Genomic DNA, 288,358 nt, shown 5'->3' on the forward strand with positions numbered 1-288,358 from the left:
GATTTCTTGTTAATGGATTCTACAGCTACTTGAAAGTGGTGACATATTTCTGCATATTCTGTGCTGCTGATTAGAACCCCGGGAGTATTTCGTGAACACACGCCGGTGTCATGAACACAGCACCAACCTGTTCGTTCATTACTCTCGTTTTTCCTCCTTTCCGCTATCTGCTTATCTCGATTCTTCCTTCCCTGTTGTTCCAGTTGTATTAGATTGCAAAACCGAGCGTTCTCCCAATGCGAAATTAGGCTACATTGTCGCTTTCCGCGGAATTCGGTCGGTAATTTTTTTTCCCCTTTTCAAGCATCTAAATTATGAACCAACCAAGGAAGATCAGAGTATGAAGAAAAGTAAGCGCTTGGGGAGGAGAAAGAGTGGCGGTGAGTTTTTTTTGTCAAGTGTTGCCAACTCGTTCTGCAAGAAGTTGCTAGCAGTGCAAAAACTACTTTCGTCAACGTGGGAGAGTATGAGCTCATAACTGGGCAAAGGAACATTTATATAAATGTTAAAATTATACAAGTTCGATTTTTAAAAAAATATTGAAACTGGTAAGATGGTTTACAACTTGAAGTTAATAAGTTTCCATTCAATGTCAACGCAAATGCCTCAACTATTCCTGATTTTCCACACGTTTTTCAAGGAATTTCCAGAATAACCTGCAATATGTTTCCTTTTCTTAACACGACAGCCTCCGTGGCAGTGCTCTACGATGCCAAAATTCCCAGGATCGAACCCAGGACAGGCATTTCATCATTCATCCTCATCGTCATGATTAACTCAAGAGGTAACAAAGTGACGTAAAATAACCGTGAGAGAAATACTGAAGCACATAGTTTGTACTGTGATTTTGAGCGAATATATGTAAGTATTGGCTACAATTGAAAAAGGCGCCAATAGAAAGCATAGGAACATTTACTGTATGATTGTGGACATGATTTTTCCTCATATTTGCAAACACAATCATATTTACTATTATGACTTCAAATATTTCGAACATTTTGAAGGAATTTTCTTGTTTTACTGATTTCCAAGTCAGTGTGAGGCATGTAACATTTATGTTTGTTGATTTTTATTTGGCTATAGATCTTATCAAACTAGCTACTCTTCATAACTGAAATTGATAATTTGTTAGACCTTGGTTTCAGCATATAAATAAACCACTTCATTTTCACAACTTGCCATATGCAGATGATACACCTATTCTGTTACAATTTTTTTCCGATACCGTACCGCTATAAAATGTCCAAGTACATATAACCCATATTGTACCGATGTTATATCTATAAGATAACATATTTCATACGTCTTTATTTCGTGTATGTGGCCATATATCATGTGTTTTACCGAAAAAATTAAATTTAGCAAGTTGATAAAGAACCAATTACTCTGATTCCTCTCACAGGGTGTTGCCGTACAACAGAGAAAAACTTTCATGGCGTGTGTTCCAAACAAAAAACTTTCCTAAATAACGTTTTTCTTTTTGAGATATTGTTTCGATACTATGAGCCCACGAAGACATGCAAATTTTTACCTCCTTCAAATGTCAACCTCTCTTCCGCGTATAGTACGGCCAACCTAACAACCGGGCCCCATTCACAGTGCCCGACGGTTATTTTCATAAAATCCTGTTTCCCTGCTGGCTGCTTCTGGGGAGGGATTCTAAGGTTGCAGCGTGAAGCAGTGGCAGACCTAATTGTCTAAAGGAGACAAGAGCGGATGACTGCCATAAAAGTGTTCTCCGCGCCGGCTGTTATCGTGGAGGTACTCTAACGAGGATCTGGCGCCTCTACCCACATCCATTGAGGTTTGTGTTCGTTGTCTTGTTTATGTTTGTTTGTAATTATACCTGCATCCATCTCATCACAAGTCATCTTCATCGTCCCTATTAGCCAAAAAGAGGCAAAAAAAAACGACGTAATCTAAATACACGCGCGCGCGTTTTCGGTGTGTGACGAAACGCGGGAAAAAGTCAATGACAACTGCGAAGCGGTCACGCGTGGTTGCTAACTTACAGGCTAGCGCTAGAGAATGTAGTTTTGTCCGGAACTCGTAGCATTTAAACGAGACCAAAACTACTAAAATGCTATGAAAAATGCTAAAAATGCTAAGTAAAGTTGTTCGTTCACATCACATTTTCACGATTAGATGTCCTAGATGTCGGCGTTGTATGGCTGCACCCTGTATAGTGTACTTGGTCTGCTAACAGGCTGAAGGGTTCCTGTTCGATACCCAGTGTAGGCACATAGTGGTAAAACAAAACTCAAAAACAGGCTTTTTTTACCTTGAAAAACAGCCTTGCATTGTTTATTGCCTTTTGGACCTTAAGATTTTTTTTACGGAAAGGAATATAAATGATGGGAGTTAATATCCGTTTTAATGATTCCACAACAAAGGCAATTTGTCCTAGCTGTACAGTGGGATCCATAAGTATTACCGTTCAAATTGTCCATCACCATGTTCGTGGACTTTACTTGACCCAATACTTTCTTCAAGAATTAAAATCAAACTCGAAACAAGCTGTTGACAATTTCTGCACCAGCATACATAAAAATCCATCGCTTATAATCACATAGGATGTAAGAGAAAAATAAATTAAAATAGTCATGGACAATTTGCACGGCAATATTCGTGGATCCCACTGTACAAGGTGTCTTGTTGATGGTTAAGTCGTTCATTCGCATGATGCCTAGGTCTACCTGTGTTTATATGAAGCTTTAGCATCTTAACGTGTAGATGGCAGCATCTACCGACAACTTCATGAGCCGATCGGCGTTTTTTTATCTCCCTCAAATTCATTATTTTTCTTGGAAAACTGAACAAAAGTCTCGCCGTCTAGGAAGGGACTGGAGGGCCCTTATCAAGTGTTTATGTATCCCCGCCCTGTGCACCGAAGGGAAACCAATTCCGCGGCCCGTGTGCTTGCTATGGCGTGGAACACAAGAGACTCGCTGTTCCCGCCGTCGGTGATGTGTTGCCGAAACACAAGCGTCGCTTTTCCAAGGGGGTTTGGGATATTTGGAGTTCCTGCCGTCCACCTGTCTAACAGTCCATCACATTAAAATGTTCTCGCTCTGCTCCTTTTTGCTCGTCGACAGCTGCCGCTCGGTAAGTCACACACGCGCACGCTCGCTCACAAAGCATTCGCTCGGACAGACAGAACGCATTCTCGTACGCATAAACATACACGCATGTAAGTCTCCTCTTACCGATACTATTGTTTGTTCAGTGGGATTTTTATTTGTTCGTCTGTCTTCCTGTATGCGCTACGAAATCATTCTCGCTTCCACGCTGATCCAGTGCTGCCAACAAAAATTTCCCTCTGAACTTTCAAAAAATCCCTTCTTCCTTTCTAATTCTCCCTCAAGCAAAATGTTTGAACTAGCCGGAGACAGTAACACAAAAAATTGTATGCAACTATAAAAATGCACGGCCGCGATTACATACAGAAAAATGCATTAAAATATTTCACATTAGGTTTCACATTTAGACTTTTCCGAGTTCGAAAAAGTAAGAATACAGTTTTAATTGCACATTGTGTTATCGAATTATTAGAATGAATGCCCACGCACCTATTTCATGAGCAGACAATGATTTTCCCCGTTTGGTCGTAAAAAAATAGTATTTGTAAACAGTTGACATACCAAATATGCAAGTAAAATAACGAGACAGATTTTGACACAAAAGTAAACAGATGTCCATTTGCGGTATTTTCTTCTTTCAATCGGCTTAAAAAGAAACAAAATATCTGCATTTCGCTAATTTTATTAGTTCGTAGGATGGCAGGTGGTACAAATTTGGAGGTCTTTACATTGATAACTGATATGACTGTCTCAAATTCAAACCCTTGAACCGGCCCACTTTCCAGTTTTGAAAGAACTTAGGGAGCTGCATGAATTTTAATTTCTTACGAATAAACAAACTTTACATACATTATAAAATACAGGGTGGAGCAGGTCAACTGAAAAAATTCAATTGACGTAAATGCACGAATAAACACAGGAAAAAATGCATTTAATGCATGGAAATGTATGTACAGAGTATGCATGATTGAAATACATTAACAATGGCATTAATTATGGCACTTACATGTCGCTTTACTTCTTGAAGATTACATCGGAAAGATGTGTTCCATCTCGGCGTACACATTCTGATAGTCTGCTGTGGAAACTCTGGAAAGCTCGGTGTATCATGTCTCGACGAATGCCAGTGATTTCTTCTTCAATCTTCTGTTTCAGTTCAGCGATGGTTGCAAGACGTGTGCTGTACACTTTGCTTTTCAGATGTCCCCACAGAAAGAAATCGCAAACACTGAGATCGGGGGATCTCGGAGGCCATGGAATATCACAGTTACGTGAAATGACCCGCCTTGCAAACAATTTGCAATGGCCTCTATCGACTGTCGAGCAGTATGTGACGTGGGTCCGTCCTGCTGAAACCACATGTTTTCGATGTCAAGATGTGCGTCGTGTCGGTGCAAAGAATGTTTCAAGCATAGCAACATTCCGAGCCGATGTCACTGTCGTTGCAATGCCCTCCTCACTTTAAAAAAAAATAAGGGCCGATGACACCATGATATGACACTGCACACCATACTGTAACCTTGGTGCAATGTAATGGACGCTCGTGAAACTGACAAGGATTCTCATTTGCCCAGTAATGGAAATTCTGCTGGTTAACGTAACCGCTAAGGTGGAAGCCATGGGCTTCATCTGACATCCACAAATTGTTAAGTAAATTGGCGTCCTCGTTAACCTTAGCTAACACCAGTTCGCAAACACCCTTACGCAACACTGGGTCGTGAGGATGTAATTGCTGTACAATCTGTAACTTATAGGGGTGGAACTGTAATTCTATTATTTGTACGCTTCTTGGACTCAGCGCTGATGCATGTTGTCGAACGGAGCGGCCAGGGCTCCTCTCGATGGCAACTCGAACTGATTCCATATTCTCTGGGGTACATACCGTGCGAACGCCACCTCGGGTCTGCTTCTTCAAGGCTGAACCAGTTTCTTCGAAATTACGCACCCAGGTTGTAATCACGTGAGCAGATAGGACATGACCAACACCTCCTAACTGGTAATGCTGTCGAAATACCATTTGCGCTTCAGTCACACTATCACCGTTCTTATAAAACTCTTTCACAGCGAACGCACGTTTCGCACCACTCCAATGCACCATCATTACTAAATGCAAAGCCTTCTCAATGATGTCGCATCGGTCCCGAACAAGTGCCGGCGCTACAGTGTTCCTAATCCTAGATTCAAAATTTCCCGTTTCCCTGCGCCACCTTGTATATGCTTTTCTATTTATTGCAGTAATATATGCAACAGTAAAAACAAATACTGCATAAATTAGTTTTTATTCGTATCAGAATGTATTATTGAAAACAATGACTTTTACTTTCATTTGCATCTCAAAATGAGGGCCTCCCTGATGGCGCAATGACGTGAAATCAAGAGGTCCTGGGTTCGATACCCGGTGGAGGCACATAGTGGTTCGGATCCCACTATAAACTGTAGGTCCAGTCCCGATTACCCTCACTGTGCATAAAGTGGACTAAAAACACCAAATCAATCAACATCTCAAAATAATTACATTTTACCAACTGGACACGCCACAGAAAATATTAAAGTTGGGATCATTTTTCGGTCACTAATGTATTGATATTTGGAATAATGTTTTATGAACATGCTACTTTTAAAAGCGAAAATAAATGTGCTGGATTGCCTTTCCTCGGCAAAGACCACCACGAAAGGCCGAGATCTCTGCAATACTCCAGAATACGTATTACACCGTTACGTATTCCTTCTCAACCCTTCTGGAAAACACGGGCTCTTATGCGACTGTTCATAGGCCGTCGGTAGACATGGCAACCTACGACGCTCAACAGAATTCTCCACCTTTGCAGGCAACACGGCAGCCAGCGCTCTTTTCGTTCGGATGTCAGAAGAAGATATCTATAGTTTAGGCATAATTTTTGACGTTAGAATACAGATGCTTAATGGAGCTACATTCTTCGTAAATAAACGTGTTAAATATAAAAAGAATGACTTTGCTACATTCTTCGTAAATAAACGTGTTAAATATAAAAAGAATGACTTTGCTAAGTGCCATGTTCATATTATATTTAATATATTACTATATCCTTCCAAGAAAGTATTAATTTTTATTTTGTAATCATTCATGCGGGTCGCAAATTAGTTGCCGTCAGGTCGCATTGTCAGTTGATGCTAAAACTATTTATTTCCTGAATTTTATTGCAAATAAATTTGAAAACAAGGGAATAGCTATGCTGATTACACTGCAGTGAAAATATAGGACTGAATGAAAATGTTTTGCTAAATGTATGGAAATATATTATAGAATCATTGGTGGCGATTGGGTTCCAAAACTAGGGGGGAAAGTGCCAAAACTTGGAGGGGGGGCAAGGACGGTTTATTTTCCATTGGTAGATAAGGTTTAGCATAGTTCTGTGGCAAAAGTGGGGAGGGGGAAACTGCCGCCTTTTAATAGCCGCTACTGTATAGAAGTATTGAATATGAATTTCTACAACAAATACATTGGTCTATATTTTTGTTGCTTTATAAACTATTACTGTCCCAAACATAGCCTACCTGCTATACTGCAGTGGACAACCGAGATGTGTAGCCCCTCTCAAAACACATCCGCTACTATATGAATAAGTGTAAAATAATGGCGGTTTTCCTAAAAATAATGGATGCGGCAAATGTGATTGAGGGTAAAGAATCAACACAAACACTCCAACGTAGGAGTGCTTATGGAAATAAGCGGTTCTATATAGTTCGAAAATCGGTAGAAACTATAGTGTAACCTTAACTGTAGCCCTTCTGTAAATAATAATAAAAAAAACACTAATACTAATATAGTGCCTAGATATTACACTGAAGTAGTGCAATATCAGCAAATGAATGAAAATCTGACAATGAGTTATCGAAGCTGAAAAGCAAATTGTTATGCCAACGAGCTATACGTATAGAGATATCCCAAATCGCTTTCATATTGACAACAGCGTCGCCAAGCATTGACAATTTGACAAAATTTAACAAGTAAATTATCAACCTATGGTAACTTGTTCCCCGTTACCTGATCCCACTCTTCCTGCTAAGTGTCAAGAAGGTAACAACGTAAGCATTTTAAAATTACAGTAAAACCTCGTTAATCCGAACCCCGATAAGCCGGACTTCGCTTAATCCGGACAGACAAAAGAAACAAAAATAGAGAATTCAAGATTTGAAACGTGGCTAGAAGTCAACAAGAGAACTTCCCAAACAAAAGGCAGCCAACCACTGATGAAATTCTGTTTCCCGCAGACTTTGTACTGTACTGTATAGTGTATTGAGGCCTATGCCCTTTAAATACACCATAATGAACGTGTATTGTTGCTATAAACTGAGTTTTAATGCACTTTCTACGGTTCTTTTAGGTTATATCAGTTAATCCGGACTTTCGTTAAACCGGTCAACTTATCCCCCCATTAGTCCGAATTAACGAGGTTTTACTGTAGTAAACTAAGGTTCCCTGATTCAGAGAACGAGTTGTCAATGTATTCGACTGATCAAAAAGCCAATTATTCTTAATGCACAATGGTCATACTCTGTACAGCGTAAGAATCTTGTTCTATTTATTTAAATTCGCCGCTTAATTAGCACTCATTGTGTACTACTACATCCAACTGATTGTTTATTTCTATATATTTGTCAGAACAAAAGGAAATATTTACAATACCTAAGTAATTTGCTTATCTCTACTGCACGTTTCAAACATTTGAAATGAATCAGTTATGACTTGTTAAATCCCGTGCTTCCACCTGATAAGTGGTCGCTCACATGACCGCTTATCAGCTGCCTGGTAAAAGTTCGAATTGTTACAAAATTGGCTAGAGGCACTACTATCGGATTAAAAATTATGGATACTCTAGTTTGGACTCCAAGTAAAAATTAACCAGAAGACCTATATAAAAACTAGTTAAATCAAAAGTTAGCTTATTCAATTCTGCATTAAGCTATCGTCACTATTTTTTTTCGACTATGCCTTTGATTTTTTATCGTCGTGAGAATATAAAAAGTACCGTCTTTTTGGTGTTTCCAAACGACCGTTTTTTTCGAAATTCTATAAATAAAAAAAACTTGTGGTCCGATCGAGATGAAATTTGAATACAGTGCAAGTACACTTCTGTTCACAGAAAGTGATACACTCGTTTGAGTTGGTCCAGCTTCGTGGTCGAAAGTACAGCCGAAGTAAATGTTCGGAATTCAGCAGTGTTGCTTACTATCAATCAATTTAACCATATGCAGGGTATTTTGTGTCTCTGACTCAAAGAAAAGGCCTAATGGAAAGATTGCAGCGTAAATATTAATTAACTGGAATTTCCACGTCTACAATCAAAGTAGGCCTAATGTGTAAATGTACTCAGAAGTGTACAAAGATTTAAATATAATTCGTAATGGTCATTTTTAAAAATTCGGCCAAAAAGACGTTGTGATGAATTTTGTGAAATAACTTTTTCTTAGTGTTGTATAGTCCTACAGATATGATCTCATTCTTGTTTTGTGTTTGAAGCTCTTTGGAGATGTTTTTAAAACCTATTATCATTGTCAATGCACATTGGGTAACCGATTTTATACAGATTTTCATTCAATTGAGTAAACACGTAGTACGTACGTTGAACGTGGCAATACCACACACAGTGGCAGCCAATGAAATATATTGTTGTTTAGCATTAGCTGTATAATCGATGCTTATAATTTCCTCTGAACTTAGTGGGAGGCTAGGATTATATTGGAATCATACGGCTTTGAAGGACAATATCAAATATGATTTATTCCCACTACCGGGTCTCCCCAATAGCGGAATGATAACGTTGTCGCCTTATAATCAAGGGGTCCTGGGTTCGATACCTGTTGGAGGCACATTGCATAGTGGTTCGGACACCACTTTAAACTGTAGGTCCAGTCCCAATTAGCCTATCTGTGCATAAAGTGAACTTAAAACAATTCAAACTCAATTCTCACTACTAATTATGATTATATGCATCAAATATTGATCAGGAACTTTACTTTTTCTCAACTGGATCTAACTTTCTTATTTGTTATTCAATTCTTTATCTATTTGACATTTGACATTAATTTCATTGCCAGATACAATACAATAAATTTACATATTTTAATTAATATTTTAATTTAATTTAATTTAATAATTATAATGTAGATATAATTGTTCCATGTTCCTAGATACATGCCTGAAAAGAGAGTATTACTTACTTTTACTTACTTATTTTTTTACTTACATATTGTTGTTACTCTGTTGTTTTGATCAAATTGATTCAATTTTGCATTTACAGTCGCAAACTACAAACAGATAACAGCTGATATTCAGGACATTAGACTTCCGAACATTTTTTTTTATCTAAGAGATTCGAAGACTATTGTATTTTCTTACTTGGACCCGAATTTTGATGTTGGTGCGGGAGGGGGGGGGGCTTACAATAATTGATAATGGGAAACTTATTCAAAAACTAAGGGTAACCTTTGTCCCCCCCAAAATTTACCTTCATGGAAATATTGTAGCTGAAAATCCCTCTAACGGGAATTGTTTTCATTCAGTTTTCATTCATATTGCAACACTGAGTTCGTCCTATGCTACAAGGTATTGAGTGAATCCACGCTAATAGCAACAGCTGATCAAACGCATCTCAAGAGTGCTAGTACGCACGCCCAGATTATAAGAATTCGCCAGCTTTCATTCCACAAGACTGCTACGCTCTTTAGCGAACAACAAACACAAGTCTTCGACCGAAACGGCCCCGTTTGACGAAATTACGATCCCTTCAGCCTCTGGGCAGCCAGATCGCAATAGCTGTGGAAAGGGTCGCTTCCTCCAGGATATACTAGAGAAATGATTAGTAAAAGATGGCGCCAGTGGGCAGCAAGCTGTGGACAGGCCAGTAAATACGCTCGTGCGAGACAAATAACATTGAGGTCTCCTGGTAGGGAGGTGGGAGCTATTTTCGAAATCTGAGGTATTTTCTCTCTTTTCTGAAAGTAAACATTTTCCCCTCTTGAACAAAACAGTTTTAAAATGTCTGTGCGTGAGAAGATAGCTTTTTTTTTTTTAGAAGTTTGGTTGCCAAGTCATGCGGCTAGAATGGTTCTACTGGTGTTTTTCGACACACACTCGCGCGCGCGCATGTGATTTAGACAAAATACTATTTTACTCCATTTGCATTTCAGGTTAATATATACCAGTGTCATTTACGAATTACAAGAAGCCAATGTACAGTTTACAGTTATGGGAAATCTGATAATGGTTGTTAGCAGTTTCAATTCAGATGGAAAGAAATTTAGAAATTTCCTACAGCTCAATCTCGAAAATGGGTGTACAACCGAGGAACTACGCGCTGTTGTGCGCTTTTTTGCAGACATAGGGACTCCAAAATGCTTCCTGTTTACGGTGATAAGTGCTTGTCACGTAATGCGGTCCACTAAAACTCATGTTGACTGCGTCGTTGCCTTATAATCAAGGTGTCCCGGGTTCGATACTCGGTGGAGGAACATAGTGGTTTGGATCCAACTTTAAACTGTAGGTCTAGTCTCGATTAGCCTTACTGTGCATAAAGTGGACTTAAAACACCAAATCAATCAATCAATCAATCAATCATGTTAACTGCAAACTCTTCATAAACGACGAAGTTAAACGTGAGGTGCGAATTTGGCTGGCACAGCAGACTCAAGGCTTTCGAGCTGCAGGTGGAGGGGCACTGCTAAAGCGATGATGTAAATGGATTGAGAAATAATAAAACATGGAAATGGTTTTCAAATTTGTATCTGTTTTAGCAACTTTTTGCAGTCATTTGTGATAACTTCCCTCGTTTACGTTGTAAGTATGTATTGAATTGACCCTAAAATTATATACAGGCCTGTATTAGAACAAAACTGTATGCAGTTTAGTAGCTTACCCTAAATGGGGTACCACAACTGGCCGGGTGTGGGGCACATCGAGCTGCAAAAATGGGCTGCTAACCGCCCTAAACTTGGCCTTCTAAGTTCTAACCTAACAAGGTAGACATTATTAGAATTCTGGTTGTGAAAGTAATGCATCTAAGTTGGATAGGAGGGTGAAGTCTTGTTCTATCAGCATATTTGAGGAACAGATTTTTCCGAAGTGTTAGCTGCTGGACAAAATGGCTGGATATAACAATTACCCTGCCCTGCACCAATCCCGTAGCACAACACCCAATAAGAGCTAGAAGGTTCCATGTGAAAGTGCCACTGAATCCCAATTTTTAAAATTCAATGCAATGCTGTAACTTTATCATATCTTGTAAGTGAACAATCTAAAATTGTCTGTTGGATAAAATTAAGTTAGAGAGTAGAAGGTAATTTACACATTATTCGTTAATTTTAAGTTTTTAATTTAGTTGTGTGTTCTATTGTGTCCCACCCGTGAAACCAAAAACAATTAATTTCTTCTTTAACTGTTACATTTCTTCCTCAACTCCACTAGAATATTCAAATGTCAATTACCTTCTCTCTTTTGTCTCAAATAATCTATTTTTCATGATTTGGCAATTCACAGAAATTGAAATAAACTTTTTATTAAGTGAAGAGCCAGTGTTTCGTCTGTCCCATCCGTGATACAAAATTGTTCACTGATAATTACAAATCTGGGAAAGTCTTTTAAGGGTAGTCACTTTTGTTGTGTGTGTGTGTATCTAAACAAAACCTAACGTAGCACAGTGACTTCTTTGCTGTGTAACATCATAATAATTATTTTATTTGAAGGCACTTAAGACGAAACTATGTGTTTTGCATCTCTTCTGACATGGCGAGTGTTCTACCTAGGTAGCTATTCTTTTTCCTTAAATTACATTTTCTTGGAAATTTATAGCCAGCTGAGGAATCTATTTGTCAGTGTTATATCGTGATGATAACAAAAAAAGCATTAACAACCATGAAACTATAATGTGTCGCTTAACGTATGCACTACTAGTATTTTACACCATTGTGATGCAGTTTGTAAAGTGTTCTAATACTATTTATTTTAAGACTATGTTATCATTAAAGGCTGACAACAAAAGAACTGATAAATGAAAAATGATTCCAATGTTAATATAATTGGCGGGGATGCTTTCAAGCGGCATCCTTCTCTATTCCCCCTCTCTTTGAGTAAGTGACAGTATTAGTATTACTTCTTAGTATGTGGTATTACATTACATTTAGGAAGCGTAGAATAATATATAGGGTGTCGCCCCACAACACCGACAAATTATCAGTGTCAAGGACATTAACACAGTGTCAAGAACAACTTTTCTTAGTGCTCAATCCATGAAGGGGCGAGAGGGGAAAAATGCGGCTGCAGCTACAATTTTATTTACTCCCCGAAAACTACGATAATTGAGTTCTTTTCGTATTTCAAAATATGAGCGTCAGAATTTATTACAGAGGCAAGGTAGGAATTTGAGGAGAATGACTGAAAATGACGTTAGTAATATGAAAGTGACAAAAGACGTAAAATATTGCTTCTCTAATTTAGTGTCGCTATTGAATTCGTTTACATGAAACATACAACTAACTATCTTGAAACTGTTTTTGCTTACCTAGTTTATTAGTAAGAAAATAGACCAAAATATTTTGAATATTTGTATCATAGAACCCGAATCCGTTACGTTCAAAATTATTAGCGAACCACGTCGACAGTGCGCGAGCCTTGAATATAAGAAGCCCTAAAGTACTACAACAATGCTAGAAAATTGGATCAAGTTCGTTCATAGTTTCCATGGCAGCAATTTAATCTTACGTCTTCCGATGCACTGGATCATGGATATGAAAAAGAGGTGAGTGCATGCAGCGGATTTTGTTAACAATATACCTATTCCTGCTCAAATAATAAACATTCCGCATGTATCTGACGTTATAAGTCAAGCTCTTTATGTCGCAATTAATATTTCTGCAGTGTTCGAATTGAAGAAATCGTAGATGAAACGAAATTTCAGATATTCTTTTTCCCATACAATGGTTCTTTTCTAGAAAGTAAAGTTCATTTTTTTTATTTTTGAAGAAAAAAAAATTATGTAGTGTAACTTGTAGTTTCAGGATGTCCATTCTTTTCACAAAGATTAAACATGCCAGTAATACAAATTTCACCTTGTGATCTTAAAATGTATATTTAATACTAAACATTATTGATGAATAATAAAAAAAGCTATCGTTTTTGAATTAAGTTTTTGGAATATCAAAACGTGTAGTTCTATTCTGGTTCTTTGTCAGAAGAACATAAAAGTTTATTTAACACTCAATTTTTTGATTGCATTTTTGCTTAGGTTATTAAGTTAACTGAAATTGACCTCTGTTATCGACGATAAAAATAATAAGTTTCCGGTCTCTTATTTCTAATCTGAAATGAATGATGTCACTATTTGTCCTAGAACCACGCCCTTTTAGGATTTTTATGACGTAATTTTGATGGTCATAAAAACACAATTCTGTCAAAAATCAAAAAGCATAATCGGTTATATCTACAAGCAACTAAAATACCGGGTGTCCGAGAAGTCTTTGTATGAAAACAAAAATTAACTGTATCCGCTATATGCAACATAGACATGAAAAAATGGTACCAAAATGTTCGGAAACTATTCAAGTTTTATTGGCAATAGGAAAGAAATCAATAAATCTCCACGTGAGCACCCTTGGTAGCACGGAGTACATCTAGTCGAAATTCAACTTTTCGCCATGCATTAGCCAACATCAAAGGAGGGATTGATGTGATGACTTGGGTTATCCGTTGTTGCAGAGTTGCAAGATCGGATGCAGGAGTTCTGTAGACATTGTCTTTCACATAACTCCATAGAAAAAATCTAAAGGGGTTATGTCTGGAGATCGTTCAGGCTACCGCCGTCGGTCCATCTCGACCAATCCATTTTCCAGGAAATGTCTGTTCAAGGTAGGAACGAACCTCCAGACTCCAATGTGGCGGTGCACCGTCTTGTTGAAAGATAACATCTGGGTGGTATTCTAGCAATTGAGGAACAGCAAACAATTGCAACATGTCGAGATACACTCCAGATGTTACGGTGTCCTCACAGAAAAATAATGGTTCGATTATTCTGTCATGCAGCAGCGCGCACCAAACGTTCACCTTCGGGTTGCCCATGGTCGACTTCCTCACCTCATGAGGGGGCTCTTTACCCCAGATACGCACGATGTTTGAAACTGTCTCTGCACTGTTTTTTGTGACCTGCTCTCGTGAAACCACAGGACACACTCAGCCTTTTTCTGATTTGTGTACATTTCCGGTTTGCTGGACACTGGCACTGCTGCACTACTGCAACGGTACAGAAATCTGAAACAAAAAAAACTTGAATAGTTTCCGAACATTTTGGTACTATTTTTTCATGTCTATGTTGCATATAGCGGATACAGTTAATTTTTGTTTTCATACAAACACTTCTCGGACACCCGGTACTAGAATCGAAAAGCATATGATAAATCTACTATAGACCCTCCGGATGAACCCTCCTACCCCCATCCGCCTAATTCTAGGAATAATACGAGGAATCTAAGATATTTGAGTTCAAGGCGCTGTATTCAGGGTGGCCACTCTAAGACCATCATAAAATTCAAGTATAATTCCCGCTTTTCAAGGAGAACTTTCCAAAAATTCAAGGGTACAACTAGATGTTTTCTCTACTTCAACCTCACGTATTATCGCCTCTCACCACCCACACACAAATGTATTAACAGTATAAAGCGTCTGTGTGATTCCAATGCACCAAAACATTCTAATTTATTTCAATTTAACGGTGTATCACACACTATTAAGGTGCAGAGTTTACATTTGCCATTTCACATACTCCGACTTCAAAAATATCTACAACACGAGTCACAAATACTACGGAATATAGTAATCTACGAAAAATTATCAATTGTATGAGAATTTCGAACTAAAGTTTACCTAATCAACTTCAAGGTATCTTGCAATAATCTTCTGTCTGTCAGATAGATTGTTCTGCAAAGGACACTAACCAAGTAAACGGATTGAGAGAATTCTGTTTATTTTCAAAGCAGCTTCCTTTTTCCTTCCTCAATAAAAATAAAAGCTAAACGGTGAAAAACTTGCCTCGCAGCACTTGTAAATGTATGAATTCACTTGGATTAATACAAGTTGCACTTTTTCACGTTTACGGAGAAAAATTCACGTACAGTTCTCGCGTAATTCCCGGAGCCAATAATTCACGCATAATTCCAGGAATTCAAGGAATTCCCGGTGAGTAGCCAACATGTGTAATGTATCTGTTTAACAAGAGAGAACTGGTAAATCCTAAAAACTCCCTCCTTGGGTCCACTCTGACTTATACTTACCCTTGGAAACGAAAGATGAAAAAATTCCGAAATAAAAACACACGCTGACTTACCACTTCACCACTGTAAACAACTTTAAAAAGAAAATAATAATAACTACATCGAATATTACGAACGAAATCAAATCAAATCCTAAACGTTTCTGGTCAGTCATTAACTCAAGGAGACAACATCGTCAAATATCTTACAAAGTTAAGCAGTACACGCAGAGGGCTCTAACAGACCTAATCTTTTAAACTCTTTTTTTCTCCAAAAATACAGTCTCAAATACACCGGATTCTTCTCTTTCCAACCTCACTCCAGTTTGCTGTCACTCTCTAACATCTAGTGTGTGACACGTCTCCAGAAGAAGTGCAATATATTTTACCTTCATTCTCTGAAAATTGTGCAAATGGTCCAGATGAAGTCACTTCTATTTTCCTCAAAAACACTGCTGCTTCTATCGCTTGTTGTTATTTTCTATTGTTAGTACATTATAATGTAAAATGGATAATGCTCTATTTGTAATCCTTTGATAAATAAATAAATAAATAATTGGATAAATTTTCGTTATGACAACGCTGTTTAAATAGTGTAATTGAAATAGTTAAGGTCGGGTTCAGGATTAATTACCATATCTAGTAAGTGTTTACGATAAATAACGTTAATTTTTATATTTAAAAAAAAACTTTCTTTACTTCTAATTTCCTAAATTAATTAAGCTTCTCTGATTTCTAGTGGTAAAGTTTTAGTTTGTAACTATAAAGAACTTCCTTGTGGTGCATAGTAAATATTGCTATGTGCGTTCCATATAGTATTCAACTATTAAAAATGTGTTATTTCCTTGTATGGAATGTCAAAGATACACGTAGAAAGTTCCATAGTGTCAAAATTTAAATGACAATGTATTTATAAGAGGCCACTGGTGTACAGTACGAATTTCAACCTTTTGTTTCTGAAAGGCTATAAGAGCTACCTAAGATATGAAAATATAAAAAGTTATAGATCCATATCTTTCGTATTTTCGAAAGTACAGGGATGCAAGCTGTGCGAATTTGACCAATTTTCAACATCATGTTAGCTTTAAATTGCAATATTTCGGCAATCATGGCGCCTACAGAAGTGATTGACATGGCTTTGGAAAGGTTTTGAAGGGCTCTTTCACATATGATACTACATGCTTACGCCAGTGTAAGGAAACAATTGAAGGTGGTCAGCGGCGGCGATTAGGGAGACGAGGGGGCGGTTGCTCCCTACTTTTCGCCACGTTTGCCTTTGCACTATGCTAAACCTTATCTACGTACAAAGAGACATGTACTGTCTTCCCCACCGCCCAGTTTTGGCATCTTGCACCCCCGGTTTTGGACCCAATCGCCGCCACTGGAGGTGGCGTAAAGAAAGTTTTGGTAGCCACTTTCTCAAAAACAGATCTTTTAGTATATTTCAAAATATTGTGTCATGCACACGTTATGACTCAATAAGTACAAAATTTTAAAATGGAAAATTTTTAATTTTTGCTCTAATAACGATGTTTCCAGAACCGATCCTCGACGCCAGAGTTCGTTATGACAACGATGTTTCCACGAGAGACCCTGGACGCCAGAGTTCGTTATGACAACGGTGTTTCCACGAGAGACCCTGGACGCCAGAGTTCGTCATGACAACGGTGTTTCCACGAGAGACCCTGGACGCCAGAGTTCGTTATGACAACGGTGTTTCCACGAGAGACCCTGGACGCCAGAGTTCGTCATGACAACGGTGTTTCCACGAGAGACCCTGGACGCCAGAGTTCGTCATGACAACGGTGTTTCCACGAGAGACCCTGGACGCCAGAGTTCGTCATGACAACGGTGTTTCCACGAGAGATCCTGGACGCCAGAGTTCGTCATGACAACGATTTTTCCACGGGAGACCCTGGACGCCAGAGTTCGTCATGACAACGGTATTTTCACGAGAGATCCTGGACGCCAGAGTTTGTCCTGAGAACAACGTTTGCAGGAGCAATGCGGGATCCTAGATGTCGTTTAATTTTTACAGCAAATAATCCATGACGCTCTATCAAAAATGTCCTGTCTCATTATTTTTTTCAATATATCTAGTGCAATAAAATGACATTAAGATACACCGATTTCAGTTCGTTGCAGAATTTTTATTTCCCTTGCACTGATCAAGGAAAAAAGGAGCGAAATTACGGCAACAGTGTTTGCTAAAATCTGCACCATGGAGTACATTACTTCGATACGCCACTTCAAAAACCATAAACATAACCACTACATTCTGAAGGTACGAAATGTTTTCACCTTTTCACATAGTATTTCAGATGTTTGCGGCTACACACTGGAGTCGTCGTTTCACAACAAAATCTTCCTTACTAGTCACAAATGTTGCTTAACTATCTAGTAGAATAGTTACTTAAATATAAAAAATGCACTTCGCGTGAGCCACCCATGACAATGGAATGATATTTAAATATTAGTTGCATAGCAATGATATTACTTGACAACAAAGCCAGAAGCACAAGTAGACGGTTTGAACCGATGGACACTTCGAAGTTGTAACAGTCTCATTGAAAGTAAAAGTACGAGTTAGAAATACTTATCCCCTAATTATTAAATCCAGCCTTTTTATCGTACGATTAGTGAACGAAATATATTCAGTGTGGATAGAGTTTTAAGATCAAAGAAAATAATTTTCCTTGGAAATAAAATCATCATTATTAAGAGATTTGGTCTTCCATTTATATAGGATCCAACTATCACATATGTATCTACTTTTACATTCAAATTAGATTTTTATACTGGTATAGCTTGATGCCTTAATGTATTTGCATGAGCAAGTGACTTTTTAAAAATGTATTAGTGGTCCAATAGCGCAGAAATTAACAAATTATCTTTCTTCTTTCAGCTAGTTTGGAAACTCCAATTCAAGAACCCGGCAAAGATTTATACTGGTTCTAAGAACTGAGGCGGAAACAAACAAGACAAGTTTGCTTGGATTTCCTCACTCTTCTTGTACAAACGAAAATACATTTTTGTTAATGACGTCATACCGAGCAAGACAAAAATTTGACGAGTATGTTTACAGCTTTATCAACATTCTACTTGTTCAGTGCATTGTACTTCATATTCATCGTACACAGTGTGATCGCTCAGGGAATCGGTAGATAAATTTTGTGTCGGTGGAGTAAGCTTGTCATTCACTCACAAGTTCTGTTGTCTACTAATAAGAAAATGTGATTTTAATTTGATATTGTAGCTACTTGTGCCAAAAAGTAAATACACTTCTTATGTTTTAAATGGCAGTATTCTCTGTGCCATATGGAAAGAATGTTACTATCGAAATTGACAGATTTGAGTTAGAAAGTGTACCTTAATACATATTTTCCAAAGGGCATTCACGGATATATATATTGCATTTCCCATACACTACTTATTTCTGATTCACAATAGATGTTTGAAGCACTTGATGCTTTTCATTAATGGTCAAAACTCTGTTCCACGTTTCCTCTAATTTTAACATAGCCCCTCCCCCCGTTACATATGCTGCAGATTTTAAAAAGTTGTCATTGCAGACTGAATAAAACCTGAATTATTTTTATTCGTTTTAGCCATAATTCAGTTTTATCCTTTTTCTGATTGGCCCACAACTCTACTTTATAAATTCAAACTTGCATATTATAACACAGTGTGTATCTTGTACCAACTCAAAGGTATCCTGAATCTAAACTAATTCTGCCCAATTGACCAATAATGTATTTGTATTCAACAACAAATAACTTGAAGATAATTTGCCAAAATCGTCTATACATAATTTTGTGTCATACAAAATTAGTGATTACATAAACACTATGTTACAGAATGATGCTGTCAACAATTCTGACATGCATATGGTCAGCATGATATAACATTAAAATAATTGAAAATGTTAGTTGTGAACTAACTTAGTTACTTCCTGAAGCTTCTTACTGAACATTAAACTTTGTTACATTGCTTTGTAGCTCTGTTTAGCATGTACCTTCGTTACTATATACGTCACTGGAAAACGTTGAAACTAGTGGGAGTGATAAATTTAAGTTTGTATTTAACAGAACACAAATTACATATCAATATACAGTCCTCTTTTTCTGGCAGTACGCCGTACCGACATCTTTTCATAGGTGAGAATAAAACTAATATTTTAATTAAATAATTGTGTGTATGTGGATGCACAATCGTTTATGAACATACCACAATACTTTGAGTAGTTCTTATGATATACACAATAGCAAACCAACACAATAACAAAGCAAATAGAAGAATGCAAAATCTTTCTTCCCAGAAAAAAAGCTCTGTATAATGATTGTCTGTGTTGAATTTCTACATATTGGTCGTTATTGGTCACATATATTTAATTTCTATTCATTATATATTAGTGTTTATCATGAACGGTTTCCTATGTGAAAACCGTTGAACCTGTCTCAAGACCTCTGATTGTATATTTCTGTAATTCTGGTTTAGCCCTATATGCTTATAGCAAAATGCAAGAAGCTTCATACACTACTTAAATTGAATTTGATATACCACAATACATTTTATGTCAACAATATTACAATTGTTTACGAACACTATATGAATAATATGGCGTTTTTTCAAAGCGTTTCACAGTATTGTTTGTAAGGCAATGGTTATTAGAACTACGTATAATGTTAAGTCTCTGCATTCACTTAAAATTACAATAAGCAAACGCGTACAATTATGTTAGCTATTGAAATTATATCGAGGATTGCAATGAATGGTTTGAACAAGGTATGTCAATAGGCAATATGGACCTATGTGGCAATTAATTAGCGAAAGAAAAGATGTGAGTAACGATTAAGATATGACACACCAGGCTGAAACAAACATGAACAATTCTAATTACTGCTGTGGTTACTAACAAAATGGAAGGAGCTGCTTAGAACACAGGCTATATATATTTTCTTTATACTTGCGATATACAAACAGCCATCGTTCTGCAAGAACAAAGGATATTCAAACCAAATCAGAACACATCTCGAACATTATTATCAAATATTGTTACCTGTGTAAACTATTTCCAGAAAGCAAAAATAAGGACTTGTACATAAATAAACCACCCTTTAATTGAGATGGTTAAGTGATGTTAATATTTGTGAAAAACATTTTATTTCATAAAGAGTATGTAAAGATTTTTGAAGTAGTCTGTAGTGTATACATATGTCAAGGACTGATGTGCAATACGGTTTCATAAATTACAAATTATTGCAGTATTATTATACTTGTAAACTTATCTTTAAATTAATATAATTGTACAATATTACGTTCCCTTTAAAAGGCTGAAATTATGTGCATGCGGATGATAAAACAAAAGTTCAAGTTCTTGTTAAGCATGTAATGCGTTAAGGTAATGCATTGACAATTCATTATGTTAATGGATTCAATAAATGTGTATAAATAATTATTTCTGTGTAGTTTTCCTCTTGTACATTTAATATACCTCCAAGGTATAAACAATCTAGCCTACGGTAATGGATGATATTCAACGGACAACTTTCTCCACAATTCATTGCGCGAAATCACCCCCGCCGCTATATTTTCCGCCAAACAGATGAGATCCTGCTTTAAAAACATGCCCGTCCGGGTAAGCATGGGCTTATGATCTTTGCCGAAGGTATTTGAAATGATTATCTGATATCAGGAATGTGTTCATATAAAATATCGCTAATTTCTCACTGTACGCTTTCTTTTACATGTTGCGAATCTGTTTGCCGGTCTTCATGTGTATTTTCCCAAAGTTCACTGCTTGATGGCGTTGAATATCATCCATTATTAGGGTGTCTTTGCTCTTAAAAATACCTTAATCAATCTTCAGATTGAGATGTTTGCATACATAAGGGACAAATCTGTGCATAACTCTTTAAAAGGACATTATGATAGAAGACGAACAGGAAGTAAGGAATAGTGACATGAATAATTAAAAGAAAAAACTAGATAGCCAAAGGCAAAAACTAACCAACACACTTTTGGTCCCCAATGACGAAAAACCACCAGGCATAGCGCTCCAGCCAGAAGACCCAATCAGTGTTCTCTATTCGATTGTTGTAAACAGCGTTCAAGGTAACAAAATTCGAAATGTGCGAGAGCACGCGGCAGAGCTGTTAAAGCGAAGCAAATGGCAGATGAAGCGGTGTGGGAACATTGATGGTTTTGAAGGAGAGACTGTTCAATGAATAAATATAATAATAATAATCATTTGCATTACAAGTTTATTTGGATATGCACGTGCGAATGTGTGAATACGCAGAAGCCTACTGTGTCTACCCTTAGAAAGGAACCCTACTTATTTTTTCTGGATTCATTACCGATCTAGTAATTTCAATGTGTCTATAAATGTGATGTGAACTAAGTTTCTTTTGAAGTTCACTTTAAGATCATATAGGCTAATCGAACCAGATTTTAAATTTGATTCGAAGCACTGTGCAATGTGCCTCAACCGACAAGCGAACCCGGGATCCCTTGATTATATGGCCGTGTTATCCACTACACTATCGGGGACGTACATTACGTAAAAATACAGGAGTTATCTCAAAATAGAGATGGCAGCTCAAGTACCCCCCCCCCACCCCAGATTTCTGGAAAGAGTTAATGTAATTCGAATGGGGAAATTGTAGCGATATTTTATAACAAAAAATGTTGTTTTCTGTGACTTACAGGCCGTAAGTTACAGCAACTATTATTATTATCTTACAGTGCCACTCTGTACGTAAAAACATGGATCAGAAGTACCATGAAGGATAGTGGTAACGTCGTCGCCTTGTAATCAAGGGGTTCCGGGTTCGATACCCGATGCAGGCACATAGTGGTTCTGATTCCACTTTAAACTGTAGGTCCAGTCCCGATTAGCCTTGCTGTGCATAAAATGGGCTTAAAACACCAACCCAACGTATAATAAGTGGTCTCTGACTCTGATATCTGTGCATTGTGAAAAGTACAAAAAGACAACGAACTGTTCATCAACACAGTGATAGATGTTTATTGAAAGGAAACAAAGCGAATCCAGTTTCTATCTAAATACTAGACTCTAGTCTGAACTTGTATACAACGCCAAAGTATTTTCAGTTCAATTTGATCTTTATAATTTGTATGTACGTACGTAGTAGTAGTAACGAATAATATGAATAATAATAATAATAATAATAGCAATAATACTAATATAATAATAATAAAAGTTTCTGTGACTCTGCCCCTCTGAGAAATAATGCTGCGAGTGCCCTTGCAGCTCACAGCAAGCTGGGCCGGAAACTGTTTAAGATGAAGGAACGATAAAAATACTCCACAGAAAGTTTAAAAGAAATAAATAAAAGCAAATAATACTCCCTGCTCATGTAACCTTGTACAGGTATTAATTCACTTGCCTCCTGCTCATCCGCATCGTGTAGCACGTGTGATAAAACCTATGCACTGAACCTTGCCGCTTATAACCACTTCAAGACCTGGAACAAATAGTCCGACACGAATGGTTGACTGTGGAAATTATGCCATATTTTAACATGAGAAAATGTTCCATCCTAACCAATTTCAACTTTCCAACCAGCCCCCTTCGTTCCATAATTCTTTCTTTCTGGCACCAATCCAACTCATACAAGTTCTTCCTGCACCCTCCATACAGTTATCAAGTCTGCGTTCCTCCCCTTTGCTCTGGGCGATATAGCACCTTCACGCCAAAATCCAAACCTTGAAACAGGTGTCAGAGGACGCGGAAAAAATTACGACAGTAGGAAGAGGAAGGAGGTGCGGAAAATTACTCATTTCGAGGGACAAGTTGAAATTTTTCTCGCAGGCAACGTATCGTACACATGATCCGTCTTGGCACCGCCCCCTTATTTTTTTACCATGCATAGAATGACGAATGGAGCGTGCACTGTGAAATGTAAACATGAAAACCGAAAGAGCAAAACTTGGCTCGTAAACTGAAACGAATTGTTCATAAGCATCAGGAACAAGCTTACTTATCGAATCTTGGCAAATGGCTGGCGTGTTGAGGCGGAAAAGTAGAATTTATGATCCAAACATGCTTGAACCAAGGTTTGCAGCGCCTAGAATTTGTAACTGATGGAAATTACAAACATTTTCTATCTTTTCCTAATTTAACAAATTTCAGTAATACTCAAATACTCTGCAACGAAACTGAATAAAGGTCAGTTATGGAAGTTATTTTATAAGGCTGTGTTTAAATTTTTATTTTATGTTGAACAGTGCTAACTGCGCATGTTTATCATTAGTAGTTGCCCAGAGCGACACACTTAGTTTTGCGCAGCCCACTATATCTTTTTAGTTTTCAGTATCTTTTCTGCCTCTTTAGGCATCTTAAGGATCAATGATGAGTGTTTTTTCATAAACTTCATTTATTCAACAAGGGAACATCCATGTCCAAATCAGGACTTATGTACCTAACAGGCACGTTTCTACAAATACATTTATTGAATAATAAAAAGGGAGTTAGATCTAATTGACGAAAAGAAATGTTCCTGATTACTCCCTCTGTCCCATAATTATTGTCCGGTACACCTTTGTTTGTTGTCCCATAATAATTGGTAATCGGCTGGGCGGTATTTGTTGCTCGTTGCGATAAGGTCACGTTGTTCCTCTTCACAATCTTGAAGACTGATCTGCCTCTACTAATGCGTGTGCTTTCTATCTGCCTCTTCGTCAGTAAATCCTGTACTACCATTTTGGCATACTGGACTATAATTATGGGACAGAGGGAGTAATATTTGATATCATCATAAGTAGTAGTGTGCATACATCTCTGGAACTGTCCTTCAAAGCCGTATGATCCCAATTCCTTGCCTTCCAATAAGTTAGTGGAGAAAAATAACCATCGATTATTTAAAAAAACATTCTAACAATTATATTTTAATTATTTCATTTCAGTACTTGGCAAATCTTTCGGGGAGGGGTGGGGGTCCGGACCCTCTGGACCACCCCTAAATACGTCATTGGTACCTAAATACCTAAGGTGGCCAGAGTCGATCTACGAGGAGGTTGGCAAACGCTTATAACACGAGAAAATATAGAAAACTAGTCAGCTTTTCTCGGAAGGAAAGGCCGATAATGCATAAGAATCGATCCTCCACCTTTCGGCAAATTATACTCTCACCTTCACTCGCTATTGGCAGGAATTGTTACTTCAACTTCTCCTTGCAAGTGTTTTCAACTTCGGTCTTTTGAATGGGAAATAATTTACAATAAAAATATTAAACGGTGAATTCCACGTAAAAGTATACAGCAGGGGCAGATTTCAATATAATATACATCTATTATACCCTATCCCAGCTAACTGTAGAGCAGGGCCGAGCTTATCAGCAGAGGAGGAGATAAAAATACGGTCAGTATGCCAGGAAATCGGGTAACTCCCGTCGCCAATAACACAATCCCGTCTCTCTCACTGTTCATTGGTGGATCCGTCTCGCGACACTACTTGCGCAGAGACTTGTTCTCGTTCGTCTGGTCTACAGTTAGCTGGTACGGAGTTTATAACATTGTGTCTTCTGAAAACTGAGATTCTATATTATCTTGTTTATGAACAAAAGTGAGTGAAGTTCCACATGCACTAAAGTTGGCAACACTGTTTTGTCCAAGATTGTAGATGTGCATAGTTCTTTCTTTTGAGACTTCACACAAATCTAAACAATTCAGCAGGTGAGTTTGTGTTTTTCATGCAGTAAACTGTGATTTTCACCAGTCAAGAACTGTGCGACTGTACGTTCTAGTTATTTTGGCTCTATGATGACTGATTATGCATAAAAATTAACACTTTATACACCATTTTGGAGTGTCCTGTAAGTCACGGAGCAATATATTAGCGTATATATAATTATGACCAATAGTTTGATTGTTATGAGCGAAAATCATGAGCCGGAAGCGAGTGAAACACCCTGTATTAAGCAATAGCTAGTATTTTATGTCCTCGCAATGACTGAATTAAACCTTCAACATTTGAGTAGAACAGTGGTGCCCTCGGGCGCCGTTACTGACGTACAGGGGCGCCGAGAAATGTTCCAATGTTTTCAATTGTAAATTCAATCAATGATATGATTTTTCCAGTGCTTATTTAGTACTTTTTACACATAAAATGTTTCGGAATTTAAAATATATGTTTATATTTTAACTAACGAGCAACCTAACCACACTAACAGAGATTTGCAAGTGTTAGATTGGCCTACATTCTGACTAGAGGGCCGCGGAAAAATTTTCAAACACTAAGTGCGCCGTGAAACGAAGAAGTTTGGGAACCACTCGAGCATACCGAAAAACGCTTGGAAGGTTTTTTTGGTAAGTCCGAAAAGCGGACACTCTCGCTGAGACACAAGATTCAATTTCTGCAATGTACCAGTCCAGCTTTATACTTTGGCAGCTCCAGGTTCCTTTATAAGATCGCACTAAGTTCATATAAATTGAATTTGTGAGGTTCACCTTAGTAACAGTTGGCTGATATGTAGGATCACCTAAAGTGGGAGGATAAGGTGCATCTTAAACAGTGTCACACTGTTCACTATCGCTGGGCATGAGAAACTTTACTGGAGATCTTGCAAGAGGCAAATCTTCTCCTTGGGGCATTGGTCGCATGCCTTATTTGGATATTTAGTAGTTCATTTCTTCTTGTTGATAAGGTCCTTTCTTCAGAGGAAGCATCATGCAGAAATAGTAATCTGCAGAATGATTGGTCTGTTCCCGCCAAACAATAGACACAGTTAAACGTTCTTCTTATTGAGAGCAGGGAAACATGCCATACACAAATGTTTGGAGCAGAGGGCTTGTCTTGGTCGGAGGGAGGGGGAGTGGTGGTGGGGGGGGGGCAAAATCCTTGATGAAAGAACTGCATTAGGAAAATTCAACCTTCCATGGCACTAACGGTCTTTGCCCCCTCCCTTATTTCATCTTTCTGTGGTTCAGAGACTATTTTACATACAAACAGTTTCGTACAGAAGATTCAAAACAACTTCACGTAATTTATTCACTTCCAACAGTGACGGCAATAAGGGGAGGGGGCGTGGCCTTGCACTATAGCTTCTTAATGCTATGCCTTGTCTACAAAGAAAACGTAAACTGTCCTTGCCCCCCCCCCTTCAGTTTTGCCACCCAATCGCCGTTACTGATTTCCTATGTATGGACAATTTATTCTGCAAGCTCATAAGAGGTAACACAATTAACGAATAAAGTGTGTGGGAGTGTTGATAACAAGACATTTGCTAGAGAACGAAGTTGGATAGTTCAATTTCATAGGAGACAATGCACCTTCCTCCCCCTCCGTAGTTGCTTGGAACTTTCGTCTGCTTAAAAATAATTAATTATTACGAGCATAATATTGTTTAATAATGGTGATAAGATTCCTCTACACTAAATTTCTAAGTGTTAGTATTAGAGGGAAACTGCCCCCTCTTGCCTCTCGTCCTTCCCCCCCGTGCGCCCGCATACGGTGTAAGTGTATTCAGTGGCGTACGCAAGGGGGGGTTACGGGGTTTAAACCCCCCCCTTGAGCTTGTGAAATATTATGAAAAATGCTGTGGAAAAAATTTTAAATGGCCAATTTACCACAGTCAAAGATCTGGGACAATACTATTACTATTACTACATCTACTACTACTACCACTAATAATAATAATAATAATTTGAATTATTATTTCCATGTAACATGGAGAAAAGCACAGCATTCCAAGCACACGCATCTTTCAGAGTGATGCCTTGAAAATAAGCACAAGTTCTTGAAAGTGAAATATGAGGGTAACTATGATTTAAAAGAGAAATAAAATGTTTTGTATTTCAGTTGCAACAATGTTCAATACTCTGGCGTACGCAGTTTTTTTTTGGGGGGGAGGGGCCGGAATAGTAAATGTGGATAACACATGGCTTCGTTTTGGAGGGCAGGATGCATAATAAAATATTTCGTATTTTTGGAGCTTTTCAGTCTATTAAAATTGTATTCAAAGACAAAAATGGTAATCGGGACTCACTTTAAAAGAGGTTTCGTATTTACACATTTTGATTTTTTAAAGTTCTTAACGGATTTTTATTTGAAAATTCTGATTTTCTCAAAATTTTGGTAGGGGCTGTAGCATCATCGGTAGAGGCATGCATATTTAGTTTTTGACAAAAAGAAAACGAAATTTGAAATAACACATTGCAATGTTAATTTTTAAGGTTTCTGAAAGGTGTGAGGTGCATTTTCCTACCCTGTTTTGTCACGAAATGATGCGAAATGAACTGCAAAATGCGAAATAGACTCTTAAACACGAAATTTACCGTTTATATACCGACGCGACACTTTCTGAAGTCTGAAGTATCCTGTGTGTTATGCAATTCACGTAAAATTGATTAATTTTGCTGTAAATATTTGAAAAGCAAAAATGGACTCCTCTATACAGGAATAAACTTAATATTCTGGTAATGATTTAATGTGCTATTAGAAGGGATATGTTTATTTTGTGTAATAGTGCAGTTTTTAAATCAATTGGGATTATATTCACATTTTTAAAACCAAAATGTAATTTTATATACCGCTTTTTCACCGCTATAACAGCGAAATTTCATTTTATTTACAGCTTTTGAACCCGAAATTGACTCTGTTTTTATACTGAAATTTTGCTTTTTTATTTACTAAAAGTATGTGCCTCTAACCATCGGCCATGCCTCTACGTACGCCAGTGTTCAAAGAACATGTATTTTTTTTTTTGTGTGAACAATGAGAATTAACTAAAGAAAGTCCTTGGTTCGTTGTTAGATGCTAATGTATAGACAAAGGCTAGGCGGACAAGAATACAGTCACCAGTCTGCCTTTCCATTGTATTATTTACCGCAGCACGTTTGAATGTCTCTCTTTAAAATGTCTCACCTTGTTGACTAGACAATTATTCAAACGACAATAAGCTTAACTATTGGAAAATGTTTTGTTGGTAAGAACAGTGAGACAATCCAGATGTGAATTATCGGCGACATTTATGCGGGGAAGAAGCAGGAAAAATTCCAACGAATTTCGGGAATCGAATCCGGATCTCCCGCGTGATTGTCAGATCAGACCACCGCAGCTTCTTGGATGAGTTCCATACTTTAATTATTTCAATTTATTTTAATATATTTTCTTGTTTTATGGATTTTCTTCACCCTTAAAATGTCTCACCTCGTTGACCAGACAAAAAACAAAAACAAAAAAATGCTCCCAGGATTTGATAAAAATTGAATGATTAGAAAGTAATTTCTTTCTATTGTTTTCATAAATGGTATATTTATGTAGATCTCTACTACATAATAGTAGTAGTGGCATTAGTAGTATTATTAGTAGTAATTCAGCTAATTAATTAATTATAAGTATTATTAATTAATTGTGATTATTATTATTTAATTAAAGTATAATAAATCAAAGGTAATGTGAATTTGGAGAAAGTTTTAGAAATAACCCCCCCCTTGACGAAATCCTGCGTACGCTACTGAGTGTATTCCGGTGTCAGGCTTGTGCAAGGAAATGACGTTCAACCAAGTATGTGACGATGAGCGGTGTTCAAGTTCAGAAGATTCAACAAATGCCTGTCGCTACTTTAAACGTTCATCTGATTAGTTCGCACGCACCACGTGATCATGCACCACACGCTACACCTCTCTAGAAAGTAGTGCAAACGGTGCAGAAACTAAATACACTACTTGGTACCAAATCAACGAAATAGCGAGTTGGTGTTGCACCGTGTACCCAACTAAGCCAAGCGTCAGGTTAACCTTGCAGCAGGTTTTATGTATCAATCCGCGCGAGAACTGAGCTCAGAATCTTCCGTGCCAGTCTTTCCTCAACCGCCGAGCTGCTTACATCGGAGACACTGAGAAAATCTACAGTATTGCCAACCGCACAACACATCAAAACCCGCATGCATGTCAAGTGGATTGTATTTTTGCTTCTCTTTGTCTCCTGAAACATAACATTTTAAAAGTACTTTCTGCGCATATATTATTTAATAAATGTGTCATTAATATAAGAGCGAAACAACTTCTAAACATGAGAGCATGTGTGTATATTTCGAGCACGCAAAAATAAAAATAAACAAAGATAAAAGTAAACAACGATAGGCCCCTCTTGAATTTAATGACAAATTATTGTTTTTGGTTTAGAAAGAAATAGATTTATGAAAAACTTGGTTGCTTCGTTCGCAATACATCCGTTACTGTAAGACACACGCACTTCAAGTTGTACCACCAAAAAAGCATGATTTGTTATTGGTGATATATACAATCAGGTGCATTGTCTGTCGCTATTACTCTGGTTTCAATTTATGAATCACTTCACTAAACCAGGATTCAAATCTTGGTCTGTCTATTTGTTGCTGATAATCACCCTTCCCTTTCTTTGCGCTGAAAAGTAAATATGCGCCTTCAACAAAGCTTTCATTGCCGCCAGTGGGTGAAACAATAAGCCTCCCCCTTCCCCTCATCGTCGGTTTCTTCAGCCCTGGCGGTGGTTTTGCATAGTGGTATCCTTCCATGGTTTATTCCCCCTTCCCCCACTCACCGAGTTGAAGGACGTCTCGTCCAAATAATAAACATGTTTCTTCTCACTGCGATATATTTTAATACCGCGGAGATTCTTTTGTCGTCAAACAACAAACAATCGTTTCCTCTTGCTAAACTCAAACCGCAAATCATTCAACACCCGTGATACAATTCGTGTGCACATTGACGGCAAATCACCTCACGCCCTGTTTTACTTTGATCTTGTTGCCGCAAGGAGGATTATGCATTTAAAACAACTTGCTTGACTTTGAAGAACATTTCCTTTCGGATGAAGCCCAAAATAACATTCGGGTAAAACCGCGCGCTGAACAGGAGATTCAGCCATTCTCGCCGCTCTACAATAAACATAGGGTTAAAATAGTGGGATGTGCAACACTGGTATCAGCGATTTCACGCGCTCTGCAACGCATTCAGTCTCGCTCGACTCGCTCTAAAGTTTCAATGTCTCTTCAACGCAATACAGATTCGAGTTGGCGAATCTGCGGTTCTAAGTTCGTCTGCACAGTGATTGCAACCAATTAAGTCCATACCTGCTAATCAATGTATTATTTTGTCTGTATATTACAAATTAAATAACTGTTTTCTTGCAAGTATGCAGTTGTGTCGGAATAGAACCCGTCTCAGTGGAACTATATTCTTGCGCGCACGTTTGGATCTACATATGCTAAAACCTGCTGCAAGGTTGACCTGACGCTTAGCTTAGACGCGCGATATAAAAGAGAGTAAAAAATGCAGCGAACTAGACGGAGTAAATGATTGATTGATTGATTGATTTGGTGTTTTAAGTCCACTTTATGCACAGTAAGGCTAATTTGGACTGGACCTACAGTTTAAAGTGGGATCCGAACCACTACGTGCCTCTACCGGGTATCGAACCCGCAACCCCTTGAATACAAGGCGACGACGCTACCAATGCGCCCTCGGGGAGGCCCGGGGCAAATGATTCAAAGGCTCTGCCCCACACATATAACAAAAAGTTATCCGAGTTATTTATAGATGTACGGGATATTATGAAAAAAGTTACACAAGAAAATGCAACACTAACTATACAATATAATTTTTTTCAGGTTCCTTCACTGAAACATTATCACGAACCAAAAATTTACTTGCGAGCAATATCATTATTTTCTGTAAAGCATTGTAAATTAGCAGAGAGAGAACTATGACCAACTATGTACTTCAGACTGTTACTGTAAGCAGTTTGGTCTTAAATCCATGAACAATTGTTTGGATGAAAAGGAGCGCGCACATTTCAGATTTATATCCCTTTTGCTGTTGGTTTGTTATGAGGCCGATGAATTGATTATGTAATGCGTTTAAATAACATGTTATATATGTATTAAAGAAACTTTGAAAACGTCCACAATTTAGTGATAACATGTTGCGTATGTATTTTCTTATTTTTATGTCGCTCCATGTTGCACATGTGAAAACATATGTTGTACATGAAAGTTATACATGTCATATATACAAAAATAATTATTTTCGTCATGCACTTTCTGTCTTTCAAAAATACAGTTTGTGTGCTTGTTTTCAATTATTAGCTAATGTGAAATTGAACGTGTTGAGAAAATATTTCAAATCGTTTGTTCAACACAATGCTTTAGAAACCGACTTCTCCCCTTTTTGCGTGATTTACGAGGAAAATAAAGTATTTGATACTACTATTTCTACTACTGCTGCTGCTACTATTACTATACTACTACTACTACTAATAATAATAATGTCATTATTATTATTTACACGTTTATCCTTGCCTCGCCTCAGACAAAAGTTCGTGGTTGCGCCTCTGCTAAAATATGCATGCATATTTCATGCTTTGTTTATTTTCAACATAGCACCTCCAAAATTTTATTCCGCACCCCCTCAGCACCCCCAGAAGATTAATCCTGGCGCCGCCACTGTGTATGTCACAGTTATTGATCCTTTCCAGCTATATTACTATTAGTTGAATGGGTCTTAAGTATAATAAAGTTTATATTAAAACACAGTGGAGTCAGATGCTATACTCTACCTTGGGAACAAATTGACGGCTTTGCGAATGAAATCTGATTTGAGTGATTTATTATTATATTTCAAAGACATCTAAAGGGGTTTGAATTTGCACCCCACCCCTCTTCCTCTCACCTCTCTCGGCACGCACTTGCTCGGTAATACTTGAATTTCCCGCAGACGAATAGTATAAAAACGTCAATAGACTGAAACAGCCGCAACGGAGAAAACAAAAGCTGTGTGACGGACGAGTTAACTGCTACTTTCGGCATCATTACGCTGGTGAGTGCTACTAATTAAATTATGCTACCAGGAAAGATTGTAGTCTCATAAAGATGCCTCTATTTTCGGAAAGATTGTTACACAATGAAGCTGGTCTTCAAAGACAAAAGAGCGCTGAACAATGTGCTCTCATGTGAGGGAACTGGTTGTTTCTTGTCTTCGCAGAATACAGTGTTGCCAAACTGGATTAGTAAAAAGGCGCTACATATTTTTTTAGAAAATACATTCAAAGGGACTGTTTTCTTACCTTATTGATCATTACAGTGTGCGTCTTAACCAAAGGATGGAGGGGGGGGGGTTCAAATATTATATTAGGCTGCCTACAATTTGGATGAATTTACAACAAATGAGAATCATTGTAATTGCTATGTCACTCGTTTGTTCAATCTAGCATTGATACCTCAGTCCAGCTGACTGGCATCAAATCTACCTGCCTAATCTACCCACGAAAACGTACATCCACGGGAAATAAACACCTGAGTCGGTTAGGCAAGAACGGAAGTTCTAGATTAAGGAAAGTTATGAAACTGTACACTAGACAATTGCGACAACATATTGTAGCAAGGGATTATACAGGGTGATCCATTTGGGTATGGATAAAATGGATGTGAATTTTTTTTTGGTCAAATGTAATTACCTGTAATATTGTATACAAAAGACTGAAAGGTGGGAGTCTTTATTTTTATACACTACTAACAGTTTAGTACAGTTTCCAGTTTTCTACATGGCCTTCATTGCGAACTCTGCACAACTCGTAACGGTGATTCAATTCATTCCACGTCTGGTGTAACATCTCTGGGGTGATTCTGTCGAAAGCCTGTGTGATCTTGAGTTTCAAATCATCAATGTCTGTGGATTTCTGGGAATAGGCAGTGTCTTTAACGAAACCCCAGATGAAGAAGTCTGGAGGGGTTAAATCTGGGGAGTTGGGAGGCCAAGCAATTGGTCCCTCACGGCCACACCAACGACGATTGAAATGTTGGTGAAGAAAATCACGAACCACTTGTGCCCAGTAAGGGGGTGCACCATCTAATTGAAACACAATGTTCAAGTTGTCTTGTTGGAGTTGGGGCAGTAGAAACAACTGCAACATGTCTAAGTAAGGAATATGACGTATTGTGTTCTCAGAAAAGAAAAATGGTCCATACACTTTATTGCGACTCACTGAACACCACACGTTAACTTTTGGACTTGCCAATACACTACAGCAAAACTCCCATGTTTCACGCACGAAAACACCAGCACGAAAATTTTCCTACTATCACATTTACGTTCAATTAATGTTTTATTTTATCCATACCCAAATGGATAACCCGGTATAACTTTGTATTATGTTCGACGTTCAGCTATTTTCCTATAATCTTAATACTTGGTCCTTGTATTTGATCGTTGTGTTGTTTTCTTTCATTTTTAACAAACAGTAATGATGAGAATGAATGATGGATCAAATGAATGATACTAATGAACGAACACACATAAATATAAACATCCATGTCCAGACCAGGACTCGAACCAGGAATCTTTGGTAGCAAGATCAGTCACTCGGGTTGACGTTTGGTCCTTGTGCAAACAGATACTGTAAAATGTAAGGAAAAGGAACACAACTATCAGATTTCAATTAAGCTACTTTGTAATTTCATTTGATGTTTGGTTATTCGCGTGGTGTTGGCTACATTGAGGTATTAATAATCTTAAAGTGTCTCTTTCACTTTTCTTTCAACTTACTTCGTTTACTCGTTGACTCTAGTTCTACTATCAGTTTACTAAAGTTTAGACTGTTTTGCCTTAGGAATTCAAATCACCCTTTTTTGTTCTTTTCAAGTATCTCATACAAACATATACACTGTCTTGTCTACACAGTCAACTCATTCCATCAAAGTTCACTTATCGGTTTATACAAATGCATTAGTGTTCTAACTTACATCGGAATGAAAGGAGTACTTGTCAAAGATCTGTTTGGCTGCTTCAAGTTCAATATTGAGTTAAAATTGGCACATATCAAGATTAGGTTCCACACTCAGCTTATTTATTCATAACTTAAACTAATATTTACAACACTTAATATAATTATTTACAGTCTAAACTATTTACATCCCTTAACGCAACTATTTACAATCCATAACCTAACTATTTACATCTCACATCCAGGTAGATACTGCATTAAGCGGTTGAAGTCTCAATCATGTATAACGTTAGCAGATAAACGGTGTCCACACCAGGTAGTTACAGTTTGTTTTAGCCAGTAAAAACATCAAAACCGAACGCAAGATATGATGTTACAAATCACAGAAAAAATATCGATTTCTTCTGAGTGGAAGCAGCCACTGGATCTACGTTCTTCTCTAAGCAATTTTTTCAATGTGTCTTCTTCGCTTCTAGCTGCTGCTTCTTGGCAAAATTTTCCAAATCATGTCTATTTGAATTCGGATTTTCCAGAATGAATTTTTCTGCTGAGTTTTCTAATTCACACAAATGTTCATTAAATTTTGCAGTAATCTCATTGCCAGCAACGTGAATCTTCTTGGTGAGGTCACATTCCAAACTCCAGTTGAAATCTACTTTCCTGATTTTCCTCAGGCAGGAAGAGCTTTCCTCGCGTGTCTTCCTGTGCAAAGAGTCCTCTAATTTTGGTCTCACGTTGTTCAATTTTCAGTTGAGGAAAAGCTCTTTCCATATTGAAACAGTTTCTGCACAGTCTGCTGCTACACTTCTCCAGATGCTCGGCACATCTAGTGTATCAGCCACTTTCCATTCTTCAATGTAGATCTTCTCCTTCCTACTTTTCTCTCTGCTCTCCTGACCCAATTTCCATACATGTAGTGGTGGTTCTGTTGTTGTGCCCAAGATGGCGTTTCCTCCATCCTTGGAGCAGTGCGGTATATCTGTGCCCGGTTCTTCTGCGACATATGGGTTAATCCTTTCTAATCTTCCACCGACGCCATCTCTACTACTACGTAGTTGGTCAGCTTCCTGCACGCTTTGCAACATTGACATTCGCATAATCTCGAAATATCACTCAAAATACCAGCATACCAACCAACTGAGCATGGACATGTACAGGCTTCCATGCAACGAGTTTCAACAATCGCAGCCCGGACTATCCTTTCAACAATAGGAACGTGGAGCAGATAAATGTATTGTTAGATCGGGCACATTTTAATACAAACTTACATTAAGGTCTAAGAATTGGGAGAAATTGTAGATTTATGGCTTCAACCGCAATTTATAACAGGGCCACCAAGATCGAAATTTACAGTACGATCATTTTAGTGCTAGTTACTTTTAGTTACATTTCATTCGAGAAATGCGAGTTTTCCATGTGAATGTACTTCGATATATCAACGCGATAGCCAGAATTCAACCAAAGATAGGAACATGGATTCTTTTCTGTGATTCAAAATTTGAGATACGAGCACATATCACCTAGTTTGCGATGCCGCAGTGTCTAAACTAGGAAGTACGTAGATGCCTTGAAGACTCGCATCATGTGAACCACACTTGTGATGTCACTTATTACCCATTAATCAGTTTCATTTGATCATAATCATCATTAACCCTGACATGAACGTCCATACCATTTTCTCGCGAGAGGGACAAGCAAGCAAGCAACGTTACAAAACAGTGCACCCCCCCTAAAATAATTTGAAAGTCTCCCGTTCCTACAAAGAGCCTGTAACTGTACAATCCTTTCTAAAGATTAACGCAAATTACACATGTGAAATATATACTTTAGGCTTACGCCGTCTCGCAGATGGCGTAGTGGTAACGTCGTCCCTTTGTAATTAAGGGGTCCCGGGTTTGATACCAAGTGAAGTCACATAGTAGTTTGGATTCCACTTTAAACTGTAGTTCCAGTCCCCATTAGCCTTACTGTGCATAAAGTGGACGTAGAACAAACTCAAAAATCAAAACAAAAAATAATTACACTGACATTAACTTTTTTTAGGCCGTGAACCTCCACATCACCCTTACGGATGACCTATCATCCTCGTCGTTCCTATTACTCAAAAGTGGAAGAAAAGTAACGTCAAATAAATCAAATATATGGGTACTTCTTTCAGTTTTGATTATAATCCCGCAATGATTCCTGACGGAGCATATATCTGTCGAAGCATCCTTGACTCTACATTCACACATCCGCTCCGAACCACCCTAAATCGGTTTGTCCAGCTGGCAGGCAGCCTCTAGATGCATCTTGGTCTCTCCCCCTCCTCTCTCTCTCTCTCTCTATCTCTCTCTGTCTGTCTTGCAGTTCCTCCGATCCCCCTACAATATGTCGGACTCGGAATGAAATATGTCCGCAGCTAGCTGCCCATTTTCCGCAGCCTTATCCAATCTTCCGTCTCCAAACCATTTGCTCCCTGCGCTTATTTATGGACCCCGAAGAGCAGCCGAGGACCTATTTTTGCAAGATTTAAAGTTTCCGCTCCACTCACAATGCCCTCTCTTCTTTTTTGCTTCTAATCTGTTCGCGTCTCGGAGGTGTTTCGTGTATGTATTTAGAGGCAACCATGGTGTGCAATTACTATTAACATTTCCCTTAAAACATCTTATGAACAGTCGTCTACAACGATAATTGTAGTCCTATACGTGGATTAAGTGCGACCCCCTCCCCAACAGGAGACCACAAATAATAATAATAAACTATAAATAATTTAATTTATATGGCCGCGGTGGCTCAGTCGGTAACGCGTCTGACTACCATGCTCAAGGTCCCGGGTTCGATCCCCGGCCGGTTCAAATCCGGAAACTTTTCTAACGATGGAAGCGGCCCCGGCGCTCACCCAGCGTCCAATAACATGCCTACCCGGGGGAAAGGCGGTCAGGGGCGTGATGCTGATCACATCACCCCCACTCATGACCGGATCAAGAAAGTGTGGGGCGTTACCCCCACACCCCCTATACGCCTTCATGGCATGGTGCTAAGCACAGGGGAGACCTGTCACGGTATCTAGTGACATGTGAAACGCAGTTCGATATAAATTATTTTTTGTTTATTGATTCATTTAAGACACAAACATGAAAGTGTGAGGTTTGATCTTATTTTGTGAATAAACTTGTATCCGAGCCAGACGTCGGGAGTTGGGAGATGGGGTTTTTCTTGAGTGACAGCCGCCGCTTAGAACATGACATATTTGCACCAACGCGGAGATAAGGAAAGATTATTTTCGCCGCTACCGGGCTCGAGTCGCAGCGGGCGTTCGAATCCATGTTCACGGATGACCAGAGAGATCAGCTGGAGCTCAAGCCTGCAAGGATCGACGACGCGCACTTGACCGCGTTTCAAGACAATGGAGAGAGGTCATTTCCATCCCCTGAGAAAGCGAAGCCAAGCCACTAGAGCGTCCTGTTCAACGGAAGAATTCGAATCTCTTATATATAGGCGGTGCTACCATCCCAAACACAGTTTTTTTTTTACCCGGATTTCACAGAGAGAGCATCTCCGCGCTACACTCTCGCGTGATCATTGCTTTGTGTCCGTGAACTTTGTTTCCTTACGTACTGTGAGCAACTTGCAGATAGAGAGTTACCAGTGTGCGCCTTATTTTGGTGAAGATTACGCGGTGATTTGTTTTTGCCAAGCGCGGACTACATAAGGATGGAGGGCTAAAGAAGATAGAGAAGGGGGGCGTCGCTTCCCTGACGCCTGCAACGACGCCGAAGCCAGTCAGACGACGCCAAAACCAAACACTGCCCAAAGCCCGAAGGACGCTTTCAGATCGACGTCCCAACCAAAGCCCGAAGGACGTTTCCAGATCGACGTCCCAACCGAAGCTAGTTACCAGAGAAAGAGAGGGAAGGATGATACCAGAACGACGCCCAAACGAAGCCCGGCACCAGAGAGAGATGATTGCAGATCGACGTCCAATTGATGCCCGACACTAGAGATATTCCGAACCGGCGCGTGACCGCGTACACCCGACGCTAGTGACAAGAGGAACGCCCGAAGTACTGAGGAGGTGCAAGTACACCATGTCGTCGCAATTATTCCTCGTCGCGATCGACCTCGGAGGACAATTTCGCCACAAAGGAACCGTGTGCAAGTTCCGCATCCAGGAGAGATGAATAACCACGCCATGTAGCAGAGTCTGGTACAGTATACTTCAGAGGGTCTCATGTACATGTAAACGTGCGTCGTTAGTATCAACACCGTACAGTTAACGCCGAAGTCTCACTTATTCGCAAAGTTACTCAGGAAACCCCGAACCTAACTTCCGTCTCTGACAATTTTTGGTATTGTAGTAAAAAGGGGTTATTTCATGTTCTGATGTTCTAATTTAATTGTCTGCATTCAGCGTTAGAAGCTCCATTTCATTTCTTTAATATTTAGTATAAATGGTCAAAGTGTGCTCCATTTCTTGTGTAACCGACCGCCCCGTCGCGCCATTTAATTTGTCAATACTTGACTGATGAGTCCTTTTTAATTGTGGAAAGTGTAAATTTTATTGCAAGGTCGTGCGCATGAAGTAGTATTATTTGTTGCATAGTGGTTTTTAAGGTAATTTTTGCTCGCGCCGACGATTGATTAGTGTATTCCGGCAGCTGGAGCCAATTAAGTTTTTGCATCCCTATGTAATTGAGTAGTTGTTCTCATTGGACGAGAGAGGCTTGTGTCTAATGCCCCCGTCCGAGAAACTTGTATAATGTCGTGCATACGACTGGGTGCAAACGTTCATTCGAACGAAAGATTTAACCACGCCGACCCAATTGTCTTAGTTAACCGCTTTCCGAGGGCTGGCACTTAAGTTAATTTAAAAGAGCACAGGAGCTGGCAGACAAATGCCCTAAATTCACATAAAGGTTTAAAATTAAAAGGAATGATATGTTAATGAGATCCATGATTTGTATCCATACTTCACATGTAAAAATACCTCATGTGTGTGAAAGAGAGAGAGAGTGAATGAGTGAGCGTTTGAGGAGGCTTTGTAAACAGTTGTTGATTGCAATATTTCTTTGTTGTTACAATATATATTCACTTTTTTACCGTTCGTCAGTGTTGTTATTTGACGTTTTTCAGGTACCAGATATTATGCTATTAGTGTTTTATGATTGTTCGAATCTACATATCAAAGGTAAACAAAACAGTGTAACTTTTCAAGGTATTAATCTCCGCCTCGCAATAGTATGACAATAAACGACCGTCTCAGTACCGAACTTGATAACTGGACCGTGAGTCACGACCGGTCTCCCGTACACATAACGACGTTTGGCCCCGTGCCGGGGTATGATTGACACGTCATTTCGGGGGCCGTGAGTGCACTCGTTACATTTGGCACCGCGAACATGGGACGGCAACTTTGTCTTGTCTTTCCAGGAAAGCCAGGTTGCGAGAGCGGTAGAAATTTCATTGTTGTATACGTCACGCATAAAATTCTTGTGTTAGGTTCCTGGTTATTTGTGTGTTTTTCGTTTTGTATTTCGAGGGTTATTTTCATGTATTTGTCGTAGGTTCACGTGTAAGGACACGTTTTTGGGCGTAATTGGTAACAATAGGGCAGATATTTTTTTCGGCGAAAGCAGCAAGGGCAGCTGCATAGGGCATTTTTTATGTACTTTTTGTGTACTATTTTTGGTAGTTGGCGTAATTTATGGCATCAGGCTGAGTTGCGGGATAAGGGATTCCCGACGGACCTCCTTTTTCTTTTTATGTATCGATTTGTAATTCACATTTTGTGTGAGCTCGCGTAAGTTTGCTTAACTGTCCCAAAGTGTGACATAAGATTGAGCAGATAATTAAGGAAAGGCCTTCATGAGATTAAGAAATCGTCGCATAGACTGTTTGAACAAGAGTGACGTCATGATGGTTTGCAAGGTTTGTGGACAGGAATTTCATGATTTCGAAGTCGACAGCGAGGGAGATTCCGGACCGGTTTGTCTCCAGTGCAAGAGCCCGCCAGGAATGGAAAGGGAGATACCAAGTGCCCAGGGGGGTACATCGTCACGTGCGGACAGCGACCACAGCAAGGAAGAAGATGACGTAGGAAGTGGCAGTGGTGCCAACCAATTCCAGCTGCTTCTCCAGATGCTCCAAGGAATGCAGACCGAGATGCAAGCCAACATGCAAGGAATGGAAACCAGGATGCAAGCCAACATGCAAGGAATGCAGACCGAGATGCAAGCCAACATGCAAGGAATGCAGACCGAGATGCAAGCCAACATGCAAGGAATGCAGACCGAGATGCAAGCCAACATCCAGGGATTGCAGGCTGAGGTGCAAGGGATGCAGACCGACGTGCGAGGGATGGAAGAACGCCTACAAGGGACGGTTCGCGCCTCCGGAGAAGAAGTGACGCAACGGCTCCTTCAGACGATCCAAGAATCCGAGGCTCGAATCGAATCCAGGATCGCCAGGACCGACGCTCGCATCGATGAACAGGAAGCCAAGGTGGCAACACTGGCGCAGAGCGTAAGTGAGCAGGAAGGTGCTTTGCAACACATCGGCCAACAATGTGCACAGCTGGAGTCAGCCTGTAATCGGAGCAACGATACCCTCGAGCGACAAGTGCGGCGAGCAGCGAGCATAGCGGAAGGGAATTCCGACAAGATAAAGGAAATCGAGGATAAACTGCAACAATTGAACGTAGCTGACGTCCCGGGATCATCGCGAGAGCCGGCAGCCATGACGTCATCACAGCCAGCTGCGGTCCCCTCGTCTTCAAGGCGCGCGAGTGACGCAAGACCGACTACGCTTGTCAACGGGGGAAGCGAAGTGGAACCTGGACTACATTATCCATCGCCGCGACCGTTCGAAGCCCAAACTTCAAACCGGGAAGATATACGGACTGAACCAGCACCAACGAGAAGAGCTCTGTTCCCGCCTGAATATAAAAAACATTTCAAGAAGTTCTCCGGGGCCGACAGGATATTGCCGTCTGCCTTCATCGAGGAATTCGAAGCAACGGCCCGGGAGTTAGGACTTGCGGATGGGGAGCGATTACTCGTGCTGAAAGGCCTAATGCAAGATCGGGCAAAGAACTGGCTCGATCGGAATGAAATACACTTTCATTCATACTCGGCGTTTAGGGAAGCGTTCCTGACACACTTTCAGCGCCCTATGCAAGTGGAAAGGATGCTCATCCAGCTGAGGAACGAGAGGTACGACAGGAACGGGGGACTTACTTTTTCGCAATATTTCTGGCGTAAGTTCAATGAGTTCCAGGCTCTCCAGCCACAGATGACCACGTCGGAGATAATTGCGGCCCTAATTTATCATTACCCGCAAGAGATAAGACGGCATCTCAACGGGGCGTGCGTTTACGATGCAGAAGCCATGTCGCTCACGCTCGAGAACCTAAACCAGTGCGAAGAGGAACGCGAGAGGACGCGAAACGAAAGATGGAACAAAAGAAGGCGACCGGAGGATGAAGGAAACCGGGGAAACAAGCACCCACGCGTCCATTTCGTCCAGAGGAGGTACGATGGGCAGCAACGCGCTCCAGGAGCCGAAGTTCGCCAGTTTCGAGATGATCCGCCTTCGCCACGACAGAGACGCCAGTATCGGGGACAGAGACGTCGAGGTGGTCAGACTCGCGGTTCGCCGGGTCACCATGGCAACAGCAACGACAGCAACTTTTACAACGGTCGAATGAACAATGGTTATTATCAACGTCACCCCGACAGTAGACCGGAGAGCCCGCGTTCTGACAACGGGCACACAAGGCGGAGCCCGCCGAGGGTTCAAAGGAGCCCGACGCGAAACGCGAACGGGTCGAATCCCAGCAACACATCTCCACAGCCGGGGCCGTCAGGTCGTCAGCGCCGAAGAGAGGAATGGGATGGCGAAACATGGTTAAGCGACATCGCGCCATTTTAGAAGTATAAAATAACATTGCGCCATACCCAGAGTGTATAAAATGTATATTTATTATGTAAATTGGAGGTATCATTTATATCATGTGTCTTGTGTTATCAAACTGGTTTACTTTTCTTGTACAGGGTGTTAAAAAATTTGTAGTCAAAATTTTGTGCCCCTGAGTAGTAAAAAATTTTATTCGCCTACAGAATTTTTTGATCGGAAGGAGGGCGAGATGTCACGGTATCTAGTGACATGTGAAACGCAGTTCGATATAAATTATTTTTTGTTTATTGATTCATTTAAGACACAAACATGAAAGTGTGAGGTTTGATCTTATTTTGTGAATAAACTTGTATCCGAGCCAGACGTCGGGAGTTGGGAGATGGGGTTTTTCTTGAGTGACAGCCGCCGCTTAGAACATGACATATTTGCACCAACGCGGAGATAAGGAAAGATTATTTTCGCCGCTACCGGGCTCGAGTCGCAGCGGGCGTTCGAATCCATGTTCACGGATGACCAGAGAGATCAGCTGGAGCTCAAGCCTGCAAGGATCGACGACGCGCACTTGACCGCGTTTCAAGACAATGGAGAGAGGTCATTTCCATCCCCTGAGAAAGCGAAGCCAAGCCACTAGAGCGTCCTGTTCAACGGAAGAATTCGAATCTCTTATATATAGGCGGTGCTACCATCCCAAACACAGTTTTTTTTTTACCCGGATTTCACAGAGAGAGCATCTCCGCGCTACACTCTCGCGTGATCATTGCTTTGTGTCCGTGAACTTTGTTTCCTTACGTACTGTGAGCAACTTGCAGATAGAGAGTTACCAGTGTGCGCCTTATTTTGGTGAAGATTACGCGGTGATTTGTTTTTGCCAAGCGCGGACTACATAAGGATGGAGGGCTAAAGAAGATAGAGAAGGGGGGCGTCGCTTCCCTGACGCCTGCAACGACGCCGAAGCCAGTCAGACGACGCCAAAACCAAACACTGCCCAAAGCCCGAAGGACGCTTTCAGATCGACGTCCCAACCAAAGCCCGAAGGACGTTTCCAGATCGACGTCCCAACCGAAGCTAGTTACCAGAGAAAGAGAGGGAAGGATGATACCAGAACGACGCCCAAACGAAGCCCGGCACCAGAGAGAGATGATTGCAGATCGACGTCCAATTGATGCCCGACACTAGAGATATTCCGAACCGGCGCGTGACCGCGTACACCCGACGCTAGTGACAAGAGGAACGCCCGAAGTACTGAGGAGGTGCAAGTACACCATGTCGTCGCAATTATTCCTCGTCGCGATCGACCTCGGAGGACAATTTCGCCACAAAGGAACCGTGTGCAAGTCCCGCGTCCAGGAGAGATGAATAACCACGCCATGTAGCAGAGTCTGGTACAGTATACTTCAGAGGGTCTCATGTACATGTAAACGTGCGTCGTTAGTATCAACACCGTACAGTTAACGCCGAAGTCTCACTTATTCGCAAAGTTACTCAGGAAACCCCGAACCTAACTTCCGTCTCTGACAATTTTTGGTATTGTAGTAAAAAGGGGTTATTTCATGTTCTGATGTTCTAATTTAATTGTCTGCATTCAGCGTTAGAAGCTCCATTTCATTTCTTTAATATTTAGTATAAATGGTCAAAGTGTGCTCCATTTCTTGTGTAACCGACCGCCCCGTCGCGCCATTTAATTTGTCAATACTTGACTGATGAGTCCTTTTTAATTGTGGAAAGTGTAAATTTTATTGCAAGGTCGTGCGCATGAAGTAGTATTATTTGTTGCATAGTGGTTTTTAAGGTAATTTTTGCTCGCGCCGACGATTGATTAGTGTATTCCGGCAGCTGGAGCCAATTAAGTTTTTGCATCCCTATGTAATTGAGTAGTTGTTCTCATTGGACGAGAGAGGCTTGTGTCTAATGCCCCCGTCCGAGAAACTTGTATAATGTCGTGCATACGACTGGGTGCAAACGTTCATTCGAACGAAAGATTTAACCACGCCGACCCAATTGTCTTAGTTAACCGCTTTCCGAGGGCTGGCACTTAAGTTAATTTAAAAGAGCACAGGAGCTGGCAGACAAATGCCCTAAATTCACATAAAGGTTTAAAATTAAAAGGAATGATATGTTAATGAGATCCATGATTTGTATCCATACTTCACATGTAAAAATACCTCATGTGTGTGAAAGAGAGAGAGAGTGAATGAGTGAGCGTTTGAGGAGGCTTTGTAAACAGTTGTTGATTGCAATATTTCTTTGTTGTTACAATATATATTCACTTTTTTACCGTTCGTCAGTGTTGTTATTTGACGTTTTTCAGGTACCAGATATTATGCTATTAGTGTTTTATGATTGTTCGAATCTACATATCAAAGGTAAACAAAACAGTGTAACTTTTCAAGGTATTAATCTCCGCCTCGCAATAGTATGACAATAAACGACCGTCTCAGTACCGAACTTGATAACTGGACCGTGAGTCACGACCGGTCTCCCGTACACATAACGACGTTTGGCCCCGTGCCGGGGTATGATTGACACGTCATTTCGGGGGCCGTGAGTGCACTTGTTACAGACCTTTACCTTTAAATAATTGATATAGTGTATATTTATCAAGGGGTCCCGGGTTCGATGCCCGGTGAAGGCATATAGAGGTTTGGATCCCACTTTAAACTGTAGGTCCAGTCCCGATTAGCCTTAGTGTGCATAAAGTTGACTTAAAACGCCAACTCAATATAGTTTATATACTTGTTCACACATTCTAATGTAAACTGTCGCAGGCAATATTCACGATTATTTTCAATTTCTTCGAGAGTCAACACCAGATTTTCACGCACAGCAGAAAGTACCAAGGCAATATTACAAGTATGTATACGTTCTTTTATCCATAATCAGTAACATTGAATCAAAAACGTCTACATAGCAGAAGACAATCTCAGCACCAAAGTGGGCAAATTGTCCAATGCTATTATCGCTGCTCATAATAACATCCCGTAAAAACTGGATGTGAAAGAAAAATGGACAATTTTCGTGAATTTATTTTCATGCTTCTTATCGCAACGCAATTTCCTCAGCTGAAATCCGAATTAACTGTCATAGGCCTGTAATTGTAGATATACATACGAGGTGCGTACTATAATGATTTGCACTTTTTTTTCCCCTTCAGGTCCCATGGTCCACCATTCGAGAAGTGAGGACTGGCATATGAAGCTACGAGTCTAGTCTACCGATTGCAGGCAGCAGTGCCCAAAATGGATTCCCGGTGTTCACACAGCAGCACGTTCCGTACACCATTGTCAGCAGACTATTGGACAACATGGAAAGCGACTATAATGGTTAGCGTTGGACAAGATGGTTTCTATGGAGAGAGGGTGTGACCACAGCAGAGATTTACAGACGAGAGTACGCAGGACCTCGAATCCCATTTCAGCAATGGCAATGATTCCCGACTGGTGTAGGAGCGTGCGTTGTCGTGTTGCAGGAGTACTCCTTTTGCCCATTAGCCTGGTCGTTTTTTTCTGAACCAATCTGGCGAACACTTTCCCCATATTAAGGTGATCGTGCACGATTCGCTGCAGGGTGTTTCTGGACATGCCCATGGTTACTTCCATGTCAGAAAATGTGATGCATCTGTTCTCAAGAATGACTTGGTCAACCCGTGTAATGTTTCTTGGTGTTGTCACAGTCACTTTCCTTACAGAACTTGTCTCTTTCTGTTGACGTGCTTCCTGTTTTCCAGCCTTCCACCCAATTGTAAACGGTTTTCCGTGAAGGTGCATGTTCACCACACACTGCTGCCAATCGTCTGTAAATCTCTGCTGTGGTCACACCCTCTCTCCATAGAAACCAACTTGTCCAACGCTGACCATTATAATCGCTTTCCATGTTGTCCAATATTCCACTGACAATGATGTACGGAACGTGCTGCTGTGTGAACACCGGGAATCCTTTTTGGGCACTGCTGCCTTAAATCGGTAGACTAGACTCGTATTTTCATATGCCAGTCCTTACTTCTCGAATGGTGGACCATGGGACCTGAAAAAAAATAAAGAGTAAATCATTATAGTACGCCCCTCGTACAATGTACACGAAATGCAAAAGAAAAATATATCTTCTTTCAGTAAGGTAAGGCAACCTTACTTTGTGTGAATAATGATTTATTTTTGCCGAATGATGATTAGAAGCAATACCAGGTATTAAACATAAAAAGATAAGCTTACTTAATGGATAAAAACAAAAATATATTTCTAAAATGATATTGCCTTTCAATAAATTTCCCATTGTTGAAATGTTTATCACATGAAGGCGAAAAACATTCTTTTGTGCTCAGTGTATTTGGTGCAAAGATGAGTTATTTCTCGATCTAACAATAAGATAAATACACTACTGAGGAACCGACAATCTTCTCGCTTTATATTTCACAACCTAAAACAAATAGTTCGAAACGCCTAACAAGTTTTAATTGGACGTTATTGATGGTCGAAATTAATGTCTGCAAGATCGCTAGCATACTTCATTGTTCCACGACAAACATAATTTATTGATAAGCTGTGAAAAATTTTCATCAAAGTTTCGAGTTAATTTGCGAAGAGCATAATCAATTGCTGAAGTCATTCAGTGTGAACAGGTCCTGCATGAAGAAAAATGCGTTAAAGAAAAGACAAATGCAGATAATTTAAAATCGAGATTGTCTGGCTTCTAGAAAACGTATAAACTTGGATAGCAAATCGACACTTGTCTCACCTATAAGTTCTGCGAATAAACCGAAACAAGCAGGCGCCAAGTGATTTGCATTCAATGCCCAATTTTTAAAAAGACGCAATTTGACAGCGAATAGGAAAACACACCTGTTCACATTATTACAAAGCATTTTTTAGGTTAATTGAAATGCGACAATCGTCTGCCAACGTCTTTGGTGGTAATTCCCTCAGTTCCTTGCTATCTGCTTATCGGCAACAGCAAAATTGTTTTAGAAAACGAAAAATGATCACAAAAAGAAGAATAAAAAATGAGGAAAATGAAACCGAGGCGGAAAATTCAGTCGCGGTAGTCACAAAAGATGAGATAGAGTTTTCGCTCATTAAGCCTTTTCTGGGCATTTAGTGAGGCATGCAAGGCAATGTAATTGCTACAAGATTCTGATCTGTTGGCGGAACTCGCCGCCCTCTTGGCGGGCTTCAGCTGTCGTCGTCACTAATTGGATCAATGTTCACCTGCTTTCTGTATTGCATACACACCACAAGAACAGGTAAAAAAAACAACGTAGATGAGACGGTGCTTTCGGCATGATTTAACAGTAGTAAATTAGAAATGCGTTAATCATATGCAAAAACACTCGACAATATACGGCGATAAATGTGAATGTATATCAGCCCTTGTACACTTGTAGTACGTACCACCCACGTTTAGATGTTCTTTGGTATTAGTGTTTTGTCAGGCTTTGAGGTTCTCAACTTACAGCTTGTTTCCTTATCTCTCAACCAAGGACGTATTTGGAAGGGAGAGGTCCGGACGCCCCCTCCCCTCCCGACCGAAAGACTTGCCAAGTACTAAAATTAAGTAATCAAAATATATTTTTTAGCATTTGTTATAAAATCGATTATTATTTATTACAGCTGAACTTATTGAAAGGCGAGAAATCGGGATCATAGGGTTGTAGAGGACAGTTCCAAAGATTTATGCACTCTACAACTTACGATAATATGCATAAAATATTAATCAGCAACTTCACTTTTCGTCAATTGAATCTAACTCTTATATTCAAAATCACTTCTTTATCTATTTGACATTAATTTCCTTGCCAGGGAAGTTGTTTTTATACACATTTTGGCGATCTTAACTAGATAATGAATACGTAGTTATATTTCTATTCTTTTACCATATTTTTACTTATACATTATCATTGTCAATTCACATTACGAAACCGATTTGATACATATTTTTATTCAACGGAGTAAGTTGGCAAGTTGGCAACACCGCAAGATTTGACTCGCAGCTCCCACTGGCAGTTTCTGCGCTTGAACGGACATCGCTGTGAGCCGTGTTGACACGTTCCGCGAACAGCTCTACTCCGCTGAATAAAAATCTGTATAAAATCGGTCTCGTAATGTGAATTGACAATGATAATGGATTTGAAGAACAGATGCAAAGAGCTTCAAAACAAGACCAATATTTTATTTGTAGGACTACCCAATACCAAGAAAATGTTGTTTGGCAAAATTGAAAATAACTGTTTCTTGAGGAATTTTGAAAACCTGAAAATTAATAATTGTGTTTTAAACCTTTCTGTCTGCACCCTACTAAAATTTCATAACGATCGGACAAACCGTTCTTGATTTACAGAATTTCAAAGATAGCGATCGTTTGCAAAACTCAAGAAAACCGGACCTCTTTTTGTTCTCATGACGATAAAAAATAGAAGGCATAATCGAAAAAAATTGTCTAGCATAGATTAACGCAGAATTGAATAAGCTAAATTTTGATGTGGCTCGCTTTTATGTAGGTCTACTGGTTAAGTTTTAATTGGAGTCCAAACTCGAGTATCTATAATTTTTATTCCGATAGTATATCAGTAATCTCCGTCGCTCATATCACTGTCGTAACGAAAGAGAAGAGGCAAGAAATCCATATCATAAATTATTTCAAATCCGATATAGAATACCATAATGCATTATAAATTAAGAATTCACGCATATCAGTCGAGCATTTCCGCCTCAATTCAGATGAGTTCTTATTGCATTTCGGTTGTTTCGTGCTCTCAATCATGGCAAATAGAGCTTCAATCTGTCTCAGCCAGGAGGCCCCTTCCTCTACTACTACTCTATCTATTGTATCTATTCATCTCATAGACCACCTCCTTCAGTTTCTCATCTGCATACTTGTGCCCCCTTCCCCCTAATTCACACACTGTGTAGAAGTTGGCATCCATGTTGAATTTTAGTTATTTGGTTATTTGTATTCATTAGAAAAAAAAGTGTGGCAATTACTTTCACCACCGTCGGGTATAACGAGACCATTTAACATAAAACAGATTTAACAATTTGATCGAATCTACTAACACATTATAACAAATATGCATTCATATATTGCCAAGGACTATTTTTTTTAACACATCGTAGTCATGATAAAAACGTAGTACACACCGGTAACTGCAACCTTGCAAGTTAACGAGGCTCTGGCCCCTGAACCTACGGCTAGTATAATCCTATCCTCTTCTTAGCCTACAGGGCCTCCCCAATAGCGTAGTGGTAACGTCGTCGCCTTGTAATCAAGGGGTCCCGGATTCCATACCAGGTGGTTAACATAGCTTAGCACGGATCCCACTTTAAACTGTAAGTCCAGTCCCGATTAGCCTCTCTGTGCATAAAATGGACTTAACAATTCAATCGATCTGCTTAGCTTACATGTGCCGAGTGCTTCTTTACAACCTCAGGTATTAACCTAGGTTAGGAAATTTTATTCCTCACAGACACATGTTGATTTTATCTACCGTAACGGGCTGGGCACCGTATAATGTAACGGGGGCAAATAGGCTAAGTGCTGACGCACCCACAACTTTAATTCTAAACAGCGTATAATATAAAGGGGCTAATGCACACAATGACCTCCCATGGCGAAGCAGCACGTAACCCATATGGGTAACTCCAAACTTCCAAACATATATCCGGGGTTCCGGGTTCGATACCCGGTGGAGGCACAAGTGGTTCGGATCCCACTTTAAACTGTAGGTCCAGTCCCGATTAGCCTTACTGTGCATAAAGTGGACTTAAAACAACATATCAATCAATCAAACCAAACAGATATCCAAGCCACAATCGGAAAAAATGGGGAAGTTGATACTTGTAATAGCAGCAGGATTCGGTCAACTTCCCCGTGGGCAATTCCATGTAAAGAAGTAGATGGGAAATTTGTTACGGATAACACTCTCAAGAGGATGACATTGAGTAATACCGGTCCTAGTTGTAAGTTTGTTTTCAGAACAGGGCAACCTCCAAAATTACTTTGCCACATAAACAAAAGCAAGTACAAGAGGACACAATATCAATCTTGTTTGCGCGGAATCCTCACATATAAGAAAAAAGGAGCACGGACAATCAGCATTCTCTATCTGGGATTGTTGACAATCATTGCCAAACTAAAGGGTAGGCAGGATCCCATTAAGTCATTGATGACTGCGCTCATGCAAGAGGTAGATTGCTCGTTAAGAGCTAAGATGGCGTCTTGATTGTCCCACGCGCGATAATGGCGGCCGGGGATCAAGAAGGAATCCCTACTTCCTTCTGGGTGGTCCCTCCCGAAGCTAGCCAATCGATATCTTGACGGGCCACCGACCCTTGTCCGAGGGAAGAATTGGGGAAGGGAGACGCCGAGGGATGAGGGGGGAGAAATAAATTGTCTGCCGAGGACTGGAAAGGGATTTGATGAGAAACCATTATCGAGTTATCGCCTCTGATGGTTGGGGCTAAGCGGTACCAATATCCAAGACAGAGCTAAATCGAGGGAAAAGTCTCCGTAGTAGTTTATGTCTAACAGAAACAAAGTTCTTCTTTTTTATATTGTTCCTCTTCTTTTGGCGTGCGGTGGAGCACACTGCCTGCCTTTTGTAAAAAGAGAATTGTGTACGTACAAACATGGGCGTAACTTGGGACATAACTTTTGGTGGGGGCAGAGTCTAAAAGTTTTTCACCCCTTGAAAATAGTGTCCAGGATCATTTGCTAAATAACTGTTACATTTGCGAATTCATAAATATTATTATTTATTACTTACCTCCTCAGGTCTTAGGATGTTAACAAAAGTATCCTTAACTTGCAAATTTCAACAAACCTGACATTTTTGGGGGGGAGGTCCCCCATGCTCCCGCCAAGTTACGCCTATGCGTTCACAAAGATAGTAATCTCTACCAATGTTATTTTCGCTTCGTTTAAAATACCTACTCTTTTGCCCCTCATCATCTGGAGGCTTCATTGAAACATAAGCTGCTTACACACGCACTCACATACATCTACACACAAAACCCAAAACGTGTCAATTTACATATATGTTGACTCCAATATCACATTAACGTGCATAAACTGCAAATGATGCACTGTTTGGTGTGTCAAAATACACACAGAAATGCATAAGATAATACTTTTATCAGCTGGTGTTCCGTGTGATGTACTCAAAATGCATTGGGAAGAGCAGACAAGATCATTTAAAAGAATACAAAATTACACATTTAGCTATGTAAATTGATACATTATAGGCTGTATAAACATCACTAACTGGAGATCAGATTTGGCCTACGATCCGGGAATGAACTAAGTTCAAGCTTCTATCATGTTGTATAAAGCTAACTGTCGATTTGTCGATCTTCGATCAAATCCTGATCTTGGGTCAAAGAAATACGTTTGGCAACGTGGCAAATCCAGACATGTCGCTAGTGTGCCTATGATGTTGCCAATTGTCCAACACTGAACAGCAAACATTTTAAAGTCGGTTTCGGAAAATGCATGTATTTAATATTTGACTAAAGAATAAATATGAGGTACTGGACGTAGTAAATATTCGAACATATTGCAAATTTAGTAGAATCACGTAAATTAACTGAACGGCCATTTATTGCTTGTGCGAGTTCCACGTGGATGATTTGTCATTGACAACGAAAGCGATTATCAGTTCTCGGTTGCAAAGGGGAGAAAATGTGCTTGCATAAATAGAATTTTTTTTAAAAAAATCTGTATTTCTTTTTAATGCTAAAAAGAGATATAACAACTTTCTTATACTCGGATTTGGAGCTATTGTTCATGTGAGGAGGAGATGTTTATTATATTTATGTTGTGATTACACGATAACGTGTTACAGGTGGACCATTAGTTCTGTAAGTAGTATACGGAATTTTCCTTGCACTTAATTGAATAACCTACGTTGTGAAATGTAAAATGTGTTTGCGTTTTCCCGAATGGAAAGAAATATTGAAACAACAATGGCGTTTGTCCTCTTGGATGTAAATTATGCCCAAAACAAATAATATTCGAAATAAAATAAGATGTGTGTTATTTATATATCAGGAGGAGAGAAAGCTTTACCAACTAAAATGCAGCGCGCTGGGTTCATAAAGCAGTAGATATATACAATACAGCCAAAGTTACACGCTCTGTTCCATTCTGCGGACAAAATTGAATTGCAATGACACTTGGCTGGATGCAGTAAAGCGAAATGGTAATATTTTTATACTCCCACTTCATCCCAACGCAAGTTTACAATGATATCAACAAGAAAACGTAAGAGGGTCATATTTTCTGTTTGTATCAATCGACACTTGATTGTTCTCAAGTTACCTTTCTCTGATCGTGAAATTAAACAATGTTACAATATGCTCTTGCAGTCATTTAAGGCAAATTTAAAGAAAAAATGCATGGTATTTCAAACAGTAAATAACAATGACACGTTATATGGAAAGAAAGGAAAATGGAAGAAATATTTATCATTGTTCACCTCGTTGTGCATGCTTCTTCTTTATTATTATGGAAACAGGATTTGTGAATTGATTCTCCCGTCTTGCCGCATACTTCACTTGCAACACATTTTACAAGCAAATATTCGTTAGTACAGCCATGTTACAACAGCTGAACTACGGTCAATGCCTGCTGATCGGAGAAAAATCGCGGGTCAACTTTGACCGCAGGTCGCAGGGACTTAATCTCAGTTCAACTTTTATACAACACAAAATCAGAGTTCAGCGTTACTGCAGATCAATTTTACTGGCTAATCGAGGATCAACTGCTTTATACAATCGGGCATAAAAGTCAAATTTTTAGTCTCGTCATTGTTTAACTATTACTGTCCATCTTGAAGAGAAACCAGAAACGAGAAGTGAATCCCGTACGTGTGTCACAAAATCGTTGCTTCTGGCGCAGACTGTCGGGTAAATCCGATCGTGGGGCACAAAATCGTTGTTTCTGGCGCTGCTGTCGGGTAAATCCGATCGTGTCACAAAATCGTTGCTTCTGGCGCTGCTGTCGGGTAAATCCGATCCCTGTTAATGACCTTGAGACCCAGTATGCAGGCGGGAAGCGGTCTCTGGCCTCCATAAGCGAGATACTCAAGCCTGATATAAAGTCTCAAAGTAAATTTGAGAGCTAGAACACAAAGCTACAAATTATAAAAATAAAATGGAAAGTGTCAGTCAGTCCACGACCATATCTAATGTTCCGATCATGAAACTCGTTGCTCTTACATCATGTAATGTTAAAGAGATCTCTCTCGGCCTATAGACTAGCAGGTGCGGATGAAGGGAAGAAGTTGACTGTTGCAAATCTTGAAAAAGAAATTTACTTGACTATTGATTGATTTGGTTTATTTTACTTCGCTTTTCTGCCTCTTTTGGCTAATCGCAAAGATGAGGATGAGTGATGATATGATAAAATTGATGAAGGGACACTCATAAAGAACACCGGGTTAGTTGAATATTTAAACATGAGCTATTGTAAGTAGTTTTGATATAATTTTGTCAGTAAAGATTGATGACATCACATATTGTGTCCTGTTTTATTCAACAGTTTTTACTTCTTCGTTTTGTGTGGGATAGCTGTGGAATTGTTTCCGTACTGACCATGTTTATTTCTATTTTGCAATTTTAAACTTTTACAGCATATTTTGTTATTTTTAGCGCATGCAACACCCCTGTCTAATAATTATAACATAGCCCGGCACATAGAAAAGGCTCGTAATATTTGCAACAAATTAAATTAATCGAAGTACAAATACACAAAATTTGAAAGTAAAATAATAAAGATGAAAGAGAATAACAAAAAATATTTGAGCTTGGTGCCGAAATCTTACACCCTGGATTTCGCGAACATATCAAATGTTTTCGTCAAATAAATAGGTTTCTTGTAACAAAGGGTGTTTCTAAATAGCGCGGAAGGTATTTTTTTTTTACATCTACGGCTAAGAAACTTACGTTTTTTTATATTGAAGTTCCTTACTTACGTTGCGTCTATACGGCTTTTCAGGGCTTCCATATTGGATTCATGTCACAGGCGCACGTCTAAACATTTTCTTTATCTTATGATTGACTTGTGCAATGGGATAATTTGCAATATGTTATTGGTATGACGTTTTGGCGGGTTGGATATTTGATTTCAGACATTTTTTGATTTGTGTGACATCTAATTGACAAACAAAGGAGAACTAAACAAGCCAAGATGAGATTGACCGACGTTCAACGGATGAAGGACGTAGAGCACTTTGTCAGACGAGACGTAGTACGTGACATTATACGTGACTTGCAGGGAGATGGTCTGCTGGCCGCTTCAAGGAAATTGTACCGTGCGTCCATTTCGATCTTCAGCCGAGAGATCGGGAGGAGCGTGGCGGGCGGCGCTGACGGAGATGCCGACATTTGCGCCCTGTAATGCCCGCTTATTTTTATGGACATATGCAGACATTTATATAAATATTGCAAAACGAGCACTAACCTGTGTTATAAGATTACGATTTTAATTTTAGTAGCTTAGTTAGCTTAGTAGCTGAATGTGCCTATGATTTTGACACGCCCACCTCTTTTGAAACACGGCGTAGAGGTTTGTTTGGAGAACGTTCTAACGCTGCACCAATATCATCGAGTTTTGCTTCGGTTAGAATCCGTCGTTTTTGCTTAGGTGTTTTAAAATTTAACGATCCAGTTTCCCGTAATTTAAGGACAAGATGCCTAACCGTATCTCTATGTGGAGGTGAAACGCCTGGGAATTTCTGTACAATTTGCCTACACACGTCTCGACACGAGTCTGTTTTCACGTAAGTGTCATTCATAAAAATTCTTTGTTCTATAACGTGAACCTTGCGGCTGGTTTTCCAATCGTCTAACTGACACAACACACATACACACTGCAATAACACAAACAAGTAACTGCAAGTAACCAAGAATAACACTCTTGCGCACAGTACGAAATTAACACGCTCTTGGCTTACATTGCTCGCCACTATATTCACAGCTCTGTCTTCATCTAGTCGCGAAGGAACGAAAAAACTCGAGCTGGGAGATTTCGGATTGCAAGGAAGCTCACGAAAACCACTCACTTTTAACGATTTCGTCTGCAGCGTAATCTTGATACAGTGTTGCACATTCGAAACCTCCAAACGATTTCCATCGCCACAAAACTCTTTCAAGGATATAAACTTAAGCAGGACGTTACTGGTCAAAATTATGATTAAAATGTTTTATTATCTGTGGCTCTTAACATCGTTTCTAAAGCGTATTTATTTATGTATATAAGGGCAGAACTTGGATGAATTACAGATGATAAATTATAACACAGGTTAGTGCTCGTTTTGCAATATTTATATAAATGTCTGCATATGTCCATAAAAATAAGCGGGTATTACAGGCCGCAAATGTCGGCATCTCCGTCAGCGCCGCCCGCCACGCTTCTCCTGATCTCTCGGCTGAAGATCGAAATGGACGCACTGTATTTTCTGAATGACTTGTGGGATGGGATAATTTGCAACTTCTTATTTCTATGATGGTACGGACAGGAGAAACGGACAACAAAGACTTTTGACATACGACTGACTTCTCTTTTGGACTTTCAAATTAACTTCGACCCGCAATTCAGCCTACACTTGAGATAAAGAGGTAAGTTAACTTTTGAGGTTTAATTTCAGCCTCATTTCTTTGGTACCTAAATGTGTCGGTGCGAAAAATAGTATTGGGGGCAGGTGGCTCCGGCCAGTTTCTAACATACCTTCAAAAGGAACTCTATATAGAAAGGCGGGTAGCCGGAATGGAGCGGAGCAGAGCATTACCTTCTCTATTTGAAAGCCTGATGGCTTGCTCTGGTCACGTGACTAATCGTCAGCAACTGGAGGCGAGATAGCCGCCATGTTTGATTTGATTCTTGGGAATCAATGCTGGACCTTTTTAGTGAATGCGGAATTGTAATGAAAATTTATGAACTGTATTCGAGTTTACATGACGTGTAAATATGCTTAAATGTACAAAAGGTATGGTGTATAAGTGTTGTGTGCTCAATTGCAGGGGCAATTGTGATGAAAAAGGTAAGAGTAACGTTCACATTTCTTCAAGATGTTGCTGAAAATGAGAAATGTGTAGGGCAATTCCATGTGTTTCCTACGAAAAAATACAAGCTAAGTAACAAAGGTTTCCTACTCATAAATAAATAACAGAAATAGTTTATGATGTAAATATTTCATGTGTTCGGAATAGGCATCTAATGCGAGTATACTCTTAGATTTGGTCAATTTTAATCTCTTGTGAACATGTTTTTTTTTTTTTAGAAATATCAAATAATTTATCTAAATCTGAATTACATCGTTAAGATGCGTTGTTGCTTATGATTGCAAAATAATTTGTTTCAAGATTTAGTCAACGTTTAAAATATTACGGTCGTGTCTACCAAAGCAGTTTGTTAGTGTAACTGTTATGCAAGCAATCGATAAAATATTCATATAATATACACAAATTTTCAGTTTCAAAATATGCTTAATGAAAGAAAGCTATACAACTGTGCCAAATTGATACATGTGTGAATTTACATTCTTATTTTACTCCTCTTTTATGCTTCTTTAGGCTAATCGAAGGCTAATGGAAGATACGAATATGTTATGAATTCAAATACAAGGGTACGATATGTAACAAGAACTTTGATGAAATATTCGTGTGTAAAATTATCCAAGAATATATTACTTATGTTTAAAACACAAATGTTTTCACACAGAAAGCATTTTATTACCAAGCTATGTTAATATGAACTACAAGTGTAATACATTTTATAAAATTGTTTCATGTGAACTGTTATTATATTTCTTGTCTTTGTGAAGCTTCGATGTTCGTAATTTTGATTATTAAATCAGTGTTAATGTTTCATAATTCACTAAAATTCTTCGCGAATTTATTAACAGAGTGTAAACACAGTGTAAGGAAATATTCCAAATGTTTATTTTCCAAATGAACGCTAAGATCGAAATATTAATCTGTTTCTTTTTTCAATAAAAATGTTGAAACTCTGGCACACATCCAACTAACGACAATGAAAATATTAAATTTGTTTATTATATTTCGTTCAATAAAGTCAAAAGGGTCGAAATTACAATGTGACAAGTGATTTAGGTTTAGTCTTTATTCTTTATTCACATAAATGTAACATTGCCCTTGTACCAATTTCTTTCACATTTGCTGAGAGGTTATAGAAATGAAGTTTTTGTATTGAGATTGTATAGCTACACAGAATATCTGCATTATCTGTTTGATTAATTTTGGGTAAAGTTAAATAAAATTTAATTGATTAGATATCTTGGCAAGTTTACGGTCGACCTAACATGCGGAATTTTGATTTAATCCATTGATTCTTACATACAAGAGTTCATACAAAAGCTGTAACGAGTTTTACTGTAGCTGACAAATATTCCGGATAATATTTTTCAAAGAAATACAATGTTTAATTTTTACCGCCAGGAAGTTTCGAACGGTTTTCAACTCTTTCTTTGTGCTATGGTAGGAATTTTTGTTATGGCCATAGTGACTTCCTGAATGAAAATTTTAGTGTAAATATTCAATATTCTACTATTTTCGTCGGGAGTGTAAATGTCAAAATTTAAGATCATAAAATAAATAAATATACCTTAATTCTCTACAATAAAAATACGACAATGGGTTTACACGACCGTTAAGACGATCGCCTACAGATGATGACGTGTTGACTGAGCGCTGCAGCCTGTACCTCAAGATGGTCTTGAGCAGAGGCGGGGCCGCGGTAGCGGTAGGTTAATCACCCCAGGGGCGGAGCCCGGAATCGGTGGGAAATTTCAACACAGCAACCACCTCGCAACCTCAAACGGCTACATCTTAACTTCAAACGGCTGTACAGTCGTAAATACTTATTTCCGCACTCCAGAACTTTATTATTCACAATTAGCAGCACATAATCTTTATTTTAAAAAAATCACCTGCGAAATCGAGGGTTTAAGATTTCGACATGGACCCAATATTTGTTTCATTCGACAGAGATGGTAGCAAGTATAACTTAATGCAATTCAAAACAAATATTTTACCAAAAGTACAAAAAGGATTAAAAAAACGAAGCTACGAAGGCAAGGCAGAAAGTGACTGATGTACCTCACTACAGATATCAGCTAATTTTAACAACGCACAGACATGATTATTTAAATATAATTCGTTTAATGTTTACGCAGCACTGTTCATTTGAAAAGATTTGTTTCCACTACGGTTGCAATATTATTCTCTCTTCTTTCCCTTAGAAATGCGTTGTAGTTTACGAGTTGATCTTATTGCAAAAAAAGAGAGCTTTCTGATTAATAACGAAGTTTATCGAATTGAATTATACACATTTAATTGTATTCATTAATAAACTGCATTATTTTTAAACAGTGCACGAGGTGTGACAAATTAATTTCCGGAATGACCCTGTGAAAACAACATTTTCTTACCTGTTCTCTGTTGAAGCCTTCCAAAGACTCTCCTTGTCAAGTTATGCACTTTGAGACGATGGCGCCTCTGACGGACAGATTCTAGAAAATCATTTTCGAGAATACCTTCCAGTAACGTTTTCACGTTGCCTTGGATGTTAGAAATATTAGCAAATCTTTGTCCCTTCCGTAAGGGGCTAAGTGAGGTGAATAAAGTATATGTATGGTCCATTTTTGTAATAGATTTCTTAGCCAGGAACTCTTTAACGCATCATATGTAGGTGCATATGACCGAGATGAATTCTGTTTTTTTGCACTGTTTTCGACCCTGGCGTTTTGTTCCGGGTCGAATTGAAAACATCGCGTTTCGCTTCTCACACATTTCTGTATTTTGTTAAAGATCAGATGAAATGTGTTGTTTCTGGTCAACTCTCAAGATTCGAGGCACCATCTTAGCGGATTCCTCCCCGGCCAACACTACACCATGGACACGTACTATTCCCTCTGCTCCTTTGGACTATGGCTCATACAAATGTAAGTTGGAACATGTTCAAACGTTTTGGGTAAATGCGTTTGCCTGACAACTTCCCAGCTACACTGCGAGACCGAGACGTGCTGTGCTCCTCTAGTCTCGGTACCATCCGTTGATACGGATTATGTAGGTAGTAGGAACCGTCTGGTTCCAGAAGCTCTGCCGTCCTCGGACTAGGAGGCAACACTCTGCTGCTGGTCCAACCTCCCCTGCGCCCTCCGCAGGCCACGGAGAAGAAGGACGAAGAAGATGCATTCAACCTGCGTCTTCTACCTACAAGAAGAAGGAAGAGAGGTTGCTGTTCCTCGAGAATTGGCACCCCATGATGACCGTGCGGTCTCTGATGTTTTCCCTGCACCGCAAGAGAGTGATGACGAGCCCCGGTCCCCAGGAACAATTTGTTCCTCTCGTTTGTGCCCCTGAAGATGGAGAGACAGTAGTTTTCGATGCCTCTCAGATCAATCCTGCCATATACACAGGCCGTGACGAGGCTAAAGCCTGGCTACCCATTTGCTAGTTTTCGCCTCACACGATACTTGTTACACCGTACTTGTCGATAGACTTTTGTTCCCATAAGACATTGCTCAGAGCAGACAATCTGTACTGTAAAGATTGACGAGCAATTTGAAGAATGTTGTATGAGAATTACTGCTTTGTGTTTTTATTAAAAATTAAAAAAGTGGACTAGAGATTGGCTCGAAAAATATAGTAATCAATGCGAACCGAACAAGCTTTTTAATTAACTCGGGTATGCATATTCATACATGAGATTCGCAGGATTCATTCACAAATTTTTAAAAAATCAAACATTTAATTTAATACACTTGTAATAATAAGGATTTTCACTTTCGGCTAATCGTATTTGTCACGTACACATCTCATCGCTTTGCATAAATTCCTAAATATTAATGAACTGAACACGAATGCACTGCACGTCATCTCTTTCTTTTTTTATCGACAAACTAACAAAAACAGCCAACACTCGGAAACCACAGACAAAAAACTCCCCATTGCAAACTCACAGAATATCTTCACATGGCCGAACTTTGCTCCGATTGGCTGTTCCACAGAATCCAGTCGAGGAAAGCCGGTAGCAATTAGAACATGCCCTATTCCTCCAAACCAGTCAAGCAGCCAGCCAAGCAGCCAGTTCAGCGCCAACTAACTGGATATTCAGTTCCGTGTGATTCGGCCTTCAGGTAGTTGGTAAAATCCCAGTAAAGTTTGTGATGAGCCGTGCTCCCCAGGAATACTTGTTCCTCTGGGGATGCACAAACAGTAGTTTTAGATGTCTCTGAGATGACGCCTGCCATATACACAGGCCAGGACGAGGCACTAGTAGATGGTCGAAATTCCAGTAGTAAAGTTGTCAGTGTGTTTCAAAACGAAAGTCCAAATTCTGTCGCTTCCGGTCGAACTGAATTCTACACAGGACACGACGAGGCAGTCTCTTCCGGATAAAGACTATTCAGATATTGACAATATTGCTTCCGATATATTACGTGCAACGTCCACCCACGCAGTGCTCAGCACCACGGCACAGGAGTACTGGTACTGACTGCTTTCAACACGCTAAACACTGCAGTTGGGTGGTCGGCAAAAGTTTACCCATATGTGCTAACTGATTCAGTCGTAGTACAAAGACTCAGAAATATCTCCGGGCTTGCTAGGTGTAAAGAAAGATTAAACCAGGATTATATATATATATATCTATAAAGTTTATTATAATCTGAACACAAAGATGTCCGTTAGCACACGAGTCTTTACCTGTACCCCTTACGTGCTTTTACCTGTACCACCTTTAGACTCAAAGAAAAAAAAAGGGGGAACAGGGAACATCCAATTCCTTCCTCGCAGTGAGGCGCCAATGGGGAGTATGGGGACCTAATTCTATTTAGGGCCTGGTCGCCGCAGTCGTCACGGGTTCCCCTGAAAGAGAGAGTAGGTTGTCTGGAAACCCAACGCCACACTACCCTGGCGGGGTGCCGCAGGTTGATAGGGGAAGGAAACCTCTCGCAGCAAGCGGAGCGGGTCCTCTCACTCTAAAGTGGAGTTGTTCTCTCTCGCCAATAAGCGGAGTGGGGTATCTGTCACTCGAAAGTGGAGTGGGTTCTCTTGCCAAAGGCAGAGTTCAACCTCTCTCGCTGGAAGGCGGAGTGCGGCTCCTCTCGCCCGCAGGCGGAGGACAACTTCTCTTGGGTGCTTGGCCTCTCGCAAGAGCGGAGTGCAACTTCCTTCCTTAGGATGCTTGGACTCTCGCAAGAGCGGAGTTATCCTTCTTCCAGGTCCGTTGATAAGAGACATCTTATTGGGAGCCGACCTGAAAGCCAACTGAACTCCGGGTGCGGTGCGGTGCGGAAATATGTCATAATCGATATGGAGTGTCATACTTATATTTGACTCCAATATGTTATATTCTGTAGACTACATCTTTAACAATTAACTTCATATACATAATAACAAGAACAAGCTTCGGCAACTGTCGCTCGAAGTTTAAAATATTGTGTTCCCAAAGTGAACAAAACAATTACAATCACCACATACATAACACAACAATAAAAAATTTACTCCAATCTCGGGAGTTTAATGCGGAAATGACGAGGCCTCTCCGACCCCAGCTTGCTAATTAGTGGATTTGTGTGTCCTCTTATTTTATTCCAAAAGGATAGTTTGGCTTGTCGTAGTGCTACATCAAGAAGCTCCAAATTCAGATCTTCATGTATCTGGATTATGCGAGTAAGAGGAGGATGCCTTCCAATTGCTCTGGCAGCTCGATTTTGGACTCTTTGCAGTTTAATTAAATGAGTCTTCGCTGCATGCTGCCAGGCGGGACTGGCGTATAGTAATATCGGCCGCACCATCATTTTATATAAATGCAGGCGTGTCTCGAGTGTGAGTGCCATGGACCGGAACATTGGGTATATATATCCTATCCTCTGTTTGGCCTTCTTAGTCTGGGCATTGATGTGTGGTCCGAAGGTAAGGCGTTTATCAATCAACACCCCCAAGTATCTAACTTGTTCAGCGCTGGGTACATCTCGCTGAAATAGTTGCAAGCTGGCCCCTTCTTTGGCATTGGATAGACTAAAAACGACTGAAGTACTCTTTTCTGGATTTATCTTGATTTTCCACTGTTGAGCCCAACGTTCAAAGATCGGCAGGAAAGTTTGCATCTGTTTCTGACACTGAAGCACACGTTTGCCGGTAGTGAATAGTGCAGTGTCGTCTGCGTATGTGGCAATTATCCCTTTATCTGGGGTGGGTACATCTGCAGTATACAAAGAGTAAAGTATCGGAGAAATCACCGATCCTTGAGGTACCCCAGCACGCACCAGTCTTGGCGTCGATTTCTGCCCATTTATGGACGTAATGAAACTTCGGTTAGACAGAAAGCTGGCTATGACCTTTCTATAGCTGAGTGGCAACCTCATTCGTCGCAGTTTATACAGGAGTCTAGCATGCCAAACTCGATCGAACGCCTTTTGTACATCGAGGAATAATCCTAATGCTCGGCTTTTCCAATCAAGACGAATCGCTACATAGTCGACGACGCGAACAAGTTGTTCGTTCGTCCCATGGGAACGGCGAAAACCAAATTGATGATCTGGGAGCAGATGGTTAGCTTCTATGAACTCATGAAGTCGTCGTTGCATAACTCGTTCAAAAAGCTTGCTAAGATGAGAAAGCAAACTGATTGGACGGTAATTGTTGGCATTTTGTGGATCCTTACCAGGTTTTGGTAGTACGATGAGTTTCGCCAATTTCCACTGAAGTGGAAAGTAACCAAGCTTCAAGATGTTTGTAAATAACTTCGCCAAAAAGACGTAGCCCTTACGGGACAGATGCTTCAGTGCAGCTGGCGGTATCCCGTCTAAGCCGGCAGCAGAGTTATTTTTCAATTTTCGTGTTGCATTTGCCACCTCGCGAGGCGAGACAGGTGGAACATCCAACGACGAAGGCTGGCGTTGAAGACGTTGGAAAGCAGCATCGACGATCTGTTCTGTAACAGCGTCATGGAGATCATTGTTTGGTTGAAACTGATCATAAAAATGATCGGCTAGAAGCTCAGCCTGTCTCTGGGGATCCATAATTGGGCCTGCAGGGCTATTAATGGCCGTCATAGTAGGCTGTTGACGTTGATTTAAATTACGAGCAATCTTCCAAAATGTAGGATCAAGCTCTGTCAATTGGCCAAGTTTGCGATGCCATTGGTGGATTCGTTCACGGTGTAAGTATTGATGAAGATGACGCTGAAGGAGCATCCAGTCTCCCCGGTGGATGGGCGATCTGGAGCGATGCCATCGTCGGCGCGCCCAACGCACAAGTCGTGTTAATATATACAAAACTGGAGTAGCCTGAGTAGAGAGTGGATCACTTGTGAATGTCGTGGACTGGCGCCAGGAATCTGCGATGACGTTGGTGAAGATAGTAACACCCCTGTCGATGTCTGCAGGTGATGACAACGGAGTAGTTAGGTCAACAAAATTATGGACACGAGCGGTAAAGAGACCAATCAGTAATAGCTTCTCGTAAGGTGCGGAACTGATGTTGATATAAACCGTATCCGATGGAAGCAGAGACAGGGAGATGATCGGAATCGAGGTCCCAAGTTACAAATGGCATAGTGCTGAGGTCGACATCTTTGGTCCGGATGACATCTAGCACATCGGGGCGACTTCCATTGCGTGGATAATGCGTCGGTTCGTGAGGAGCAGAGATGGAAAAAGCCAGCTGATCCATTATACCAGCCAAAGCGTTCCCGGCTGTGTTGGAGGTGATAGAATGCCAGTCACCGTGTTTGGCGTTCAAATCGCCCCCCAGTACAATTCTATCGCCAAGCGTTTCTAGTACAAGGAAATCGTTGGTGGTCAGAACTTCTTGTGGAGGCTTATATGCTGAAATAACAACTAGGTCTTCATTTGGTGCATGGAGCTTCACCGCCAAGGCTTCCAACGAAGCTAAAGGTGGAACTGGTATCTTGATAGCAGTGAAGCCACGTTTAACAAGTATTAACAGACCTCCCTTGCGACGACCAATTCGATCTTCTCGAAATATTTTATAGTTGGGAACTGTCCATGTGATATGAGGTTTAAGATGAGACTCATTCATAAGAGCGACATCTATATTCCGTGAGTATAAATAATGTTGAAGCAATAAGGTCTGTTTTTCGATGCCATTTGCATTAAAAACAAGCAAATTTATCTGACGTAGAAGTCCATTGCGATTAAAAGCACCCATCGCTTTGCATTTCAATGAGTGTTTGCAGAACAATCGTGACATAGTTCATGCTGGTTGTAGCGCGTGACATTCGCTGGAGTCCTCTATTAATGTGCTTCAATATCTTCTCGAAGTGCATTTTGTTAACCATATCCAGTAGAGATTTGAGTATGGAACCCACATCTTCTTCGTTTTCTTCATTAGCCTTAGGACGTTGACGTCGTCTGTTGTCTGACACACCACTCACGGTATTTGCATAGCTGGTGGCATCCTGAGAGGAGGTTACGGCTGGAGTGGTCAAGGACTCTGTGTTCGCATTCGACGCGCGTGTAGACTGTGTCGGTTGTACTGTTTGCCGTTTCGCCTTGGCGGTGAAGTATCGGCAACCACGGTAATTTGCCGGGTGATTTTCCTTACAATTACAGCAGACTGCGGGTGTTTCTCTGTCCTTCTTTGGACAATCTGCGGTAAGGTGGTCACTTCCACATTTCACACAACGTGGTCGAGCTACACAGATACTTTGGGTGTGGCCCAGGCGCTGACATCGGTGGCATTGTAGGATGCTGGGTGGTCGATATGCCAGAATCTTGATCCGATAATAGGAAAGGTACTCTTCTGTATAGATGTCAGCAGACTTTTCGTTCCTGCGAAGTGTGACTAGATACAGAGGTATTTGCTTCCGGACGTGAGTTTTTCGGTCCCTCTGCGTCATGCGTTGTACATTTTGCACATTGTAGCCTTTCTTTGCCAACTCCGCAAACAAAGTATCATAGGGCACGTCGATAGGTAATTGCCTGATTACGACCTTCAGAGGACGATTTTGTCGAACCGGTGCACTTGCAAATTCAATCTTCTTGGTGGTGAGGTTGCGTTCGAGAGATTCGAAGTCAGCAGTTGTTTGACAGTGAACTCGGATACTGCTAGCTGTATATCGAATTCGCGGTTCGGATTTCAGAATATTGTGCAGCGTAGCCACAAATGTGTGCGGGGACGATACATTATAAATAAATATCGGAGGTATCTTGCGATTGGACGAAGTTGTTTCACCCGCGAATTCAATTCCATCTTGATGTCCGTTGGTGGCAGATGTTCCTGCCATAGAATCAGAGTCCTTGGTATAAGTCTGAAGAAGCTGATATGCGTTGGACACTGGCACTGAGGCAGCAAGCGGCACAGATTGACTAGGCTTCGCAGCTTTCCTTGGATTCACTAACTGAAAACCATCGGAGTTGGTATCTTGGTCTGCACTGGAAATCGACTGTTGACGTTCTCTCTTGCGAGATTCTTCAAAATCTAGCCTACTCACCGGTCTGGGGTTCAGGCCACCACGAAAACCACCTCTTGGGTAGGGATGATGCCGAGGGATGGCGCCGATATTTCTGGATTTCAGATCTTGGAAATGTGGAGTCATCTGGGCTGCTGGCGTGCCATCCTGGTTGGCAGTCTCTGTTGATAGGTTCTCTTCCATCTCGACCTCGTCTGACCAGTCGCGTCTTCCTTCGGTACCCATGGCTGAAGAGATGAACAACACACCGGAAGGAATGCGGTCGTCTAATGAAATCTTCTGCTTGTCCGACATCTAGGCACAGGATCCACAACTAAGCGACGTCTTCCGTAATCCCCTGGCGTGGCTTGGTATCCACCACACCAGGGACTCCCTCCTTGGATGACCTGTGTGGTGGAACTCCGGGCCTCGCTGCGCTGGCTTTATACTCGCGGTGGCGCATGGGTGGTGAAAATAGTAACTACAAGTACGCGTTGCTAACTAATTTTTTTACATATTGCAACCTTCATACTGAGAAACCTTCAAGAAGTGACATTAAGAAAACACTAGTGGGAAAATCACTAGTTGCACGTGTCAACATAAACTAAAACTGTGTGCATTCAGACAATACAATTAATAATGAGCCTCGCAGGACTCTGCAATCCTAAACATAGAGTTGAACAGTGTAAATGACAATAAATGATAACATTTACCAAATACAACGACCACGCAAGGTCTAATAATGAGCGAAGTTAATAAACGTAGAGGTGGACCCGTTAACATTTACAGAATACAGCGACCACGCAGGGTCAAATAATAATAAGCGAAACTAATAACCGTAGAGGTGGATCCGTTAACACATTTAAACATTTAGCATGCATTCTTCATCCATACCTTCTTAACAAAATATAATATTGCGACCTCGCAGGGTCGTTAAATGTGGCGACCACGCAGGGTCGTTACATACGCCCCTTCCTCGGGCAAAAATTTTGGTAGAAATTTAAAACTTACAATTTCTGGAAAAATTTTACTGGAAATATTAAATATCAAACTGGTAAGAGTCTCTGTCTCTTCTACACTTCAGTCACTTAGTCCTCTTCTTCCCCTACTACTTCTCTTCTTCGCTCCGGAGAACATCTGTAAAGGCGAAGGTTGTCAAAGTTGACTCTGTCGACTGGGTTCTTGGTCGTCGGGTTCAACAGCAGGGCAGTGTTGCTTCGAACATCCGTGGCGACATAGGGGCCAATAAACACCTCAAATAGCTTGGCGATTGTCTTATTCTTTCTGGAACTCAGCTTATGGTTCCTGACAAGAACCAAGTCACCTTCTTGCAACTGGAATGCGTTTCCTTTTACTTTAAACTTTCTTTTCTCACTTTTGGAGCGTTCTCTAGTTCTTGCCATGAATAACTTTTGATCCCAGTTGTCTATTTGGGAATCGGCTTCGTCGATGGGCCTGTTGAAGTGTTCCAGAACTTCATTATGCACAGGCCTGTTAAAGAATAACTCTGAAGGTGCATATCCTGTAATATCTGAAACAGAGTTGTTTAGGAGCCATGAAATTTCGGTTAGATACTTTGACCAAGACTGGTGCTCACGATGACAGAACAATCTGAGTAACCGCACTATTTCTTGGTTCATTCGTTCGATGGTATTACTGCTGGGGTGATAAGCGGTGGTGAAGTAATACTTAATCCCTTTCTTATCTAAATACTCCTTCCACAATCCAGAAGTAAACTGTGTTCCTCTATCAGATAGTATTGCTCTCACCTTTGGAAAATGGGAGAAATATCCTCTCTCCATTACATTAAGGATTTCCCTGGCCGTTCCTCGTCTCAGAGGGTAAGTGGAGACAAATTTGGTTCCTACATCTACCATGGTCAAAATATACTGGTACCCATGAGACATAGGTAACTTTCCAATTAGGTCAACTGATAAAAGTTCATGAGGATTTTTCTGGTTAATGTGTAGCTTATCCTTCAAAATACCTAATTTGTCCATTTTCGTTTTAGCGCAGGTGAGACAATCCCTAACATGTTTGGCTATATCCATCTTCAATTTAGGCCAAAAATATCTACTCTTAATTCTCTTAAGGGTTTTAGCCATGCCGAAGTAACCTAGTTCGTCGTGGTTCTCCTTTAGGACCCTTCTTTTCAGATTCTCGGGAACACACAATTTCCAGGAGACTTCATCTCCAGATGTTTTCCTAAATAAGAGGTTTCCATACACTTGATACAATCTTCTCATCCTGGATTCAACTGGGGAGTCGTTAACTTCCTCTTGCCTCAGAAACTTTAAGACCAGCTTGCAGAAATCATTATCTTCTTGGGCCTGGATCCAATTCTCTACATCCTCCACTTCTCCCCTTTCTTGCCAAACGTAGTTCACATGGAAAAATTTGGTGTCCTCATCTTTCACGCTCTCTTCGGCTGGATAACGGCTGAGTATATCGGGAATCGTGTTTTCCTTTCCTTGTATATAAATAATTTCAAAAGAGTAAGATTGCAGTTTCAGGGACCATCTGGTGAGTCGACAGTTCCAGTTCCTGGAATTTTGGAGCCAAACTAACCCTCTGTGATCAGTGTAGATTTTGAAATGTCTCCCGCGAAGACAAATTTCAAACTTGCTTACTCCAAAAAGTATGGCCAGGCATTCCAGTTCATGAATGGAGTAGTGTACTTCATTGTTCTTTAGCTTCCTGCTAGCATACTGGATTACAGCTTTCTCCCCATTCTGCTCCTGAAATAAGACACATCCTAAGCCTTTGGTCGAAGCGTCACACTGTATGCAGAACTCCTGGTCTAAATCAGGTTGAGCCAGGGCAGGAGCGGTTACCAGTTCTTGTTTAAGCTGGTCGAAGGCGGACTGTTGCATTGAACCCCAATTCCATCTAGCGGTCTTAGAGAGTAACTTCAGCAATGGTTCTGTCTTAACCGAAAAATCTTTTATGAACTTACGTCTCCAATTTGCGAGCCCCAAAAATTTCCTGACATCTTTCTTAGTTTTAAGTTGTGGAAACTTCAGGATGGCTTCGTTCTTTTTCGGGTCTATTTTAATCTTATCTCCCGAAATTAAATGGCCTAAATAAACCAATTAACCTTTAGCAAAGTTACATTTGCGAAGTTTCACCTTAAGGCCAACCTCTTCTAATCTATGGAGCACCTCTTCTATATGTTGGATATGGCTGTCGAAATCCGCATAAAAAATCAGAAGATCGTCTATGTACATTGTCAGATAACTTTCAGTTTCAGGTCCAAAAACTGTATGCATAACCGACACAAAGGTAGACACAGCATTACTTAAGCCGTAAGGCATCTTCAAGAATTCGTACTGGCGACCTTTGTACGGAAAAGCAGTGTATTTTCGGCATTCTTGTTTCAAAGGTATTTGTAAATAGCCTGAAGCTAGATCTAAACTTGAAAAATACTGGGCTTGTTTAAATCTCTGCAATGACTCATCAATAGGTGGAACTGAACTTTTAGGAACAATCATAATAGCATTTAATAGTCGAAAATCCAGGCAGGGTCTTACACTTCCATCGGGCTTGTCTACCACTAGTAATGGATTTAGATAGGGTGATACCGATGGTTGAATAATGTTCCAGCTTTTCCACAAGCTAAGTTCTTTTTCTAGAGCGGCACTGGATATGGCGGGCGATGAACTGGTTCGGTACTTTTTAACAGGATCTCACATTCGGCACTTTCCATGGTACCAGGCTTCTCTGAGAACACAGCTATATATCGATTCAGCACTTGCAGCAACTCCTGTTTCTGGGAATCATTCAGAATGTCTATAGTTTCGACCTTCTCTTTGAGGTCTGCCGGTTTATACATCCACACTTCGTCTCTTTCTTGGACCTTTTGGATGTACCGCACAATCTCAACATCCAGTGGATTCCCTACATCCCGATCCGGAGTTTTTCCAAAATACAATTTCACCGAGTTTCTTCTGAAATTTATCTCGGCCTCGTGCTGCATCAAGAATGGCATGCCCAAAAGAAGATCTGTACCAAAACCTCTCAATATAAAAACTTCAGTACTGAACATCATACCTTCAATCTCCAGTTCCACACGTCTGCTGCCAAAGACACGCTTCCTATGGCTCCCAGAAAAATCCATCAATCTTATCTCTGGAACCTTCTGCACTTGAATACCTGGAATTTGTTCCTTTAATTTAGCCCAAATTTCATAACTTAAAATAGAGCATTCGCTCCCAGTATCTATTACACAAGTCACTGGTATTTCTATTAACTTTGCCGCCACTGCTGGTGATTTGTATCTAGTCCTTGATTCCCTTGCGGATTTCAGTTCACTCTGTAATTTTACTTCATCTGTTTCAGATAGTTGGAAGTTAACCTTTAGTTCTTGGATAGTTGTATCAGGTCGCTCCTCCGAGGCCCCTTGCCTAAATGGGAACGAAGCACCTAGACAAGGATCTAGTTTGTTTGGCAGGATTGAGACCTTTGATTATGCAGGAAGTCCCGGGTTGTTTCTAGGGCTTCCTCCTGCTCAGAGGTCAAAACTTCTCTGGAGGGTGACTGTCTTTCTCTTGGTCCCGTGTCTCTGGGTGAGGGTCGCCTAGGAGAATTAGGACTACCGCGTCCCTGATTGTTCCTCCTCCAATCGGGAAATCTGCGATCTGGCCCTCGATTTGGTCGATAAGGTTCCCATCGACCATTCCGGTTACGGTTCAGTCCTCTGTTACCTCCAACTCTATTAAAATTCCGAGTCCTCCAAGAGTTTTCTGGTTTAGTGTCACCCTTGGTCTCAATGCTTCGCACTTTGAAATTTTTATTGGGAAGTTCTTTACCTTTGAAGTCCTCTTTATTTCTCCAGAAGTCGGGGTCATCGTATATTTCAAAGTCCTTGAGGAAGCTGGTCAATTCGTCGACTGTTCTGGGAGAGTGCGCAAGGCAGAGATTTCGAGGTCTCTAAGGTAACTGACCTATGATTAAATTCAGCACATCGCTCTCGCTGAAGTTGTCACTTAGATTCCTATAGGCGGCGTAAATGCTCCAAGCGAAGCTCTCCATATTTTCATGTACTGGACGGGAATATCTTTTATTTCTTATTGCAGTTAATTGTCTCTGCTTAGCCTTCTCGGAGGCAAACTCTTCTTTAAACTTTATGCAGAAATCAGCATAGCTAGCAAAACTGTCTATCTTACCTGCCAGCCAATGTTCAGCTTTACCTGTGAATACTCTAGGTAGTAATTCGAGTCTGTAATTGTCAGGCACTTGCATGAGCTCGAAGCTTACATTGAGCTCACGAAGATTTTTCTCAGCTGACTGAGCTTCGATATCGCCCTTGAACTTGGGGATGTGTGCGATGTCAGCCATTCTAGGCATCTTAAATTCGGTTCTTCGCCGAGGAAATGTCCCGTCCGAACTATCTGCTTCTCTAGGCCGCTTACGCTTATCTGATTGAATGGTTTCCAGATAGAAAGGATTCTGCACCACTCTAGGAGGTTCATAAGAGGCTGCTTCAGGATTCAAACTTCTATCCCGTTCAATGGAATCTGGGAGAACATCAGAAGGGACTCCCGGTTGTAGCTGCAACCGTTCAATTTTATCTTGGAGTTCGCCTACTCTTCTGACTATAGACCCAGTCTGCTCATGTATTTCTTGCCGAAGATATACTTCCAATTTCTGTGTCTCTCCGCGAAGAGAGTTCACCTTTTCGCCGGTTGCTTTGGCCATCGTTTCTGCAGCTGCCTTCTGTTCTACGGCCTGCTCACTCAGAGTCTTTACTGCTGAACTTATGGTTTCTATAGATGCTTCTATCTGCTTCACTCTCTCTGGTTCTTCACTTCCGCTTTCCGTCGTAGACTGGGCTACCAATTGTAGACAGATATCTAAATTTTTCTCCATTTCACCACGCCAGGCAGCTAAAGGTTCTAATTGTTCCTCTACTACTCTCACTACTTCTTGCTGACAAGAGATTCTAATTTTCTCTAATTCCTCCCTAAGACTTTCTAACTGGTCTGTCTTATGTTGGGAGAAGACTGTTCGCATTTCTGTTCTGCTTCTTTCAGCTTCTTGCTGTCTCCTCTCTACTTGACTTTGAACTAAGGCGTGGAGAATTTCTAATTCACTTTCTATTTTCTCTTCTTGACCTTGAACTAAGGCATGGAGAATTTCTAACTCTCTTTCTCTTTTCTCTTCTTGGCCTTAAACTAAGGCATGGAAAGTTTCTAACTCTCTTTCTCTTTTCTCTTCTGCTTCTCGTTTTTCCATTTCTCTTTTCTCTTGTGCTTCTCGTTTTTCCATTTCTCTTTTCTCTTGTGCTTCTCGTTTTTCCATTTCTCTTTTCTCTTGTGCTTCTCGTTTTTCCATTTCTCTCTTCTCTTCAAGAGACTCTATTAGCGACCTAAATTCTTGTGTCTCTAGTTTTCTTTTAGCTTCTTCTTCTGCTTTCTCAAGTGCCTTTTTAGCTTCTTCTTCAGCTTTTTCATGAAACCTTTTCTCCTCCATAGACTCCACTACTTGTCTTAGCTCCATTACCTCTTTCTTTCTAGCTCTCTCTAATTGAGCCATATCTTTCTTTCTCTGCTTCTCTTCTTCTATTATTTCCTTTCGTCTATGTTCTTCATCAATCAGTTTACGCTCTTCCTCCTCTTTCTTTTCTCTAGTTCTCCTTTCGGGTTCTTCCGCTTTCTCTTTCTTTCTCTCCTCTTTATCTCACATCAGCCATTCTAATAACCAATGGTCTGATGTGGTCGTACTAGGAGCACTTGGTTCTTGTCCGGAAGCCTTCAAGGGTACTGTTGAGCACGTCTTGCATCTGGACTCTGCAGTGGAGACTGAGGTCTCTTCTTGCCCCTCAAATTTCCAATGGAACTTCTGGAGACATTGGCAACTCTGGAAATACTCCATCTCTCCTCCGGTATCTTCACAGCATCCGAACCCAGTCTCTTCATTTACGGTTTTCCTCACTCTGCTTCTTAAGTTCATACCTGACGCGTCCCTTTCCATTTTGGCACACCGTCTATGGTTTCTTCCACAACACAACACCATATCTTCTCCTTCGTGAATTCTTTGGACAAACACTAACACTGACACTTATGAGCCCTTTCTAGTCCTTGTAGCTAATAGGCCCCCACTGGCTTGCTGGTTTCAGTCTTTACAATCGTGGCCCCACGTTATGAGCGCCAAAAACTTTATGCAACGTCCACCCACGCAGTGCTCAGCACCACGGCACAGGAGTACTGGTACTGACTGCTTTCAACGCGCTAAACACTGCAGTTGGGTGGTCGGCAAAAGTTTACCCATATGTGCTAACTGATTCAGTCGTAGTACAAAGACTCAGAAATATCTCCGGACTTGCTAGGTGTAAAGAAAGATTAAACCAGGATTATATATATATATCTATAAAGTTTATTATAATCTGAACACAAAGATGTCCGTTAGCACACGAGTCTTTACCTGTACCCCTTACGTGCTTTTACCTGTACCACCTTTAGACTCAAAGAAAAAAAAAGGGGGAACAGGGAACATCCAATTCCTTCCTCGCAGTGAGGCGCCAATGGGGAGTATGGGGACCTAATTTTATTTAGGGCCTGGTCGCCGCAGTCGTCACGGGTTCCCCTGAAAGAGAGAGTAGGTTGTCTGGAAACCCAACGCCACACTACCCTGGCGGGGTGCCGCAGGTTGATAGGGGAAGGAAACCTCTCGCAGCAAGCGGAGCGGGTCCTCTCACTCTAAAGTGGAGTTGTTCTCTCTCGCCAATAAGCGGAGTGGGGTATCTGTCACTCGAAAGTGGAGTGGGTTCTCTTGCCAAAGGCAGAGTTCAACCTCTCTCGCTGGAAGGCAGAGTGCGGCTTCTCTCGCCCGCAGGCGGAGGACAACTTCTCTTGGGTGCTTGGCCTCTCGCAAGAGCGGAGTGCAACTTCCTTCCTTAGGATGCTTGGACTCTCGCAAGAGCGGAGTTATCCTTCTTCCAGGTCCGTTGATAAGAGATATCTTATTGGGAGCCGACCTGAAAGCCAACTGAACTCCGGGCCTCGCTGCGCTGGCTTTATACTCGCGGTGGCGCATGGGTGGTGAAAATAGTAACTACAAGTACGCGTTGCTAACTAATTTTTTTACATATTGCAACCTTCATATTGAGAAACCTTCAAGAAGTGACATTAAGAAAACACTAGTGGGAAAATCACTAGTTGCACGTGTCAACATAAACTAAAACTGTGTGCATTCAGACAATACAATTAATAATGAGCCTCGCAGGACTCTGCAATCCTAAACATAGAGTTGAACAGTGTAAATGACAATAAATGATAACATTTACCAAATACAACGACCACGCAAGGTCTAATAATGAGCGAAATTAATAAACGTAGAGGTGGACCCGTTAACATTTACAGAATACAGCGACCACGCAGGGTCAAATAATAATAAGCGAAACTAATAACCATAGAGGTGGATCCGTTAACACATTTAAACATTTAGCATGCATTCTTCATCCATACCTTCTTAACAAAATATAATATTGCGACCTCGCAGGGTCGTTAAATGTGGCGACCACGCAGGGTCGTTACATACGAGATAGTGACAAAATTACCGACGTGATGGTCGCCTCGAATTCCAACCAATCAAGTTTACCATGTTCTGTACGCAAAATGCCCCTTCCGGAGACATTTACAGTTCATGAGATTTGCAAAGAACTTCGAAACCATGATTTGGATATAAAAATGTTGGTGCCTAAGCAGACGACGGCAGCGCCTCCAGCATCAGAGGAAGCTGATTGTTTTTCCATTTCTCAGGATACATCACCGGAAAATAACGACGTCATCTCGGATAAAAAGATCTCTATAGAACAGGACGAACTTAGCGTCGTTTTTGCACTTGACGCAGGTACCTCTTCTGATCCGCCTGAGCAACCGATTATTGAAGACGCTCCAAGTTTTCCACATCTTTCAACACACGATTCAGACACAGGTGAACAACGCAAAGAAGTTGCAGTGGAAGATAAAAAAAGGTATTTCACTTGTTCTGGCACCGACAGCCGACAAGGAAGGCCCAGTAGTTGGTGCTCCTATCTGAAGCCAGCAGCTACGACACTGTACACGTTGTTGGCCAGCAGGAGCTGTTGACCACCTCAGAGGTGAACCTACCGAACGCGCCCACTGAACTGGAAGAGATGTGTCTCAGCGAACAGGCACGCCGAAAGGCTCACAAAGCTGTGCGTGTCAATTCTGATGACTCGCCTCGAGAAAACGACCCTCAAAATGACGGCTTTCTTGCTCAAGCCTCCGATACCATACCACCAGCCCAGCAAGTGCTGGACAACTCCGCAACATCAGAGGATGAAGACATGGCAGACTCATCTGATTCATCGGTGAGCTCTGAGGAAGTTTACTGTGATGATGCATCTAGCCAAAAGAAGAAGAAGAAAAGAGCATTCTGACTTTCCTCTTCACTATGTTGTTGCCAGTGTGGTTCATCTGTGTCATTGTAGTGCCCCAAGTTCCAAAAAAATATATGATTTGTAGACATCAATTGACTATTTGTGTGCAAAATTTCATAATGGGATGGACATGGGTTCCCATGGAAATTAAATTTTTGTATTGTATTGTGTGCGAAATTTGCTAAATTCGTTAACTTCCATGTTATAACCACAACTATATGCTGAGTAGTTGATGTTGAAGTCTTCATATTAGTCTATTTTATAATTTTTGGACTACACATAATATGAAAATACCTCAAATTTATCACTTTTAAAATCTGACAAGCAAATTGAAAAATATATGAGGGGAAGTCATTAAGTAACAGGAATCTTATTCTAAACTTCATGGAGATTTATGCACAATGAAAATTTGTGTTTCGCCACTGAAAATGGTTCTTAGCAACACGCCATAAAGTTGTCGTGACGATCGAGCATTATTAGTTTTTTGTGGTCACAGGGAGTGAAACCTTCTGAAATCTACAGCAGAATGAAGGATCAGTGTGAAGACAATTGTTTAATTCAGGGGAGAGTATATGAATGGGTGGAAAGATTTAAAGATGGAAGACGAAATATCAGTGATGAACACCAGAGTGGGAAGCCAGTTTGCTTAGCAACTAAGGCAGTGAAACTGAAACAGCAGATCGATCAGCGAATCTGTTAATTTAGTACACTCTCCCCTAACTTAAACAATTGTCTTCATACTGAACCTTCTTTCTGCTGTAGATTTCAGCACAGGCGTGCGCAGGCCCTCTATTAGGGGGGAAGGAAGCCTTGATGAAAGTTCATTTGGAGAAAGAAAAACCTCATTTCATCTCACTGTTTTATTGTATTGATGTGTATGGAACAGGGGCGTATATAGTGTGTGTCCGGAACAACTGAAAGTCACTGTATTAGAAGAATACAAACTTCCATGACACCAATGTTCTTTGCCCCCCTCCTTTATTCCCCCTAATTTACATATGAACATAGACATGGTTCCACACAGCAGATTCAGAAAAACTGCACATAATTTTGTTCTCATTTCCAACAGTGATGGCCATTAGTGAGGCGCTTGCTCCCTCACCTTTTACCCTTAATCTATAGCCTCTTAATGCCAAGCCTTGTCTACAAAAAATAAAAATAAACTGTCTTTGCCCCTTCCCACTTCTGTCATCCAATATCTGCTACCAATTTCTAATATATGGGCAATTTATCTTGCAAACACATAGGTAACAAAACTAATGAATAAACTGTATGCGAGTGTTAATAACAAAAAAAAAAAATGCTAGAGAACGAAGTTGGATTGTTCAATTACATAGGGAATAATGTACCTTCCGTAGTTGCTTGGAACTTTCGTCGCCTTGAAAATACTTAATTTTGTAAAGAGCATAATATTGTTTAATAACGGTGATAATATTCCTCTGCACTAAATTCCTAAGCAAGAGTATTAGAGGGAACAACTGTCCCCTCTTGACCTCCCGTGCACACGCCTATGGATTTCAGGTTTTGCTCCCTGTGACCACAAGAAACGAATAACACTTCGTTGCTCTTCTACGGTGCAAGTCAACAGTGGAGTGGCGATGCTGCACGAACTACTGCGCAGGCGCATACTGTTTGATCGTCACGACACCTTTATGATGTGTTGCTAAGGAACCATTTTGAGTAGCGAAACACAAATTTTTGTTGTATATAAATCTCCATGAAGTTTAGAATAAGATTCCTGTTACTTAATGACTTCCCCTCGTATATTTTTCAATTTGCTTGTCTGATTTTGAAAGTGATAAATTTTAGGTATTTTCATATCATGCGTAGTCCAAAAATTATAAAATAGACTAATATGAAGACTTCAACATCAACTACTCAGCATATAGTTGAGGTTATAACATGGAAGTAAACAAATTTCGCACACATTACAATACAAAAATTTAATTTCCATGGGAACCCATGTCCATCCCATTATGAAATCTTGCACACAAATAATCAATTGATGTCTACAAATCATATATTTTTTTAAAAAAAATAAAAATGGTGTTTTTGAGATTTTCAAAAAAACTTTTTTCAAGTTTTTTAAAAATTATAAAATTCAAGTATAACACTCATGTTGCATTTCAAATTAAAGCCCATTAAAAGCAGAAGAGAATGACACCAATTTGAGCTCTCTAGGTCAAATAGTTAATGATCTACAGCTGTTTAAAAATTTCAAAATGTCATCAAATTATGGGATATTTGCTTTTTCGAAAGGCAATAACTGAAAAAGTAAGAGCGGAAAAAATCTGAAATTTGGCAGTTTTCGTCAACGTTACTGGTACTACTACCACTGCACCAAAAATTATCAATTTCTGAGATGTCAAGGTTCAGATCCCAGTTGATTTGGCATGGAATGATCCGAAAATAGTGTTTAAGGGTGTTATCGAAGGGAGGGGGTGGGAGAAATATCCACCTCCAAAATATTAGGCCTTATTTTACACGTGGGTTCTGGGGGAGATTCTAAATTAAACGTTAGGGGGGACAGTATCCAACTCTAGGTCTTAGATTATGATGGGTAGTTTAGTTAGAAAGGGATTGTCTTAGACTGTTGCGAAATTCTTGTGTGGAGACTGAGAATTAATTTTTTGGAGGAGGCAATATCCACTCTTCAATATCAACAGTAAGTTTAATATTGCCTCGGAAATTACGGTGGTAGGATTGAGTATTATATTTAAAGGGGGAGATAGGAAGCTTTTGATAAAGTGTTAAATCTTAGGTTGTCAAGGAATTTTTGTAGTGGATAGAGTGTTCGAACATTAAATTTTGAAGATTGTATTTAGGGATGTTTAGACCCTGAACGTGCCAGAAGAAAAGCTGGAAAAGACTAATTAATTATCTCGGGATCCAAAGAAAGTATTGACACCAGGGCCGGATTTACCTCTTTGCCGCCCGTAGGCCAAACAAGCACTGCCGTTTATGAAGAATGAAAAAAGTAATCATTATTTTCTGTATTACTATTTTTACTATTAACGGCATGCAGTATTAATTAAATGATAGTTGCATACAAAAAATGTAACAAAGCGATATGACATAAATCAACAATAATACCGAAATACTTGGCTTGTTTCAACTCTTTGATAATTTATTTAAGAGTATGATCACTCATTAAAGTAATTAGTTCCTCGTATATAGTTTTAGAAAGATATGATGTTTTCCCAGAACCCACGTTACTATATGTCCTCAGGTGTTGTGCTATAGTAGGGTCGAATTCAGGAAGATACTCAAGAGAACCGAGAAAATTACCATTGTTAGGACTTCCTATGTTCTCGTCTGTCCCTTCAGTGCTAAAAACTTGACTGTCGCAATAATCAGTTTTAAAATATTATTTCAATAGTTGCATTCCTCTTCTAACTGCTCCACCAGATGAGAGTCTACCCGTGATTTTGAATTCCCCCTCAGCTTAAGGGACTTCACACTTATTTTGTGTGAAGGAGAACTACATTAAGTCATTCCTTTCTTGTGTCCGGAGAAAAAAAAGGTCAATCCGAGAATTAGGTATTCCTTATAAATTTAAAACAAACAATCGTGCCACCCCTACCAAAGTGCCGCTCTAGGCCTGGGCCTGAGGCCTATTGGGAAATCCGGGTCTGATTGACACCCCATTAAATTAGTATTCTTGAAAGACTGCTAAGAGATGGATATAAAAATTTTCTTGCTCGCAATGATGTGTTGCAAGAATGCGTGTTTTTTTGGCACTTTGCTGAGGTGAATGTGAAGTTTTATACAAAGGTGCATTAAAATACATAAGCGATATTCTCGATATTCATTAATAACATCACTTAATGCTTAGTGTTGGTATACTGCTTAATTTAAAGCAGGTGCATCATTTGGAACAAAAATATATCGAATTCACATTTCGAACTTCACGTCACAGAAAAAATTTACTTTAATAAGTTAAATTTGACTGAAGATAAAATCAACGTAATTATTGTTATGGGTTACTAAAATTATTATATTTACCCCAAGTAAACGGGGGGGGGGGGTGAGTTCTTTGAAAGAGGAACCGTATTATATTATCGTCCTGAGCTTTACTTTGTGGGGATTACTATATGGTTTGAGTGTGCGAATAATATAATTGGGGGGGGGCATGACATGATTTTGGGGGGATTGTGCCATAGGCCTTAGGGGGGGGGATGGCCACCCCTGACTGACAATAAGCTTCATCTTACTCTTTCCAGTAGCGTTCATTCGCAGTGCTGCGCTGAGTCTTGTGTACAGCCCCTATCACACGGAACTGGATTTCTAGTAGGAATGCCCTAGTTGGCACTGAACTAACTTTCTAGGTAGCAATCATGGCCACCTGGCTGACTGCTTTGGAGGAATAGGACATGTTCTAATTGCTACTTGCTTTCCTAGACTGGAATCAGTGGAATAGGCAATCAGAGCAAAGTTTCGCCATGTGAAGATAATCTGTCAGTGTGCAAAGGAGCACTTTTGTCTGTGGTTTCCGAGTGTTACTCCACCAATGTATAACGTATACAGCATGAAAGGCGCGTTCACCATCTATGCTGAGTGTACGGTGTTTACATTTGAAAGAACTAAAATATTCTTCCATACGTGTACAGTAAACGTTGTAAAGTATGTATTTAAGCAGCGCCATTGTTTTGTACCTAATAACGTTTTATACGAAACGCTATTCCTCTCTGTTGAATAGTTATCGGCTTTTAAAAATATGAAGTGATACATTGTTTACATCTCACGCGGCCGCCATTACAACTTCCCTCGTATGGGAACAGAAGTCTATCGACAAGTACGCTGATAAGTATCGTGTGAGGTGAAAACTAGCAAATTGGTAGCCAGTCCAGTGACAACTAGGGCATACCTACTGGAAATCCAGTTTCGTGTGATGCGGGCTTAAGTCACAAGTGATGGAAATGGCTCCAGCGATAAAGAATCCTGTAAAGTCCGAGGTACGGGCTGTGATGTGGTTCTCCAGGCAAAAGCCGAATGTCCAACAGACAATCATCGTCAACAAAGGAACATTTTGACGATTCATAATGTTCGCATAAACTGCTGCAATTTGAAGATGAATGTTTCTCTGGTTATTCACTTTTTTTCTGGAGAAAAAGTATCACAGCCTGCACTTTGCATTTGGCGGGATTCTTTATTGCTGGAGTAATTTCCAGCACGTGTGACTCTCACAAGACTCAGCGCACTGCTGCGAATGAATGCTACTGGAAAGAGTAAGGATGTCGGTTACTGTCAGTGTTGTCAACTTATGCCTTGTAATGATAGGATCACTACAAGATCCTTTTTTTAAATTTGTTTTTATGTATGTTCAATGTTATTTTTTTAGTGACAGCTATACTTCTTTTTTATGCAGTTTCCAATGTAACTTGCTGTAGGGATGGCCTACATGACGGTGAAAGCCAGCTTGCAGAAGGCTGTTAGTTTTAATATCTTGTTCTTTCAACCTGAGAGGGGTTGAAAAAAGTTCCGTTTACTGTTTTTTTTTTGAATCGCCTATATGAGAGAACCGATTAAGTAACGGGGGTTGGCATTCTTACATTTTTTGGGCATGAGGGGAGACCTTTGGAAGGTTCTTTCGGTGCCGGTAGAGTGGCTGGGCTAGTCAAATGGCTAGCGGTCACAGATCAACAATTTGTTTTCTTCGAAATAAATATATAAGTCCACTCACTTCTTTTTTAATTCGTTTGATGACAAGCCAACGCTTAGTTTTCGGTGGACAATAGTATTATTCTTAGAGAAACGTCGTATCCGAGGGAATTAAGGGACGCGTTTAATTTCGTCTATCCGTTGGTGACAAACCAAGTACTTTGTTGTGCGAAAATATTAGCTTAAATTTGTAGATTCAACACTGTCAAGGTGTCTGGTTTATATTTATTCTGGGATTAAAGGGACTATGACAGGGTGGAAAAAGAATCATCACAGTTTGGTTTTTATATAATTTCAAGAAAAAAGCATAATTAGTTGTTGTAATTTCAATCAAGTTTAGTCTGTTTTTGGGAGGCAATTTTCATTATAAACAAGAAAAGGAGGGCATTAGAGAAACATGTCATGTCTCTTCAATCATGTCATTTCTTATGTGGAATTATTTCTGATGTAATTCTTTGTATATATTTAATCATCGAAATAAAATAGTACTTTTATATATTTTTAAACTGAACTTCTGGACTATCATTCAAGATAAATGAACTGAGTTTTCCCCAAATATCCATCGTAAAGAATATGGTAGTTATTCTATGTATTTTAATTTGATTAAACCGCATTGTTAGTTTTTAAAGTGTAATGCTAATTATTTACCTGGGGAAGCAACGGAAACAAGTAACAGGTCGAGCCAAGGCAGGTTACTCTCCCCAGAAGAGAAATAGAGCATTACAGCCTTACATACTTTCCCTAAGATATATATCCATTGTATCTTTACTTTCCTAACATGCCTCGAAGTTTATTTTGTGTCTTTGCAACTTTCACATCTTCTTTAATAAGTAATTCAAATCAACATTGACACTTTTTTATATATATATTATATTAATATGGTCTTGTACTCTTTAACAATTAACAGATTCACATCCATTTCAGTTTCTTCCCAGAGCTTGTATAATTTGTTTCAAACAAGAATTACTACTAAAATATCACTTACTTATTTTCCAGAAATTTGAGTTTCATCTGTTTTCAATCTCTTGATGGTGTGAAGGTATTTACATGAGATGGGCAAGTAAAATTCAAACAGTTCAGCCATGATCCAACATTAGGAAACTCTACTTAAGACTATTTGTGTAATCATATAAGAACACACATTATAGAAGTAGAAAAAAAATAACATTTTTGGTAGATGTAAAAGTAATCCTAATAACGACTAAGTTCACAAAACATGCCTGGGTATGGATGAAAAAAAAATTGTTGGTCCTTCTTCAGGATAATAGAATTAATGGTTAAAAATTATCACAACATATTCCGTACAGGACGACTAAGGTCAACCTGGAAATTTTACGTGGTATATACATTTGTATGCATCGAGTTCAGTCTATATTAGTGCAATCATATGAACAGTGAGTTATGAAGTATGTATGTACATTCTTATGATTGTTTGTTTAAATAAGCAAATAAGATAATAAATGAATTATCTTGATATACACCTTTGCAATTAATCACGGAATTCCATTGCTGTAACCATAACTTTTTTCAATGGTTTACCATTCAGACTTGACATTTGAAAAAAGAAGAAACTCGTAAACTTTTCTCGGCAACTTAATGAGTCTGTGAAGAAATATGTTTCTTACTAGAATTGCATCATATGATTTCTGAAAAAAATTGCTGTACCAGTGAAAGGGTAGGCAGTTCTTCTTCTTCTTCCTATAATGATTTGCATGGTTTTCTTCTAGTAGCATCAAACATTAACCATATTCTGTAGAGATGCAATGAATTGAAATATCTTATTTCAATAACTAATTTCTAGTCTTCAATTCAGTTTAATTTTGGCCTGCTTAACACAGCTACAGATGATAAAAACTTGAAAACAATAAACGATAGGTAACCAACCATATGCAGGTTTAAATTCTATTTGGTGTCTGCCTTATAATAATACTCTGTTGGTGACATTGAGATATAAGAATAAAAATCAAGGTTATATCCTGAAAAGCCAAAACACCAGTACTAAGAAAATGTTGACACTGAAAATAACTCTAAAAGATTTTTTGTTAGTCACTTAACTTTTAATGAGCCCACAACAAGCAGTGTTTTACATTAGCTTATCATCATGGCATTTAATATTTTTTCAAAGACAAACTTGTTTATTTATTTAATTCAAATGCCTGAAGGAAGACAATTTATTTGGATCTGGGAAACAGTTTTACAAATCAGCTTATAAAATTTACAGTCATGCAATTATTTTAACAATGAATGTGCTTATTAATGACAAATGTAAGAAGATAACAATGACATAGGCAACCTCATATAGTACTATAAGTTTATTTTGAAGGGAGGACAATATTGCAGCAGTCCTGAGAAATAATTCATATGCTATTAACAAGAAATCACTACATTTTATTCTATTTATCACATGTTTTAATTTGCCATCTCTTTGTTTCTTACATCAGGTACATCTTGAAAAAGTAATATTTTTAACATTCTCCTTCACTTATCATGAAAATTATGTTCCACTTAGAAAATAAAATTCAGTGTTTTCTCACAATATGTTTTATTCTTCCCAAAATTACCCTATAAAAATGTTTGTACAAGGATATTTCAATACAAAAATGTTGGGCTCAAAAGTTTCATATTTAAATACATACCTAGCAAAGTTCTTCACATGTCTCCAATACAAAGACTGCCATTATTCTTTTTTATTTAAAAATCAAATTTAAAAATATGAATTATGTACTTTGGGTTGTTCTTAACTCAACATTTCATACAAGTAATATTTAGAAAATACAACTTTATTAAAGAAATGGTACATAATTTTGCGTTTTTAAATTGAAATGTGGACATTTGATGTCAACTTTTGCAAGTGGCTTGAGGTTTTGCAATTTTAAATCACAAAATACTGATTTTAATAAAAACTTGTACCAGAAGAGATTTACATTTGCATTACCAACTACAGATTCAATTTATACTATGCCCCTAAAGTCAAAACACAGATGATTATGAAATCTTGAAATGTCTTAATGATTGTAATTTTAAGTAGAAATAAAATAAAATATTATATTGCTTCTTTCAATGTGATAAGCTATGTAATATGTTTCTCCACATGACTGGCTAATCTACTTGCTTTTGCAAACGAGGTTGCAACAATGAGCACTAGAGAGCTGAAGGGAGAGGATTTCACTTGAGAGCCAAATAGTTCACACAGATGATGCTAGATAGCGTATGGAATTAAGAGCTTCTTTGCTCGAGTGATTAACGCTCGGACAGGCAAATTTAGTGACACATACTCAAAGCCTAGTAGTACGTATAACCGTAATTTGTCCGTGGTAGTGGGCCCTCAAATATGGATCGTAAAGTGAAATACAGAGTGAAATTGACAGTTAAGTAAACATAGTCATCATTTCCATGTTAAAATATAGTTTAGTCTATTCACAGTGATATATGAAACTAAAATAGATGATTGTGGGCTGACACTACCAAGGCATATATTTTACATATATGTGTCTGTGTAATATCATTATTAAAATTATATTCTATTGTATACACTTGAGCCTAGCATGCACGAAGATGAGGAGAAGTGAGTGAAAGTGGTCCCATGCAGGAGCACATTTATTACACTAGCAGAAGACCTAAAATATTAAAATTTCCAGAATGATCATCTGGTTTGATAACTGGCAGGATATATTGCTTTCTCATGTTTCTTTAATTTTCAAAATAAACTTTTAGAGTTCAATTTTAAACAAGTTATGCATCATGTCCCTAAAGCTGTCTGTACACAATCAAATGACTTCCATGCTTCCAATGAAGTGGTGTTAAACTGGAGATGCCTTTCCAGCCAGCGCGGGTACTGCCTTTATGGCCGTGACCCTCTGTTGCCGCATTTACCTACGAAGGAACTTGCAGTCAAACAACCAATTAGGCCTAGTGCTTGGGCAAGAAGTGGCAACATTTAAATCCCTCCTCCCCGAAGCAGCCAGCAGGGAAACAGCATTTTGTCAAAATCACCGTTCTGCGCTGGACACTGGTTGATATGATGACTCAACTGTAGAACACACATCAAGTTGCTTCGAATTCATGGTTAAGGTCCAAGAATTTCTAACTAGGAACGGTTCTAAATAAAGCCTTTCGTGACAGACTTTAGACCAATCACAGCATATATTATTGAAATCAATTATAGAAAAAAAATCATCAAGGAATAGAATGCTGTTTATTTCTATTCTGTGCTGAATATACGGAAAAGTGTAAACACACAGTCGTGACTTGCGAGAAAGGAATGGAGGAGCAGTCTCGTCTATATTTATTTAATTGCAATTACACAACAAAGAATATTCCTACAGCAGTGAGTGATGTGATCAGCAAACAATTGCAAAATACAATATTATTTTTGTTGTTGATCTCATATTTTAGATAAACAAAATGAAAAATACCATCTATGTATCTGTGGAAATGATATTTTGTGTCATTATGATAACATAGTTTCCTTGGTGTGTGTACATTTATAATAGAGAGAAAACACATCACACTTCTATTGAGTTTCTGATATACATCTTCCTTTAGAAATGAAAATATTACCTTTGTTACCGCTAAACTATTTATTATTCTTGCCATATACACTGCCATCTTTGGTAAAATGTGTAATGGTTGTCAAATTATTTTTTGTTTTTGTACGAGTGTAATTTCACACCTTTCAAAAAAAAATTGTTCAATGCCTTTAAATTGTAGAGTTTGTTGGGTCATGAATACTTTGTTTCAATGGCAACTGAACTGTGAAAATTCTTTTGTTTGCAAATATTGAACACCACCTTTCCCAGAAGATGTATAGGCAGGGGCTCACTAAGAACAGGGTACCCCAGTCAACTGACCTAATGCCTCTTTGGACTTCTTTGCATCAGGATTCATCATATTCAAAGTTTGCAAACATAAGACGAGTGACTTAATAGAGCCATGTAATTATGAGGGTAATTCGGAAAGTAACCGCCGTTGTGGCATGGTGCTAGTAGTAGTGGGCAATCGTTGTTACATCATGCAATCTGTGATTCCATAAGCTTCCAGCTGTGCTAGTGAGAGCATCGTAGTGCTGCGCGTGTGCTGGTTATAATGTCACAAAATGTGTGCTGCCATCAAAAATCCCACCAAATGCAAGGTACAAGGAGTGATAAGATATCTTTGGGCAAAAAATCTGCCAGCGGCCGACATTCGTCATGAATTGTGTGCTGTTTACGGTCCAAACATTATGGGTGAAGGTGTTGTGCATCAGTGGATCAGATTTTTCAGAGCAGGAAGAACAAACATTCATGATGAACCTAGCAGTGGTAGGCCTTCTGTAGTGAGTGATGATTTTGTCAAGAAAATTGATGACAAAGTTCGTGAGAACCGTTGATTCACAATCTCGGAGGATCTTTCTGAACAATTTCCGAACATTTCTCGGACTGTGTTGTACAAGGTTGTCACCGGAAAATTAGGCTACTGGAAGTTCTGTGCTCGGTGGGTCCCAAAATTCTCACAGAGATCCACAAAGCCAGTCGAATGGTCTCTGCCTTAGACTTTCTTTCCTGGTACAACATGGAAGGGGAGGAGTTTTTTAACAGAATAGTGACTGGTGAACAGACTTGGATGGCATTGATAGATTTGATTGATTGATTTGGTGTTTTAAGTCCACTTTATGCACAGTAAGGCTAATCGGGACTGGACCTACAGTTTTAAGTGGGATCCGAACCACTATGTGCTTCCACTGGGAATCGAACCTGGGACCCCTTGATTACAAGGCGACAACGCTACCACTGTGCCATCGAGGAGGCCAACTTGGGTGGCATATGTGAACCCTGAGACAAAACAACAGTCAATGGCATGGGGGTCATACCGGTTCTCCAAACAAGCCGAGGAAAGCCCGTCAAACTTTGTCAGCGAGGAAGGTTATGGCCACCGTGTTTTGGGATGCTAAGGGAATCTTGCTTGTCGAATTCATGTAACGTGGTACGACAATCACTTCCAAAGTTTACTGTAACACTTTGCAGAAACTGAGAAGAGCCATCCAGAACAAACATTGTGGTCTGCTGACATCTGGGGTTGTGTTTGTGCATGACAACATTCACCCACACACTGCTTGGCGAACACAAGACCTTTTGCGCCAATTCAAATGGGATGTTTTTGATCATCCCCCATACAGCCTGGACTTGGCTCCTGATTTTCATCTGTTCACTCACATGAAGAAGTGGCTTGGGGCACAGCACTTCGCTGATCAAGAGGATCTTCAAAATGCTGTGAAAGATTGGTTGAATTCCCAGGCAGCTGAGTTTTATGCAGAAGGGATAGGTAATTTGGTGAAATGCTATAACCAGTGCTTGAATTTACATGGTGACTATGTTGAGGACAGTTGTACCTATCAGAAGTAAAGTAAAAATTTGTTGTATCTATGCTGTTTTTTTATTTACAGCCAAACAGCGGTTACTTTCTGAATGACCCTCGTATATCACGGCAACAGAAGACCTCATCAGTTTTCATTTCATGACACCACTGAACAATGGAATGTGTTTGGTAGAGGTGAAGGTCATGTGGAGGTAGAATGAACTGCAATAAATTGGTCTGGTATACCCAACTTCCCCTCGAATTTCCAGTAAATTTTTACTCCAGATATACAGGTGTTTCAAGAGAATGTGTTGTGAAACTGTATCAGGGTTCCCACATGAACTCTAAATTCATTTTCCCTGAGATTCTCTTGAGTTTTTCAGAATTTTCAGGTTTTTTTTTTCCAGAGTACATAATTCATATTACATTCCTATTTTAAATTGATTATACAATGTCCTCCTTCATTTCCTCTCATAGCCATACTATCCTCACCTTTTTATTATTATTATTGTTGCTATTATTAGAGATGGTTTTGTCCAATGTAAGCATATGAGTGAATCAGTAATTTTATCGATATATTACTAAACAGCATTCAATTCAGTGCAATATTATGCCCTTTTGTTATTATTTCTATGAATAGAAAGATATAATTCACATGTAGTGGTTTTGAAAAGTAAATGTTTAATTGCGCAATTTGTTTTTCAAAGGCAAAATCAATTGCAGTTATCTGCTTCCACAGATTAATAAATGATGTAAAGTAACCATTCATGTTCTTCAAGGAACATTTACAATTTTATATTGGTTCAGAATATAAATTATTGGTATCCATAAATTTTGTAGTGATAGTTTATCAGTATTGGCAAAAATGTAATCAGTATACTTTCTGATACCTGAAACTAATTCAAGAATAAAATGACATCTCTGTGACTATAATTAACAGGTTGACTGCCATGAGTACCTGGTACTCACATGCATTGTCCTCATTGCCAAGAGTACCAAATGTGGTACTCACTTAAATGTTCATTTTGCTCGAAAATTGAAGACACAATTTCAATTTTGAAAATGGTGGTTATATCATGTCTTATGCTGGAGTAACATTTCATTGAATATAAATGTAATTTTCATATTTTCGAAGTATATATTGATAATATAAAGTAGTACAATTTCAGTTACAAAAATGACAACTTGGTGCAACATGCAGGAGACTGAATTAAGTTCTTTTGCGTCACTTTTCTCCCACTTTTGACTAATGAGTTATGTTAAGATGAAATTGATGAAGTGAAACTCATAGAGAACAATTATTCCCAGGCTGGGATTCGAACCTTGGACTCTAGCATTGTAGCATGCTGTTCTAAAATCTTTGCACAGATGCAGGCTGTACATGAGATAGATAGTTTGCCTTTTTCTTAAAATCCAAATCAGGAGTAAGTTGTAGCTGTAAATAAATACCACTCCATGTTCATAAAGTTATCTTATTTTATTGGTTGTTCGACACACGACGTTGTGGAACTTCCATGCAACTTTATGATTTTTTCTGGACACCGATTTAATAGTTCTGTTGGTTTTCAGAAACTCATTGCTATGGGCGACGTTTGTGCAGCAAGTGAAAATGAGCACAAAGTGTTCATTGATTGATTTATTTTACTTAAATATCTTGAACAATGTAGTTTTCTGACAAAAATCAAGCATTGATTTCCATTGTAGTTGTGTCGACTGAAATCATACACTTTTTACGTAAAAAAATATTTTAAATATTTAATTAAATAAATTTTAACACTATTTTAAATAATAAGTTTAGGGAGAATTCACACCAAAACGACAGGCGACATGTGCTGCTTGGGAATAAGCGAACAGATGCAAGGTTTCCCACCATAGCAGCACGGCAGGATGCACGAGCCTGAGTTCGATCGATGAAATCCTAAAGCGGCACGTGTCACTTTCGCTTCGGTGTCAAATCTACCTTATTTAGTCATGCTACTGCTGGTAAATAATGGTCATGGTATTCAGTTTCAATTATACTTGATGTTTAATAGGGTGGACTGACAAACAATTCTTTTCTAAATTTGACTTGTAATAGTAACATTTGCTTCAAAAAGAAAAGTTAAGAATTTCACATTGATATCTTGATTCTAAGGATCGCCCTATTGGTTCTGAAGTATTTTGGTTATTCAACCCTGCAACAAAGGTTACTTTTAGTCAATTTACAGGAGATTTCTCCAACTGCGAGTATGTACGTGGACCAAAAATCATACTTACAAGCTAGTTTACCAATTTGCTTGGGCTGTTTTACTCATACACAAACCCACCCATTCTTCAAGTATCTATATCAGTATTATCATGAGAGGGGTGATGTAGACAAGTCACTAGTTTGAGTTTTTGGTTGTGGTGGAAAAAACATACAGTTATTACAGTAAATACAATGTGTTTTCAAAGTCCTGCAGGGTTCTAAAAAGCTATAACTTAAAAGTAATAGGTTCATTACAACGAAATATTGTTTTCTACACAGAAAAAAAATAGCATTTTGTTCTGCCCACACTGCTGAATGACGTGTGTGCAGGTGATCACGTGATTCCGGCATCGATGCAGGAAAAAGCCCAGTGCATGTTATGGCTTGCAGAGTTAAAATCTTGTGTTTTGGTGCAGAGAAGGTTCCAAAGAATGTTTGGAAAAATTCCTCCAGTGGAGACAAGTATCCAGAGATGGTATGGAAAGATTAAGACTACAGGAGAGCATGTATGTAATGGAGTATTTGATAAAATGCTGGCAAACATGTACATTCATTTTTGCTGAAAAACCATCTTTTGCACTTGTCCAATTCAAATTTGGCCTCCTGTGTTTACAGCTTCAGTGTCTGAGTCTCTTCTGGTTTTGGAAATGCCCTCAGTCCTCCCTTAGTGTGCCGAGAAGGGAAAAACCCTGTTTTCTCAACTCACTGAACTGTAGACTGCAGAAGCTCATCTTCGTTGTTTTCGTTGTGACTGAGTGAGTTGTGTTTGGAGTTCATGAGTGGTGTTTAGCTATATATGATATATTGGAAATGTGAATGCTATTTGTGCGGAGATTGCATCATCACATTGTCCGACTGCATTTTTCATAAGATGAGAAGCAGAAGTGCCACCATAGAGGCTGTAAAGAAATGTCCTGTGTTTGGTGAGACATTTTGATACTAAGCTTTTACCAATAAAATAAGTGATGAGGAAGTTAACTACGAAGTGGTAAAGGCAAAACCTCACTACGAGCCAAGGGTATATGAAGTATCGATTTTAGTTGTCAGAAAATGGAGAGCTCCGTAGGAGAAAGCTTGACAAGAAGATAGTCATCATATAGCTCTCAAAAGGCTACTGAAGTCATATAATAATAATAATAATAATAAAAAGATGTTGATTCATGCAAAAAATAGCTACAAAAGTTTAAAAGCAAAGCAGATAGCATGCTTTTTGACATAAGGTTTTGTAAGTGTGAAAACGTCTCAGTGAAGGTACTCTAGAGGCAAATTTGCTTACCCGTTAGGGCTGCTCAAGCATAGCAGAGGGTGTCAAGGAAACAAAGGAAGATGAACTGGGACTGGACCTACAGTTTAAAGTGAGATCCAAACCACTTTGTGCCTCCAGACCAGGTATTGGACCCAGGACATGGACATCAGGGTAGTTACACCTCAGAGCTCATCATCAGTAGCTGACCGGCAAAAAAAATTAGGAGGAAAGGATAGGTTAGAAGCAAGCCTGCAGGCCAAGAAGATAATTTGACAGGACTACTTCAACTGCAGGAAAGGTGAAACCTGAATGCAGGAAAAATATGGGACACTTTCCATTGCCGAACAATTATCCAACAACCCCATCAGACCACAGCATGATTGTCCAACAACCTATACTTTGGTGACACAACCCCACCCATTCTGAAAGTATCTATATCAGTATTATCATGTATCTGCATGAGAGGGATGGTGTAGACAAGTCACTAGTTTGAGTTTTTGGTTGTGGTGGAAAAAACACACAGTTATTACAGTAAATACAATGTGTTTTCAAAGTCCTGCAGGGTTCTAAAAAGCTATAACTTTAAAGTAATAGGTTCATTACAACGAAATATTGTTTTTTACACAGAAAAAAAATTTGCATTTTGTTCTGCCCACACTGCTGAATGACGCATATGCAGGTGAATACGTGATTCCGGCATCGATGCAGGAAAAAGTCCAGTGCATGTTATGGCTTGCAGACTTAAAAATCTTGTGTTTTGGTGCAGAGAAGGTTCCAAAGAATGTTTGGAAAAATACCTCCAGCAGAGACAAGCTTCCAGAGATGGTATGGAAAGATTAAGACTACAGGAGAGCATGTAATGGAGTCCAATGAAATATCTTAAATGAAGATCCTTGGAACTGGGAGTGGCGAGGTCTACGTTACACAGTATCTTATGCAAGAAAATGAAAGCCGGCCCCTACAAGTTGAGATTTGTGCACGATCTGATAGAAGAGGACTATACCATGAGGAAGGAATTCTGTGAATTAATGTTAACCCAATTAAATGGTGAAGGAGGTGATGCCCTTCAGTCTCTCAGTCTTTTTTTTTTCTCTGATGAGGCCACGTTCCATGTTTCGGGAAAAGTGAATAGACGAATTTGGAGGGTTGAGAATCCAGGAGACTTTGATACACATAAGCGAGATAGCCTCAAGGTCAATGTGTTGTGCACAGTTTCCATCGGCACCAGCTACCTGAACCATGTTAGACATTCCTTGTCCCAGATTGTCTTTCCATTGTAACCAACCAATTCGTTCAATGAAGGGCTGTTAAGCATCCTTATATGGGAACTTGTTGATGTGTTACCATGTCTTGTGGTATAATAGTACAAAAAAATACCCAACTCAAAAACATGTAACTTAGACTGTTTTCTGCACATTTTTTATGTATTGAAACATTCTTGTACCTAAACAAAAAATAGTCTTTGATTATGTTATTGGTATTATATTCTACCAACAGACTTAAATCTACACACACATGTACAATATGTATTACATATATAATATAAACGCAATTGCTTCTGCAATATCATTTCAGAAAATGACACAACTGTGAATCTATTTCCTGTTCACATTCAACAAAGAGAACTGTATTTACACAAACACAGATATTTGCAATAATTTGGTTACTTCATAGAGGCAACACAAATCTGCTTAGTGGTACTAGAAACAAACTTCACATAGTGCAGCTCGTCCTAGATTCATAGTGCTTTTTAACAAAAAACAAGACACTTTCAAAGATTCTTTGAGTCTTTTTCACAAACAGGACTTTCCTTACTCACAGCTGTCTCTAAAATGTTCCTTGCCCCACTGCCTGCAGAATCTGAGGGTTGACCACTTCCCTCTGCTTTCATCTTAGCCTTTTTCTCATCTTCTTGCTTTACAAACTTGTCCCACTTCTCTAAGCGAGCTTTCTTTTGTTCCTCGGTTTCTGCAACCCTACAGAAAAAAAGGTAATAAGGGCTTGAAGTAAGCAGTTTTCATGAAAATATGGAAACATAAATATTAGGGATGGACCAATATATAATTTACTCATACTGATTACAGATATTCTACCCATCCAATATAAAATTCCGAACACTTCTTGAAGAGAGTGAATAGTTCACTGAATGAATGCCTTAATAAATGGATGACTACAATGCAAAAGAAGCTGCATGTTTACACATTTACCTTTTGAAAAAGTAGGGAATGAAGATTATATGTTTATATCCATAAAAACATAACAAAATGGCAGAATATTGCAATTACGAGATACTATGGAACCAAGATTTTACATTCCCGGATTTTATACAGGGTGGCGCATGAAATGATACCCCATTTACTTTTTGAATGAAATTAATATTTATGTATTAATTTTAAAATATTCTTTCCTAGGAAACCTTAATCCATGGAGATTTACTGCCAGAGGCTGTAGTTCACTGAATCTTCACCGTGGCGCTAGCAGTCCAGTGTAGCGGCATGGCTGACAAAGGAAGGCTCACGCCAGAACATCGTGCAGCAATAGTGTTGTTGTTCGCGGAAACCAAAAGCATTGTTGGTGCACAGAGACGTTTACGCGCCCAATTCAACACACGTTGGGCTCCAAGCAAGAGAACAATTCACAAACTCGATGAACAATTGCAGGTTCAAGGGACATTACTGGAACCGAAACGGCCACAAGTGAATAGTGTCCGTACGCCGGAAAACATCGAAAGTGTACGGGTCGCTATGCAAAGAAGCCCCAGTAAGTCCTGTAGAAAAGCAGCTACCCAACTGGGTATATAGAGATGCTCCCTGCAAAGAATTCTCAAAAGTGATCTTCACCTGTACCCCTATAAAATAACAGTTGTGCAGAAACTGACACCAGAAAAGATTCAGCGGAGACTGGTATTCGCTGAATGGGCCGAGGGACATATGGATGTTATCAACAATACGTGGTTTTCGGATGAGGCTCACTTTCACTTGGACAGAGTGGTGAATAGACAAAATATGCGATTTTAGGCTACCGACAATCTGCAAGTGCTCCATCAAAAGGAAAGCCATTTTCCCGGGATTACAGTGTGGGCTGCTATTTCAACGCATGGACTCATTGGACCATTCTTTTTCGATGAAAATGTTAACAGTGAGCGTTACCTGGAGAGGCTTCGTAATCAATTTATTTCTCAGCTTCTTGTGAAGGATTTGCCATTTAACAGACCATGATTTATGCAGGATGGTGCAAGACCGCATACTGCCAACGTGGTCTTGGATTTCTTGCACGAGATCTTCAACTTCCGCATCATTTCAAACAGGTTTCCAGAACGCTTTAATGGTGGGCAGTATTGGCCTCCCAATAGTCCAGACCTTAATCCCTGTGACTATTTCCTGTGGAGATTCCTGAAGGAAAGGATTTTTCCAAAACATCCAGAAAATCTCATGGATTTGAGAACATTAATTACATAAGCTTTCACTGAAATTACTGAAGACATGTGTCGGAGGGTGATCATGATCAATAACCTAACTGTTCGTTTGACTACAGTTGTGCAGTGCAATGGTATTGAGCATGTTTTGCATTGAAACATTTTTCCACATTGCTATGTTCATTGCAATGTATGTTTTTTTGACAAATGTTGCTTACTGAAGATTTTACACTAAAAACAAATGGGGTATCATTTCGTGCGCCACCCTGTATTTTCCTGCATTATACATTCAATCTTGATGGTCCCGAAATAATAATAATCCGTTGCGCAACAGCCCATGAAGGGGCTAGGCATACCTACCGACTGCCGGTCTCCCTTCCCACGCTTTCCTTCGTCACCTCTAAGCGTGGAGATCTTCGACCAGTATTGGAATAGTCGGGGCGTCAGCCAGAAGTATCCCCAGCCGTTATAGTAGGTCTCCGTGACCAGATTACGCTCACTCACTCGGAGCTCCCCAATTTCCTCACGATGGTGGGTTGCCACCGGCCCTATATGTAGGCCGAATAAATTCCGACCAGAGCCGGATTCGAACCTACGCCGTCCCGCAGCGAACGATCTCAAGATGAGTGAATGCCTTAACCCGCTCGGCTACGGAGGAGGACTGTCCCGAAATAGCAAAGTGTTATAAAATTTTCCTCGGTTTTACATATTCCAGCATTATAAGTTTTTCAGCTTGGCACCATCAAAAATGTAAAATCGACGTTCCATTGTATTTGTAGATATAATGGATAGGTAAAATTATCGGCGATTTTATGTATAAACTGATTGCCCATATTGGTCAAAGCCAATAGAGTACAGATTAATTTATACCATCCCTAATAAACATTCAATTTGACAAATTCTACAGGTGGAGCACTGGAAATAATAATACAGTAATTTTTATGACTTTGTGGATTCTTGTAAAACATGACTTCTACATTAAACTTAAGCTTAAATTTAACATATAATATTGCATAAAACATTGCTTTGCGAATAAATATGCTAATAAAAAAAAGTAAAGCTGAGCTGATACCAGTGGTATTGGTATCAGAAAGTATTGGTTGGAATTTATCACAAACGCTGGCTGATACTTTCTGTGAGTCCGAGAGCCTCACAGAGTCTAAATATCCTGGAATTTTGGAAAATGCATATTTTCATTATTTTTGCAACAACATTGTGTGGAGACTTTATAATAAAATGATTATCTCATGTGATATTTTGAATAGATATGGTATACTTCCAATGGAAAATTTATACATTAAAATATATAAACACTCTGAACTGCTTTGAATTCAAAATGGTATTAGCTCGCTTCTAAAAGAAGTATATTGGACTTTCATAGTGTCACCACATTGTGGATTAAAAAGGATCTTGGAAGGCTAAGGGAGCAGAAACATGTAGGGAAGAGTATCTAGGAATCTATAAATGGCAAAAAAAAAAAAAAAAAAAAAAAAAAAAAAAAAAAAAAAAAAAACTGGCATGGTTATGAAATGGGTCACTGAATACTGAAACATCAACCTGAATGGGTTCAATGCAAAAGTTGAGAATGATATAAAATTTTATGAACAAGAGAGAGGGGGGGGGGGGTGTGAAGGGAAAAGAATGCTACAAACATGTGAAGAAAAAAAAAGATTGGTGACAAGCAATACATAGTGCAATCAAGTCACAAGATATGAAGGTTCGTCAAGGCAAATCTGGTCGTTCAAAATAACCAAACACATCTACAGAAGACATTACTTAATGAGGAACAAGTGCCACTATTAACATGATGCCATGGGCAATGGAGTCACTTGTTAAACAAGATGGTGGGCAAACCTGAGAGTGCGAACATGTAACAGCATGTTGTGATGGAGTTTCTAGTGAATGAAGGTGTAAAACTGAGTGAAATTCATTGAAGGCTTCAAGCACAGTATGGTGATTGAACTCCTAGCCACAGTAAAACATTTGAATGGTGCATACAGTTTAAAGAAGGCCATATATAAGTGCAAGACAATTCCGATTGATGTGGATTGGAGTCGAGTGCAGTCATTCCCATGAACATCCAGTGAGTGGAATGTGTGATTGTTGTAAATACTTGGTGCGTACTGAAAGTCGTGATCAACTTTTTATTTCAGACGTAAATGTTTACGTAGAGCGATGCGCTGTATAAGACAGTTAGAACCATCTATTGTGACAACATACACTTGAAAGTGGGGTGATCGGCGCAGTACGATGCGCATTAGCGAGTAGCGAGTAATGGCTCCGTTTGACACGTTGTTTCGCCAGCGTGCAGTAATTGAATTTCTGTTGAAGGAAGGTGCATCGGCATCAGATATCCACCGCCGATTGCAGGAAGTGTATGGTGATCAGTGTATGGCTACCAGTAGCATCAGGCGATGGATAAAACATTTTAGAAGTGGAAACACAGACATCAGTAATCTCCCTCGCACAGGCTGCCCGAGAACTGCCTCGAACAACAGGAACGTGGCTCGCGTCCAGGAAATCATCCAGGGGAACAGGCGTGTTTTGGTTAGGGAACTTTCACACATTGTTGGAGTAGGGCACAGTGCTATCCAGGAGATGATTGGTGTACTGGGTTACCGGAAAGTGTGTTGCAGATGGGTGCCAAGGGATTTGAATGCGGCACAAAAACGAAACAGAAAAGATGTTTGTATGGAACTTTTGGTGCGGTACCGAGCAGAGGATGGAGGCGAGGGTTTCTTGAAGTGTTTGGTTACTGGAGACGAAACCATTTTCCACCTCTACGAGCCTGAGAGTAAACGTCAAAGCCTGGAGTGGCGACATCAAACATCACCAAGAAAGAAGAAACCGAGGACAATGTCATCAGCTGGCAAAGTAATGGGAACTGTCTTCTGGGATTCGGAGGGTCTTCTTTTCGTGGACTTTCTCACTCCAGGGGAAACAATCAATGCTGCTCACTATGTGCGCACTTTGAGAAAACTTCGTCGTGCTATTTGTGAAAAACGTCCTGGCAGGGATAGTGTTATCCTCCAACACGACAATGCCAAGCCGCACACAGCACAGCTAACGAGGGATGAAGTTGCCAGATTTGGGTGGGAACTCCGACATCCTCCCTACAGTCCAGATCTGGCTCCTGACTTTCACTTGTTTTCTTTTCTGAAAGAACACATGCGGGAAAACAGATATGACACCAACAAGGAAGTGGAACTTGCCGTTAGGAGAATACTCAGACGTGCCCGAACGGAGTTCTACAACAGAGGAATTTTCAAACTTCCAGAACGTTGGCAAAAATGTGTCGATTTAGATGGTGATTATGTTGAAGACTAATAAAGGTATGTACTTTAACAGGCATATATTAGATTCTTTTTTGTACAGTTTACTTCCTTCTTGTAACATGTTGATCACGACTTTCAGTACGTACGATAGATGGATAACATGTTGCCAAGTTGCGGAACGGCAGGTATTTTGAGTTAGTTACGGTGAAAACTGTGATTGCTACTTGACAATCGCAGTTCTTTTAAAGTGTGATTTTGTGTGTTTGCTGTTTCTAGAGTTGCAAGAGCAAGTTCTAATTTTAGACACATTGTAAGTTCACAAAAAAGATATGCCACATTCTTTAGCTGGGTGGTGTTATATAGAAGTATAATAGAAAAATAAAAGAAACAAAGAAAAGAAAAAAAATCATTAAAAAACGACAAGATATGTACTGAGGAGATGAAGAAAAATGGTGGAAGATAAAAATTAGTAGACAGGTAGAGTGAGGTAGTACAGACATACAAGGAGGGTGGAGGAGAGACATATGAAATAAAGACATATGGCAACCTGTCAGATGACTTTATTGTGCGTTGATATTACAACAACGTTAATTTTTGTACATTTTGAAGGTGAACTGCAAGATGTGTAAACTGTTTGTAGCATTTAAAAAGCCTTAAAGCTTTTAAACTTAAGGAGTTTTCTTTAATTAAGAAAGCATTTGTAGGAAGAATTGTATGTGCTTTTTATTTTATTTACTTACATTTATATTAGAACATTGTAAACAAACTGAAACTTTTCGGCATAATTATAAACATTGGAATATATGGATTGCATCACATCAATGTTTTGTCAAAATAAATATTCACTCATGAGATAATCAGAATATCAAATAGCCGTTAATTACCCATTAAATCTAATTTTTATGCAGAATTAATGAAAATGTATATTTTGCTCATTTTGCATGATAAAGGGTGGAGCAGAAAAGAACTTGCAAATATTCACTAGTCAATAAACCTTACACTGACTTTTACTTAAAGTATTATAATTATGTGAAAGATGTAAGTTTGCCATTATGAATGTAATTTTACTAGGTGTCATCCACTGAGACTGATGCATTCCTGCATTTGAATCATGATGCACAGTAGCATGATGGAAGAATTTAATGATTTCTTTCCACAATCCTATTGCACTATTTCAATTTTATATGGATGGTAATTCATGTATGCACGAAATATCCAATGAATGAGATCTGCTGGATATGTTAAGAGCAACAGCTTGTCAACGTGCAGATTGTCTGGGATTGCGGCTGACAGCAACACAAACTCCTTTAATATTTTCCGGTGTCCACACAGTTCAATTTCTTCCCGTAAGTTTGTTACCTCTTGACGGCACTATTCTCACCAAGGTCCCATTTTTTAAAAACATTTCAACAGTTAATATGTAATATTCACAAGGACATGTTGGATATAGCTTATCTCCTCCCTACTGAAGGCTGAGTACTGCGAAGTAAATACCAGCCAAATAACGAATTTGTCTGTCTCACCTTACATATAGATAATGAAAGCATCAGTTGGCATCTGTAAAATTAATTTCAAATATTACTTTCCAATATCTGATAAATTAACATAAGGTTAATCGGGACTAGACCTACAGTTTAAAGTGGGATCCAAACCACTATCTGCCTCCACCTGGTATCGAACCAGAGACCCCATGAGTGATTCTTTTGATTATTAGTAAACTCAATAACTAACTAACTAACTCTCTAGCCTTCTTGAATCTGAAGGTTCATGGCTGCAGCAACACAGGCCTTCCATCTATCCCTATCCTGAGCAAGATCTATATACTCTTTTCCATCCCTACCAATTCTCAACATTATCCCCCCATATTCGTCTTGGTCTTCCTACTTGTCTCTTACCATCACGTTGCCAAACAAGAATCCTGTAAACTCCTCTTTCCTCTCCCATTCATGCTACAAGGCCTACCCACCTAAGTCTTCTTGATTTAATCATTCTAATAATATCTGGACATGAATACAAATTATGTAGTTCTAAATTATGTAACCTTCTTTACTCACCTGTCTCCTCATCCCTTTTAGGTACAAATATTTTCCTAAGGATCTTATTTTCAAATACTCTCAATTTATGTTCCTCTTTCAATGTAAGGGACCAAGTTTCGCATCCATATAATATTACAGGCAAAATTTCTGTTTTGTATATTTTAACTTTTAGTTTCTTAGATATTAAACGAGAAGACAAAAGTTTATGAAGACAAAAGTAACATGCATTTCCTATATTAAGCAGACTTTTTATTTCGTCTTTAATATCATTTTCATTTGTTAGTATTACTCCCAAATACTTGAATTTGGAAACTGGTTCAAACGAGTTGTTATCAATAATTAGATTTTGATTATTATCTAACACTTGGCTTCGGCCTGTAAGCATATATTTGGTTCTCCTTCTAACTTCCAAACCAATATCTTTAGCTGCTTTGAAAAATATTTTAGCATTTTTCTAAATTGTATTTACATCATCCCCCAGTAAGTATACATCAGCTGCATATGCTAACAGCTGAGTAGAGGCATGCATGTTTCGTTTTTGACGAAAATACAAAATGTGAAATAACAAGCTGTAATGTTCACTTTTCATGTTTCTGAAAGGTGTGAGGTGGATTTTGCTACCCTGTTTTGTCACAAAAAGATGTGAAATGAACTGCTAAATGCAAAACAGACTCTTAAACACAAAATTTAGAGTTTATTTACTGACGCGACACTTTCTGAAGTTTGAATTATCCTGTGAATATCAGGATTCATGGAAAATTGATTAATTCTGCTGTAAATACTTGAGAATAAACTTAATATTCTGGTAACAACATAAATGTGTATCAAAAGGGATATGTTTATTTTGTGTAATAAGTGCAGTTTCTAAATCAAATTTAGGATTATATTCACAATTTTAAAACCAAAATGTCATTTTATATACTGCCTTTCATCTAATTTTTCACTGCTATAACAGGAAAATTTTATTTTATTTCCTGCTTTTGAACCTGGAATGCTTTTGCACTAAAATTTGTTTATTTATTTACCAAAAATATGTGACACTAATTATTAGCTTTACATTCATTTCATGCAGAGTTGTGCTAGGTACCAAATGGTAATGTTACAACAAATTTGGACCTTCAGCTGCAATTAGCAGCTACTCTTCTCAGTGATGGCAATGAAAACAAATTTTTAAGGCTGCATCAGTTCACAAAACAAAGCTTACTTGTATTTCGTCTTCCCATCCCAGGTCTCGGCAGTAATCTTCCTCTGGCCAAACCATCTTCCATTCAGCAGCTGAATACACTGATCAGCTTCTGCCGGTTCTCGGAATGTTATCTGAGCCACTCCCTCTGGATGCCTCTGAAATATTTATCACAATAACATTTTCATTAGCTTGAATACAATTAGGTGTAAACATAGGGACCCCAGAAAACAGTATTTAAAATATAGTTATTACTTTTAAATATAAATAAGACTACAATCGCTATCAGGGTGTGTGATCTGCAAGTTTGACACATATCACTGTAGCACCTGTAAATTATAAAGATGCAAGCTGAAAGTAAGTTAGAAAAGTTTCACCTATGCAGTATATGCAAACCATGGAAAGCATAATGTACACCACAATTTTTTAAAAAAAAGTAGTTATTGTGCTTTCTATGGAATAATTGTTTTAGGAACAAGAAACCTAATCAAAAGTAAGGAAAAATATATACATACATCATGAATAACAACTTTGCGAACACTTCCACATTTTGAGCATTCTTCCTGCAAGTCTTGTCTGTACTCCAAAATAAGTGCAACATTATCATCAAATATCTTTGGATCAAAAAGGTTCTTAACAATCACCACTCTCTCATTCTTCGGACGTTGACCACGCAATAAATCAGGTCTCCAATCGAACAGTCTGTAACAATAAACATACAGACAATGCAATTATAAACAATCAACAAGAAAAAAAAACTAAACCAGATTTAACAAACTTCATGGATAAAAAAGAAAAATAAAGTATTCGAGAAACTTGCATTAAACTTCCAAGAAAATCAACAAACATACAGACATTTGTAACACAACCACAAAAATTTTAACCAATCACTATCCTTTAGCAGAGCCCCCATGTCTCAATAATTTTAGCATCATCACTGAAAATTCAAATTTAATTATTTAAAAACTGATGAAATTGATACTATAATTATATTTTGTAACAACTTGTACAGAATGGTTGGATCCAATGAAGTGAAAAGATTTTCTCATTGTCTTAATATAGAGTTCTAACTAATTTTGTGAAACCAAATTTCCTGATTTTTCCGGGTCTTCAGGCATTTTGAAATAAATTTCTGGACCAATTAAAAATGCTACAACATACTAATATATATAAATATTAATCTTTAGCAGACGGTGCCTCATGTGCCTGGAAAGCCTCGGTGGACAGGACATTTTCAAGCGCACGCTTTTCAAACTTGTCGCAAAGTACATCAAAAATCTTGGCTCAAAGACTAATTGTCATAGAGAGATGAAATCAGTTGTGTTTTCTTAAAGACAGGGCTTTTAGTGGAGGTAAAATTTATACATCATGCCTTACAATAATGAGTGTTAAAGGAAGAAGAAAATTGATTTTTTGAAGAAAAAAAATTGGGCCTTAAAATAGACTGAAGTGGATAAAAAAATGTATGTAGCAGTGGTAAATTCCTTCAACCACACAAAGTTTCATTGAAAACAGAATGATACTTCTTGGCTAAAAAAAACAACAATGTATAAGAGTGTCAGAGTTGCCATCTTAAAGAATCAATATCCAGAATTTTGGCCCTATGAATGCTGGAAAGACCAAATTTGGAGGGAAGCACAAGAAAATACCACTCCTTGAGGATATGTAATGCTCATGCACCAACTTTGGAAGAAAAGAAAAAAGAAAAGGAAATTACGGCAAATTTTGGGCCTTTGCCCCTGAGTCACCACTGGACCATTAATTCTTGCACATTGTTAAAATGTTCCTTTGTTCTCATTATTACATGTAAAAGTGAAATATGTCAGAAAAAATGGTGGTTGAGGAGTTATAACCTTTTCTTCTAAAACCTGTCCACAATACCAAGAGGAAAACAAAGGACTTTTTTAATCTCCGCTTGTTAATAATAGTGACAGGGGATACATTGTTTTGTAAATCAAGTATGTCATACATGATATGTATACTAATGAACAAAAGAGACAGAACTGAAATATCGTGTGTAGTTTTCAAGTAATGGCATGTTAATTCCTAGTCACGTTGTACTGGGAAAACCTTTTCCCATGTGTCCGCAATGGGTATCCAGCCGGTCGGAAGAGTTTTTCCCATCCGGCCACTATAGGTTAAATCTTCAACTCTGGATGCTAATGAAATGAATGAAGTTTATTCAACACAGTTGAAAATAGTGTGATGTAATTTTTTCTTAGAGAGCAAAGCATCCTATTTTGAGAGAATTGCCCATGCATGAAGAAAAGTTTCATTTTTGAGTCATATTAAAAACAAAAGAAAATGAAGGGGCTTTTACTAATAATGTGAGTGGTAAAACGTGCATGTTTAATAAAATGGAAAGGTAGGAAAAAAAAAAAACCATGGAACAAAATACAGCTTATACAATGTGTTTCAAAAGTCCCACAACTCTTAACTTTGAACATTTATAACAAGAAACTCATAAGAGATATTTACATCTGGTTCATCTTCATCTCTTCCACACATATCATTTAATATTCATTGTAAAATTAATTAATACAATAAATTCTATAAATTAATTAGTGGCTCAAAGCAGCAACAATTTCTTCTTCCATAATGCTAATTTTCGAGAAGATTATACAAAAGGCTGATCGGGCTATATCCGAAAGATTTGACAACGCTGCTGCCACATGTGTAGTTGCGCCAGAACATTGAAACCAGTGTTGTGTCTGAGCTTGCAGTTGCCGGAGCGTTGTCTTCGTGCTAGTGAAATTCTGCCGAAAATTAACCATTATTGGGAAGGGTACATCATGGATATTTTCCACACACATTTTTCGTACAACCAAAGAGCGAAACAGTGTCGGGAAAATGGTTTAACCATCAGACTGACCACAGCTAAAGATATCGTGGCCTGGCAAACACAAATGGTGCTCATGCAGAAACATTCACCAACAAAAAGGGCCCGTTCGATGTTGCCAGCGAAAGTGTGGCCTGAAATGCTTCATGGAATTTGGTTCAATGTGGTGCAGTCCACTGTCAGCGATGTCATTCGTTGCCATCTTGGCCTGCAGTGCATATGTAAGGACCGGGTTCACAACCTTCTCTCACACACACCACATTGCAGAATGTAAGACCAACTGCCGCAAACTGTAAGAAAGACACTTGGTGGAGTCAAAATGGAAGACAGTTATCACATTGGATGAGACCTACATTTATCTCACGCGTAATGGTAACATTAGGGAAATTACGTACTGTGACACCTATGGCAAGGGACGTACAGAGTTTTACCACCAGTGGCGATAAAGTTTCCTGCAAGGAATCATGATTGTCGCCAGATACAGTTACAAGGGGAAGTTGGAGATTTTAAGGTAGAGAAAAACGTAAAGGTGAATGCTGCCTACTTCCAGGAATCCATTATGGTCCTAATCTATTGGACAGACATCCTCCCTCATTTGTACAGAGCCAACAAGAACCAGGTGCAGATCCACATGGATGAAGCATCAAGCCCCACCACTAGATCATCCCTCCCGGTTTTATTAGGACATGGAGCAGGAAACAGAAATCTGTGTTATTCCCTTTCATGACATTCCTGTCAAAAGCTCTGATGCCAGTCCAATTGAATTCTGCGCATTTGGACTGTTAAACAGAACGTCTACAACATTGCTGCCCCCGCACCCTCACTGGCCTATGGAAAGCCTGTAAGGAGAAATGGGATGGAATTCCTATGAATGTGCTCCAACGTAGTTTGTTGAAGTGGAAATTGCGGTCGGGCGATAGCCCATAATGCTGGTGGTCCCATAGAACACAACCGGTGGTGGCAGCATGGCTTTTCATAGGGTAAGTACACTTTACATATCGGTCGGATATAACCCGATCAACCTCTGAACTAAACTCCGTAGCTCAACAGCCACTTGAGGGGCAAGTTCTGCCATCTGGCTGGTCAGCACATCGAGTCCGATTATCAATATCTTTTGGTTTACAAGGCTAAAGTCCACTACAATTGCTTTCGAGTAGATTCCAATGCTGGGTCACCACAAAAATTTTGGAATTCACACCAGAGATTGCATGCAGGAATGCTTACGCTAAAGATGAAAGAAAGATACTGAAGAAATTATTGAAGGCCTATCTGTATTTTGAAGTTCTGTGACTGCTATTATGTAAATCTGTTGTTTGTGTCAACAGGGAACATGTGCAGCACTTGGAATTTGTGATGGTAACTGTACGGATGAAGAGAAAAAGAGACACTGTAGTGGTCTATAACCTTGGTTTCAGGTAGGGAAATTAGTTCCCTCACCAAAATCAAGCTCCATGATGAAGAGGAAGCAAATATCTACAAGATTTATTTCACCTTTCAGTGAGTGGCATTTAGCCCAGGAATAATAGGAAAATATATGCAGGACAACAGCTATGTTTTTGAAAATATACTTTTTCAACTTCTAATACAAATACATTTTATACTATTCTGAATGTGGTATTTGTAATCTTTATGAAATTCTGAGTAAGTATGGAGAACTCGAAAAATTTGCTGTTAAATGGTCACGAAAAATGCAAGTTAAGGTCAAGGATATCATTTCACACACACAGCTGAAAAAAGGCAGGAGTTGGCATTCCAAAAATAAATTAAAATTAAAGTGTGTGGAAGTAAGAGCCCTCCCAAGCCCTAAAATTCATGGGATCACACATCTCTGAAATTGAATCTTGGTCTTGTTGGATCATCATGGTGTGGCACATTAACAATCTCTCTTCATTAAAGGTTGATTGTTAGTTTTAGGCACTGACTCCAGGTGATCATTTAATGTTAGACAGGGATGCGCAGGATGGAAAGTTTTTCATTTTGAATGGAAATAAAAAAAAATCCTGGCATTTTGGACTGGAAATGTTCACCATTTGCAGACAAATGTAAGTGCTTTTTAGGATGGATTTTCAAAGATGGGAAAAATCTTCACATGCTATTTCTTGCAGAAGTGATTGTTTTCATATTTCTTGAATGAAAACTGCCATTTCCAAGAAACTGCTGGCACTTAGTGAAAAAAATTCGACAATTGTAATACACAACTACTTGAAATTTCCCTTCTGTTTGTGAATCTGAAAAATGAAAATCATTTCCTGAAGTCAGAATCTGAACTGATTTATATATATATATATTATATATATATATATATATATATATATATATATATATATATATATATATATATATATATATATCGATCCCAGTACTGATATTTCATGATATTGCACCTCTGGTGTTAAGAGGGGTGGAGAATCACCATTCAGTATTGATTAATAGATTGTGACATGTAGCAAAAGGATATCACTTAACTTTTAGATATGAAAAGACATGATCCCCTCTTTTTAAGACATTTCAGTGGGGGAGACAATTCAATTGCTCCTTCCAGAATCCTCCTTAATGTTAGGAGAATGGTGATTTCCTTGCGATAACTTCTGTGTTTCTTTCTTTCTTTTTTTTAACATAATTATAACCACACACAGCGATGTCCACGAAAACTGCGGGCTGTCACTGTGAGTCAGTGTTGCCACGTTCCATGTACATCTTTACTCCAATGAATAAAAATCTGTATAAAATCAGTTTCACAATGTGAATTGACAATGATACTGTATTTGCAGTACTGCCCGATACTAAGAAAAAGTTGTTTCACAAAATTGATAAGCAATTTTAGAAATCTGAATATTAATTGTGTTTAAAACTTTTCTGTCTGCAAGATCGGACCACCAATTTTTTTATTGACAGAATTTCAAAGAGAGCAATTATATGCAAAAGTCCAAAAATCAACACTTTTTTGGTTCTCACACTGATGAAAAATAGAAGGCATACTTGAAACAAAATTTGGTTAACACAGAATTGAATAATCTAAATTTTGTAACTCATTTTTGTATAGTTCTATTGGTTAGACTCGAATATCCATGATTTTGAATCTGACAGTAGTACTGTTGCTTCTTTATCATTGTCATGCAAGTGTGTATGTGTATGATACAGGCTACAAACATGCTGTGCCTGAAAATGTCTCTTCAATGATGTAAACTCTAATTACAATTATAACTTGAAAGTAATTACTTTTCTTGCATTTTCTTCAGTTTCTCCTTTTCTTTCTTATGCTTCTTCTTTGGTTTCAGCGAAGGATTGTACTCTCCTTTCATCTGAAACTTGGCTCTTTCAACATGAAGTTTGTGTCCCCTCAGATCATACCCATCCAACAACTTCAGGGCTAGGTCCACTGATTCAATCTGCAAAAGAAAGGGTCGCTTTTACTCCTTTCCATCAAAGCAATGATATTCACAAAAATCACCATAAACACCCACCTTAAATGCTGAGCACAATGACGACTTCACACAGTTCATCATCATACCTTTCTTGTCAGAGTAACTTCTGTTAGAATTTAAATATTTTCATTTGTTATGTTAGTTTTTTTTATATATATCTTTAGGCTGATCATGATGATGAGGATGAATAAAGATTAGATAAAAAAATTAAAGAAAAAACATTGACAATGTGTTGGTTCAAAAAACTGTAGATGCATATGATTTTATATATATATTATATATTTTATATAATATCATTCACAGCAGTAATTATAATAGTATTTATTATCTGGAAAGGTATAGCAAGTGCCCAACCCACATTATTTAATATACAACAAACATCATCAATCAAATGATACAAGCAGCTCCACCTTCTGAACATACATATTCAGAACTTCCTATATTATTAACCAATTTTTAAGGTGGCAGAAAAGTGCATTAAATTTAACCTTCAAATATAAGGATATCCTTTCTTAAAAATGGCAACCTGAAACCAAATTGGATTACAAGATAGATCATCCCCATTAAAAGAACAAACAATATTCTTCCATGATCATACGATACTAATTTTAATTATAATTACAATGCTAGTAGGATATTTATTAATATCCCTATTTAATAACAAATTAACTAATCAAATATTATTAGAAGGGCAAACCCTAGAAACAACATGCACAATTATACCAGCAATCACTTTAATTTTTATTGCACTACCATCACTACGATTATTATATTTACTAGATGAAATTAATCAACCCTCACTAACAATAAAAACAACTGGGCATCAGTGATACTGAAGTTATGAATGAATATATATATATATATATATATATATATATATATATATATATATATATATATATATAATTAATTGGTGAGGTATATATAGGGTAGGCAAAAATTCATACAACTGAGATTTTGAACATACGTAACCTTTGTACAAAAAACAATAGAGACATGAAACTCGTACTGGGTATTAATTTTGTCTGTGTGGATATTTTTGTAAACATTAAACAAGAAAATCATGCTTTACATGAACGTCCAGTCTGTGGGAAAAGTTACTAAGGTGTAAAAACAAACATGGATAAAAGACAGCTGTGGAGATATTTTTTAATCACAATGTCACATCACTTCAAAATCATAAAAGGTGAATGAAAAAGAGCTCCCACCCATCCACCAACAAATTTTTGTCCATTCAAACACTATAGTATGGCGAGATAGCCCAGGTTTTGAACAAAGTATATGCTACCCAGAGGTAAAGTAAGGGGTGTGTGACTACCAGTGCCTTGCATGCCATGGAACTTATTGTAAAAAAGTGTAATAAATAGAAGTGAGGAAAATGGATCAAAAGGGCTAACATTTCAGATTATTAAACAAAATGAGATTCACAATTATCCTCTAAGTTCTGAAATTCAAATTGAACAAATTGAACAAAATAAGTAACAAAGTCAAATGGCTATATTAAAAAAGTCAAATTAGCTAAGCCCAGTTTACAATGTTCATGTTCAGTTTCAATATTTACTTTCTTTAAGTTTGAAGCTTGTTATTTTAAACTCTGCATTATTTTGTAAAGGTCAATAAGAGTTGGCAACTCTAGCGGCATGGTGGATTCTAGTTGCAGACTACTTTGTCTTGCTTTGGAACACGATTTACATCATGTTTGACACATGGATTTCATACATTCGATGTCTGTTCTTTTAACTGTGCACATTTTAAATGACATAACTTAATACACTCGCAACACTGCACTTTTATTTCCTGTCTTGAAACAGCTTTAACACATTCCACACAGGAGATCATTGGGATATATTGAATGGCTAGCCATTTGCTCTGAATAACACCTTGCAGTGGTTGGCAATACTGTTTGTTTACATTCCAGAGAATGACATCAACCCATCTCCAACTCTTCAGAAGTCGTGAGCCAATTCAGCTCCAGGAAAACCAGAGAACGCATTTTTAAGGTGAATGAAATTATTAAATATAATTATAATCATTAATTATTATTTTTAATTAAGTTTCATAATATTTTTGCACACATATTCCTGAAGATTTTGTATCAATTTACATTGAGATTTCAAATTTAAAGAATTGGGCCTCTAATTCTAATCTTGCCCAGGGCCCCGCAATATGTTGCTACACCAATGATGCCACTGATATACAGCGTGTCCACAATGAGACTCCAACATTTTGAAAGTCTATAACTTTTTCATTTTAAATTGTACAGCTGTGATTCCGGAAGCAGCAGAAGCAGAAACTCAAAAAGTTTATGTGGTAACGTTTTAGTGCGTGCAATAGCCGTAGTGGCGCTGCAGCACTCGATTGTTTGAAAATGGAGATTCTAAACGAGAGTGCACAGTTTCATTCGAAAGGAGTCCACAGATGTCAGTAAGACAAGCAGTGAAGAACTGTGTGAACTGTCGACCGTTTCATACCAAGTTCTCTCGCTGCTTGTCTTACTGGCGTCTGTGGACTCTTTTCAAATGACCTCCGCACACTTTCTACAACCTGTTCCTGGATTCTGGGTTTACCACCACAGTGTCCTTTCAAAACATTGCCGGTCGCCAAAAACTGATCACACCACTTCTTTATAGTCATGAATGTCGGAGGATCCTTATTGTACACACGACGAAAGTTTCGTTGCACTTGAATAAGTGATTTCGTTTCTGCACACCACCACACAACCTGTGCACGCTCGTTTGGAATCTCAATTTTCAAACAATCGATTGCTGCAGCACCATTACGGCTATTGCACGCACTAAAACGTTACCACATAAACTTTTTGAGTTTCTGCTTCTGCTGCTGTACAATTTAAAATGAAAAAGTTATAGACTTTCAAAATGTTGGAGTCTCATTGTGGACACGCTGTATATATATATTTTTACATGGAACTTCATCACATCTCTGGATATAACCATTAGTTCATTCTTGTCAGATTATTTCATACCAGTATCAATTTTTTTGCAACATTGTGAGTCTTCCTTCTACTCAGTGGAGACCCAAACCAGGAGTGCCCCAATCTCCAAGCCCTTCTCCTTAAATATGGGAATGACTGGTAATACTGAACAACCACTACAATCTAAAACACTTAAATGTATTACTAGTTCTATGTACTGAAACCATGAAAAATAAATCTAATGGCTAACTATCCTTCATTATCTGCATAGAGCAACGGAATGAAAGGATATAATTGGAGACTGGAATGAACAACTCATGTGAATATATAGTACTAATTCCCAATTAATTTCATACATAACTGCACAGTACTTTATAGATAATGTTCTTAGATGGATCCATGTATGTGTTTTAAATTTATTTCAGTTAGCTAGAAATCCTGAGGAGTAGTATTCTAAAATGTTAACTGGGTTGACAATTATATGCTTCCAGTTAAATATTATCTGTATTCAAATTGGCTCCCTCAGCCTCTTATCAATGGGTACCTGGGGGTTAAAGTGGCTGAAGAATCATCTCCATAATGGCTGGGATGAAGAATGTGTGCCTCTTTGGTACAGTGTAATGTACAGGGGAATACATACAATACAAAACAGTACATACAAATATGACAAACTTTTTCAAGTTAAATATAAGATGTAAAGGAAAAAATAATCCCCAAAATGAATGAACCATAACACCACTACTATTATGATGCATGAAGCTAAGGCTCAAAGCTGCCTCTAATGGGGTGATATAATTACTTGAAACCTCACTCATTAGTTCAGTAAACAAATTTTATTGTTTTGGGGCCATTTCATCTCAAATCAGGCATAGAGTGCCCCTTGACCATCACAGATTTCTTTGATTTTTTGTTTGTTTTGAGTCCACTTTATGCACAGAAAGGCTGAGACTGGCTCTTTAGTCATACATTAAATATTTATATGAACTTAATGAAAAAGTCACAGGTCTGCTGAAGGGAACATGTGTTCTCTTGAAACGTTATGTCAAAAAAACATGTTTAAAATGCTTGTAACAAACATAAACTACAATGGGAATAATTTTAATGAATAGTTTGTACAAGTTAAAAATTAAAGCTGAACACTAACAACATGCAATTTTGTGACGTTCCTTTCTGGTGTTCGCCACTGGATCACGGATTACTACGTCACGGTAGCTACCCAATCTCCTTGTGCGGCGGAGTTATGAGACTCTCCTTAATGTTATGCTACAATGAGCATTCTCAGGACGAAACGGTTTGAACAAAAAAAATAGCTTCTTGCTATTTTACAAATTTAATAACACATTTTGCCTTTAAATAATCACTGCAAAATAACAATAATATTCACAAACGCAATCACATTTGAATTAAGTTGCGGCTTTACCTATAAAACAGTGTTTTTCACTAAATAAACATCATCTCACGCAACTCAACTTACTTTTTCCATTTCACGCACTGTTGTCCTGGCAACCGAATCAATAAAAGATTGGACAGTTCAACAAATGTTTATAAACCGGAAATGACTTCCGCTTCCAATATTGCGTGTAACAAATATACAGCAAAAATTATAAATTTAAATCAACACAAACAACAGCATTGAAACTAACATATAAATCAAACAGATTTCTGTGAAATTAACAGAAAACAAATAACATATTACATATCACCAAAATAGACAAGGCGTATCAAGTTCTCCTCCCATACAAACAAAGAAAATTGACGTAATGTACATGAAGGAAATTTTCTTTATAGAATAAACTTCTTCGAGCTTACGTCAGAACTCTTCACTCTTCATGCAAACTCGCTCTAAGAAAATTCATATGATCCTACATTTTTTAATCATAAAAACAAATCTTCAAACTATCTGTTCTCTTGCTTTGTGTAGAACTTCTTTTCTTTCTTTAACCATCCTTTCCACATCTTCTAAGAGCTTTTTAACATTAACAGCTTGTTCTTCATCCAACTATACATGTCCTAAACATTTGTATTTCCAAACGTTTAACTTCTGAAATTGTTCTGGGCTTTAACGTAATTATTGACATTGAAGTGTCACATAAAATTATACATTTGTTCCCTATTGGACCTTTATCATTTTCAACTATGGCTGTCCTTTCCCTTCGACTTCGCCATTCATTCTCAGATTGGTCTCCTGGAACTAAATTATCAACATTGTGAACTTCTAATTCTTCTGGGAATTATACCTAACGTCAGCCCTCTTTCGGTTTAATAATAATCATTACAGGAAATGAAATTCAAGTTGTATCCAAATCGTGTACACAAGGCAAGCATTATCTGAATAATTATATGGCTTTGTAAACTCTTCTTTATCCATTTTCTTCAAAGAATGTGCAGGACTCTCAACGATTACTTTCTATGATGGAATATATTTTTCAACCTTCACAATGCAAACAAAAGATAGATTTTCATATAAATTTGATAACACTTACTTCACATCTTCACGTGCAAGCTTATTTGTTAGAGTGTTTTACAAGCGGTTTCTTTTTGTTTTCTGAACTGTTTTCTTCTTCCTTCTTTTTCTCCATAGATCAAACATTTCTTTCTTCTCTTGCCACTTCAATAATTCTCCTTCCAACTTTTTCCTCTTGGACAACGGAACCGGATAAGGATTGGAGAAAACAGGTTCTTCACTGGTCAAATTTACTTCACAGATAGAATTCCTAGATAATCCTGGTTTGTCGGCGAATATTCTTCTATATTTCAACAATAAATTAAATAGCTGCTCCTTTTCCTCAACTCTCAAAACATCTGAAGCAAAGGCTTTATCTCTTATGTCTGATTCTGTTGCAGTCCACTCATCAGCGTTAGCTTCTTCCTCCGCTTTCGTACACTGTATGAAGGCTGTCTTCTCCCGCGACTCGCCCTTCTCTGAATCTCCAGCGTTAGGAAGTAAATGTTGCTCTAGTGTGTGTCCATCATTGATCAGATACAATTTTTCTGCGCCTGCATCCAGAGTGGCTTTGTATCTTCGAAGGAAAGGATAACCAAATAATAAGTCAGCTTCTAAGCACTTGACCACATATACCAAATCTTCAAATATAAAACCGCCAATTTCAAAATTTATTCGCCTGCAACCAGCTATCCGTGATCTTTCTTTTCCAGCAAAATATTTTAATATTACGCCTGGACACTTCTGCAATTTAAGACCTGGTAATCGCTCTCGTACTTGAAGCCAAATATTATAATTCATAAGGGTACATTCGCTACCCGTGTCCAGAGTGCATTTTATTTGGAATCCTAATACCTCGACTGAAATTTCAGGTTTCTTCACATTATCCCTATCTTCTTCCATTATCGTCTTTCTAATTTTTAAATAATTTAGAGGAGTGGCTTCGATATTCAAGTACAATACTTCTAACGGATCTTCTGTTAGGAATGGGTCTTCACTTTCGTCGCTTTCTTTTACTTGCATGCCCTTCATTGCAAGCGTAAGAGTACCGCTTACAACGGGCGCTGGGCTAAACCCAGAACTTCATTGCAGTTAATTTCCCATGGCGACGCTGTAACTCTAAGATTACTGGAAGGTAGCTCTTCCGTCTGTATTGCACACTCTTTTCGTTCTGGAGCTCTTTGATCTCTTCTCCAACTATTTGTGTACGGCGTAGTCCTTCTATAAAGTCTGTTACTTGTCCAGTTTCTATTCTTCCACCTACCACCCGGGAATCGCTGTCCTTCTCTGCTGATTGGTTCCTTCCCATTTCCGCTCTCTGCGCTGCGGGATCCTCCAGGATTATTAGTAGAAGTTGTCATCTGTACTCTGCGAACTCGAGGTTGGTTAGGTCTCCTTTCTTCTGCTTTATTACCGTCGCCTCTCCACCCATCTATCTGTTCTGAGGCTTCGTACTTCCCCAAGAAGTTGGTCAACTGGTCAATGTTTCGAGGATCTCTTGTTAATACTAGCTGCCGTATTCTGTATGGGAGCTGATGAATAATTAAACTTAACACTTCTGTTTGGTCCACACGTTCGACCAAGTTACAGTATGACCCGTAGACGTCCCAACAATAATCCTCCATAGAAAGACCTGAGGATTTGGAATATCTTCTGTTTCTTAAAATCTGGATCTCTCTCTGCTTCGCTTCTGCAGAGGCATACTGTTTTTTAAACGCGGCACAAAACTGTTCAAAAGACTTCCACCTTCTCTCGTTGGCAATAAACCAGGCTTTAGCTTTCCCTTTCATTACAGAAGGAAGCACCTTTAATCTATAGTGCATAGGCATTTTCATTATGTCCATGGACGTTTTCAGTTCTTCCAAATAACGCTCCGCTGATATGGAATTTATTTCTCCGGTAAATTTGCTCAGAGAGTTAATATCAGACATTCTAAAAAAATGTCCAGTGTGAGATGGACTATGAGAGACATCAGGAGATTTATCAATATCTTCTCTGGGTATCCCTTTTGTACTTTGGATACGTCTTCTCCTCTTACGGTTCCTTTTAGTCAACAATTCAGCAGAAGATACAGATTCTGTTGAAGATATACCGGAAATCAAAGGGTCATTATCATCTCTCACCCATCGAACATTTTCCACAGATCTGTCAGTATTTCCAGCAGTCATTCCTGGATTTCCTTGCACAGATTCTAAATGTAATCTCTCCAACTTCCCTAAAAGGAATTCCTCCATAAAATAGAACTTCTGGTTAATTTCTTTATTCATCTTCTCACTGTCCTGCATATACAAATTCCTTGAAGTACTTTGCTGATCCACGACGGATTCTATCCTTGCTTTTACGGTGTCCAATTCATTCATTACTTTTCGTCTGTCTACTTCCCTGACTTCTTCTATGTTATTTAGTGCATCTCTCCCTTCATCAATCTGTTTTAACAAATCACATCGCACAACTTCCAATTCTTCTTTGTTTTCTTGTCTTCTGTCTTCTATTACTCTCATCATTTCATTTTTATCTTCTTTCCGCTCATCCTCAATCTTCTTCATCAATTCTTCTCGGTCTGCTTTCATTCTCGTCATCATTTCCTCCTTATCATTCCTAAATACCTCCTCCAAGTTTCTGAAAGCTACCTTAGTTTCGTTTCTTCCGTCTTCAATAATCTTCATCAACTCCTTCTTATCCTCTTTCCGTCCTTCTTCAATCATCTTCCTCAATTCATTCTTATCTTCTAGCCTTCCTTCTTCCATTTTCTCAAACCTCTTTATCATTTCATTCTGATCTTCTTTCCTTCCTTCTTCAATGATCTTCCTTAATTCATTCTTATCTTCTAGCCTTCCTTCTTCAATTCTCTTTAACCATCCACAAAGTACCTCCATATTTAAAGTAGCACTATGCGATTTGCAATTTTTACAAACTAAGTCATCATCAGGAATAAATTCTCTGGATATTGGCAAATTTGCACACCCTAAATGGAAATACGCCTCGCATTTCCTGCACTGAAATATTTCGTCCAAAGGCTTATCTTTATCATCACAACAACTCAATTTATCCATTTTCTTCTTGCTCTGGCTTCGCAAAATTCTCCTGCTCATACCTTGATATCTCTGCAAAATCGATCACATGACTTACATCTATGAGTTATCAGACTTTGTAACGCTCGACAATTTCGTCATGACTTCACACGGCACAAAACACACGTTTTTTTCACACGATATTACAGTTACAATTTATCCTTTTACATCATCGATGCCTTCACGTTGAGCGCCAAATTTACCTGTGACGTTCCTTTCTGGTGTTCGCCACTGGATCACGGATTACTACGTCACGGTAGCTACCCAATCTCCTTGTGCGGCGGAGTTATGAGACTCTCCTTAATGTTATGCTACAATGAGCATTCTCAGGACGAAACGGTTTGAACAAAAAAAATAGCTTCTTGCTATTTTACAAATTTAATAACACATTTTGCCTTTAAACAATCACTGCAAAATAACAATAATATTCACAAACGCAATCACATTTGAATTAAGTTGCGGCTTTACCTATAAAACAGTGTTTTTCACTAAATAAACATCATCTCACGCAACTCAACTTACTTTTTCCATTTCACGCACTGTTGTCCTGGCAACCGAATCAATAAAAGATTGGACAGTTCAACAAATGTTTATAAACCGGAAATGACTTCCGCTTCCAATATTGCGTGTAACAAATATACAGCAAAAATTATAAATTTAAATCAACACAAACAACAGCATTGAAACTAACATATAAATCAAACAGATTTCTGTGAAATTAACAGAAAACAAATAACATATTACATATCACCAAAATAGACAAGGCGTATCAAGTTCTCCTCCCATACAAACAAAGAAAATTGACGTAATGTACATGAAGGAAATTTTCTTTATAGAATAAACTTCTTCGAGCTTACGTCAGAACTCTTCACTCTTCATGCAAACTCGCTCTAAGAAAATTCATATGATCCTACATTTTTTAATCATAAAAACAAATCTTCAAACTATCTGTTCTCTTGCTTTGTGTAGAACTTCTTTTCTTTCTTTAACCATCCTTTCCACATCTTCTAAGAGCTTTTTAACATTAACAGCTTGTTCTTCATCCAACTATACATGTCCTAAACATTTGTATTTCCAAACGTTTAACTTCTGAAATTGTTCTGGGCTTTAAGGTAATTATTGACATTGAAGTGTCACATAAAATTATACATTTGTTCCCTATTGGACCTTTATCATTTTCAACTATGGCTGTCCTTTCCCTTCGACTTCGCCATTCATTCTCAGATTGGTCTCCTGGAACTAAATTATCAACATTGTGAACTTCTAATTCTTCTGGGAATTATACCTAACGTCAGCCCTCTTTCGGTTTAATAATAATCATTACAGGAAATGAAATTCAAGTTGTATCCAAATCGTGTACACAAGGCAAGCATTATCTGAATAATTATATGGCTTTGTAAACTCTTCTTTATCCATTTTCTTCAAAGAATGTGCAGGACTCTCAACGATTACTTTCTATGATGGAATATATTTTTCAACCTTCACAATGCAAACAAAAGATAGATTTTCATATAAATTTGATAACACTTACTTCACATCTTCACGTGCAAGCTTATTTGTTAGAGTGTTTTACAAGCGGTTTCTTTTTGTTTTCTGAACTGTTTTCTTCTTCCTTCTTTTTCTCCATAGATCAAACATTTCTTTCTTCTCTTGCCACTTCAATAATTCTCCTTCCAACTTTTTCCTCTTGGACAACGGAACCGGATAAGGATTGGAGAAAACAGGTTCTTCACTGGTCAAATTTACTTCACAGATAGAATTCCTAGATAATCCTGGTTTGTCGGCGAATATTCTTCTATATTTCAACAATAAATTAAATAGCTGCTCCTTTTCCTCAACTCTCAAAACATCTGAAGCAAAGGCTTTATCTCTTATGTCTGATTCTGTTGCAGTCCACTCATCAGCGTTAGCTTCTTCCTCCGCTTTCGTACACTGTATGAAGGCTGTCTTCTCCCGCGACTCGCCCTTCTCTGAATCTCCAGCGTTAGGAAGTAAATGTTGCTCTAGTGTGTGTCCATCATTGATCAGATACAATTTTTCTGCGCCTGCATCCAGAGTGGCTTTGTATCTTCGAAGGAAAGGATAACCAAATAATAAGTCAGCTTCTAAGCACTTGACCACATATACCAAATCTTCAAATATAAAACCGCCAATTTCAAAATTTATTCGCCTGCAACCAGCTATCCGTGATCTTTCTTTTCCAGCAAAATATTTTAATATTACGCCTGGACACTTCTGCAATTTAAGACCTGGTAATCGCTCTCGTACTTGAAGCCAAATATTATAATTCATAAGGGTACATTCGCTACCCGTGTCCAGAGTGCATTTTATTTGGAATCCTAATACCTCGACTGAAATTTCAGGTTTCTTCACATTATCCCTATCTTCTTCCATTATCGTCTTTCTAATTTTTAAATAATTTAGAGGAGTGGCTTCGATATTCAAGTACAATACTTCTAACGGATCTTCTGTTAGGAATGGGTCTTCACTTTCGTCGCTTTCTTTTACTTGCATGCCCTTCATTGCAAGCGTAAGAGTACCGCTTACAACGGGCGCTGGGCTAAACCCAGAACTTCATTGCAGTTAATTTCCCATGGCGACGCTGTAACTCTAAGATTACTGGAAGGTAGCTCTTCCGTCTGTATTGCACACTCTTTTCGTTCTGGAGCTCTTTGATCTCTTCTCCAACTATTTGTGTACGGCGTAGTCCTTCTATAAAGTCTGTTACTTGTCCAGTTTCTATTCTTCCACCTACCACCCGGGAATCGCTGTCCTTCTCTGCTGATTGGTTCCTTCCCATTTCCGCTCTCTGCGCTGCGGGATCCTCCAGGATTATTAGTAGAAGTTGTCATCTGTACTCTGCGAACTCGAGGTTGGTTAGGTCTCCTTTCTTCTGCTTTATTACCGTCGCCTCTCCACCCATCTATCTGTTCTGAGGCTTCGTACTTCCCCAAGAAGTTGGTCAACTGGTCAATGTTTCGAGGATCTCTTGTTAATACTAGCTGCCGTATTCTGTATGGGAGCTGATGAATAATTAAACTTAACACTTCTGTTTGGTCCACACGTTCGACCAAGTTACAGTATGACCCGTAGACGTCCCAACAATAATCCTCCATAGAAAGACCTGAGGATTTGGAATATCTTCTGTTTCTTAAAATCTGGATCTCTCTCTGCTTCGCTTCTGCAGAGGCATACTGTTTTTTAAACGCGGCACAAAACTGTTCAAAAGACTTCCACCTTCTCTCGTTGGCAATAAACCAGGCTTTAGCTTTCCCTTTCATTACAGAAGGAAGCACCTTTAATCTATAGTGCATAGGCATTTTCATTATGTCCATGGACGTTTTCAGTTCTTCCAAATAACGCTCCGCTGATATGGAATTTATTTCTCCGGTAAATTTGCTCAGAGAGTTAATATCAGACATTCTAAAAAAATGTCCAGTGTGAGATGGACTATGAGAGACATCAGGAGATTTATCAATATCTTCTCTGGGTATCCCTTTTGTACTTTGGATACGTCTTCTCCTCTTACGGTTCCTTTTAGTCAACAATTCAGCAGAAGATACAGATTCTGTTGAAGATATACCGGAAATCAAAGGGTCATTATCATCTCTCACCCATCGAACATTTTCCACAGATCTGTCAGTATTTCCAGCAGTCATTCCTGGATTTCCTTGCACAGATTCTAAATGTAATCTCTCCAACTTCCCTAAAAGGAATTCCTCCATAAAATAGAACTTCTGGTTAATTTCTTTATTCATCTTCTCACTGTCCTGCATATACAAATTCCTTGAAGTACTTTGCTGATCCACGACGGATTCTATCCTTGCTTTTACGGTGTCCAATTCATTCATTACTTTTCGTCTGTCTACTTCCCTGACTTCTTCTATGTTATTTAGTGCATCTCTCCCTTCATCAATCTGTTTTAACAAATCACATCGCACAACTTCCAATTCTTCTTTGTTTTCTTGTCTTCTGTCTTCTATTACTCTCATCATTTCATTTTTATCTTCTTTCCGCTCATCCTCAATCTTCTTCATCAATTCTTCTCGGTCTGCTTTCATTCTCGTCATCATTTCCTCCTTATCATTCCTAAATACCTCCTCCAAGTTTCTGAAAGCTACCTTAGTTTCGTTTCTTCCGTCTTCAATAATCTTCATCAACTCCTTCTTATCCTCTTTCCGTCCTTCTTCAATCATCTTCCTCAATTCATTCTTATCTTCTAGCCTTCCTTCTTCCATTTTCTCAAACCTCTTTATCATTTCATTCTGATCTTCTTTCCTTCCTTCTTCAATGATCTTCCTTAATTCATTCTTATCTTCTAGCCTTCCTTCTTCAATTCTCTTTAACCATCCACAAAGTACCTCCATATTTAAAGTAGCACTATGCGATTTGCAATTTTTACAAACTAAGTCATCATCAGGAATAAATTCTCTGGATATTGGCAAATTTGCACACCCTAAATGGAAATACGCCTCGCATTTCCTGCACTGAAATATTTCGTCCAAAGGCTTATCTTTATCATCACAACAACTCAATTTATCCATTTTCTTCTTGCTCTGGCTTCGCAAAATTCTCCTGCTCATACCTTGATATCTCTGCAAAATCGATCACATGACTTACATCTATGAGTTATCAGACTTTGTAACGCTCGACAATTTCGTCATGACTTCACACGGCACAAAACACACGTTTTTTTCACACGATATTACAGTTACAATTTATCCTTTTACATCATCGATGCCTTCACGTTGAGCGCCAAATTTACCTGTGACGTTCCTTTCTGGTGTTCGCCACTGGATCACGGATTACTACGTCACGGTAGCTACCCAATCTCCTTGTGCGGCGGAGTTATGAGACTCTCCTTAATGTTATGCTACAATGAGCATTCTCAGGACGAAACGGTTTGAACAAAAAAAATAGCTTCTTGCTATTTTACAAATTTAATAACACATTTTGCCTTTAAACAATCACTGCAAAATAACAATAATATTCACAAACGCAATCACATTTGAATTAAGTTGCGGCTTTACCTATAAAACAGTGTTTTTCACTAAATAAACATCATCTCACGCAACTCAACTTACTTTTTCCATTTCACGCACTGTTGTCCTGGCAACCGAATCAATAAAAGATTGGACAGTTCAACAAATGTTTATAAACCGGAAATGACTTCCGCTTCCGATATTGCGTGTAACAAATATACAGCAAAAATTATAAATTTAAATCAACACAAACAACAGCATTGAAACTAACATATAAATCAAACAGATTTCTGTGAAATTAACAGAAAACAAATAACATATTACATATCACCAAAATAGACAAGGCGTATCAATTTAAACAAGAATATTGTTATGATTAGGTACTTAATGAACATCAAGTCAATATTTATATTCAAATTGTTTGGAATGAATATTTTAATGGTTAATTGACAAGGGTCTCTACAATAACAAACACTATTAAAAAGTTTTATTATCCTTAGGATTCTGAAAATCGAACCCCTCCATGGTATTAATCCTCAATTTCCACACTATAATAGACTGTTATGAATATGTACTATTCTCCACCTTTCGTAATTTAAAGGTTACTTACAAGTATTCATTTTAAATCAGCTAGCTATAAGGCAGAGACACTGAATTTACATGTCAATTTTGGGATAATCTGGGAATCAAAGCACAGCAACAAATGTGAAAGGTGAAAGACAAATGTTTTGCAGTCAGAACAAGATTTTTTCAACAATTGCACTATAGAAAACAGACTTCATGGAAAAAAGACAAAAATATCTTCCTGCTTTTCCAGATATTTTTCAATAACTTTCCAGTCCACATTACAATGATGTAATAAATAACTGCTATGTATGTATCTTAATAAAATGAATCAAGTTTTTCAACATTGTTGAAAATAAATAATGAAAAAATAACATGAAGGAACACTTTTATATGAAATATTCGGAGAAGAAAAACAATTAGATGGAAAAAGTGAAAAGTGTTTTTAGTTTACGATCTTGGCAAGCCAAAAATTAAAAATTCGTGACTTTTCAAGGTTTTCCAGGATATACAGGCCAATGAAAATCCTGGAAAACGAAACACTACAGGCAAAGGGATTGGAGCATGGTGCTAACTACATCACTTCCATCTACAGAGGCTGAAAATGTTTTTAAGTCTTGTTTCCACGTTCTTTACATTGCTTTTATGTGTAAAGCTAAGTGTCTATTATTATCAAATAAGATAAAAAAACTGCACTTGAAAAAATTAATTAATGTCAAGGAAAATGCAACCAAAATTCCAGCACCTTTGAATAATCAGAATATCTTTGAAGAGCATCATAGCTGTTGTACTTAGCCATGACCCAGTGCAAGCAAAAAAGGACTGAAAAATGCATCTTATCTTACATCAAATCTTCTCACATCAGAAGAAACATCTGCTCATGTATCTGACCCACATTCCTTGCCTACCAGAAGATCTGCATGAGAAGAAAGAAAAAAAAGAGAGAGGAAAAAGAGCCTCACAAAAACTGCTGCTGTCAGACATCCAAATCTCTGGCAGCAATCACAGAGCATCTATTGTATGACCTGCCTCTAGACAAAACAAAGCTTCTCCTGTCTCTCAAAATAACTTGGCTCAGCTTCTGACTCATCCCACTGGAAGTGCCTCACTCTCTCTCTCTCACTGAATGAACAGCCTGTGCCTTACTACAGAGCACATGATCACTAGAATGGACCTGGCTCAACCTCTCAGATAGGAGACTGTATGGTTGCACTTCAAACCTGACCACTTCTCAGTTATCTGTTTACTCTGCCCACAGCTGATATTCACACACACACAAATAAACGACCAGAGGCTACAAAAAAAGGGTGTTTCTGTCATGTACTTGTGGGTTTTGCTGCTGCTTGGAACGTTTTCTTATACTGGTAAGTACTATATTCCTGAAATTTCTTTCACTTCTATCATCATACAGGTAGATGATACATGTATACATATACATGTATTTGAAATTTCCTGTTTCTTTATTTTCTTCCCAGGGTGGGAGATCTATGGTTGGAATTTTCCAACCTTGTCCCTGCATAAAGTGACTATGGGATTCATTCAGATTCTACTAAATGGTTACTTAGGGCCTCTCTGATGGCACAGTAGTAGCGTCATCACCTTGTAATCAAGGGGTACTGGGTTCGATACCTGGTGGAGGCACATAGTGGTTCGGATTCCACTTTAAGCTGTAGGTCCAGTCTCAATTAGCCTTACTGTGCATAAAGTGGACTTAAAACACCAAATCAATCAATAAATTGTTACTTAGGGGCAACCCTGGAAGGTAAAGGTGGGCATGGTGCTGACCACATCACCTTAAAAATGTCACAGAGACTGTGAATGTTGAACTTTAGGTAAATGATTGCAAGCCAATGTTCCCACTGGAATTAAATCATAAGTAAGTTGATTAAAAGGCTACAACCTTAACTAATAAGATGCTGTAAGATTTCATTTTCATCAGAGGACATCAAATATCCTATAATGTACAACGATGGAGAAATCTAACATTTAAGTTCTGCTGTCTTTATATTAAAGACAATTCTACACCCACTTTTCCCCTCCTCAAATCCATTATTCATTCCTAGATTAGTGCCCTAACTCACCACTTACAGTTACTGTTCCTATATTACTCCACATTGTTTCCCCTGTTTTGCTGTTATCACTCTTTCTGCCATTATCTTTACTCTAGTGACTGGTAATCAGGAAGATCTAAGTTTGCCCCCGACTATTATTGACTTGCAAGGTTTGGGGTAAAAAAATTTAGTACAAGATGCAGGAAAAAGTTTTTTACTCAAATTACATGGTGAAGGCATATAGAGGGATGTGGAAGTAGGGTTTCACACATTCACAATCTCGGCTATTTGTAGAGATGATGTAATCAGCACCATGTTCTATCCATCCTTATCCTCCCAGAAATCACCCACTCCAGGAATCGAAAATGGGTCTCCTGCATGGCAGTCAGCTGCCCTACCAACCAGACCACATCAGCTCTTCTCAAATTGGATATCTGACATAACCGTAAGGATGTGTTGAAGTAAATTTGAAGACTGGAAAATGCCAGTGTTGATCAAGGTTTGGGGTAACAAAATTTATACCAAACTGCACCCTCTGCAACCTCCTCTCTGACCACGAAGTATATTAATTCCACTGTGCACAATGCCATAAAAAATGTATAATAACGTGTGTATTGATTGCATGAATGATCAATTATGTCAGTGTGTCAATGCCACATATTGGAAAGGTCAAGTGAGCAGGGGCACTGGGCAGAATCCGCAAGATATAAGGCCACCCACAGGATTCATTTCTCCAGATTGGGGGGGCAGCACTGATCAAAGTGGGGGGACATGGGGTGAGGCTATCTCTCAGAAAATTCTCATAAAGCATCCCCTACTACAATAATTTGCACCCACTGTATTTCCTCCATGTCAATCCATACAAGCATCTCAATCTTTCTTCAAAGTGGGCAAATCATCTCCCCTATCTCAGCTAGAAATTTCCACTTCAAACACTGGGCGCCAGAGTTAGATTTAATATCTTGCACTTCAGTAATAAAAACTCATACTATTACTGTTGTTTTAAAATCATAAAACTAAAATTGAATTGAAAATACTGTGGCATTGTTGTCAAGTTCAGAGTCAACTATTTAAATAGAAACTTGCTTCCTTTCCATAAACATCTATCACTTTGTTGATAAACTTTTACGATGCACATAAAACAAGAGATCACTTAATCTGCTGTCTCTCATGACATGAATGATTTAATGTTACAGTTTCACCATTCAAATTATATGAAGTTTCTCCAGACATCTCAGGGGGAACGGTGGGGTTGGTAGTGATTAAATTTGAACTGATACTTTCAAATACATGGGTATCTACTCAGTCAATGAATGTTATTTCCCAAAGCAGATGAAAGTCACACAATAACTGTGCCTGGTGATGGCTTGGTGCATTTGTGAAAAGGATAAGAGAAACTCATTCACTAAAAATAAGAGCAACAGCTATATTCTGCTAGCTGATGGATTAATCATCCATTGCAGTGAAATGTGCAGTGTAGTTAGCAGTTAATTGATTTAATTATCACATATAAAAAATAGACACATCGATATTTTGATCTGCAGTTATGTAGTGCGTCTAATTAGGAAGACATACTTGATCAGTAAGTACACTACCACTGTCTCCCCAATGGCGGAGTGGTAGCGTCGTCGCCTTGTAATCAAGGGGTCCCGGGTTCGATTCCTGGTGGAGGCACATAGTGGTTCGGATCCCACTTTAAACTGTAGGCCCAGTCCCGATTAGCCTTACTGTGCATAAAGTGGACTTCAAACACCAACTCAATCAATCAGCAAGTACACTACCAAGCATCAGCAGAAGCAAATTTTACATTTTTTTTTATCAGCATCCACATAAATCCATTCCATGAATAAATACGGATAATCAATTTTAAGAAATGTTCAATTTTCGAATTGCAAATAACAGTAAGAAATGCATACATACGAGGCAGCACTTCGAACCCCCCAGCCGTTATAGGAGAGTTCCGAGACCAGATTATGTTACTCACTCGTAGCTCCCCAATTTCCTCACCATGTTGGGTTGCCACCAGTCAGTGACGTGCAGTGACGTCGACACTTGGGGTAGCAATGAGTGGCGTGCCCAACGGGTCATAATCCCCCCCCCCCCACTTTAGGGCCCAGTATTCCTAAAAGAAGAACGTCAATTACAGGAAAAAATGCAAAGTTAGGAATGACTACAAAAAATTGTACACATAACTTCCACCCACTTTCGAAAATCAAAAACGATTTGATTTGACTACTGAGCCAGAGATGCCGGATTTGAATCTCGGCTTGGTAATGGGTGATCTTTGTGTGTCCCTTCATCAATTCTATCGTATCGTCTTCGCGATTAGCCAAAAATGGCGGAAAGCGAAGTAAAATAAACCAAATCAAACAGTCAATCAATGAATGATTTGATTTGATTCGCTTTTTTGACACATTTGGTTAATCTCGAAGATGATACGACAAAATTAATGAAGGGACAAACACAAAGAACACCCACATCCAGGTAGGAGTTCGAACCCGGAACTCCTGGTGTTGTAGCGCGTTGTGGTAACCACTCCCCCCCCCCCCGGTTGGTTGATTTGATGGTTGATTTGACATTTTAAGTCCATTTTATACACAGAAAGGCTAATCGGGACTAGACCTATAGTTTAATGTGGGATCCGAACCACTATATACGTCCACCGGGTACAGATCCGGGACCACTTGCACTCCCCTACAGAGGTCGGCCGACAACAAACATGTGAGGAAGGCGCTAACCATTCGGATATGTGGGTATCGGTAAAGCAAACTGCATTTTTCCTGAGTAGTAATTTTGAATTGAATTTTTGAAATACCATCTTTATATATGATTAACGTTTTTTTCAACAATTTTGCATTGCTTCATTTCCATAATTTCCCCATCTCACGATCTCGTTACTGAAGGATCCGGGGCTTAAGCCCTGGCCTTTGCATGAGTGTTTCTTTGAAACCAATCTTCACCAGTTTAATTTAATCAACGTTCATCGTCATGGCAGAAATTAGGTAAAGCGATGGATGGGAGAAGAAAATACAAATAATTTGCCCCCAGTGCATCTGCAGTGCACTGTGAAATCAGGAGCCTAGAATTCTCTGTTCATGATTGTCCCTTACGACTTTCCAAGCTCTTAGCTACTTATTCCGATTAAAGCTATACAGCTAGAAAAAGTGATGGGTAACAAAACAAACCTTTAAACAAACCTTTTTTCTACTTTCTTCAATGATATTCATTTGGCTTTTTGAGTTCTGGGATACATTTTTCATTTCTAATTTTTTCATTATTCACTGCAGGCAGAGTACAACACATAAGAACAAGAATTCACGCTCGTCATGAATTCCGGCCTGAATTGTTCTTTGTGAGGTCCGTTCATCAGTTTCATCATACCATCACTCACCCTCATTTTCGCGATAACCAAATGTGGCAGAAAAGCGAAGTAAAATAAACTAAACCAACAACAAGAATTAGAACGCGCGTTCACTTGCCCAAATAAGTACATCCGTATTTATGATTGTTTAGCTTATCCATTTTTTTTATTGGAGGCCAAGAGATTAGTATATTTAAATAAAACACTACTAAAACGAGAACAAGAGAGAGCGTGAGCAAATATTTGTTAATTAATCATTATACAAAGTATATTCCATATTTTAAAAAAAGCATAGCCTAACATTTTTGTCTACACATAAGACGTTCCAATTGCATAAATAATAAAAGTACATCCCATATTATACATACATATTGTACAACGTGTAAAAAGTAGTGTAAATACAGAGAACATAAGTATTGCAGAAAAATTTCCCCTTAGTTCTTTAGAGGATTTACAAAGGAAGGGAAGGGAAACCAATCCCCTATCTGTGCTATAGGAGATAGACTGAAGGACCTGAAGGCATGGGCTTTCAACCATTGGAGCGGGGACGAGGGGGCAAGGGAGGTAGAGGCAGAAATCTTCCCTTTCCCTTCGAAAACCCGTTTCTACCTGGAACTGTGAGGTGGAGAAAGAGCGAGCTAGGCCGCTGAACGCACCGAGGGACGAGAATCGCATGAAAAAAAGTGTTGCATATGAACTGTGGCTTCAACAAAACAATAAAAATTGTGATTTGAAAATAATTAGAGATTTGAGATTGATTGATCTATCTCTGCTAGAATAGCTACTCCTCAGTGCACGTCACTGCCACCAGTCCTATACACAGGCTGAGAACCCAGAGACTGAACCCATGCCGTCCCACAGTCAGAGTCCATAGTACAGTGCCCTAGATCGCATGGCCACGGAGGAGGACAATTTGATAATTTTGCCACCTGCAGAAGACAGCTCCCAGTGCAGTAGCTCCGCTTACACCACCCAAGGGCAAAGTTAAAGTTTCGGTCAAAGTAGGCAGCGTTTTTAGGATGATGAAAATGCAAATTGGAGTTTTGGTAATATTACTGGGAAAAGTGTTGGCAACAGCAAAATTACCGATACATCTTCGATCGTGTCTTGAATCACTTTCAACTTCAACTGGTGAAATACCTTCAAAGTCCTCTACACTGGCATCAGAATGACTTTTATGAATGGCATCATCAAGTTTAGATTATTTACTACCTTGTCTAACTAAAATAATCGGATACACTATCTCGTTTACTTAACGTATTAAGTTCTCTTTATCTGCTTGCACTACGAGAGGCGGCAACTTAAAATAAATTTTATATATATATATATATATATATATATATATATATATATATCTGTCCCTCTACTTGAATTTTTGGGAAGGGGCAGAAGTCCTCCGAAGTCGGCGCCTGTGACTATACCAGACTAAACTTTCATCTTCACACAGACGCAGTCAGAAAAGAGATTTGGTTTACACACCATTTTTCTCCAAATAAAAGGGAAAATATGTATGGGGGTATAATATGTAAACACACCACCACCATGCCACAAACTCCACCAACTGCTCACGCACACAAGAAAGAAACGTTGCGAATGAACCACGGCTGTTAAAATAGATTTGTTTAATTGTAAATGAAGTCCAGCAACGAAAAACAAATGATCAAAGATGCTGCTGCTCCAAGAAACACAAGAGAACAATGCAACAATCGTCAAGAATGGAAACCAATTTCCAAAAAGCACTGCGCCATCTCCTAACCACGGAAACAATAATGTTTTGTTTAGATGTTTATATTTCGGACGTTAATGAAAGGAAAACAACTGCTAGAAACGTTCTTCATTTTTGAAGTTTAACTGAGTTATGTTAGTCAATTGTTAAGGCTGCTTTGTGTTTATTATATTATAATTCTTTACTAGCTTGTTACTTGGAATTATATAAATAATATATATCATGTATTTATTCTATTTGGGTGGTCAGACAGGTGGGCTGAGACTATTTTAGGGAGGGCCAGAGCCCCCACTCTCCCACCCTCAGCTCTGACTGTAATACACACTTTATTTGCCTATTTGTAAAAAGTACTAATATCTAACTGCAGCATGATTTCATTACAGGTGGTTCAGTCAGAAGACGTTATATCTGTCCAGCAGATTTTGTTCGTCTAGGAAACAGCTGCTACTACTTCAGTTCTCACATAGATACATGGCACAATGCTTTCTTCTCGTGCAGAGATTTCAACAGCACACTTTCTGCACTGCAGACAGGATGGGAAGACAGGAACATGAGAAGCTACCTCAACAGACCAGAACTAGGTAAAATGAATCATTTTTAACTAAAAATTTCATAAGGAGACGTGAGTTACTAATAATTTCCGCGAAACTTACTTGTAAATGTTCTATTAATTTTGGTGGCCTGTGCCACTATACACTTGGGAAACTCGATGCTTCACTATTGCGTTGACTTCCAGTTCCTGTTGTTTCCTTGCTTACCGCTAGAAGCGCTGTTGTAGCCAGTTTGTCTGTTGTGTGATAGGTTTGAGTTGTTGCAAAAGTGGGAGATTATTTTAGTAACTCACTTACATCTCCTTATTATCAACCGCGTTTCTTATTCCCCTAACATGAATAAAAGTTTCAGTTATACAATGAAAACTTAACAATAAGTTACAGGAATATAATTTGTAACACATCATCATCAAAGAGATTCTGTGTATCTTTCACAGACCTGTTCTGTCTTGCTGCGTTTTCTCTTTATTCACTTGTGTTCCAACTCTGCTTCTTACTACATCCTTTTTGTATTGTCTCAATTCACTCATTTCCCTGGGTAGTCACTCTCTTTATACGTTCACATTATTTAAAACTATACTTTTCAATTCTTATTAGGGTTCAATTGATATGATATTTTTCCTGATACCAATAAAGCAGCAATATAAAACTTCACGATACTGATAGCCAATATTTTACCAATTTGATGTAAAAACGTGAATTTTCTGTAAAGAAATTGAATGGTTCATTCCCCTCCTTAACCTTTTCACTGCTGAATATATATTCCTGTGACAAGGTGCTCTGTGCTGAATAAATTTTGCAATTATTGGGTTTAATATAATTCTTAACTTAGATAATGTGTGAAGATCAAACAATTTCTAAATGTCTTGCAAATCATCATATCTCACACAAAAATTTATTAAAACAGCCATGTCCACTAAGGAGCGACATTTATACATCAGTATCATCTAAATATTCACTGTCAGAATTCAGAATTCATTAATCAAAAACAGAATGTTCAGCACCCAATTAGTCTGTAGTTCATAATTTAATTTCTGCTTCCATAACATAGGGTGGCTAATGAAAGTTACAGGTAGATATTGTCTTCGATGTGTAGTCACTTGGTTAGCGATGTGAAATGGCAATGAAACTTGCACCGCTTCATTTTTTTCCTCTAGATGCCACTCAATAATAGGAACCAGTGTAAAATTAATTCCATTTAGTTCCTGAGAGCTGACTTTACATGCTTGCAGAGTTTAAATATTCAAAGCATTTTCAATAAGAAAAATCAACTTATTACACTGGTCGGCAATTGTTAAGGAATAAACACGTTTTGACCAATAACTTTTGACTACGTGATCAGGGTGCAACAAGTGAACAATATATAAGTACAGATATCAGTTAAGGTTTATTGAGAAAAGATGATGGGGATTCCCCATCAACCAAAGAAACAGGACGTCATAAAGCAAACCCACCCTAAGCAAAAAAAAGTGAGGAAAGCACACGAATCACAATTTGGCATGTGTAGAGTGAGTCCAGAGGAATCAGTATGGCGTGTAGCCACCTTGGACTGCACAGTAAGCTGCTCACATGTTAGGCATGCTGTCGATGAGAGCGTTCGTGAGCGTGAGGGGTATATTGTCCCATTCTTCCTGAAGTGCAGGTTTCAGCTCCTGGAGGGTCCGGGGTGGGAGATTCATTTGTGCAACCTGCCTTCTGAGAGCATCCCACGCATGTTCGATGGGATTGAGATCCAGTGAATATGCAGGACAGTCCGTGCAGGTGATGTTTTCTCTTTCCAGTGTCTCTGTCACTTGGAGAGTTCTGTGTGGACGTGCATTATCATCCATGTAAAGAAAGTCAGGGCCCACTGCACCCCCCCCCCAAAAAAACGAGCATAACCTTCCAGGATCTCGGTAGAATACAGTGCTCCAGTAACGTATCCTGTGGCGAAGATGTGCTGTGATGTTTTCCCATTTTTCATTATGCCCCCCATACCATGACTCCGGGTCCCCCATACCTGTCATGTTCACAGATGTGCTGTGCATAACATTGTGTTCCACGTTCTCTCCACACCATTTGATGTCCACAATCACTTGTCACACAGTACCGCGATTCATCGGAGAACATCATATTTGCCCATCTGTCTTGGTCGCAATTACGATGCTGCACACACCAGTGTAATCTGGCACGACGGTGAACTGGTTTTAATGGCACACACTTAACTGGCTTCCAGGCATACAACTCACCACTATTCAGTAGTCGTGTAATGGTTTTTGGGGACACACGGACACCAGAAGCACCGACAAGGTCTTTAGCAATTTGGGCTGGAGTGGCAGATCAATTCTTTTTGCCACCTCGACGATGTACCGACCCTGGCGAGCAGTTGTACACCTTCCACAACCTCCACCATGCATATGCAAAGCTGTTCCTCTGGTACGAGTAGCTTTCTGAAGTCGGGGAAATGACACTTTTCGATACCCCCCATAATACGTGCCACTTCAGTGACACTTCGCCTTGACTCCAGCTGACCAACCACTCTGCCCTGTTTGTAATCACTTAAATGTACTCTTCTCGCCATCTTCCAACATGCTTCTTCTGTTGCACACCAGTATTGCACTGCCAACGGCCTCTATCGTGTTTGACTGTCTCCCGTGGGTACCACCTCCTGCCACAGCACTGCAGTCTTTTCCTGATAACGATGCTCCAAGTGCACACGTTCCTTTCTGAATGGGTGCAACGATTCCTTCCTGCCCTCTACTGGTCTCTTTCTGGCAACAAACTGACACGGAGTTGTGTATGAAAAAGATATGGGCCAATATGTGTTTGTTCCTTAGCAATTGTTGACCAGTGTATAATCATACAGTTTGTGCTACGTGGACTTTACAGGCTCAGCATGACACCCTTCTTTCAGCATGGAATTCACACTTGGGCACAATACGAGGGTCACAATTTATATTTTGAGCCTTGGCAACACTGATTGAAGTTAGGCACGATTTGACGTTTGCACGGAATCGTCTGGCATTATTGACCATAACGTACTTCAAATGTTTTGTCAATAGCTTCATTTGTGTTGTTTATGTTGCCTTGGAGATTGCGCGACAACAATAAAATGGAAATAACTCGTGAACATTTTCGTGCGATGATTTTTTACGATTTTCGACGAGGATTATCAAGACAAGAGTGCATCGATCAACTTACTTCCACATTTGGCGATGAAGCCCCATCCTTTGCCACTGTGAAACGCTGGTATAACGAATTTAATCGTGGCCGCCATTCGCTCACAGACGAGATTCGCAAAGGTCGTCCAAAATCAGTTGTTGTTCAAGAAAACATTGAAGCTGTGCAAAACCTAATACTGCAAGATCGTCAAGTGACATACTGTGAGATTGAGGCAACCATAGGCATTAGTTCCACCAGCATATATAAAATATTACATGATCATTTAGCTGTGAGAAAGGTATGTTCTCGTTGGATCCCACACAATTTGACAAAAACTCAAAAAGACGCTCGCGTCAATTGGTGCAAACAAATGCTCAATAAATACAGTCGTGGTGCTTCAAAAGACGTATATAAGATTGTAACAGGTGACGAATCATGGATATATGCATATGAGCCGGAACGTAAACAGCAGTCCACTGTATGGGTGTTTCAAGTTGAACCCAATCCAACAAAAGTTGTTCGCGCTCGAAGCACATCGAAACAAATGGTCGCCTGTTTTTTCTGGAAAACTGGTCATGTGGCAACTGTGCTTTTAGAGGAACGTAGAACGGTCAACTCTGAATGGTACACAACAATTTGTTTGCCAGAGGTCTTCGGTCAAATACGGAAAACAAACAAACGCCCTCGGATCATTCTTCATCAAGACAATGCCAGCTGTCACACATCTCGTCTAACAACCGACTTTATGAACAGTCAAAAAATCGAATTGATGGGTCATCCGCCGTACAGTCCTGATTTGGCACCCAATGACTTCTTCTTGTTCCCGAATGTCAAGAATAAATTGCGTGGACAACGATTTTCGTCGGCGGAAGACGCCGTTGATGCGTTCAAAAACCATATTATGGAGGTGTCTCAAGAAGATTGGAAAAACTGCTTTGACAAATGGTTCGAACGAATGCAAAAGTGTATTGACCATAAAGGAGAATAGTTCGAAAAACAATAAAGCAGTTTTCAATGCCAAATTCCTGTTTTTTCATTGTTAGGTTCAAAATATAAATAGTGACCCTCGTATTGGTGGAAAAGACTTGATGTCAGGTGTGTGTATTGGGAGGGATGCAACTATGTATGTACTGTATGCATATGAAGTAATAATATATTCTTGTTTCAATGTAGCTCGTCTTGAACGTTGGATTGGAGGTATATACGACTGGGAGCAACAGAAATGGGTATGGGCTGCATCGGGGAGACCCCTCACATATCAAGGATTCACTCGAAGATCACCAAATGAAGATCTTAACTGGCACTGCATCTTCATGGACCCTATGGTGCATTACAGATGGGGCCATCGAAGCTGCATTGAACAAAAGCATTACATCTGTGAAACAAGGCTCCTACGAGTGGTTCCAGTTGACACCACACACGAACCCACCAACATATCGACTTGAGCTAGTGCAGTAACTCTTGTTGTTATATTTATGAATGTCAATTTCTTTTTCAAACATAACAAGTTAACTAATGTGGGCTAACCGGGGCAGTATTTTGATATTTTTTTTAACAGTAGTACAAGCTGTAGGGTTCTAAACAAAGATCCAACATAGTGTGACTTCATGTAAAAACGTTAATTGCTCTCAAACAAATAACCTAGGAAAAACTTGTTCAAAAATTCTTGTAACTCAGGATCTAAACTACATGTACTTTTTCACAAAATAAAAATAATATATTTTTAATATCCGTGATTTTGTTCAAACATGTCCATAAGTACATCATGTCAGATACTTTTTCAATACAAATCTAAACATTTGGTATTATTCTCCTGTTTCTTTACTTTATGTTGCTTTTCTGCTCCTTCTAGGCTAATCAAGACATTGAGGATAAATAATGAATGTATGGAATTGATGAAGGAACTAACTCAATATGGAACATCCTCAATTCTCTACACATTCACAACACTCCTTTAAAATTTTTCACAAAGGCTCAATTTATGGTCATTTTCACACTAAATTTAGCCTCACACTTCCCCTAAATACAAACTTACATTTTCCCCGATGATAAATTCTGGACAAACCAGGATACATCATCATTCTGAATTCTGAATCCTTAATAAAATCATTAGAAGGAATAAACCAGGATTCATCCATCAGGTTAAATAAATCTAGTTCCGAAAGTCAAATCACACCTACTAATAGTCTTATGAGATTGCGGGTCCAAGTTACAGCTGATCTACTTTTTGCTACATAGCTCAATCTGCCCACCCATCGTCTTCAGGGGTGTGTGGCTTGAGTGTCAACACCCTCAGTTGCAGAGAAAAAGCTTTAGGGGTAATATCGCTCTCCCATTACAACGTTGACAAGCGTACGTCTGTTTTTGTCAGTTGTTTTTATTAGATTGTTTGTACAGTGTTTAAGAGTTTTGTGCACTATTATTCTGTACTTTTTGTATTTGGTCTAGGAATTAATTCGTGTGGTTGTTACGCACACATTGAAGCTGAAGTTCAAACACAAAATACATAAATACCTTAAGAAAAATATTGTCCATCGCGAGCCACCACTTTCGCCCATCTGTCAGGCAAGTTACGGATTCCGTGGCGAAAGAAGTCCTCATCCTTTGAAGCGATCCAGTCAGAGACCCATTTTTCCCATCCGACATTTTCTAAATAGGTTTTGACCGGTTTAGCGACATGTTGAAAAATAAGTTTATCATGTCTGTTCTCCCATTCTGGTCGTTTCCTGGCCAGAGCTTGCTTCAAACGCATTAATTGTCATCGATAACGTTCTCCATTAATGTTGCAGCAGCTCATAGTACACCACACCTTTCATATCACACCATATGCACAGCATAACCTTTGCACAGTGAATATCTCCTTTCGGTTGTGAAGGACCTGGTTCACCTGGCTTCACCCAGGCCTTTTTTCGTTTCGGGTTCTCGTAATGGATCCACTTCTCATCGCCAGTAATAATGCGATGCAAAAACCCCTTTCTTTTCTGTCTTTGAAGCAGCAATTCGCAAATGGTTTTTCGTCTTTCAACGTTTCTGTCTTTCAATTCATGTGGAACCCAATGTGACAATAATAAAATATATTAAAAACTTACGTTTTGCGAGAATCTATACTGCTTCTGCTACGTTTCGGGACGCCACTGCTCCCTTCTTCAGGCTGTTCACTTTTAGGTTATACTCAATTCATAACCTCGTCGACCTTTTATTAGGTATAGGATATGGGATTGGTTAAGTGTGTGTGGTTAAACAGTACATACTTAACACCCATAACAGGTGTGCGTCAATTTTACCATGCTGTTTTCCTGATTAAAACTGCCCCTTGTAACGTTAAAACTTTAAAACTAAATAGCCACGGCCCGCGTGTGTTGCAATTGCATAATTGTGAGTAATTTGCACAACTTTCATCATGAATCATTTCAATGGGTTTGAGGCGTTTGGAAACTGTTGTTTGATCAACGCCTAATGCTTCTGCAAGTTCTTCCTGCGTTTGACACGAATCCTGATCGAGCAATGCTCTCAATTCTTCGTCTTCAATTTTTTTTGGCTGTCCAGGTCGCTCTTGGTCTTCCAGGCCGAAATCACCACTTCACTCACTCAGCTAGCGCATGGTCACCATACACTTCCACCAAAATACGATGACTTTCGGCAGCACTTTTCTGCATGTTAAAGTAATGAAGCAGAACACTCCGCAAAAATACTTTATCTGTCACGAACTGCGCCATGTTCAGTTGACTACAAAATGCTGTTGTTGACGCGTCAATCAACTGCCCTATACTACGAACGATGCGCGCTGACAGGAGTTTTCAACGCATGTGTGGATACACGGAACTGTGGGACGATACGCTCGTTACGCCATCTCTTGTCCAGGCGCACGAATTAATTCCTAGACCAAATACTATTGTACAACTTTTATCCAGTAACGGAGCTGATCAACTTTCTCTCTGTCCCCCGTTTCACAGTACGTTTGGCAACATGCTGTGTATTCGACGGTCGTTTGTTTCATCCCGGCAGCAACTTTGGGTGCCTTGCGACACGAAAATGCCCGATGTCAGCTATATATATGCTGGAATTACAATTGGTATTCTCCATTTGTTTGTCAGAATTATTTACTTTTGAGACAGGAATAGGAGAACACATTGTTTTACATAAGTTCATAGAATTTAGAGAAGTATTTAACACATCAATGGCACTGTCCAGACCAACTGGTGTCGCAGTTGGGTTGCTTCCAATAACATTCTTGAGATGTTTCGAGTCCTTTCAAGATGTTTAAAGTCCTTTTGAGATGTAACAGGGATAGTTTTTGAGAGATGGTTGGCCACCTCTTAAACTAGCTTAGCATTTTCTTGTCGTATGTCCTCAAAAATGTTTCATTGGTCCTCCATAAGTACACACTGTTGGGTTTCTTGAGTGGATAATGAAGACTCCAACTTAAGGGTTTCTTGAGTGGATAATGAAGACTCCAGACTTAAAAGATTCTCTGTAGACCTTGGTTTTCCTTAACCTTAACATGATGGTGCCCCATCATCTTATCATTAAAAAAAAAAAAAAATCAATCCTCTCAGCTTCATCTACCAGGCCTCCTGAAAATTTCAACCAACTCTGGTAGGAATTCTGGAAATCTCATAGCATTTTTGTTCAGATTTGGCATATTCTAGCAAGTTCAACTGAATTTTAAGAGGTCTAATTACCTATCATTCATTAGTCGAGTTCATAGAACTTCACTCACTTAATTTTGATTCATAGTAGCTAGTAAATGAGGACTAAAAGTGGTAAACGTTGTAAGTGCCAAAAGCGAAAGTGTTGGGAAATCGTATCGTTCAGCACATCAGCCCGTACGAACATTCACACTAGTGCCTTTTTACATGCCCTCTGAACTACTTACTTAGAGGGCTACCAGCCACTTTTCACGTTTACCACATTATCAAGCATGGCACATTTCGCAGTTTAACGTGGAAAACGGTGTTCGAATTCTTGTGGCACTTACAGCGTTTACCAATTTTATACTTCAAATCTTCTAAATTGTTTGCAGTTTTCCTTGCTCTGCCCCATGGTCGCCATTTCTGTCACATATCTTCACATTAAACATTTGAGTCTTAATCAGACCACTAGGTTTTTCAATAAACTCTTGTCACTCGAGGAGGCCAGAATAAATCAATATCTAATTGAGCCAACTATATTCAAGTAACCTAAATCAATATTAACTTGTAAGCTGACAACTTCCTCATGATGACAATTTTATGCTTATGCTTCCAAAGAATTTACTGGAATCTCCCCTTCAGACTTGGAAATATTTTAAATACTAGTAATACAGTATTTTATTTTAATCTGCCCCTAGTAATAATGCATTAGGTGATGTAATATGTAGTAAAAATAAATGCATGTGGATATGGAATTATGAATCACCACCACCTGATCTTAATACCTATCAAGACACTTTTCAAATTTTGGGTCCCTCTGATAGCGAAGTGGCTAATGCTGTTGTCTTGTAGTCAAGATCACTGTACTAAATACAAGAGGAGCCAAATTGCACACTGATTCATATCTCAATTTACACTGTAGGCCCAATCTCAATTACACTATCTGAGCATGAAGTAACCAGCATTCTGCAAAATCTTGCGAATTTAGCTTTATATATTCAGAGTTTGTCTTCTTATCCTTGTAATTTTTAAAATTTCCATCACTTTTATACTTCAAGGGCTGTTTTTTTTTTTTTTGTTTTAAGCCCACTTCATGGACAGATAAGCTAATCAGGACTGGACGTACAGTTTAAACTATGATATAATTCATTATGTATTTTCACTGGGTATCAAACCCAAGACCCCTTATTTAGCTACTTCTGTAGGCTAATTTTGATAAGGATGAATAAATGAAATTAACAACAACAAAAAAACAACAAAAAAAAACTGGCCTTTGTGGTAGACTAGTTGTGTAACAGACTTTGAAGCTAGGGGCCTTCTATTTAGACCCTAGTAAGAAGTCCTGTTCAGTGCCACTCCTGAAGTGGCAAGCTGTCCAGCCTTATAAAATGCACCACTTTGTATGAACACGAGTGTACCATTGTGTTTGTTCCATCACATTTTATCATATCATTTATCCATTTCACTGCAATTGACAGATAGCATATTACAGCAAGGTAAGACAACCAAGTAAGAAATAGTGAAACAAATAAAATACAGTTGCCCAAGCAGGAACTCAAAGTCTGATCATCTCATGGTAGGCTTTAAATTTGTGGTGCAAATTTGTTTCTTCTTTTACCAAGAAATCATGAAAATAGATCACCATGGCAAGAAAGTGAAATGTCCCTTACAATAATCTAAGATATACTAGGTTCTTGCAAAAGACAGGAGCACCTTATTTTTCTTAGGTTATTTTACATCAATTTTCTGTACTTTTGGCTGTGATGATGACGAGTGATGACTAGATAAAATCGATTAAGGGACATTTACAAAGAACACCCATGTCCAGGTCAGATCAATACTTGAAGCTGAGAACTTTGGTGAAGAGATCGAAAGTCAGCCATCTAACATGCTTGGCCACCAATGATAACTTTTATCTATTACATTACAAGCAATCGAAAAAGTAACCACACAAATACAAGAAGTAGTGCAAACAACTGGACTGTTTATAAACCAGCAAAAGACTAAATACATGAGAGTCACAAAAAGTACCCCAAGGAGACAAGACATTGAACGTAAATTATATGCAGTTTGAAGAGGATAATACTAGGTCATTGAAATATGGCTTGGAATGATTTTTTTTTAAAAAACCTGCCATGCACAGCAGTTGTGCATCCTTGGGAGAATAGAGCCACAACCCCCACCCTCCCTCCCATGCAAGTTAGAACCTGCTCAGTCGTGTCTGAGTGTTGCTAGAATGCCACGGAGCATGGAACAACGCATTGTGATCAAATTTCTCGTTGGAGAAAACGTCCAGCCATCTGAAATTTTGCAGATACTCAAACAACAGTATGGGGAAGAGGGTCTCTCACGAACCTGTGTGTTTGAGTGGTGTAAGTACTTCAGAGAGGGAAGAGAGCACATGGAGAATGAACTGCATGATCGTCGGCCGCAAACATCCATCACCCAGACCCAAGAAAGGCCGAAGGACCTGTTCAGTAGGAAAAAGTGATGGCAACGTTTCTTTGGGACTGGCTACAGATGCCAGAACAGTCACTGCAGCTTATTACTCAGAACTCCTGACAACAGAAGTGAAGGAAAAGATCCAAACGAAAGAGAGGTGGAAAGCGGGTAGCCTTCCTTCAAGACAATGCACGACGAAGACAACTATGACAACCCTCAGCAAATTGAAATGGGATCTTCTGACACACCTGTCATACAGTCCCGATTTGACCCCAAAGTGATTTCTACCTGTTTGGAAGGCTTAAATCAGACTTGGAAGGCATGTAGTTTGCAGATAACAACGCCGTCATCGGCAGTGTTTGGGAGTGGATATGAGGCCAACTGAAAAACTTTTATGAAAAGGGCATTAAGATGCTTCCAGAACGTTGGAAAAAATGTATAGACTCTGGAGGGTGACATGTGCAAATAAGTATTTGGCAATAAAGGATTTGGTAAGAAAGAAAAAATCAGGCCCGGTCATATTTGAATGCCCTAGTAGCATCAAATACTTGGGCTCTTGATAACAGTAAAAAATTAAATAAAAGAAGAAATCAAAACTTTGGGTGCCTTGCGACACGAAAATGCCCGATGTCAGCTATATATATGCTGGAATTACAATTGGTATTCTCCATTTGTTTGTCAGAATTATTTACTTTTGAGACAGGAATAGGAGAACACATTGTTTTACATAAGTTCATAGAATTTAGAGAAGTATTTAACACATCAATGGCACTGTCCAGACCAACTGGTGTCGCAGTTGGGTTGCTTCCAATAACATTCTTGAGATGTTTCGAGTCCTTTCAAGATGTTTAAAGTCCTTTTGAGATGTAACAGGGATAGTTTTTGAGAGATGGTTGGCCACCTCTTAAACTAGCTTAGCATTTTCTTGTCGTATGTCCTCAAAAATGTTTCATTGGTCCTCCATAAGTACACACTGTTGGGTTTCTTGAGTGGATAATGAAGACTCCAACTTAAGGGTTTCTTGAGTGGATAATGAAGACTCCAGACTTAAAAGATTCTCTGTAGACCTTGGTTTTCCTTAACCTTAACATGATGGTGCCCCATCATCTTATCATTAAAAAAAAAAAAAAATCAATCCTCTCAGCTTCATCTACCAGGCCTCCTGAAAATTTCAACCAACTCTGGTAGGAATTCTGGAAATCTCATAGCATTTTTGTTCAGATTTGGCATATTCTAGCAAGTTCAACTGAATTTTAAGAGGTCTAATTACCTATCATTCATTAGTAGAGTTCATAGAACTTCACTCACTTAATTTTGATTCATAGTAGCTAGTAAATGAGGACTAAAAGTGGTAAACGTTGTAAGTGCCAAAAGCGAAAGTGTTGGGAAATCGTATCGTTCAGCACATCAGCCCGTACGAACATTCACACTAGTGCCTTTTTACATGCCCTCTGAACTACTTACTTAGAGGGCTACCAGCCACTTTTCACGTTTACCACATTATCAAGCATGGCACATTTCGCAGTTTAACGTGGAAAACGGTGTTCGAATTCTTGTGGCACTTACAGCGTTTACCAATTTTATACTTCAAATCTTCTAAATTGTTTGCAGTTTTCCTTGCTCTGCCCCATGGTCGCCATTTCTGTCACATATCTTCACATTAAACATTTGAGTCTTAATCAGACCACTAGGTTTTTCAATAAACTCTTGTCACTCGAGGAGGCCAGAATAAATCAATATCTAATTGAGCCAACTATATTCAAGTAACCTAAATCAATATTAACTTGTAAGCTGACAACTTCCTCATGATGACAATTTTATGCTTATGCTTCCAAAGAATTTACTGGAATCTCCCCTTCAGACTTGGAAATATTTTAAATACTAGTAATACAGTATTTTATTTTAATCTGCCCCTAGTAATAATGCATTAGGTGATGTAATATGTAGTAAAAATAAATGCATGTGGATATGGAATTATGAATCACCACCACCTGATCTTAATACCTATCAAGACACTTTTCAAATTTTGGGTCCCTCTGATAGCGAAGTGGCTAATGCTGTTGTCTTGTAGTCAAGATCACTGTACTAAATACAAGAGGAGCCAAATTGCACACTGATTCATATCTCAATTTACACTGTAGGCCCAATCTCAATTACACTATCTGAGCATGAAGTAACCAGCATTCTGCAAAATCTTGCGAATTTAGCTTTATATATTCAGAGTTTGTCTTCTTATCCTTGTAATTTTTAAAATTTCCATCACTTTTATACTTCAAGGGCTGTTTTTTTTTTTTTTGTTTTAAGCCCACTTCATGGACAGATAAGCTAATCAGGACTGGACGTACAGTTTAAACTATGATATAATTCATTATGTATTTTCACTGGGTATCAAACCCAAGACCCCTTATTTAGCTACTTCTGTAGGCTAATTTTGATAAGGATGAATAAATGAAATTAACAACAACAAAAAAACAACAAAAAAAAACTGGCCTTTGTGGTAGACTAGTTGTGTAACAGACTTTGAAGCTAGGGGCCTTCTATTTAGACCCTAGTAAGAAGTCCTGTTCAGTGCCACTCCTGAAGTGGCAAGCTGTCCAGCCTTATAAAATGCACCACTTTGTATGAACACGAGTGTACCATTGTGTTTGTTCCATCACATTTTATCATATCATTTATCCATTTCACTGCAATTGACAGATAGCATATTACAGCAAGGTAAGACAACCAAGTAAGAAATAGTGAAACAAATAAAATACAGTTGCCCAAGCAGGAACTCAAAGTCTGATCATCTCATGGTAGGCTTTAAATTTGTGGTGCAAATTTGTTTCTTCTTTTACCAAGAAATCATGAAAATAGATCACCATGGCAAGAAAGTGAAATGTCCCTTACAATAATCTAAGATATACTAGGTTCTTGCAAAAGACAGGAGCACCTTATTTTTCTTAGGTTATTTTACATCAATTTTCTGTACTTTTGGCTGTGATGATGACGAGTGATGACTAGATAAAATCGATTAAGGGACATTTACAAAGAACACCCATGTCCAGGTCAGATCAATACTTGAAGCTGAGAACTTTGGTGAAGAGATCGAAAGTCAGCCATCTAACATGCTTGGCCACCAATGATAACTTTTATCTATTACATTACAAGCAATCGAAAAAGTAACCACACAAATACAAGAAGTAGTGCAAACAACTGGACTGTTTATAAACCAGCAAAAGACTAAATACATGAGAGTCACAAAAAGTACCCCAAGGAGACAAGACATTGAACGTAAATTATATGCAGTTTGAAGAGGATAATACTAGGTCATTGAAATATGGCTTGGAATGATTTTTTTTTTAAAAACCTGCCATGCACAGCAGTTGTGCATCCTTGGGAGAATAGAGCCACAACCCCCACCCTCCCTCCCATGCAAGTTAGAACCTGCTCAGTCGTGTCTGAGTGTTGCTAGAATGCCACGGAGCATGGAACAACGCATTGTGATCAAATTTCTCGTTGGAGAAAACGTCCAGCCATCTGAAATTTTGCAGATACTCAAACAACAGTATGGGGAAGAGGGTCTCTCACGAACCTGTGTGTTTGAGTGGTGTAAGTACTTCAGAGAGGGAAGAGAGCACATGGAGAATGAACTGCATGATCGTCGGCCGCAAACATCCATCACCCAGACCCAAGAAAGGCCGAAGGACCTGTTCAGTAGGAAAAAGTGATGGCAACGTTTCTTTGGGACTGGCTACAGATGCCAGAACAGTCACTGCAGCTTATTACTCAGAACTCCTGACAACAGAAGTGAAGGAAAAGATCCAAACGAAAGAGAGGTGGAAAGCGGGTAGCCTTCCTTCAAGACAATGCACGACGAAGACAACTATGACAACCCTCAGCAAATTGAAATGGGATCTTCTGACACACCTGTCATACAGTCCCGATTTGACCCCAAAGTGATTTCTACCTGTTTGGAAGGCTTAAATCAGACTTGGAAGGCATGTAGTTTGCAGATAACAACGCCGTCATCGGCAGTGTTTGGGAGTGGATATGAGGCCAACTGAAAAACGTTTATGAAAAGGGCATTAAGATGCTTCCAGAACGTTGGAAAAAATGTATAGACTCTGGAGGGTGACATGTGCAAATAAGTATTTGGCAATAAAGGATTTGGTAAGAAAGAAAAAATCAGGCCCGGTCATATTTGAATGCCCTAGTAGCATCAAATACTTGGGCTCTTGATAACAGTAAAAAATTAAATAAAAGAAGAAATCAAAACGAGACTTGTAGCAGGTAATAGATGCTACTACAGTCTAAAACACATTTTTATGTCTAGAGCAACAGCAAAAATTTTAAAAATGTATATAAGACTATGGTAGAGCCAATAGTGATGTATGCGAGTGAGACATGGTCCCTAACTGAAAGTGACATGATGATTTTAAATACATGGGAAAGGAAGATACAAGGGTTGGATAAAAAGTAATGGCAACACTGCTGTCCTGTGAAAGGGGCGAGTCACAGCGCCACAACCGTTTCGTGGTTGATAAAGGAATGTCAGACGAGGAAGTATAGTGAGTGGGAGCGATTGTATGTTATTCAGTCAAAAACAGCAGTGCTCTGAAGCAGAGGACGAGAGTGCAAGCGTCCTAACAATATGTTTAGGCAAGAAGAACAACGTCTCTTAGGCAGGCGGTAAACACAGCCTACTACTGCATCTTCTTGCAACACCAGCTTCGTCTCGCATTAAGAAGGAAGCGACGGCACGTTCTGGCATGGTGTCCCATCATCCTGCTTGACAATACAAAGTGTCACACTGCGAACACTGTGACGGCGCTCCTGCATAACCGGTAGTGGGAGGTACTGGAACATCTGCCGTATTCACCAGTATGAGACCGTGTGATTACGACCTTTTTGCCAAAATGAAGGAACCACAGGGCGGGAAGCACTGCGACACGCGCAAAGCCATCATAACGTGCTATAGGGCGGTCACTGCGGGACATCGACAGAGATGGACGTGCTGACGGTGTACGACGCCTTCCATACGTGTGGCAGAAGGTCGTAGGGATGGGGGGCGATTACATTGAAGGAATGTAACACGTGCTCCTCTGCCAATACAGTCAAGTAGCAATTATACCAGTGTTGCCATTACTTTTTATCCAACCCTTGTATTAAGACGAGTCTATCAATGGTAGAGAATGGATTCTGGAGAATAAGAACCAGGAACTGTATGATTTACACAAAGACTTGGACATAGTAGTAGATATACATTAGAACAAAAAAAGACTACAATGGTTAGGGCATATTATAAGGATGGATGAAGACAGATTGTTAAAACTATTGTTGGATGGTAGACCTGGAGGAAGGAGAAAAGCAGGAAGACCTAGACTGAGATGGTTGGAGGGATTTGAAGGAGCTGAAAGTTAGAAACTAGAGGAGAGCGGCATATAGAGAAGAATGGGCGGAGATCCTGAAGGAGGCCAAGGTTCTCAGAGGGTCGTAGAGCCAAGGAGTAAGTAAAAGTATTACATTACATGTTGATACATACATTTCGCAGGTCCACTTTGGCAAAACAAATTCTGTGATTATTTTCTTAAACACATTAATAACCAAGTTTTAAGTGTTGAACTGTAACTAATTTGAATCAGTTTCTAAATTCAACTACTTGGGAGTAATATTAACAAATGAAAATTATATTAAAGAGGAAATTAAAAGCAGACTCATCTGATATCACAGAATCTAAAGGTTAAAACACACAAGACACCAATTAAGCCTGAAGTTTTGTGTGGATGTGAAACACTAAAAGAGCAATATAAATTATGAGTTTTTGAAAATAAAATCTTAAGAAAGATATCTGCACAAAAAGGGAGGAAACAACAGGTCAGTGGAGAAGGTTACTTAATACTGAAGTGCACAATCTACAAGGTGATTCAAAAGAGTGGAAACAACCTGTATAATTTCTACGGATATTACTGGACATGAATAGAAATATATGCAATATCTACGAGACCAAATACTGCATCTTTGATGTATGTTACCCACCCTGCCTCCACTGATAATATTAGAATAATTAAATCAAGAAAACTCTGTTGGTTAAAGGCCATGCAGCATGCATACGAGTGGGTAGAAAAGTTCAAGGTATTCTTATTGGGAACCTTTGACCTCTAGGAAGGTCAAGACAAAGATTAAATGACAACAGTGACAGCGATTAGGGGAAGCAGTTGCCCCCTCCCCCCACACACACTTTTGCCCCACACTATGCTAAACCTTATGTACCAAGGGAAAGTAAACTGTCCTTGCCCCCTAGATTTGGAACCCAATATGAATGACAATTAAAATGAGCCAGAAGGAAATTGGTACAGATGTTCAAGAGTGTAATGATCTTGCACAGGATAGAGGCAAGCACAGAAACTTATGTTCTTACAGCAGTAAACCTTCAGGTTTAGGAATGTCAGCGAGCTAGTTAGTTATTCATGAAAGTATCTTGTAATTTTCATAAATGCTATCTCTTATAAAGAATATTAACAATTAATGAATATTAACAATAATTCCAAACTAGTGCATACGGTTCTTATCTTATACAGAATGTGTCCTGTGTTCAATCTCTGTTGAGGCACCAGTATCAATTAGCCCTCGTTAACTTCCAGAATACTTACACAGGTAAATTTTTGTTTTCTTCTAAGATAATCCAATAGGATTATTCATCCAAATTTCTACATAAAAGGTTTGAAGGAGAGAATATTAGTCACACAATTGAAATGCAAGGGTGGAAAATAGTCAAGTTGTCAACATTACTGATTTAACTGACGAAAATAACAAAAAACCTGACCAAATATTGAAAATTTACTGACCTATTTATTTACACCACATCAATAATTCATCATTCTAAAAGTGAAAGTAGGATTTCATTTGTCATAAGTTATTTTTTACTGATGATAAAACAATGTTTTCATTATAGTACACAATTATGTAAGGCAATAAAAGAATCCTTTTAAAAAAATAGTGTGTAACAGATATTTAAATGTGAGACATGTTTCTTTACTTTAAGTTTGGTTCTTACTGGAAAAAGATTATGTATTAATAAATTCTTGTTTCTCTATAGTTTTCTGCACTCATTAGCATGCATTCTTCTCTTCTTGTATTGTTGTCTCCATGTCAAATAACAGTAAGAAATATGGCCCTCAGGCAGTAACATTAGAACTTTTCGGTAGCGGAAAAAAGATAATACTCGAGAAATGCCTTCATCAGTGGTAGGAGAAATATGCCTTACCTTTAGTCAAATTATTAAAAAAAAACTCACTGGAAAGTTGTAAAGGAGCAACAAAAAATTTAAAAAAATTGCAGTCACTCAAACAAAAATTACTGACTTTACTGGCCATTTCTTAAAAAATACTGACTAAGTACAGGCAATGATGAAGAAACTGACTTTTACTGATTTCACTGGCAAATTTTCTACCCACGCAATGTCAAACTCCTTGGTATTGTTGGAGCCATGAGCTCAACTACACTATTGTTTCTCAGTGATTGATTTTTCACCTACAGCTTCATTAAATTGTTCATCAACCTTGAACACTGTAGTTAGCTTTCATAGAATAGCAATGAAATGTAAAATACCTATAATATATAGGGTAAGGCAGTCAAACAGGAAGATTTAAAAAATTCACAAAAAATAGAGAGAGCAAATATTAGTTAATTTTTGAACATGAATGTGTACATGAGTTGAAATTACTAGTGTACCTGAAAAATGTTCATTTCTTTAATATGGTGTCGGTAAGACGGCATCCTAGGTATTGCACACTGTTGAGTCTCAGAGTAACTCCGCCCATGACGCTTCCTAGCATCTCCAACGGAATGTTGTGGATCTCTTGCCGAATTCGCCACTTCAAATCATCCCTGGTTTTTGGAGGGTTGTCCTTGAATACTTTGGATTTGAGTTAACCCCAAAGGAAAAAGTCAGGAACTGTCAAAAAGGGTGAATGGGCAGGCCACGGAAAATATCGCCGAATGTGCCGATGTGACGACCATGAAATGCGAGTCTAAGCACATCCATAGACATTCTGGCAGTATAGCTAGTTGCACCATCTTGCTGGAAGAGTGTTTCTTCATCTGGGTCATAGTCATCGTGGACAGGCAGGAAAAAGGTTACCAATATGTCAGCATAACGTCATGGGCAGATTTACTCTGAGACCCCGACAATGTGAGCAAAACCAAGGATGCCATCTTACTGACAAATTTTTTTAAAAAATGAAAATTTTTCAGGTACGCTAGCAATTTCAACTCATGTACAGTACATTCATGTTCAAAAATTAACTAATATTTGCTTTCTCTATTTTTTGTGAATTTTTTAAATCTTCCCGTTTGACTGCGCAATACAAGTGCAATTTGGTTGATATACTTGTTACTTCATTTTTTTCTCCTTTAGATTCCTCCAACAAAAAAACAACCAAAGATAAGAGCAACCTGAACCACTATTCATAAAGAACTATTAAATCTTAAACATGTCTATGGGCCAAGTGACCAAAATCAAGAATTTGGTATAATTTGGGGGTACTAATTTTCCTTTATGCCACAGTTATATGGATGTGTAAGGATACCAAAAAACCATGATTGCCATTTCAAAGTGGTAGTTAATAGAAATGGTGGCCAATCCAAGATGGCAGATGTTGACTTTTGAAAAAAACTACTATATCTCTGAAACTAATGGTCCAATTTCAATTTTCTTTTATTTAAAGGAAAGTTTAAGATGTGTTCTACATTTAAGGTTATGTTAGATTTTTCGATATTAGCAACCAGTAATTAGTAAATTGTAGTGTAAACTCTTATCTTTAATTTGACATATTGCGCTTGTCCATTTTGATCTCAGTATTCATAAAAAACAAATTAATTATGTACAGTTTGCAGTGAATGCTTCTAGCCGGATGCCCCTTAATCGCACCTATTGTAACTGGTATTGACTATTGAACAACGTAATTTTATTTTTATTATTAATGCTATTATTATTATTTACAATAGTAGTAATTGCAGTACTAACTAACAATGAATAAATTTGTTTATTTCTTACCGGCGTGCATGGAGGAACGTTATTGATTGATTGAAATTAAAATTTTGGGTACGTCATCACTTAGGCTACTTGCACCTGTCACATTATAGGGAGCCAAGGCCCTTACCATAGATAAAATAATCAACATTTGTCTCCAAGGACAAAAATCTCCATACCCAGGTTAAAAACTGAGGCTGTATAGGAACACTCAGCACATATAAGGACAAAGCACAGGACAATGCAGCTCTACAGAAGGGCTCGAAAAATCCCGGTCGCCAGCAGACTAAAAATTTCAGCCTGGCGACTGTGATCTCTTGCTGTAATATTGCAGTTTTTTAAGTTTGCATGTACGAAATTTTGAACATCCTAAGTTCAAATTGCAGTACAGCTTAAGTTAGCAAATGATTTTTTTTTATCAACGTTGTGAACATTCCATAGCATTAGTAACTATTTCTTACTCTTTGTCTCCCCCCCCCCCCCCCACATTTCCCGCTTTCTCACATGATTTAGCGATGTTTTGAATAGGGTGATGATCAGCTTCTTATAGTATGCACGGTTGCTAGTAGGTGGGTTACCTGGCGCCTGATTTTCAGAGCTCGCACCTAGCTCTGAAGAAGATTTTTCGAGCACTGGTCATATTTGAAGATAGAAGAGGACCTTTTAGTTAAAGAAGAACCTATTCATGAAGCTACTGAACACATAATGACAGATATGTAAGGTACATAGAAAAATTCAAAGTCTCCTCATCTCAAGAGATTCATATAAATTACGTAGTCATACATCTTCCATATTGATATCCTATCTGAGGAACCTTATGAGATTCGTCACCTCGAATGCTTATGCTACATTGCAGAAAATATAATGTGATAGTTCCAAATTTAACGAAATATGTCGTCCAAGCCTAGACTGCATGGAAACATTTAGATAGTTTCAATTTTGTATCACCTAGGCCATGGATCTAGCCAGAGTTAACTTTTACAAATAGATACAGCTTCGTTTCGGAACAATTCTCCATAAAACCTTTCAAACTATATGTAATCTTGTGTACATGAAACTGACAAGCAATACTTCCTTGCTTGATCTGGATAACTTTAGTATTAGAACTGTGTGGCAAACATGTAGACCAAATTTTTTGGACAATAATTTAATTGACATGATGCAAAGTGCTAGCCTCATTTAATGTTTCCTCCTCTATATGTTCTGCATTGTCATATGCTACTACAGTAGGAATATTCACATGAATTCTGCTTGATAGAGGTATTGCACCCTCCCTGCTATTTTTCAATTTCTTCTCAAACAACCCTGTATGTATTTCTAACAATTTATAGTGGTTACATCCATGGGCTATGTGATTTAAAATTTTAACAGGCTGAACATTTCCGGTCAGTCTTCACAGTCATTGCTGGAAGGTATGTTTTTGGAAATAGCATATATTAGGTTTTGCGCAATGCATCATAGTAGTCTATAGACATTCGAGGTCGCAAATCTCCTAAGGTTCTGCAAGAAGGATATCAGTGAAAGCGGTATGACTACGTAATTCATGTGAAGCTTGTGAGATGATTATTTCATCCTTGTATAGTTTGCAAGTAGCAAATCCTATGTGAGATTACCTGCTGAAATAAATACCCTACCGTCAATACTGGAAAAATTTAAGGGTGAACCAATTCATTTGTATAAGATATAATGGATTTTTTTCTTGGCAAACTATTTTATTTCATGATCATCCTTTAAGTACTTAAAACTAGTTTTGAGAGAAAGTAAGTTTGAGGTTCAATCCTCGGATTCAAGAACATGTCTTCTCGCATAAATCGTTATGATCGTTTTATATGTCAATTTTCCTGCTTCACTATATTCATACATATTTTTTGGTTTGTATCTCGTACAGACCAAGTAGCAAGATTCATAACATGCTTCTGCAACTAGAATCTCTCTTAATGTGATTGTGATGATTTTTATCGCTTCTCTCAGTTGCAATCTTACACAATTTCTTACCGATTTAAGCATTTTGAGTGTTTCTCTTGTTCTTCATATTTTCTTGTATTTGCTTTCTTAGTCACAGAAAACACATTTCTTAATGTACACAGTGTGTTCATCTGTGAGTCCTTTTGAAGCGTTTCTCACAATGAGACTTGATGAAAAAGGACTTTCAGAAAACATATGGGGAGTAAAGCATCTACTTCAAGTCTTCTTAAGGCCTTGATATTAGGAAAATTGGCTTGATCCACGAGATGAAATTTTAGTCTCTAATAGTTTATGCGATATATAGTGCATTTTTTATTCATTCAAAAATTTAGGCTCACTACAGTTGTCAAAAAACTGTCTAAGAATGTATGTCTTTTGGTGGTTGTGCTTCATTCGGTAATGCTAACTCCCCTAATAAAAACATACCTACTTCTCTGGTCCATCTTCTGTTTTTATACATTTGACTTTTCTGAAAGCAGATGTTTCAAATGTAATAACTAATAAGCAGTACTAGCATGTTCTAATATTCCTCCTGGGTGTAAGGTGTGAGGGGTAACCATTTCTGAACACAAGTAAATGTTCACCTCACTTCCACACACTACACCCTGGAAACTGCAGTCTTGCAGGCCAACGAGGCTTTGGCATCGGGACCTACGCCAAGTAAAATCTTCTGTAGAGCTGCATTGTCCTGTGCTTTGTCCTTATATGTGCTGAGTGTTCCTATACAGCCTCAGTTTTTAACCTGGGTATGGAGATTTTTGTCCTTGGAGACACATGTTGATTATTTTATCTATGGTAAGGGCCTTGGCTCCCTATAATGTGACAGGTGCAAGTAGCCTAAGTGATGACGTACCCAAAATTTTAATTTCAATCAATCAATAACGTTCCTCCATGTACGCCGGTAAGAAATAAACAAATTTATTCATTGTTAGTTAGTACTGCAATTACTACTATTGTAAATAATAATAATAGCATTAATAATAAAAATAAAATTACGTTGTTCAATAGTCAATACCAGTTACAATAGGTGCGATTAAGGGGCATCCGGCTAGAAGCATTCACTGCAAACTGTACATAATTAATTTGTTTTTTATGAATACTGAGGTCAAAATGGACAAGCGCAATATGTCAAATTAAAGATAAGAGTTTACACTACAATTTACTAATTAACGGTTGCTAATATTGAAAAATCTAACATAACCTTTAATATAGAACACATCTTAAGCTTTCCTTTAAATAAAAGAAAATTGAAATTGGACCATTAGTTTCAGAGATATAGAAGTTCTTTTCAAAAGTCAACATCCGCCATCTTGGATTGGCCGCCATTTCTATTAGCTACCACTTTGAAATGGCAATCATGGTTTTTTGGTATCTTACACACCCATATAAGTGTGGCATAAAGGAAAATTAGTACCCCCAAATTATACCGAATTCTTGATTTTGGTCACTTGGTCCATAGACCATTGTGGGAACTGGGTCCACCTGGAGGAATCTAAAGGAGAAAAAAATGAAGTAAGAAGTATGGACATTGCAGGCATGGAAAATGGTCAGTGAAATCAGTAAAAGTAAGTTTTTCATTATAACATTTCTCCTACCACTGATAAAGGCATTTCTTGAGTATTCTTTTTTGAACTACCGAAAAGTTCTAATGGCCTGAGGGTCATATTTCTTACTGTTATTTGACATGGAGAAAACAATACAAGAAGAGAAGAATGCATGCTAATAAGTGCAGAAAACTATTGAGAAACAAGAATTTATTAATACATAATCCTTTTCCAGCAAGAACCAAAGACAACTTAAAGTAAAGAAACATGTTTCGCATTTAAATATCTGATACACACTATTTTTTTAAAAGGATTCTTTTATTGCCTTACATAATTGTGAACTATAATGAAAACATTATTTTATGATCAGTAAAAAATACTTATAACAAATGAAATCCTACTTTAACTTTTAGAATGATGAATTATTGATGTGGTGTAAATATATAGATCAGTAAGTGGTCAGTAAATTTTCAATATTTGGTTAGGTTTTTTGTTATTTTGGTCAGTTAAATCAGTAATTTTGACAACTTGACTAATTTCCACCCCTGCATTGCAATGGTGTGACTAATATTCTCTCCTTCAAAGCTTTTACGTAGAAATTTGGATGAATAATCCTATTGGATTATCTTAAAAGAAAACAAAAATTTACCTGTGTAAGTATTCTGGAAGTTAACGAGGGCTAATTGATACTGGTGCCTCAACAGAGATTGAACACAGGACACATTCTGTATAAGATGAGAACCTTATGCACTAGTTTGGAATTATTGTTAATATTTTTTATAAGAGATAGCATTTGTGAAAATTACAAAATGCTTTCATAAATAACTAACTTCACTCCCTGACATTCCTAAACCTGAAGGTTTGCTGCTGTAAGAACATAAGTTTCAGCGCCTGCTTTTATCCTGTGCAAGATCATTACTAGAGAGTGGAAGTTGATGACCTAAAAATATAGGTATATGACCCATAGAATGTCCTAAAAATGGGAAAAAATGATGTAAAAAATGCAAAAAATGACCATTAAATTTGATAGTTTCAGGTTAAAAATTGAAATGAAATGGAAATTAAACAAAATTCAATCTTGCTTTAAAAAAAAGCACAAAATGATACAACATGCACATTCAATTAAAATATGCAACAAGGATTTCCAATGGAAAACACCGAATAATTTTAAAACAATTTTATGAAAAAGTCATAGATATACACTTAATGAATTGGTGTAAAATGCATTAATCTCCCACATCTTTGCCTGGTGATGTAGTGTGGTGTGTTTCTGTGGCACTGTAAAGAAAAATAAATCCTGCGAAATATATATAGGACTATGTTTACCTTGGTGAAAAGACTCAAGAATATTACCAAAATGAAAGAAGTGACAAAATATGACGAAACAATACACCGAATATTGCGAAAAATGATGGGAAAATGCCGAAAATCGGGGAAAATGACCTAAAACCTGAAAATTGGCAAAAAATGCAAAATAATGCACTTTAAAATTACCTTTTTTGGGTTTTAGACGAAGTGTAGTATTGTCTATATTTAATGGGCATCGTGTCCGAGATGTCAGAAAAAATATGACATTTCATCAAATTCCACTCCCTAATCATTGCACTCTTGAACATACACACCAATTTCCTTTTGGCTCATTTTAATAGTCATTCAATCTTTGTCTTGACCTTCCCAGAGGTCAAAGGTTCCCAACAAGATTACCATGAACTTTTATATCCCCTCGTATGCATGCTGCATGGCCTTTAACCAATGGAGTTTTCTTGATTTAATTATTCTAATATTATCAGGGGAGGCAGGGTGTGTAACATGCATCAAAGATGCAGTATTTGGTCTCCTGGATATTGCATATTTTTCCATTCATGTCCAGTAATATCTGTAGAAATTATACGCATGATTCCATACTTTTGAATCACCTTGTAGATTGTGCACTTTGCAATATTCTTAACTTGGCGTCGACCAACTGTTAATACACCGGCTGTGCAGAGCCATTTACAACACTCTAAACACTTTAACAAAGTGGGCAGCATTGCTAAGTTTACCCATAATTGCTAGCATAAATAAACAGTCGAAGAACACAAGATTCTAAAATATCTCAGGGATTGCTGTGTGTGTAAATGACCAACAAGGTGACCAGGATGCAGGTAACTAGTTACACAGTGAAATATGGAAATTCCAAAAGATGAGATACATAGCACTTCTTTTTGCTATGGAGGTATCCGGGCTCTATACTAACCCGGTGACAAGAAAATACATTCTTTTATATAACATATCTATCTCGGTTAGGTGCTAAATAAAAAAACAACTTTATCTCAGATAGAAACAACTTCATTGCCAAATAACAACCTTAACTCAGTTAAACAAGCGGGATTTATCCTAACTAGATGATCCAATCTTAAATTTTTAAACCTGTTTATTTCAGTTAGATTTCTGACCCACTTGAGACATTTCCTTTTTAAATGAAAGATAAACCTTTCCCCCTCTCCTACCTTCAGAACATATACTTATTAGAGAAAAAAGAAAAGGAGGGGAAGAAAGAACAGACCGGGGGACTTCCCGGGCTTTGAACCTGGGAGTCGGTTCCTTAAACTAAAGGAAACTAAAAAGGGGGAGAGAAAGAACCGGACAGGGGCTACCTGGGTTTCAAACCTGGGAACCGGAACTTTACCGAGCACATCAATTACTGGTCTCTGGTCGGGGACTACCTGGGGTTTGAACCTGGGAACCAGAGTCTTTGGGGAGACCCAGCCAGGCTTCCCGAGGATTGCTTCTGGGAACCAGGTCGTTAAGGGCTTCATCTCTTAAGGAGGAACCTGGTCAGGGGCTTCCCGGGGTTTGAACCTGGGAACCAAGTCCTCCACTGCTGCTGCTGGGCTTCTCTAGCAGGTAGGCCTTTTCCCTGGATGTCTGCCAGTTGACATCTGGGAGCCAAAAAGAGACCGAGCTTTCAGCCCATGTGAGCTTCATATATAGCAAATGCAGGTGGCGCTGATATAACTTGCTATGTCACCGATTTACACATAGCAAACCCCATATATTTACATATTGCTAACTGAAAATATTTAGATTACCCATTTCCTTACTGTTAAAAACCCTAAACTATGAAAATGCAAAAAATATATGTCAGTGAAACACAGCTGATATAAAGCATTTACCAATTTTTTAAACAACAATGAGCAACGGGGGAGCGCAGAGCAGATAAGATAACATGACTATGGAAATAAAAGAACCAATAGGAAGCAGCACTTCAACAATTAGAAATCGGAGTTATCAATTCTCAGCTGACAAAACCAAACAGTGTATTGAATTAACATACCTTGTAAACCTTGTCAATGCAGGCATGTTACAACTTCAGTATTAAGTAACCTTCTCCACTGACCTGTTGTTTCATCCCTTTTTGGTCCAATTATCTTTCTTAAGATTTTATTTAAAAAAAACACTCTTAATTTATATTCCTCTTTTAGTGTTTCACATACATACAAAACTGCAGGCATAATTGTCGTCTTGCGTGTTTTAATCTTTAGATTCTGTGATATCAGATGAAAGGGTAAAAGTATATACATTACCTAAATGAAGTCTGCTCTTAATTTTAATACATTTGTTAATATTACTCCTAAGTAGTTGAATTTACAAACTAAATCAAATTATTTGCAGTTTAACACTTAAAACTTGGTTATTAATGTGTTTAAGAAAAGAATTTGTTTTGCCAAAGTGCACCTGCAAAATGTATGTATCAGCATGTAATGTAATACTTAATTACTCATTGGCTCTACGGCCGTTTGAGAGCCTTGGCCTTCTTGAGGATCTCTGTCTTCTATATTTGCTGCTCGCCTCCAGTTTCTAACTTTCAGCTCCTTCAAATCCCTCTCTACATCCTCCAACCATCTCAGTCTAGGTCTTCCTACTTTTCTTCTTTCTCCAGGTCTACCATCCAACAATAGTTTAACAATCTGTCTTCATCCATCCTTACAACATGTCCAAACTATTGTAGTCTTCTTCTAATATCTGCTAGTATGCCCAAGTCTTTGTATAAATTGTTCAGTTCCTGGTTTGTTCTTATTCTTCAGTATCCATTTTCTACCATTGGTAGACTCATCTTAATATCTTCCTTTCCCATGTATTCAAAATCATATGTCACTTTCAGTTGGGGACCATATCTCTCTCCCATACGTCACTATTGGCGTTACCTTAGTCTTATATATTTTTTAACATTTTTGCTGACTGCTCTACACATAAAAATGTGTCTTAGACTGTAGTAGCATCTATTACCTGCTACAAGTCTAATTCTAATTTATATTTTTATTTCATTCTTTACCGATATCAAGAGCCCTAGTATTTGAAGCTATTGTTTGTTTGTTTGTTTGAGTTGGTGTTTTAAGTCAACATTATGCACAGTAAGGCAAATTGTGACTGGACCTACAGTTTAAAGTGGGATCCGAACTGCAATGTGCCTCCACTGGGTATCGAACCTGGGACCCCTTGATTACAAGGCAACCATGCTACCACTGTGCCATCAGGGAGGCCCTATTTGAAGCTATTAACCTCTTCAAACAGCATATCATTTACATTCAATGTCTGTCTCCTTGGGGTACTTTTTGTGACTCTCATGTATTTAGTCTTTTGTTGGTTTATCAATAGTCTAGTTGTTTGCACTACTTCTTGTATTTGTGTGGTTACTTCTTCCATTGCTTGTAATGTAATACATAAAAGTTATCATTCACATTAGACCCTGAGCTAGCTTGGTGGCCAAGCATGTTAGATGGCCGACTTTCGATCTCTTCACCTAAGTTCTCAGCTTCAAGTATTGATCTGACCTGGAGATGGATGAATTTGAAAATGTCCATTAATCAATTTTATCTAGTCATCACTCATCCTCCTCATCACAGCCAAAAGTACAGAAATTGATGGAAAATAACCTTAAAAATAAAGTGATCCTGTCTTCTGCAAGAACCTAGTCTATCTTAGATTATTGTATGGGACAATTCACTTTCATGTCATGGTGATCTATTTTCACAATTTCTTGAAGGAAAAAAGAACAAACAATGTCTCATGCACCACAAATTCAAAGCGTGCCATGAAAGGTTCAGACTTCGAGTTCCTCCTTGGGCAGCTGTATTTCTTTGTTTCACTATTTCTCTTTTGGTTGTCTTACCTCGCTGTAATATGCTATCTGTCAATTTCAGGGAAATGGATAAATGATATGATAAAATAAATGATGGAACAAACACAAGGGTACACTCTTGTTCACATAAAGTGATGCATTTTATAAGGTTGTACAGTTGAAATGTGTGCCACTTCAGGAGTGGCACTGTACAGGACTTCTTACTAGGGTCTAACTCGAAGGCCGCTGGCTTCAAAGCCTGTTACACAACCACTACCACAAAGGTCAGGGTTTTTTTTATGTTTATTTATTTCAAAATTAGCCTACAGAAGTAGCTAAATAAGGGGAACTAGATATGATACCCAGAGATTGCACATAGTGGTTCATATCGCAGATTAAACTGTAGTTCCAGTTGTGATAAGACTATCTGTGCATGAAGTGGGCTTCAAACAAAAAACATCAACCCTAAAGAAGTATAAAAGGGATGGAAATTTAAAAAAATACAAAGAGAAGAAAAGGAACTGAATATGTAAAACTAAATTTGCAAGATTTTGCAGAATGTTGGTTACTTCATGCACAGATAGGGTAATTGAGATTGGACCTACAGTATAAATCTGGGTTCTGAACCACTGTGCAATTTGGTTCCTTTGGTATTTAGTCCACCGATCTTAATGGAAAATAAGAATCCACAGAATACTCGAAACGTACGTAAAAACTGAAGAGACCAAATATATGTACATCATTTCTATGTGACAGTTTACGGTCTGAAAAAAAGAAGTTATTTATTTGTGCATTATATTCAAAATATTACACTTGAGAAAATTTACTACAGTGTTGCAAAGTTGTGACCTACAAAATGTTCTTTATTTTCTTGTAGTTTACGGTTATTACAAGCATAAGAAAACAGTTTTTTCTTTGTGACGTTTCAGGAGAACACACGCTCCTTTCATCAGACATTTATTTTCATTTTGACTAAAGATACAGTTATAACAATGGTTAGTAATTTTTAAACAAAAAGAATCCGTTATATAATGGATCTTGTCAATGTTACATTGTTGTAATATAGCAACTTAACCGTGAAAGAAGCAGTCTCTTTTATTTTTATTTGAGATTTTTTAAATTATGAATCCCAAATATCATCAGGTAATTCAAATTCATCATTGTTTTCACAAAGTCTCTTGATGTTTTCTGTTACATTAAATTTTAAAGATGGTGGCTTACTCCATTTGTGAAAAAGAAAACTCCATACTGGATCTATGTTACCATTTTCATTATTTAATTTATTCCAGTGTTCTTCTGCAATGAACGAAGCTTCCCAGATATTCAACTCTGTGTTTCCCGTTAATCTTTTTAAAACCCTTCTCTTTTTAATCAAATGTTTCTCTTCGATGATATGAGTTGACAAACCTGTTCTTGGGTTTAGATTTATAATGTCCAAATCGTGTTCGTGCCATCTTATTGCCATTTTCCTTGCTGTTTGTCCCACATAATCCTTTGAACATGAACAACTTATTTATATATTCCTGTGGTTTCCACATCTGGTAGAGAGTTTCTCATTTTGAATTCATTAAATGTACATTCCAAACTTCTTGGTGATTTAAAAACAATTTTGAAATCAAAACTTCTAAAAATTTTTGCAATTTTATGTGAGAATCCCTTGTGGAATGGAATGCACACAAATTTCTTTTCAACAGATTTTTCATCTTTGTCTGTATTTCTCTTATCCTTTAGTTTTCTTGAGACTTGTTTTTTGATTTGGTTTATTCTGTTAGTGTGAAAGCCATTTTCTTTTGCTATATTAAAAAGCCTTTCTTCTTCATTTTTGATATCCTTATTATTAGAACATAGTCTTTGTGCTCTCAGGAAAAAAATTAAAAATATGTTATCCATTGCTATACGCGAATGTTCTGAATTGGCATGGATGTATTTTTCACCCGCTAATTTTTTTCTATGGACTGATGTTTGAATTGTTGAGTCAGTTGTCTTAATTTGCAGATCAAGGAAAGAAATTACATTGTTATTCATGGGTTCGCAAGTGAATTTTATGCGACGATGTGATTCATTTAACAATTTAAATACGTCCATGATGGTGTTATCATTTTTAGCAATAATTAGCACATCATCTACATATCTGATGTAGAGTTTGATATCCGCACCTATCGCATTAACAATTGGAGATTCTATGTAATGAAGGAAAATGCTGGAGATGATTCCGGATACTGGGTTTCCCATTGATAGACCATTACTTTGCTGATAGATTTTGCCATCAAATATAAAGTAATTGTAATTTGCACATACAGTAAACCATCGAACCATTTCCCATGATTCTACTGGGTTAACCTTCATCTCAATAAGCCATCTGTGTAATGCATCTCTGGCACCTTCTATTGGGACACTTGGATATAAATTTTCAACATCAAAACTTGCAATACGATACTCATTATTCCAAACAATATTTTTTAGTTTCTGTTTCACTTCATATGCATTTTTAACACTGAATGGTGTTTGTTGTTTAATTATAGCAAGTCTTTCAACTAAATATTTGGATAGTTTGTATGCAGGATGTGTGAAAGTTGCAATGATAGGTCTTATTGGAGTTCCCGGTTTGTGAGTTTTTGGTAGTCCAAAGGCAATCGGCAGGGTTGAATTTTTGACAATGAGTTTTTTCTTCATTTCTCTTGGTATCGTGATACTGCTTTCAATTACTTTCTTTACCTCATTTATTACTTTATTTATAGGGTTTCGAGAGGTTTCTGTGAAATTGTTTACTTTGAAACATTCTTCCATTTTTTCTTTATAGTCCTTAATTCGGATAAGAACAGGTTTATTTTCCTTGTCCGATTTTATTAAGAAAATGTTGTTTTCTTTCAACCAGATCTTGAAGCCATGAATTTTTTTCCTCAACCTTATATGCTCTATCTCCCGTTCTGTGTATTTTGGACCTCTGTTATTTCTTCTGTTGTATTCAAAACTTAACCGTTCATCAAGAGCATCATGTGTGAGACTTCGTAATTTTCTCTTTTCCTCCTCATCATCTAAGAAATTCAGTGCTTTTTCTATTGAAATCACAAAATCTTCCTTGTGTATATAAGCACTACCAACTGAAAATTTCATTCCGAATTGAAAAATTTGTATATACTCATCAGGTACCTCAATATCCGTAAGATTTATAAATAATCTGTTGTCAATGTTCTTAGTTTCTATTTTACCAGTAACATTAACTGCTTCTCTTCTTTCATTGTTGTTGTATATAACTTGTTCTTCTTGAATTAGCTGGTAGAATTTCCTATCAAGTCTCCTTTCTGAAACCTTGCTGTAGTGTTCTACAACTTGTTGTGTAGCTCTGTTTACTTTATCCCATATGAGTGGATGCAAAGAATTTGACAATGTGATGTGGAGATCATATGTCTTTCGAGAAAGGCTGTCCAATTCTGAGTACGAGTCCCTCATTAGTTGTCCTATCATTAACATTTGTAGCTTGCCTTTAAATTCACTGGTGTAGGTATTACGAGTTCTAACTTTCCACTTCAAAAAATTTGGCACTATATTGTTTAACTTGCATCTTCTCAAAAATCTGATTCTCTGAAGTGTTGTTTGAATCTTGATTTGATATTTCTGGAATGTACGTACCTCTCTCCCCGTAATAGATGAATAATAGTTTTTCTTGTATGTACGCATTGCTTGCATTATAGAATTATTTTCTTGTAGTTTACGGTTATTACAAGCATAAGAAAACAGTTTTTTCTTTGTGACGTTTCAGGAGAACACACGCTCCTTTCATCAGACATTTATTTTCATTTTGACTAAAGATACAGTTATAACAATGGTTAGTAATTTTTAAACAAAAAGAATCCGTTATATATTGGATGTTGTCAATGTTACATTGTTGTAATAACCGTAAACTACAAAAAAATAATTCTATAATGCAAGCAATGCGTACATACAAGAAACTAAAATGTTCTTTGTCTGATGATTCTGTGCTGCTATCATTGATTTTGTTATCTGGGTCACTTATGTAACAATTATCCAATGAATGGATATAAACCAAATTTTGGACTGAAAAAACAGGACACTAGGATGTTGTGATGACGGTTATGAGGTGAAACATGACAGTCACAAAAAAGAGGCAACCTGACTGTCTCAAATTACACCTTTTTCTTCAAGTTGTGAATGCTAATATAATACACTGTTACAAAGTAGTATAAAAAAGCATATATACACTTACCTTTATGTAGGTGCATAAGGCATCTCCTTTGAACTGACCACCATCTTCTTTGTATAATTTCACTTTCATCTTTCCAGTGTCAGGACTCTTCATTACTAATCCAAACTTTTGCATCAAATCTACAAATTCCTGTTCTGTGATATCAAGTGGAAGATTTGTCACATATACTTTCGTGTTATGAGCATCGTCCAGTTCAAACCAGGCTGAAATGAAGAAACATATCATAATGTATAAAAATTATATAAATTGGTTCAACTTGCACTATCCAAGCCAGTTGTTTTTGTACATGTCTCTATTTTACGAGGTGCATGTCAAAAAAAAAGGGCCAATATTTTTTTACGTGGGGTTGGCAACACTGATGAAGTTGAGCATGCCCTAGTATTTTGTGCTTGCAACAGAGATAGAATCGTCACAATTGGGTTGCGTACGCGCGAGTAGCAGTAAGGTGAAATGGCTGCCGTAATACAAAATCCCGCCAAATGTGAAGTGAGATCTGTCATACGATTTCTGGACGCCAAAGATCAGAATGCAGCTGACATCTATCGGGAATTGTGTGCCATTTATGGACCGACAGTGATGAGTGAAGGGAAGGTCAGGCAATGGTGCAGTGTGTTTCGGGAAGGGCATTCAAATGTCCATGACGATGAGCATAGCGGAAGGCCTAGTGTTCAGACGGACGATCTGGTGGAACGCGATAACGAGAAAGTGCGTTCCATTCGCTGGTTCACAATATCTGCACTCGCCAAAGAGTTTACAAAAGTGTCTGCAAAAACAGTGCATCGAATTGTGACTGACAACCTGGGGTGGTGTGTGCGAGGTGGGTACCAAAAATGCTGACAGACGCTCACAAAGAGCAAAGAAGGACAGCTGCACATTATGTTTTGGCCAGCTGGGGGGGGGGGGGATGGGGATGACCTCTTTTCGCACATAGTGGCAGGGGATGAAACGTGGATATCGTATGCCACTGGGGAGTCGAAGCAGCAGTCAATGCAATGGCAACACTCTGGTTCTCCTAAAGCGAAGAAATTCAAACAAACACCATCAGTTCACAAAATCATGGCAACTGTGTTTTGGGACCAAAAAGGTGTGATTTTTGTGGAATTCTTGCAACCAAGACGAACAATTACAGCAGAGGTGTATTGCGAAACACTGAATGATCTGCGACATGCCATCCAAAATCGGCAGAGAGGAATGCTACGCTCTGGAATTTTTCTGATCCATGACAACGCCTGCCCACACACAGCTGCTCGTACTGTTGAGACAATTCAAAGATTTCGATGGGAACTATTCAATCATACCCCTTACAGCCCTGACCTTGCCCCCAGCGATTTCTTTATTTTTCTTCACCTGAAAAAGTGGCTTGCATCGAAGTGTTTCAACGACAATGACGTGCTCAAGACATCAGTTCTGGACTGGCTGCACTTCAGGCGGCAGATTTTTACACAGAGAGTATACGGAAGCTTGTGTCACAGTATCAGAAATGTCTGGAGGTTAATGTTGGCTACGTCGAAAAATAGCCAAGGTATGTACTTGTTTATCAATCACAATAAATTTCTTCTCTTATCATTTTCTTGTTTCTTAAAAAATATCGGCCCTTTTTCTTGACATGTGACTCATTTTAGAGCTTTCACCAGCTTCATCAGAAGGCTGGACAAGATTTGGGCTTGAAACATGTTAAAATGTAAAGTCTAATCAGTTGAAAACAAGAAAGCAGTTGCAATATTACTCTTGTCTGGCCCTATTACTCTAAATGAATTTGGCTTCTTTGTATTTGGGTTTCCTGTGTTCAAATAAATGTTTCGATACATATGGGCTTTTGTTTATTTTATTTGATGTCTCAATTGTATTACTGGATTGCTGGCTTTAGTAAGCAGCATAGTCAGTTACTTGAAGACAATAATAGAGAATGACCAGTCCAGATTTTCTGTACATATAGACTGATTGATTGAATTATGTTATTTTACGTCGTTTTCTGCCACTTTTGGCTGATCGAGACAATGAGGATATGATGAGATGCAGTTGCTGAAGGGGCACTCACAAAGATTGATTTATTTTATTTTACTTCACGTTTTGTGCATCTTGGCCAATTTGCGAAGATGGGGATGAGTGATGAAACTGATGAATGGACATTCACAAACAACCAAGCCCGAGCGGGATTTAAACCCGGGACCCTTGGCATCGCAGCACGAAGTGCGAACCACTCGGCTACAGGGTTAGGCGACAGTCACAAAGAATACCTATGCCCAGGCCAAGATTTGATCTACCTAACCTACTTACTCTTTTTTTGTATGATAAATTTCAAATATTTTCTTTCATGTGGACATTAAGTAACATAGCTAGATATCGGGCACACCTGGTAATACCCCCTGACAGCACACCTCGTAATTTCGAAAAAACATACTTTTTTGTGAATATGCCACATTTAACCACATAAAATTGTCTGTAATGCACAACATGCATATAAAGTATTGTTCTTTTATCAATTCGATAAATACCCCCACAGACCATCGATACACATGGAAAACTTTTGCAAGCGACTCCACACCTGTCATCTATCCATGTTTGTTTTTACTTCATAACATTTTTACACCTTAGTAACTTATTCAGTGTACTGAATGTTAAGTATGATTTTCTTGTTTAATCTTTTAAAAATATCCACATAGACAAAATTACCTATTCACATTACACATTCTACAACATGAAGAATTATAATATTACAAGCTGTAATTTGTAGCAGGATGTTACTACATACAATTACATACTATTAATCAGAAACTTTGTTTCTTCAATAGCAGAAATTCTTGAATAATTTTACTAGCCCCTTAAAAAAAAAACATTTCTTTGTACTTTATTTGTTATAATATTTTAACTAGGGTGAGTACACCAGTAAACGACTATCTCCAGTGAATGACCATTTCCAAATACTACAAAGCCAAATAAGGCTTGGAACAAACTGAGCCATTAAGAAATGGCCTTGCATTCATTTACAATCCATATTCTCTTATGTAGGTTGCAGGAGCATGTGGTGCCCGCTACAGTATGGTAGGCTCTGAACCAGTGGCGGTGATTAGGGGAGCCAACTGCCCCCCAATTTTTGACACCTTTGCCCCTGCACTATGCTAAACCATACGTACAGTGGGATCCATGAGTATTACCATGCAAATTGTCCATCACCATGTTCGTGCACTTTATTTGACCCAATAAGAGCTTCAAGAATTAAAAGAAACTCAAAACAAGCTGTTGCAACAGCATACATAAAAACCCATTGCTGAAAAACACAGGATGCAAGAGAAAAATTAATGAAAATAATCATGGACAAATTGCTCGGTAATACTCATGGATCCTACTGTACCAAAGGAAAGTAAACTGTTCTTGCCCCAATGCAACTAGGTAGAGCATGTCCGTACACTCACTACAGGGCCAGTAGGTGCTGCATTCAATGAACCTACATGGCTCGCGAGCCGTTGGAAGGGAACACGAAGCGACAGGAAATCTTTTATTCACATCACTCGCCCGTGTTACAATCTCACATCCCCTTATCGTTATTTTACCTGCGTAGGCAGAGCTAACCTAGCCTACCCAGAATGCATGCCACTGGTAGGTTGTGATTGTTTGATCCAGGTCAAGAAACATTCAAGTTATGTAAAATTTGTGCTTATGTAATGGTTACATCATCAAATCAGAATAATAGGATATTCAAAAATCACATATTCTCTGTTGTACATGACATTGCAAAAGAGCAGGGGGGGAGGTCACACACTAGATACCAATTTGACATCATTTCTAGTAAATGACCACTGCAGTCAGAAAAGAAAGGAAGTTCCACCTGAAATTGTTAAGCCTTCCAATCATTTGCAACGCTGACATATGACCAACTAAGATTAGCATTTGGAATAACATCAAAGAAATGGAAAGAATATCATGAACTAAAACAACAAGGGCGAAAACAGCAACACGTGTCATTGGAATCTGAAGGAGATTTACATGAGTTGTCATTATCTGTTGTGCAAAACAACAGTGAATGCAGTGAAAATTGCATTATGCAGAATGTTGCTGATTATGTTATCAAGTGTTATGATGGTGAATATTTTCCAGGAATAGTCATTCGTAAATTTGAGCATGTATCTGAAATAAAAGTTATGCATAACTGTGAAGCTGACAAATGGAAATGGCCTAGCAAACCTGATCAGTCATTGTGACATCAAGGAGCTTATGCAAGCTCCACAAATATTCTGTCTGAAATGTTTTTATGGTGTTACTATACAGTACCTGAAGTGCTAAAATATACAAAAAAAAAAGGCCTGAAACTTTTTCAAATTTGTTTGTTCAAGAAACATTATTATTATTATTAAAAATCGTTTTGGTCATTTACTGGTATTGAGGTAATCATTCACTGAATTTTGCTGGTCATTCACTAGTGTTTTGGTTGCAATTCACCAATTTTTAACTATTAATTTCATATTGATATGTATTTACTTTAAAATAGTATTCAATGAAACCCAACATTATGATGAATTCAATCATGCAATTTGCTTGGATTCACTTTGTTTTTTCCTTTGACCTAGAAATAAAGTTGTGGTAAAATGGTCTTAACTGGTCATTTACTGGTACTATCTTTTGTAACTTGACATTTCTACTTATTGCATTATTGGCTCTTGAGAAAGCTGTATATGCAGTAATAATAATGTTGAAATATCATGTATATTAAAGGATTTCAGCCACTAACGAAACATTTCTTAATAATATTAATTAGGGTGAGTGCAACAGTAAATGACCGTCTCCAGTGATTGACCATTCTCAAATACTACAAAGCAAAATAAGGCTTGGAACAAACTGAGCCAATAAGAAATGGGCTTGCATTCATCTACAATCCATATTCTCTTATGTAGGTTGTGATTGGTTTGTCCAGGTCACAAGGTAGAGAGTTCAAGAGCACACTTGTTTGAGTTCAGCAGACGACACAAAGAAACTGGTATGTCTAATAAGGTAAGGATTACTACATTGTAATCATGTGCACAAGAAACATTCAAAATTTGTGAAATTTGTGCTTATGTAATGGTTACATGATGAAATCAGAATAATGGGCTATTCAAAAATCACACATTCTCTGTTGTGCATTTAATTGCAAGAAAGCAGGGGGGGAGGTCATGCACTAGATACCAATTTGGCATCATCTCTAGTAAATGACCACTGCAGTCGGAAAAGAAAGGGAAATTGTTAATGCCTTCCAATCATCTGCAACACTGACATATAACCAACTAGCTTACCTCTTATTGATCTTTGGGAAAAAAATCAAAGATAAAGCTTCTGGAAAAGAAACTTGTGATTTTCATTTTAATGAGGAAGGAAATCCTGATATGTCCTGCTCATTGCTACATGAAAGAAGTTAAGCTGAAATTTCAACACTGATATGAACATCAATACCTCAGTCTCCAAAAAATCATCTAGCCTTGTACATCTAAAGGAAGCCAGTTCTTGGTTACTGACAGTAAGAGGAAAGAATCATCTCCTGTGGTTGAGTGAGCTACTCACTTGCATTGGCCTAAAGTAAACGACAAAAACATAAACAGCCAACAAAAGAAGATCTGAAAGATTACCATTTGCAATAACATCGAAGAAATGGAAAGAACTAAAAAACGAAGGAGAAAACAGCAACAAGTGAAAGTGGATGTTAAGAAGAAATCAAAAGCTATCACATCAGAAGAAGATAGAATATAGTGAGACCAATAGATTCCGATTAGATGTCCTTGTCATCAGAATCTGAAGGAGATTTAGATGAGTTGTTATCATCTGTTGTCAAAACAAGAGTAAAAGCATGAAAATTGCATTGTGCACAATATTGGTGATTATGCTACAGTGTGTTATGATGGTGAATATTTTCCAGGAATTCATAATAAATTTAAGGATGCAGGAATAGTGATTCAAACTAAATTTAAGGATGAATCTGAAATAAAAGTTTTGAATAACTGTGAAGCTGACAAATGGAAATGGTCTAACAAAGTTGATTAAATTTGGTACAGTCATTGAGACATCAAGGAGTGTATTCAAGCTCCACAAATATCCTGTCTGAAAGGTCTTATGGTGTTTACTAAACAATACCTGAAATGCTAAAATATATATAAAAAAAAAACAGTCTAACTTTTTCAAATTTCTTTATTCAGGAAACATTATTATTATTATTATTAAAAATATTTGAGGTCATTCACTAGTGCTTTGATTGGAATTCACCAATCTTTACCTATTTCTTTCATAATGATATGTATTAATTTTAAAATAGTATTAAATGAACCCCAAAATTATGCCGAATTCATTCATGCAATTTGCTTGGATTCACTTTGTTTCTTCTTTGACCTAGAAATAAAGTTTTTCTTGTATGTACGCATTGCTTGCATACTAGAATTATTTCTCTTGTAGTCTACGGTTATTACAAGCATAAACACAGTTTTTCGTTGTGACGTTTCAGGAGAACACACGCTCCCTTCATCAGACATTTATTTTTAGTTTGACTAAACTAAACTAAAGTCAAAAGTGAGCGTGTTTTCTCCTGAGCGTGCGTTCTCCCGAAATGTCACAATGAAAAACTGTTTTTTTATGCTTGTAATACCCGTAGATTACAAGAGAAAAAATTCTAGAAATAAAGTTGTGGGAAAATGTTCTAAACTGGTCATTTACTGGTGCATTCACCCTATATGATGAATGTGGCTACAGACTAATTTCAAATATTTTATATGCTGTTACTACTATTTCGAAAGTGTGCCCTAATAAATATTATAGAAACTAACATAATATTCATACAATGTAACGTACTTGGTTCTTGGCTTGTGGCTTTCCTCTTCTGGTCATCATCAGACTTGATTTCTGAGTTCTGTTTATCACCTGACTCTGGTTCCGTTTTGTTGTCAATAAAGCCATAATTCATTTGATAATGAGCCAGGAAATCCTCATCAATCTGTAACAGATCAGAAGTAAGTACTATCTGCAATGATATTTTAATTCCAACAGGAAGGGCAAAATCCACATTATCAACAACTACAATAAAACACTTGTCTGCTCATACTTTTATATACACTTTTCAACAAAAGGAAATGTTCAAAATAAAATAAAACTTCTTGCACACTGTCATCAGCATCCAATTTGTTAGAAATTTTCGAACCCACCTGAGTTCTTTATCAGGGGAGAGACAGCAATGAACTCTGCATAAAGGTTAAAAATACAAGGTTTGGCTAGAAAAAAAACGGATTGATGTTGCTATTGGCAAACAACGAATGTGCGAAGGTTGAGCAATGCATGATTCTATACTACCATACCCTGCCTACAGAATGACTAATTGCCCTGGGTGCAGGCCTCTCAGTTTCGCTGTGGCACTTGGACAAAGCGGAACGTGCGTCTGTGCTACGTCGGAAAAATGCTGAGTATTAACCCTCGGATGCATGTCACTTTTTTTTTACAACTTTACATATGTGGGGTCAATTTGACCCCATTGCAATTATGCATTGAAATAAGTACGACAGAGTAAATAATTTAGCTAATATGGTTTATGGATCAATAATTTCTCTGAATATAACATAGGAAACAATTACCATTATATTATTATTATTATTTAAGCCCCCCCCAAAAAATAACAATGTATTGACAATTCACTGTTCTACATATTAATGGTAGTTACACTTCGCTCGCAATTATCAGAACTTCAGTTGACCTGAGAAACAGTATTTTAGAGATAACACAATACAGCACTAAATATTATTTTATCTAGAACAAATAAATTTAAAAAATAATAATAATAATAATAGAAAAGAAGAAAAAGACGAATGTGCCGGCCTCTCATGGCAATTAAATGCACCTCACTCGCATTCTGAGCACACCACAATCACACTGCTGTGGACCTTGCACACAGGTTTCCCACATCTTCTGCAACGTTCCGTCGTCTTCCTGCCCTCTTGCCTTGTGCAGACCTGGCATCTTACTCTTCTCTTTGAAGATCTATCCTACAGTCTCTGTGCCTGCCTTACTTTACTACGCCGCAAAGTTTCATTGCCTCGGTTACTGGTTTCTTCAGGTTCAAGCTTTGGCACTTCCCCGCATGTGAGGAAGAATAAACTCATTCGCACACTCGATAAGGAACATACGGCGTCTGTGACTGACGCCTCAATGGTAATCAGAATGCTGTGACAAGTAGCATGTGTATGCATTGAGAACGCTTACATTGATTACATTATAGAAGAGGGTCATTGGCCATCGACGTGTCTGTATTCTGCAGGTGTATGTTTGAACCAGTTTGTCCATGGCGTCCACTCCCTTCTTTGTTTGGTTGTAAAACTTTATGATTTCTGACTTCTTCTTACAATCATCATCATCAATGTGTATGTCATGATTTATGGTGCTGAGTAGAATAACATTCTTGTTTTCCTCCGGCACGTACCTTACCAGGGTCTCATTTTCATGGAAGGCGAATTGTGATGTGCAAGGCTGTCTTGTCTTGATATTGGTAAGTGCAGGTGGGATTTCACGTTTGTTTTTCTTTACTGTTCTAACAATGGTTACATTTTGTAACAGGAGACCGTTAGCCAAGTCATGACTTGTGAAGAATTGGTCACTTGTGATATTTCTTCCATAGCTCCGCAGTGTGTAGCACAGTTTCTTCACGACGTTGCTGACGAGGTTCTTTAGAACTGGCTCTCCTCGCTGTCGTCCCAAGTAGATTAGACTGTCTTTGGCGTAAAAGTTATCAGCATCGCACAACCAGAAGATCTTGATGCCGTATTTGGCCGGCTTGGTATGTATTGCACGAACTTGCATCTCCCACGGAAAGGCACTAACTGTTCATCAATCGTATGAAAGGCGCCGGGTACCATGAATCTGAGACAGTTTTTGATAAAAAGTGTTCAGATATATCGAAATGCAGCCATGTGATCAGTCTCCAGACATGCAGCGCCAGTATGTTTGTCATCAGATCAGAGCAGTCTTCTGATGTCTTCGAAACAATTTACTCCAAAAGTTACTTTGTACTTCGGGTTGGAGAATTTGTTGATAAAAAGCTCAGGAACAGAAACATCCCAACTTCTCTCAGTTGGCCCCGATCCGCGCCAAATACATCTGCGCATGCGCACTTTGCAGTGAGTCATGGCAGGGTATGTGGTTGACCTTGAGATGATTGCGTTTAGTTTGGGCATAATTGAACATAATATGTAGGATCAATTTCCCTTTATGAATGTTTTCCTGCTGTTTTCAGGCTGGGGTCAAAATGACCCCACACATGGAAAGGAAGTATATTGTTAAAAAAACGTTAAAAATATAATTTAAAATAAATTGTAAGAAATATATTTATACATGTTCCTATAGCTGAAGGAGTATGGTAAGATGTCACAGAAAATCAGAATTATTTATTTAGATTTTATTATAATACGAGGAAATAAACAGACAGTGGGGTCAAAATGACCCCACACATGCATCCGAGGGTTAAAATGGAACAGCGTGTCAATGTGAACTTCCTTTACAAACTGGGGAAATCCGCAACAGAAGCGTACGACATGTTAAAATCTGTGTACGGGGATGAGTGTTTATCACGCACACAAGTGTTTGAGTGGTTTAAACGGTTTAAAGAAGGACAGGAAATGATCCAAGACAACCCACGTTCAGGACGACCATGCACGTCGAAAATGGAAACGAACATTCAAAAAGTGAGTGATGTGATTCGAAAAGATCGTCGATTGACCATTAGAGCAGTTGCTGAATCACAGGAATAGACAAAGGAAGTGTTCGACAAATTTTACACGAGAATTTGAACATGAGTAAAGTGTGTTCAAAACTCGTGCCAAGGAACATGACATTGGAACAGAAGGAAGCTCGAGTGAACATTTGTACGGACACTTTGAAGAACATTGAAACAGACCCTACATTCTTAGAGAGAGTGATAACCTGTGAAGAATCGTGGTTTTTCACGTACGACCCTGCCACAAAGTGCCAATCAATGCATTGGAAGACCCTGAGTTCGCCACGTCACAAGAAAGCTCGCACGAGCAAGTCCAAATTCAAAGCCATGATGATTGTCTTTTTCGACATTCGAGGCATTGTGTACGTTCATTGGGTACCCGAGGGTCAAACTGTAAACCAACATCATTACATTAATGTGCTGAAAACCCTTCGTGAGCAAGTAAGAAGACGACGACCTGATTTGTGGCAACGGAAGTCATGGATTCTGCACCAAGACAATGCTCCTGTCCACACGGCCCTGTCAGTGAAGACATTTTTGGCTAAATATGGCATCCCAGTGTTAGAACATCTGCCATATTTGCCGGACCTTGCTCCCTGTGACTTCTTTTTATTCCCCAGAGTGAAGTCCGCCCTAAAAGGAACCAGATTTGAGACAGTAGAAGCTGTGCAAAGAAAAGCGACGGATGTAATGAACATGATCTCCAAAAATGACTGGCAACACTGCTTCCAGCAATGGAAAATTCGTATGGAGCGGTGTACAGATCGTGCAGGGGAGTACTTTGAAGGAGATAAAAGTTCCTGTTGTACAAAATGCCGAATAAAAGATTTCATAGCATCAGTCCGGTTTTTTTCTAGCCAAACCTCGTAAGTCAACCACTGAAACAGGTGAAGCTAGGGAAATAAAACCCATCGATAGTAGGAAGTTCTGGATAGCCATTACGTACACTACCACTTCTATTTGCCTATTTTATTCTTTTGTAGTAAAACATACGTAGACTTTAATGTTTTAAGTTCGTTTCATGTGTTTCTAGTCCAAAAAAAAAATCTAGTGTCTATAAATGCCTATTTTCCTTAATCATGCCTAAAAATGCCTATCCTGCATTTTTTGCTTAATTCAGCTTTTTATGTATCTTTGGCTTTCCCTACACTGAAGAAAGTAAGCCTTTGTTGATGTTGAATTGGCTGAAATCTGGTATTTGCCAGATTTGAGGGTTGAAAGGGATGTCAGATCTTTGGAAATACCAAATGTCGCTTAATCAGGGCAAGCAAACATGGCAACTTATTGGTGACTCATACTTGGACAAAATGACGCCAAGCCACCTCTTCTTTTTTTCCACCTGAAAGTTTGTAGGGGTCAATCAGCACTCATTTGCTTTGTTGTGTGTGTGAAAGGCATTAGATAGTTATCTGTGCACTTTTAGCTAATTGTGAGGGTGACAATCAATGGAGGTGATTGGGTTCTAAAACTTGGGGGGGGGACTTTCCCTTGGTAGATAAGGTTTAGCATAGTGAGGGGGCAAAAGTGGGGTGGGCACCCCCCTTAATCGACACCATTAGTGATGATAATATGATGAAATTTATGAAGGAACTCTCACAAAGAACACCCTTGCTGGGATTTGAACCCAGGACCTCTAGGATCGTAGCCAAGTTGTATAACCACTCCGCAAAGATCACCTACACTGACAGAAAATGGCTTTGTTCAAAACTCTCAGCTACTGACGATTCAGCACAATGGGTAACACAAGTTAATTTCTTCATAAAATTTTTTTTATTGGAACATCCTTTATTTTATTTATTGTTATTATTTTTTTTGTTAAAATGATGCAAATTTTTTCATCACTTGTGAACAATTGGGTACGTAACTGGGGTATTTGTTCAAGTTGGCACTATCGTCAGCACAAGCTCTTTCAGTGAGAATTACTTTAACTGAAATGTCAATTTTCGATCAAAATAAGAGTTAATAGTTTGTGAATTGTTAGTGCATTTTTATGCATAAACTGTAATGCTAATACAGTAAAACCAGTGACGTGCCCAGAATTTGTAGGGTTACATACATGCCTCCATTTTACCATCTTTTCCTGTGTTTCATGTTCCCTTTTTTAGGACTACTGCGTCAAAGGGGCATTATGACCCGCACCCCCCCTGACTATTTTAGTCTTTTTCATTTTGGGGTGCCTTTTCTTATTTTATAGTGCCTTTTTAAGTGCCTATTTTCATCATTTTTGGTGTCCTTTTGCATGCCTATTTGAGAGGTTTTTAGTGCCTATAAATCCTCACCCTAATCATCACCATCTCTCTGTGTTTGTAATTTGGTTATTTTATCATCACCTGTCTGCTACTTTTAGCTAATTGTGACGATGAGGATGACAGATGATTAGAAGAAACTGATGAAGGGATACTGACAAAAAACACCCATGTGCTGGCTAGGGCTCAAACCCAGGAACTGCAGCAGCAAAATCAAAAGTCAAACACTTAACATGTTCAAAAGATTCTCTTGGGCTATCGACCAGGTGCTGGGACCAGCTTGGCTAACGATAGTCGACCAGCAGCGCAGACGTAGCAGACAGCACCCGATTGGTCTGCCATCTTCATCAGCTACCGCTCCCCCCCCCCCCCCCCGGATGTATATACACCGGGTTGATGCTCAGGACTGCACTTCTACCCTGACAATGAGAGTGATGTTAGCTCTCGAAAGCTTGGAATATTTTCGGATACTCACCTGGTCGATAGCCCAAGAGAATTGCTAGGAAAGCTTGAAGAATTACTTAACATGTTGTTCTTCCTTTGGTTTATAACAGCATCTTTTATGTTTTGTTGGTGCAAACTTTGACTTATCTTCAAGCCTTTCAATTTTAACCTTCGTTTACATTTCATACCTTTCCCTCATCCTGCAAAATTTGAAACTAACATTATGTTATTGTATATATTGTGTGTGTGTGTGTATATCTATATATATATATATATATATATATATATATATATATATATAAATCAAATAAGGTAAAAGGAAACACTCACCGGACAGTAGGAAAATTCAAAATTTTCGCTAATTTATAGCATCATCGGTGTGAGAAGAAACAGAAGACGGAACACCGATGATGCTATAAATTAGCGAAAATTTTGAATTTTCCTACTGTCCGGTGAGTGTTTCCTTTTACCTTATTTGATTTTTACTTAGCCCTTTTGGCCCTCCTTGCTTTTATCCAATATATATATATATATATATATATAAACACTTACATGAGTGAGTATCATTAAAAAGTCCTATATACGATGTTTCACGGAGCTACACTCCGCTTCTTCAGGTAACTGTTATCAGCACGTAAAATACTTTGTCATGTTAAAAAGCAATCTAGGATTTGATAAAAAGGATTGGATTAAAAGTGTACAATTACATGACAGTTAAAAACTATAGATTACTTGGTAATGCCAAAAGTGGAGCTGAATTCCCATACCATCCAAACAGCTGAATGAACGCATAAGCAGACGTGTGTCACGTTCCTTCCAATGCAAACTCTTCCACCTTCTGGGCAGCGTGGGCGACTTCCGGCATAACGAGGAATTTCACAGACTCGTCCTTGTTTTTTCCCCATCTTTTGAACATCTTGATACATGTTTCATCCAAATTGCCATCATCTCTCTTCAATTTGTTCCCCCTATCTAGACAAATGTGAGCTGCATCATGAATGTTCCTATCGGGTTGTTTGTGAACTCTCTTTACAACTCCCCTATTTCTAATTTCATGTTTCAGTTCAATAACATGCTCAGATCACCCCGTTTTTGGTTCAAGTTCTTTCATGTTCGTCCCAACGTATTCCAATATTCCTACCAGTTTGTCCTATGTATGCTTTATTACACGTACATGTTATCCTATATACACCCTTCTCTTCCCGATCCCCTCTACGTCCTTTTCCATACTTTTTGTATTCTGTGAAATACTTCTCGATATTTCGGGGTGCTCTCATTCCTCCTTTTAATCTGAAATCTTTTAGGATTTTATCAACTTTATATTCTACATCTCTTTTCTCTTTAAAACTGCTTCTCTTCACCCCCCCCCCTCCATGTTTATCCAAAACATTCTGGGCCCCTTCTTTATTCTTCTCATTTCCTCTGTTTTGAAAGCATTTTTCACCCCCGATTTCATTATCCATTGTTGTTCTTTTTCCCTTTCTTCCCCACTGTTACAAAGTCTACCAGCACATATGTAAAAATTCATAAAGACATTATTCTTTATTCTATTTGCGTGTTCAGAATCTTTATGTATATAACTGTCCTCTGTTAATTCCTTGTGGTAAACCCCTGTATTAAGACCACATTCGCTTCGTTGAATCTTCAAATTCAAAAAGTTAATTACCCCTTCTTTCTCTTTCTCACTTGTGAATTTTATTCTGCTATCTTGTTCTCCCAATATTTCAAAAGTGCGATCTAAAGTTTCTTTCTTTCCGATTATCAGAATGTCATCCACGTACCTACGAAAGTATTTTACATCATTATTGACCTGTTCTAGTGCATCTTTCTCAATGAAATGTAGGAATATACTTGAAACTATTCCAGACACAGGGTTACCCATAGCTAGTCCTTCTTTCTGTCTATATATTGTCCCATTAAAACAGAAGTAGTTGTGCCCCGATACTAGTTGGAACCATCTTACATACTCCCAGGCCGTAACAACACCGATCCCCTTCCCCATGACCCAGCGTTGAAGGCAGTCCGCGGCTTTATCTCTGGGGACACTAGGGTATAAATTAATGACGTCAAAGCTACGAATTTCGTCCTCCTCGTTTATATTTATTTCATCTAATCCTTTCTTCACTTCCCAGGAGTTCTCTACACTATATTCAGTTTTCCCCCCGATCTATCTTAATCTCATTACTAAAGTTTTTGCCAGATTGTATCCTGGGTGAGTATACATGGGTATTATGGGTCTCATTGGGATCCCTTCCTTATGCGTTTTCGGAATGCAAAAAGCGATAGGTATTTCACCGTTTTTACATTCTTCTACAAGTATCTTTTTATCAGCTCTCGAGATGGTCAGGCTTGTTTCAATCCCTTTTTTGACTTCATTTCTCATTTTACTTAAGGTTGTTAAAACACTCCTCGAACTTCTCCCTATAAGTTATTTCCTCCATTAAAACAAAAATATACTTTGCTGAACTGTTTTGAGCATATAAGAAACACTGAAATAAGTGACAAAAATCCTCTGTGGAAGCTACAGGGTTTGTGCGAACATTGAAAGATCCTCAGTTCATTTACTGGCTAACGTTCTACCACAAAATTATGCCACACGTTGTATTCTTTTTTTGATTGTATTCAAAAGAGACATATCAATGCTGTTAAAATGAGCGAGCTTGTCAAACGTTTTGTTAGTGCAATAGGCAATGTTCAGAAGCTGTACAAAAATGAAGAAACCTCTTCAGATGAGCCCCAAGAAGAAACGACAGTGCTTTGAACATGACAACAATAGGTTGGCAGCTCTCAAAGTTTGTGATACAATTGTGTGCAGTATCAATGAAAGGTTTAAGTTTTCAAGTCATTTGTGTCCATTGAAGCTATTTTCTGTTAATAAGTTCCCCCAATACTGCAATGCATTCCCAGAGAGTGAATTTCAGATGACACTTAAATCATATCCCAAAATAAATGGCCCAAAATTGCGAACAGAGTCTTGAAGATTTGAGTTGTGTCTCCGGTGCAATACACCTTCTACAATTCTTCTGTGACAATAACATGTTGCGAACATTCTCCAAGTGTGTGATGATGTAAAATAATCGTGATCATTCCAATGACGACTGTAAAGCCCGAAAGAACCTTCTCTACCCTGAACAGAATAAAGACATTCTTACGGAACATCACGGGGAACGAGAGGCTAAATGCACTGGCGATGCTATCAATAGATAAGAAGATGATACATGCCATATCAGACTTCAACAAGCGCGTGATTGAGGAATTTGCTACAGCCAAAAATAGAACAGAACTGATATAGAACAAATAAAATAACACTATACGCTTTTAAAAAGTATTGCATGCTTTTAATTTGATATATATTAAATGCCACTTGTATGACTTTTAATACTTCTAAGATGTAGATCTTGAATGTGGCCTGCCCCTTGAAAACCCCATGAACCGCCACTGTTGTTGATATGCATGTTCTGACAGTTTGACATACATCAAGTAATTTTGTATGCACCATACAATCAGTGTTTTGATTCATTACAGTGACAACAAGAATGTACCAATTTCATTTAATCAATTTTTCTTAATTAAGTGTATAGCTTGTTGATTCACTCTGTTTTCATGAATGACTTAATAAATTCGTAATTGCTTCATTGTCAATATCAAGCTAAAGAAACAGCGCTACTATTTCCACTTAACAACCACACTGACAATCTACAACTTGTCTCAAAGTACTTGCTAAAGTGATAAAAATGCAATGAAACAGATTTATATGCTTGAAGCAAATGGATATTCATGGAGGTAAAAAAAACATACATTTAACAGTTGGGCTGAAAAGTTCGTAGGCTGACTCATAGGTGGCGTTACTAGAATTAAATCCATGTGATTTTTACTTAGTACTAACCTTCAAAAGATACGTGTATAAATTTCACAGCTGCCGGATAATTAGTTCGTGAGATATAGCATTGTGAGTGAAGCAGCTTTTGTTATTGTGAAAAAATTGATAAAAAAGAATTTCGTGTGTTAATAAAGCATTGCTTTTTGGCGAAAAAAAATACTGTTGAAGCCAAGGCTTGGCTTGATAAACATTATTCGGACTCTGCACCAGGAAAATCAACCGTTGAGAAGTGGTTTGCTAAATTTAAACGAGGCGAAATGAGCATCGAAGACGATGCACGCAGTGGACGCCCCAAAGAGGCTGTTACCGACGAAAACATCAAAAAAGTCCACAAAATAATTTTAAATGATCGTAAAGTGAAGTTGATCGAGATAGCTGAGACTTTAAAAATATCAAAGGAATGTGTTGGACATATTGTGCATGAATATTTGAACATGCGAAAGCTGTGTGCAAAATGGGTGCCGCGCGTGCTCACAATCGATCAAAAGCAACAACGTTTTGATGATTCGGAGCAATGTTTAGCGATATTCAACCGTAATAAACACGAATTTTTCCGTCGACATATTACAATGGATGAAACATGGCTCCATAACTACACTCCAGAGTCCAATCGACAGTCAGCCGAGTGGACTGCACGTGATGAACCGAATCCAAAGCGTGGAAAGACGCAACAGTCGGCTGGCAAGGTTATGGCATCAGTATTCTGGGATGCGCATGGTATTATATTCATCGATTACCTCAAAAAGGGCCAGACCATCAACAGCGATTATTACATAGTGTTGTTGGAGCGTTTAAAGGATGAAATCACGAAAAAACGGCCCCATTATTTAAAGAAAAAAGTGCTGTTTCATCAAGACAATGCACCGTGTCACAAATCAATGAAAACGATGGCAAAATTATATGAATTAGACTACGAATTGCTTCCCCATCCACCATATTCTCCAGATCTGGCCCCCAGTGACTTTTTCCTGTTTGCAGACCTTAAAAGAATGCTCGCTGGAAAGAAATTTAGCACTGATGAAGAGGTAATCGCCGAAACTGAGGCCTATTTTGAGGCTAAAGAGAAATCGTACTATAAAAATGGCATCGAAAAATTGTATGACCGCTATAATCGTTGTATCGCCCTCGAAGGCAACTATATTGAATAATAAAATCGAATTTTGTCAAAAAAATATTTTTTACTATGTTAGCCTACGAACTTTTCAGCCCAACTGTTATGTACCTACTAATTCCTCTGAACTTACCTTTGGAAACCAAGCACTCTTCTCATGGTCCCATTCATAAACTGTGCCATCCGAGGGATCTGTATAGGTATGTGTCTCTCCATCATAGTCGTAGTGTCCTGCAGTCATATCCTGAGAACGATACTTCTTCCTTCGTTTCTGCTCATCTTCATCATCATCATATTCTTCTTCTTCTTCCTCTTCCTCCTCTTCTACCCCATGTTTGTCGTTGTCCCCATTTTTCGACTTCTGATCAACTTTTGTCGAGACAAATTTCCAGCTGTTTTGTTCCTTGTCCCACCTGTACGTAACACCAGTCTCGTCATTAGTGTATGTATATGTTTCCCCATCAAACTTGTAATCCTTGATTACTGGGTCAGCACCCATATTGGGTGTTGGCATGTCTGTCTGTTCACTGGAATCACTGGAATTATTTTGCAATGAAGCACTTTCACTTTTTGTATCAGATTGTCTTGGTATCCATGTGTTCTTCTCGGAATCCCATGTGTACTGATATTTTGTATCAGGGTCTGTGTATATGCACTGATCACCTTCATAAGTGTAGCACGAAGGATCTCCAGAGCTTGCACTTTGCGGTGCTACAACTTCCTTAGGTTGGTCATCTGCTTTGTTCGATGATACTTCAGCTTGTGATTCACCAGTGGAAGTTTGATCCAAACATTTTTCTGTAGCTGCCACACTGTCATCAGTTTCCATCTGTTTCTCAGAATCCTTTGGGTCTGTTTCAAGATTTGCCATGCTGTCCACCTGTAAAGATGTAACCACATATAAGAGACAGAACAATAAATAATCACAGTGACTATGAAATCAACAGGGATTGATTTGATTTCATTTTTGTTATTTAGTGTTCAGGTTTTAATCATTAATCAGTGTATTTTAGTGGGACTTGCAGCACGCCAGTGAAGCGGCGTGAACAGTTGGCAACACTGCCTCAAGACAGTCTCAGTCGGCAGCAGTGGAACATTCTGCGAAGACGTGCGTGTGTGTTGCGGGAACACAATCTAGTTGTACTTCTTAGTTTGTGTATGTAATCATGTGTATTCATCAAATATAGCATTTATAAGCAATAACGTCTACTGCATCCGTACAAAAATCAGTATGGTGAAACAGTTACGGCAATCGCAAACATTTATGGTCCTCCGTGCGAACGGATGCCATTGTGGACGTTATCAAGTGCGTAGTTTGTGATGTGAAAAACAGTCATTGCAGTACAGTTATGTGCGTGTCGCATCAAGAACACACTCCGTACATTCGGTTAGTGTATTACACACAGTGAACAGCAGCATTATTGTGTATTACATACATTGAACATAGCAGCATACATATATTTCTCAGTACGGGAACTGAGAAGGTTACGTGAACATTTCGGGCGTGGCACATTTCGCGCGCAGTTCATTTCGTCGCGACCAGCAATTCTTCTCGTGTTGCAGCCACTATCAACAACGGAGCTCCGAGCAGCCTTGTTGACGTCTGGAGTCGGGAGCGGCAATCAGCTGTACAAAGGTCAGTCATTTCTGCTAACACAACACCCACACAAGCTCAATTCCTTCCCTCTTGTTTCTTTCCCTTCATTTTACGATGAATCAAGAAGCACGAAAGAAATTAACACGACAGCGCGGGGTTGTAAAGGGGCAACTTACACGTTTGTTAGAATTCATTCAGAACTTTGAGGAAACTCAAAATATTGAGGAGGTGAAATGCCGTGCTCTGTATTTCTCAGATGTTTGGGTAAAATTCAATGAAGTGCAAACACAGCTAGAACTCGAAGACGACGAGTCAGAAGAACATGAAACTTACCGCATTGAAGTTGAAGAGTTGTACTTTCAAATAAAGGTTCAAATGAAAAACATAATTTCTAAGCATGCTGCAATCAATAATCAGGGTCAAGAATCATCTAATCAGAAATTTACAAATAAAGACAACCAGCTCAAGCTACCTTCGATTTCTCTTCCTACTTTTGATGGTAGTTACGACAAATGGTTAGGATTTTCGGATACATTTGTAGCTTTAGTGCACAATAATAACACCTTATCTGCAATTCAGAAATTCCATTATTTGAAATCAGCTGTTAAGGGTCAGGCACTACGCTTAATCCAGAATTTGCCAATCACTGAAGGCAACTACACAGTAGCTTGGGAACAGCTAGTTCAGCGCTATGAACACAAGAAGTTCATAGCGGCAACACACATAAAGGAACTCTTGCACATTCACTCAGTTAGTAGGGAAAATGCGTCAGATTTGCGTCACTTCGCAAATACCATTACAAGCAATCTTTCGGCATTAAAGGCATTACAGTTGTCGCAACCTTTAGAGGATGTAGTATTATTGCAGCACTTCCTATCTCAATTAGACATGCAAACAAGACGTGATTGGGAATTAACTCACACTGAGCAAGACTTCCCACCACTCTCAGAATTCTTTACATTTCTCGAGCATAAATGTCAAGCTCTAGAAACTATCAAACCGCAAATCAGCCAGATACCAAGGGATAATAAATTCAATGAGGCAAGGACCAAACAAAACAAAACTACACAACAGTCACATTCATATTTGGCTTCTTCATCAAATGCATGTTTGTATTGTAAACAACAGCCTTCTCATTTTCTGTATGCATGCCCAGGTTTTCTCAGTGCAAATGTACATCAAAGGAGACAGTGTGTGCGTGAAAACAAGTTGTGTTGGAACTGTTTGAAGCCACATCGAAGCAGGGACTGTAAATCAGGCAATTGCAGAGCATGTTCACAGAAACACAACACTTTGCTGCACGATGATCAACGGAAGCTCGGTGCTTTTCGAAGGGAAACACAGAACAGACACACCGACACCCAAGGCTCAGTGGCGGAGAGTGAGACTCACAATCGGAAAAATACGCAAGCATCATACTGCAGTTTCAAGACCAGACACACATCGCATGTTCTACTTTCAACTGCTTTGGTACAAGTGAAGGATAAGGACGGAAGATTGGTCACATGTCGTGCCTTACCAGATAATGGAAGTCAATCAAACATCGTAACGGAGGAAACCGTACAAAGACTGCGTCTCAAGAAACAAAGGGCCTACATTCCAATTCATGGGATAAATAACTCAACGTCGGAAACTCGCTTCAGTGTGAATGTGAACATTTCATCACTCGCGAATGACTTCTCAACTACAATATCTTGTTCAGTTCTGCCAAAAATCACTGGAGATATGCCTGCAGAGCACATAAACTACGATACATGGGATATTCCAACGGACATCGCACTGGCAGACCCCACATTCAGCAAACCTGGCAAGATAGACATTCTTTTGGGCGCAGGGCTTTTCTACTCCATACTGAAACCAGAACGTCTAAGTAGAGAAGGCAATTACCCTGTTCTGCAAGAGTCGCAACTTGGATGGATACTGGGTGGATCCATGCCTCAAGAATGCAACTCATCAATCACTGCATGTTTTGCAAGAACAGATGACAGTTTGGAAAAACAACTTGCACGCTTCTGGGAGTTGGAAGGAATAGAGTCACCACACAGATCTAAGGAAGAAGAGCTATGTGAAGAGCACTTTAAATTAAATACAACGCGATCCGAATCAGGTCGTTTCATAGTACGTCTACCTAAATGCCCAAATCATCCACAATTAGGAGATTCAAGTCAGCAAGCCATGAGTAGATTGGAACAACTGGAGAGAAGATTGAAGAGGCAGCCAGCTCTGAAAGAAGATTACAATAACTTCATGAAGGAATACGAGAATTTAGGACACATGAGAAAGTTAGAATTAGACACAGTCAAGGATGACACACAAGTATTCTACATGCCTCATCATCCAGTATTCAAGCCAGACAGCAGCACAACTAAGACCAGAGTTGTCTATGATGCCAGCACCAAAACTACATCTGGAAACTCACTTAACGACATTTTACTAGCAGGTCCAATTCTGCAACAAGATCTGTACTCCATCATTCTACGATTTCGCACACACAGCATAGCATTTACGGCAGACACGGAGAAAATGTTCCGCCAAATTATGGTGCATGAAGATGACTTACCATTGCAGAGAATATTCTGGAGATACTCATCAGACAGCCCAGTAGACACTTATGAACTTTTAACGGTGACTTATGGCACAAAACCAGCTTCATTCCTCGCAACAGCGTGTACACAAATGCTAGCCGAACAGCAACAACACGTGTATCAGAATGGAGCAAGAGCTGTAAGGGAAGATATGTACATGGATGATTGTTTACCAGGCAGTGACAGAGTAGAGCATGCACTGAAATTACAACAAGAATTAATCCATCTTCTACGAAGTGGCGGTTTCAATCTTCGAAAATGGTGTTCTAACCATCCCACACTTTTAGAGGCAGTACCTCATAGCCAGAGAGAAGTGCAGTTACCACTTCAGTTAGATAAGGATAAAGGTGTCAAAACTCTTGGTCTACTCTGGGATCCATGCACAGACAAATTCTTAATCGCCAACAAGGCAGCATCAACATCTGCACACGCAGCAGAAATAAGCAAAAGAAGAGTAACGTCAATAATTGCTTCAATATTCGATCCTCTTGGATTGGTCAGTCCTGTAGTCATCAGTTTCAAAGCATTTCTACAACAGTTGTGGTTTCAACGCATCGATTGGGACGAGAGCTTACCACCGACGTTATTGCAACAATGGTTGCAGTTGTATAGAAACCTACCACGCATCAATGATATACGAGTCAGTAGATTCATCTTGATTGAAGGAAAATCAATGACGTACAGCTTCATGGGTTCTGCGATGCCAGTACAAAGGCTTACGGTGCAGCAATCTACGTTAGGTCAACAAACAGAAGTGGTGATGTTGCAGTTAAACTTCTTTGTGCCAAATCAAGAGTGGCTCCAGTAAAACAGGTTACACTTCCACGCCTGGAACTATGTGGAGCAGTTTTACTTGCCAAATTAATGAAGAAAGTATTAGCGGTACTCAATCTTGCAATCAGTCAAGTATATTTTTGGACAGATTCGAAGATAGTCCTAGCATGGCTGTCATCGCCACCAAACAAGTGGAAAACTTTTATCGCCAACAGGGTGGCACAAGTTCAAGATTCAACAAGTCCTTCACAATGGAGACACGTGTCATCACATGACAATCCTGCGGACCTTGTATCTCGAGGTGTAGAACCGGCCGCATTGCAAGACAATACACTGTGGTGGAATGGACCCACATTCTTGAGTGAAGAATCTTCTTCATGGCCAAATTCTTCGTCACACGCAGAGAAAGAAGAAGTTACAGAAGAAAGAAAGGGGGTCACATCACTAGTCATTCAAGTTCCATCGACGACCTTCATCCACAAATTTTCGTCATTATCGAAACTAGTTAGAGTCATTGCCTATTGCCAGCGTTTCATTCACAACACAAAGAATCGTGAAAACAAGAAAACAGAGCAGCTAACAGCAAACGATTTGAGACTCAGCCTGGCAGCAATAATCAAGGCAACACAACAAGATGTTTTCAGAGAAGCATTCCAGGAGCTTCAACGCAATAGACAAGTGGCAAAGGATAGTCCATTAAGAAGTCTCTATCCATTCATAGACGAAAACAACATGCTTAGAGTAGGTGGGAGACTACAAAATGCTCAAATACCGTATGAGAGCAAACACCAACTCATATTGCCATCAGAGCATCATTTAACAAGGCTCATTATACTAGCAGAGCATCAGAGATTACTTCACGCGGGCTCTCAGTTACTGTTGGCCTCACTTCGCCAAAAATACTGGATTCCGAGAGCAAGACAAGTCATCAGGAAGATTATACATAATTGTTTACCTTGCTTCAAGCTAAACTCATCTGCGTCAGAGCAACTAATGGGTCAACTACCATCAACAAGACTTCAACGAGGTAGAGCATTCCGCAATGCAGGAGTGGATTATGCTGGTCCATTTAATGTGAAATCAGGAAATGCAAGAAGCAAGATTTCGAGAAAATGTTATGTAGCAGTCTTCGTCTGTCTCACTACAAAGGCTATACATCTAGAATTAGTCTCAGATCTAACATCATCTGCCTTTATCGCAGCTCTAAGGAGATTTACTTCAAGAAGGGGAAAATGTAGAAATTTATACAGCGATAATGGAACAAACTTCGTTGGAGCTTACAGAGAACTACAACAATTGCGTCAGCTTTTTGAGTCTCAAGAATTCAAGACTGAAATACACAAGTATGCAGCATCAGAAGAATTCATATGGCATTTCATACCTCCACATGCGCCCCATTTCAATGGCCTGCAGGAAGCAGCGGTAAAATCAATGAAATACCACTTAAGAAGAGCAGCTGGAAATCAGCACTTCACATTTGAAGAACTTTCAACTTTGCTTTGTCAAATCGAAGCCTGTTTAAATTCACGTCCTATCACTGCAATGTCCAATGACCCTACTGACAATAGTTATCTGACCCCAGGTCATTTCCTAATAGGTAGTCCTCTAACATCCTTTCCCGAGCTTGATGTAACACATATAGCAGAAAATCGTCTGGATCGGTGGCAACGGATTCAACGGATCTATCAACACATCTGGCAGCGGTGGTCCAGGGACTATCTCAACAACCTGCAGCAGAGAACCAAATGGACAACAACCAAACCCAATCTCCGACCAGGAATGTTGGTGCTAATGAAGGAAGACCATGTTCCACCCCTCACATGGAGGACTGGAGTCATCGAAGAGGTCTACACAGGATCTGATAAACTTGTGAGAGTAGTGAACGTTCGCACTGCTCAGGGTACATTTAAAAGACCAATTCATAAACTCATCCCTTTTCCAACAGAGAAATAATTTGTTGTAGTGTTTTATGTTGATTTAGTAAATCAAGGAGGGGGGAGAATGTTCAGGTTTTAATCATTAATCAGTGTATTTTAGTGGGACTTGCAGCACGCCAGTGAAGCGGCATAAACAGTTGGCAACACTGCCTCAAGACAGTCTCAGTCGGCAGCAGTGGAACATTCTGCGAAGACGTGCGTGTGTGTTGCGGGAACACAATCTAGTTGTACTTCTTAGTTTGTGTATGTAATCATGTGTATTCATCAAATATAGCATTTATAAGCAATAACGTCTACTGCATTCGTACAAAAATCAGTATGGTGAAACAGTTACGGCAATCGCAAACATTTAGTGTTGCTTTTCTGATACTTTTGGCTAATCTTGACAATGAGGAGTAGTGATGATTTGATGAAGGGATGCTCACAAAGAATACACCATGCCCAGGCCAGAATCTGAACCACAGACTCCTGGCATGGTAGCATGTTTTGCTAACCACACTGCAATGGAATGAGCTCCACGGGGCATGAATTAGTGCACATTCTGAACGTGTACTCCTGATGAGCACATCTGACCATGGAATGGACTTAAAACATGCTTTTACATGCTTATGTGTAAATTTAAATGTTGATGTCATAAAATATGAAAAAAATGTTAATATCATTCTTTACTGTTCACAACACATATGCAGAAGTATACGTATTACGTGAATGTGTGTATATATCCTGTTTAAGGGAACTTTGAGATGAAAATGACATGCGGCTCTTGGATACCAACCCTTAGAAGTAAATGCAACATTTAAGCTGCAAGTGTCGCTTGTCACTTGGCCTGTACCGTTTTCTCAGGGAACTTTCACACCAAGGCAACAAGTGACATGTGTCACTTGGTAGCAGACCCTCAGTAATCCATTCAAACCTTTTGAACCAAAGTTCGACAATGAGCTAAACATGTTTCTTGCATGTTACTCGGACTTAACTGTTTTCTCAATGGTGTGTATCGTGTCACTTCGCTTCGTTGTTCTTGCATGCACGGTGAATACTTTGCTTTATACTGAAGAAGACTGTGTCATTTGTCCCTTCAATGTGACACTGTCATGTGTTGCTTTGGTCTGAATGTTCTCTATACTTAACAAGATTGTTAGTTACTTTATCAGAGATTAAGATTTGATTTAGGGTGTAAATCACAGAGAACAAATTGCAAGTACTGTTGTTGGAAAAAGGCTGGCTTTTTGATAGAAGGTTCCTCTTATAATCATGAAAGGGCCTCTGGAATGGAATAAAATAATGCTGTTGCCTTTTAATAAGAAGGGGTCTGAGGTTAAATCCTCAGTAGAGGCAGGATGCTTCGGATCTCATTTCAAACTGTAGGTCCAGTCCAGTCCAGATTTCTTAAATAGATTTTTTTTTTTTTGCCATTGCAGCCAGTCTTATTTGCTTTTGCTTCAGTTTTAGTGCCAGTATTTTTTAACCACTGGGCTGCAAAAGGTCTGTTGCACCCAGGGATTGATGACTAATTTAAATCTAATTTTATATTTGACAGCAAGTCTATACATAATTGAACTAAGATTATACCATAGTTGATATATTAATATTAATTAAGGGTGCATATTAATTTCCACATAAACTTTAAATAACAGAAATGTATTTATGAGTGAAATTTTTGGAATCAGGGCATAGACTTGGTAAGAAATAAATTTACTGGACTGTGGTCTCGCAAAGGTTGAGAACCACTGCAACAAGCAGCCAAAATACATCACTAGTTGCTCCGTGACCAGGTTTAGCGGCCATTTAACCAAATTATACATGATGTACTTACTGGAAAGCTAGAATACAAATATACTTTACTGAACACAAAATTTAACATAGCTAAAGAGATTTAATACTAGATTTTCAAAGGTTGAGCAGTATTTTCTTTTTTGCTTCATGTACGTGTTCGTATGACAAATTTAAACATTGGAAATCATATCTTACCATTAGGTTCTATTAAAAACACATACAAAACTACTCTAGTTATGTTTATACTACATAGATATATTTAATAAGCCTACCGAAATATGAAGAAAGCACCCAGAATTAACCGCCCAATCAAAAAAGCACTGTTCATGCCTAGCTACGAATTTCATATTGTAAATTGTATTTTATATTTAGAAATGAGTGTCTGTTTTACAGTAGGGAGATAACCAAAAACCATGGAACAGGAAAAATACTGCTGTATTTTCACTGATTTCAGGCACTTTTGTGGTATGAATTTGACCTACTGATCACGAATCTGCAGTTAAAAATTGGCGGACACATCTAGAAATTGCAAAATAACCTTGGTAAAAATCTGATATTCCCCGGACACCTATAACTTTTTCGTTTTGTCAATTTTTGACATTTGTACTTACCTACCTGCTTCGCGAAACATTCTTTAAGGTGTATTCACATTTTTCATCCCGGAATTGGTGGCAAATTTAAACTAAAAAAATATTTTTTTTAAATTTTTGAGTCCAAATTTTCCACCGATTCCAGGCTTCGCCCCTGGGGTAATTGACCTACCACCCCGGGAATATCAGATTAGTACCATAACCTTGTCAATTACCGCTATGATTCTCCATACTCAAACATGTAAACGATATGAAGGCATCTTCCTTTCAGCACAACGGTCTTGCTCCCAACGTTGCTCAAGTGTTGTGCATTAAGTGAGAGCGTTGATTTGCATGTGAGAAAATGGCATCTTGCATAAAGGTGGAAAATATGTTTGCCCCACGAACCATTTACTAAGGTTAGGTTAGGTTAGGCAAGCATAGTTAAAATTAAGGGTCATCATAAACATAGTTTCGAAATGCTATTCATTGCAAAAAATAGTTGTTTTCTTCATAAACCAAGGGTGTTTACTCCGTTCACGGACCCACTTTTTTCGACTTATTTTGCAATTTCTAGACATGACCACCAAATTTTAACTGCAGATTCGTGATTACGAGGCCAAAATTAGTGAGTATGCCGAATTTGAGAGCAATTGAAGATACTTCCGGTATTGTAAATTCGCTCCACTTTTGTGAAAAAAAACCTGGGTTTCTCTCGACCATTTCCAACTCTAATGAGAACATTTGTGTGTGTTTACGCCATCACCAAAAGGGATTTAGCAAACATCTGACAGCAGGAATATTATCATCACTCATGTTACATACAAATACATATAGACATTATCGTTTTTTCTCACCCATGGTTTTTTTTAAAAATATATCCATACAAAAATTATGCACTGAGGTTTTACAGTATTTGATCCTCATCTTGAACACAATTCTAGATACTGACATACGCAGGGGGAGCTGTTGGGGTTGTAGCCCCTCCTAAAATTTTGAGTCGAAGGACTTGGGGATAAAACAGATTTGTAAATTCAAACCTCACTTAAAATTACACTATATTACCATTTGGATCATTACATGTCAAATCAACAAGGTCCTGAACCTTACAATTTTTGATTCACTTGAAATTTGGTATACTGGAAAGGCCACTTGAGGTATGAAAATATGCAAGTTAAGATCCATATCTCTTGTATTTCCAAAATTACTGGGGTGAAAAATGTGTGATTATGACAATTTTCCCCAACATCTTGTTAATTTTAAATTTCAATATTTTGGAAACCAGGGCATCTATAGAAGATATTGGAAACGTCTTGAAGGAGTCTTTCACACGAGATATAGCATGCCAATATGAGGGTAAAAGAAGATTGAAGGTGACATAGCAATTTTCTATTTTAATTATTTTCAAAAAATTATGTCATACATACACTATTTCTTAATAACTGTACAGAATTTTAAAATGGGACGCCAATGGGATACCGAGCTATGTTAGATTTAGCTTAGGTTAGGGTAGGGACTATAATGGACTATAACATATTTTGATAGACAATTCAAAAGGAAAAATCTAACAGAACAAGTAAAAGCCTAACCCCTCCCTCTTAAGAAGTCTGATTTTATGTTGTTTTTTCTGACCATCTGCTAAAGGCCACTCTTCAGGTTGAAGATTTTGACAAGGCTACAGGAGGAAATGGAATGTATTTAGAATCTTGCAATGGTCATGGAACAGTTATTTTGTGACAATAGTATGGTATGATTTTACAATACCGGACACTTCCCCAATTTCTTTCATATTTCGCATAGCCTACTCAATAATTTAGGCCTCCTAATCACGAATCTGAAGTTAAAATTTGGCGCTCACGTGTAGAACTTTCAAAATAAGCAGGTCCGTGATTGCAACCAACACCCTCGATTTCTCAAGACAACCAATGTTTATCGCAAGATTTTGATGGTCCTTGGTCGCAATTAACCTAACACCCCTCGAACAATGCACGGGTAGCCCCACAAACCATTCATGGATAGCCCCACGCACCATGCATGGTTAGGTTAGGCTGGTTAGGTTAGGCTAACATAGTTAAAAATTTATGGTCGTAGTAATATCAGGAATATATATTTCGTTATTTAGGTATTCGAAACACAAAATCTTGCGATAAACATTGGTTTTCTTGAGAAACCAAGGGTGTCGGTTCCAATCACGGACCCGCTTATTTTGCAAGTTCTACACGTTGAGTACCAAATTTTAACGGCAGATTCGTGATTAGGCCTAAATTATTGAGTATGCGAAATATGAAAGAAGTTGGGGAAGTGTCTGGTATTGTAAAATTGCTCCCAATAGTATTAATGTCACGAGTCAGTCACGAAAGAAAACCAAAATGCATAAGGTATAATATATAAGTAGACATAAAGACTTTCGTTCAACATCAGAAAATGCATAGAATTTGGTCTGCATAGAAAACTCGGTACGGTATATTGGAAACACATTAAAATTATTTTGTGTTTCGCATGGTTCGTACTTACCAATTGTGTATTGCGGAACATAGTTCAAGGTGCCATTATGTTCTTACACGAAAACAAACACAATTTTTCACATACAGAGTGATTTTTTTATTCCTTTCTTCGCTTCCGTAACACACATAATGGCGGCCACATCTTGACTCACGTTGTAGGTATGCAGTGTTTCCAACCTTCTTCACCGAAAAATACCTACTATCGTGTTCGTCACCAGTGGAAATTGTACATTATGCACGGGTAGCTGACGGATAGCCCTACGAACCATTATGCACGGTAGCTTACGGATAGCCCCACGAACCATTTCCGATAAGGTTAGGTTAGGTATGGTTAGGTTAGGCAAGCATAGTGGAAAAAAAAGGGGTTGGAAACACTGACAGGGGCTTACGTCATCAAACATACGCAGCATGCAGTTCACGTAGCGAAAGCAATGGCAATTGTGCGTCTGTGAGATATTTCTCTTGAAAAATACATGATTTCAGGGTCAAATATATTCCAAGATGAAAGAAAATACCTCGACGAACGTTGGAAAGCTTGCAGAAACTCATTTCCGTAAATAGTTTCTTGTGTAAAAATGAAGAAATGATTTCCGATATACCGAATTGTAACCGAAAACTCTTGTGAATAATGAGAGAGATCCTGCACCTTTTAAAAGTATGATTTTATGAATGATAGTGTAGTTTATTTTATGGGTAAGAATTTACAATAGAGATACTGCGTGATTAGTTTACTAGTTGTTATACTCACTAAATATGCAGTCGTACTTACGTATATGCACATAATAACTGCACATTGAGTTGTAGAACTTGTAAAATAACGTTGTTAATTATCGCGATGAATCGCTATAAAGAAAGATATGAACTATGTTTGATGATGTGAAGAAAAGACGATCAACGTCCGTTCCGCTGTCTAGAGCATTGCGACACACTTCAGAGCGATTCTCTTTGGTTCACAGCATTGGTCGTGGAAGAATAGCGGAGAGGAATAAAAGATTGTTAATGTGCTACAGTTATATAAGTGGAGTGTAGAAGAGGATGGTCGTGGTTTGGTTAACAAATTGATGGAATTTGGTGTTCTGCCGAAGGAGAGTAGTTACACGTGTCCACACGGGCACGCTTTGAAGTTGTACAGAAACCGTGCGTGTATTGATAACTACGCGTGGAAGTGTTTGACAATTGTTGTGTGCAACGATCCTGCTAGATCGTTATAAAGTTACGCATTTGTTCTTTTTATTGTCATTGTTGAATAGCATTGTACAATCTTATCGGTTTTGTTATCGCTTCTGCATAGGATGTCACTGCTATGCTTGGTAGAGAACGTAGTTCTACCATATCTCACTAGGGACCGTTATTGTTCAAATAGTTCATTGTTAATCTGTATAGATGGCACCTCATGTTAAGCAGTGCTCTCGTAGTTCACGAGAATCCACTAGAGGCGCTGGCGCTGCACGCAGAATTGTATATAAGCAGCGACGTGGCCCCGGCCAGTTAGTTCTGTGTTGACTCTTCGACGACTCATGGTCGAGCTCAGCTCCCGCAAATAGCTCAGCATTGCAAGCACACGGGTGCTTAGGGATACAAGAGGGCTTTTAACAGTGTGGCCTACTCTGGTAGATTATACAAGAGATAGCAATATTTCTCGGCCTACCAGGTAGAACATACGCATTGTTCTAAGCTACGGTTTAGCTCGTGAATATAATTACTGTTGGGAGACGGCCTATTAGTAGATTATACGAAGGGTATCCGCATTCTTTGGCCTACTAGTAGATTTATACATTTCACAACAGTCGATGCAGAAATGACGTCATCTTTTGGCCTACTCTGGTAGATTATACGAGCGATAGCAATATTTCTTGGCCTACCAGGTAGATTATACGAAGGGTGATGTTCATCGTTAGTTAATTTTTCATTAAGGGAAAAATAAGCTTTGTTTAATTACTGTCTTCAGCTTAGCATTATTCAAGTAATTAATTAGAGTAAATAACGTTAACAAAGCTTTATCTATTATAAGCTTATAGTAAATTTATTTTTGCTTGTTGATATTACTCTTTACTAGAAAAGCAGAATTAAATGTTCCTTGAGTCCTTTAATTAATGCTCTATTGTCCCCATGTCAGCACAGCGGCGACCCAATGCCCTAAAAGAAAAATAAGGTCCCTTATTCCCCACTGGAGTAAAAATTGAATGGTCCCTGTCCTCCCTCTTCAAGATGTCTGCAGAGGAGATTCGAACCTGAAACTTCAGGAACGACAAAGTGCAGTGAAATCTTATCAGGAGATATTGTGACTTTGTGTTTGTGCGGATATCTAATTTCACCCCAGTGTAATAAACTTGTCAAGTCGACGCTAACTTTCATTATACATATACCCGAACCCTGAGTGTATAAGAACATCATATCTCCGGCTAGAGAAGAGCTAACATCATGGGTAAAACTGAATAATGTTCCCCGTCACAACGTCGAACCCGGTATGTTGCAGTCAAGTACTATTCTGAGATACCGCAACTGCAACGTTGTGCCGAGGGCGTACGTGTGGTCGAACCTGGGGCGTTTCATGTGAAGATATTGAACGTGAGAACCTGGAAGGACAAGAGCATGTGGAATGCAAATTTTAATTAGAGGTAAGTTTGAAAACACTGATTCAGTTCCTTTCATTAAAAATGTATCTTCATCAGTTATGTGGGTAAATATGCAATATCGCCCGAACAGATTCCTTTACAGGGGAAACTACTTACTGAAATCAGTTTCTGTAGCATTGTCGAAGTTCTTTGAGGTATTTTCTTTCGTGTAAACTGAAAACTTCACCATAGAATGCTGCAGAACAAGAAATAATAACTTTTTATGTAAGGAACTTGCATTCTCTGACATTATGCCGTTGTTTCCATTATGTACCTGCAGACGGTGCCAGCGTCGAAAGTCATGCAGTCTCGCCAGTGTTTCCAAACATGCCTTTTTCTTACGAGAATTTTTTTCTTTTTTTTAATTATGCTTACCTAACCTAACCTTGCTGGAAATGGTCTGTGGGGCTATCGTGAATGGTTTTTGGGGCTATCCGTCAATGGTTCGTGGGCTATCGTGAATAATTTTTGGGGGTATCCGTCAATGGTTTGTGGGGCTATCGTGAATGTTTTTTGGGGGCTATTCATCAATGGTTTGTGATGACATAATGAACACGAAACTATGTATTTTTTTTTTGGTGAAGAAGGTTGAAACACTGCATACCCACTCCAAATTCGACAAAACACAAACACGACGTGCGATGATCCATGACGAGTGCACGCCATATTGTCTGTTATCCAAGCGGAACAAGAAAGACAAATAATGACTCGTAATATGAAAAGTTGACACTTTTTTTTATGGAAAAAGACATAACTTAACCTTAGGGAACCTTCTGCAATGCAGAATAGGTAAGTATCAATGATAAAATTAACGAAATAAACGAGCGAGAGGTGTTTGGGCGATATCGCATAATTACCATTATGTGCTACAAAAGTGGAGACCATGGACATATAGGTCATGCACCATTAGCGAATAGCCCCACGCACCATTCACAGGAAGATTAGGTTAGGTTAGGCAGACATAGTTAAAATTTGGGGTCGTAGAACCATGCATGCATAAGTCACGCACCATTGGCGAATAGCCCCATGCACCATTCACAGGAAGGATAGATTGGGCAAGGCAAACATAGTTAAAATTTGTGTAGTATATCAGAATATGTATATTTTGTTGTGAAACGATAGATCTTGCGATAAATAATGAGCAATTCTACATTGTTGGTTGAGATCATGGACCCCCTTATTTTCCGATTTCTAGACGTGACCCCCAAATTTTAAGTTCAGATTCGTGATTGTGAGGGCTAAATTAGTGAGTACGCGAAATATTAACAAAATTGGAGGGTAACATTATCGTATGAGGGAAACGGATTCCTTCAAATTTACAGCAGAAAGTACTTACGGAAAACATTTTTTTTAGCATTGTGGAAGTTCCTGAATGTAGATTTGATCCATTTTAATGTGAATGCGTGTTGTTTTCTGTGAAAATCTCTGTCCGACACGCTGTTTCTGCTCCCGCCATTTGCTTTCTGCACGAGAGTGCAATATTCCATGTGTTAAGATGATCCAACCCCGTAGCCAGTGTTTCAGCCTCGCCGTTTTTTCACTAGAGCATGACGTGTCGAGTATTTTTAATTATTTCTTTAACTATGCTTGCCTAACCTAACTTAACCTTACGGAAAATGGTTTTTGGGGCTAACGTGAATGGTTTTTGGGGCTAACATGAATGGTTTTTGGGGCTAACGTCAATGGTGTGTGGGGCTAACGTCAATGGTTTGTGAGGCTAACGTCAATGGTTTGTGAGGCTAACGTCAATGGTTTGCAACGTATTAGCATAATTTCAAATCCGGGCACGAAAGCAGATGTTTTCCGGTGAACGAGGTTGCAACACTGCATACATCGACAAAACACTCTCAGAACGCCACCTAAACCAGTACGCTATCACGACCATAATGTGTTACAGATTCGAAACAACAAGTAACAGTAAGTACTCGTAAATCTAAGAAATAGACATTGATATGCATTATTTCACTTTAGGAAATGTTCCACATTCGAAAATAAAACGTTAGCAATGTAAAGAAGTCCGAAATATATGATTCGTAGGTGTTTCCCCTCATACAATAATAGTACCAATTGGAGAATATCTCTATATTGTAAATTCGCTACATTTTATGCCATAAAAATATTCTCAGAGTAAACATTTGAAGTGTTATTTGTGTATATTAGAATTTTCTTGGAAACGTTTCGTCAACAGTAAAACAAGAAAACTGAAATGAAACGCACGTGATACCTTTCTAAAAACAGATTCACACGTAACGTAGCACTTTACTAAAGTAGTAACACACTATACATTATTCTGTCTTTGTCGAATAGTCACCAATCACTTATCATTTGTACATAAATTTTAATAAATTACCAACGATACTTCAATGCAAGAAACAGAACTTTGGCACAGAATATTTTACATTTTGTCTGCATCACAGACTATCTTACGTACTTCTTTTTCTTTATTGTACTCAATCCAACTTAAAAAAAAAAAAAGAGGATTTTGCATTTTGACTTTATTTTATTTTATTTATCGGCAAAACTGTACGATGCAGCAATGAAAGTAAAAACTAGCCAAGAAAGAATTGAATAGTTTCAGGTTTTTCAGAAAAAAAAAAGTCTCGTAATTATAAACAAAAGTGCATCGCTTAGCGCGTTCCTCGTCTGGCCGAGTAGAAGGTCAAGAAGAGGTTGTCGTTTCCTACAAAATTCGAATCCAATAATACCGGTAAAATTATTTTCCAGGATGAATATTATAAGAACATAGATGATACTTCAATTCCGAAAACAAATAAATGCCAAGATCTCATCGATTTAGTTATGAGTGACAATTGCGGGGTGTGATACCGCTGTAAGCTTAAAAAAAGTGATTTCATGATTTGAATCTAACTACTATAAGAATCGTAATGTAAAATACATAGCATATATTTCTTGTGCACGGTGACTTGTTCTTCAACGTACTTTATAAGTTTGTCAGAAATTTAAGGAAATATTTGTTTCCCGTGTGTCATGAATGTATCTATATGCTCCAATGAGCGGACAAATCTCGCAGTAATTGTCAAAAGTTAGTGATGTACCTATATCAGCAAAAGTTAGTATAGCAGTAATTTTTGTTCGGGAACACTACACTTCAACATGCGTATCACTCCAACTCGTTTGTTGTCAGCTTTATGTGTATCTTTGGTTGTGTTACTAATGTGGACAGTCCTCAACCAGAGACACAGAGAACAGTATACACATACGTGCAATAATTCTGAAGGGTTTCAAGAGGATTTGCACCGATTAGCACACAGGGCCCATCATGTTCTAGATACTCTTCATTTAACTCATTTCTTATGTTATGGAAGTCTGTGGGGACAAATTCGTCTTTCTAGAAGTCTTCCATGGGAATCAGATGTCGAATTTTGTTTGTTAAATGAAGAAGTATCATCGTATGACGAAGTATATCTCATCCGAATATTCAAGCAACATGGACTCATACTTGCATATGATTCCAGTGAGGGTATGTACATAATTACTGATCCGAATGTGCCCAATGCAAAAATTCAGCTTTTTATTTTTGAAGAAGATCAGATGCTCGGAATGCTAAGACGTATAGGTTGGAAACGCCGACTGTTACCACCTGACTGTGAGATTTCAACATCTCTAGAATGTTTTCCATCACGATTGGCAGCCCGGCCTCTGCCACGAAAACACTTTGGTCAGTTTGAACTTCCAGTTCCAAGAGAAGGAATTGAAATACAAAAGTATCATTTCCAGGATAATTGGTGGAAGGAAATACTTCCAAAAAATTGCTAACTTTTTCAGGCCATTGTACATATGTTTTGTAAATGTTGATGTATAAATTTACATACTACCATATGAAATGGAGAAGATAATAGCAAATCAGATAGGAATATTATTTTTGGGCTAAGTAAAAGGAATTTTTAATCAGTTTAACAACCATGCTAAGTCATTAGAATCAATAGGAAATAGTTGCCTGGTACTTGATCAACTATCAAGTTGATTTTGTTTTGAATATTAAATGTATATATGCAAATAGTTTGTAAATATCCTTTATTTTCCTAAATGTATTTTACTGCTTTACATTTTATCACTGCCATTGATTATTATATTAGAGCTTCCAGAATTTGCTGTTTCATGCATTTTAGTGATTTAAGATTTTTTTAATGAAGGACAAGGCAATTATATGTGATACCTATGGAATAGGAACATCTACTTAAAGTTTCAGATGTTTTTATGTAGATGAACAAGTATAATTCTGAGAAAGTGCTCATGTTTAGTGATTTCTTTAATACATATAGTTGGTGATAGTAATATGACTATTAATTCTGTAAATTATTTCATCTGGATAACTTGGTGTACTAAATACTAGGGGAACGAAATACATAACCTAATCAGTCTGCCATATACTATTGTACGATTAAAAATCAATTTTAAAACTGGAAGAAAAAGTAAATAGGCCTACTACAAATAAAATAAAAGTTTCTATAGTTTAGAAAACTAACCAGCTGTAGAATTTTTATGTAGCTTGTACAAAAAAGTAGACAGGAAATAAATTGCATTATAGAGTGTAGAATACATGAGGAATTAATACCAGTCATGTAATTTCTGCTTAAGTACTAATTTCATAAATGACTGATTAGGAATGATAAATGTGCATTTATCTGCCCGTTGCTTCAAACTAAAGACTGCCCATTGTATTTTACTTTTCAATTTTGTGATACTACAAAGTATTTTGGTAACAGTTCGGAATATCGGAGACACATTTCTTCATTTTTACACAAGAAACTACTTATGAAAATGAGTTTCTCTAAGGTTTCTAACGTTCGTCGATGTATTTTCTTTCATTGTGGAATGTATTTTGCAAGAGAAATATCTCACCGACGTACAATTGCCATTGCTTTCCTATGTGAACCGGAAGCTCCATACATTTGATGAGTAAGTCCCTCTCAGTGTTTCCAACCCCTTTTTTTTTCACTATGCTTGCCTAACCTAACCTTATCAGAAATGATTTGTGGGGCTATCCGTGAATGGTTTGTATGGCTATCCCTCAGCTACCCGTGCATAATGTACAATTTTCACATGTGACGAACACGGTAGTAGGTATTTTTCGATGAAGAATGTTGGAAACACTGCATACCCACAACGGTAGTAAACTTGTGTCCGCCATATTGTGTGTTAGGGAAGCCAAAACTACTCTCTATGTGAAATATTGTGTTTGTTTTTGTGTATAAAGCATAATGGCACCTTGAACTATGTTTTGCAATACACAATTGGTAAGTACGAACCATGCGAAACACAAAATTTCTGATTTTAATGTGTGTCCGATATAATGAACTGGAACCAGTATTTTTGTTAATGTTGTCTATTTCCTTAGTCAATTGTTCATAATTTCATCCTTTCGTTTTTTAAATAGATGGTAGTATAGAGCTATAAGAATTATGTCATTTTAACCATGAACTTTTGTGTTTTATACACTTACTGCTATTGAAGGCTGCATAGCATTCTATTTTATTATTGTTGTTACATTTTAATTCCCAGAATGACCCTGTGAAAGAACAATTTGCTTAGCTGTGCACTAGCGGCTGCTGTTGCCTTTGAGAACACCTCTTGTGAAAGTATGCACCACTGCTGGAAACAATCTTGAAAACAGTTTTCCAAAATACATCAAATTGTTTGGTTGTCAGGGATCTCAGGAAATCTTTGTCCCTTTTATCTTATCACCATCCTCATCTTCACGATTAGCCAAAAGTGGCGGAAAAGCGAAGTGAAATCAATCAGTCTTCAGGGTCTTTTTTATTTTTATTTTGGAAAGAACCAAAAATCACAGGGGGCTAAATCAGGTGAATAAGGTGGATGTTCCATTTTTGTGATTTCTTAAGCTAGGAACTCTTAACACATCATGTGGAGGGGCATTGTCATGGTGAAGAATCCACCTGTTGGGTTAGAGTTTGCTTCTTTTACCTCTGAACAGATTCCTGTAGACTTTTTATCAGCAATTCCAAATAACACTTGATTCAGTTGTTTTATGCTAGAATTGTATTATCAAATACTGTAAAACCTCCGTGCATAGTTTCTTTGCGGATACCTTAAAAAACACATGGTTGTGTCTATATGTATCATCAGCGATGATATTCCTGCTGTCAAGTCCAGTTTGCATAACTGAAAATAAGTCAATTTTGGTGATAGTGTGAGCGGACATAAATGGTCTCGTAGACTAAAATAAGCAGTGTACTTTTGGAAACTATGCACTGCTTTGACTTAGTCTGCAATCACTATGACCATAATGTACGAATCCTCCATGTGACGTAATACTCCTGGTCCACAGACTCACAGGTATCAAAGTTCAGGCTATCAGTGCACCCTTCTGAACCTATCTTGGAGACCAAAGTGGCAAGTGACGCATGACATGTTGCCTGGCATTTAGGTGGTATGTCACTTGTGAGTAAACCTCAAGAAATAAATGCACATTGGAAAGGTTGATTGATTGAGTTGGTGTTTTAAAGTCCACTTTATGCACAGTAAGGTTAATCGGGACTAGACCTACAATTTAAAGTGGGATCCAAACCACTATGTGCCTCCACCGGGTATCGATGATGACAAGGTGACAACCCTACCACTGCACCATCTGGGAGGCCACTGCATTGGAAAGGAGCTACACACTCAAGTATTTTCAATTAAATTTCAATTATGATTTGTAAAAGAATATAATAATAAAAGGTGAAATATGAGTTTTTATAAAAAGTGGAAGAAAATAAATCTTACTCTGCCCCCAGTGCTTGAAGTGGGAACTAGCTTGGGGAGGGGAGTGCTTTGTCCAGTTTTGTGAAAGGTGCTTGTATGGATCAAATTGAGCAAAATGCAGTGGGTGGGGGAATACCTATGCAAACTATCCTAGTGGAGGGGAAATCCTTTAGGTGCCCTTGATAGGCTGTAAATCACCTTCAACATCATGTAGTTTAAATTACATTTTGACATGGAGATGACAACTTTGTTCACTTGAGTTTCAATATCATTGTGTCTTTCACTTCACGATCTGTGTTTAAAGGGTCAATACTACAGAAAAATGGACCTCCTGATGGCACAGTGGTATCGTCATCGTCTTGTAATCAAGCAGTCCCAGGTTCGATACCTGGTGGAAGCACATAGTGCTTCGGAAGTCACTTTAAGCTGTAGGTCCAGTCCCGATTAGCCTTACTTTGCATAAAGTGGACTTAAAACACCAAATAAATCAAATCAAATAGTACAGAAAAATTACTGTTACACGTGAACCACTGGGTTTCGAGTGTATAAGTACTGATCATTTGAATGTTCAAGCATTATTCGCTCGAGCGAAGAAACTGTCCATTCCATAAGCCATCTAGCGCCATCCATGCGAACTATTAGACGATCAAGCAAAAAAGCCTGGATGCAGAGCTCTACTGCTTATACTTGACAATCTTCACTTGGAGACACTAGAGTCAACATGAATGTGTTATTCAGGCTGCATTAGCACTTAACTTCCTTGTTTTATCCACACAATTGAAGGTTCCATTTATATAACAAATGAAATGACAGGTAAAATTATATCAAATATATATTTGAATGGACATTAACTAATAAGTTCCAAAACAAGATTTAATGTAACTGTCACCCAATCCTACTTCCTCTGGTTTTTTTTTTTTTTGTGCTCCCAAAACATCATTATTAATTCTAATCATCATGCATGGTGAAAATTGATTCCTATTTTTATGGAACGTTATTAATTTTCATTGAAGACTGACTACCAATAGAATAAATAAAATTTGTAAATAGAATGAAAGACATTTAATGTTCGTTGGTTTCTGTGTGTATGTGTGTGTGCACAGTTGGAGATGTAAATTATCACAAACCAATTAGTTAGTTTGTGAAAAACTTATTATGTACATGTTTGAGAGATTTTATTTAACTCATGTTTGATACACAATTCTGAACAAATGTACAGAAACAATATGTAAATAAATACTGTATAACTAATCTGGATTCAGTTTTTGGCCTCAACCCATTGTTTTAACAGTGGCAAAGTACACTAGGTAGATACTTTTAAGGGTGAGAAGTATAGTTTCATTCATGAAGGTTGACGAACCAAGCTAGAAGAAGATTACGCACCCCTCTGGCTGGATATTTATGTGGGTGCTTATGGAAGAATTCTTTTTTGAGTACTAGAGGAACATGTTGATGAATAAGAAGTGCATGAAACGCATGAACGGAAAGAAGAAAGGTTGAAAAACTAGTTGTTATGACGTTGCTCTGATAAGTGAAAACATTCAGTTGAAGAGTGAATGTTTCATTCCTCGTAAGAAATGTAAGGGAGTCTGAACACATTTATTAATGATATTATTAATAACACCTAGCATAATACAAGACTTACAATAACTGCAATATGAGAAATACAACCTAGAATGCAGTGTTCTCTTTTTACTAATATTCTCAAGCATTCTGACACAATGTGCATTTTATTCGAAATGGTGCTTCATGCCCTTAACATAGCTTGCCAACAAGTTAATCCTAATGAAGAAAAAAAATGAAGGGATTGGAAATTTGTTTACTCTGTGGGAATTCACTTGACCACAACGCAGCAGAGACAGACAGAAACATCAACAGAGCATTTGAACTTGACACAGAAAATGAATGAACCATGCAGTGATAGTTAAAACTTCTGATCTGGTAATATGCCCCTTGAAAGTGAACTGAATGGACATGCATTAGCAGCCTTACCTCTGTCTCGGGTAATTTAGAATGCATTACAGAAAATAATCATATTGGGATCAGAGGGCTGCATATCTGTCTGAATCGCTTACTAGGCCCGCCTGGCTGGTCGGGCGGGCGAGTAAAACTATATACCTGGGTTTTGACCCGTCAAGCATCGAAAGCCCACGGGTAACTGGAAAGCCTTGCAAGACGAAGCTCGCTTATCTTCAGCGAACGCTCATTCCTGTCTTGCACCGTCTCCAGATACATGAGTCACGCAGTCACCGTTGCCAACTTTTAGATTCTAAACTGTTCTAGGAGCACTTAAAATGTTCATCACTTTTATCAATTTGAAGTTGCAGACATTTATTCCTTGGTAGAAAACATTTGTATCACTCAAACCCAGTTGCGGGGATTGGGTTCCAAAACTAAGGGGCCAAGGTGCAAAAGTGGGGGGTGAGCAAGGACAGTTTAATTTCCCTTGATACATGAGGTAAGCGTGGTGCAAAAGTTTCAAAAAGTCGGGGGGGGAGGGTCAACTGCACTTTCTCGGCCCCGCCCCTAATTACCGCCACTGCTGACACCTGTCAAGGAGTATGAACCAAGTTTCGCAAAAAGTGCCATCGTAAATATTTTGGAACTTTGTGTGACTGGTGGTTGTTCTACATTATACTTTGGGGGGGGGGGGGGGTTCTCCCCTATGGCGCAGTGGTAGTGTCGTCACCTTGTAATCAAGGGATACCGGGTTCGATACCCGGTGGAGGCACATGGTGGTTCGAATCGCACTTTAAACTATAGTCCAGTCCCGATTAGCCTTATTGTGCATAAATTGACCAAATAAATCAATCAATCAATCAAACAGATTTTCTCTCTGGTGTAATTTTGCCAATTCAATATCCGAATTAGTTGCTCAAGATCCCTCCCCCCTGAACACTAAGGCACGATGGTCCATAAAATGGAACATGAAATCAGAATTTGCATTATAAAAGGTTTTTGAATATTGTCATCTCTTTCAACAAATCGTCATTCGCTCATGTCGTTGTAACACCAGTTAGCCTTCTTTCCATGATATGAAAAACTCGATATGCTGACCAACGCAGAAATTTATTTTATTTTAAAACATAAACTAAATGTAACGTTTTAACCTTCTAGCAAGGTTTTCTTCAGACTCTGTACCCAGTACAAGAAAATATTGTTGTTGCTAGTTATCTAGTTCTACAGACTGCATTGATAGTAATACGATGCAAAATATAATTATTGTTAGCTTGTATCTTCATACGGGTGCAAATAGCAGGCAATGCTGCTTACACATTCCAACAAACGAACAACGTAAAAATGAAACCGAGAGGAGATTTACGATTTCAAGACCAGAAAAGTGACATAAAATGAACAAGACACACAAACCAATTTGAAGACCTTCGAAACAAATTTGGAAAATGTGTGGTAGTTGGTTTGACATAATAATGAAACTAATTTTAGAAGTTACAAAAATCTTAGGTACAGTGGCGTAGCAACATATCGCGAGGCCCTGGGCGAGATTAGAATGCAAGGCTCCATCCGTTCTTTAAGTTTGAAATATCAATGTGAATCGATATACAGTCATCAAGGAAACGTCAGCAAATTATTATATTTATATAATAGCCTATAATAATAATTAATTTCTGACGAAAATTATATATAATAGTATGCGACAGAGCTACATTAACACGCTGCTGGAATTTTCATTAACCAAGGCAGTAGTAATAGTATGTTTTTTAAGATGTTCTTTAGACAGTAAGACAACTGAAATATCCTTAAATAAGAACCTTTAAATATAACCTATATATTATTTAATGAGCCGTTCTTTTTTTCCTCATTTCAAAATTTGTAGGATGTAAATGTCACAAACCATGACTTAAGTAGAAAATATCGAAGGATGCACATAAAATGTCTGTGCTTGATAGAGCGGGGGGGGGGGGGATGGGGCTGCGCTAAACCACAATCCTGTCTAGGGGACCAAAGTATCTACCTTCAAGGTCTTCGACACAATCGGTTTCAACATCAACAAATCTTAAAACAATAGTCATTTGCACCATAAGTGTGAAATCTTTGGTGTAATCAATTCATACAGCTAATTTTACTTTTTTAATTAGCAATTTTGCCTTTGTTGCACATTAATTGTACCAGTTTACTTTGAATTTTAGGGCTTAGATGATAATAATTATGAATCTCATTTTGTTGTTACGTCTTAATGTTCTTGTAATATTAAATATTTGACGCAGTGGCGTAACAAAATCATAAAGTACGCGTCCGCAAGAAACAAATTTGGGTCCCTCAAGTACAGTCAGATTCTTCCAGAAAATGTATGTAATTACTTAGAATGGCTGGTTGTGGCTACACTTACATTAATAATTATACAAATCGATGCTCTTCCTCTGAATTTTCACATATTACAACATATCTTTCTTTGACATGTATGTATTCAAAAGAAGAAAATACCAATACTTACTTATCCCCTTCCCCGCCCCTCTTAACAGCTGGGTGGATAAAAATAATGTTTTTTTTATTATTTTTTAATTTTTTTATTTAAATCGATCTTTTCTTTGGCATCATACACATAGACATATTTTTTAAATAGAAAGGCTTTTTCTGATAAACAGCCCTGTGAAATATTTGAACAGTTTGATTAAAGAAAATAACAAATTTCATGTAAATATGCATTTCTCTGTTTCTGGGACTGAACATAATGAACCTAATATGAAAATGTTTGTTAAGTGTGTTAATGAAACTATTATAATTTCTGTACCGTTTCTTACAGTGCAAATATAAATTCTGGATGTACTTTATAATTTTAACTTAAAATAATATTTACAGTCTTTGTAGCCGAATTTTGAGGTTTTAATGATAGTTAGCCAAATATCAGCTGCCATATTTATTTACAGTTTAATGAAAATGACACTATTTACGGTTTAACATGATTAGTATTTTGTATATTATTCTATTTAAAAAAATATGCTATTTTTGCTTATAAAAATTATTGAATTTTAAATCAAGGGAAATTTAGGTGTTTTTTTTCAGATGACATATTACATTTATTTTTGTATGAGCTTCACCCCATCAGGACATATTTTTTCCCCCTTTATTTCCTTTCTTAGAGCATAATAAACACCATTAAATGAATACGAGATTAATATACTTTCACAAAAAGTGATTCTGATATCTACAAATTTCTTGTGTACATTATTCTATAATTTTCTTTGGGCTGAATCATACCATTCGACACTACCCTCCAGAATTTTTTCCTAAGTTTCAATTTTGAGAAAGATAGTTCTTTTTTCGTGGTTGTTACTTGAAGAGTAGGAAACAAACAGAAGGCAGTACAGGATACAGAGAACACTGGAAGCTAGTGTAGAGCTATCAAGGAGTAGAAACTTTGCCAAAGCACTTGATTTCAGATTTAAGCACATTCCTGAAACATAAAACTTTATCAGGATATTCTGAAGATAAATCATCTTCGTTCCCGTTACAGAGGACAATAGCTGCATCTGAAGTTGGAACGAAGGAAGAACTGCTAATATTATCCATACCCTTCTTCAGTTTAAAACACCGGAAGCATTTAAATGCCCCATACTTTGCTCCGTGGCAGTTTGAGGTGCTTTATCATTAACATATTAAAATCGTGTAGGCTATGCAAGGTCACGAGACAGAAGAAAAGCCAAGAAAAAGCACTTTTTATTCAAGAAAATAATAATTGGATAAAATTGTCCAAGCAATTTTTGCGTTAATGTTTCACATGAGAATTGTTTTGACTTTTTGGTGCCCCTTAGGCTTAGAGTTCCCGCCTCTGATTATACGTATTTGTTCAAATTAAAACGTTAAACTAGAATATAAAGCCAGATAAAGAAATGTTTTAATTTTATTGCCCACAAAAATTAGTCTTTTCTATCTTTCTCACTTCCATTTATTACGTTTTTCGTATCAACCTCATGGGAGGCGAGGCCCCTACATGCCACGAGGCCCAGGGTGGTTGCCCACTTCACCCACCCCTTGCTACGCCAATGGTTATACAACCTCAAGGCACCTGCGCCTAGCAGAAATTCAAATATTTCCATGCGTAGTGAAATATAATGGCCGTTTGCAACACTGACAGCAGTGCTCGCATCTACTTGCAAGAACTACATCGAGTCTCACGGGTCTTCTTAAGACCCGGGTAATAGAAAAGTCTGGCAGGCATCGATGCCTGTGCACAACTGTAACGTGAAGCTCGCTTGCGCGATGTTGAACACCTGGGCTTGATGTGCATGTTGCATATTATTGTAGGCACGCCTCCGTGCAGACGGGGTTTTTCCGGGTCTTGTGCAGGTCTCTGATTGGGATCGAAGCGAGCAGGAAAATCTTTAGAACCAAATATTTACAAACTGAAAACAATATTTATTTAATAGGGTGCAAAAAATTTCATGGGGCGCCATGGCATTCTCTTTAAGATTTTTTTCTTTCATTTAGATCGTTTTGGCTCCCAGGGATGACTCCTGCCGCCCCCTAGCTATGGCTCTGAACATGGACTATAAGAATAAGAATATTTTACAAAATGGACTTTTATTTGTATAAAATTTTAAATCGAGGGGGCAATTGCCCCTCTGTGCTCCTTGCAAGTGCCCTTAGCCGTCTGGAAGAAAAATGCAAGATTAGGGGGGGACAATGCCCCTGCCCCCTGTGGTTGCAGCACTGTTTATGAGTGTCTCTTCATCAATTTCACATCATCACTCATTTTCACGATTAGCTAGATGTGGCAGAAAAGCAATGCTAAGTAACAAAACTCAAATATCCACTCCCTCTCTCTATCACATGAATTACTATTACCAAAAGGTAGACTTGGGAAACAAAAAATTATGCAGTTCAAACTTCATAGCAACACATCCAAATACATTAGGCACCTTTAATACAAGACTACTCAAAATGTCACAACTGTTCTAGATACTGAAAATTGCAAAATCATTTCCCGAAGTTTGAATCTGGACGATATTTTTTTCCCCCAATCCTGATCAGACATTATACGGAATCCCACACACCTTCATAAATCACAAAATCAATAAATGTCTTTGTTATGTTGGTAGAGTAATACAGGATATAATTGTAAAGATTAGTGAGAATTCCAGATAGAAATGTATTCTGTATTTTTTTACAGGGGGGGCAAAGCAGGCTCTAGCTACGGGCCTGACTAGTGGAGTCTGATCCTTGGCAAACTGCAAGGGACATAGCAGTCACATTAATAATAATAAACCATGGTGCAACAGCCCATGAGGACCAGGACCTATCTACATAATGACTGCCAGTCGGACTCCCACCTACGAAGATTGAAGATCACCCAACCAGTTATGGGGTTACGTGTGGTCAGCACGACGAACCCCCAGTCATTGTAGGTTTCGATGATCGGTTACGCTACTCATTTACAGCTCACCAATTTCTTCACGATGGGGTGGTAGCCACCAGTCCCATACACAGGTCGATATCTCAGGAGAAAAGTTGTTAGCTTCCCCCTGCATGTAGCCAGTGCCCGAAGCATGACATAAAATTTAATTAATTCTTTTGTTTAATATTATCCACTTCATAAACATTTACTGGAGTAAAAATGCACAAAATTTGTCGCAACTAAATCTCTTGTAATGTCATGTAAATTCAATTCCGAAATTTGGAAATCTCCCTTAAATTCATGGCCAAAAGTTGGTCACCCTAGCCCACTATGATGCCAAGGGGTCCCAGGTTTGAATACCAGTTTTTGGCATGGGCGTTCTCTGTGAGTGTCTGTTCATCAATTTTATCAATTCACTCATCCTTGTTGTTGCGAATATCCAAAAGTGACAAAAGTGCAAATTACAAATCAAAAATAAATCAAACATCTGTTCCATGTAGTACAGCCTGGCCTGCATTTTTGGAGGCTAACAAGGCTCTGACACCTGGATCAACAACCAGGATAATCCTCTGTTGAGCTCCGTGTCAAGTGGCCCATATTTTATCACACCAATGCCAAAACCATGAATATGCTAAATCTTTCGCTCCAGGATGGTGTTTGTTATGCAGGATAAATTTCAAGTTGTTCCCAAGCCTGGTCCAGGAATCATGAAACAGTCATAAAACGCATGAATTTCAAAACCACCACCATTGTTGAAATGTTAGGAATTTACTAGTAAGTTATCGAAAATACAGTATGCACAATGCAGTTATAAAAAAAATGTACACTACAGGATTCATGTACATACAGTGCATCTCATTAATTCTGATTTTGGCTTTGGACACTGATTGGTTTTCCTTTTAGTGCATTTATAACAATATTTTTTACGTGAATTGATCCAGGTCGCTGCTTGTGTATCAAGTACAGTACCCCACGTCCCTGCTCGTGTAAGCATGCTTGCTGAGGGGTTATTCATGTGTGACAATATTTGCACGATGTTCATTGTGCAAGGCGATCATTAGGCAAGAGACCATTGTAATTCATTTGCTGATGGTCAGAGGCATGGGGTGCTAATAAAATGACACCATTGTTAAATACGTTAACCAACAGTGTTGCCGTTGAGTAGATATTGCAGAGAACATTTTTTTTCTCCAGCTGACAAGCGAAGAGGAAGGCTGGTTCCGCTACCCTGAAGAGGGCACCAATACAAGGGAAGAGGAGGGGGGGAGACTTTGGAGCAAAGTGTGCCACTGGGTTATACATATGCCTGTTAAGGGACCCAGTTACCGATCAGGCCTGTCGGTATATGCCAGTGTTGTCATGTCGGTATATGCCAGTGTTGTCACATCGGATTGGAAGAAAAGAGCTAAATCCTGCCTAAAATGGAGATACTATTTCTGTGAAGCAACTAGAGGTAGACTGCAAAGCCAAGGCTGGATTTCACTACAACTGACACCAGTGAAGTAATAGACGAAGATAGTTCCTTGTTGCGATTAGTGTTTTCGACAAACGTTGTTCCAAAATACTAAGTTGGCAACAGTAGTATGTACAGCTGGACTTCCCTTCCTCCACTGTCGCTGGAGGAGCGGAATTTTGTCGTCTGCTCACACAAACATCAAACTGACCCGAGAAAAGTGTGGTTCTTTTTCCCCTTTGCACCTCACTGCAAAGAAACAGAGACAGTTTAAGAATTGACAGGGGTCAACCACTATTCATTGGATTTTCGTGGTAACTTCCTCATGAGCGGTAGCACAGACTAATGTAAATACTTTGGTGGTAGTTCTTTCTAGGAGTGTTTGTGGCTAAATCACTGAGTGGATTGCACAGAAAAAAAATCTAGATCGAAGATGTTTTTCTTTCAGGGGGATGATAACGTCTAGCAGGCAAAATTGTTGTACTGATGGCCGATAACACTTTTGAAAAAGTCACGCCACGCCACTGCTCATGGTGTATTTTTTTTACTTTTTTATTATTATTTTTCAATAATGGAAGTGTCATGGAATACCTGTCAAAATAACTTCTTGAAGGGAGTACCTCCCAAATGACGTAGTGGTAATGCTGTCACCTTGTAATACAAGAGCTACAGGTTTAATCCCTGGTTGCAACATATTGCACAATGATTTGGAACTCACTTTAAACTATAGGTTCAGTCTTAATTAGCCTATCTAAGCATAAAATAGGCAAACCATAGTTTGACCTTCAAAGGAAGAAAAAAGGCAGGAAAAATCAATGGAGCACGTCTTTGTTTAAAAGATTGTATTCTTTATTGTAGGATACAGGGACGGCAACAGGGGTGGGCAAGTGCCCACCCAATCAAATTCTCTAAGTACATATACTTGGGGATATGTGAATGTTTCAATAAATAATTGTATTCTGGTATTCATTACATGTATATTTTACTCATGAATATTATCTATACTAGAAATGTTCACATATCATGATCCCATAAAAAGCTATCTTAACTTTGTCATTAGAAACCAAAAAGAATTACTGGAGAACTTGAAACAAAATAAACTTTCATCAATTGAATACTTCTATGATTAGAAGCAGCTAGTAGGCTTAGGTGGTGCAAAATTATGCAGGGTATGGTCAGGATGAGATCAGGATTTAGGGTGACCTTGAGGGCTGCAGCTCTGGGCCTTCACTGGAGAAAACTGCTTGATAAAGTACTGCATAAAGAAAGAAATGAGGTACTTCGGTTGTGATGAAAAATGTAGAAATACGTATAACTAACCACTTCATGTAGCTTAGCGAAAAGTTATAACTGAAACTGTGGAGGGAATTGGGTTGGGGTCTTGCTCTTGGAAGCTCCGGGCCTTCACATATATGCCCGGCCTGCACGTGGTTAAAATAATCTCTACATAAACAAATAAAAACCCCATCATAGTGTTTCTTCCTCCAGCAACACAATAAATTATTTGGACTTTTTAATTAGATCTACATTGAAATTCCAGAAGTGTCTTTCTTTATTCCATTACAACGTTTACATACATGTCATCTTCAAATATCTATGTGGTATACACACAACAATTGTGTATTCGTCCTACTAATAAATATTAATAACAAGTAATCACAATATTCACTACAATACCGAGGTGTATAAATTTTGATGTAACAGTCATGTGGGTTTGGAAGAAGCTACAGAATTATTCAGAGTAATTTATTTCTTCACCATTGTCTACCACAGTGGCGACTCGTGGCTTTTTTGGAGTGTAGGAAGTAGTTATGGTAAACTGAGGAAGGTTTGAAAAATGAGTTCAATTACAGTTGCACAAATCGCTCGTACTATCCATTGCATTTAGAATGTAAGCTGCAGGCCCACGCACAAGGTAGGGCAAGGGGCCCTTGCCCTCTTGAACTATGATTTTTTTTAATGTGAATCTATAAAAAAAAAAAAACGAAAATAGTATTGACGATATTTCAGATTTTGCAAGAATTTCTATTTTGTCTATTTTAAGTGCTGCTTAAACTCTGAAAATATGCTAAATGCTTCTAAATTGTGCTATGATTTATTATTAATTACTTTTTTCGGATAACTGCAGTTTTAAGTTTAATTATGCATATACTTTTTCCAGCTAAGAACTTGCATGACTTATTATTTACTACACAAAATTGTGTAGAATGGCTCAACAAACAAAATGGGTTCAGCATAGAAGTTGAAACTGTTTGGGAAAATTGTTTGTTTACACCCAACCTTCTATCGATTTACTGCAGTAAAATCTCAGGAAGAAAATCGACAGGACAGGATAAAGAAAAGATAGAGGATGGATCGTCGCTTGGTTGTAAAAACAAGCGTGTCGCTGTGTATGCATACTCCCTTTTATTTGAAACAAGACCTCTGGTGAAGTATAAATGAGACTTGGACGTAATTTTATTTCTATTTTCTGAAAACTTATTCCTTTGAATTCGATTCCCCTCTCCCAGGGACTCGCGTTTGCAGATTATGCTAGATTATGTCAAAAGCAGGATGCTAGGGGCCAACGAAAATCAAACTGCTATGTTTAGTACCATTTCGATCGGGTTGGCACCACTGATTGAGGAACCCCTCGGTGCTTCCTAGCTGTATCTTTAAAAACCGCAACCTTTCTCCCTGCCCCTTTTCCACTCGTCACCAGAGGCCAGCATAGTCTGCATTTTACCTACCCACTGCCCGCTTGCCCGTGAGGACAGGTATACCTGCTAGCCTGCCCACGGCAACGAGTCGACTTGCGTCTTTACCCGGGTTCTTCGTCTTCCAGGCGCTCTGCGCTTACAAGGTAACTGGGCATTCAACAAGACCCGGGCGCCTGCAAAACCTGCTGGAAGGAAACAGCCCTCCGTCAGCGTGTCGCTCCAGGTGTTTCATCACCACGTGGACAGCTTCAGCCAGTGTTGCCTACTTACGTAGCTCGTAAATCCTACGAGGTCCTAGGAGGAGCTCTCTCCTCCAAGGAGAATTTATATACTTAGCGATTTCAGTTCAGCGTAAGCAGTTTTTATCTTATTGCCAGGAAATGCACGCAGTATTACAGCTTCATTTATTTAAATGAATGATCGAGCAAACAAAAATCTCCTCACTGAAAACTAATTGCTTTTCATTGCATGGTGCCTTAACCAGGCACGCAGTGGCGCAACCAGAGGGGGTAGGGTGCATTGCTCACAAGCTTGGACGGAAATTAAGTCTAGCGGAAGGGTCAGGGTGGGGGTCAAACATTAAAGTACAAGAAAAAACAGACTAGCAGAATTTAAGAGTAGCAGGGCTAAAGGGTACTCAAGATGGAATTAATTTTCATATTTTTCTTGCATTTTCCTTCCAGACGGCCAAGGGCACCTGCAGAGGGGGAATGGAGGGGTAATTGCAACCCCTTGATTTCAAATTTTATGAAAGTAGAAATATATTATAAAATATTATCCAGTCTCATCAAGTTCAATGCCGTAGCAAAGGGGTAGCGGGAGTCGGCCCTGAGCGCCGAACGATCTAAGTGAGAAAAGTTTTAAAACAGAGAATGCTATGGCGGCCCGTGATATTATTTGCTATTAATGTTGGTTTGTTACGAGTTGGATGAATTGATTATGTAATACGTCGCTCCATGTGAAAAGAAAATATTGTAGATGGAAATTTTACATGCCATATGTCTGTACATTCGGAATGCATTTATCATGCACTTTCTTTCTTTCAAAAACAGTTTGTGTGCTTGTTTTCCATTATTAGCTAATGTGAAATTGACGTGTTGAAAAAAAATATTTCTAATCCTCTGTTTCAACACAAATGCGCGTGAGAACCGACTTCTACCCCCTTTTTGCGTGATTTATGAGGATTATAATGCCTTTCATGCTACTTTATTACTATTATTGTGATTGTTCTTGTTGGCACGTTTATCCAAGTACTTGGCCCTACCCCCCAAACGAGGGTAACGGCAATGGCCCTGGCTGGCTACGGCCCTGGTGTTCGCAGTAGAACAGTGTGTTGTTCGACTCGCGACCTCAGCGTCGAACGTGACATGTTTCAGTCCTGTCATATATCACTATATATACGTATATTGGTTGTTTACGACATATACTTATGGATCCTGTGCCACGGAAAACCTATTTCAATGTGTGTGGGGGGGGGGGGGTAGCAACATTCGTAAATCTCATTTCATTGGTGATGTGGCTTACGAAGCTTCGAGTTCCCTTTTTTAAGTAGTGAAAATCTATTGCAGTTGGCAACACTGCAGAACGGTGTGGGCCAGGTGCAGTTTCTACTCGAAGCAACTACGTCATGCAGAGGGAGGGGTCTGCAGTTGATGGAAAGAACGAACTGAGACCTACTAAGCCAAGCTTCAGGTTAACCTTGCAGCAGGTTTTATGTATCAATCCGCGCGAGAACTGAGCTCAGAATCTTCCGTGCCAGTCTTTCCTCAACCGCCGAGCTGCTTACATCGGAGACACTGAGAAAATCTACAGTATTGCCAACCGCACAACACATCAAAACCCGCATGCATGTCAAGTGGATTGTATTTTTGCTTCTCTTTGTCTCCTGAAACATAACATTTTAAAAGTACTTTCTGCGCATATATTATTTAATAAATGTGTCATTAATATAAGAGCGAAACAACTTCTAAACATGAGAGCATGTGTGTATATTTCGAGCACGCAAAAATAAAAATAAACAAAGATAAAAGTAAACAACGATAGGCCCCTCTTGAATTTAATGACAAATTATTGTTTTTGGTTTAGAAAGAAATAGATTTATGAAAAACTTGGTTGCTTCGTTCGCAATACATCCGTTACTGTAAGACACACGCACTTCAAGTTGTACCACCAAAAAAGCATGATTTGTTATTGGTGATATATACAATCAGGTGCATTGTCTGTCGCTATTACTCTGGTTTCAATTTATGAATCACTTCACTAAACCAGGATTCAAATCTTGGTCTGTCTATTTGTTTCTGATAATCACCCTTCCCTTTCTTTGCGCTGAAAAGTAAATATGCGCCTTCAACAAAGCTTTCATTGCCGCCAGTGGGTGAAACAATAAGCCTCCCCCTTCCCCTCATCGTCGGTTTCTTCAGCCCTGGCGGTGGTTTTGCATGGTGGTATCCTTCCATGGTTTATTCCCCCTTCCCCCACTCACCGAGTTGAAGGATGTCTCGTCCAAATAATAAACATGTTTCTTCTCACTGCGATATATTTTAATACCGCGGAGATTCTTTTGTCGTCAAACAACAAACAATCGTTTCCTCTTGCTAAACTCAAACCGCAAATCATTCAACACCCGTGATACAATTCGTGTGCACATTGACGGCAAATCACCTCACGCCCTGTTTTACTTTGATCTTGTTGCCGCAAGGAGGATTATGCATTTAAAACAACTTGCTTGACTTTGAAGAACATTTCCTTTCGGATGAAGCCCAAAATAACATTCGGGTAAAACCGCGCGCTGAACAGGAGATTCAGCCATTCTCGCCGCTCTACAATAAACATAGGGTTAAAATAGTGGGATGTGCAACACTGGTATCAGCGATTTCACGCGCTCTGCAACGCATTCAGTCTCGCTCGACTCGCTCTAAAGTTTCAATGTCTCTTCAACGCAATACAGATTCGAGTTGGCGAATCTGCGGTTCTAAGTTCGTCTGCACAGTGATTGCAACCAATTAAGTCCATACCTGCTAATCAATGTATTATTTTGTCTGTATATTACAAATTAAATAACTGTTTTCTTGCAAGTATGCAGTTGTGTCGGAATAGAACCCGTCTCAGTGGAACTATATTCTTGCGCGCACGTTTGGATCTACATATGCTAAAACCTGCTGCAAGGTTGACCTGACGCTTAGCTTAGGTATCGTAAGACTGCGGGTACCCGGCGGGTCTACAATGCCTGCCAGGAACGATCTGTGCAGGTGGGCATACAAGCTGCTCAAGCGAGGGTGTTGCGCAGGTTGCATGGCATTTCAGGAGCGATGTCTCGCGAACGGGTCTGCTCCAGGTCTTGTGCAGGCCTTTACTCGTCACCCATCTGTCTGTATGATGACCGCCGATGTACTTCAGCGAGCGGTAGCAAACCTTGTGTGTCTATCGTGTTTGGGTTGCGGCTGGAAGGAGCGGCACCAGTCGATTCTTAACAGTAGCTAACCCAGTCAATTGTACGTACATTGTGCTCATAATTTTATAACGCACACTATTATTAAACTCCTAGAAAATAGAGAACTGGAAGCAAGTATAAATGAACTGTAGGAAGCAGTGGCGTGCCCAGGATTTTCGAAAGGGAGGGGTTATGTACACTTTTTTCTGGTAGTCATCCCCCATTCCGCCATCTTTTCCTATCTTTGACGTTCTTTTTTTTAGGAATACTGGGCCAAAGGTGGGGGTTGCAACCCTACCCCCCCCCCGCTTGGGCACGCCACTGGTAGGAAGTTCCTCATTTCCTACATGGAGGAATCGCCCCTTGTCTACCATCACACGTTCTATCACTGTCAGTGGCGTCGCTAGGCCCTTTTTGGGGGGGCTTCAGCCCCCCCAATCCCTCGATAAGCCCCCCCAACTTTTAGCTATTATTACATAGAGTATTTCGAGAAAACATATTTGAACAATTGTTAATGCAGGAACATACCTATAGATACAAAAAAATACCTGAAGAACTTGACATATACCATCACATCCATAGTACATTTAATGAACGCCATTCCCAAAGACATGTTTCCGAACTTATGCAGAATGTTGCAAATTGCAGTGACAATTCCTGTGACATCAGCATCGTGTGAGAGGAGTTTTAGCTGTTTGAAGAGAATCAAGACATTTTTGCGTAATAGTATGGGCCAAGACAGACTTTCCTCACTTGCAATACTGGCCATAGAAAAGGAAGAGTGTCATGAATTGTGTGTGGATTGTGTTATTGATAATTTTGCAAGAAATTCGAACCGCAGAGTACAGCTGATACATAAAGACATAGTTCACCAGCATTAGAAAAACAGGACAAAAATATCCATCTGTTTTCATAAAAATTAATGCAGTAAGTCTATGTTAGTTTTAATTCCTTATGCTTGTTATATATTATTGTCTTATTAATCACTTTGCTATTTTCAAACATTAAAAATATTTACAATAGTAATAAGTCATGTATCTGGTTGCAGCCCCCCCAAAGCAGATGGCCTAGCGACGCCACTGATCACTGTCGCCGGATATATAAAATTGATTATGGGCCTTGTATTTCTTGCACTTGAAGGACAAAATGTGATGCAACCGATTCACATTTATTTCACTACATTGGCATGAAGGAAAGAATGTGATTAGAATGTATGGCTGCGCAGACACAAATACGTACTTCCTTGAAAAAATTATGTCCATCGGATACAAAGAAGTGGAACAAGATGCGAGAATATATTAGAAAAGGAAGAGGAAAGACACCCAAACACACACACGTGTGTGTGTGTGCCAGTTAAGAGAAACGTTTGAAGAATGGAACGAGAGAAAGTGAAAGGGAGAAAGAGATAACAAGTTAAGAAAGAAAGAGATAAGAAGGCATTAAAGAGTAATCTGAATTTAAAATTTTGGGTGCGTCAGCACTAAGGCTATTTTGCACCCGTCACATTATACGGGGTCCAGCCCCTTATCGTTACACATAACTCGAACGTTGCAGAACTAAAATCATAAAATATTAAAATCTTCTGACTTTCGTTAAAAGCTGCGGCTGTAAAGGAGCACTCAGCACAACGAAGGACAAAACACAGGACAACACAAACAAAGTTATACTGGCCATGGATCCAGTCGCCAGAGCCTCGTTAGTCTGCCGTCCAGGGTGTACTACGTGGAAGTGAGGTTGACTATTGGGTGCACTACGTGGAAGGAGCACCCCTTACACCCCGCATTAAAGAGTAAAAAAGAAAAGATGAAAAGTAAAGGGAAAAGAAGTGTAGGGAAATCGAGAGTGTAAGAGAGGAGGGGATACATATATACATACATATATGTCATACATATACGTATATGGCCTTATACCAGGTGGTTATAATTAAAGTGACGGTGTTCAGAGTGGTACAACACGGGCTGTAATGAGAGTAGCAGTCTGAAACTTCGTAGATATGCTAATGAAGCAATGCGCTCGCGAATTATGCCAAAAAAATAGTTCCAATTCTCGCCACCAGGGTAAAAAACGGCGCTGTAAGCAGTCAAAACGTGGAATTTTCCATAACTCTGACGTCAAAGTCGGTGAAATTGCCTAACCATTGTGTGAGCTCCCTGGTTGTTGTTGGTGACGCTTGTTGCTTTTTCCTTTAGTAATGTTCATGTAATTCGAATAGTGAAATTGTAGCGATATTTTATTACAAAGAGTATTGTTTTCTGCGATTTATAGTGTTTTTCCTGTAACTATACCAAGTTTTGACTGCTTACAGCGCCATTTTTTACCCTGGTGGCGAGAATTGGAACTATTTTTTTTTTTTTTCATAATTCGCGAGCGCATTGCTTCATTAGCATATCTACGAAGTTTCAGACTGCTACTCTCATTACAGCCCGTGCTGTACCACTCTGAACACCGTCACTTTAATTATAACCACCTGATATTTATACCTGACCACCCTAATCTATCAATATACAGCTTCTGCCCACCGGTGAAAAATTTCTGGCGCCGCCCCTGTTCTCTTTTGCGTCTCTTTTCAAGGGAAAAGTTTTGCCGGCAAAGGAAGACCGGCTTTGTTGTTCTAAAGCAATGCTTCTCACTCCCGCCTGCTAACTGCAGTCGAAGGAAGCTTGTTTATCAGTATCCGATTTCAAAATTAAAGTTTTCCGTGCCGGCGCAATCAGGGGGAGGGGGAGGGGGAGGACTGGTTGTTGAATCTGCGTTGTGATAATGGAATTTCGAGGCACCTTGAAGGAAACCTAAGTTTTTGAGCACAAGTGTTCCACAAGTTGCAACACAAGTTACCCTGCATTGTCTAAAAATAGAATTTCAAGCAGCTGCAAGAATCGGCCCTCATTTTTCACTGCGTTCTAGCTTTTCGTCCATGAAAGTTGTGCGTAGGTGTGTCGTTTTGTGCCCAAGTGCAAGGATATTTTTTGAGTGAAGTGACAGACTTCCAAGGACTTTTTTGTCATCTACGTGTTTTTGGGGGGTTTCCTCCCTCCCCCTCCATATATACGCCGAATTTGCATAAATTTTGCATTTTGTGCATTTCAACATCCTTCTTTTCGGGGGGCGGGGGGAAACCCCATTTTTTTTAAAAAAAAGTATTTTTCAGGGGATTTCCTGCCTTTCCCCCTCCATATGTACGCCGAATGTGCATAAATTATATATCGTCTGAATCTGTGATTCATTTTGCGTACAACGGTATATCTTTCATATCTCTAGGGCATTTAGTTTCTGAGCTATAGTCATTTGAATGTAACTCTGCATTTCGCTCAATTCTGAAGCTTGAGACAGTGGCGTACAAGCCTTTCGTTTCAGGGGTTACAACTCGCATTACATTGGTCATATGACAATGTTGCAAATATTTTTCTGTTTCTTACATGCCAGCGATAATTTCTATGTTGTGCATTTTAAACTTTTTATAACCTTTTTCCGGGGGGCGGGGGGGAGAAACCGCATTTTTTTAAAAAAAAAAGTATTTTTAGAGGATTTCCCCCTCCATATGTACGTCGAATGTGCATAAATTATATATCGTCTGTATCTGTGATTCATTCTGCGTACAACGGTATATCGTTCATATCTCCAGGGCAAATAGTTTCTGAACTAAAGTCATTTCAAGGTACCACTGCATTTTGAAGCTTGAATCAGTGGCGTGCCGACCATTCCTTTTGGGGGTACAACTCACGTTACATTGGTCATAAGATAATAATGCAAATATTTTTGTGTTCCTTACATGTCAGCGATCATTTCCATGTGCATGAGTCACTGTCATGTACTTTTTTCTTTGGGAGGAGGGGAAAGGACCCCATTTTCCCCCCGAAATTTTGGAATTTTGAGAGTTAGTCCCCTCCCCCACCTCATATACGTCGAATTTGCATAAATTCCATATAGTCTGAATCTCTGGTTCATTCCGCGTACAACGGTATATCACTCATCTCTCTAGGGGAATTAGCCTCCGAGCTACACTCATTTAATTGAAACTGCAATTTCCTCAAAATCGGCACGGGACCAAGGGGGTTAGATGTGAAAATGGCCTTGGGACTCAAAAGGGGGAAGTTATTGAAAGAGACCACCTGAAAAGTATCTGTGAGCAAAATGTTGGTAAGATTTGTTTTATATTGATTAAATTATGAGTAATGCCATTTTTTGCGTTGTCCTCTTTTTCATGACTTTGTCCTCCTTTTTCGCCATGCTCTGTCCTCTTTTTTGAATGTATGTGTCTGGTCACCCTACATGTATGTGTGTGTTAGGGGTCTTTCCTCTTTCTTTTCTAATCTATTCTCGCATCTTGTTCCACATCTTTGCCTCAGATGGACATAATTATTTCAAGGAAGTGTTTGTGTGTGCGCAGCCATACATTCTAATCACATTCCTTCTTTCCTTCATGTCAATGTAGTGAAACAAATGTGAATTGGTTGTGTCACATTTTGTCCTACAAGTGCAAAAATATAAGGAACATACTTACAGGGTGGCTCAATAAGTCACTTAACACACTCAGTACAAGGCCACTGCGGCATGGAATTTGAAATTGGCGATGACCAATCGTTATCTGGACAAGGGGGAACCACATTGACGCCACCCACACGGTCGGCGGCCATCTTGATGTCCGCCATCTTGAATTCAACTTCAGAATTTTAAATGGGAAGGGGGTCGTGCGACATATCAAAATGGGCTAGAATTTCACGAGAAATGCAATGGTGAAGGTTTTTGCGGCGTATCTTTAACCAGTAAAAAGTTATGACTGAATTCTTGTACCAATTTGCTCCTTTTCGAGGTGTTAGAAAAATGCCTTAAAATTTGTTTAGCGCTTCGGTAATGCATCGAGATCAAAGTGACGTCTATGGAGAGACGTTCGCATGCCATTGCACATTATTTTAATCGGATACATCCATGAAGAGCTGTGCATTATGAATGGTTGTCGCGAACAATTTACAATGTGACGCTTCCATTGAATTAAAAGTCCTTCACAGTGACAAGGCTAATGTTTATGTTCATAAGGAAGTTTATGTCAATGTGTTTCCCCCTTGGCCTGATAACGATTGGTCATCACCATTTCCATGTTGCGCGCTGCAGTGGCCTTGTACTGCGGGTGTTAAGTGACTTATTGAGCCACCCTGTACTCCACTTTATATATTAGGCGACAGTGATAGAAATTGTGATGGTAGACAAAGGTGAAGGATTAAATTACTTTTTCGTAAGTTAAATGCATGTTCCTATTATTTTATTTTCATCATATGAGTTTTTGACTGAAACTTGGCTTACAAGGTTATCTATCACAACTGACAAATGTATCTGAATGTTTGCAATAACGGCTATCGGGTGCCAAAACTTGGGGGCAAGGACTTCTTTGGTAGAAAAGTCTTAGCATTAAGAGGCCATAGTGCGGGTGCAACAAGTGGCAAAATGTGGCCAGGGAAACTCCCCTCCCCACCGTTCCTCCGAATCGCCAACACTGGAGATTTGGATTAAAATTAATGCCTTATTGGGAATGTAAACACACACACACACACACACGGAAAAAACAATTATTTGTTCATTCTGAATAAAGTTTTCAATTTGAATTTGAATTTAAAATTTTTGAGTGCATCAGCACTTAGGCTATTTTGCACCAGTCGCATTATACGGGGGCCAGCCCCTTACCATTACATATAGCAACTCTAACGTTGCATAACTAAAAATCTTAAAATATTCTGACTTCTGTTAAAAGCTGAGGCTGTAAAGAGGCACTCAGCACACACAAGGACGAAAAACAGGACAACACACACAAAATTATACTGGCCATAGGACCAGTCGCCAGAGCATTGTTCTTCTGCAAAATGCAGTCCAGGGAAGTGAGGTTGACTTTTGTGCACCTATGAGGAAGGTACCCCTTACACCCCCATTTTGAATAAAGTATCCCCAGGCTTATGAAAGGCTATTTTGACAAAATATCGCCCAAAGTAATAATCAAGTAACATTGAAAAATCTGTTAGCTAAGCTGTTATTCGTTTCCTGAAGTAAGTCTTCATTACTCATGCGGGAGAAGTGATACATGTATTGTTAGATGAACACATGCACTGAGGTAACAAATAATTTACATTTTGTAGGACACAAGGAATTCATCGAAATTGATCACTATACCCAGTAATTCATCTTCTCTTTCAGAGTCGACTTGGGTTGTATGGCGTGACCTTTTCGAAAGCGCTGAAATGTCAACCTCTATCCTGCGCAGTATACCGTGGAAACTTTAATCTTGCAGGCGAACAAGTCTCTGGCGCCTGGAAGCACAGTCAAAATAATAGTTTGCGGGAGGTTGTATATTCAATGTCTGCGTATATTTGTTTTCCCCCCTTCGTCACTTTTCATCTAATCACCATTGAACCTCATTCTCGTCATTAGCCAAAATGACTTCACATAGAACAAATCAGTCGAATGAGCAACAACTTACTCTTCCAAAAGTGGAGTTTCATTAGTTCATACCACTTTGAAAGTTGAGGTGGTAATTACAATTACACAGTGTTTCATTGTTGGATCAAGGCAGCTAACTCCGTGAACAATAACGTTGTTTTTCGAAAGTCTCAAATATTTGTCTCTGGCAATATACCCTGTTAAATGAACGCACCTTTTATGGTAATAATAGATGAGAGGAGGGTATTATGGAATACCATTTACATTTCTAAAAATAACTGCACTAGTTTTTTAATAAAATACCCAAAATCATCATGAGTACATACTATAACTAATTGTAATGAAGTGTCACTTGTAAGAAAAATACTATTTATTTTGCTGTTATAAAAAAAAAAACATATTTTAAAAAAAAGTTACAAATGGAGGCTAATATGAAATAGTCGGGTAATATGGAATAGGTGGTTTAAACCATTGAAAAACTAATGAGACTTCATAAAACATAGTTATTTTGAACTATAAAAACCATATTTCTAAGATTATGTGCAACTCATTTCTGCTTCGAGTCTATTTACAAAAGTCACAGATATAATCTTCTTTCTCTGCTCCGGTACAGTCAAGGAGAGCCCACAGAGAACAGCTGAAGCATTGAATCCAAATTTCCCCGCGTTGATCTTCGGAGAATGTTCCGTTACAGAAGATACATTCAGCATCTTTGTTTTCCGGTTCTTTAGTTGAGGGCATGAAGTCCATTACAGATGATACATCAGAATGGATCGATGCATCGCTGCTAACACTGGAGTCATCTCTTTTAGGTTTAGGTCTAGAAGGTCGGTCTAAGTTTAATTTCTGAACGGGGGGGGGGGGGGGGGTCTTTGAATGCTCGGTTTGTTTTGTTGTTTTGAAGCTTCTGGTTCCTTCTTTTTGTCCTTTTCTTTCAGTTCATCCTCTAACTGTGTTTTATATGGGGAGTAGGTTATTATAGAAGAAGATCCAGCTTTCCTGCCTCTATTTGACTTTTGCTTTTTTGGAGGTGGTGGTGATATCTCTATGGGTAGGACAAAATTTGTTGACTTAGACGTACCAGGGACAACCACATCAGGACTCTTGGGAGAACAGGGTTGAGGTGAATCAGAGCTGGTAGACGAACATGGAAGAGGGTCAGTTGTGGGTGTCATAGTCTGAGACCTAGGAACAGTGAGTGTAGAAGCAATAAAATCTTCACTGCTGAAAACATTTCTATTGACAGGATAAATACCAGTCACTTTGAAGCCGTTTACTGCTATGTCCCCACGTTGTACTTTAAGGTAGGCCCTGCCAAACAGTTCCATCATATCAAAAATACTCAAGGGCCTTGAGCTATGCCTTAAAAAAGATCTCACTTCCTCACTATAGTGAGACTTTAATGGACTCATAAAGGTTTTATCCAATGGTTGGATTTTATGCGAACAGTGGGGAGGTAGACATACAATCGTAACATGACTTTCCCTTTCTAAACTAATTACGTCAATGTTACGCTTGTGGGTTGTGTGGCCGTCAAGGAGAAGCAGGACAGGTGACTCAGCTGAGGGTTTTGTTACATCAATGAAATGTTTAAACCATTTAGTAAAAATGTTTGTCTGTATCCAACCAGACGGGTGGCACGATGCGATGGTCCCTGGTGGAGCACCTCTAAGAAGTTGTTCATTCATGTTCTTCCTCGGGAATATCACAAGAGGCGGGACAAAGTCACCTCCTGCACTCATACAGGGAATGATGGTTACGAGAGAACCTCTTTCGGCTGAAGTAAGGGACCCAATTTGTCTCTTTCCTTTTAGGCCTACTACATGAGGAACTTTACTTTGCACCACAGACAAACCAGTTTCGTCTACATTAAATATCCTGTTAGGAGGATAGTTGTGTTTTTTGAAAACAACATTGATCAGGTCAAAAAACTTGTCTACTTCTTCTTTATTAAATCTCCTGGCCCTGGCAAAAGATGTACCCATGGGTTTACGAACTGTAAGTTTCGGGTTCCTTTTCATAAAAGCGTAGAACCAGTCTTTGCCAGCAGTTTCGTCCTTAAATGGATGGGGTATGTTATTGCGAACCGCAAGTTGATAGGCAAGACTGCAGACATCCCTTTTTGTGAGCCCATAGAACATGGCCTCCATCTCAACTAAATATGTTTGTAACTTGTCTTCTAGTTGTTTAGGAAAAACTGGCTTACGGCCAAGAGTAGTTGAGGCTGCTACCTTTGCATTTTTCTCCTTACTGTTGACAAGGCGGAAGAGAGACGCTCTGGGAACCTGGAATTCCTTGGACGCCTTAAGGTACCCCATCTTCTTCTCACGAACAGCTTCTATAGCCTTAGCCATCTGCGTCTCACACCAAAGCTTTCGCTTCTTTCCCTCATCTTCCTTCTTTCTAGGCATATCTGAAAAAAAAAAAACCAGACTATTTAGAACTCTTGCAACTAAGGGGGGGGGGGGTAGGTTTAAATAGATAAAACACATCTTAAAACAAATTATTTGTAGGTCTAGACTGTAGACTAATTTTCAAATAACAGAAAAATTGTGTTTTGTTTTCATTCAAATGAGGGCCTTCCCCATGGCGTAGTGGTGGCGTCATTGTCTTGTAATCAAGGGGTCCCGGGTTCGATACCCGGTGGAGGCACAAGCGGTTTGGATCCCACTTTAAACTGTAGGTCCAGTCCCGATTAGCCTTACTGTGCATAAAGTGGACTTAAAACACCAACTCAAACTCAACTCATTCAAATGGATTTAGCTTTTAAAAAAATGTACTTTGGTTTTAAATTAGGCTATATTACTATTTATGTAAGTAGTAATAATTATTGTTTAGCTATCAATATTATACGCAAAACTCATTTTTTAACTAAATTTTTATTCAGTATATTTTGTCGGGTTATATGGAATACTATACTTTTACGTCGGGTATTATGAAATACCTAGTATTCTATAATACCCGACACGCCATCTTGGAAAATGAACCTTTAAACGGATGGACAAAACATTGTCAGCTAAAAAACGACCACAGTATAACAAACTACAATTCTTTTAGTGTATATTATGCTTAACATCAATGTTCCAGTCACATGTGTACTAGTAGGTTAAAATGTTTGAAAACTTACCTGCAAAAACTCTTGAAAATCACGAAACACACTTTGTTCTGTAGCGAATGGTAACACAACAACAAGCGGTCAGCTCTCACTGCACTGCATCATGGGAGTCTTTCTTGAGTAGTTCATGGTATTCTCATGTGATAGCAGCACCGAATAGAGCCAAAACCTTGGTATTCCATATTTCCCGACTATTCCATAATACCCTCCTCTCCTCTATAACATGTTCTCTGTGAGTTCTTCTGATTTTTTTTTTCTCCAATGGCATAACGTTGTCACCTTATAATGAAGAGATTCGGTTTCTACTGCCCTCTCCCCTGGTGGAAGCACAATGCACACAGTTTAGTCCCGATTAGCCTATCTGAGCATAAAATTCGACTTAAAAACAAATAAACAAAATTTTCTTTTGGATACTTCGTGACATACCTTTTCTTCTTTACTTCATCTGCATCTACAGATTCTGTTGACCTTTTCGGCTAAACCTCTGATGCTTCTAACGTTTAAACCATTGATTAGTACTCTGACGCCCTCAAAACAAAGCTTTCCTTCCACCCCTTCTTCTTTTACGAGTAATTCTACGTAAATTAATCACAAGAAAACATCGCATGATTACGTAACTGATAGGCAAAATTTATGTGTGGAACTAGGATTTCTAAATAGAATTAGCTACCCATTATCAATTCAATAATTCTGTTGCTTTTTCCAAACCCACATAACTGTCACATCAAAATTAATATACCTCGGTATTGTAGTGGTTATTTTGATTGCTTCGTATTAGTATTTATTAGTATAGTACAAAGTTGTTATTTTGTATAACATGTAGATATTTGAAAATGACAGCCTATGTAAAATTTAAAAATGGTAATGAAATAAAGAAAGAGACACCTCTGGAATTTCAATGTAGACCTAATTAAAAAGTCGAAATAATGTATTGTGTTGCTGGAGGAAGCAACACTGAGGTTTTTATTTGTTTATTTAGAGATTATTTAAATCATACACAAGCCGGGATTTATATATGTGAATGTTGAGTTGAGTTGAGTTGGTGTTTTAAGTCCACTTTATGCACAGTAAGGCTAATCGGGACTGGACCGACAGTTTAAAGTGGGATCCGAACAACTTGTGCCTCCACCGGGTATCGAACCCGGGACCCCTTGATTACAAGGCGACGATGCTACCACTGCACCATCGGGGAGGCCTTTATATATGTGAAAACCCGGAGCTTACAACACCAAGACCCCACCCCCAATCCCCTCCACACTTTTATAACTTTTTGCCAAGCTACATGAGGTGGTTAGTTATACATATTTCTAAATTTTTTCGTCACATGCGAAGTACCTATTTTTTTTATTTATGTGGTACTTTTCAAAGCAGTGAAGGCCTGAAGCTGCAGCCCTCAAGCTCACCCTAAATCCTGATTTCATATTGACCATGCACTGCATAATTTTGTGCCTCCTAAGCCCACTAGCTGCTTCTAACCATAGAAGTATTCAATTGATCACAGTTTTCTTGTTTCAAGATCTCTAGTAATTCCTTTTGCTTTCTAATGACAAATTTAAATAAGCTTTTTATGGAATGATGGATATGAGAACATTTCTAGAGTCGTTTTCACGTTCAGAAGACACAACGGTGCTTATGGAGAAACCGCACAGTGTTGCCAATACAGCGCTAGCTCATGTCGCCGGGAAATGATGACCTTCCTTCACAATGAAGGTGTTACATATTTTGTATATATAATGATAATTATATGTAATTATTAATATTAATATTATACTGTGAACGTTACAGTTACCCTTTTTACTATGATCCATTGCGATCACTACACACGCGAGTGTAATGCACGAATATGACACTTCAGAAATCACTTAAAAAAGTAAAAATCACTGAGAGCTCACACAACTGAAAACACCTTTTCGGGAGAGGGAAAAAGTCTAAACAGACCAAAATAGATCTCTCACTCAAGTAAGGGGAACCTGGCACATGGGTTAAATTCAAGTTGCAACCCAAACAAACAAATGAGTTATGGCCCACGTGAACTGATAAGACGTGAATGACTCAAGCAAGGCATGTCATATTTCTATCTTGAAGCCCCATATTTTGTCACGTGTTGGAAAGCCTTTCAAAGGTTAATATGGTGTCTACGAATTTATGTGTACGTTGGAAACTGAAAGGTGATCTTCATTTCAGTATTAATGTCGACAGTAATGTAAACGAAAACAACGTGTATTTGCGACAGCACTAATGTTGCTCACAACAGCAGAATTGGAAATAATTGTCAATTATTAAATTTTTAGTAATTTCAATTCTATTATAACAAACTGCATGAAGTTCATATTTTTACTGAATGGAAATAAAATAACAACTCGAAAACTTGGTGGTGATAGCCGGAATGCTGCGGTGAGTCGGCTCAAGATGGCCAGACAACGTCTCCTTACTTCGCGCGCGGTTCGGGTTAAAAAGAAACTCCAAATGCATGGAAGTAATATTTCTGGGAACCTTTGAGTGGTTATAAAAAATAATTTCATTATTTTCTCCACAACTTTGTCGCTGGAAGTTTTTACTTGGAATTACAGAACAAAAAATGGCCAGCGACGACATTTTCTACTGCACGAATATAAAAAATCTCCACATACTTTATTTGAATATTTTTTAATGCGAATATGCTTTAAAGTATTGATAAATTCTGAGTACCACCATCACCTATGACAATTAAAAAACAGTGTCAATTTTTTTAATAATGAATGCTTCAATTTTACGGTATGTTTCAACGTTAGGAATGAAAACAATGAAAAAATTGTGTTTCCACGGAAAATTTGCGTTTTTAATTTATCTAAAATTATGTAAGCAAGTTACCAGTTTTTTGTGTTCACCATCGTATTCTCTACAAAATTTCCTGCAAAACTGCAGGAACCGATTTTACTTAAGCTAAATTTGTAAATCCAGAAATTTCACAACAGCGTGCTCGTATTTCCCATAAGAAAAGCATTGCCCATAAGAGCCCATTGTGTCTTCTGAACGTGAAAACGACTCTAGTACAGATAATATTCATTATTAGTAAAATATACTTGTAATGAACACCAGAATACACTAATTTATTGCAACATTCACATATCTCTAAGTATATGTACTTAGTGAATTTGATTGGGTGGGCAATCGGGTGGGCGTTTGCCCACCCCTGTCACCGTCCCTGTAGGATATGCTCTCTAAGTTATGTTCTTATCTACAATCAGCATCAAAATAGTTCCCACTGTGAATGTGATCAAATATGACTTGTTCCTTTTTCAACTCCTTCACTTTAATGTTTTTCAATATCAAAGTAACAACTGTAACATATAACCCATCTGCAAAATCTGGGAAGAAGTAATATGATCACTGTTTATGGGTTGTAGAACATATGACTGGCTTAATACTGTTTTGTCGTATCTCCACTTTTTGTTACAGATAACTATGTTATTGTGTTCCTTACAGATTAATGCATCATGTTCTGAAGCGATGTGCCTGGCTGTCAAGTGGCGTAAATTATTAACATTAATAAAATGTTTGCACAATTCTTGTAGTATACTCAAAATCCACATGTGGCAAATTTCAAAATGAGCTTTCCTCTAAAGCATTGCAGTCCACCATGAAGCACAGAAACAAACTCATGTTGCTAAAAAAAAATAATTAAATGCACACCTGCACGGTCACAATTCCCTGGTGGAAGGAAGAGTACTTCTTTATTATTATATTTCTACCAAGTATTTTTATTATTATTGTCTAACAACAAGTTATGTTCCAACTATGTAAAAGAAAACTAAAAATGCGCTTAAACTTAAATATGGTAATTTTTCATGTCTGTGAAGAAAATTCATGCAGAACACCTGGTGACAAAAATTTCATCTACATAGTTTCTGAGGCTTCCCTGATGGCATAGTGGTAACGTCGACGCCTTGTAATCAAGGGGTCCTGGGTTAGACACCTGGTGGAGGCACATAGCACAGTGGTCCAGTCCCGATTAGCCGATCAATAGTTTCTGCAGTTTGATAAGAATTTCTTTCCAAATTTCTGATACAAACACAAAGATTGTGAAATGGCAGACCATGTTTTAAATAAATGTTCTGTGGATCATGAAGAAATGACAATTGATTGCAACTGTTAATCTACATAAATTTATGAATATAAAGAAAACAAATTCTGCACATAATTTTCTCTTGAATCTCTTCTACCTTTCCTTCTGTGCCACTACCTTAGCCAAGATCAAATTGTTTAATGTGGAAGGAAGTAATTGTTTATTTTAAAAAAAGAACAGCATTATTGTAAATAAAATTATTTTATTTCAAAATAAATCCTTGATAGCTCAAGTATATATGTGTGTTTAAATAATAAAAGACAAACTAATCTCCATCATGAAATTTCATCATATAAGTATTGCTACAGAACCAAATCTCATGTATACGCTAATGCACAACTATTCTTTTAAAGTCCATGCTTTTTCCTCTTGATGGTAATTTTGATGTGCAGTAATCTGAGCAATGGTAAAATGTATGGCTGGCTACCCCCAGAACCCTTTCTTTTTTATAGTAATGCCAGTACTTGTGCATGCTAATGCTTACACATTATAGACATTTAAAATTCTTTAATTTCAAGGGTTGTAAATAAAAGCCTTTGTCAAAAATACAAATGAAAGGTAGCCCTTACACATTACAGAAACTTAAAATTTGTTAATTTTAAGAGTTGTAAAGAAGACCTTTGTCAAAAATACAAATGAAAGGAAGCACTTTATTTCTTTGTTGGTGTGCAATTCCCCCCCCCCTCTTGTTATTTGCACACACACACTGCAAACTTATAATTTATTTTTGAGTTTTGTGCAGGTGTGAAATACTGATAAAGACTTGTACACAATAACAATGACATAAAACGTATTGATTCGCACACATATAAATATTACACATCCAGGAAACAACATTTATGAGTACAAAAAAATTGGTACAGTAAGATTTCAAATTTTGAATTTGTCATCACACACATTTTATCATAGTTCTAGTAATTCAGTTCCATGGCTTTTGTCAGCAACATTTTGATTGTCTAGTGTAGCTGAAAAACAAAGGTCACATTCTTATGAAAAGTTGTCAAATGCCGGTGTTTGCTAATAATGAACTGTTCACACTTGTATGTATGTTTTATTCCTGATGACCAACATTTCTTCCTAGTTTTCAAAGACTGTTTCAGGCTAACAAAATATATCAAGGTACACACATTTACATTGCTACTTGACAAACAAGCACAACATTATTACTTTGTAATTTGGAAACTATTGCATCCACTCTGCTCCACTAACATGCCTTTTCTCTCCTGCTGATGCATCCTTAGTACAAGAATAACAAACACCAGGTGATGTACTTGCACCACCAACATTAAGAATTCTGAATAAAGTCTTATCCACTTTAATATTTTTTGGACCCAGAGTTAGTCCTAAGAAATGTCAGATATAAGCAATGAAAACAGCAAAAGAAGATTGTAATGATGAAAAGTAAACAAATGTATATTTCTATTCTATGAATGAGCATTTTTCGTATTTAACAGCATCCAAACAATATCACAATGTGAAATTTCTGCTTGGCATATTACACACACACAAGAAATTTAAATACATGACACTATGTATCCTCTCGACTGATACTCCATGAACAGCTATTATGAAGACTAGGCATTGTGTGGAAGTAAATGAACTCCTGTCAATAACTGCAACTACGTAAGAATATGTTTTGGCAGTACATTTATTTTTTGTGACACAATGGTTATGAGGTCAGGTACAAGAGACAATAACTTTGCCTCAAAACTACACAATTCAAAAGCTGGTGAAAGCAAGGTGAAATGTAAGAAATATAGAAAAGGAGAGTTGATGGGACAGTAGCTTCCCAACTACATAGGCGAGTATAATCATGATTATTGTTGACCTGTAAACTTCTGCTATCAAACTGCAGACCATATCCACGGAGTACAGAATATACTCCCGCTACTGATGAAAATGTATTTGTTGGAAACACTGCATTTACTGCCACTTTATTTTTTAAATATAATCTATGCATAAATAAAATATTAGTTGGTGTAGTTACACATTGGAAATAACCAGAATTAATTTCATTTTTTGATTTGAAAAGCAAATTAGCAACAAAATGCTTGTAATTTGATACCTTTAAAAATGTTCATATTTATGCCCATAACACACTTTTTTTTTCTCAAATTTGGCACAATATACCAATATGCTTTGAACACCAGGAAGTTCTAAATGGTTTGTTAATCTGCATAAATGCTTTAGATCACCTGATCAAATTCAGTTTTCTGCTAAAACCATAGTTATTCATGTAACGAGCAACCTTTGCAAAATGAGAGAAAAAATTGATATAAACTGGCCTTGTGTTGGCCAAAAGTCCAGCCGAGTCTTAAGGAATAGTATGTTAATGTATGTTACATTCCCTGTGCATAGGTGTGTCTTAACCAGATAAGGTAATATTTTGTTCTGGTAGCATAGCTATAGTGAATTAACCTTCCTTGATGCACATCTAAATATATTTAGGTTTTGTTCGATAGATGCAGCTTGCAGGCTATATTCCCACCTTCAATGTTCATTTGTTTCGGATAACATTTGCTAGGCATATGACTCACTTGAATAACATAAAAAAAAAAAAAACTTGCAAAGAATGATCCTTCGATACCATGAAAGTTATTCATCATTTATCATCGTGGAGGTAAGTTTGAAATCAGTTTTCAAAAAGACCAGCACAAAATAGCATTTGTATACATAAATGCAACATAATATTTACTAGAAAATTAAATAATTCTTAAGATTGAACAATAATATCTTCACAGCAACTATTCATTCACTGTCAACATTTCTTCATATACTGATATGCTATAAAAATCTGACATAAACAATGACTATACATATAAAAACATGAATAAATATGTTGTACAACTGAATGGAAAATCCAAGCTCTTTGCTATAATCTAGTTTGCATCTCTGTATACACAAGTACTTAAAAAAATTAATGATAATAAAAAAGGTAGAAATATTAAGAGCAAAACTGTTATAACACCCCATGTAGGTATTAAATGCAATTTTAGTGTAACAATGGAAGTGTACTAATTACACAACCACACCCAAAATACCTACCAAGAATGTGTGGAGCCGAACTTTATTTCAATGCTGTACAAAGAGTGAAAGATATAATTGACTATGGTAAATCCATCATGCATGGCATCAATGGCAAGAAGGAAATTTACTACCTGCACAGCAATAAAAATAATGAAAGGACAAAGGTTTCACAAGCCAAAAACATTGTACGTTAATGAAAATAAGCAGAACTGAACAAAACAGCTAAGATATTGAAAAAAGGAGGGTACATAATATTTTACCAATTTTGATGCATTTTCAATTGCATTTCTTTACATATTTAGTTTGTATTATTTTATCAGGTATTTGAACAAAAACATAATCACAGTTCACGTCATCCATAAAAATGTTACAGCGCTGAGAAGCAGGGGGAAAAAGAACATGAAATACTATATTTTGTAGTAATTCTTGAAGCTTTCCTGGCAGCGAATGATGAAGAAGTTCTCTCGGGATATCAGCCAGGGTGATTTCTGGATAGGTTTCTGAGCTTTCGAGAGCTAACGTAATCTAGTCACGGGACTAGAACTGGACCCACCCTAGTTAGCGATAGTTAGGGACATTGAATTTTCGCGATGCGCGAAATCACGAAATGTGAAAAAAAGATGCAATTTTGAACATTCTGCACGTAACTACACCCCCAATGATGAAATATGCATGAGTTTTATTCGTGAAGTAATGCGAAATGTGTGCTTTTCCACGAAATGAATGAAAACCGTGAAATATCATCAAATTAAGTAGAAAACACGCAAAAACCGGCAATCGAGGTTGTGCGCGCAAACTGTCGATTTGTAACGAAACGTTTGCCTAAAGTTTCCTACCACTTCCAGCTGAAGAACGTTTTATCTTCGATCACATCAAGAAGACGATGCAAATTGGGATTTCCCATACACATAATCTCAGTTCGAAAACTTCGCTCCCTGTCAAGCTGCATTCCTTTCTTCGCCCGAATATGCATTTTAGAAATGAAGTGATTTTGTGTTGATGTTTTCTTTTTGGTTGGACAGCTAAGTACTTGTGTATGTGTACAGTATATAAAAATGAAGAAATAGTTTATCAATTTATAGCTCTTTTGTATGTTGTTTCCTCTCATGATGAAAAAGTGTGTGCCAATTTTTTTTTCCCACCGCTGGTATATACCGCTGATCTAACATTTTATTTACAGCTCTCCTCAGTTTTTATTCACCATAAATTTGTGTCCCTAGCGATAGTCGACTGGGAGCGTGGACGTCGTAGAGACGGCACCTGATTGGCCCGCCACCTGCACCGTACCCCTCCCACATCAAATACATAAAACCGTATTCCAACTTTTCTCTGCACTTCAATCCCTGAAGATGAGTGTGACGTTCGCTATCAAAAGCTCAGAAGCCTATCCAGAAATCATCCTGGCTGATATCCCGAGAGAACTTCTTCAGTATATTTTGTGTTGCTCAATTTACCTTGAATATGGTTCAGAGAATGCTATTCCTCTTTCTCACTCCAATATATAGAACGTTACAAACAAGATGTTTGTGAAACAACGCCAGTTTTAGTATCTCTTTGTGTCTAATGCATTTTCAAACATAAGATGTAAGGTATCAACTGTTTGAAAATTTTAAAATATCGACTCAGAGGGAGAGAGAGAAACCAGCATTTTCCAAAGAACACAATCTTCCTTCGCAACTTACTAACATGGCAGATACATATAATAAAAATATTGGAACTACTAAAAAGAAACTAATACCAGAATAACAAACTGCTTTGCTTTTCCATTCAAACTAACAATACTGTTTTGTATAGTTCTCTCTTTATTCCACATGCTGCACAGAATATCATCTAATCTGTCGTAAATTACGAGAAACCTAATGCAACAGCACAAAAAACACTTTCTTACATTTTGAAAGAAGTTAAATCTTGTGTTAAAGGTACAGTCATGGTCACTTCCAGGTTGTAACGATCAAATTGAAAGCTAATGGGATTGTTACAACCCAGAAGAGTTCATGACCGTACACAGATCTACCACCTCCAAGATAAAGAACAATCTCCTGTTGTGATTTAGAATGATTCAATCATTGTTTTTATTAGGGATGAGCCCACATGAAATTTTTGCCGAAACAAATAAAGTGTCGATGTGAAATTTACTGATTACCAATATGCTACATTTCCAATATAAAGTTATAAATGTTACTTGAAGAACTTTAATTCATTCATCTTCTTAATTAATTAATTGTTGCATAAGTAGCAAGTTCACTGCAATGTATTTTGCATTAAAAAGAAACGGCATAAAACTTAGGGGTGAACCAATATGAAATTTTAGCCAATAACAATAAAGTTAATTATTTAATTAATCAAGTGTTGGCGCAACCTACTGACTGCCGCCTTACTCCCACCTACTGAGGTTGGCGATCATGTAAACAGTCACGGGGTGACGTGTGGTCAGCATGACAAACCCCCAGTTGTTGTAAGTTTCCATGATCTCTATTCATTCATAGTTCCCCAATTTCCTCATGATGCCAAGTGGCCACCGGTCCCATACAGAGGCCAAAATCTCACGAGGAAAGCTGTTACACTTTCCCCAGGAAACTCAAACCTGTGCACGTCCCATAGCCAGACCCCCAAGTCGATACCAATAAAGTACAGATAAAAAATTTACCGAAAACCAATATTCTACCAATCCGATATAAAATTCCAAATGGCCCTTGAAGGACCTGAACCTCTTTAATAAATATATGTTACCAGGTGACTGCAATGCAAAAGGAACTGCGTATTTAGACATTTACTTTTAAAAAAGTAGGAAATTGACATTATATGTTTATATCTACAACAAAATGGCAGAATATTGCACTAAATTATAAGATATTTATGGATATATCGAATCAGTAAAATTATTAGCTGATATCAATAGAGTACATATTAATTTGTCCCATCTCTAATAAAATATGACAGTGGAAGCATTTTTTACTCAATTACATGCCATTAGTAGATACATTGCACAGTTTGGTATTATTATCAGTAATTTTGTTGATAAACCAATATGTCTATCAATTGATACCAATAGAGTACAAACTGATCTGTCCCTTCCCTAGATTCTAACTTTCTCCATTTTTACTTTGATGGTACTAGCACAACATGGGACATAAAAAGTTTCTTTTTTAAATTTTGCTGTTTTTTTCCATTCTGTTCCTAGTAATCTACGACAGGAAAAAAAACAAAAAAAAATATTTCATTCAAAAATTGGCGATATAAAATCTACATGGCACAGAAATAATAGCTGTACAGTTTGTATAATAATGCCCTCAGGTTATATGACTACATATATATCACAAAAGTATAATTATAAAAAACAACCATGAAAATACAAAAAATATAATAACAACTGCAATTTTTAAAGTAAGAACATATCACAAACTAAAAGAGGGTATTGTTTTAGGGAGAATAACTTCACACATAATGTGTAAAGAAATATAGTGTTAAAATCAAACCTTATGTTTTTATTATGCAAATAAACAACTAAAATACTTGTTCGATTTGGATTATCTACTCTTAGTGTTTCAATTTTCAAGTATCGCTTGCATTCTTATAATAAGTACAGTGTGGTGATAGTGTTAGTGAGAGCATTTAGGATGCCTTGTATAAGTGTTTTATTTGGTATGTTCTTGTTTCACTTGCTTCTTAAACACTGAATTTTTCTATCAAGCTCTCTCCAATCACACACACCCTCCTCTTTTGAGTTCAAAAAGTCAGTGACTACTAAGCCCAAGCCTCTGTTCCGTGTTGCGACGGGTGTTTTAGTAATATGTGTCTTTCCAGTTCATTATTAGATTGAAATATTTTGTGGCAAATGCTACATGAATATGATGTTCCATTTCTCGTGTGTTCCACCAAGTGTTCCTTCAAGAAAGCATTTGATGGAAATTTTATCATACAAATATGACATAGTAATCCATTTTTCCTGATTACTTCAATAAAATTATCAATGTCCTCTTGATTACTAACCGTATGTTCCTTCTGCAAATGAATTTGCATATCACCTCTATCCGAAGTTTTCTTCCTACACATAGCACACTTGTACAATACACCTTGGCTCAGTAACACTGGCAAATTAGATCCTTCATTGTAGATTGGTCGATCAAATCTATGTGGAGAGGTTTCAACACCCAAATTTGATACTATTTTTCCCAAGTCATGTGAATGTGAAGACATGCTATTTTCTGGATAATTTTTTACAACTGGGATGCACGAACTTGAAGTGGATGTATGTTCTTGAATCATGCTCTGATGTTCGATTTCCTGGTTCGCATTACAATTTGCTGCAGTTTCGTAATGTAATCTAGCCCTTTTTGTGTGTGGTATATCTGCAATATATAAGTTGTGTTGCTCTGTAATATGTTCCATCAACATACCCCTACTCTCAAATTGTAAATTACATAAAGCACATTCATTTTCACCAACTGCAACTTCTTGCTTAAAAATTGCAGCTTCTGCACTCGTAGCATTGGTCGGGTTATTATATACCAAGGTTCTACAAATGGGTGATGGCAGAGATGAATTAGAGGATGACACGGCAGACATGTGGGGTTGGTGACTTGAGTTGATACGTGAAGTTTTCTCCTGATTGTTCTCCACAGGAAAATAGTCACTATTCTGTACGTTGGACATCATGCCATTGGCTACATTGCTGCTGGCTTCACAACTGAAAACAGAATGATGAAAAAGGAATATTGGCTTCCATATACAACTTGACTTAACTGGGAACAATTTTACAGAAATAATAAGTTTGCTTTATATTCCTTAACTAGGACTCAGGATAATAATATTTCTTAATGGTGTATCAACGAAATGAATAATTCTAAAAACATCAAGGGAGATATGTTTATTGTTGCACAAATACTTCAAAACAATAAAATCACGTTACATAAACAAGCACTATATTTCTCACGTAACATTTATAACATTGTCAATTCCAGAAAAGTAGTGCTTCTTTATGCAACACATACGAGATTATTGATTCGAAAAATAGGGCTCAAACTGAAAACCTTTAAAAATATTGATCCAATGATGAATATAAATATTGAGGAATTCAATATGAAAAATAAAATAGTACTTGAGCTGATATGTGATAGGGTTCTTGCTATAAAACCATAATGTTTAGGCATCATTTCAAGTCCTCAGATTTCGCAAGGAGTTTAAAACATTAAAAGGGTTAAAAGCAAAAATGTTTAAAAAGGTTAAAATAGCAAGGTTGGAAATTGGCAGAAAACAGCAAACTGCTGCCAATCTCCATCTTTCCTCTTCGCTTTTTAAATATTTCACCACATATTTAGTGAGTCAGGAAAACCTGGGCAAATATGGCAGAAATGTTAATTTTTGAACAAGAATCACTCGTAAGTACTTTTATTTTTTGTATTGAGAAACAGTGGGTATGCAAACATTCCAGAAAGTGACCCATAAAGTTCAATTAGATATTAAACTGTAAGCTCCAATTTTCATAAATGACAAATGAGGCATGGTACTTGAAAAGTACTTAAGAAAGGTGTGTGTGTGTGTGTGGGGGGGGATGCAATTAAGTGCTCTTTTTCTTTCTATTCGCAGGTACCTGCAATGGCAGCAAGTCTTCTATTCTTTCTTATCTCTGTCGCTACCTCTGAAAAAATGTCTGCTTTCTTCCTTTCTACCTGACCCAAAGTAAAAGATTAATTTTTTGTTGTACACTTTTGAGAAATTAAATGACAAAAGGCACAAAATTACAACAAATGAGCAAAATGCAATAATGAACTCCTAAAAAAAAAAGGTTTCCTGTATCTAACTCAAGAGAAACTGGCCATGGATGTCAGTAGGTTATTTTCACAAAGAGGGGAGGGGAGGAGGGATGTGTTGGTATTGGAAAGTATTGATTGGATTTTATTTAACCAATACTGACCAATACCTTTCCGGCATTTTCATTGTTTGCGGGGCTCTGCATAAATGTCACATGACACATTCACGGAGTCTAATTATCCTGCAAGTTATGCAAAATCAGTCTCCACTGATTTAATACGATATTATATGAAAAAAACTGTATATTTTGAAAAACTCAACAGGTATTTTTATTCTGATGTAATTTGTAAACATTTTAAAGCAAAACTCTGGTAAATTAATGCTTATAATTGCAGTAGAATACTCACCCACTAATATTAATCACTATTTTGAACGCTTTCGGTGGAAATCAGAAAGAGTATTGGTATCAGTTCAAAGCAGTATCGGCTCAGCTTTAATATGTATGGAAAAGAGAGAGAGGGAGTGAGAGTGAGTGAATGCTTGCATGTGTGTCTTGTTGTTTACACACTTATGCAACAATCAATAAAAATTCTCCAAAGCAAAAGGTTAATTTGCACATTACCACACAGATTGTACTATGATTGATTGATTTCTTTTTGCTTTATTTTACTTCACTTTTGTGCCACTTTTGGCTCATTTTCGAAGATGGGGATGAGTGATGACATGATGAAATTGATGATGGACACTCACAAACATCCATGCCCAAGCCAGGATTCGAACCCGGGATCCCTGGCATTGTAGCACGATGTGCTAACCACTCCCCCACGGGAGCCAGCATATTGTTTGCTTGAGTGAGGAAAGTTTTTCTTCTACATGAATTATTAACATTTACACAAAATACATTATGTTCACCTACGTCTCATAAAAATCTTACTCTCCCAGTGATTGATCAACAAAAGAATACCACAGATATTTCTAATTACAGTGGAACCTCGATTATGCATTTTTCAGGGGACAAGCTCAAAATACTTAAAATGCAGGAAAATGTAAAACTGAGGAATGTTTTGTAATGTTTTTCTATGTTGGGACCATCAAGATTGAATGTATAATGTGGGAAAATGTACAACCAGGGAATGTAAATTATGCAATTTACAGCATCCCATGCAGTTACAATTTCTCAAACTTGACTTGGTTTCTGTATCTACTGAATATGCTGGGCACATTGAGCTTGAACCCTGTGTTTAGGCACACACAGAAGATGTGCAAGGGTCAGTCAAATGAAAGTGAGACAATATTCCCCCTTGGTCGAATTGTCTTGTCCAGCAACTTGGGATATCTGGTGAATCAAGCAATAACCTGCAAGGCTGCATGCTGCGCTGCAAAAGTACTCCATGATAAACAAAGGTCTCAATCGCAATTGACACTTCGTGGCCATTGCAGGGTGGTTAATTTAGTAGTTGCAGGACAATGCTAGGCAACATACAGCTAATATGCAAACTCTCACGAGGTTCTGTTGGGAAACCCTGCAACACCTTCTATAAAGTTCGGACGTTTCGAGATGTGACTTTCAAGTATTTGGTGAACTAAAAAGGAAGCTGAAAGGGTGCTTATTTGTTTTGGATCCTGACGTACGGGTGGCATAAATTATAACCCAGCTACCAAAGGACTTCTATGAGGATGGTACCACTAGGTTAACACCACTTGGGACAAGTGTCTTAATAGTGGGATTCAAATTTCTTGCTTGTTTTCCATTTAAACATAGTTTCTCTTACTTTCAGTTGCCTCGCCCTTTACTATGTGGAAATGTAAGAGGAAGACGCAGGCTCAACCTGGACATGGTGTGCCAGAGACCCAGGTTCGAGTCCTGGTTCAGCCTGCCATACTTGGCTTAATTTTCTAAACAGTAATGTGTTGAATTCCCATGAAAATAAAAGACCTTGAATGGGTACATTTATAACCATAAAAGAACTGTTACGTTGGATTGGTTATGTAAGGGGCGTGGCTATGGAGTACGAAAAGGTGAAAGGAGAGCAAGCCTCTAGAAGGAAGGTCACTTTCTACTGATTAGCAGAGGGTAGCACACTTAAAGTTGAGTTTCTCGTAAGTGTAAAAAAGGGACGACTTGAAATCGAACAAAGCAATGATGTCATTGTAGTAGTTTAATATATATATATATTATTTTTGCCTCACCGATGGCACAGTGGTAGCACCTTGTAATCAAGGGTCCCGAGTTCGATACCCGGTGGAGGCACATAGTGGTTCGGATCCTGCTTTAAACTGTAATTGATTAAATTTTGTTAATTCACACACTATTTGTTCTGTTTTAAGCTAGTTCCTCTGACATATTAAATACAAAAAAACAGAATCATTATCAGGGTTGCTACTATTTTTTGATTATGAAATTCCATGATATTTGAAGGTTTTCCAGTCAAAAAATGAAATTTTTCCAGACATGTATATCATCAGGATTTTTGCTTTTGAACCTTGTGTTTTTTCAATTAAATATATAATTATTATATAATATTCGTTAATTATTATGAATATTCACTTTCACAACTTTGTTTAAGCAAATTTCATTCTACACACACACAAGAACATGTAAAAATTTGAAGAGTAAAATGTAAAATTACAATCTGCATCAAAGGTATTGGGTGCTTGCTACAATCATGTGCATCTAGCCTCCAGGCTAAGGTAACAGAGGTACATTATTTCACCATAACAGATCTCCACAATATAAAAACAACAGAAAAAGTTCACAAATCATACACAAGTTTTAATTTTATTACAGATTTATAGTGTTGTAGAAAATACTGCTTTTTTGCTTACATTTATAAGTACACAGCATCTGGAGAAATTTTGTTGCATATAGGAATTTTATAGGAAATGTCAACAAGACTAAGATCTACAAAATAATAGATGATAACCTCATCTTCACCAACCTTTCCGATAATTATGATCATATTGTCAATGTACTTTTGTTATAAATCAGATATCTGGACTGCAAGTTCTACTTTGATATTTTTTCTAATATCTAGTATTATAAAAGTGAAAATTTATTACAGAAATTCGAAGGAACCATAATTTTGCACAAGACTGAGAATCATAAGAATGAAGGAAACAAGTTTCTAAACTGAATATTTTTTGGGAGTGGAATCAAAAGAACTGAATCCAAAAGTGGAAATGAACTGATTGTTCATTTTGCAACTTTTTCTCTTGCAGACTCCAAAATGCACGTAAATTCCAGACGATCTGCAAAATTCCCTGACATTTCCCTGATTTTTACCTGACATGCCAAATTCCCTTACATTTCCCTGTTTTCCAGGTTTTCCAGATGCATAGGAACCCTGATTATGTAAAGATTTAATTGTATCATTTGGTTTCTATAATTTTGTTTGTGGAATAAGTCAGTAAGTCATTTGCAGTTTAAATTCTTTATTCACACTGTGTATGTTGTCTAAAGCCCATCAGGCAAAATGTCAAATAAACCTCATATTAATTTAGCCTTTCTGCAAACTTACAATTTTACAGCTTAAATCTCAAACCTTTTATTACTAGTCTTCTTCCACTATCATAGTTCAGTTAATTTCTCTGCTTCGCTATTGGACTGACTTCAGCTGTATTCCTTGTACCCTCCTTTAAAGAGGAATATTGCTAAAATTAAATAACACTAAAGGTCATACAATTAGAAGCTGGTCATACATTGCATCATGATATGCCAGATTAAGTAAATAAATGTTGGCAGCAATTACCTACCCATTTACTTCCGACGTAGTAAAGTTTGGAAAGTCTATACCAACTGGTTCTGCTTTCACATTAAAAAGTGATGGATTTCTGTTTCTTCCGAATGACATCATTGCCCTAAGGGTAGCAGGTTTTTCACTTTCTTCTGGTTCGATAATGCAGCAGTCATCATCATCCGACTCATTTTCACTTTCACCATGTATCGACACCTGTAAAGTAGAAGCATTGGTTTTAGAACTAAATATAGAATTTCTATACATCTAGTGTTATGTTCAAAACTTATATTGCAACAACATTTTGAGGGCCAGGTTCTACATTAGGAGAAGCAACTCTCATTACTGCAGTCATCTGGCATTCTTCTGCTTCTTTCAACATTTTTACCAAACCTTTCTGAAATCTACAAAACGTTCTCTTTCCTCAGATATATGTTATATTTTATATATATTTTCTCACAATTATGAATGTTTTTCTATAACAATTGTCTGCAAGAAAAACAATTACAACATTCATCATAATAGAAGTTACTGAAGGTGTCTTTTCAACAATGAAGAAGAACAAACATTTTAAATATACAATTTCATCTTCAGAATTGAAATCATCACCAACTTCAAAATTCAAAGTGGAATGCTCATGAAGAATTTTCACAATGTGACCTGCATCTAAAGTTCATAAGTTTTTAGCTACGTGTGCTGTCGATCAATGTGTTAATTATGATGAACTGAAAAAATCATCCATTTTGCTTGAGTGGGAAGACATTGTTTGTTTGACAACACGAGTATTTCCACGCTATTAAAAAGTATCGGCATGAGAAGAAACATGTCTACATCTCGACCAAAATAGTTTAATAGAATTATGTAATTGCAAAACTATTGAAAATATATATAACAGTGAAAGCAAACAAAAATTCACATCAATTCTCTAGAAGGAATTCTAAACTCATGTAATTTTTCCGATTTTGGAAAATGTATCACAGCTGTTTTTCGAAAGATGAAAACTTGAAAAAATCTGCCCCGACGGCAGCCAAAGGTCAAACCAAGTCTTATGTTTTGCTATATGTTTTCTTTTCTTGATGTCAGGAAAACTGGTCAAAAAGGCAAAGAAGAGGGGGATACTAACCCCCAAGAATATATGAGGGATGTTCAAGTCAAACTGGGGCTTCTGATTCTTCAAATGAGCAGAAAACACTCCCACGTATATAAAATACTTTACTTATGAGCGGAAAATGTCTATCACTGCATGGAGCACTAACATCACAGGCAATTCATAATTGGGAAAAGACACACACGGTAGTATATAAATACGGAGAAACTAGTACTCACTTATCCGCGAAATTGTTTCTTCTTCGTTCTACCAATTTCAGTGGCCACTGCCATCATCTTCGTTGGAACTTGCTGTACTGTAACAGGAAGATAGAACGAAGAAAAAACAGTTTTGCGGATAAGTGAGTCCTAGTTTCTCTGTATTTATCACAGGCAACATGTTAACCCTTAGATGCCAAGGCTGATTTTCCAGGTATTTGCACTAACGTCGAGCATGTTTTCAGCGGGAAATTTTAAATTCTGCATGCTTCTAAATAGAGTTGTTTTTTCCCCCCATGGCTTTTTTGGTTGGGCTATTTTCAGCATTTTTCACAAGTGTGTCTCAAATCAATGAGAATACATGAGATGACAGTATTTTTCCTGTTCCAGAGTTTTCGTTTATCTCTTTACTGTAAAACAGACAAAAATTTCTAAATATAAAATACAATTTACAATATGAAATTCGTAGCTAGACATAAACAGTGTTTTCAAAAAAGAATGGCCAGTTCTTTCCAAGTGTTATCTTCATTTTTCAGTAGGCTTATTAAGTATATTTATGTACTAGTATAAACATATTCACATAACTAGAGTAGTTTTGTATGTGTTTTTAATAGAACCTAATGGTATATGATTTACAATGTTTCAATTTGTTATACAAACATATACATGAAGCAAAAACCAAAATACTGCTCTACCTTTTGAAAATCTAGTACAATATCAAATCTCATTGTATTAAATTTTGTGTTCAGTAAAATATATTTGTATTCAGGTTTTCCAGTACACAGTCCAGTGTTCATAGATGAATTATGTAGAGACTTGCTGTCAAATATAAAATTAGATTTAAATTAGTCATCAATCCCTGTGTGCAACAGACCTTTTGTGGCCTGAAAATCTAGTACAATATCAAATCTCATTGTATTAAATTTTGTGTTCAGTAAAATATATTTGTATTCAGGTTTTCCAGTACATCACGTTTAATTTGGTTAAATGACCGCTAAAGCTAGTCACGGAGCAACTAGTGATGTATTTTGACTGCTTGTTGCAGTGGTTTTCAACCTTTGAGAGGCCACAGCCCAGTAAATTTATTTCTTACAAGTCGATTCCCTGATCCCAACAATTTCACTCATAAATACATTTCTGATCTTTTAAGTTTATATGGAAATTAATATTCACCCTCAACTAATATTAACATATCAACTATGGTATAATCATAGTTCAATTATGTAGAGACTTGCTGTCAAATATAAAATTAGATTTAAATTAGTCATCAATCCCTGTGTGCAACAGACCTTTTGTGGCCCGGTGGTTCAAAAACACTGGCACTAAAACTGAAGCAGAAGCATAAGATTGGCTGCAAATGACAAAAAAAAATCTATATAAAAATCGGGCTAATTTGGACTGGACCTACAGTTTGAAATGAGATCTGAAGCACTCTGCCTCCACTGAGGATTAAACCGTAGGCCCCTTCATTATTACAAGGCAACAGCATACTTTATTCCACTCCAGAGGCCCATTCATGATTATAAAAGGAACCTTCCGTCAAAAAGCCGGCCTTTTTCCAACAACAGTACCTGCAATTTGTTCTCTGTGATTTACAGGCTAAATTAAATCTTAATCTCTGATGAAGTAGCTAACAATTTTGTTAAGTATAGAGAACATTCAGACCGAAGCAACACATGACAGTGGGGGTGTCACATTGAAGTGACAAGTGACAGGGGTCCCTTCAGTCTGTAAGCAAGCATCCACCATGCATGCACAAACAAGACCGAAGCAACATGATGCGTGCAATTGAAGGAGCTTTCAGACTGAAGTCATAGATGACAAGCAACACAGTCCCCTTCAGTATAAAGCAAAACTTTCACCGTGCATGCAACAACAGTCTGAAAGTTCCATGAGAAAAAAAGTACAGGCTAAGTGACATGCGACACTTGCAGCTTATGTTGCTTCAGTTCGAAAGGTTGGTTTCCAAGAGTCAGTGTCTCTTCAGTCTCAAATCTCTGTTAAACAGGATATATACACACATTCACTTTATATACTTTCGGCATATGTGTTGTGAACAGTAAGAATTTTGAATTGTACAGAAATATAGAATATTTTGATATTAGGAATTGTATCATATTTTATGACATCAACATTTAAATTGACACACAAACATGTAAAAGCTTGTTTAAGTCCATTCCATGGTCAGATGTGCTCATCAGGACTACACATTTAGTTTTAACCCTAGATTACCCATGCCGTACAAGAAACTTACATACCGGGGGCGGTTCACAGGCCCACACTTTTATTTTATCACCATAATTCAAGAAACCATTTTATTATTGAATCACTGCTTCCATTGCTGATTATACATGTGCAGTTATTTATTAATTATAATAAATACAAAAATTACTATCACCAGTAAAAAATAATAACCAATTATTGTATGAGTGTCTCACATATATTGTATCATTAACTAAAACTCACAAAATCCATTATAATTTTTTATTAATGCTTTTTCGTTTGTAGAAGTGGTTGTTTTTTAAATATAATAATTATAATAATTACAGTCATTATCAACCAATTGTACACTATCACTGGCATGAGTGTCTCAAATGAGATGTATTCAAAGATGGCACCTGATATGCCCACCAAGTGCATTTTGCCTCCTAATTACATTACATTTATGTTTTTATGAACAAAAGTAATACAGAAATATTTGGAACATACTAGAGAACAATGTAATTTATTTTCAAACAGTCAAAAAATCTTAAAGCAATCAACCTGACCACACTAACTGAGCGTTGCAAGTGTTACATAGGCCTACATTGTGACTTGGGCTCCACGGAAAGATCTTGAAACACTAAGGGTGATGTGGAAGAAAAAAAAATGGAAACCCCTGAGATATATAATAATGCTCATTTGGCTGGTTCTGTTTATACCCTGCTATCCATTATCATCTGTCATTTGCTGCAGTGTCGGTATTGGCCAGCAGTCACACAAAAGATTTACATAGAAGGATAGGAATCCACAACCCTCCCAACCCCACAGTGACATCTTCCCTTTCCCAAGAACTCTGGAATCAGCCCACCATGATAACAATGCTGGTTTTGAAAACGTCCATGTTCTTACCCCACGAGTTTGGGAGCAAGAATTGAAATAAATGGTTTCTTTCATTTCCATATAGTGTTGACCACCAGGCAGTTACAAGTCTTGAACGTCACATTTGGATGCAGCACTTAAGTCTTGCCTTTGATTTCGTCATCTCCTTCCCAGAAGGATACAGCATTTCTTGGAAATCTACATGAAACTTCCTCTGTTGGACCCCCAAGTCACAAGGAAGGGTGAACAAACCTTTGAAAAGGTCAAATTTTGACAAATGATTTGTGTCTCTTGGCCACTCTTCTAGCCATTTAAGATCATTGGTATCGGCGAAGAAAATTCAACCGATAGTTACTGATACCGATGTATCAGTATCAGCTCAGCCCTAGTTTCTTTACATCTTAGACTCCTCAAAAACATACAATAGAGGTCCCACCGTACCTATGTATAATAGTTCAGGAGGCAACAAAGCAAACACTAATCAACATATTAAAATTTAAAAATGATTTGAAAAGAAAAAAATATCTGAATGTGTGCCAATATCACCCTTTGACCTAGATAGGGTTAGGTTAATCTACCCGATCATACTGAACTCATAAATTAAAAATGTTCATTAAAGTCATATGTTTTCTATATGTCATGTTCACCACAGATAAGTAACTACATGATTTATTCAACATGTGACACCACCTTACCTGCTGGTCAGTATTTTGATCTATCATAGGGGTTTCATCAGTGGATGACACATCTGGTATCGACTGACGATCATCTGGTATTGACTGAAGATCTTCTGATGAAAAAGATGCTTTACGAGAATTCCTTCTGCCTCTCCCTCTCGCTCGACGAACTTGTGGTCCAATCTCCAGTTCCTCTTTTGGCATTTTCTTTATTCTGTTTTTGAAAATTCTTTCCACTACTTTGGCCATCTTCACTACATCTGATGTTTCTGCATTATATGTGTAACAATTTTTAAAGACCAAGTCAAAGTCCTCAATGCACTCCTTGGCACTCCAGTAGTAATTCCTTTCTAATCTCATACTGATAGTGCCAAAATCCATGGGTTCTTTGATGATATAATGATAATCCTATGCAGAAACAGTAATAGTAAAATTAATATTAAAAATGTAAGAATAAGAAAAATGTAAAAAAGTACTTACAAACAGGTCTGTTTGATTCTTTTAACTACTTAACAATTTGAATTTTTAAAATGTTTTAATGTTTTTGGAAAGCCTGAAGAAGGTCTAGGACATGGAGTCAAGACAGTTTGTAAGTCAGGTTAAACTTTGATAGTTCCAGTTAGAGATGGGACAGATTAATCGGTACGCTATCGGTATCGGCCGATATAGGCATATTGGTGCATCAGTAAAATTACAGATTATTTTACAGATCTGATATATCTATGAATATTTTATAATTTAATGCAAAATACTGTCATTTTGTTATATTTTTTATGGATAATCTCCATGCCCTACTTTTTTAAAAAAGTAAATGTCTAAATATGCAACTTCTTTTGTACTGCAGTCACCTTGAAACACATTTATTAAGGAGGTCAATGAACCTTTAAGGTTCTTCAAGGACCATTTGGAATTTTATATTGGACAGGTAGAATATCGGTTATCGGTATTGGTAAATTTTATATCGGCATTTTATCTCTAGTTCCAGTAAAATGTAATTACATGGCAAATTTTTTTAACTTTCTTAGTTCAACTTGGATCAAAAGGATTCAAGTTCTACTTATTACACTGTAACACTTCAGCAGCAGGCGACACATGGAGAATTTCGAATCTGCCCGTGTAGCCTTAAGAATTTGGCTTGTAGAATTGCTCACCCAGCATGCTCTGTGCCTAGTGATTAGTGGTCTCTAGCCCAAATGAAAACTATCTGGGCAACGAGCAGAATTATGCTAATTAGATAACAGGGCATTGCCTCAGAAAGGAAGTATAAAAGACTCAGGAAGCAAAAACATATGTCACACACACACACACACTTGTCTCATCCTCAGCACAAGTGATTCAGTCAAAGCCCTTACCTTCCCTCTGTGCAATCAAGGGCAAGGTTACAGACAAGGTAACCTACAAGAAATAGTGGTGGCTTACTGTAAGCAAGGCCAGAACCTTGGCCCTGAGTATCATGTGATATCAACATCCAAGATATCATCTAACAGGGTGTCTACCAAAATAAATCCAAAATTCATGACTTTTTCTTCACCTCTTTCTTAGCATTTATTTAATTGCCCCCTACTTGGGGGAAAAGTTGGAAATTAAGAAAGTATATATTTTTATTCAAAGATAAACCCCTACCATACCATATCTGTATTTGGATTTTCTCTGTCAGGGATAGTTTACGAGTAATCTTGATTTTTTTCTTTTTTATAATATTCTTGCAATTTTAACGAGAACGAGTGGACTCATGTAATAATTTTATCATTCTTTCTCTGTACCTAGTATATTATGTTTCAAATTTATAAATGACACAATATTCACAAAGAGAATTGTTATACAATACTAATTTCACAAAAATATTATAAAATTATTGCATGTAACATTATATCTATGGTCTTTCTTCTTTGTTAGACATGCTTCGAACTCTGGATTTTGCTGAAGTTCTCTAATTTAAGGTCCCACAAAATGCCTTCCTTTCCCTTTGCTGGTGAAAGATGGGGTGGGGCAATTTGTTTGAAACACACTTAAATCTTCTTCCAGTTGTGTCCCTAGCCTTTACAAATTGTTTCGTAAGGCTTAGCTTGGTGTGAAGAGGTGAAGAGGAACATCATATCTGTACATTTTTTCTCACACTTGCCAATTTTGTTCAGCCCAATTCCTTTTTGCGTAGAAGTTCTTTCTGTCACGGCAATACCACTCACAGAGAAAGCAGGTGTCGTACTTTGTGTAGCCCTGCTGCATCCTCAATATCATTGCAACTATCTTGAAGTTGCCAAATATCTTCCACTCATGCTAATTATATTTAATGGATTTCTTCTAATATCCCATAGGTTTCCTTGAGATATTAGAAGAACATATGAGATTGATTGCAGTCAGTCAGTATGTCATCAGTTTCAAAACAGGCAATAAAAACTCTTACACTTTGCCTAAATTTAGTAGCGTTTGTGCTTGGGTGGAGAAGATATTAATATACCCTGAAACCCAGCAGTTCTGCCTCTTGTTTACTTAAGCCTAAGTCAAGGTTCCGCTTGAGTTAAAAAGTATTAGATTTGTGCACTTGCTGCCTGATGCAGAGGGTTATTTTATGTGGATATTATGACAGATCCTCATTGCTACTTTTTTCACTCTCCTTGACGATCTCATTTCTTTGTCTCTATGGTACTGGAAGACTTTCAGTGTGTCACACTGGTCTTATTGCAGAGTAAACTATGCATTAATTAGATTTCCTGTTTCTAAATCCCTGTGTATTCGTTAAGCAAAAATAACAATCGGTGACACGGGCATTTTTAACTTTCCATCATTTAATCATGCTGCACAACAGATATGTGGTGCCCACTCCTTATCCTGGTCTCCAATGTCCTGTTATGATGTAGTGAATCCTCTTCTTAAACCTTGAAAATGCAAACTCTCCACAGATGTAGCAGAAGCTATCTGCTGAACTTCGACAGGCAAAATATGACAACTTAAACACAATCTGCAAACATCTGCTTAGTATTTTGACAATAACTTGCAGGTACATCATGTAACTTAGTAGCAGAACTGCCAAAATTGGAAACATAAGCTCAGAAGCAGATGTTGCCAACTGCTAGACTGATAATTCCCTGCATTTATCACTAACTGTGAATGAGTAAAATGAGACTTATTTCTTTATAACTAAAATAACTGTGATTGATAGCGAAATTCTAATTACAGATTTGAATTTCCCACACCAAAGTGCTTCAGAAAAACTGATTTCCACATAAGGAAAAACCTTCGTAGAACAGTGTTATTAATGCATGTCAAAATTAATGTTTCAAACTTCATCCTGGATGAGGAATGGCCACATTACTTTCATATTTTTACAAAACTTCACGCACATAAGAATGAAGAAACAAAGTGAAAAAGTCTTAACCACAACTCACTACAATTTTAGATTTCCAAATATTCAATTTTATCAAATCCCAGTAAAGGTATATAGCAATGTAAATTTCTAAACTAAAAAAAAATTGCAAAAATTCTTGACCACAAGCATAATTACTTGACTTTCTTGACCTACCTGTTGATTTCTTGACTGGCAGACAACCTGTCTAAGCTTTAAATAAAGGTCTACTGACCACAAAACCTTTGCCATGGTCTGCAAGGCTTCCCCAGAATGGACAATTCACAAAAGTAACCACAAGGTTGGAAGCTCTCTCAGCTGAGCTGAGGATGATAACAAGGTCAATCCCAGTATAAATACGCCTGAGAATAGGATTCTAGAGTTCTCTAGTTCTGGTGCATCCTGAGATGATGTGAGGCTGCCCTGCTGTTCAGCTGCTCCTGTCTTAGAAGGTTAGAAGGTAAGCCCTCAATTCTCGAAGTACAAGTTATTTGGAAATTCTCTATTATTATACAGGGTGATATAAAAGTCCTTTAAGGTGAGGAGTTACAGTTACTCATGTGTGCATTTATATCAATATCATCAGAATGCTACTAAAACCAAACCTGGGCGTATGCAAGAGTATGAATTTCTCCCCATGTTGCAAGTGGAAGTGTTTTTTATGTTGATTATTAAGACAGACACGATACTTGAAAAATATGGCAAGTGAGAATTTTCAGATACCATGTATTCCTTATGGAGAAAAAGCTCAACAACTTACACTTCAAGTTGCAGCTAAGCAAATGGAAGTTTTGACTTTTCCGCTGGTCAAAAGCTTCATCAAACTGCCCTCTTTCCGTTAACAGGGTGGCTACGCTAGAACATTGATAAAATTGAAGTATCATTCCCAGTTTTCAAGGCAAACTTTCCAAAAATTCAAGGGTACAAGCACATGGTTTCTCTGTTTCAGCCTTACGTATTACCTCCTCTCACAGCCCACGTACACACACAAATATATTAGCAATATAAAGGGTCTGTGCGATTCCAAATTATCCAAAAATTCTAATTCAATTCAATTAAACGGTACATATATTTAAAATATTTAATTTAAGGTGCGGATTTTACATTTGCCATTTCACATACCCAGACTCTAAATACATCTACAAACACAAGTCACAAATGTTATGGGATATACTAATCTATGAAAAATTGTTAACTGTATAAGAATTTTAAATTCAAATTTACCTATCAACTTCAAGACATCTTGCAATAATATTCCATCTGTGACATAGATTGTTCTACAAAGGAAACTAACGAAGTAAAGGAATTGAGAGAATTCTGTTTTATTTTTCACGCAGTTTTCTTTTATTTTCCTTCCTTGGTAAAAAAATAAACCTCTGAAAAACCTGCCTCAGGGCATTAATAAATATGTATAAATTCAATGGGATTTGGATTAATAAAATTTGCAATTTTTCACGTCTACGGAGAAAAATTCATGTAGAAATCACGCATAATTCTTCTCCTTCTTTTTTGTCGCCTTCTGCTATTAAGCGTCGGGTTCGCATAATTCCCAGAGGCAATAATTCATGCATAGTTCCTGGAATTCAAAGAATTCCCAGTGAGTAGCCATCCTCGTTAATATCTTTTTCTATGCCATCGGAAGTTTGATATTCCCAAGAAAACAAATAAAATAATACTCTCATAAGTGCAATGCATTTCTCCTTACCTCCTACAGCCATCCTGGCAGTGTTGCCAAACCTGATGCGCATAAAAGAGCTAAATTTCTAAACTGACTTACAAGAAGCTAGATTTATGAAGGATGGATAAATTGTTTGCTAGGGTAATATAAATTTTAGGTGTGAAAGGGGTTGGGGTGCTGCTATTACCTTTAACTTTAAAGTAATGACAATTTATTTTCCGGCACCCATCTCAATAATCCACTGATGGTCACATGAAATCAAAAATAAAGGATTCCCGGATAACAATATTATGTCATCTCATACGGCCATAAAATAGTAGTTGGGAAGGTAAGAGGGGGTAGGTGACACAGCCAATATAACAATATCATAAGAATATGGAAAAGTTTATGTGCACACATGTTAAAAAAATTACCACATAAAGACAGGATGATTAAATATGTACAGCTATACCACAAGAGAAATTATGTACAAAATCACACTATACTTACAGGTATGCATAATTCCTCAGCATTAACAGGTTTTGCGAATGGCCATGCATTTTTGCTCTTTAGAACTGCCGTCATAACAGTATTCTGAAGGTATTGTAGCTGGTTTGTTGCTCTACCTGGAGTATGTGGGTCCGGAGAGACTGGAGGCTGGACAATACCATTTACTGGTTCTTGATGAACAACATTACTTATTGTTGATACTACTGGTTCCTGGGAAGGGCAGGAAAATTCATCTTAGCTTGAGAAATTAAGGTTAATTATTATGTTTACTATAAATTAGGAACAGGCATTTAAAACTACATGCACAGCCATTAAAATAGGTGGCTGGACAGAATTGCGTTGGTGCTCCACATGGAAAAAGCAAAGCGAGAGCAGGACAAAAGTTGCTGGTTCCCTCACACTGTGTGGCAACATCAACCAGGCTGCATTGCCTAGTTCAAGTGTCAGACCAACCTTTCTCTAGGGCATACAGTTTTCATTCCTGACCTTTCAAGCAAATACTGTCAGTTTGTATCATGTGGATTACAAAGCCCAACTCTACAACGAGATTTTTCATTCTCTTAAACCTCAGAAAACATGGAATTGAGCTCCGACATGGCAACAGCGTGAACTTCTGCCACCCACCTAATTTCTCGGCTGTATGTTTAAGAATGTTTATCAATATTAAGGGGAGCACAAGTAGTGATCCCTGTTAGTATGAAATAAAGTGACCATGCTCTCGAGACAAGGTACCACAGTAGTAATATGTAATATACACCTTCATCAAGCTAGTGTATAACAGCTAGAAAAATATACCCAAAATACCCAACCTATCACTAAAATCAAAGAATTACACTAACTCATTCTGTGACACAACAAGGGTCTTGCCCAGTGGCATGCCCAACAGAGGCACCTTGCATTTAGCCCAGAATTCCGAAAAAAAACCATCAAATGCAGGAAATTATGTCAAAATGAGGACTATTTGCAAAAAGCATACATAACCCCACCCTTTCCAAATTCCTTGGCATGCCACTGGTCTTACAGCTCTCCCTCCCACACAATTTGCAGAAATGCTAATCATGATAATTTTCACCCTACATTAACCATCAAACCTCCCTGAAAAATAATTACCCTATCCCCCCAGGCCCGTACCAGAATTTTACTTCCTGAGGGGCTTATCATTTATCAGTAGCCGCTATCTAAAGGTGAAAAAGTCAGGAGGGGGTGGGTAGGAGCTCTGAAGATGAATTTCTCAGTATATCACAATTTATTAAGCAAGATCCTCCTAAGGAATTAAAATTCATCACCACTATACACTATTTAAATTAGATATTTGTAGAATTTTGGAGGGGGACTTCAGCCCCCTGAGCCCTCCTCCTGCCTATGTGCCTGTACTTCAAAAATTCTGGAGACATGCTTGCACTCAGCAAATTTCAGATGGAAAGAAAGGGAAAATGAAGAATGTTGCACTTTACTCTGTCTGGGATGGGCAGACGATTGCAGATGCATACAACTGCTCCTGCTAGCCATGTCACAAATTTCACACATGCCTATAGTCGAAGTCAAGTTTCAAGTCCATTCTACGCATAGATAGGCTAATCAGAACTGGACCTACAGTTTGAAGTGGGATCAAACCCAGGACCTCTTGTTTTCAAGGTGACAGCATTACCACATGGCCACTGGGAAGGTCCACGTGCCTACGGTAGGTAAGAAAAAGTGCACAGATGTGAACCCATCATTGTGGAAGAATTTCCCTTTCAATGATTCTTTCATCTTGGCAAACATATTGTAGTTCTGTGGGCTTCATATCTTCCACTTGCAGTGACAATGATTCTTAACAGAGGCACCCTACAACAACTTACATTTTCACCCATAAACATTGCTGCAAATTACTATTTGGGGGGGGGGTCAACTTTCTTCCTGCACTCTGAGGCAATACTCACTGTTACATAAACACAAAGTCACCACTATATTTGCTCACATATCTCATAGTTCAATGTCGGATAATGTACACCTGAAAGTCATTTAACCCTTTTGGTGTGATGCACAGATATGGAAATATCACAGCCAATGTACCATTTAGGACCCTTTGTTTTTTTAAAAAAATCATTACTGTTATTATGTACTATACACACCTCAAATTTTGTGTACAAATACAAAATGCTAGTTTAGAACATAACTTAGGTACTTTATGTAATTTTCTTCAAGCCTCAATGTTGCAATTCCACTCAAATTACAAAACAATATATCCAGTGTTACAAGGGAGTATACAGGGGGTCTGGACCCCCCCAAATTTATTTCATCTTTTTGAAAATATTGTGGTAAATTCAGCATACTTCCCGATGAGACACTATGTAAATGTGCCGATTCTGACAATAACAACTACTAAAGTTTCACACTTAGTAGCAGGAACAGGGAGCTGAAGTCCCTCGAAACCTTGCATATGTCTAACTTAAATAGAGTATAAGGCTAATTAATTTTACTTCCTTACCAGGATTAAACATCTTGTATAATAAGCTGTAATATACTGAGAAATTCATCTTCAGAACTTTTACCCCCCACTTTTTCAACTTTAGATGGCAGCTCCTGATAAGGGATGAGCCCCTCATGAACGTATGTTATGAGGCTTTGAGCCTGCTGGGTAGTGATATGTCAGCTGAAAATCTGACTTCAGTTCTTCTTGAAGAGTGTCACAAACTTGGTCTCGTCATGAAAAAATGCATATGTGGTCAGGGTTACGATGGTGCAAGTAATAGGAGTTGCAGATTTAATGGTATACATTCACGAATAAAACAACAGTACTCAAAAGGAATGTTTACGCACTGTGCCAGTCATACGATAAAATGAGCCCTGGCTTCAGCCATGTCTAACTTCACTGTAAGGAACTGTTGTGGTACAGTAAGTGAAGTCAGTGAGTGTGTATGTGTGTTGTTTTTTTTTCAGAATGATACATACAGTGGTGAAATACTAAAAACAATATATTGCATTATGTATCAAATATTAAAAATCTATTGCCAGTGTGTGAAACACGATTTCTATAAAAACATGATTAACTTTGAATTTTTGTTAATTTCTTAAACCTTATTAATTATGTGGAGCTGTCCAAGTGAATCATCACAAGCAAGTTATCTTTTAGCTGTAGTTGAAAAGGGGACTTTCTTAATTGCAGTATTTATCTGTGAAAAGCTTTTCTGTCTTACTATACAGTTGTCAAAGTATTTAGAGACCTCATCACGATATAGCCTCTGCTCTTATGCATTAGATATCACAGAACAGCTTCAGGGACATCTGGAGATTTCAGATGAAGAGTTCTGCTAAATATTTCAAACTGCTTCTGAAAGGTGTCATCAGACATTCAATTCTGCAATTGCAATTCCAAAAATAACAAAACACCATCCTCGTACTATTTTAGGGGAATATTTCCACATGAATTTTTTCATGTTTTCATTCCTTCTGCCAATGGCTAGTGAGTAATCTGACAAATAGAATTCTCAATACTAACGATGTTTTGTCATCATTCGAAGTTCTGCCAAAAAATACTTCTCCACAGCAAGTGAAGCATTCAGTACAGCTTTAAAAAAGTATAGTAGAAGACATGTTGTTGTAATTAAATACTTTATGGGGCTTATGACATGATCGAGGGAGGGGGAGGGCATGCCATTGGCCTTGGAGAAGGCACTCCTGGTTGGACCCCCTATTTTATTTCTAGATATGCCCCTGCAGTGTTACTATTATTAACAAATGGAGATGGAAAAAGTCCTTTGTTACTTCTCGTAATATCATGGGTTAGATTTTTTTAAAAAGAGCTAAACCACTGCTTTTTCTAATATATTTCACTTTCAGATGTAAGGATGAGAAGAAAAAAAAACATTAATAACATGTGACAATTGGGATCTGAGAGGGATGTGGGGGCAAAGACACAATTTTCGAAATTTGACCAGCATCATGTAACATGCCACTTCTTGAAAACTACACGATATGTCAGAGGTGTCTCTTTGGTTAATTAGAATACATAAAAAGATATGACACACTTGACTTACAAAACAACATATGTTGTTATTATTTTTTCTACAAGAAGTATCAGACTTTTTCAACGAAACTTTGTATGTTTGAATGAATACCACTGCTACATACTATTTTTTCATTCAATTCTGTCTACTATGCAGGCTAGAGGGGCATGTTGCATGCAGTCTTTTTTTAAACTATTTTCTTCTTCTTCATTTAACACTCATTATTGGGAGTAAATTATAGCTCCCGCAAAAGCCCAGTCTTTAAGAAAGAAAATAAAACTGATTTAATATCTCTACAACAATTAATTCTCGTGCTACGTGCCACTTTGTAGCAAGTTTGGAAGGTACAAGCTTGAAAAGGTCCCTTGCACCTTTACCTTCGGATGAGGCTCCATCCGCTAAATGATAACATTTCAATTTCTCTGATTCTATTGCTCCATGATTCACATTCACTTGCCTCTACAGATGGAGTTATGTAAGAAAAATTATATTTCTTCACATTACTGCTCTTTTCAAAATTTACTGTTTTCTGAAGTCAAGTATTTGATGAAGATATGTCACTTTGCAAATAAGCTCAAGTGTGGGTGGATAAATTCATCATGCTGCCTAGAACATGTAGTTCCTGCAGCACACTAGATATAACTAGTACTACACACTAGAATAATAACACATTAGTAAAACATCAACATACAGGGTGTCCACGATTTTGTAAAAATAAAATTCCTTGACTTTCCAGGTATTCCAGACCAATAACCAAAATTTTCCAGACTAAAGCCATTAGGGCAATAAATGTATTTAAAGACGAGTGCAAGAAGGCCACAATATTTTAGCTAACATCACACTTAGAATGCCACCTAACCAAGTTTTTAAAATATTCACTTCACTTGTAAGTGATAAGAAGGGAAACTAGAATAGAAATTGACTATTGGAAAATGGTATAAGGGGTGAGCTTTTACGAAATACCTGACAAATACGGACTTATGGTTAATTTCAAAATAAAAAATCATAACAATTATAGCATAAGTAATAAATAATTACAGTAAAATTTATTAATAGTATCTACCAAACACAACCCAAAAATTGCAAAATTAAGTATCAAATTTCAATAGCCACTTACTGTAGTAGATTTCTACATGAAAATAGTTCAAAATATGACGTTTTCCAAGAGTATTTAATATACAATTTTTCTGTAACTACCGGTACCAACAATACTTAGTGTATCAAATTGAGGTATAGTTTGTCCACAACAAATTTTTAATATTTTGTTTGTCCTATTTTCTTTGCTAAAAAAAATATATATTTTAGTGTGCTAGTCCAAAAACCTCGATTTGTCCAGAAACAGTAAATTTCTATAATTTTTCCAGAAAAAGTAAAATTTCCTGACTTTTCCAGGTTTTCCAGACTGGCAGGCACCCTGACATATAAATAACCATTCCAATTCAAGAATAGAGTCTATTAAGTCTCAAATAATTACTGTGTGCATACTTGTTCACTGCTATAAAGCTATCTTGACTATACATAGCCTAAAAGTACTGTATGCAAGAAGAAATATTGTACATACTTCATTCCTCTTCTTTTGCCAATTTTTATCCAACTCCTGTGCAGTTCTTCTGAATTCCCAAAACTTCTCCAACCTATTTATACACTTAAAGCAGGCCCAAGATTTTTCCGATTCCAACACCTGCCAAATGGAAAGTGCAATAAATTGACTGTAAAATTTGAACTAAAGTACTTACATTTAACATAAATGATACCAAATGGTAGAAATACAAGTATGAAACACCAACATAAAAAAATGAACCTTTTGGGATTGATATTTTTTTATATTGATGCTTTGTAAAAATGGTTGAGACAATCTGCAAAGATCAGGATCTCAAGTCGCAATACATGTTCATGTTCTGCCTTCACACCTCTGTAGCGTGATGTGCTAACCACTCTGCCACAGGGGACGGCCAGCCTTTTGTGGCTTCTAGATCGTTTTTCAGTATTTTTTTTGCCATTTTTATTGTATTTTTCTCAATTTTTGACGGTTTTTTTTCCTCCTCCTTTGTTATTTCATGAATTTTAAATGCATTTACTAGCATAATGCACTTATTCAAATCTCCTGGCATGGTCCTTTTAGCAAAGATCGCAATTAATAGAAAATATGGTCAATGGAAAAGTACAATATTATTTTTACTGAAATGTTTGGCAATGCATTAAATAATTTATTGTAGTAAATTTATTTTTCCTCCAGCAAACTTAAAATGCACTGTGTGAATCCAACTTTGAGGTTCCCTACGTGGTCTCTATTATAGCTTTAATTTGGGGTTTTAAAGTAAAATTAGTCACAATATTATATATATATATATATAAAATCTGATGTACACATAACCCAACCGTATTTTCAGATGCTGGCTGACTACTGTATTGTGGAAGGCCCACTCTGAAAAGAATAATAAATTATACATTTTTTTTTCCTAAAAACGTTGCTGTGTATTTTATGTAACCTTGAAGTAAAAATAAAGAAAACTACATTAACACTACATTATCCCTTTGCTTCAATAGTATAAACCACCAAACAACAGGTTTTATTGAATTATTCAAATAGTGTATTTTAAAAAAATCAAGATTTCATTCTCAGACCGAAAATTAAATTTTTAAGAATTTTAAGATCATTCTATAGGTCATTTTCTGACATTTTAGGTCAACTTCTGAACCCTACTCATAATAATATTACATTTTAATTGAAAGAGTATTTGGTTTAATGCTGTAAGAATTTCCACCGTTTTATAGTCTAATGTCGGTGCCTATACAATGATATTTTGCTTTTAAAAAATAATGAAAGTAATCCAGGATACAACAAATTGGGTGAACACTGGCCACATGGATACTGATGCATTTAGGAATATCCTTCTTGCCCCTGCAGTAAAGTTGTGGGAAATATGAATTTTCAACGTAGCCTATGTATGTAAATTTCTTAACAATGGTTTTAGATGTGATTGGTTGTATTTGTTGAATTCATTTGGTTTATTTTACTTCCCTTTTTGTGCCACTTTTGGCTAATTTGCAAAGATGGGAACAAGTGATGATATGATGAAATTGATGAATGCAAATTCACAAACATCCATGCCTGGGCCAGGATTCGAACCCAGGACCCCTTTATTTGTTGAAGTGTGTTAGATTTAAGTTAAAATTTGTCAGAAACGTCTAGAAATTGCAAAATAAGCTAAAATAAGGCGTTAGTTTTCGGAATGGAAACTCTCGATTTTCGCGAATTTTTTTGTTTCACAACCACATATATATATTCCTGATACTACCACGACACAAAATTTTAACTATGTTTGCCTAACCTAACCACGTGCCAATGGTTCGTGAGGCTAGCATCAATGGTTCGCAATTTCTAGACGTGACTGACAAATTTTAACTTCAGATTCGTGATTAGGAGGCCTCCTCAATTAGTGAGTATGTCAAATATGAAGAAAATCGGAGAGGGGTCCAGTCATCTCAAGTCATACCGGCAGCACTTTTTGACTCTCTTTGCACCGAAGCATCTAGTTGGTTGCACGGTGCAATACCAAGTGGTCTAGTTCATTGATTTGGAGTCAAGTAGTGTATTTGGTTTCTGCATTGCCTTCCAGACTGGTGTATGGTCACATGGTGCGTGCTAACCAATCAAGTGACCGTTTAAAGCAGCAGGCAGACATTTGTTGAATATTCTGAACTTGAACACCGCTTTCCGTCTAGTTGGTTGAACGTCAGGCTCCGTGGTCTCACCCTACACCCTCGATTTCCCACACATTTCAAATATTTTCGTCACAAAAATTAGTTTTTTATAACAAAGGGTGTTTCAAAATAGCATGGATGGTATTTTTTTAGATCTACGTGCTACGAAACTTAAGTTTTCTTAACTTTTAAAATTCTTTACGTATGTAACGTCCATACGGTTTTTTAGGTCCATCATGGATTCATGTCACAGGCACACGTCTGCACATTTTATTTTTCATCTTATGATAGACTTGTGCAATGGGATAATTTGTGATTTCGATATGTTAATTGTGTGATGTATTGGCGGGGTGTGTAAATATGTTATCTTGTGGAACAACATGTACATTTCTTTTTGGCAACTGCAGGCCGTAAAGGGGAGGCTTGTATTTTCTGAATAACTTGTGGGATGGGATAATTTGCGACTTCTTATTTTTATGGTGGAAAGGAAGGAGAGGGTTGTATTCTGTGGAAAAGGACAAAAGACTTTTGACATATGACTTACTTCTCATTTGGACTTCCAAATTCAACTTCGACCTGCAATTCAGTGTCTGGCCTTGGACAAAAGAGGTAACTTACCTTCCGAGGTTAAATTTTAGCCTTCATTTTTTGGAACCTTCATGTGTCAGTGTGGAAAATAGTGTCGGGGGCAGATGGCTCGGCCAGTTTCTAACATGCCTTCCACAGGGACTCTATAGAGAAAGCCAGGTAGCCCCGATAACGGTTGGTTAATTACCCCAGGGGCGGAGCCCAGAATCGGCGTGAAATTTAGACAGCATTTTCATGACATTTCTTGGGGTATAGCCGTGAAAAACCAACATTTACATACATCCATCAGTACGTGTGCAACAAAACTAACATGGACGCAAGTAGAGTGCAGGTGCTACAAAACTAACATGGCCTCAAGTAGACTTCAACCTCGCAACTTTAAACGGCTGTACAGTCGTAAATACGTTTCTGTGCTCCAGAATTTTGTTCTTCACAATTGTAAACACACAATCTTCATTAAAAAAGTATTACTTAAGATGACTAGACCCCTCTCCAATTTTCTTCATGTTTGGCATACTCACTAATTGAGGCCTCCTAATAACGAATCTGAAGTTAAAAGTAGTCGGAAACGCCTAGAAATTGCAAAATAAGCTAAAATAAGGCATTAGTTTTCGGTATGGAAATAGTCGATTTTCGTAAAAATTTTTGTTTCACAAGCAAATACATATATTCCTGATACTACCACGACACCAAATTTTAACTATGTTTGCCTAACCTATCCCGAACTAACCTAACCACACGTCAATGGTTCGCAATTATTTTGCAATTTCTAGACGTTTCCGACAAATTTTAACTTCAGATTCGTCATTAGCAGGCCTCAATTAGTAAGTATGCCAAATATGAAGAAAATCGGAGAGGGATCTAGTCATCTTAAGTAGTTCCTAAAAAAAATAAAAATCCTTGCGAAATTGAGGGTGTGGAAAGCGACCAAGGACCCGAACATCATTTCCTTGCATTACCTTGACACTGGATACACCTGCACTGCACCGAGTGTCAAAAAGTGCAGCCAACTAGATGGTGCTAATGTTTCTCCACCGGGTATCAAACATGGGACCTCTTCATTACAAGGTGACGGCATTACCACTACGCCACCGGGGGAGGCCCATTGGAAAACATCATTCTATACAGAAGAAAAAATCATGCGGTAACAGTTTCATACATCGGACACACATTTCTTCATTTTTACAGAAGAAACTACTTACGGAAATGATTTTCTCTCAAGTTTCCAACGTTAGTCGAGGTATTTTCTTTCATCGTGGTATCTATTTGACCGGGAAATCAAGTCAGTGTTTCCAATACCTTTTTTTTAACTATGCTTGCCTAACCTAACCTTATCGCAAATAGTTTGGGGGCTATTCGTCAGCTACCCATGCATAATGTACAATTTACACACGTGACGAACATGATAGTAGGTATTTTTCAGTGAAGGAGGTTGGAAACAATGATATTCGAAAACAAAAAAAGCGATATCAATAACATTATAGTATAGGGGTGATGGATTTCTTCAAATTTACAGGAGAAAGTACTTACGGAAATCATTTTCTGTAGCGTTGTGGACGTTCGTGAATGTAGTTTTGATCCATTTTAATGCGAATACATGTTGTTTTCTGTGAAAATCTCTGCCCGACATGCTGTTTCTGCTGCCACCATTTGCTTTATGCACGAGAGCACAATGTTCCCCGTAGTCAGTGTTTCAAACTCGCCGTGTTTTCACTAGAACATGACGTGTCGAGTATTTTCAATTTTTGTTTATTTTTTTTAACTATGCTTGCCTAACCTAACTTAACCTAACCTTACAGAAAATGTTTTTTGGGGCTAATGTCAATGGTTTGCGAGGTATTAGCATAATTTCAAATCCGGGCACGAAAGTAGATATTTTCCGGTGAACGAGGTTGCAACACTGCACAAATCTACAAAACACTCGCACAACGTGCCCTGAACCAGTACGCTATCGCCCGCCATAATGTGTTACAGAATCGAAATAACAAGTAACAGTAAGTACTCGTAAATGTAAGAAATAGAGATTATCTTAGTTAAAAATGCATTATTTCACCTTAGGAAATGTTCCGCATTCCAAAATAGTATGTTAGCAATATAAAAAAGTGCGAAATATATGATTTATAGGTGTCACCCCCATACTATAATAGTACCGCGATATCATTCTCAAAGTAAGCAATATCGCACAGTTACATGCGTTGGATACCACTTAGAAAATGCGTTATTTTAGTAGAACAAGTGTTTCTTTTCGTGTAAAAAGCATAATGGCACCTTGAACTATGTTCCGCAATACACAATTGGTAAGTACGAACCATGCGATACACAAAATATATGAAACTGTTACAATCATTCTCCAGAAAATATGCAGTGCCTCAGGGTGTGTGTTACCAGGCATGAACAGAAATGAAACCATGTAAAAAATGCAAATGTACTATGAATAATTTCATATTAAACAATCGGAACTTGGACCTTCGCTTTTGTTGAGAAAGGTTTAATGCTGTTAATGTTTTTTCGGAATTATGTGTGTACAACAACAAATATTACAATGCTCACCTTAATGGCTATAGTCTCTTTAATTTTGTAACAAATCCTTTTCCTGGTGAATTCCTCGCCAAATAATGGGATTAATAGATGCTCAGAAGAATTGCAGAGCCTGCAAAATGATCTCTTCTCCTGTGAAGACTTTCCGTTCATCATTGTCCATTCACTAGAACACACCGCAAAAAAAAAAAGTCACGGTAACTTCATTTAAAAAACAGAGACATTTTTACTTTAATCTTTACTTGCACTATTCAAAATTCCCATACTGAAGATTATTTTGTTTCTCTCAACCGAGCTCCAAATGAACGTCCAGTGCACAGTTTGTAGAGTTTGTCTTGCGCGCAGTGTTGCCAATCTCCGAAGGCAGGATTTCCCTTTTACCAGTGTAAAAGGTCCCTTTTTTGACCTAAATTTCCCTCGATTTTCAAAACACATCTGAAGCTGGATCTTTGTATTACTATAACTGTTAATCTAGACCGTATATAAGGGGGTTAGTGGGTTCAAACCCACCATTGAAAAAAATACTAGAAACTGATCATAGTTTCATAATATAATTATCCTAAAATAAACATTTGAATTTTTAAATAAAACACTAATGTATTGAAAAAATCCTCAAACCAAAAAAAAATTTCGTCTGCGGTCTGATTGTCGGACTTTGAAACCCACCATTGTCAAAGCTTAGCTAGGGCCTGATGTTAAAATTTTTGCTTTGACGCCTGTTTTGTCTGAGGAACAAACTTTATTATTATTATTAAATATTTATGAAAATCATAAAAGTGTGAAGTAATGAGCAACCACTCAATACGAATTTTTTTCACATGTTTCCCAAGATATTTTTCATCCGCAGATAAATCGACACGACGTTTTCCAACCTTTTTGGGAGTTGCAGGTAGCTTCCTATCATCCACCTCTTCCATTCTCCTTGCAACGACACAGGACAGTGACACACAAAGTCACACACATAGCCACTAAGACACGTTCTGAAATGATGGATGGAACAAGGAAAGAAGTTGAAAATCGTGTCCCGAATTCTTTCCAGGTGCAGCGCGGCTCGTACAAAAAGTAATCACGACTATCCTCTTATATCGCCGATACATTGAAATCTGAAGTTGCGTATGGGTAAATAAATACAATTTTACGTATTAAATATTTCGCTACCACACCAATACTTATTATCCTTCATACCTTCAAATTTTCACAGATGTTTGTTATTAATAATTTGTTCATTATAATTTATATATCTAGTATACATAGGATGTCGCTGTCGCTGTTGTTATATGACGTCGCTTTTCTACGTATTTAGGGTAACCGAAACAACAAAAATGAATGATGAAATGATAAATTTGATGGGAGCGTAGGCTAGATGAGTGTGGCAAGCACTGGCGTACGCAGGGGGGGCTTAAGGGGCTGCAGCCCGCCGAAATTCTTAGAAAATAAAAAATCAAATGAAGACAGTAATGAAGTAAAAAAAAAACTTTAAAATGACCCCCAATAACGATTTTTGTGTTTGAATAACTTTTAAAACGAAGGATTAAAATGGTAATTGGAGCTCGTATCTAATGAAAATAGAACAGCGACAACGGGATATCAGCGAAATTGATTTTCGGCGATACATTCTATGAACCAATCTCATTCTGTTCAGTAAAGGTTAGATTCATGGCACTGAACCCGCGTACAATTTGAATTGAATTAACATAATCCTTGAGTGAGGTGGAAATGGGTTTTGGATATTTTTTTTAATTTTTTTTTTTTTTTTTTTTTTTTTTTTGTAGATGTGAAAATCTTTAACTAGTGATGCACACATGCTTTCGCTTACATTAAAGTTTACACTATGGTAAAATTGCAGAAATATTCTACCTAAACTGATTTGTGTTTAAAAAACCGTAACATCAAAATATGATTTTTAGAACTTAATAAATAAATAATAAATGGATAAAATGCAATGTCGTGGGAAAGCGTAATCCCTTAATAAATTCAAGGAAACTCGTGCCAGCTCGATGGCGAATCTGGTCAACCGCGTGTTCGACTTTGAATCCCATCACTGAAGTTCCCGACTTGGAGTCACATCGTGGGCATTGATGTTCTTTGTGCCTGCCCTTTCATCAATTTTATGTGATCAACACTCATCGCCGCGATTAACCAAAAGTGGTAAAAAGCGACGTCAAATAACAAATACATGAACAATAGGCCTGGCCTCTGTCTTGGTTTAGCAATGTGATTTGTTAATCACTATACGGTGGAGGCCGAGGCGGAAATAAATATCAGTAAGAATAAAAATTCATTACAACTTACCTTTCCTGGAGACTTATGATTTTGAAGACGATGCTACCCACTGTCGTCTTTTTCTCGCTGCACTTGCTTCCATGGACTTGAGTTTCATTAGTTTATTCAAATGTCGAATTCTAATTAAAGTTCTTGTTCTGACATACAGGGAAATAATCTTTTCGTTAATTTCAGGAAATTTTGACTGAAGTACTGTTTTTAGAGTGTCCATAACTTTTTGTTGCTTGGAAACAGTTGACCCATGGAAGGATGCAAACACAATCTCAAATTGAATAACTTTTCCATGTCCGAACCACTACGTGCCTCCACCGGGTACCGAACCGGAATCCCTCGATTATAAGGCGATGACGCCACCACTACGCCATCGGGGAGGCCCTCAAAATAGAAATATATTTGGTGCCAGATTCCTTAAAGCCCCAATTGGTACACTCTGCAACAGCACAAGAATGTTTACCTTTGGCACGCTTATTCATGGTACAGACACCGAATACACGTAATACGACCTAAAATTACTCGCTTTAATATTCAAGACAAACAGCACAAGCACTTCTGTAAACGAATACCTGATCGCTACTACTGGACCTGCAGATTTTTCTGACATCTGGGAGAAATCTGTGCCTCGAAGTTGGCTTATACCAAACAATGAAAGCCATGTCGCTTTCGGAAACTGGAAGTAATTACTTTCCATTTGAATGTTCCCAATTGCAGGTATGAACCCCCTCGGTGTACGTCAAATCGTCTATCGTATATCCCTTACCTGGAGGAATCGCTAGGGTAACGCTCTATGAACTCAGAAGCGAACCTTGGTTGAGGCATGGGTGTGTATCATTGTGTGTCTTATCTATTTCATCTTTCATTTTCATTTCATTGCCCTAGTTTGCTCAATATGTCAAAAAGCGACGTGAAATAATAAAACAGATTGATTGAATTGGCGTTTTAAGTCCAGTTTATGCACAGTAAGGCTAATCGGGACTAGACCTACAGTTTAAAGTGGGATCCGAACCACTACGTGCCTCCACCGGGTACCGAACCCGGGATCCCTCGATTATAAGGCGATGACGCCACCACTACGCCATCCGGGAGACCCTCAAAATAGAAATAGATGAGAACGTTAATTGGTTCAGTAACTATCTCGCTACCCAGCGAAGGTTTAAGGCTCGAGTCCCGCCTGGACATTGTGTCCCTCTATTTCATCTATTCATTACTCATCCTCGCCTTCCAATTAGGTAAAAGTTACAGGAAAGCAACCCAAAAATAAGAAAAAAATATTTGCCTCGTAATGACGCAATTTGACAAGGACGACCGCAAGATTCTTTCACAGGAGAGGCAGCAGTGCTCAAAGAGGGAAAGGTTTTGGAATGCTATCTCTCTAGTTAAGAATATCCTCTTAAAGAAAATTCCCCCACTAGGATAAATTGCATAGACATCCTCCACCCACTGCATTTTGTCTATGATTTTGCAATATACTCGTACTTATTATGTTATGCAGCAGGAACTTCAATTATTTCTTGTCAACAATAAGTCGCCCCTGCAAAGAAGTTGCTGAAATTCTACTGCTGGAAATTTTTAAAATACAACACTACCTGAATATATGTACAATATATTGACATAATTTGATGCATGTTTCTTCCGTATCAAAAAAACACTACGTGTTAAATAAAAATTAAATAAGAAGGATACTGTTATAGACATTCGTATTATTGAAACTGATGGCAATATTTGCATTCATACGTCTTAGACGTTTATTATTGCGTAACTGTAACTTCAGCTCGTGTAGAGAGGCAGTCTGCAGAAGTCTGCAGTCTGCGATATTGAGTACATTTAGTCCTATAACCACTTTTGCTCCCCTGCACTAAGGCCTCTTAATGCTAAGTCTTGTCTACCCAGACCCGGTTAAAATGTCTCTCTCTTTTGTTAATTCACACGCACACAACACCGACATTTTGGAGCTTCCCGTGGATGCAACTCGACAGGACTCATACCACTGCATTTTACATACTAGTGACTAGCGAGGCTCTGGCGTCTGGACTCGTGGCCATTATAATCCTTGGTGGGGCTCGTATTGTGTTGTCCTTACATGTTTATGATTGTCCCTTCATCCGCTTCATCTTATCACCATTCATCCTCATCCCAGAAGTAGCAGAAAAACGAAATAATAATAAATCAATACGTATGTATGTATCGTTCATTTAAAGACGAATTTCTACTGGGTTGATCGCTACTATGAGGATGAATGATGAACTAATGAGTGGAGAATGAGACAAACATTGCTATATGCCTTACTATGGTTCAAACTGGGGCCTCTGGCTTCCTAAAGCGTTATGCTGTCATGGAGACCCGTTATATACATGTAGAGGGACTTACTTAATCCTTTCCGTTCAATCTTACTCTCTCGATCCTGTTGCAGTTATGTCCATGTTATAATTAATTAAGTTAGTAAACTATTTGCATGAAATTTATGCGCACGAGACTCTACTCCCACCCCCCTCCAGCACACACAGGCATTTCAAATTGTTTCACTTTACGAGTTTTCGGGTGTTCTCTATTGTGCTCGTCTCAAGATGAGACTAATCTAATAATCATTTAACTTCATTGCTGTGTCTCGTAATCAAGGGGTCCCGGGGTCGATACCCGGTGAAGGCACATGGTGGTTCGGATTCCACTTTAACCTGTAGGTCCAGTCCCGATTAGCCTTACTGTGCATAAAGTGGACTTAAAACACCAAATCAACCAATCAACCAACCAACCAACTTTATTTGTTGCGTGTAGAAGTGTAGACAAATAGTGTTAAAGACCCAAAGACATTGATTCCCTTTTTGCTGAATTCATCAAGAATTTGTTCGTTTGCCAACCTCAGTTAACTTGAGAAGGTACGGGAAAGCAGCGAAGAAGAACTACATGTTATAAACATTGCTTCCCAAGAGTTATAATCGCCTCTATGAGGCGATAAACTTGTATGATTTTACATGTTATTAAGCGGCCCGCAGCTGAGGGATCCCCTTTTTGACGTCACTCTAGCAGAAGACCTTCACGTGCCGCCGTAGCGCGGGAAGCCGGAATAGCACCCCCTGAGACTGACCGGTCAAGGTCATCTATAACAGGGAGAAAGAAAGCTTACTGAAAAGTGTCACTGTTGCTAACTATTCATTTGGAAAAAGTACACGTTGAGAAATAATATTTTCGAACTTTTTTTTGACGCTTATTCTTACTGCTGACACGTGCGTGGCAGCAGACTCGGCCCTTTTTAAAAGAATGTGAGTTTAAATTTCCCTGTTTTTTTTAGCTATTTTCATTAAATTTCCCTTTTCCCTTTTCACCCTCAAATTTCCCTGTGCCGAGGGAAATTTCCCTGCTTTTGGCATCACTGCTTGCGCATCGATAAACTGTACAAAGAAGAAAAAAAGGTTCCGTGCAGTGTTGCCAGTTGTTACAATATAAGGATACAATTTCTATTTAAAATTTTCCCTTTTCGTCCGCTTCCCCGTCTAAAAAAAAAAAATGTCCGCGCGTTTATTATGTCCCCATCGGCAACCCTTTTATAAAACTTAACACTGACAACAATAGCAAACAATAGCCAAGCCGCTCCCGATAAGCGCGTGCACTCAGACGTTGTTGCCACATTGTCTTTACTTACATTTCTTGTTGCAAGGCGCCTCTCGTTATTTTTGCTCCATAACCACGTGCGGGGTTGAGTTGTGTTATGGTGCTGTTTTGTTGCTTTGTTATAGTGTTGTGCTTTTAGTTTCTTTCTTAGACTTTGCATAATGCAAGTTATCACTCACGGCTGCTAGTGAAAATCCTAAGTATGAAGACAAAACTGCAGAATATTATTTCCTTCATGGAGAGCACAGGTGCCCACCCCCCTCAAAGCCAATGGCGCATTCCATGTCATGCGTCCCCCCAGATTATATCATGTGCCCCCCCCAAAAATATCATTCGCGCCCTCAAACCATATCGTAATCCCCACAAAGTATTTAATTACGACAGTGTGTCTACCGAAAGTAACTTTTTCTTAGCTTTACAGAACGCTATACTTGATCTGCCCTTATTCCCTAAACAGGGGTGCCCATCACTCAAGACCACCCCTAAAATCGTTCATAAACCCCCGAAAATAGTTTGGATGAATGTGTAATTGTTGATATCTATTTGAATGAAATACCATGTTACATTGTCCATATTTTTTGATTGTTCGATTTTCGAAAAAACTTAAAGCTAGCACATTGATTGGTTAAATGTAGTAAATTAAAATATGTAAATATGCATATAAATAGTATTTTTGAGTGGGTTTATAAAACTCAATTTGAGTTTAATTCACAATCCCCCCAGAACACCGGTGGGACGTAACCTCCATGAGCCGAAGTACAAAACATGGCAACCCAGTAATAATTCGACAATCGAAGGATGTATTAAAAATTTGTTATATACAACTGAAAGAGTATCCATTATGGATGGTTACGTCACCAGCCCTTCCATTTTTACACACGGTGTCAATTAAGGCCTAATATGTAAGAGTTGGATATTTCTCCCCCCCCCCCTTCGATAATACCCTCAAACACTTCCTTTTTAATCTTTATCTGTATTTATTTTCTCTTTCCATATTCTTTAATCTTGTTTCTCTTTCTTTTTCTTTTTTCCTTACAATTTCCTTCTGCTTTTCCTCTTTATCTCTTCAATTTGGCAACATCGCTTTCCTACTCCAGTTTGTTGCTTCTACTTCAAAAGAAAACCGCCAGCTTCGGTGTTTCTTTTAACAAAGAGTACCGCTCCCTTTGTTAACCGCTGGGGATATAATGAACGCGCGGACTGTAGTTCGTTGCACTTTTTGACTCTCTTTGCACTGGGGTGGTTGAATAACCGCGAAAGAGATTAAGTGCGAAACGGATTAAGCGCGAAAGGGCAAAACCGCGAAACGCAACACAGGATTAAACGCGAAGGAACAAGAGCTATAGAGAGACGGAACAAGCACGAAAGGAATAAACGCGAAGGAACAAGCACGAAAAGTTTAAACGCGAAACGGAATAACCGCAAAATGGAATAAACGCGAAAGGAATTAATTCCGAAACCAAAATTGAATACAGGAATAACCGCGAAACCAGAAGCGTGCGGTAAAGAGAGGCGGGTCAAGTGCCGCTGCGTTGTTTTTTAAAACACTTTTGATATCTTCGTGTTTTTCAATGTCATTATACACCTTACAATGGAATTTATTTACTATAAGATATTTACATTGCAGAATTTTCATTTCCCCTATTTGTTAGGGTGACCAGACGTCCTCTTTTATCCGGACATGTCCTCCTTTTTAGGTGTCTGTCCGGCATCCGGGCGGATTTTATAGATATCAGTAAAATGTGCTCCACAGAGAATGTTTCCACACATAACGATCATCATATCACTTGGGGCGAATTAAGTATTCGAGCAATGCTCACCTAGCATAGGAGCTGAACACGATCACTTTCCCGACTGAGTCATTAGTAAGGGTGTGTGGGATCCAGAAAAGTCGGTACCGGGATAGGTTTAAAAAATCTGCCGTCCCGATTCCGACTTCTAGAAATGATTTCCAGACTTTTCGGGATTCCGAGCAGTCCGAACTTCCAAATGGTAATTTTTAAAAGTGGTTCATTCTTGAACACTTCCTTGGTGAACACCGCAATTTATCGGCAGCCATGACGACTTATTGTCTGAAACTAATGTGCATTGCTGTCTAGCTGCTAAGAATGATCGAGTCCAGTCAACAGCAGGTTGGGAGAAGTTGAAATAAGATGACAATTTTGCCAGCAGGATATCGTGGTCGTCGGTTTGGAAGGCTTTGCTGTAATCGAGGAGAACCAGCATTGTCAGATATCTCTTATCCATCGCTGACCTTACGTCATCCACCACTTTAATGAGTGCTGTGCTGGTGATGTGTTGTGGACGAAAACCGGACTGGAAGGGGTTTAACGGGATGGACTACGGCCGCCATCTTGAAAATTCATCCCATTCATTTACATGGTAAATTGTTACCATAATTGCGTTGCTCTGAAATGGAACTTCGACCATCTGCTTGTAGGGCCTTGTTCTTCGTAACCGTCCCCTGTGTTCTAATACTTCGAAGCATAAATTTTATAATTATATTGAGAGCAAAATAATAAAAACTGACAAAATGCAGCTGACATGCCTTTCCACTTAATTTTCTTATTTCACAAGAAGAATATTATAAATCCAACATAACAGTTCACTAGAGGAAACATTTATGCTGCGATTGATGTATACTTGTCACTGGGAACTTTGCGTATTATTATGCAATTACTATAATATTCGAAGTCTGCAGCGCCCACCCAGCGTCGAATAACATGGGTACCTGGGGGAAACCCTGGGGGGTAAAGGCGGTCAGGGGCGTGATGCTGATCACATCACCCTCACTCACAACCGGATCAAGAAAGTGTGGGGCGTTACCCCCACACCCCCTATACGCCTTCATGGCGTGGTGCTATGCACAGGGGAACACTTTACTTCTTTTTTTTTACTTTACTGCAGCGTATTTTTTTCGCAGCATATTGTGCTGCCACCTACCATTACTCCTGGAACTTCCAGGAGGCGGAGGGATATTTGAGTTGGGCAGCTTCACGTTCGTCGAGTGCTGTCAACCAACACAATCGCCAAAAATAGAGAAGATTGTCTCTATCAGGTCAGCGAAAAGAAAGACGAGGCGAGCAATTAACTTGAAAATTTGGCGAGAATAACAAAAACAATATAGATAAATGTGAATATGTATTTATATTACTTCCTGTAATGTAGATAATTTAAAACTGCGCAGTCGTCACGCGAACAATTTTGTCCGCAAATTCATGGGTCGTAGAAAACCTTGCTGGTCTGAAGCCTAGAAATTGCCTGAGGGAGGGATACCGCTATGGTTCTTCCGTCCCTCGGTAGGAGCGAGCTCCAAATGTTTGTCACTTCACTTGAGAGTGGTCAAGGTCAACTTTTCGGAATGACAGAACGGTGTGTTTATTTACGATACAACAGATCCCAGTGATTAGGCGATACAACCAGAAACATTTCCTCTTTTTGGAAACCGTTACGTCTTTCCCTTGGGAAAGGGTTTCTACAAAATGTGCGAATAATTATTGTTTTGATTGCACGATAAGCTGCATATTCTATTATTGTGTAAAAGTATTTTCTTTCACCTAGATGCTTCCCTTGAATAATTTAATAAATAATAGTTTACGTATTCTCACGAAATCCCTACTGCTTATGTACGGTATCCTACAAAAATAATTGTAGACAAAGGAGATACGAAATAGACTGACTGCAAGCATAGGTGGATGCATAAAATTTTCTTGGGAGGGTCACAAAATATGCCGTAAAGATACGACAGGATGTAATGTTGAGAAGATTATGGGCAGACACAAGATTCCAAGACAAGTGCAAGGATGAAACAACTGTTATTCTTGTACATCCACTTTTACATCTCACCAAATCCGAACCCGGGACCCTTGATTATACGGGAAAGGAAAGGCGCCAGCGTTAGAAGAATTTGATGAAGTAGAAGTTGTTCCACAATTACTTGCATTGACAGTGATTAAAAAAGAAATACTTTTGAGAATTTTCTTATTCAGACGAAACTCTATTTTTTCTTATTTAACGTCGCTTCTACGCCACTTTTGACTAATCGCGACAACGAGGATGAATGATAACACTGTTCGACAGTGAATTTTTTTTTTGGAGCTGCTGAAGACGAATCTGAACTTTGTTCTTGTCCTGCACCCTCAGATTTAGAATTAATGCCAGTTATAGTATCAACCTTTAGACCCCGGCCAAAATTTGAAGGAAATTGCAGAGCTTCATGTTGGCGGCCCTTGTACCCCTCTACTAATTAGCCCCGTCTACTTGGCTGCACTTTTTAACCCTCCGTGCAGTGTAGGTGTATCCGTGTCAGGGTGGTGCAAGGAAATGACGTTCAACCAACTAGACAGAAAGCGGTGGTCAAGTTCAAAAGATTCAACAAATGCCTGTCTGCTTCTTTAAACGGTCATTTGATTAGTTGGCACGCACCACGTCACCATACACCACACTTGCACCGGTCCGGAAGGTACTGCAGACGGTGCAGACACCAAATATACTACTTGACTCGAAATCAACGAACTAGAGGACTCGGTGTTGCACCGTTCAACCAACTAGATGCTTCGGTGCAAAGAGAGTCAAAGCGAGTCAAAAAGTGCAGCCAACTAGACGGGGCTATCATCCCAGAATCACAAATCATACCTCCTTTGGAAAGCTTATGTAACTCAGATTCCAACGAAGTACATTTAGGTTCCATCACGCCCAATTTGTAGAAGAAGGAGAAGAAAAGAAGAAAATTTGGGGAAAAGTTAATTTTTGGAGAACTTTGCAACACTTACAGTTGCGTTACGCAAACATAAACTCAGTAAGACACACCCTATACGTTAAGTTGGCTAACTGAAGTTGTCCTGTAGGACGAATTTCAATGAAGAAACATATGTAAAGTATACATATTGCAATATACAGGGTGAGTCAAAAGTCCGTGACCACCCCTTATAAAATGGAAGGGAGTGTAGATTGCAACAATTCAACACTTTTTCCAGTTCTTAAAACTGGTTAAAACTGAGATTATTTGCGAAAATTACAGGACATAAATGAATATCACCTATGCCCAGGTCGGCGCTGGAATCTTGAACGAAAGTCACACGCACATATATATACTAAAACAAAATTACTTTTTGTTATAGTGGTGTTGGTATTATAAGCAGGAAAAGTGATAGCATACAGAATACACCACTTAGAAAACTGTGAAAATTGTCATACTCTTAGAAATGAACTATCTTATTATTCGATATTTCATTAACTTCAGTTGGGGGTTAGGGGGTGGGTACCAGGGGACATCTGCCCCCCCCACCCCCGGCGTCGTCACTGAACCCCTGTTGCCGTAGCGCGCTGTTCTAACCACTCCGCCACGGAGGTTGACTCTCAGGCGAAACAATCAGAAACATTGGAAAGATCCGAGTTCCTATTCGCGAACCGTCTTGTAAACAAAAAGTAGGAAAGTAGCTACTCGTTACATAAACGACAGAATGAGTGAATCAGTGAAGTCAGATATATTCCACTTTCTGCGGTTGTATTATTTAATATTATTAGTATTATTTTACTGTTCTTGGTTCTTGAAATACCGTAATTTATTCTGTTGTTCGCAAAAAGAACAGTATTTCCTGGTGAGATATTTTGCTTTTGCCTTGACGTTGTATTTATGTGGGCCTTTAATATATTTTTATGTCAATTTTTTTCAGATTGAAACATAATTTTAATAACGATCTTTTATGTGTGAGCGAATTTATAATATTCATACCAATATTACGAAATGAATTATTAATTCATTTGCAGTCCCAGGTAGCCAAATGTTGCTTTCGGTGTGAACTGCCTGGTGTTGGCCAAGCATCGTGAGGATAATGGCGAGTTCATTGAAAAGGAAAGCCAATTAAGCTTCGCCTGGAAAGCCAAATAACAGCAACAATTGGTTTGATCGATTTATTTATTTGGTTTATATTTCTTCGTTTTCTGCCACTTTCGGCTAATCGCGAAGATGAGAATGAGTGATATGATATTATGAAATTGATGAAACGACGCTCACATGGAAGCCCATAACCAAGCCTGGATTCGAACCCGGGAACCCTGTCGTCGTAGCGCGCTGTGCCAACCATTCGGCGACGAAGGTCGGCACGATAAAAACAATTGGACTCGTTGCGCTGAGCAGGTGTACTCCAAAGATAAGCCATTCGGTAGGTATTGAACCTCAGACGAAATTTTCACCATGGAGTTTATTATTCCAAAGCTGCTACCTCGGTGGCGCAGAACTAACTGACTTCTGTTCTAAAGGCTCTAGGTTCGAATTATGGCCATGGTTTACATATTTTAGGGCATTTGTTCTTCGTAACCGTCCCCTGTGTTCTAATACTTCGAAGCATAAATTTTATAATTATATTGAGAGCAAAATAATAAAAACTGACAAAATGCAGCTGACATGCCTTTCCACTTAATTTTCTTATTTCACAAGAAGAATATTATAAATCCAACATAACAGTTCACTAGAGGAAACATTTATGCTGCGATTGATGTATACTTGTCACTGGGAACTTTGCGTATTATTATGCAATTACTATAATATTCGAAGTCTGCAGCGCCCACCCAGCGTCGAATAACATGGGTACCTGGGGGAAACCCTGGGGGGTAAAGGCGGTCAGGGGCGTGATGCTGATCACATCACCCTCACTCACAACCGGATCAAGAAAGTGTGGGGCGTTACCCCCACACCCCCTATACGCCTTCATGGCGTGGTGCTATGCACAGGGGAACACTTTACTTCTTTTTTTTTTACTTTACTGCAGCGTATTTTTTTCGCAGCATATTGTGCTGCCACCTACCATTACTCCTGGAACTTCCAGGAGGCGGAGGGATATTTGAGTTGGGCAGCTTCACGTTCGTCGAGTGCTGTCAACCAACACAATCGCCAAAAATAGAGAAGATTGTCTCTATCAGGTCAGCGAAAAGAAAGACGAGGCGAGCAATTAACTTGAAAATTTGGCGAGAATAACAAAAACAATATAGATAAATGTGAATATGTATTTATATTACTTCCTGTAATGTAGATAATTTAAAACTGCGCAGTCGTCACGCGAACAATTTTGTCCGCAAATTCATGGGTCGTAGAAAACCTTGCTGGTCTGAAGCCTAGAAATTGCCTGAGGGAGGGATACCGCTATGGTTCTTCCGTCCCTCGGTAGGAGCGAGCTCCAAATGTTTGTCACTTCACTTGAGAGTGGTCAAGGTCAACTTTTCGGAATGACAGAACGGTGTGTTTATTTACGATACAACAGATCCCAGTGATTAGGCGATACAACCAGAAACATTTCCTCTTTTTGGAAACCGTTACGTCTTTCCCTTGGGAAAGGGTTTCTACAAAATGTGCGAATAATTATTGTTTTGATTGCACGATAAGCTGCATATTCTATTATTGTGTAAAAGTATTTTCTTTCACCTAGATGCTTCCCTTGAATAATTTAATAAATAATAGTTTACGTATTCTCACGAAATCCCTACTGCTTATGTACGGTATCCTACAAAAATAATTGTAGACAAAGGAGATACGAAATAGACTGACTGCAAGCATAGGTGGATGCATAAAATTTTCTTGGGAGGGTCACAAAATATGCCGTAAAGATACGACAGGATGTAATGTTGAGAAGATTATGGGCAGACACAAGATTCCAAGACAAGTGCAAGGATGAAACAACTGTTATTCTTGTACATCCACTTTTACATCTCACCAAATCCGAACCCGGGACCCTTGATTATACGGGAAAGGAAAGGCGCCAGCGTTAGAAGAATTTGATGAAGTAGAAGTTGTTCCACAATTACTTGCATTGACAGTGATTAAAAAAGAAATACTTTTGAGAATTTTCTTATTCAGACGAAACTCTATTTTTTCTTATTTAACGTCGCTTCTACGCCACTTTTGACTAATCGCGACAACGAGGATGAATGATAACACTGTTCGACAGTGAATTTTTTTTTTGGAGCTGCTGAAGACGAATCTGAACTTTGTTCTTGTCCTGCACCCTCAGATTTAGAATTAATGCCAGTTATAGTATCAACCTTTAGACCCCGGCCAAAATTTGAAGGAAATTGCAGAGCTTCATGTTGGCGGCCCTTGTACCCCTCTACTAATTAGCCCCGTCTACTTGGCTGCACTTTTTAACCCTCCGTGCAGTGTAGGTGTATCCGTGTCAGGGTGGTGCAAGGAAATGACGTTCAACCAACTAGACAGAAAGCGGTGGTCAAGTTCAAAAGATTCAACAAATGCCTGTCTGCTTCTTTAAACGGTCATTTGATTAGTTGGCACGCACCACGTCACCATACACCACACTTGCACCGGTCCGGAAGGTACTGCAGACGGTGCAGACACCAAATATACTACTTGACTCGAAATCAACGAACTAGAGGACTCGGTGTTGCACCGTTCAACCAACTAGATGCTTCGGTGCAAAGAGAGTCAAAGCGAGTCAAAAAGTGCAGCCAACTAGACGGGGCTATCATCCCAGAATCACAAATCATACCTCCTTTGGAAAGCTTATGTAACTCAGATTCCAACGAAGTACATTTAGGTTCCATCACGCCCAATTTGTAGAAGAAGGAGAAGAAAAGAAGAAAATTTGGGGAAAAGTTAATTTTTGGAGAACTTTGCAACACTTACAGTTGCGTTACGCAAACATAAACTCAGTAAGACACACCCTATACGTTAAGTTGGCTAACTGAAGTTGTCCTGTAGGACGAATTTCAATGAAGAAACATATGTAAAGTATACATATTGCAATATACAGGGTGAGTCAAAAGTCCGTGACCACCCCTTATAAAATGGAAGGGAGTGTAGATTGCAACAATTCAACACTTTTTCCAGTTCTTAAAACTGGTTAAAACTGAGATTATTTGCGAAAATTACAGGACATAAATGAATATCACCTATGCCCAGGTCGGCGCTGGAATCTTGAACGAAAGTCACACGCACATATATATACTAAAACAAAATTACTTTTTGTTATAGTGGTGTTGGTATTATAAGCAGGAAAAGTGATAGCATACAGAATACACCACTTAGAAAACTGTGAAAATTGTCATACTCTTAGAAATGAACTATCTTATTATTCGATATTTCATTAACTTCAGTTGGGGGTTAGGGGGTGGGTACCAGGGGACATCTGCCCCCCCCACCCCCGGCGTCGTCACTGAACCCCTGTTGCCGTAGCGCGCTGTTCTAACCACTCCGCCACGGAGGTTGACTCTCAGGCGAAACAATCAGAAACATTGGAAAGATCCGAGTTCCTATTCGCGAACCGTCTTGTAAACAAAAAGTAGGAAAGTAGCTACTCGTTACATAAACGACAGAATGAGTGAATCAGTGAAGTCAGATATATTCCACTTTCTGCGGTTGTATTATTTAATATTATTAGTATTATTTTACTGTTCTTGGTTCTTGAAATACCGTAATTTATTCTGTTGTTCGCAAAAAGAACAGTATTTCCTGGTGAGATATTTTGCTTTTGCCTTGACGTTGTATTTATGTGGGCCTTTAATATATTTTTATGTCAATTTTTTTCAGATTGAAACATAATTTTAATAACGATCTTTTATGTGTGAGCGAATTTATAATATTCATACCAATATTACGAAATGAATTATTAATTCATTTGCAGTCCCAGGTAGCCAAATGTTGCTTTCGGTGTGAACTGCCTGGTGTTGGCCAAGCATCGTGAGGATAATGGCGAGTTCATTGAAAAGGAAAGCCAATTAAGCTTCGCCTGGAAAGCCAAATAACAGCAACAATTGGTTTGATCGATTTATTTATTTGGTTTATATTTCTTCGTTTTCTGCCACTTTCGGCTAATCGCGAAGATGAGAATGAGTGATATGATATTATGAAATTGATGAAACGACGCTCACATGGAAGCCCATAACCAAGCCTGGATTCGAACCCGGGAACCCTGTCGTCGTAGCGCGCTGTGCCAACCATTCGGCGACGAAGGTCGGCACGATAAAAACAATTGGACTCGTTGCGCTGAGCAGGTGTACTCCAAAGATAAGCCATTCGGTAGGTATTGAACCTCAGACGAAATTTTCACCATGGAGTTTATTATTCCAAAGCTGCTACCTCGGTGGCGCAGAACTAACTGACTTCTGTTCTAAAGGCTCTAGGTTCGAATTATGGCCATGGTTTACATATTTTAGGGCATTTGTTCTATTCCCTGTGTCATCGGATCACCATTTATCCTTGCCGTGGAAAGTGACGAAGTTTTTGGTTCACTAGTTGCTCAGATTGGCAAATCGGAACTGGAGTAGTGGAGTTTCCGAGCCCTTGATCACAATCCCACAACGTTATCCCCTACGCTATCGAGGCGGCCTGAAAAGTGGCGTAGACGAGTGGAGGAAATAAGAACTATAAAGAGTGTATTCAATCCTGAATATTAACTATAATACAAAAATTCAATTTTCAATACTTAGATTCTAAGAAAGCTTATTCATATAAAGGTGGATCCCATACAATTTGTAACGAAACTGGTTCGTTACAATAAATAAGTGAGTAAGTGGTCAGTAATTTGTCAGTATTTGGTCAGTTTTTTGTTACTTTGTTCAATTAAATCAATAATTTTGACCACTTGAATAGTTTCCACCCCTGCTATCACCAAAACCAAAACAATCGCACATAGGAAATTCCAACCCAACCTGAGTCGCTGGCTAGGGCAGACCAAAGAGCTACAGACATTCAGTTCAGTGGTCAACCTTGCCTCGGGGACAGACAAAATCAAAACAAAAGCAGTCGGAGGGTGTTGGTTGAATGTTCTGCGAGGAAGGAATTTACAGTGCCGGAAGTTTGGGGAGGGGAGCTTGAACGAGGGTCGGCACGTGTTTCGTATTTTGTGGGTGAAAGTTTTATTTTAGCGAATACTATTTTTCGCTGTTTGTAAGTAAAATACAGAGTGATTAACTTATATTTTAGGAAAGGAATCAAATGGTAACATTGTACACAGAAAACACCATAACACTTCCTTGCAGTACCTAGTCTTACCATAAATACACCAAAATCACAAATAATTATTCGAAATGGCCACCTTTAGCACTGACACACTTCTGAAGTCTTCGTGGCCACGCATCAATTGAATTACGCAACACATCAACTGGAAAATGAGCAACTGCCTTCAGAAGAGACCGACCGCTTTAAACTTTCAATATTGGGATGTCTCTTCTTACAAGCCATCTCCTGAAGCTTGGACCACAATCTGTAGTCCAAAGGGTATAGGTCCGGACTTGCAGAAGGCCAATCTGAAGTGGAAATGAAGTCTGGAACATTTGCTACGAGGGCACGCTCCATTTCTGTGAAAAAGGGGTAAAAACATCAGCCAAAGTGTACCAGCAGACAGTGCTTGAGAAACTAAGCAAGAATCTTACCGACACCATCTTCCATGGAGAGAACTTGAGCTTCCAGCAGGACTCAGCCCCAGCACACAAAGCACGCACCACCCAGCAGTGGTTGGAGGCAAATGTTCCTGACTTCATTTCCACGTCAGATTGGCCCTCTGCCAGTCCAGATTTAAACCCTTTGGACTACAAATTGTGGTCCAAGCTTCAGGAGATGGCTTGAAAGAAGAGACATCCCAATATTGACAGTTTAAAGCGGTCTCTTCAGAAGGCAGATGCGGAGTTTCCACTTGATGTGTTGCGTAATTCCATTGATGAGTGGCCACGAAGATTTCAGAAGTGTGTCAGTGCTAAAGGTGGCCATTTCGAATAATTATTTGTGATTTTGGTTCATAATGCATCCATGCATCTCATGTTATTCTGATATTACAATATCTCTCACCATTTTGTGTCTATTTACTTACAACTTTGGGACAGTATTTATGGTAAGACTAGGTAGTTTGCAAACATTCAACTACATCTTTTATTTTTTTTTAGCTAAATTAAATAGAAATATAAAACAACCTTTCTCATCTTGTCTATTCTAATGCATAACATACAGCCAAAGTACATCTACGTTTCGTGTGTTGCACTAAGTACAGGTAAATTGTAGAGGAAGAACTGCACCGACGGAGAAAATGCAAATCAAACAGGGAACTATATTCAGTCGCGGAATAAGCCACACTCTTGCGTTGGACCCGCTCGCGAAACTATCGTCGGTGGTTGCTAGTAATTCGGAAGTTTCACCACCAGATGTCTCAGACGTAAGGGTGGCAAAGTCGTTTCCTTGTTCCATGGCGTTAACATATTTTTCGATTGTACATAATTAAAAATTTGCTCGTGCACGATATGTTCAAATACTTTTGACAAAGTGGGGAGAATACTGATCGGTCGAAAATCTTGAGCGCTTACTGGGTTGGTGATTTTAGCCAGGGGGCGTATGTGAGCGAGTTTCCAAATATTTGGGAATGTGCCAGTATACAGGGATGCGTTGAAAACGTCTGCAATTGTAAATGAGATGTGGGAAGCGATACATTTTAACATGTTTATAGAAATTTCATCTGCTCCGGTTGCATTGGATTTTATTTTAATAATTGCAGTTTGGACCTTAGCATGAGTTATAAAAGAGAAATCAAAAGTATTTTTGTTTTTGCTTTTGTGAAACACTTATGGATTCGATCGTCCGTTTCTTAATTTAAGGATTTATGTCTGATGAGTTCTGAAAATGACCATTTAGTTCTTCAGTGGAAATGCCAATTATTTCATTTCTATCACGTTTTCTCCCAACGCCGAACATTTTAAATTTGTTCCACAGCGATTTCGGTTGCGATCTATAGTTTAAGAGTTGTCTGGCAAAGGAAAACTTACTCTTTCGTATTTCTTGCTTGCACCGATTCCGAAGAATGCGGTATTCTTAAAAATAATCACGCACTGACTGCAGGTTTGATTTGAGTGCGGACTTATATTGCCTGTATGCTGCATCCCTGCGGGACATCAGCTGCAGGATCTCGAGGGTGATCCACGGGCTGGGAGGTCTCGCAACTCTCTTTCTTTTCACGGGCGCGTGGATGAGGTAGTTCAGGAAGTTCACTTTTTCATCCACCGTTTGAAAAGAAGCGACCAGGTGCCATGGCATATTTTCTGCTTCGATATTCAGGGCTTGAATGTCAAGTCGTTTAAAATCTCTGAGGGAGATTACTTTTGGTTTGTATTTATATGTTTTAAGAGAATAGGACATAAAAATAAGATCGTGCTTCGATATGCCTGGGACTGGGAATTGTCCGAAATTTAGAATTGTTTGTGGGTTAGTTGTTAATATGTGGTCAATAAGAGTTTCGCTTTGTTGAGAACGATGTGTAGCTTTTAACGGGCAGGCTGACAGGTTGAGGTGTCTTTGTAATTCCGTACTTCCGATTTGGAGCTCAGGAGGTCGAAGTTTAGGTCGCCTAATATAACACAATGTTCGTATAATGGTAAAAATTTGGATATTTCCTTTTCAAAATTTTCAAAAACTGTTTTTGGGGGTCGATACACTCCGCTGAGGAGGATTTTCTGATTGTTTATATTTAACTCAAGTATCAAATATTCCGAACTACCCGAGTATTCTCCTTGAGAACAAGAGAGGATTTTTACGGGAATGTTTTCTTTTAAATATATTGCACAGCCCCCTCCCCTTTTGTTTATCCTGTCGCAACGATAAAGCCCGTATCCCTGCATTTCGACCAGGTGATCTGGGATCGCTGGAACAAGCCAGCTCTCAGATACAAGAATGGCATCGAAGGACAGAGGCGCAAATATTGACTTGCGCTGGATGGAATGCCCTTGGGTGTTTGACTAGCTCCTCCTTCAGTACCGTTACAACAGGGCAAAAATACGTATATATTGTTGGACTTACCACTTACCAGTACTGAAACCAGGATTCTCTTGCGGCATGGATAGAAGTAGACGTCCACTGGAGAACACACGCACGTTGTTGATTAACATTAGCACAGATTTAATATATATGTATATGCTATACATTTTTGGAGGGACACACACAGACTCGACACAAACACATGAACTTCTACGAAAACACATACACATACATAAACATATACACTTAGATACGAAGACACAAACTAACATATAAAAGTAAGCAAAAACACGCGAACATAGATAAGTATCTGGCTTGGTGGCGATTATGCAGTTCATCATTGCACTTGGCTTCTTCTTCACCTTAGCTTTCCAGAAGAGTTTCAAACTCGCGAGCCGTGTTGATAGTTTTTCTGCCGTTGCTGCCCTGGATGTGATCCGGCTATCGGCGGTCCAGCAGTTCCTCACCCCGAACGTCTCCTTGGCACGATGGAGAAGATGTTGTCTCGTCGCCGTCAGGGACTCGGTTATCAGGAGGCCGCTTCCTTTTAGTTTCTTTTTGTTTTTATACACGTGTTCCCGAGTTTGGTACCTCAGGAACTTAAAGATGATGGGACGGTGTCCCTGCTGCAGAACGTCGGCCGACGTCCGAGTACGTTTGGGGCCCAACCTGTGCAGGCGATCCACATCGGAGGCGTTAAGAGTGATGCCGAGTTTCGATGAAAAGGTGTCCGTGACAACCCTCATCGTGTCCTCGTCTGGCGTTTCCAAGATTCCATGGAGGAGAAGGCAGTTTCTCCTGCTATACTGCTCAGCGGCGTCTATAGCTTCCTCCTGTGATAGCATTCTGCTGTGAAAACTTTCCATATCTGATCGCAGCTCCAATATCTGGTTCTTAAGATCCTTGATTTCTTCTTGGAGGCATTCGAAGATGGTGCTGTTTGAAACTGTCTCTGCGGCGGCCGTTGTTACCATGGGCTGACACTGTGGCAGGGACTTCAAAGCCTCCGACACTTTGGAGTCCAATTTGCTGAGAGTTGCCTCCAGAAGACTGCATCTCTTGTCCAGACTGCTGCTGTTTTTCTTTTTGGAGGCCATGCTCGTCCGTAGGTAGCAACACTAAGTCGGAGGATCGTGGTCACCGTTTGAGGACTGTGTTGTTCGGGCAATCCGATATCTTGTAACTTGTACAAAAAGCTTCTTTTTATGGCCCTCGGCTTTCAGTTAGGCAGAGTTTGTAGCTCACATGAGTCTGAGGGACTCTGGTTATATTTTAACACATAGCACTGATTGAAAAGTCACGTTGTACCAGAGAAATGTGGAGGTGAAGTTCCGCACGATACTAGACACAGCCGATCCCGTCCGCCATCTTTGCTACATCTTTGTTAGCTAAAAAAAAAACACCTTAAGACAAAATTAAGTGTAAAGTCCGTGATTTCCACAGCGTTGGAAATTTTTTTCCCGTCCAGAAAATTTTCTGACCTCATCGGGAATTTACGAATTTTTCCCGTCCCGAACTTCGGGATTTAAAACAATTTCCCGTCCCGACCAAACAAAGTTCTGTCCCGCACACCCCTAGTCATTATTTTATAGTACGTATTATTCTAACTCGTTGCTTCGCAATCTGAAACTTGTGAAACACATGTAACCCGGGACCTCTGGGTCCCTCCACCAGAGGTAAAGTGTAAGGTGGCTGTCAGTTTCCTCTGCTGTTGAAGAGTACTAGAAATGTTCGTGGCATTAAAATCATATTTCTTGACCCAATCTAAACTACTTAAAATGTAAATTAGGTTCTTGGAAATAAGTTTAAGCGAAGCTTACTTGTTACATTTGCATTCACTTATGGGGGATATTGCATTCTAATATCCAAGAGTTGGTAAAAGAGTAAAATTCTGTGCGTCAAATAAAGATATCTTAGTTATGATTGTCATGTGTTAAATTACATTAGGAGATTGCTTTCGTTGCTTAAAGGCAAGAGTAAAATTTCAAATTATCGAAAAAATCATCAGAATTATATATGTCAGCGAAGTGTTAGTACTTTATTTATTAATGATACTTTGAGTAATGGCAAAAGAGTCGCTATTTTTTTGCGGTGTCCTCTTTTTTATGACTTTGTCATCCTTTTTCACCATGCTCTGCCCTCTTTTTTGAATGTATGTGTCTGGTCACCCTACTATTTCCTGTTGTATTGGCTTGAAACATAGGTTAAACATAGGTTTCCGGCCTGCTATACCTGTTCTTCTTACAGTCTTGTCAAGTTCAGAGCCGTAGTTAGCGGGCTACTTTTAGATTCTGTAAGTCTTGGTTTCTTTTACGTACTTTAATGTTCATCCCCCTTTGGATTGATTTCCGTCCAAGATTGGGATAATGCAATGCCCCTCTGCCTCCTTGTGGTTGCGCCACTGCACCCCCTTCCCCCCACATTTACTTTGAACTTTCATCGGCTTGAATATCCTGCAATGTCACACTACACTAAATTTCTAGATGAAAGTATAATAAGCATTGAATGTCTGGAAGGGGGCACAGATGGCCACACCTCCCCTTCGGAAACGAATGTCAACCTAAAATTATATATTTCACACGTATAATTTGATTTCAGTCATAGCAATTTACATTAATTTTTATGTAATGGGGGGGCGCTGGAATGGGAAAATTTCAAATTCAAGTGGTGTTTTTGAGGGGGCAGCACTATTATCTGCGAACGTCCGTGATTAGGGGTTGCCCCCCCCCCCGTGCGCACGCCTATGGCAACACCAAGACCGCATCCGTCTTTGGCAAGGGTGTTGGAAAGAATTCGCCCACACTGGCCACAAGTGTTGCTAACTTCCAGAATTTTCTGTGCATCCGTAGCACCACCTAATGCGGTACGATTTTCATGTTTGATACTGTATAGTAATCAACAAATTACATTATTAAGTTAGCCAGTGATCACCAGGCGTATGCTATTTATAAGAAATAAAATCACAGCCTGTATTTGAACATATCCGTCATGTAGTCAGTTACTCGGGTATATGGAGGGTATGTAACACTGCAAGTAGGGTGAAAAGGAAAGTTAATTTGGAAGCGTGGGTGCTGCGTTTGCGTGTTGTTTTTTTACTGTGATACTGTGCTGCGTTTTTCTGTTCTTTGTGTCGTGTTTTTGTACCTGGTGTAAAAGTATGATTCTACATTGAAAATTTGCGCCATGGGTGACATACCAGACGAGCCATCGATTTGCAGTGGTGCAGGTAAGGACTTGATTAGGGACCTTCTTTCAAAATCATTCAGTTCGAGAACATATGCTGGTGACAGTGCCTTGAATATGGTGATAAGTTGGAGCTTGTGAATCATGAGCTACCGTGTCCTGAACTGTGCATAACCAAACCAACTAAGAAATATGGGAAAGTTTTCATTAGGCAGTTTCAAACATCTCAGTACAACAATATTATGTGGTTATGTGGCAGCAATGATCTTAATATATTTTTTTGTTGGCCATGTCTTTTGTTCAATACAAATTTAGGACCATGGAACTATACAGGCTACAGTGACTTGAGCAATTTTTATAATGCAGTGCAAAGACATGAACGTTCCCAGAATCACATCTGCGCTTGCATCCAACTGAAGACTTTCGGAAAGTCCAGAAGAAAGCTGCAGTTTTGCCCGACCCTGTGGCCGAGTGGTTAGCACATCGCGCTGCGACGCCAAGGGTCCCGGGTTCGAATCCCGGTCGGGCTTGGTTGTTTGTGAATGTCCATTCATCAATTTCATCACTCATCCCCATCTTCGCAAATTAGCCAAGAGGCATAAAACGCGAAGTAAAATCAACTAAATCATTCAATCAAAGCTGCAGTTTTAAAACACAATGAAACTGTGAAGAAAACAGAGAAATTTTGAAAAGATTTATAGACGTAACATGTTTCCTTGGTAAACAGGAACTTGCATTTAGAGGTCATGACGAAACACAAGGTTCAACCAATAGACGAAATTACGTAGAATTCAGCAAATTGATAAGTAACTATGATCCTGTTCTTTGCAATCATTTGGAAACTGCAACAGTTTGTACTGGGCTCTCAAACGGAATTCGAAGCGATCTTATTGAAAGCATCAGTTCTTCACTAATGAAAGAAATTAAAACAGAAGTCTCGGCAAGCATTTTTTGTTTCCATACTGCTTGATGAAGCGTCAGATGTCAATAATAAGTCACAACTTTCAACAGTTTTACGTTAATCTGTGGTTTTACGATACGTAAGATCAGATGGTTTGGTTTGCGAGAGATTTATTTGCTTTGATGACGTCAGTAAAGACAGAACAGCAACAGCATCAAGCCAACACGTTTTCAAAGTAATTGAAGAATTTTATTTGGGAAGCAAGATCGTTACTTTGGGAGGTCCCTGGACTAAGGATAAGATCTACGTTAGGAATAAGGATATTAAATTAGGCACCTGGAATGTTCTGAGCCTTTACCGGCCTGGGGCATTTCAGTGTACAGTTTATGAGATAGTTAGGTATAAATTAGATGTAGTAGCTGTCCAGGAAGATAGGTGGCCAGGAGAAGGGAATTGTAAAACTAAAAATTATACCTTTTTCTATGGTGGTACTGAAAATCATAATTTTGGAACAGGCTTTTTCATAAATAATAGAATTATTATGAAAAATAATTATCTCGGCTCTTAAAACAGTAGAATTTATTAATGATAGGATATCATATGCAGTTTTACAGGGTAGGTGGTGAAAAATTATTTTAATAAACATACATGCACCAACGAAAGATAAAGATGATAATACTAAAGATGATTTTTATACAGAGTTAGAACAGGTCTTTGATAAATTTTCTCAGTATGATATGAAAATTCTGTTAGGTGACTGTAATGCACAGATTGGCAAAGAAGAGACATTTAAACCCACGGTTGGTAAAGAAAGTCTTCATGAATTAAGTAATGATAATGGTATAAGATTGATTACTTTTGCAACCTCAAAGAATTTAATTGTGAAAAGTACCACTTTTAAACATAAAGATATTCATAAATATACCTGGTCTTCTCCAGATGGTAAAACTCATAATCAGATAGATCATATTCTCATTGATAAGAGAAGGCATACTAGTATAATTGACGTTCGTACACATGGAGGTGCTGACTGTGCAAGTGACCATTATTTAGTAATTGCTAAATTAAGAGAAAGACTCTCAGTGATAAATCATAAGCAAGAAAATCTAAAAGTTATAAAATTTGATACAGGAAAGTTTACTGATGAAAGAATTAAGAAAGATTACCAAATTAAACTGTCAAATAGATTTTATGTTTTGCAGGATTTAAATCATGATGAAAATATAAATGAAACAGACGTAAATAAGAATTGGGAGCACATACGTAATGCAATAGAATCAGCAGCTAAAGAAAGTATAGGATACCATAAACCAAGAAAAAGTAAGCCATGGTTTGATAATGAATGTCATAATCTAATAGAAATAAGAAATCAGGCTAGACTTAGGTGGTTAAATAGCTCTGATGATACAAATCTAAACAATTATAATAGAATAAAGCGAGAAGTTATCCGCACGTTTAAAAGTAAAAAAAAAGAGATTACTTGAAAAGCAAAATTAACGAAATTGAAACAAACAGCAAAAATAAAAATATCAGAGATCTATATAAAGGTGTAAATGAGTTTAGAAAGGGGTGGCAACCTAAAGTAAACTTGATAAAAGATAAAGACGGTGATTTTCTAGCTGACCCAAGCGATATTCTAAATAGATGGAAGAACTACTTTAATGACCTTTTAAATGTCCATGTAAGAGATAAATCAGAAGTAAATGAAGTCCACACAGCAGAACCTTTAGTTCCAGAACTTAACTTGACTGAAGTTAAAGATGCTATTAAAAGGCTAAAGAATAACAAAGCACCTGGCATTGATTTAATACCAGCTGAGTTAATTAAATATGGTGGAAATTCGTTAATATGTCAAATTCATAAATTAATTTGTTTAATATGGAATAAAGAAGAAATCCCTCAACAGTGGAAAGAATCCATAATTGTTCCTGTGTTTAAAAAAGGTGATAAAATGAACTGCAATAATTACCGTGGAATTTCTCTACTCTCAACAACATACAAAATATTGTCTAACATTCTTTTAACAAGACTAACCCCATATGCTAATGAAATTATAGGTGATTATCAATGTGGATTTAAACGTAACAGATCAACTACAGATCAAATTTTTCACATCAGACAGACACTTGAAAAAAAGTGGGAATATAATCAAAATGTCCATCAGCTATTCATTGATTTCAAAAAAGCTTATGATTGGGTCAAAAGAGATAAATTATATAATATATTAGTAGAGTTTGGAATACCTAAGAAGCTTGTTAGTATGATAAAAATATGCACCAGTGAAATAGAAAGTAAAATTCGTGTAGGTATTAATATGTCTGACAAATTTACAATTCATGATGGGTTAAAACAAGGAGATGCATTACCTCCATTGCTCTTTAATTTTGCCTTAGAATATGCTGTTAGGAAGGTAAAAGAAACTAAAGAAGGACTAAAATTAAATGGTGTGACTCAGTTGTTAGCATATGCAGATGATGTAGACTTACTAGGGGATGATGTGATTACAATTAAGAATAATGCTAAAATATTTTTCAAAACTGCTAAAGAGATAGGTTTGGAAGTTAACAAAGAGAAAACTAAATATATGCTTACAGGCCGAAACCAAGTGTTAGGTAATAATCAAAATCTAATTATTGATAACAACTCGTTTGAACCAGTTTCCAAATTCAAATACTTAGGAGTAATATTAACAAATGAAAATTATATTAAAGAGGAAATAAAAAGTAGGCTTAATTCAGGAAATGCATGTTACTTCTCTCTTCATAAACTTTTGTCTTCTCGTTTAATATCTGCCCGACCCTGTGGCCGAGTGGTTAGCACATCGCGCTGCGACGCCAAGGGTCCCGGGTTCGAATCCCGGTCGGGCTTGGTTGTTTGTGAATGTCCATTCATCAATTTCATCATTTCATCACTCATCTCCATCTTCGCAAATTAGCCAAGAGGCACAAAACGCGAAGTAAAATAAACTAAATCAAATCAAATCAAATCAAATCTCGTTTAATATCTAAGAAACTAAAAGTTAAAATATACAAAACAGTAATTTTGCCTGTAGTATTATATGGATGTGAAACTTGGTCCCTTACATTGAAAGAGGAACATAAATTGAGAGTATTTGAAAATAGGATCCTTAGGAAAATCTTTGGACCTAAAAGGGATGAGGAAACAGGTGAGTGGAGAAGGTTACATAATTTAGAACTACATGATTTGTATTCATGTCTAGATATTATTAGAATAATTAAATCAAGAAGACTTAGGTGGGCAGGCCATGTGGCACGAATGGGAGAGGAAAGAGGAGTTTACAGGATTCTTGTTGGGAAACCTGATGGTAAGACACCTGTAGGAAGGCCAAGACGAAGATGGAGGGACAACGTTGAGATGGACCTAAGGGAAATTGGTAGGGATGGAAAAGAGTATATAGAACTTGCTCAAGATAGGGAAAGATGGAAGGCCTGTGTTGCTGCAGCCATGAACCTTCGGGTTTAAGAAGGCTAGGGAG

The 288,358-nt window shown here is 38.3% G+C and overlaps 8 protein-coding genes across 14 annotated transcripts in view; 5 read left to right on the forward strand and 3 right to left on the reverse strand.

The window, feature by feature from the left end:
• The window catches only part of LOC145978838 (transcription cofactor vestigial-like protein 2), a 142,453-nt gene extending 121,650 nt beyond the window's left edge, over positions 1 to 20,803 (forward strand). For 2 of the 3 annotated variants that reach the window (XM_083111722.1, XM_083111735.1), the window contains exon 4: positions 18,265 to 20,803. In XM_083111722.1, the coding sequence (XP_082967848.1) occupies positions 18,265 to 18,320 (56 nt within the window). In that variant the 3' untranslated portion in view covers positions 18,321 to 20,803. Of the gene's footprint in view, positions 1 to 18,260 lie in introns of all 3 variants that reach the window. The other variant, XM_083111729.1, reaches the window with a different exon arrangement.
• Positions 20,804 to 82,643: 61,840 nt separating this feature from the next.
• Positions 82,644 to 194,341, reverse strand: barc (RRM1_TatSF1_like and RRM2_TatSF1_like domain-containing protein barc). 3 transcript variants are annotated; one of them, XM_083111744.1, is made up of 8 exons: positions 194,163 to 194,341; positions 177,718 to 178,464; positions 166,999 to 167,140; positions 160,192 to 160,394; positions 106,243 to 106,412; positions 100,700 to 100,886; positions 100,206 to 100,342; positions 82,644 to 92,251 (listed from the first exon to the last, which is right to left on the reverse strand). In XM_083111744.1, exons 2-8 carry the CDS (start codon positions 178,453 to 178,455, stop codon positions 92,047 to 92,049), a joined length of 1,782 nt encoding a protein of 593 aa, XP_082967870.1. In that variant the 5' UTR covers positions 178,456 to 178,464; positions 194,163 to 194,341; the 3' UTR covers positions 82,644 to 92,046. The 3 variants fall into 3 exon arrangements, with proteins under 3 accessions (XP_082967870.1, XP_082967877.1, XP_082967886.1); XM_083111751.1 differs by having other exon boundaries at positions 194,156 to 194,341; XM_083111760.1 differs by having other exon boundaries at positions 194,289 to 194,309.
• LOC145991551 (perlucin-like) lies at positions 121,575 to 132,950 on the forward strand. Its single transcript, XM_083127586.1, has 3 exons — positions 121,575 to 121,804; positions 127,962 to 128,159; positions 132,444 to 132,950. The coding sequence occupies exons 1-3, from the start codon at positions 121,759 to 121,761 to the stop codon at positions 132,713 to 132,715; spliced, it is 516 nt and encodes a 171-aa protein (XP_082983712.1). The 5' UTR covers positions 121,575 to 121,758; the 3' UTR covers positions 132,716 to 132,950.
• Positions 179,296 to 182,574, forward strand: LOC145988674 (uncharacterized). Its single transcript, XM_083123743.1, has one exon. It carries the CDS (start codon positions 179,296 to 179,298, stop codon positions 182,572 to 182,574), a length of 3,279 nt encoding a protein of 1,092 aa, XP_082979869.1.
• Positions 182,631 to 184,493, forward strand: LOC145988680 (uncharacterized). Its single transcript, XM_083123757.1, has one exon. It carries the CDS (start codon positions 182,631 to 182,633, stop codon positions 184,491 to 184,493), a length of 1,863 nt encoding a protein of 620 aa, XP_082979883.1.
• Positions 194,342 to 194,596: 255 nt separating the features above from the next.
• On the forward strand, positions 194,597 to 199,828 carry LOC145978873 (uncharacterized). Its single transcript, XM_083111775.1, has one exon. It carries the CDS (start codon positions 195,053 to 195,055, stop codon positions 195,713 to 195,715), a length of 663 nt encoding a protein of 220 aa, XP_082967901.1. The 5' UTR covers positions 194,597 to 195,052; the 3' UTR covers positions 195,716 to 199,828.
• Positions 199,829 to 205,810: 5,982 nt separating this feature from the next.
• On the reverse strand, positions 205,811 to 232,737 carry LOC145988688 (uncharacterized). The gene is made up of 3 exons (XM_083123770.1): positions 232,659 to 232,737; positions 221,105 to 222,436; positions 205,811 to 205,851 (listed from the first exon to the last, which is right to left on the reverse strand). Exons 1-3 carry the CDS (start codon positions 232,735 to 232,737, stop codon positions 205,811 to 205,813), a joined length of 1,452 nt encoding a protein of 483 aa, XP_082979896.1.
• Positions 227,442 to 261,469, reverse strand: LOC145978877 (uncharacterized). 3 transcript variants are annotated; one of them, XM_083111789.1, is made up of 6 exons: positions 261,161 to 261,469; positions 255,879 to 255,998; positions 250,329 to 250,538; positions 244,837 to 245,226; positions 239,775 to 239,971; positions 227,442 to 234,957 (listed from the first exon to the last, which is right to left on the reverse strand). In XM_083111789.1, the coding sequence occupies exons 1-6, from the start codon at positions 261,302 to 261,304 to the stop codon at positions 234,015 to 234,017; spliced, it is 2,004 nt and encodes a 667-aa protein (XP_082967915.1). In that variant the 5' UTR covers positions 261,305 to 261,469; the 3' UTR covers positions 227,442 to 234,014. The 3 variants fall into 3 exon arrangements, with proteins under 3 accessions (XP_082967915.1, XP_082967923.1, XP_082967933.1); XM_083111807.1 differs by having other exon boundaries at positions 234,843 to 234,957; positions 239,771 to 239,971; XM_083111797.1 differs by lacking the exon at positions 244,837 to 245,226.
• Between the last annotated feature and the right edge of the window lie 26,889 nt (positions 261,470 to 288,358).

This window comes from Lepisma saccharinum, chromosome 1 (assembly GCF_977018435.1).
Source record: "Lepisma saccharinum chromosome 1, izLepSacc3.1, whole genome shotgun sequence".
Classification (NCBI taxonomy): domain Eukaryota; kingdom Metazoa; phylum Arthropoda; class Insecta; order Zygentoma; family Lepismatidae; genus Lepisma; species Lepisma saccharinum.

Bases quoted from the DNA above. Each gene is read 5' to 3' on its own strand.
- LOC145988688 (XM_083123770.1), bottom strand. From the start codon at position 232,737: ATGGAAACTTACAACAACTGGGGGTTTGTCATGCTGACCACACGTCAC. The intron at 222,437-232,658 runs GTAGGTGGGAGT...TTTTTTTTTCAG, and splicing joins TTACATGATCGCCAACCTCA to ATATGCCTAGAAAGAAGGAA. The intron at 205,852-221,104 runs GTACGTCTAAGT...TGTCCCTTGCAG, and splicing joins TCCTGATGTGGTTGTCCCTG to TTTGCCAAGGATCAGACTCC.
- LOC145978873 (XM_083111775.1), top strand. From the start codon at position 195,053: ATGCGTATCACTCCAACTCGTTTGTTGTCAGCTTTATGTGTATCTTTG.
- LOC145988674 (XM_083123743.1), top strand. From the start codon at position 179,296: ATGAATCAAGAAGCACGAAAGAAATTAACACGACAGCGCGGGGTTGTA.
- LOC145991551 (XM_083127586.1), top strand. From the start codon at position 121,759: ATGTACTTGTGGGTTTTGCTGCTGCTTGGAACGTTTTCTTATACTG. The intron at 121,805-127,961 runs GTAAGTACTATA...ATTTCATTACAG, and splicing joins TGGAACGTTTTCTTATACTG to GTGGTTCAGTCAGAAGACGT. The intron at 128,160-132,443 runs GTAAAATGAATC...GTTTCAATGTAG, and splicing joins CCTCAACAGACCAGAACTAG to CTCGTCTTGAACGTTGGATT.
- barc (XM_083111744.1), bottom strand. From the start codon at position 178,455: ATGGCAAATCTTGAAACAGACCCAAAGGATTCTGAGAAACAGATGGAA. The intron at 160,395-166,998 runs GTACGTTACATT...TCTTCATTTCAG, and splicing joins AGCCACAAGCCAAGAACCAA to CCTGGTTTGAACTGGACGAT. The intron at 100,887-106,242 runs GTAATTACTTTC...TTATTGTTACAG, and splicing joins CTGAAGAAAATGCAAGAAAA to ACTGTTCGATTGGAGACCTG.
- LOC145988680 (XM_083123757.1), top strand. From the start codon at position 182,631: ATGAAGAAAGTATTAGCGGTACTCAATCTTGCAATCAGTCAAGTATAT.
- LOC145978877 (XM_083111789.1), bottom strand. From the start codon at position 261,304: ATGATGAACGGAAAGTCTTCACAGGAGAAGAGATCATTTTGCAGGCTC. The intron at 250,539-255,878 runs GTATGTACAATA...TGCCCTTCCCAG, and splicing joins GGCAAAAGAAGAGGAATGAA to GAACCAGTAGTATCAACAAT. The intron at 245,227-250,328 runs GTAAGTATAGTG...GTTTCTGCATAG, and splicing joins CTGAGGAATTATGCATACCT to GATTATCATTATATCATCAA.